The 274,561-nt window shown below is 46.3% G+C and overlaps 1 protein-coding gene across 2 annotated transcripts; it reads left to right on the top strand.

The window, feature by feature from the left end:
• The first annotated feature begins 34,470 nt into the window (after window positions 1–34,470).
• LOC141050265 (sulfotransferase 2B1-like) lies at window positions 34,471–242,402 on the top strand. 2 transcript variants are annotated; one of them, XM_073547148.1, is made up of 7 exons: window positions 34,471–34,812; window positions 149,683–149,824; window positions 157,850–158,061; window positions 209,765–209,891; window positions 209,973–210,067; window positions 226,776–226,956; window positions 242,048–242,402. In XM_073547148.1, the coding sequence occupies exons 2-7, from the start codon at window positions 149,689–149,691 to the stop codon at window positions 242,188–242,190; spliced, it is 894 nt and encodes a 297-aa protein (XP_073403249.1). In that variant the 5' UTR covers window positions 34,471–34,812; window positions 149,683–149,688; the 3' UTR covers window positions 242,191–242,402. The 2 variants fall into 2 exon arrangements, with proteins under 2 accessions (XP_073403249.1, XP_073403250.1); XM_073547149.1 differs by lacking the exon at window positions 149,683–149,824 and having other exon boundaries at window positions 34,473–34,812.
• Window positions 242,403–274,561: the final 32,159 nt, after the last annotated feature.

Genomic DNA, 274,561 nt, shown 5'->3' with positions numbered 1-274,561 from the left:
ACAGGACTGTCCAGTGCCCCTCCAGGAGGATTAAAAGCTAAGGACCTCTACAAGCGCCAATGGAGACAGGTACAAAGTATTGCAAATACTTTCTGGGACAGGTGGGGCAAACTATATTTGTCTACCCTGCAGCCACGGATGAAGTGGCAATCTACTAGGCCTAACCTGAGCATAGGTGACCTTGTTCTTGTGAAAGACTGTCAAATTCACCGGAACCAGTGGTCACTTGGTCTATTTACCGCATTGTTTCCGAGCAAGGATGGCAACGTCCGCAAAGCTGAACTAAGGATGACCAAAGGGAATGAATCTAAGACATTTTTCAGACTGGTATCTGAATTGATTCTATTGTTGCCTTCAGAAGAAATTGATAGTGACACACATTGATGCCAGACGGGGAGTGTTCTGTCTCCAACATCTAATTGTTATCTGATTGTTTGTTTGCATAATTTTGTAGTTTCATATAGGAAAATTTGTGTATTTAGGAGTTTTAACAATCTTTATTCGTCTGCAGTGCCTTGGCTCCCTCTAGTGGCCAGAGTCATGTTCATGTCCTATTCTGTTTTTCCTATGTCTGAAACTCCTCCCTTCTTTGCAATGCATTATGGTACTTTACCTACATTTTCCCTCCATTCTCTTTCATCATCTATCTAAGAAGGATAACATTTATTGCTCTCCCCTTGCGATTGCATTGCTGGTATGTATTTATGCTCTTTATAGTTAACTCTTGGCCTAATATTAGCTTAGCTTAGTCAGTCCTACTCCTGAGTCAGTTACTAGCTTTGTAGATGTTCATGCACAATGTTTGACATGTATAATATGTATTTCTGCTGTACCCTGTACTGGTTGTGTATGCATTATGATTGTTTACAGTTTCACCAGTATACTATCAAGTTCAATAAAAGCACAGACTCAACCACAGTCTCTTTATTGGACCCCGGTATAGCAGTTTAGCTGTCTGTATAGCTGCAATGAGTCTGCCTCATTTAGTGAGGACAGAACAAATATAGTAGAAATGATTGTAATATCGAATGCATATGACAATAATATTTTTAATATTGTGAGACTGGACATAAGAATACATCTGCATTTCATTAAGTCCATTTGGAGTGAGATTATTTAATTTGTAGATCCAAAAGATTTCTTTCCGATTTAATAGCTTGATGCGATTCTGAACGTGAAGAGGAATCTGCTCTATGGATAATATCCTCAAATATTTAGGTTCTTTATTGCGTTTGGTAGTGCACTGTTGTGATAGACCATGTTTGAGAAAACCTAGTTTGGATCTAAAATCCAAAAAGGCTTTCACAAACTTGGTTGCTACACTAGAATTGTCTATGCAGTAACTGATTTGCCTGGATCCCCAGAGCTCGACAGCCACCACGATGGGCAATAGCTCAAGGAATGATATGTTGCTGAACAGACCGAAGCTGATCCAAGACTCCGGCCAAGAATCTGCACAACACTCAATGCCAAAAATAGTGCCAAAACCGTCGGAGCCAGCAGAGTCAGTAAATAACTCCATTTCGGCATTAGACACTTCACTTGATTGACAACAAGTATGACTATTTTAGTTAAGAAACATTTTCCAAACATTCAAATCCTCCTTCATGGATTTTGTCAGCTAAATAAGATGGTCAGGCCTAGGTGAGGACCGGACGGGTGACACAGAGGGGCCGGAGAGGTGAGTGGTAACGTGAATACAAGGATTTTTTTTTTTTATATTTTCATGGTCCCTATTTTGCTGAAACTGAGCAAAAGCAAAATACAAAAATATGAATTCTGCCAAATGCAGATATTTGTCAAATTTGAGTATCATTAAACTCCACTAGTCTTTATTCATCTCTACTCTACAATGCCTGTAATATTTACAGAGTTGATCAGTTATGGTGCTACTCTAAAGTATGCAAACCCTTCAGAATTTTCATTATTTCTGCAATAGAACCATATCAAACAAAACTCACTTTGCACGTTTTTAAAACAAGGAAAGTGATCCAATGTCACATGGATGTAATTGGCAAAAGAATGTGAAACTTTAGTATTAGCAGATAATTTGAATGTGAAACTAGAGACTGGTGGTTCCAAATGATGGGATGACAGCAAGGTGTGAGTGGGGAACCAGTTTTATTTAAAGAACATGGATCATTCAGATTCTGATTTTCACAACACATGATCAAAGAAGTGTATAATGAGATGAATGAAGGAGATTTCTTAAGACCTCAGAAGAGTTGCTGATGGTCATCAGGCTGAAAAAATCTCTAAAGAGTTTTCTAAGGCAACAATCCACGGTAAAACAAATGGTGTACAAATTGAAGAAATTCATAACGATTATTGCCCTTCCAGGAGTGGTTAACCAAAAAATAAGTCTTGAAAAGAAAAGTATATGTAGAGACACAAGGGTCAGTGGTTCTCATGTCGGCTGGCCCGGCTGTCTTTAGAAAGACCACATGGAACAGGGCTCATCGCACTGAACGTTCACACTCCTCTGTGGGCAGAATGTTTCTCAGACAACAAAAGGTGAGGGTAGCACAGTGTGGCAATACTTTATTGAACCACCAAGAAACAAAATTTAGCACTGTTCTAGCAGGTACAAAAGATGGTGCAAATGGCAGCATCTCACCCTTCAGCTGGTTCACTGGGAATTAGAAGATCTGAGACTTCTGTGCTTCCATGGCCCACTACCCCAACCAGTGGCACCCTGTATTTGTCAGAGGAGGTAGCAGCGAAAGGAAGCGGACAGAATCCATTGAGGTATGTGGCCAGGTGACCTGATTGTCCCAGCTTGGTTTCTCCAAATGTCTCCATGGGTTCACTGATGGGTAGTAAATCAAATCTGTTTTCCTCCAGTTAGTGCCGTGGTCCCTTGGCTGCTGTCTTCTAGAGTTTCAAATCTTTATTCCTCCGGTTGGAGCCATGGTGCATTGGCTACTGTCATACAGAGTCTCTGGAAACAGAGGCAGATCCCTTTTTTATAGTCCATAGCTTTTATTCAGGTCATTATCCACAGGTTTGGGGAGAGGTGGGAGGAGGTCATCTCTCATTGTTCGAGTGTTCAAATGACATGAATATTTTATCCTTCAATGTCTGCAGAACAACAAGCTGAATTGACTTATACAATAGGTTGTCAGCAAGCATTAACCACATTAAAACCAAAAAAATAGGACTTGAAAAGCCTACAATAATCTTGAAAAAACACACACAAAAAAAGGCAAAGATGCTTACCTATCTAGGTCTCAAGACAAATGCACTGTGTGCAGCAAACCCAAATAAAGATGGCGACTACACAGGTGCAGGAATACCAATGAGACAGCCAGCCTATAATCAGGGATTGGCTGTTTGGTACACCAGTGCAAACAAATACAACCCGGAAGTGGCACTGTTCACACACAAAGGATGCAGAGCATCTGGCTTACAGCAATGGGGACAGTCATGATAATGTGTGCAAACTGTAAAGCGCTGCAGAATATGTTACCGCTATATAAAAACAATGATTATTATTATTTATTAATAATGACCTACGGCGGGCTTCCCAGTGCTAACTAAAATGCATCCTGCTTGAACAGAGGCCACAGTTTACAGAGCCATCTGGGCCCAAATGCACCCTGAAAAGATGTAAAGTGCAAAAAACACATATCAATATATGTGAGGTATTAGTTAGCGTATTCCAAAATACGTAAGCTTGCAACCCACGTCAAGGGTGCCTACTTTTGCAAGTCCTACTCTAAAAACAAAGCCACAAAAAGACGACTTGAAAATCCTCCAATAATCTGGCTGTTTGGTACACCAGTGCAAACAAATACAATCTGCATGCGGCACTGTTCACATACAAAGGAAGCAGAGCATCTGGCTTACAGCCAGACCCAAATAAAGATGTGTAGTCGCCATCTTTATTTGGGTCCGCTGTTCACATTTTCAAAAATTATTGGCAGACAATACCAAAGTGTCATCAATTTCACTAAAACAGGAGCGTTCACATTTAAACAAATGAGGACCACCAGCAGGGTTGAAAACACGTTCTGAGAGAACGCTGGCTGGCGGGCATGATAAAACATCCAAGGCATGTGAGGCAAGCTCAGGCTACTAATTAATTTTGGAAGACCAACATGTGAAAGGATCCAAACTCTCCCTGATGGTATTGATATTCAGTTTTATTCATTCCTGCACCATTCTCTCCATTCATTCACCATGTGCAAGACTTGAGAAAATGCTGTACCACCAGGTTGAGGACGTGAGCCATGCAAGGCATGTGTGTGAGCTTGCATCAACCTAGGGACACGACCATGTTCGCACCGCTATTGGACAAGGCCTTTCTTGAAATACAGGTTCAGCGGAGACAGCCATTGAACAAACTCAGCCTGGAGAGCTGTCCACAACTCTTCAGCTGTAAGACTGCAATCTTCAAGAAATATCAATTTTTACACTGCCTTATTGCGGTGAGCCCTGGCTGCACAGTGCGGAGGTGGTGAGGATTCAATGTGCACTGTTGGAATGTGTGTCTCATTAAGGCAGAGTTTGGGGGCGCAAGTGGAGGCCCTAGAGGAGATAGAGGAGGAGACTGAAGCAGTGGAGGAAGTGTTGCATGTAGAGGTTTGTCCTACAAGCCTTGGAAATTCCAAGACTTGTGGAGCAGCGCTTGCCCCCACAGCCACCAGAGTCACCCAGTACCTAGTCAGCGAGATGTATTGCCGTTGGCCATACTTACTTGTCCAAGTTTCTGTGGTGAAATACACCCAGTCACACAGAGATTTAGTCAAGGAATGGATGATGTTGTCTGCTACATTTTGGTGTAGCGCAGGCACAGCTTTCTTAGAAAAGTAATGGTGACTGGGTAATTGGTACTGGGAGACTGTGACAGCCATCATCTTTCAGAAACTGATGGAAAGGCAGCATTTCTGTGGCCAACAAATTGGAGATGGTGGCTGTAAACCTCTTAGCTTTGTCATGCGTAGCAGGAAACAATCTTTTCAGTGGCCACAACTGCGGAAACATGGGCTGGCTGCAGTGCTGTGAGAGGGCTGAGTACGGTGAACTGGAGAAACTGCTGGACTGTGAGATAAGTGCAGGCGGAGATGTTACTGTGGATGGAGAAACTTTTCATGTGATCATTTTCTGTGATCCGTCAAAAACAGCAGGCATGTCCACTTCCATTACAGCTATAGGAGGCCTCTCATTAAGCATGACTCGATTGGGTAAAGAACCAGAGGTTCTGCAATCAAAGACCTGTGTCTCAATAATTGGCATAATAACAGAGGAGCAGGAAGAAGCTGCATGTTGATTGCGCATGCGAAGGTTCATACATGTAGTAGTCAAATTATTGCACTTTTTACCTTGACTCAGTATTTTTTGGAAAGTTGGCAGACTACATGATTTGACTCATCCTTTGCAGTGTCAAAAAAGGCACAGACTAGGCAACCATTGACAACCCTGCTGTCACGATGACCCGTCCTGTGTGACGCGACCCGCAGGCCGGTAACTAAAACAACAAGACGCGGCATGTGATACTGTCCTGTGTGACATGGCCCGCAGCCTGGTAACTTAAACAACAAGACACGGCGTCCCCCTGTGTCACCACACTCACACCCCCGCACTTCACCAAGTGTACACCCCCCTCCAACCCCTTCCACCACGAGGTCTGCACCTCCCAGGGTTGGCCAATGGCCAGGGTTGAGACTTGACCCTACTCTCCTGCAGCACATCTGCTGCTCTCACCGGAGAGGAAGGGGTCCATTGAAGAGAGACGGCAGAGACAGTAGTCCTTAGGCAGCAGCCCTCACACGAGTGCCCCCAGCTGACCACTTCCCTCGCCCACCAATCTATTACCGGGTTCTGTCTTTTCAGCCAAGGGAGGCCTAAAACAATAGGTACTAGCATTCCCTCCAAGACGTAGCATGACAAGGACTCCTCATGATGTCCTATACGCAGATGGATATTCTCTATGACTTGGGTCAAGCTCCCCTGGCTCAGTGGAACAGAGTTTATGGCCTGGATGCTTATAGGCTGGGCTAGCGTCCTACACCTCAGACCATGAGTCTGGACAAAGCGAGCATCCACCAGACTGACTCCTGCTCCGCTGTCCACAAGCACCGGTATCACCTCCGGTCCCCCGCCAGCCAAGACTTCTGCTGACATGGTACCTTGGGAGGGCAAAATGGAGGAAATGTATACTGCCTGGTCGCCTCCCTCCAAGCGACCAGGGGAATGTGGCTTCTCAGATGGCAGAGATAATTTGGAGCGCAATGGGCAAGCCTTCAGGACATGACCAGTCTGCCCACAGTACAAACATGCCGACACCACTCCCCGAACCTTAGGCAGCTCCGAATACAAACTAGCTCCTCCTAGTTGCATAGGTTCGTCAGGAGACTTGGCATGAACTGGGCAGGCTCTCATAAAATGGCCAGGCTTCCCACAGGAAAAGCATACCCCCCACCACCACGAGCCGCAGACACCCCCTTTTTTGTATCAACAACACCGGGCTGTCTGGGTTCCTCCGTCCGCACAGGTGGGTACTCCTCCCTAGCGAGGACATCAGGGGGCACTTTTTGTATATGTCTTTCCCTAAGGCGTCTATCCATCCGGATGGCAATGGACATGGCAGCCTCCAGCGACCTGGGGGCAGCCTACTGCACCAGAGTATCCAGCAACTTTGGAGACAAACCCTGCACTAATTGACTCCTAAGCGCAGGGTCACTCCACTGAGTGTTAGTGGCCCATCTCCTAAACTCTGAGCAGTACTCCTCAGCAACCTGGGCTCCCTGTTTACACCTACGGATTCGGCATTCCACCAGGGCGACGCCATCAGGATCCCCATACACAAGCGCCAGAGCAGCAAAAAACTCATCCATGGACACCAATGATGGAGAATCGTCCGGTAGGGAGAAAGCCCAGGATTGGGGATCCCCTTTAAGAAGGGACATAATGATTCCCACCCATTGCTCTTCACTCCCTGATGAACAAGGGTGCAGCCTGAAATATAATTTACAGGCTTGTTGAAACACCAAGAATTGATCTCTCCCTCCAGAAAATCTGTCAGGGAGGGATATCTTGGGTTCTGGCTGAGCCTGTCTCTGAACCAAGTCCCCAAAGCCCAACAACTGCTGCAGTTGCTGCATCAGCTCACCTCGCAGCCCCCTAATCACAGCAGTAAGGATCTGCGGCATTTGGGCAAAGGTCTGAACTGGGTCCATGGCTCAGCAGAAAAAAAAAGTTAAGGGTTGGTGATAATATCACGATGACCCGTCCTGTGTGATGCGACCCGAAGGCCGGTATCTAAAACAACAAGACACGGCACGTGATACTGTCCTGTGTGACAAGGCCCGCAGGCCGGTAACTAAAACAACAAGACACGGGGAAAGGGGAAACAGTTACAATGGTGGGCCCTGCAATAGGGAAAGGGGACGTGGAGACCTCCTGCACTCCCCTGAGTCAGTATCCCTAATGCTCCTAATGTTCCCTATGCTGATTCCGCACCGGGCGCCGATCAGGAACACCCTACACCTATCCTTTGCTACGGAGCTGGGTGGTGCAGGCACTGGCCCCACAGCTGTACTAATACACACTAAGGAAAAACACAAACAGGGAAACACCACTTAGCTTTAATCTGCTGCACTTGTTCCTGGCAACAGAGTCCACCATCAGAATGCAGCTCTCCTCCTGAATTGCTGCCACCAAGCTCTGTCAGAGCTACAAGGAAATCCCCTATGACTCCTTCCACACCAGGGCTAACACAGTGCTGCAAGGAACGCTCTCCAGCTCCTTCCTCCACCAAGGATGGTTGAAATGAACACTATCACCAACACTGATTGCAACACCTGTGACTCTTTTATAGCAGAGCCAGAGCAATCACACCTGCATTATAATCATATGCACTTAACTAAAGAAACTAGAGTGCAATGACGCTGACCACCACCGGGGGGGCAAACTTAGAACAAACGACACCACAGTGCAATAATCCTAATAGCCACTGGGGGCAAAAACCAACTTAAGCACAACTTAAGAAAAAAAAGGTTACCTGTGCTTTTTATAAGTCCTGATCCAGCATGGATCATGACACCTGCAAGCTGCAGACCCGCAGATGCTGCGGGTCTGAGGCACAGTTGTGGCTGAGGAAGCATCGATCGTCATAGCTTCATCACTACGATGGATGGCGTAATCTAACCTCCTTGTCTTCCTCCTCAGATGACCTACTCAGCTGTGAGCCTCTATGTTCACGCCAACTGGGATCTAACACCTCATCATTTTCCTCTGTGTTATCACATTCCTCGCCATTGGAGTCACCTCCTCCTCTTCTTACCCTGACACCACAGTACAGTCCGCAAGAGCCTCTGATATCTTAGACTCATCAGGATCACCTCCCCCCAGGGGTTAATGTCTGATGATGAGGGTCAGGATGCTGTTGGAACTGTACTTCTTGCCTCGGATCTAAGCTAAAAAAATTTTGGGCATCAATGCAGATTTCCTCCTCTTGACTCTGCGAAGCTTTTGAATACACTTCTGATGACCATGGCATAGAATGTATGAACAGCTCTTCAAACTCACCCATCTGTGGTTCCGTACAGTCAGTTGGATATTTGGTACCCAGGGGGAAGCACGGGGAATTTGGGTACCACCTCTGTGGACTTTACTGAGTGTGATGTTGAGGTGGAGGAAGAGGAGGAGAGGCCACTTGAAGTTACACTTGCCATCCACTCGAGTGCCTGCTCTTTCTGGGCATCATTGATAAGGCGTAGCGCTGTGAGGCTGCCACTGAAAAGTAGTGGTGTAGCCTTTCTAGTATCATAAGTTGTCAGTTGTCTTTCCATAGTTTGTGACATTGCTACACTAGAGCTTTCACAAACATTACCACCTACCCCACATACACCTTGAATACCAAGCCTAAATCCCTTTCCTCCACAGTCTCACTTTTTCCCAGTCATGGTGCTCAGATAGTGTGGTAGGAGCACAGTATTAACAACCAAAAATTTGATTTTAAAGTCTACACCACTTCTGCAAACAGTTGATATGGCATGCTGTATAACACACTAGATGCTACAAACTATTTTTAAAACCTACAAGAGAAAAAGTGAGCAAAAACCCTGCTGTACCTAGGCAAATAATAAGCAAAAAGTGTTTTTAAATAACACAGAGTTTTTAGTAATACTTTTTTAAATAAAAAAATAGCATAAAAGCCATCCCACCACGCCAAGGTAACTCTGATTGGGACAGTCCTACTCTGTCTAATATTAAAACCTTACTATGTGTCAATGTTGACATCAGTGTGTGAATAAGGGCAGACCAAAGGACTGTGACCAACCAGTGAAACACCAACGTGGTGAAGCCTTATATACTATTTATAACTCAGGAAACTATTTTTAAAGTCAGGTCCCTAAGGCTGGTTTCACATTTGCGTTTTTTTTCGCGGTAATTTAGCGCTAAATAGCGCATGCGTTTTTTTTTCCTATACTTTGCATGGGATGCGCTTATGTGCGCTTACACATGCGTTTGTACGCGTTTTACCGCGCATGCGTTTTTTTGCGGTATGCGCTCGGGCGCACAAAATGCAACTTGTCGCATTTTTTGTGCGTCCGATTTGCCTCAAAAAAACGCATGCGCGCGCAATGCGTTTTTTTACAGCAAGACACCCATTATAAGTCTATGGTGAGCATATGTGCGCATTGGCATGCTTTTTTTTCCTTTTTTTTGCATATGCGTTTTTTTTTTTACCATTAGTTTAGACAATGGAATTTAGGGGTTTGGGTAAAGTTAGGGTTAGTTAAGGGGGTTTAGGGTTAGGGTTAGGGTCAGGGTTAGGGTTAGGGTTAGGGTCAGGGTTAGGGTTAAGTATGGTTTGGTTAAGGGTTAGGGTCAGGGTTAGGGTTAGGGTTAGGGTTAGGGTCAGGGTTAGGGTTAAGTATGGTTTGGTTAAGGGTTAGGGTCAGGGTTAGGGTTAGGGTTAGGGTTAGGGTCAGGGTTAGGGTCAGGGTTAGGGTTAACTATGGTTTGGTTAAGGGTTAGGGTCAGGGTTAGGGTTAGGGTTAGGGTTAGGGTCAGGGTTAGGGTTAGGGTTAGGGTTATGGTCAGGGTTAGGGTCAGGGTTAGGGTTAAGTATGGTTTGGTTAAGGGTTAGGGTCAGGGTTAGGGTTAAGTATGGTTTGGTTAAGGGTTAGGGTCAGGGTTAGGGTTAAGTATGGTTTGGTTAAGGGTTAGGGTTAGGGTTAGGGTTAGGGTCAGGGTTAGGGTTAGGGTTAGGGTCAGGGTTAGGGTTAAGTATGGTTTGGTTAAGGGTTAGGGTTAGGGTTAGGTTTAGGGTCAGGGTTAGGGTTAGGGTTAGGGTCAGGGTTAGGGTTAAGTATGGTTTGGTTAAGGGTTAGGGTCAGGGTTAGGGTTAGGGTTAGGGTCAGGGTTAGGGTTAGGGTTAGGGTCAGGGTTAGGGTCAGGGTTAGGGTTAAGTATGGTTTGGTTAAGGGATAGGGTCAGGGTTAGGGTTAAGTATGGTTTGGTTAAGGGTTAGGGTCAGGGTTAGGGTTAGGGTCAGGGTTAGGGTTAGGGTTAGGGTCAGGGTTAGGGTTAGTAAAGTCATGGTTTGGGTTAGTGTGAGGGGCCACCTAATGTTGGAAAAAAACGCAAACGCGGTAAAAACGCACTAAAAATGCATACAAACGCATAAAAACGCTGCGTTTTTTTCATGCATGCTCATAAAAATGCTTGAAAAAAACGCAGCAGTTGTATGCTTTTGTATGCGTTTTTCAATGCGTTTTTTTGCGGGAAAAACGCGCTGCAAAAAAAAGCAAGTGTGAAACAGGCCTTACTGTATGACGATAATAACAGAAGAATTTCTTTGTAGCCTATGGATCAGGTCTGTATAACACACTAGGTGCTATAAACTACACTGTGTTCCAAATTATTAAGCAAATGATATTTTTCTCTGATTTTCCTAAATAGTCGGTACAAATGACAGTCAGTCTAATAAAAGTCATCACTCGTTAGAGTATACATCAAATTTTATTGAAGAAACCTCCCAATGATAACAGTATAATCTCCAAAATGAATAAAAACTCATATTGCACTGTTCCAAATTATTAGGCACAGTAGAATTTCTAAACATTTGATATGTTTTAAAGAACTGAAAACGCTCATTTGTGGAATGTGCAGCATTAGGAGGTCACATTCACTGAACAAAAAAGCTATTTAACTTCAAAACATTCCTAACAGGCCAAGTTACATGTTAACATAGGAACCCTTCTTTGATATCACCTTCACAATTCTTGCATCCATTGAACTTGTGAGTTTTTGGAGAATTTCTGCTTGTATTTCTTTGCATGAAGTCAGAATAGCCTCCCAGAGCTACTGTTTTGATGTGAACTGCCTCCCACCCTCATAGATCTTTTGCTTGATGATACTCCAAAGGTTCTCCATAGGGTTGAGGTCAGGGGAAGATGGTGGCCACACCATGAGTGCCTATAGCAGTCAATGACTCAGAGGTATTCTTTGCAGCATGAGATGGTGCATTGTCATGCATGAAGATGATTTTGTTCCTGAAGGCACGTTTCTACTTTTTATACCATGGAAGACAGCTGTCAGTCAGAAACTCTATATACTTTGCAGAGGTCATTTTCACACCTTCAGGAACCTTAAAGAGCCCTACCAGCTGTTTCCCCAAGATTCCAGCCCAAAATATGACTCCTCCACCTCCTTGCTGACGTCGCAGCCTTGTTGGGACATAGTGGCCATCCACCAACCATCCACTACTCCATCCACCTGGACCATCCAGGGTTGCTCGACACTCATCAGTAAACAAGACTGTTTGAAAATTAGTCTTCATGTATGTCTGGGCCCACTGCAACCATTTCTGCTTGAGAACACTGTTTAGGGGTGGCTGAATAGTAGGTTTATGCACCACAGCAAACCTTTGAAGGATCCTACACCTTGAGGCTCGAGGGACTCCAGCGGCACCAGCAGCTTTAAATATCTGTTTGCTGGTTTGTAATGCCTTTTTAGCAGCTGCTCTCTTAATCCGATGAACTTGCCTGCCAGAAACCTTCCTCATTCTGCCTTTATCAGCACAAACATGTCTGTGCTCAGAATCAACCACAAATCTCTTAACGGTACGATGGTCACGTTTAAGTTTTTGGGAAATATCTAATGTTTTCATCTCTTGACCAAGGCATTGCACTATTTGATGCTTTTCAGCAGCAGAGAGATCCTTTTTCTTTCCTAAATTCCTTGAAACCTGTGCCCTGCTTAATAATGTGGAACATCATTCTTAAGTAGCTTTCCTTTAATTGAGCTCATCTTGTAAACTAATTATCACAGGCGTTTGAGATTGATTTCAGTGATCCAAAGAGCCCTGATACACAATACCATCTATGAGTTAATTTGAAAAACAAAAAATTACATCTTTAGGACACTTAAATCCAATTTGCATAATAATTTGGAACACAGTGTATTTAAAAAAATGAGCTTGGTTTGAGTTTGAGTCTTGACCTATCTGCAGCTTTTGATACTGTTGACCACCATCTCCTACTCTCTAGGCTCCAGTCACTAGGCATTAAGGACACTGCTCTCTCCTGGTTCTCTTCCTATCTCTCTGACCGCTCCTTCAGTGGCTTGTTCGCTGACTCCACTTCATCTCCTCTTCCTCTCGCTGTCAGGGTACCTCAGGGCTCAGTCCTTTGCCCCCTTCTCTTCTCTCTCTACACGGCCCCAATTGGACAGACCATCAGAGGATTTGGCTTTCAGTACCATCTTTATGCTGATGACACACGACTATATACGTCTTCCCCCGACCTTACCCCCGCTGTACTACAGAACGCCAGTGACTGTCTGTCCGCAGTCTCCAATATCATGTCCACTCTCTATCTGAAACTCAACCTCTCTAAAACTGAACTTCTGCTCCCGCCGTCTACTAACCTCCCTAAATCTGACATTTCCCTCTCCGTGGGTGGTACCACAATAACACCCCGGCAGCAGGCGCGCTGTCTGGGTGTTATGTTTGACACCAATCTCTCCTTCAAATCCCATATACAATCTCTTGCCTGCTCTTGCCGCTTACACCTAAAGAACATCTCTAGAATCCGCCCTTTTCTCAATATGGAAACAACAAAAACCCTCACTGTTGCATTGATCCACTCCCACCTGGATTACTGCAACGCTCTATTAATTGGCCTCCCCATCTCTCGACTATCCCCTCTTCAGTCCATACTTAATGCAGCGGCCAGGATCGTCCATCTGGCTAATCGGTACTCGGACGCGTCCGCTCTTCGCCAGTCCTTACATTGGCTGCCCATTCATCATAGGATCCAAATCAAAGTACTTGTTCTCACCCACAAAGCTCTCCACAGTGCGACACCCCCCTACATCTCTTCTCTCATTTCTGTCTATCGGCCTAACCGACCGCTGCGCTCTGCAAACGACTTTCGATTAACCTCTGCACGAATTCGTACCTCCCACTCCCGACTCCAAGACTTCTCCCGTGCTGCTCCTATCCTCTGGAATGCTCTACCCCAAGAAATCAGGACTATCCACAATTTGCATCTCCATCCATCCTTCACTCCCTCAAGATGGCTGGACCATCATTGTTAATACACCATTGTAGATACACCCCTGTACTCTGTATCTCCTTCACCTCATTATAGATTGTAAGCTCTCACCAGCAGGGGTGGCTTATTTTGTCTTATTTTGCTTTAATTATTGTATTGTTAACGTTGTTACTTATGACTTGTGTTTTGAAACTGTTAAACTGTAAAGCGCTGCGGAATATGTTGGCGCTATATAAATAAAGATTATTATTATTAGTTGGTACACATGCAGCACATAAAAGCATGTTCACATTTTCCATAAAACATACAAAACTTACAAGAGACAAAATGATCAAAAACCCTGCTGTAATTAAATAAGTAAAAAGCAAAAGTGCATTTAACCCCTTTCCTACATTGGACGTAATATTCCGTCCATGTGACCTGGGCCCTAAGTCCCATGGACGGAATATTATGTCTAATGCGATCAGCGGCGCCCACGTGGTGAGCGCCGCTGATCGCGGCCGGGTGTCAGCTGATTATCACAGCTGACACCCGGCACAATGTGTCAGGGGCAGTCACGGACCGCCCCCGACACGTTAACCCCTTGCACACCACGAACAAACACGATCGAGTAGTACCGGGGGTTAAAGGGAATCATCGGCAGGGAGGGGGCTCCCTCCGTGCTTCCCTGAGCCCCCCACAGCAGCGCAATGTGCAGCGCTGCTGCGGGGGGCTCCATCCCTACAGGACACCGGATCCAAGATGGTGACAGGGACCTTCGGGGGTCTGTAGGGACCTGACTTCCTTACTGCCTGCAAAGCGCAGGCATGAGGAAGTCTGCAGCAGTGCCTGTGACAGATCGCTGATCTGTCACAGTGATCTGTGATGTGACAGATCAGCGATCTGTCACATGACAGGTATGTCCCACCTGGGACAACCTAATAAAATTAAAAAAATGGAAAAAAAAAGTGTAAAAATAATTTTTAAAAAATAGCTAAATAAATTAGAAAAAAAAATATTCCCAAATAAATTCATTTTTTTGGAAATAAAAAAAACAAACAATAAAAGTACACATATTTGGTATCGCCGCGTCCGTAACGACCTGCCCTATAAAACTGTCCCATTAGTTAACCCCTTTAGCGAACACTTAAAAAATTAAAAATAAAAAAAGGAAGCAAAAAATAATGATTTATTATCATACCGCCGAACAAAAAGTGTAATAACGTGCGATCAAAATGACGCATATAAATATCCATGGTACCGCTGAAAACGTCATCTTGTCCCGCAAAAAACGAGCTGCCACACAGCATCATCAGCGAAAAAATAAAAAAGTTATAGCTCGCAGAATAAAGTGAAGCAAAAATAATTATTTTTTATATAAAATAGTTTTCATTGCATAAAACCGACAAAAACATAAAAAAATGACATAAATGAGGTATCGCTGTAACCGTACTGACCAGAAGAATAAAACCGCTTTATCAATTTTACGGCACGCGGAACGGTGTAAATTAGTGTTGAGCGACTTTTGTTTTTTTAGGGTCGAGTTTCGTTTTTCCAAAAGTCGGGTCGAGCAAGATCGTCCGACTATAGGGAAAAGTCGGGGTCGCCCCGAAACACAAAACCCAATGTAAGTCAATGGAGAATTAAAGTCGGCAGTGAGAGGAGGACAGGAAACACACCTACAGTGCCCATTTGAATGCCAAAAGCATCAATTCTTGTTACTGAAGCTTGTCAACCTTAATTAACTTCAGAATACAAGTTACGCACTGAAAAATGGGGGTTATTTGGCTAAAGTTGTGGGGGGGAGGGCTGCCTCCAGGTTTTCATGTGCCCTGGGCGAAAGAGCGCCCCTTTAACACATACCACAACTCATGATGCTCCGATGCGGCAGAGAAATAGCAGTATAGTACAATGAAAAATACTTCACTTCTTACATCTCATGACTGATATCCATTTTAAATTCTCCAATAGCTCCAAAAACGGACAGGATATTACTCCATACAGTATTATGGCCAGCGCTTAGTGCGCTATACAGAGTAATGAGGCCCATATATTTCTCCATACGGAATCATTATTCCCATATAATGTTTCAAACCGTATATGATGAGCTCCACATAATGCTACAGTATATGTTGGTCCCAATGGATGAAGCTCCACTGTCTTATGGGCCCAAATAATGCTCCATATATAATGGGCCCCATTTCTACTGCTCTAGTGTATAATGGGCCCTGTAAATGCTGCTCTAGTGTCTGATGTCCACCTTTGGAATGCTCCAGTGTATGGTGGGCCCCATATATCATTCACCAGAGTATAGTGCTCCCCAAAAATTGCTGTCCCAACATTGAAAACAATTACATAAGTCTCCTTGCTAGGGAATCCCTGCACTTCTCTGAACTCCTTGTCGTCCCCATCTTCCATCTCACTGCACTTGGCTGTTTAGGCCCTCCCACCGGCAGAGACACTTTTGCGTACTATGCGGTGCCCTGTGCCAGTGCCATTGCCCATGAGTATGCCCCCCCACCTGCTCAAGGAACCTGCACTTTCATCTGCACCTTCCTCTTTGTCACCGTGTAAGGTGGTATAGTATGCGGGAAGGGGAACCTGAGTTTCCTCTGGGTCAGATTCTGGCTGTGTAAAGTGCGAGGGGAATGTAGTGGTCTGGGTCAATGTACCAGCAGCATCATCCAGCAGTGGCTGGGCCTCAGTGCACTTGTGGCGTCCCCAAGAGTACGGTGGCCACTGTGCCATTGCCTTCCTCCTAGGGAGTGTGTTGTCAAGCTTGGGAGCAACGAAGGATCTCTCTAGCAGTGAAACCAACACACAACACATTTGCCACTCCAGGCCAGCAGGGAGACCTCTGAACCTGACTGCTGAGGAGCTGCTCTCTGTGGTCGGGAGGAGGTAAGTTAGAGCACTCTGTGCAGGGAAGGGGAAGTGTGTGGATGTGAGAAGGGGAGCTGGAGGACGAGCAGAGTTAAGGCTCTCTCCTAGCTGGAGCGTATGGTCCAGATTCCGGTCTCCGAGTTTGTAGGGACACTGACGTTCCTGCAGCAGAAACCGGGGGAAGTAGCAGCTATAAATGCTCTGTACCCAACTAAGGCTCGGAGGCCCCAGCATCGACATGTGCGAGGCAGAAGGAAAAGGCTACAGCTGTCTGCCATACAAGTAAAGTCTGAGGAACATCTGTTAGACAGGAGGCGTTTCAGTGAACCACTGTCCTGTGAGTGCTTCCCCCACAAGCGCTAGAAAGGAGACGTTCAGGAAGGTACATGTTGGCGGAGTGTTGGAAGGGAGCTTTCCATTCTGGTCCCGGAGGTTGGCAGAGGTCCTGACCTGGAGGACACAGCACGGAGGCAGGCATCTGTGTAACCTGCAGACTGTGAGTAAAGCTTTGGAACTGCACGCTCTGGTGTCCTACAGTTATTCCAGCACCGCTACATCTGGGTACCAGCACCTACATCGCCTGTGCCTTTCCCCCATCACTACATCTACACTTCCCTGGGACTCCAGCTCCACCTGTGGGGAGCTTCACCATCTTTGCTGCACAACACCATCAGTCCCAGAGGATCTGCATGCAGCGTCGGCCTAACATCTATGTTGCCGAACACCACAGGTGGCGTCAAACTATCTATATAAATGCTTTACCATTATACCACGCCATTTACATGGGCGCCCAGGGCCACCGTCCGGGTCACCGCTGCTGTGACACATCCCACTGACACCGGCCCGGTACCGAGTACCCCACAGCCCTGGGAGGGCGACCCATATGCCGACTGCTGATCGGGCGGTGTTATTCCCACGAACCTCCAAACAGCGTCCCTGAAGGCAAAGTTTTTGGTTTCCGGGGGCAGTATGATTGCAAAGCTGAACCTTAAAGGAATGTCCAAAAGGGCACCACAAGGAGTGGAGCCTGTGACTTAATTGGACTGCACCCGGGAAACCACTACCATACAAGCTACAGAAAAGATGGACAGATTGCAAGCTTTGTCGATTCTGTGTGTGGTGTGGTATGTCGGTTTGTAGTTGTGCTAGCGATTTCTCAGCTTTATTCCGTTAACGACCGAGACTCCGGCATGGCCCCGCGGTACGCGTCAAGCTTACTAGAGGGATACGCGGGGCTGTGGCACGTGGGATCGAGCAATAACAGGTCTAGCATTCCAGTACATGTCCGGGGCTGCATGCACGCTACACTGAAAGGACCAGCTTTTGTCGCTTACAGGTGCAGATAACCTGCTGAACTCCGTTAGTGATGGGGATCTGGGATTCAGATTATTCCCCGCGAACGATGATTTCCCAGTAAGTTCAGGTCAACCGCAATTCTGGAGTTAGGCCTAACCGTCATTCCTGAAAAAATTACGTGTCCAAACCACAGGTGCTGTAGCTTGCTTAACAGCTCGGCAGCCGTTCTCAGGCCCAGTATGGATTCAACAACATTGTAGAAAGTTGATAAAGGGTACAGTTTCACCGGATAACACGTATATATGTAGCCTAGCTTACACATTAAAAATATATGTCTATAGATCAGGAGGCAGACTCAGATGTTCTCAGGCCCAGTATGGATTTGACCAGATTGTACAAAGTTGAGAAAGGGTACTTTATCACTGGATAGCAGGTATATATAGCATAGTTTAAACATGTAAAATCTCCGTGTTCTCAGTATGGATTACAAAGCAATCTAAAAAGTGGAAAAAAGGAAATGCATTTGAGGCGTACACAACTATATACTTTTGGTGTTATTTTTAAATCTTCATATATATTTCTGTCTCAGTAATACAGTCCAGCCTCTCCGCAATAGGAAATGAGATGCATACAATTAGTGACATAAAGGTTATTGATTGCAGAAATCTAGGAATTATTATTCACGGGAAAAACTTCCGTCACAATTCTCATAGGCGATGCTGACCCTCAATTAATTTGTGTGTTGAGACAGTGAAAACATTTTTTTGTGAATAAAGTCTTGCTGTATCGCACTTCCGTTGATTCCATCACTGTTACTCATCTCAATCCAATTTTTATCACAGGGAGCGATGTAAACATGGTGCTCACTGGCTATCATGATCTGTCACGTAACTTTGGACTGCAAAAGACAGAAGCCACAGGCGATTCTATTTGATTGGCATGAGAGGGCACATTTTGAAATGTGTGCCGGAATGTCACACGTTTGTGAGTAGGAAAACTGTGAAAGCTGATGATAAACCACCACTGCATGTAATTGTGAGTCGACGTCCATAAGAAATGGAAGCCACTGATCATCTGGAGCTAGAGCCCGGCCAGCAGGACAGGGCATAGCTACATCTTAACCATCATCTTTCAGTTCAATCAATTTGTAGTGGCACTCCCAGTGAGGGATTTGACAGCCCAGACTACACAGCGGAGGAGCAGGGAGAGGTAAACATTGCAAATGCTGGGGCCCTGCCCAAGCAAGGGGGACACACTCATGGGCGTCGGTACTAGCACTGGGCCCCTCATTGTACGGCGGTGTGTCTGACGGCTGGTGTGCACCACCACTGTCAGAGACACTTGATTGCACTATGAGGGACCCTATGCCAGTGCCCGTGCCCAAGAGTCGGCCTACCCACCTGTCCAGGGCAACGGCACTCGCACGGTTTTGTGCGCTAGGCGGTGACCCCGGCCATGGGGGGGCCGCCCACTTAGGGAGGTTTACAAAGTGGCATATGTAGATGTGGGTCATTCAGCTGCTGCAAAAGGCGAAATAGGTCAAGTTCACGGAATAGGAGGAGGACCAAAGCAAGCCATTTTTCTGGCAACCTATGTGTCATCAAGGGGAGGTGGAACAAAATCCTTGGAAACCCATGCATGGTTCATTTTAATGAAGGTTAGATCATCCACATTTTGGGTTGACAGACGGGTCCTTTTTTCTGTCAGGATTGATCCAGCTGCACTGAAGACTCTTTCCGATAGCACACTTGCAGCTGGGCATGCGAGCTCCTGTAAAGCATATTGTGCCAATTCAGGCCAGGTGTCCAGTTTAGCGGCCCAATAGTCAAAGGGGAATGACCTTTGCGGGAGAACATCGATATGGGAGGAAAAGTAGTTGTTAACCATAGTTGACAACTGCTGTCTCCTGTCACTTTCCATCGATGCAGTATTACCCGTTGTGTGAGCGGTCTGTGAAAAATCAGTCCACAACATTGTCATGAAACCCCTGTCTCCAATGCCACTTCTGCTGTGTGCACCACGAACACCTCTGCCAAGCTGCCCCCGGCCCGTACGGCTCGTGTGAGAACCATCACCGCTGCTGTGTGCTGGGAATGCCTCAACCAACCGGTTAACCAGAGTTGCTTGTTTAGTAGCCAATATTAGGTCAAGGTTCTCCTGTGGCATGATGTCTTGCAATTTGCCTTCATAGCGTGGATCCAGGAAGCTGGCCAACCATTAGTCGTCATCGTTCATCATTTTGGCAATGCGTGGGTCCCTTTTTAGGATCTGCAAGGCATAATCTGACATGTGGGCCAATGTTCCCGGTGTCAATGATGCACTGCGAGTGCTGGGTGGAGGAGCACTTTCTGGCAAATCCACATCCCTCCAGTCATGCACAAACCCTGTACCAGACCTTGCCACGCCAACATTTTCACTTGCACCACGAGATGCATCCTCCTCCCCTAAGTAATCATCCCCATCATCCTCCTCCTCCTCTTCTTCCTTCACCTCGTCCAGGAGAGGTCCCTGAGCAGACAATGGCTGAATGTCATCAAGGATTCACTCCACCTCTTCCTCCTCGTCAACATTGGCTGCAGATGCCTGCTCCTTAAGGTGCGTCAAAGTTTGCATGAGCAGACGCATAAGTGGGATGCTCATGCTTAGGATGGCGTCGTCTGCGCTTACCAGCTGTGTGCATTCCTCAAAACACTGAAGGACTTTACAGAGGTCTTTCAGCTTCGACCACTGCACACCTGTCAACTCCATGTCTGCTCTCAAAGTGCCTGGCCGTGTATCCTCCCACAAATGCATTATGGCCTGCCTCTGCTCGCACAGCCACTCAACCATGTGCAGGGTGGAGTTCCACCTTGTTGCAATGTCGATAATGAGGCGGTAGTTGGGAAGGTGGAGCAGTCGCTGCAGCCTCTGCATACGAATGGAGTGTACAGGCAACCGGCGGTTGTGCGCGCACAGTCTTCGCACCTTCTGGAGCAGGGCTGTTAACTCCGGATAATTATTGAGGAAGCACTGCATCACCAAGTTCAAGGTGTGAGCCAAGCAAGGTATGTGGCTGAGTTTTGAAAGGGCTATGGCTGCCACAAAATTACGGCCGTTATCACTAACTACCTTGCCTGCCTCAAGATGTAGACTGCCCAGCCATGACTCAGTTTGTCGCTGAAAGTACTCGGCCAGCACCTCGGCGGTGTGTCTGTCGCCCAAACACATCATCTGCAACATAGCCTGCTGACGCTTTCCACTAGCTGCACGATAGGGGGACACCTCGTGTGCAACAGTGGCAGCTGCAGATGGAGTGCTCGTACGACTGCGCTCTGTGGACGAGCTTTCGCTTCTGGAGGAGGAGGAGGAGGAGGGTCGTACGCCTACAGCCAACTGTTTCCTATACCGTGGGCTAGGCAGCACTGTCCCACCACCGCTGTCCCCTGTGGACCCTGCATCCACCACATTAACCCAGTGCGCAGTGATGGACACGTAACGGGCCTGGCCATGCCGACTGGACCATGCATCAGTTGTGAGGTGCACCTTTCCACTCACTGACTGCTTGACTGCATGGACAATGCGGTCTTTCACATGATGGTGGAGGGCTGGGATGGCTTTGCGAGAGAAGAAGTGGCGACTGGGTAGGTCATAGCGTGGTACTGCATAGGCCATGAGTTCGCGGAAAGCTGCGCTTTCCACCAACCGATAAGGCATCATCTCTAACAAGATTAGTTTGGCAATGTGGGCGTTCAAACCCAGTGTACGCGGATGAGAGACTGAGTACTTTCTTGACCTACTCAGTGTCTGGGAGGGTGAGCTGAACTTGAGAGCTGCATATGGTGGAAGTAGCGGTGGACAGGGTGGACTGAGAGAGGGTTGATGATGGTGATGGAGTTGGTGTTCTTTCTGATGGCCTAGATTCAGTCTTTCGTTGATATAACAGTGGGATTCCCTGACTGCTGTGGCCTTGCAACGACACCTCAACATTTGCTGCTGTGCTAACCGGTGGGCTTACAGTGGGGGAAACAATGTAGCGTTGCTGACTAGAAAAAAGGGGGGGAAGCCAGCACTGCTTAAGGTTAGAACGCATAAATTGAAGTGCATATGCACATAATATCTAGCTGTATTCAAAAATGAGATATTTGGCAACAAAATTGATCAATTCAATTGAGCCACCCCGCCGCGCCAAGGCAATCTCATGTGGGGGGTCCTACTCTACATTTTAAATAAATACTGTGCCATTACGGCCTCCTAAATACACGAAGAGCATGACCACATCAAGTGCAATCTGTACCTGAACATTTCTGGATCGCTCCCATGAAGCCAGAGAAAGCAAGTGCAGATGAAGGCCAACCAGGTCTGAACATAGACATATCAGGATTGACCTCCACACATTGCCCGACCAGCAAACATAGATGAAGGGCGATATTGGCCCAGACACAGGTGCACAATTAAATAAAGCTTGGGGCAGGGCGGGGCTGCTGTGTGTGTGCACAGCAGCCTAGATCCATCACAATGAGTACAGAAAAAATATAGCGAACATAACCCAGCGTGCACGGCAACAGTGGTGGTGAGCCACAAACCAACATACAAGAAAAAAGGGGGGGAAGCCAGCACTGCCTAAGGTTAGAACGCATAAATTGAAGTGCATATGCACATAATATCTAGCTGTATTCAAAAATGAGATATTTGGCAAAAAAATTGATCAATTCAATTGAGCCACCCCGCCGCGCCAAGGCAATCTCATGTGGGGGGTCCTACTCTACATTTTAAATAAATACTGTGCCATTATGGCCTCCTAAATACATGAAGAGCATGACCACATCAAGTGCAATCTGTACCTGAACATTTCTGGATCGCTCCCATGAAGCCAGAGAAAGCAAGTGCAGATGAAGGCCAACCAGGTCTGAACATAGACATATCAGGATTGACCTCCACACATTGCCCGACCAGCAAACATAGATGAAGGGCGATATTGGCCCAGACACAGGTGCACAATTAAATAAAGCTTGGGGCAGGGTGGGGCTGCTGTGTGTGGTCATAGCGTGGTACTGCATAGGCCATGAGTTCGCAGAAAGCTGCGCTTTCCACCAACCGATAGGGCATCATCTCTAACAAGATTAGTTTGGCAATGTGGGCGTTCAAACCCAGTGTACGCGGATGAGAGACTGAGTACTTTCTTGACCTACTCATAGTGTCTGGGAGGGTGAGCTGGACTTGAGAGCTGCATATGGTGGAAGTAGCGGTGGACAGGGTGGACTGAGAGAGGGTTGATGATGGTGATGAAGTTGGTGTTCTTTCTGATGGCCTAGATTCAGTCTTTCATTGATATAACAGTGGGATTCCCTGACTGCTGTGGCCTTGCAACGACACCTCAACATTTGCTGCTGTGCTAAACGGTGGGCTTACAGTGGGGGAAACAATGTAGCGTTGCTGACTACCTTCTTTGTGATCAGTTGCACATGTGGTACTTGAGGTTTGGTGTTGTGTCCACGCTTGCAAGTGCATGCTGGCTAAATGTCTAAGCATGCAACTGGTATTCAAAATTTTCAGATTTTTCCCTCGGCTAAAGGTCTTTGCGCACTTCTTACAGATAACCTTGGCCTGATCATGAGGATTTTGTTCAAAAAAGTGCCACACTGCACTCTTCCTACTTTGGCAGACATTTTGCGGCCTAGCACGCTGTGATATTTTGACCCTCTGGACAAGCTGTCCAGCAACTCTTTTGATTTTTGGAACCTGTCTTTGGAGTGCTCCGGGCCTGCCAGATAACAGCTGTTGCAATATCAATGTCTGCTGTGGATGCTCCTCCTCCTCATCTGAGCTATTGGAAGCAGCACCCTCTTCTACCAATGGATGCCAATCTGGGTCAACAACTGGGTCATCCATCACCTCCTCTTCAATGTCATGTGCACCTTCCTCTGTGTCACCGTGTATGGTGGTATAGTGTGTGGGAAGGGGCACCTGAGGCTCATCAGGGTCAGAATCTGGCTCTGTACACTGCGAGGACAATGTAGTGCTCTGAGTGAATATACCAGCAGAATCATCTATCAGTGGCTGTGCATCAGTGCACTCCATGTCAGATTCATCTTGGCCTGGGTAATTCACCATTTCACTTAATCCAGGCATGGTATGTGAAAACAGCTCCATGGAGTAATCAGTAGTATGGCCTGCGTCATCCTTCAATCTTGGTTGGGGTGAAGGACACAAGGAAAGGTGTGGTTCATGAACATGAGCCTCCAATGACGACTCAGTGCTTTTATTTTTTACAACTTCAGAAGAGGAGGCGATAGAGCTGGAGGCTGAGTCATTAATGTAAGACAAAACTTTTTCCTGAAGCTCTGGCTTTAAAAGCGGTTTGCAAACTCCTAGAAAACTTAGTCTTCGAGGCCATGTGGAGCCAGACGATGACGCAGGCTCAACACCTCCTGCAATCGGTCCTATTTTGCTTTTGCCACTACCATCAGATCCACCACCAACACCATCATTACCAGCTGCCTACCCCCGCCCAATTCCACCAGCCTTCCTCATTTTTGGTAGAAATGTAGACAAAATCCAACAAACTATATAGTAATGTAAAACAAGGTACAAGGTGTCTATAGGACAGGGGAGATTTTGAATTTCTGCACACACTTGTGGACACTGGACACTTTTGGATTGTGTGAGGCCCACTGAATATCACAGCGCTATGTCACAGGCTCGATGTCGCAGGTGTAAAAAATGTCACTAGAGGATAACAGAGATTTTGAATTTCTGTACACACTTGTGGACACTGGACACTTTTGGATTGTGTGAGGCCCACTGAATATCACAGCGCTATGTCACAGGCTCGATGTCGCAGGTGTGAAAAATGTCACTAGAGGATAACAGAGATTTTGAATTTCTGCACACACTTGTGGACACTGGACACTTTTGAATTGTGTGAGGCCCACTGAATATCACAGCGCTATGTCACAGGCTCGATGTTGCAGATGTGAAAAGTATCACTAGAGGATAACGAAGATTTTGAATTTCTGCACACACTTGTGGACACTGGACACTTTTGAATTGTGTGAGGCCCACTGAATATCACAGCAGTATGTCACAGGCTCGATGTCGCAGATGTGAAAAGTATCACTAGAGGATAACGGAGATTTTGAATTTCTGCACACACTTGTGGACACTGGACACTTTTGGATTGTGTGAGGCCCACTGAATATCACAGCGCTATGTCACAGGCTCGATGTCGCAGGTGTGAAAAATGTCACTAGAGGATAACAGAGATTTTGAATTTCTGCACACACTTGTGGACACTGGACACTTTTGAATTGTGTGAGGCCCACTGAATATCACAGCGCTATGTCACAGGCTCGATGTTGCAGATGTGAAAAGTATCACTAGAGGATAACGAATATTTTGAATTTCTGCACACACTTGTGGACACTGGACACTTTTGGATTGTGTGAGGCCCACTGAATATCACAGCAGTATGTCACAGGCTCGATGTCGCAGATGTGAAAAGTATCACTAGAGGATAACGGAGATTTTGAATTTCTGCACACACTTGTGGACACTGGACACTTTTGGATTGTGTGAGGCCCACTGAATATCACAGCACTATGTCACAGGTTCGATGTCGCAGGTGTGAAAAGTGCCACTAGAGGATAACGGAGATTTTGAATTTCTGCACACACTTGTGGACACTGGACACTTTTGGATTGTGTGAGGCCCACTGAATATCACAGCGCTATGTCACAGACTCGATGTCGCAGGTGTGAAAAATGTCACTAGAGGATAATGGAGATTTTGAATTTCTGCACACACTAGTGGACACTGGACACTTTTGGATTGTGTGAGGCCCACTGAGTATCACAGCGCTATGTCACAGGCAGAAATTGGCTAGTGTATGACAAACTACAAGGTGTATATAGAATTGGGCAGAATAGGAATCTCCCTAGAGTGTAGGTCTGTAAGAACGGAACATGTCTTCAACTTATCCTTACAGAGTGACACACAGATAGCTTCACTGTGGCTGTGATAACAGCCGTTACACGGTACTGTGTGAGGAGTGTGCACCGCTGTATGGTGTGAAAAAATGCACACTCAGTACCCTACCAGGACAAAAAAAAAAATTGGGATTGCTTTTAAAAAAGCAGTTTGCAGAGCAGTGGGTAAACAGCAATGCAAGAATGTCAGGAAGCCTTAGAAGGCAGCCCAACAACCAACATCACTGATACACCACTATATAGCCTCCCCTTGCACTGCACACACAGTGACTGGTGTGTTGTACAGGCAAAATCGCTAGCAGCAGAAGTAGTTTTTGGTGTCTTCTTCCCTGCCTAACGCTCTCCCTACAGAATCAGCAGCAGCAGCAGCTCTCCCTATTCTGAGATCAGCATGAGTAACATGGCGGTCGGCGTGCACGCCCTTTTATACCCCCTGTGACGCCCACCAAAGCAAGCCAATCACTTGCATGCCCTTCTGAAAGATGGTGTTGACCCCTGCCTATGTTATCACGTTGCCCACAGTGTCCATGGATCCTGATTGGCTGAAAAAGAGAGCAAAACAAACTTTTGAAACGCGACTTTGGCGCTTAAGTCGCCGACCTCGTGGCCGACCTCATCCTAGGGTCGGGTTTCATTTCATGAAATCCGACTTTACCATAAGTCGGCGACTTTTGAAATTTTTCGACCCGTTTCGCTCAACTCTAGTGTAAATGCACCCCCCCAAAAGAAATTCATGAAACGCTGGTTTTGTTCATTCTGCGCCCCAAAAATTGGAATAAAAAGCAATCAAAAAATGTCACGTGCCCAAAAATGATACCAATAAAAACGTCAACTCGTCCCACAAAAAATAATACCTCACATGACTCAGTGGGTAAAAATACGGAAAAATTATAGCTCTCAATATGTGGTGATGCAAAAACTATTTTAACAATAAAATGCATCTTTTAGCGTGTGACAGCTGCCAAACTAAAAACCGCCATAAATAGTAAATCAAACCCCCCATTATCACCCCCTTAGTTAGGGAAAAATAATAAAACTAAAAGAAAATGGATTTATTTCCATTTTCCCATTAGGGTTAGGGCTAGGGTTAGGGTTAGGGCTAGTGCTTGGGCTAGGGTTAGGGGTGTGTTGGGGTTAGGGCTGGAGTTAGAATTGGGGGTTTCCACTGTTTGGGCACATCAGGGGCTCTCCAAATGCAACATGGCGTCTGATCTCAATTCCGGCCAATTCTGCGCTGAAAAAGTCAAATGGTGCTCCTTCCCTTCCAAGCTCTGCCATGCGCCCAAACAGTGTTTTACCCCCACATATGGGGTATAAGCCTACTCAGGACAAATTGCAAAACAACTTTTAGGGGCCAATTTCTCCTGTTACCCTTAGGAAAATAAAAAATTGGGGGCAAAAATATCATTTTTGTGGAAAAAATGTTTTTTTTATTTTCATGCCCGGGCATTATAAACTTCTGTGAAGCACTTGGGGGTTCAAAATGCTCACCACACATCTAGGTAAGTTCCACAGGGAATCTAGTTTCCAAAATGGGATCACTTGTGGGGGTTTCCACTGTTTAGGTACATCAGGGGCTCTCCAAACGCATCATGACACCCGCAGACCATTCCATCAAAGTCCGCATTCCAAAATGTCACTACTTCCCTTCCGACCCCCGACGTGTGCCCATACAGTAGTTTTCTCCCACATATGAGGTATCAGTGTACTCAGGACAAACTGGACAACAACTTTTAGGGTCCAATTTCTCCTGGTACCCTTGGGAAAATAAAAAAAATGGTGACTAAAAGATAATGTTTGTGGAAACATACGATTTTTTTATTTTCACGCCCAGGCATTATAAACTTCTGTGAAGCACTGGAGGGTTCAAAGTTCTCACCACACATCTAGATAAGTTCCTTGGGGGGTCTAGTTTCTACAATGGTGTCATTTGTGGGGGCTTTCCACTGTTTTGGTACATCAGAGGCTTTCCAAACGCGACATGGTGTCCGATCTCAATTCCAGCCAAAAACGTCAAATGGCGCTGTTTCCCTTCCGAGCTCTGCCATGCGCCCAAATAGTGGTTTACCCCCACATGTGGGGTATCAGTGTACTCAGGACAAATTGCAAAATAACTTTTAGAGTCCTGTTACCCTTGGAAAAATAAGAATTGGGGGTGAAAAGATCATTTTTGTGGAAAAAATATGATTTTTTAATTGTACTGCTGTACGTTATAAACTTCTGTGAAGCCCTTGTGGGTTCAAAGTTCTCACCACATATCTAGATAAGTTCCTTGGGGGGGTCTAGTTTAGAAATGGGGTCACTTATGGGGGGTTTCCACTGTTTAGGTACATCAGGGGCTCTCGAAACGCGACATGGCGTCCGATCTGAATTCCAGCCAATTTTGCATTGAAAAAGTCAAACGGCGCTCCTTCCCTTCTGAGTTCTGCCATGCGCCGAAACAGTGGTTCCCCCCACATATCAGGTATCAGCGTACTCAGGACAAATTGCACAATAACTCTTGCAGTCCAATTTCTCCTGTTACCCTTGGTAAAATAAAAAAAATTGAATCTGAATTATTTTTTTTGTGAAAAAAAGTTAAATGTTCATTTTTTTAAAAATATTAAAAAATTCCTGTGATGCACCTAAAGGGTTAATAAACTTCTTGAATGTGGTTTTGAGCACCTTAAGGGGTGCAGTTTTTAGAATGGTGTCACTTTTGGGTATTTTCTATAATATAGACCCCGCAATGTGGCTTTAAATGTGATGTGGTCCGTAAAAATAAAATGGCGTTGAAAAAATGAGAAATCGCTGGTCAATTTTTAACCCTTATAACTTCCTAACAAAAAAAATTTTAGTTCCAAAATTGTGCTGATGTAAAGTAAACATGTGGGAAATGTTGCTTATTAAGTTTTTTGTGTGCTGTATCTCTGTGATTTAAGGGCATAAAAATTCAAATTTGGAAAATTGCGAAATTTTAAAAATTTTCGCCAAATTTCCATTTTTTTCTCAAATAATGGCAAGTTATTTGAATGAAATGTTACCAATAACATGAAGTACAATATATCACGAGAAAACAATGTCAGAATCACCGGGATCTATAGAAGCGTTTCAGAGTTATTACCTCATAAAGGGACAGTGGTCAGAATTGTAAAAATTGGCCCGGGAGTTAACATGGAAACCACCCTTGGTTGTGAAGGGGTTAAATAATATAGAGTTCTTAGTAATACTGTATTTGATCAAAAATAGCATAAAAGCCGTCCCACCGTTGACAAGGTGACTCTAATCGGTTTGGTCCTACACTGTCTAATATTAAAAATCCCACCATGTGTCAGAGTTGAGCTCAGTGTGTGAATAAGGGCAGGTCAAATCTGACATGGTGGCTAGGGACATGCGCATACTGGCGTATTGAAACACACTTGTGGATAATCTGAGTTGTGATTTTCCCTAATATAGCAGACAGGCACACAGCATGCATCACAGTTATAAACTTCCAACCAAGGAATGCATCGAGTTGTCTACACAAAAAAATAGCAGCAGCGTAAGAGGCAGCAGCAATTTCTGTTAGTCGTTTCACACATTTTTTAAGACCAGCCCATGCGCAGCAGAACAGAGTACAAGTCTGACAAGTTAATAATAATCTTTATTTTTTTAATAATCTTTAATTTTTATATAGCGCTAACATATTCCGCAGCGCTTTACAGTTTTTGCACACATCATCATCACTGTCCCCGATGGGGCTCACAATCTATATTCCCTATTAGTATGTCTTTAGAATGTGGGAGGAAACTGGAGTGCCCGGAGGAAACCCACGCAAACACGGGGAGAACATACAAACTCCTTGCAGATGTAGTCCTTGGTGGGATTCGAACCCACCAAGGACAACATTGGCTAACCAATGAGCCACCGTGCCGCCACAAGTTGTGAATGACTGGACAGTATGGTGCAGGAGTATTTCTAGCTCAATATCAATGCCATTGGGGGGGATTTGGATCCTTTTACATTTTGGTCTTCAAAAATGTAAGAGTGGCCTGAGCTCACCTGTCATGCCTTTGAGGTTTTGTCATTGCTCGGCAGCCAGCGTTCTCTCAGAATGTGTATTAAGCGCTGATGGTGGTGTCCTGATGGATAAACTCATCCGGCTGTCCCCTGAAATTGTAAACTGCCTAACTTTCATCAAGATGTACAAGTCATGGATCTCCAATGACTTTCACACCTTAGTCGCAGACTGGGCAGACTAGGCGATGGTGTAGTTTTTAGTGTGCTGCATTGAGCTTACGTTATTGCAATCTGTGACACATTTTGCTTTTGTGCCAGCTGTTGCTACTGCGGGTGATGCTACCAAAAATTTCAACTTTGTATAAAGTGGAGATGCCAAGTTTTGTCTCCATCTGTTCGCTTTCCTGTAGTGGAAGGGGTGTCAGAGCCCTATAATACTATTTCTTCTACTATGGGGACATTGACTTTTTTTTGTGACTGCTCCCAATTTTTAGAAATGTTTTGACTCAAAATTGGGTCTCCTCCATGTGTGTTGTCTGAATTTGGCAGGGCTCTCAGAGCACGAGGCCTACATCTGTCACTCATTCATCTGCTACTGATCAATATTTAAGCTAGAAATGCTGGTCAAAGCCCTGTCTCATGCATCCGTGCTGCACAATTATACTATTTTACTATTTGTACTGTGGGTCAGTTGGGCAGTTGGAGAGTTGTGACACAGAGGGAAACAAGGGTAATTGTGGTGCCATCTCTGAGGACTGACTGTACTATGTATGATGTTAAGATGGAGGAAGAGGAAGAGAGGTCATTTGAGGCATTGCTTGCTATCCACTGGAGCACATGCACTTTCTGTCTCTCATCAACAACACATACTGCTGTGCAGCTGCCAAAGAAAGGGAGTCGAGTAGCCCATCCAGTAACAAATGTTGTAAGTAGTCTTTGGATAGGAAGAGCCGGTGTTATTTCACTAGACCTTTCAGTAACATTACCACCTACCCCTCGTAAACCTCGAAAGCCAAGCCTATTCCTCCTTCCACCACAACCTTGCTTTCACCCACTCATGTTGGATGTACTCTTCCCCTCTTTTAACCAGCTGTTTCGCAACCCTAGGCCCAGACTTGTCAGTCACCTGTCACTAAGTAAGTATTCAGTATTTATTGGCTGAGATAGCGTGTCTGGAACATGGAATTAGCACAAAAAATGTATATGTCGTAATGAGGACTGGTGGCTTTACCACACAATTAGCACAAAAGATTTAGATGCTGAAAGGTGGACTGGTGGCGCGACCACTGAATTTGAACAAATTATTTTGATTATTAAATACGGCCTGGTACTTGCACCAGAGCATTAGCCTAAACCATTTGGATTATGAAATGAGGCCTGTTGCCTGCACCAGAGTATTAGGAAAAATGATCAGAATATGGAATGTGGACTGGTGCCTGCACCAGAGTATTAGCCCAAATGATTTTGATTATGAAATTAGGCCTGTTGATTGCACCATAGTATTATCCCCAATGATTTGGATTAAGAAATGAGGCATGGTGCCTGCACCAGAGTATTAGGCCAAACAATTTGGCTTGTGAAATGAGGCCTGGTGCTTGCACCAGAGTACTAGCCTAAGTTATTTTGATTTTGAAATAATCTCAAAGAATTTTGATTAGGGATAGTGGCCTGGTGACTGCACCCCAATATTAACCCAAACCATTTTGATTAGGAAATGGGGCTTTTGTCTGCACCCCATTATTAGCCAAACATTTTGATTAGGAAATGTGGCCTGGTGCCTGCACACCAATATTAGCGCAAACCATTTTGATTAGGAAATGTGGCCTTGTCTGCACCACAATATTATCCCAGATGATTTTGATTAGGAAATGTGGCTTGGTACCCAAACACCAATGTAAGCCCAAATGATTTTGATTAGAAAATGTGTCTTTTTACCTACGCTACGATAACAGCCCAGACAATTTTGATTAGTAAATGTGGCATTGTGCCTGCACATCAATACTTACCCAAAAGATTTTGATTAGTAAATGTGACCTCCTGAGTAGTGATGAGCGAGTATACTTGTTGCTTGGGTTTTCCCAAGTATGCTTGGGTGTCCTCAGAGTATTTTGGCTTGCTCGGAGATTTAGATTTTGTCATCTAATCTGCATTATTTACGACTTGTAGACAGGTTGAATACATGTGAGAATTCCCTAAAGGCCCCGTCACACACAGCGAGATTGCTAGCGAGAGCGCTAATTTTGTGACATCACAGTGATCTCGTCAGTGATATCGCGGTGTGACACGCATCTGCAGCCGACCCCCCTCGAAGATCATGCAGCAATGTCCTGGGCCATTTTTTATCATTGATCTCCCGCTGGCCAGCGCGCATCGCTGCGTGTGACAGCGAGAGATCAATGATCAGTGATGCTGGGAGCTGGTATCCAATGTAAACAGTGGGTATCTAAGAGCCGCGTGGCTCTTAGATACCCGCTTTTTACCTTGGATACCAGCTTGCTCGCTGGTCCTGATCACTGGTGAGTCTCTCTATGTGACAGCTCACCAGCAATCAGCGAACTATGTCCCAGCGATCCCATCCACGTCGGATCGTTGGTGGGATCGCTGGGACATTGAAGCATGTAACGGGGCCTTAACAAACAGGCATTCCACACATGTATTCAAGCTGTCTACAAGTCGCAAATCATGCAGAAATCTAAATCTCCAAGCAAGCCAAAATACTCGGAGGACACCCGAGCATGCTCGGAAAAACCAGAGCAGCGAGTATACTCGCTCATCACTACTCCTGAGTCCTGACTGCAACAATATTAGCCAAGATGATTTTGATTAGGAAATGTGGACTCCTGCCTGCACAACAACATTAGCCCAAATGATTTTGATTAGTAGATGTGACCTCCTGAGTCCTGATTGCAACAATATTAGCCAAGATGATTTTGATTAGGAATTGTGGCCTCATGCCTGCACAACAATATTAGCCAAAGCAATTTTGAAAGTGAAATATGGACTCTTGCCTGCACAACAATATTAGCCCAAATGATTTTGATTAGTAGATGTGACCTCCTGAGTCCTGAATGCAATGTTATTAGCCCAAATGATTTCAACTTGGAAATGTGCACTCTTGCCTGCACAATACTATTAGCACAAAATAGTTAGATGCTGGAAGATTAATTTCACACAGAACAGGATTTTATCTAGCTATATGAAAATTTGCAGCAGGAGCAGCATCTCTGTGTTGTTACACTTAGATAATGGCACCAGCAAAACAACATGTCTGATTTTTTTATGAGAAGAAACATGTGACTTCGGCAGCCAATGATAGAAGTCCTTGAGCCTGTACATTGTGGATGGTTTCTGCTCCTTGATTAGCTGCCGGAATCTGCACAAATTAAGTTAATTAAAAAAAAAACACTACACCACTCCCTGACCTCTACCCATCCCCTCCCCTTATAAAACATGTCCCCCCACTCATCATGCAGCACCACTATCCTGGCCAAAGACCCAACAAAAGCATTAGTGGAAACGAGATTATTTACCGAACTGTACCCGATTTTTGATGACTTTGAGGGAAAATGCTTGGGAACAGAAAATGAATCCGAATGAGCTATGTTTGTGCTGAATTTGAGATTGGTGAAAGGTTTCTGAACAAGTTCGCTCATCTCTTTTGCTGATGAGAAGTGTGGTGGTAATATAGGCTGTGAAGATGAAAGGTGAGACAGTTTGCTTTTTCGGCCCTTGTGTAGGCTACAGTAGAAGGAAACTATATTTGTTAAAATGCTTTATACTGTGAAGGAAAGATCCATAAGACTTTGTACCCGCTACATCTTCTACATAATTCTTACCGAGCTACCGTTTAGTAAAGATTGTGCTTTAGAACTGGAGTCTCCTTTTTTGAAATCTTATGGTCCTGGCCAACCAACACCACTGGTTACAGGTGGCCTGCTCAAGCCCAAGGCCTTCACAGCACCAACACCAAAGCCCAGCCAGGACCCACTCTTCCATGTAGCACACCAGGGCATGACAGGAGAAGGCAAGGGCCTAGCCTGCAGCTACCGGCCTATGTCATGCTACATCTGTGGGGAAGGTGACTTGACGGACAGACGTGACTGGTAGAAGGAGGGGACGGTTTGTGCACTAGTGACGGAGATTGACAGGTTAGAAAGGTAACAGCAAGGAAAGACAGAAAAGGGAGTGCAGTACCGTGAAATGACCACAAGATGGCAGGGGAGAGTAGTACAGGACTTAACATCAGCTTAGGGCTTAGGAATCCGCTTAGTCATGGGGGGCGGGGAGATAGGAGCCTGGGTGAGAAATTCCTCTGTGAGAGAGGGGATAAATAGAAGAAGGCGGGGCTCCCGGAGAGTTTTAGTCCCTGGAGGAGCTCAGAAGAAGACTGAGAAAGTGAGAAGAGCTCGGCCAGGGGGACAGACCAAGGAGAGACAGTCAGGGGGGTGGCCCTGACCCAATGGACTGCAGGACAGGCAAGGAGAAGAGGCAGCCAGGGGGGAGACCCTGACTTGGCGTACCGCAAGACAGACGAGGCCCCAGGGGTACCGATTGGAAGACGACCTCGGGCAGGTGAAGCGCTGGGGGTAGATTGGTCTAGGACAGCCCCAGTGAAAGATCCGCGAGGTGCGTTACTGTGACTGGAGCTGAAGAATAGGTACCTGGGCCTGGCGATACAGTGGTGTAAAGAAGCTGCGGTGCGTGTTTGGTGGTCGTCAGGAGGACGACAAATAAATCCGGAACTGTTACAAGTGGAAGCTGTCTCCGTCTCATCTTTGCCTCGTCTGGTAAGCAGTGGCCCACCCCCCTAGCCCGGCCCCCTACCACACATCTTCCTGCTACTATAAGCAATGTGGGCTGTGCAGCTTGCCCTCTACTTTCTGCTTACTGATAGCTAAAAGCTATAGTGCAACAGAAATTAACCTAAGTCCCTAATGAATGTCATGTGTCAGAGTCTAGTTTTCTCTGTGAATACTATTTTCCTGCTGGTATTTGGACGTTGCTTTTTTTCTCCTTGTGACATGCATTTTGCCCATTGGGTGGAGATATTCTGCAGAATAGATTGCAGAGTGCAGGATCGTCATGTCATTTGATTTGGGAACCCAACTCCTATTCATGCTGGGATCAGACAGATCCTATGACCACTGGGTCCTTCCACACATAAGAAAGAGTTTTTCTCGGAGGCTCAACCTCTACTGAATGTAAGTACATTTTACATTTCTATACAACTCTCATTTCCGCTTCGCATTGTTATAATAGAAGGTAATGAATAGAATCATAGAATCATAGAATCGTAGAGTTGGAAGGGACCTCCTGGGCCATCTGGTCCAACCCCCTGCTCAAAGCAGGATTCGCTAAATCATCCCAGTTAGATGTCTGTCCAGCCTCTGTTTGAAGACTTCCATTGAAGGAGAACTCACCACTTCTCGTGGCAGCCTGTTCCACTCATTGATCACTCTAACTGTCAAAAAGTTTTTTCTAATATCTAATCTGTGTCTCCTCCCATTCAGCTTCATCCCATTGCTTCTAGTCTTTCCTTGTGCAAATGAGAATAAAGTTGATCCTTCTACAATGTGACAGCCCTTTAGATATTTGTAGACAGCTATTAAGTCTCCTCTCAGTCTTCTCTTTTGCAAACTAAACATTCCCAAATCCTGCAACCTTTCCTCATAAGACAGGGTTTGCAGACCGGTCACCATTCTGGTCGCTCTTTTCTGAACTTGCTCCAGTTTGTTGATGTCTTTTTTAAAATGTGGTGCCCAAAATTGGACACAATATTCCAGATGAGGTCTGACCAAAGAGGAGTAGAGGGAAATAATTACTTCACGTGATCTAGACTGTATGCTTCTGTTAATACATCCTAGAATTGCATTTGCCTTTTTTGCTGCTGCATCACACTGTTGACTCATATTCAGTCTGTGATCTATTAGTATACCCAAGTCTTTTTCACATGTGCTGTCACTTAGCCCTATTCCTCCCATTCTATATATGCTTTTTTCATTTTTATTGCCCAGATGTAGTACTTTGCATTTCTCCCTGTTAAAAACCATTCTGTTAGTTGCTGCCCACTTCTCCAGTTTATTTAAATCTTTTTGAATCCTCTCTCTCTCTTCTCTAGTATTAGCTATCCCTCCTAGCTTTGTGTCATCAGCAAATTTAATCAGTTTACCCTCAATTCCTTCATCTAAATCGTTGATAAAGATGTTGAACAATACAGGGCCCAGGACAGAGCCCTGTGGTACCCCACTTGAGACATTCTTCCAACTGGATGTGCAGCCATTTACGACCACTCTTTGGGTCCGATCACTAAGCCAGTTATGAATCCACCTAACAGTTGCCTTGTCCATTCCATACTTAGTCATTTTTTCAATAAGGATTGTATGAGAGACTTTGTCAAATGCTTTGCTGAAGTCAAGATATACTATATCTACAGCATTTCCTTGATCCACCCAATCAGTAATACCATCATAGAAGGAAATTAAATTAGTCTGACATGACTTATTAGTTACAAACCCATGCTGACTCTGTTTAATCACTTCATTCTTATCCAGGTATTGACATACATGTTGTTTAATAATTTGTTCAAAGATCTTTCCTGGTATAGAAGTCAGACTCACCGGCCTATAGTTGCCTGGGTCCACCTTCTTCCCCTTTTTGAAGATAGGAACAACATTTGCTCTTCTCCAGTCTTCTGGCACTTCTCCTGTTCTCCAAGAATTTTCAAAGATTATGGAGAGGGGTTCAAAAATTTCTTCTGCTATCTCCTTCAGTACTCTGGGGTGTAATTCATCTGGACCTGGAGACTTGAATTCATTTAGGTTAGCTAAGTGTTTCCTCACTATCTTTCTGTTTATAGATATCCTGGATTCTTCTATTCCCTTAATAGGACAGTGAATAACAGTTGATGTTACATTTCCTTTCTGAGAGAAAACAGATGCAAAATAGGAATTTAAAAGTTCAGCCTTCTCAACATCCTGTCTTACCATTTCATCATTTTCATCCTGTAAAAATCCTATAGCATCTTTGACTTTTCTTTTACTTTTGACATATCCCCAAAATCCTTTATTATTGCTTTTGACATCTCTTGCAAGCCTCAGTTCATTTTCAGCTTTAGATAATCTGATTTGTGCCTTGCAGGTTCTGCAGACAGCATTATATTCTTCTTTAGATATGCCTCCTTCTTTCCATTTTATAAACATTTTTTGCTTCCTTTTTAGCATGTGCTTAAGTTCTGTGTTCATCCATCCTGGTTTCCTTAAATGCTTCCTATTCTTCCCTCTTTTCGGAATTGTTAACAACTGTGCTTTGAGAATTTCATTTTTCAAGATTTCCCATCCTTCCTGGACATTTTTGTCTTTAAGGATATCCAGCCATTGGATCCCTCCAATTCTCTTTCTGAATCCCTTAAAATCTGCCTTTCTGAAATCTAACCTTGACGTCTGAGTCTTCACAGGTCTTCCGCCTCTAGTTATCCAAAATTCTAAAATAGCATGGTCGCTACCTCCTAGGGTCCCAGCCACTTTTACCTCCTCAACCATTTCCTCCCTGTTTATAAGGATTAGATCCAAGGTAGCAGTTCCCCTTGTTTTCTCCTTTACCTTTTGGAAGATAAAGTTGTCAGCAAGAGAGGATAAGAATTTCCTTGACCTGTTAGTTTTGCCTGAGAGAGATTCCCAACAAATGTCTGGATAGTTGAAATCTCCCATGACAACTATGTCATATTTTTTGGAGAACTTGGCCATTTGATGCATAAAGAGTTCATCCATATCTTCAGCTTGCACAGGCGGCCTGTAGTAAATGCCTACAATGGTGTCCTTTCCATTGTTCTGTCCTTGTATTCTTACCCAAACAGTTTCCACAGAACTCCCAGTCTCTGAAGCTTCAATCTCTGTGCAGATATACGCATTTCTAACATACAATGCGACACCCCCTCCTCGTTTATCAAGTCTGTTTCTTGCAAATAAGTTGTATCCTTCTAGTCTTGTATTCCAATCATGTGTATTGTCCCACCAAGTTTCAGTGATTCCAATGACATCATATTTCTTTTCCTGTGTTAGTAGTTCCAATTCTCCTTGTTTGTTGCCCATGCTTTGTGCATTAGTATAGAAACATTTTAGTTTGTGATTGGTTTCTCTTTCTCCAATATTTTTATTAATTAGATTCTTTTGTCTTTGTTCTTCCTTTCCACTTCTAATAGCAGAGTTCTCAGTAGCATTTGTCAGGTGTATGGCTTTTTCTGGTCTTTTGCTTCCCTTCCCATGTTGTTCTAGTTTAAAGCTCTCCTTACAAGTGTAGCAAGGCGACTTCCAAATACCTGCTTTCCAGTCTTCGTAAGGTGCACCCCATCTCTAGCAAGTAGTCCATCGTATAAGTAGTTCACTCCGTGATCCAGAAATCCAAATCGTTGCTGACGGCACCATCGACGTAGCCAGTTGTTCACCTGCAGAATCTTATTCCACCTCCTTGTTCCATAGAATATATGGTATAATCACGAAATGCTGTTGAGTTTAGAAATGACCAGTGTAAGAGGCATCACAAAGCTCTTGGATTCAGAGCCCGTGTCCAGATCTTAATTGCATTGTCTCAATTCTCTAGTTTACCTATTTGGTAAAATAAAGATTACTTTATAGAAATGTCGGTTTCCACCCATCTGATTCACTAGAGTTCCCACCACTTCTCACTTTAGTCCCTGTTGCTTCCCCTCAGTGGAGTCCTTAGTACAGCCCAGAACTGGAAAAGTAAGAAGCTGACCCTTATCTATGAACAGTATGTAAAGTTTGTATTTAGGTGAGCATAAGTGTGTGCATGTATCAAGACTGTATGAACATGTGTGTGGGTATATATAGGAATGCAGATTGTCTGCATCTGTGTGTGCATGTATGTAGTATATGTGTATGTAGTAGGTTCACATACGTAGTGAATGTGTGTATGTGTGCCTAAAAAAAATAGATGTCCATATGTGTGTATTGGAAAGCATTATTACATGACAGGTGTGCAGTATTATTTGTATATAAGGTGATGTATATATGACATTAGCTCCTGACATACCCCCAATGGATGCCATACAGTGGCATTTCTCACCTTTAGGTCCACATGGTATACCACACAGTTTACCTTTTTACTGCACATTGTGCAGGACAGGTTATTTTATATGCTATTCTATATGTTTTTGCAGTACAGGCCAGATGGTTAATTCATCATTATGGACAATCCTTGTAATTTAGAATAAAATATTTCAGCACAAATAAAACATGCTGAAGGTTTAAATATGTATTCATTATGCCCAAATATCTGCAAATTTCTTTTCCATGTATTGTATATGGGGATTTGTAAAACCCTGTTTATTTCCATTGAAGTTCCATTTAGGTTAGCTACAGATTTTTGGTGTGGACTTTATACCAAAAATCTCCAACAAATACAACATATCTAAGGCTACAGTCACACAATCAGTTTTTTTTTCAGTCCATGTATTTGTGTTATCAATAGTCAGCACATGCAGCAATTGCAGCCAATGCCCCGGGGCACACTAGCTATTTTACAAATGGCTAATGTTGGGGGCATGATTTTACCAAAAATGATTTATCTTATTACATGGGGGGAAGGCTTGGGGAATGATTTTTGTGAGGGACACACCGAAGTGTGTCTAGAGTATGCACACCAGGGGAAAAGAGTGGGAAAACAACAGTCTCAGATAGGAAAGTGAGTCTGCTACTGAGTGCTAACAGGACCTGAGACACATGACCATCGGGGGAGTAGCTGGAGTGTGGCTGCTGCTGAGTGCTAACAGGACCTGAGACACGTGACCACTGGGGGGGGTGGCTTGAGGAGGGGCTAACCCCTGTTCGAGGGAGAGAGTAACAGCGGGACACGGCAGAGCCAGGAGAGAGTTCTGACAAGCAGAGTTCAATAACCAGAGGGTAATGCAGTACCCAGGGAATGAGACTGAGGGGTAGTCAAAATACAAGCTGAAGTCAGAAACTGGACAGGAGCACAGTAACCAAGAGCACAGACAAGGGGGTAGTCAGAGGGCAAGCCAGAGATCAGAACCAGAGAATAGCAGAGGTACAGAATCAATACAAAATGAGAGACAAGTCAAATTATACACAGAACAAGCACACAAGAACAAGCGATATACACAAATATAACAAGGTCAGCTGCTCAGCCGAGAATGGATGTATCACTGACAAGGAACCCCACACAAGGGTGGGTTAATATAGCCCTCCCCAGACCAAAGAGAGGCCATGCAAAGTTAACCCCAGCAAGCCCAGGATGGGGAAATAAATTCCCATCCAGAATCATGACAGTTCCCCCCCTTTTAATGGGGAGCCACCGGACCCCCAGGCGTCCCAGAATGCCTGACATGAAATGCCTGAACCAAACAATCAGCATGTACGGAACGAGCCATGACCCATGACCGATCCTCTGAACCATACCCCTTCCAGTGTACAAGATACTGCAAAGTACTACGCGCCCACCAAGAATCCACAATGTGTCACACCTTGTATTCCATGTGACCATCAACTAGTACCAGGGGAGCAGCAGACAAAGACCCCTCATCAACATGACCCAAAGGCTTCAAGAGAGATTTGTGGAAAACATTGAATATCTTAAAAGAGGCTGATAAACGTAACCTAAAGGCGACTGGATTAACCATCTCAACAGTTTCATATGGGCCAATAAACTTAGGACCCAGTTAGCAGAAGGAACCTTAAGTTTAATGTTTTGAGTGGACAACCACACCTTTTGCCCAACCTGGAAAGTAGGACCTGACGCTAGCTTCTTATCCGCAAAAAATGGATACTTTTCTGAGCCTTGGTAAGGTTTAGTTGAACCTCGGACCAAAAGTCCTTTAGACGCTGCACAACCCCCACAGCCCCAGAACAACCAGAGTCCAAGTGTGAGAACTCCCCAAAATGTGGATTAAACCCATAATTGGCAAGAAAGTCAGGCTACTGGCATGTCGCCCTAACATGATTATTAAAAGCTAACTCAGCTAAAGGTAAAGCATCACACCAATCCTCCTGATAATTTTTCGGTAATAATTTGCGAACCCCAAGAAGCGCTGCAAACCTTTCAAATCTCGAGGCTGAACCCAATCGATGATAGCCTGGACCTTTTTGGGATCCATGCAAAAATCCTCCATTGATAAAAAAAAACAACAAAATCCAGCTGCCACAGGAGAAACAGAAGGACGGATATGCCCATTACGAAGGCTCTCAGAATTATACCCCTTCATGGCAACCCGCTCAGGAGCCGAAAGATTAAATAAACGGGCCTTGGACAATTAAGAACCTGGAATCAGATCAATGGCGTAATCAAAAGGCCGATGTGGTGGCAAAACCTCAGCCTCGCTTTCGGAGAACACATCTTCGAAATTATTTAGGTATTCCGGAATACCCTCCGGACCGACAGACAAAATAATCACAGAATTACAACATTGGTTAACACAATTTGATCCCCATTAGACAATTTCGTTGGTCTCCCAATTAATAATAGGAATAAGACATTGTAACTTGGGAAAACCCCAAACTAACCCCGCAGGTAAATTGTCCACAATGAAAAAAGTAATATGTTCTACATGAGTAGAGCCCACCTTGAGCAAGAATATCTCAGAGACATAGGTGATTCCCCTCTTGATGAGAGGAGTGGAGTCAATGGCCACAGCTTTTAATGGAGTCTCTAGCCTAACTGTCCCTATCTTGCAAAGTGTCACCAAGTTAGAGTCAATAAAATTAATGGTTAAACCACAATCCACAAAAGCTGTAGTAGGGTATAGATCACCATCTACCCCAAGCTCCACCTGAAGCAGAATTTTAGAAATTGAGGAAAAGTGTACCTGAAGGTCTGGGTAACCTCCTCGACTGTTACCCAGACCTAGACATTTCCTGACACCTTGGAGGACGGAAGGTAAGAAGGGCAGTCCTTTCTTCAGTGTCCCGGAGCCCCACAATAGAAGCAAAGTTTGTTTTCCTTGTGGCACCTCTTTTCCCTCTCCTTAAAGGAAACAGCTCCCATCTCCATGGGTTCAACAGTCGACGAGGAATCAACCTTGACGGGGTACAAGGGGGTCTCCTGTTGCATCACTCCTCTAGCACACAGTCTCTGGTCCATGCAGATGGCTTGTGTCATGGCTTCCTCAAGAGAGTCCGGTGGAGGATGTAACGCCAAGGTGCCCTTAAGGTGCTAAGGCAGACTTCTGTGAAACAATCCTCTGAGAGCCGAATTGTTCCAGGACACCTCTGCGGACCACCGCTTAAACTCAGAACAGTACCAATTGGCTGAGTGCTTTCCCTAGGATAGACTCATAAACATGTTCTCAGCCAGTCGCACATGATCAGGTTCATTATAGATATGCCCAAGGGCCTCGAAGAACTGATCCACAGACATTCTTTCTGGAGCAGTAGGGGAAAGAGAAAAAGCCCAAGCCTGTGGAGCCTCCCTTAATAAAGAGATGACAACCCCCACCCTTTGAACCTCATCCCCTGACGAATAGGGTCGCAGAGAAAATAATAACTTACACCCCTTTTTAAAGGCCCCAAATTTTTTACTATCCCCAGAGAAATTATCGGGTAACTTAACTGGAGGTTCAGGGGAAAACAGCAAAACCACAGTAGCTCCCCCACCCAGAGTGAGGAGCACCCCGAATGGCCTCTGCAACCTCCCTCTAAACCTGCTGATGGGACTGTGCCAAATTCCTCTGCTCTACACATAATTTTTGCATCATCTGGGTTAAGTTAGTGACCGGCTCTGAAAGAGCACGAAGAGGATCCATAATTAACACGAGAAAACCCTAATGCCCCACGTAAGGGGAAAAACAAAAATTAAGGTCTGTGATTATGTGAGGGACGCACCAGTGTGTCTAGAGTATACACAAGAGGGGAAAAGAGTGGGGAAACAACAGTCTCAGATAGGAGAGTGAGTCTGCTGCTGAGTGCTAACAGGACCTGAGACACGTGACCACCAGTGGAGTGGTCCCCCATTCAAGGGAGAGAGTGAGAGCAGGACCCGGCAGAGAGGTAAGACAAGCCAAGTTCAATAACCAGAGTGTTATGCAGTATCCAGGGAATGAGACTGAGGAGTTGTCAAAATACAATCCGAAGTCAGAGACTGGACAGGAATGCAGTAATCAAGGGCACAGACAAGAGGGTAGTCAGAGGGCAAGCCAGAGATCAGAACCGGTGAATAGCAGAGGTACAGAATCAGATATAAAACACAGGGACAAGCCGAATCAATGATGGTGTTGATTATAAATTAAAGGATCCATGTAATTACACAAGGGGTGATGGGGAAATGAGGATGATTATACTGTAAGGGGCATATCTGTGACGAGCGTCAGCTTAAGCTGAGTCGTTTTTCTTTGAAAGAGTGGACCCTCTGGGCCATGGCACCCACCCACCTAGGGCGAGCTGACCTAGTGAGGAACCACTCCTATACAGGGAGTGTCAGGGGCAAGACCAAGGGGGTGGGCCACCACGGCAGCTGGACCAGACGGCCAGCTCAGGAAGCAAGACAAGACGAGACAAGGCATTAGTTCAAGTAAACTTCATTCAGGAACACTTCAGGGTACAACAGGTGCAAAGGTGAACGCACAAAATACGTAAAGCAAGATGCATGCAAAGGCACGCCGAGGTCCAAAGCATGAGGAACTCTTCAGGGTATAACAGGTGCAGAACGTGAACACACAGAGTCCATATAGCGAGGTGCGTGCAAGGGCACGCCAAAGTCCAAGACAGGGTGTGAGGGCATCCGACTCCAGAAGGCTGGCAAGGACTGACAGGATCCAGGCATCAGGATGTAGACATCAGGCTCCAGACCTCCAGCAGTAGTCAGCTAGCTTCAGGAATCCGGCAGAGAAACTAGGAGACAAAACAGGGTGCGTGCTAGGAAACACGCCAGGATCAGATTCACAGAACGGAGGCCTGCACATGCCGAGGGGCATGCCAGGTACAAGGACGGAGGCCTGCGCGTGCGAGGGCATGCCAGGGAGAGGCACAAGGATGGAGGCTTGCGCGTGCGAGGGCACGCCAGGGAGATGCACAAGGACGGAGGCCTGCACGTGCAGGGGGCACGCCAGGGACAGGAACGGTGGCATCGGAATCCAGGGTGCTGGCATCGACCGACAGGGTCAGAGTCTAGCAGCGGAGCGTAGGCCGAAGCCCAGAGCCGGGCAAAGGAAGAGCCTTGGAACTAGACAGGGTACAGAGCGGAGCCTGCACGTGTAGGAGACACGCCAGGGACAGAGCAAGGCCTGCACGTGTAGAGACACGCCAGGGACAGGGACAGAGCGGGGTCTGCACATGTAGAGACACGCCAGGGACAGGGCACAGAACGGAGGCCTGCACGTGTAAAGAGACACATCAGGGACAGGGTACAGAATGGAGGCCTGCAAGTGTAAAGAGACACATCAGGGACAGGGTACAGAATGGAGGCCTGCACGTGTAAAGAGACACGTCAGGGACAGGGTACAGAACAGAGGCCTGCACGTGTAAAGATACACGTCAGGGACAGGGTACAGAACGGAGGCCTGCACGTGTAGAGAGACACGTCAGGGACAAAGTACACGAAGCAGCAAAGCAAGGTAAGACAGGAAACCAGGCACGGAAACAGACAGAAACACTGATCAGACACAGAGCAAAGAAGGACTACAAGGCAGAGCAGAGACAAAACATGGCACGAGGGACAAACACCAGACAAGGCACGAGACAAGAGACGGAATACGAGCACAGAGGGTGTGCAGAGACGCACGACAGAGCAGAGTGCAAGGGCACAGAATAGAGGGAGCGACCCAGCAGACCAAGCAGCCATGCAGGGAAGCAACACAATACTCAGGCCCTCAGCATAGGAAGGGGCAGTCTAATATAGGGCATAGCACCATCACTTCCGGGTCAGGCTCAGAGAAGAACTTCCAGTTCAAATCCTCTAGCATCACAGAGCGCGGTCACATGATCAGGGTTTCAGACATGCAGAGACGATTGCAGAACCAGACAGTGCAGGATCCTAGGAAAGGTCACATGATCAGAGTTCCAGACATGCAGAGATGATTGCAGAACCAGACAGTGCAGGATCCTGGGAAAGGTCACATGATCAGAGTTCCAGACATGCAGAGATATTGCAGAACCAGTGCTGAAACCTAGGCAGGTCACATGATCAGAGTTCCAGACATGCAGAGATGACTGCAGAACCAGCGCTGAAACCTAGGCAGGTCACATGATCAGCGTTCCAGACATGCAGAGATGAATGCAGAACCAGCCTCTGCTGGAACACAGGAAGGACACATGATCAGGGGTTCTAGACATGATGAGACGATCACAGAAGGCAGAGCAGAAACGCAGGCATCTTGCAACTCAACAGTCATGAAGTGAGTGTGCACACTGCTCTAGGGAACAGGCAAGATAGCAGACAGGAGATGTGCGTGCACACCGCTCCAGGGGTCACGAGGCAAAACAGACAAGGCAGACATGACAGACATGGCGGACATGACAATATCTACTAATCCTGGATGGGTCATGGGATAGAATCAAATGGGGGATAATGTTTATTAAAATGAAATGTAAATATTTCTGTAATATTCTATCTGTGGGTGTTACCTGTGCTGTTACATAGGACTGCAGGTTGTATGTGCTACATTACTTGAACTCAGAGAGCCATCATGGTGTTTTCTGTGATAGCACATAGGACTGAAGAAGATCACATACACTACATTACTTGTACTCAGAGAGTGATCGCTGTATGATAGCACAGTTACAGACTTATAACACAGTTATACCCAGGGGCGGGACTACCGCTGTTGCAGCAGTCGCAGCTGCGACAGGGCCCGGAGTCCTTAGGGGCCCGATCACGGAGCTGCAGCCATTCATTGGCTGTGCAGCTCCGTGACTGCCAAGCTGCAATTGTCTTTAAAATGCTGGCGGCAGAGGTCACAGTTCGTTGGACAACCAAGGAGTACAGGCGAGAGAGACACAACTCCAATCCAGCAGAGGCAGGGGAACACTGGCAAAGTTCTGGGAGAGATTTCTCAGACCCTCCTACTGCACAGGCCCTGAGGCGTGGGGTACTCTCACAAGGAGTGCAAAGTTTTGGAAGATGCTGAGGGAGTACCTTAAATTAATAGCAAAGCCACAAAAGAGGACTAAAATCCTCCAAAAATTCAAAAGTACAGCAGAAAAAGGCAGCACCGCTTACCAGCCCAGGTCTTTGAAAAAATGCACAACAGGATGCAGCCAGCCCATATAGCAAGATGTTAGCATCACAGGTGCAAAACACCAGATAGACGGCCACTCGCCAGCTACCCATTCATGAAGGGGGTGACTGCTTAGTATACATTTGCATAAAGGACTGTATAGGGTGCTGGTCACATGCAGGTAATGCATAGTGTCTGGTTCACAGCCTATTAGTCACGCCCCTACTATTCGATTAGGCGGGCTGGCCTGCACTCAATGCATCCCACTCTGAACACCCCTCATTCAAGACCAAACGTGCTGGGCTTGGCTGTAATGATTTCAGAAGTGCATGCAGTCAAAAAGCTTGTTGATTGGCTATGCTTCAGTCTTTCAACAAGCTTTAATCAGCACCGAACTCAAGCAGTAAACAGACTTTCTGAAAATATCTTTGTTCGTGGTTCGACAGCAGTACGACCTCTGAACTTTACAGTTCTGGTTTGCTTATCCCTAAAAGCATGCATTAACCTCTTAAGGATGCAGCCTTAATGCAACAATAAGATGATGACCCATTTTTCACATCTGACATGTGTCACTTCATGTGGTAATAACTAGAAATGAGCCAACATTTCAACATTCTGTTCGGATTACGTTCGCCGAATTTGCAATATTCGCTGAATAATTTGACAAATTTTTCAGAGAACATAACCAAATGCCATTCACCTCAATGGGAGGCCAAAACAAACGCATGCACAACACCTTATAACGGCCCCAAATCCTGCCTAAACATATTAAATGAGGGACAGACACCAGGAAAGTGGCCAAAATTCACCAACAATACAAATTACAGCATGGAACTGCAGCAATCAGCCAGGCATGAGGTATCGGGGTCTGAAACTGCATTTACAGCTTTCAGTTGAACGTCACAGTAAGAAGAGGTTGGTGAGGGATCAGTGTAGGCCTCCTTTGCTGGGAGCCCTGATACCACATGCATCACCTCTACCTGTTTTCATATTGAGCCACGCTCAGGTGGCACAAATATCATTTTTGTTGACTACCATGTCAGAAAAATATAAGGATAGTAATATGGGTAGGTGAGTCCAAGGAAGCAGAGGCCTCATGGTCTCAGTGGCCTACTGCTACAGGCAACATGCATGAAGGAGACCCAACCAGGTGTGTTCACATTTCTAAAAATTATTGGCAGACACCACAAAAAGTGACATCAATTTCACCACAGTAGGGATCGACAGCTCTTCCACTAGACCCAATCCAGCAGATGGACACCCTACAAGAAGTGTTCACATTTAAAGGAGTGAGGGCCTTACATCACAAAAGTGGCATCAATTTCACCACAGTAGAAATAGTATAATAGTGACTGACAGGTCTTCCAATAAACCCAATCTAGCAGATGGACACCAAACCAGGAGTGTTCATATTTCCAAAAATTATTGGCAGAAACCACTGAGGAGGCATCAATTTGACCACAGTAGAAATAGTATGATAGGGACCGACAGTTGTTTCACTACATTCAATCCAGCAGATGAAGACCCTACAAGAGTGCTCACATTTAACGATATGAGCGCCTTACACCACAGAAGTGGCGTCAATTTCACCACAGTAAAAATAGAATAATAGGGACTGTCAGGCCTTTCTATATGCCCAATCCAGCAGATGGTCACCCAACCAGGATTGTTCACATTTTAAAAAATGAGGGCCTAACACCACCGAAGTGGAATAGCTGTCACGAGTATAGAAATAGTATAATTGGGACCGAGACATCTTCCACTACAGCTAACCCACAGATGTAGACCAACCAAGACTGTTCACATTTCCACAAATTTGTGTTAACATCAGCAGCAGCAACTACAGCAGGCACAGAAGCCACACTAAAAATAATACAAAGTGCAGTTACGTGACATTAATGCATCACACTAAAAAAATGCAATATCGGGCGTGGTTTGCCAGGGGACAGGAGTGGACACGTTCTGTGGGGCTCCTGTTAATCCCCTATCTAAAGCTACTTAAACTTACTAAACCGTGGATTATATGATTTCACAGTATACTTAAACATGCCAGGAATGAGACTCGAGAAGAAAAAGTCTAGCACACCGAAGAAATCTCCCTTACTGGGCCAGAGAAGTCCCCGGGAGAAGCCTAATGGAGGACTGCTTCCCTCTGGTGAGAGAACAAATAGTCCCGTGACTCAGGGCTGCAAAGCTAACAGCCGAAGACTGACAGAATCGCAGCCCCAGAAAACTCAGATGATCACCCGGACAGCTGCGGGGAAGATTCCTGCTCCTGCCTTAACCCCGGTGTCGGTATCTGGAGATCCGGTGAGAATCCGGGGGAATGCGGGGAAATATGGAGCTGTGGTGCGGCGGAGGGATACCTCCAGCAGACCTACGGACTCAGCCACTCCTGCAACGAGGATCCCTGCTCCTGCCAGGGCTCCGGTGCCTGCCAGCGGAGACTTGGAGAAGCGTCGCAAGCCACCAGGTGCCCAGTGTGCCGCGGAGCTGCAGGGGAGAGGTGAGGAAGGCTCACCAGAATCAATGCTGCAGAACCGCAGAAGGATCTCCCCGGCACTCCGAGAAGCAGGAGGTGTCCTGAGGTACGATGCGCCGGTGTTCGTGCCGGGTGGCAGGGGAGGAGAGAGAGACCAAATGTGGGGAAGAGTGGTGGAAGAGGACGGGAACTCAGTGCAGCAGCAGGTCATAAATAAAGCACCTCATAATGGCCATTCAGAGGGAGATCCCGCTAGGAATCACCTATCTATTCGGAATGGGGAGAGAAGTCCACTCTCAGTGCCTGTGAACTCCCCTGATAAACTGATAAACAATACAACAGAGTGTTTTTTTGGGTCTTTCAACTCACTGGAACAACTGGGGAGCATTCATTCTGAGGGGTTCTCCGAGGAAATGGATTCATGTGGTTACAGTGACGGCTTTCCCTCAGAGGGCTTAGACCCTGATGAAACCTCATCATCATCATCGGTAGCATCTTCATATTCTGGTTCTGCTCTGGATAACACAACAAGCCATGATGGGTCTGCGACCGCCGAAACGCTCCCACAAAAAGAAGTCGTTGGTAAATTAGATAAAAAAATGGCAAAAGGGCAGCATTCTTTAAATAACTCACTAATAGATAATATCTCAGCTTCTGATGACCTCCCCTCAGAAAGATTTATGGTCAATTTATGCAAAGCTCTTCTAATTTCTATGGACTTAAATGGAGCCAAAGCATCTGAAAAATTCATTAAAAAGCTTTTCAAGGACACCTTTTCACAAATAATTGCTGCCCAACTCTCTGATTTTAATTTGGCTTCTGATAAACCTTCCTACATTCCAAAAAAAACGATTCCTTCAAGCAGACATCAGGAGACATCGTATCCTAAAGATATAGGGGGCGTTTCTGTACTTTCGGATCCACTGGTCAACTTAAAGAACGATATAGCCTCATTCAAGAACAGCTTAGCTAACTTCGAGAACTTCAAAAGAAAGAATAACCTGAAAATACGAGGGATCCCGGAATCGGTAAAAAATTCTCAATTGGGAGATTACGTCTCCTCTATGATCTCTCACCTGTTCCCTGATATTCAAGGGAAAAATTTGATTGAAAAATCATTCAGGATACGCAGACCGTCTTCTCTGCCATCGAATTTAGCGGCAGATGTTGTTGTTTCATTTTATCCCAACTGGCTAAGAGATTCACTGCTTGACATTACAAGGGAGCCAAGGTTCCTCTCTTCTCCGTACGGCCACTTGGCGTTTTACAGGGATTTGTGTAGGGACACCTTACAAAAACGAAGATCGTTTCAGCAAACTACCCATAGACTGCAACAGGCTGGAATACAGTATAATTGGTACCAGTTCTCTAATCTGAGGTTCTACTTTGCATCAAAATGGTATACCTTTCTTTCTCCAGCAGAGGCAGTGGTCTTTTTGAATCGTGCGGGTATAAGTCTTCCTGGGTCATCTTCTGGTCCCATCTCCAAACTTAAACCAAATTCTCGTTCAGAATCTTGAAAAATCATTTTTTTTGATGTTTTTTTTTTTTTTCTTCTTCATATAGTCCACGTTACAGCTTGTGATTGAACCGTACTTTTCCGCCCAACAGAGTCTGAGGGTCATCTGGAAATGATCCGGACTCGACAGGCCGTCATATACTCCCTACACTTATGTCAAACAATGGTTTTATCAACATTCTTTAGGGCTTGTCACGTCCAGTTTTATTTTTATTTACACTACCGAGCAAGTCATTTTATATAGCTTCAGATGCAGATTTAGGCAAATCTATATGTAGCACCATTTATGTTAATTCATAGCCTACTACGTCACTTCATGCAGCTTTAGAGTTGTTCTAATTAAGCTTATATGCAGCATTATCTTTATGTAGACATATCATACCACTTTTTTATTTTTTTTTATTTTTATATCACGCTACTGTGTAAATCATTTCATATAGCTTTAGATGCTGATGTAAGCAAACCTACTTGTAGCATCATTTATGTTAATTCATAGCCTACTTCGTCATGCCATGCAGCTTTAAAGTTGATCTAATTAAGTTTATAAGCAGCATTATCTCCATGTAAACATATCATACCACATTTTGTTCTCAGAATTCGATATAAGCAAGTTGATACGAGCAAACCCTTTTTAAGTATTACATTCATGCTTCAGTTATAATATTTATACCATTGTATTGTATGATTGCCTGTCTCCCCTACCAAAGGGTTTATTTTTCCTTCTCTCATATCCCACCCCTTCCCCTCCTTCCCATCCTGGTCTATCCTTCCCAGGTAAAACTTTAAAATTTCAATAAAATGTTTGGAAAAAAATGCAATATCACCTAGTCTGTACAGTTTGCGATTGGGTTGAAAAAATCCTTGGAGATCCATGACTTGTTTATCTTAATGAAAATTAGGTGAACTACACTTTCAGGGGACAGCCAGATGCGCTTATCTGTCAGGACAACACCACCAGCACTGAAGACGTGTACTGAGAGAACGCTTGCTGCCTGGCATGATAAAACCTCCAAGGCGTGTGAGGCGAGCTCAGGCCACTCATCAATTTTGGAAGACCAAAATGTGAAAGCATCCAAACCCTACCTGATGCAAAAAAAACCCTGTTTGGGAGCGAAGAGCAGACAATTCGTGGCGCCCTAAGTGCGTAAACACAATATTGTAGTCTTTAAAAGGTGCACAATTTTATGCACTCACCTGATAGAAGACTAATATAGCTTTGGATTATGTATCCTCAAAAATCCTTCCTTTTGGGATACTTCTCAGAAGACAGGGCTTGCAGCTTGCCTCGGGTGGATCCAAGTGAAAGAGCCAGGTTCAGGCTCACACAGGATGAGTAAATCAAGAAAAACACATCCAGCCCATAAACGGCAGCGCTTCCCAGGACTCACATCCAAAGATGATATTCCATATTTTTTTTTATTTTTTTTATTTCATAGGTTAAAAAAGAGATACAACGCGTTTCGGATACAGAGTACCGTATTTTTCGGACCATAAGACGCACTTTTTTCCCCCAAAATTTAGGGGGAAAGTGGGGGGTGCGTCTTATGGTCGCAATGCATGGTTTACCTGGTGCGGTGGTGGCAGCGGGCGAGGCTCTGCGGTGCGGTGGTGGCAGTGGACGGCGCTCTGCGGTGCGTTGGTGGCAGCGGGCTGTGCTCCGGTGCAGGGGCGGCGGCTCCGCCGGCGTTTCTTCGCAGCCCGGAGGCCCCCCGCACACCCCTTGCTGGGCGCCGCCATGTTGCGGTGGCCTCCGGGAGCATGGACGCCGGCAAGATGGCCGCCGGTCCGGGGACAGCGCATTCGCAGCTTCAGATCTCGTGCCGAGATCTCGGGGGACGAGATTCAAATCTCTTTCCCTTTGTGATGTAAAGGTAATCCCCCTCTGTCCCCTTCCATATAATAATCAGATCATCAATCTGCTTATTATATGGAAGGGGACAGAGGAGGAAGCGGCACAGTTAATAAAGGAGCTCAATAATAACACCTGGGGGATTACCTTTACATCACAAATTAATAAAGAAAAAATGGTGTTTCTTGATCTAGAGATCAACCATAGTGGGAAAAAAATTATTACAAAAACCCACTTCAAAAAGGTGGATTCAAACGGCTTTTTAGATTTTAACAGTGCACATTACAAGAAGTGGAAGGTTAATATACCCCACAGCCAATTTTTTTGTATAAGAAAGAATTGTACGAGAGAATCTGATTATGTAGCTCAGTCTAAAATTCTAAAAAGAAAATTTAAGGAAAAAAGATACCCAAAAAACTTGATAATTAGTGCATATAGGGATAACAAAGTAAAAACACAGGAGGAATGTTTAAAAGGAAAAAATAGGAAGGGGGATAATTTGACCATTGGTAAAGAAAAAAGTGATGATCGCTGGAAATTGAATTTTGTGACTACATTCAATAGGGGAAGTAAAGTAATAAGAACTGTGCTTTCAAAATATTGGTATATCTTGAAGCGTGACCCTGTTTTGGGAAAACATCTCCCTGATAAACCAGGGATTACATATAGAAGGGGGAAAACTTTGAAAAATTTGGTGGCCCCAGTAAATTAAAAAAACAGTTGGATTCTAAAGGAAAAAACTATAAAAAAAAGTGCGGATCAAATTTTATGTGGTGTTTCTCAAGGACCCGGAGTTTTTAAATGCACCTCTAAAAAACGTTGTACCTGTGGGATCCTAGATCACGGGGCTAAAACCATCAAATGTAATAGTACTGGTGAGGTATTTGAGATTTCACAAAGACTCAGCTGTAGCAGTGATTTTGTTGTTGTCATCACATGCAGTTGCGGTTTGCAATATGTGGGACGCACTGTGCAGACACTGCGGTCACGCATTAATGGTCACAGAAATAGAGCCAAAAATGGCTTTTTAAAACATAGTCTCTCAAGGCATCTACTAATTAAACATAAAAAATTTTTTAACATAAAAGTAACTACGGCGGAGCAGATCCCCTCTGGTGTTGCAAATTGGAATGCTCTTTTAAACCGGAAAGAAACGTTTTGGATGTATCGTCTGGGAACATTATATCCAAATGGATTGAATGATATCATAGAGAGAGTTTAAACGTTGCTTTTTTTTTTTTTTTTCCTTTTGGGTTTTTTTTTCTTTTCCGTCTTGCATCCATGTTGTCGAGGTTGGATCAATCAGTGGGTGTGTTCCTGAACTGTGTTCCTGAACTTGGTCCACACCCTAAATCAAGTTTCTGAGACTGGGATAAAAGGTTGCTACTATATATAAGTGTAACTGAATTTTATACTATTAGGATTTGTACTGTGTTTTTGTGATACCTGATGAAGGATATACACTGTATCCGAAACGCGTTGTATCTCTTTTTTAACCTATAAAAAAAAAAAAATATGGAATATCATCTTTGGATGTGAGTCCTGGGAAGTGCTGCCGTTTATGGGCTGGATGTGTTTTTCTTGATAAACCCTACCTGATGGTATTGATATTTAGTTCTAGATATTCCTGCACCGTCCTCTCCATTCATTCACCACGTATAAGACTTGGACTCAGGTGTGCTGGTGCACGAGTTGGTCTAAAAAAAGTGTCAAAGGACTCACAAAAATTGCCTCTTCCACATCCACCACTGCTGCTGCTGCTAATGTTTTGGATTTGACAAATTGATAGGCCGGAGTTTATAAGTCTACAGCTGCGATGCAAACTGTGTGCTTCACTGCTGTCTGGGGGAAAAGCTCTCTTAAGGTTGTATAAAAGCATGTTTTGATACTCCAGCATTTGCGGGTCCCTTTCTAGGGTGGGAATCATCTGGCAAATTTTGGTTTTATAAGTTGGATCTAGCAAAAATGGAATCCCAGTAGTCAGCATTAGAGTTGAGCGACTTTTGTTTTTTTATGGTCGAGTTTCGTTTCGTGAAACCCGACTTTTCCAAAAGTCGGGTCGAGCAAGATCAGCCGATTATAGGGAAAAGTCGGGGTCGTCCCGAAACACAAAACCCAATGTAAGTCAATGGGGAATAAAAGTCGGCAGTGAGAGGAGGACAGGAAACACACCTACAGTGCCCATTTGAATGCTAAAAGCATCAATTCTTCTTACTTAAGCTGGTCAACCTTAATTAACTTCATAATACAAGTTACGCACTGAAAAATGGGGGTTATTTGGCTAAAGTTGTGGGGGGGGTAGGGCTGGCTCCAGGTTTTCATGTGCCCTGGGCGAAAGAGCGCCCCTTTAACACATAATACCACAACTCAACATGCTCCGATACGGCAGACAAATAGAGGTATAGTACAATGAAAAATACTTCACTTTTTACATCTCATGACGAGGCCCATCTATTTCTCCATACAGAATCATTGGTCCCATATAATGTTTGAAACAGTATATGATGAGCTCCACATAATGCTACAGTATATGTTGGTCCCCATGGATGAAGCTCCACTGTCTTATGGGCCCAAATAATGCTCCAAACATAATGGGCCCCATTTTTAATGCTCTAGTGTATAATGGGCCCTGTAAATGCTGCTCCAGTGTCTGATGTCCACCTTTGGAATGTTCCAGTGTATGGTGGGCCCCATCTATCATTCTCCAGAGTATAGTGCTCCCCAAAAATTGCTGTCCCAACATTGAAAACAATGAAATAAGTCTCCTCGCTAGGGAATCCCTGTACTAGTCTGGACTCCTCGTCGTCCCCATCTTCCATCTCACTGCACAGTATTTCAACCTTGCAAGTGCTGTGATCCTGAGCAAGCAGGGGGGGCCCACTCGTTGGCGACGGCACTGGCACAGGGCCCCTGATAGTACGGTGGTGTGTCTGATGGCGGGTGGGCCGAACCTGCACTTTCATCTGCAGCTTCCTCTTTGTCACTGTGTAAGATGGAACTGTATATGGGAAGGGTAACCTGAGTTTCATCAGGGTCAGATTCAGGCCGGGTAGTGTGCGAGGGGAATGTAGTGGTCTGGGACAATGTACCAGCAGATTCATCGAGCAGTGGCTGGGCATCAGTGCACTTGTGTCGCCCCCAGGAGTACGGTCGCCACAGTGGCATTACCTTCCTCCTAGGGAGTGTGATGTCATGCTTGGGAGCAACGAAGGATCTCTCTAGCAGGTTAACTGATTGGGCGGCGTTATTCCCACGAGTCATGACCCTCCAAACAGCGTTCATGAAGGCAAAGTGTTTGTTTTACGTGGGCAGTATGGTTGCAAAGCTGAACCTTAAAGGAATGTCAAGAAGGGCACCACCAGGAGTGGAGCCTACGGCGTAATTTGACTCAACACGGGCAACCTCAACCATGCCAGCTACAGAACAGATGCACACATTGCAAGCTTAATTCCGTTAACGAACGAGACTCCGTCATGCCCCGCGGTCCGAGTCTGGCTTACTAGAGGGACACGTGAGGCTCTGGCACATGAGATTGGCCAATAACTGGTGTGTCATGCCCTTACATGTCCGTGGCTGCATGTGCGCTACACTGAAAAGGCCAGCGTTTGTCGCTTACAGGTGCAGATAACCCGCTGAACAACGTTAGTGATGGGGATCACTGATTACAATTATTACTCGCGAACGATGATTTCCTAGTAAGTGCAGGTCAACCGCAGTTCCGGAATTAGGCCTAACTGTCATTCCTGAAAAAAATGAAAAACTTACGTGTGCAAACCACAGGTGCTGTAGCTTGCTTAACAGCTCGCCAGCCGTTCTCACGCCCAGTATGGATTACACGTGATTGCACAAAGGTGAGAAAGGGTACAGTATCCCCGGATAACATGTATGGATAGCGTACACATTCAAAATATATGTCTGTACATCAGGAGGCAGGCTCAGACGGTGTTAGGCCCAGTATGGATTGCACGTGATTGCACAAAGGTGAGAAAGGGTTCCGTATCCCTGGATAACATGTATGGATAGCGTACACATTCAAAAGATATGTCTATACATCAGGAGGCAGGCTCAGACGGTGTTAGGCCCAGTATGGCTTTCACGTGATTGCACAAAGGTGAGAAAGGGTACCGTATCCCCGGATAACATGTATGGACAGCGTACACATTCAAAATATATGTCTGTACATCAGGAGGCAGGCTCAGACGGTGTTAGGCCCAGTATGGATTGCACGTGATTGCACAAAGGTGAGAAAGGGTTCCGTATCCCTGGATAACATGTATGGATAGCGTACACATTCAAAAGATATGTCTATACATCAGGAGGCAGGCTCAGACTGTGTTAGGCCCAGTATGGCTTGCACGTGATTGCACAAAGGTGAGAAAGGGTACCGTATCCCCGGATAACATGTATGGATAGCATAGTGTACACATTCAAAAGATATGTCTATACATCAGGAGGCAGGCTCAGACGGTGTTAGGCCCAGTATGGCTTGCACGTGATTGCACAAAGGTGAGAAAGGGTACCGTATCCCCGGATAACATGTATGGATAGCGGACACATTCAAAATATATGTCTATACATCAGGAGGCAGGCTCAGACGGTGTAAGGCCCAGTATGGCTTGCAATTGATTGCACAAAGGTGAGAAAGGGTACCGTATCCCCGGATAACATGTATGGATAGCGTACACATTCAAAAGATATGTCTATACATCAGGAGGCAGGCTCAGACGGTGTCAGGCACAGTATGGCTTGCAAGTGATTGCACAAAGGTGAGAAAGGGTACCGTATCCCCGGATAACATGTATGGATAGCGTACACATTCAAAAGATATGTCTATACATCAGGAGGCAGGCTCAGACGGTGTCAGGCACAGTATGGCTTGCAAGTGATTGCACAAAGGTGAGAAAGGGTACCGTATCCCCGGATAACATGTATGGATAGCGTACACATTCAAAATATATGTCTGTACATCAGGACGCAGGCTCAGATGGTGTTAGGCCCAGTATGGATTGCACGTGATTGCACAAAGGTGAGAAAGGGTTCCGTATCCCTGGATAACATGTATGGATAGCGTACACATTCAAAAGATATGTCTGTACATCAGGAGGCAGGCTCAGACGGTGTTAGGCCCAGTATGGATTGCACGTGATTGCACAAAGGTGAGAAAGGGTTCCGTATCCCTGGATAACATGTATGGATAGCGTACACATTCAAAAGATATGTCTATACATCAGGAGGCAGGCTCAGACGGTGTTAGGCCCAGTATGGCTTGCACGAGATTGCACAAAGGTGAGAAAGGGTACCGTATCCCCGGATAACATGTATGGATAGCATAGTGTACACATTCAAAAGATATGTCTATACATCAGGAGGCAGGCTCAGACGGTGTTAGGCCCAGTATGGCTTGCACGTGATTGCACAAAGGTGAGAAAGGGTACCGTATCCCCGGATAACATGTATGGATAGCGGACACATTCAAAATATATGTCTATACATCAGGAGGCAGGCTCAGACGGTGTAAGGCCCAGTATGGCTTGCAAGTGATTGCACAAAGGTGAGAAAGGGTACCGTATCCCCGGATAACATGTATGGATAGCGTACACATTCAAAAGATATGTCTATACATCAGGAGGCAGGCTCAGACGGTGTCAGGCACAGTATGGCTTGCAAGTGATTGCACAAAGGTGAGAAAGGGTACCGTATCCCCGGATAACATGTACGGATAGCGTACACATTCAAAAGATATGTCTATACATCAGGAGGCAGGCTCAGACGGTGTCAGGCACAGTATGGCTTGCAAGTGATTGCACAAAGGTGAGAAAGGGTACCGTATCCCCGGATAACATGTATGGATAGCGTACACATTCAAAAGATATGTCTATACATCAGGAGGCAGGCTCAGACGGTGTAAGGCCCAGTATGGCTTGCAAGTGATTGCACAAAGGTGAGAAAGGGTACCGTATCCCCGGATAACATGTATGGATAGCGTACACATTCAAAAGATATGTCTATACATCAGGAGGCAGGCTCAGACGGTGTAAGGCCCAGTATGGCTTGCAAGTGATTGCACAAAGGTGAGAAAGGGTACCGTATCCTCAAATAACATGTATGGATAGCGTACACATTCAAAATATATGTCTATACATCAGGAGGCAGGCTCAGACGGTGTCAGGCACAGTATGGATTTGACGGCCCAGACTACACAGCGGAGGAGCAGGGAGAGGTAAAGATTGAAAATGCTGGGGCCCTGCCCAAGCAAGGGGGGCCCACTCGTGGGCGTCGGTACTGGCACTGGGCCCCTCATAGTACGGCGGTGTGTCTGACGGCGGGTGTGCACCACCACCGTCAGAGACACTTGATTGCACTATGAGGGACCCTGTGCCAGTGCCCGCGCCCAAGACTTGGCCTACCCACCTGTCCAGGGCAACGGCACTCGCACGGTGTCGTGCGCTAGGTGGTGACCCCGGCCATGGGGGGGGAGGCAGCACAGTTAGGGAGTTTTAGAAAGTGGCATATGCTGATGTTGGACATTCAGCTGATGCAAAAGGCAAAATAGGTCAAGTCCCAGGAAGAGGTGGACCAAAGCAAGCCATTTTTCTGTCACCCTATGTGTCATCAGGGGAAGGTGGGACAAAATCTTTGGAAACCCATGCATGGTTCATTTTAATGAAGGTTAGATCATCCACATTTTGGGTTGACAGACGGGTCCTTTTTTCTGTCAGGATTGATCCAGCTGCACTGAAGACTCTTTCCGATAGCACACTTGCAGCTGGGCAAGCGAGCTCCTGTAAGGCATATTGTGCCAATTCAGGCCAGGTGTCCAGTTTAGCAGCCCAATAGTCAAAGGGGAATGACCTGTGTGGGAGAACATCGATATGGGAGGAAAAGTAGTTTGTAACCATAGTTGACAACTGCTGTCTCCTGTCACTTTCCATCGATGCTGTATTACCAGTTGTGTGAGCGGTACTTGAAAAATCAGTCCACAACATTGTCATGAAACCCCTGTCTCCAACGCCACTTCTGCTGTGTGCACCATGAACACCTCTGCCAAGCTGCCCCCGGCCCGTACGGCTCGTGTGAGAACCATCACCGCTGCTGTGTGCTGGGAATGCCTCAAGCAACCGATTTACCAGAGTTGCTTGTTTATTAGCCAATATTAGGTCAAGGTTCTCCTGTGGCATGATGTTTTGTAATTTGCCTTTATAGCGTGGATCCAGGATGCTGGCCAACCAGTAGTCGTCATCGTTCATCATTTTGGCAATGCGGGGGTCCCTTTTTAGGATCCGCGAGGCATAATCTGACATTTGGGCCAATGTTCCCGGTGTCAATGATGCACTGCGAGTGCTGGGTGGAGGAGCACTTTCTGGCAAATCCACATCCCTCCAGTCACGCACAAACCCTGTACCAGACCTTGCCACGCCAACATTTTCACTTGCCCCACGAGATGCATCCTCCTCCCCTAAGTAATCATCCCCATCATCATCCTCCTCCTCCTCTTCTTCCTCCAACTCGTCCAGGAGAGGTCCCTGAGCAGACAATGGCTGAATGTCATCAAGGATTCCCTCCACCTCTTCCTCCTCGTCAGAATTGGCTGCAGACGCCTGCTCCTTAAGGTGCGTCAAAGTTTGCATGAGCAGACGCATAAGTAGGATGCTCATGCTTAGGATGGCGTCGTCTGCGCTTACCAGCCGTGTGCATTCCTCAAAACACTGAAGGACTTTACAGAGGTCTTTCAGCTTCGACCACTGCACACCTGTCAACTCTATGTCTGCTCTCAAAGTGCCTGGCCGTGTATCCTCCCACAAATGCATTATGGCCTGCCTCTGCTCGTACAGCCGCTCCACCATGTGCAGGGTGGAGTTCCACCTTGTTGCAATGTCGATAATGAGGCGGTGGTTGGGAAGGTGGAGCAATCGCTGCAGCTTCTGCATACGAACGGAGTGTACAGGCGACTGGCGGATGTGCGCGCACAGTCTTCGCACCTTATGGAGCAGGGCTGTTAACTCTGGATAAGTTTTGAGGAAGCACTGCACCACCAGGTTCAAGGTGTGAGTCAAGCAAGGTATGTGGCTGAGTTTTGAAAGGGCTATGGCTGCCACAAAATTACGGCCGTTATCACTAACTACCTTGCCTGCCTCAAGATGTACACTGCCCAGCCATGACTCAGTTTGTCGCTTCAAGTACTCGGCCAGCACCTCGGCGGTGTGTCTGTCGCCCAAACACATCATCTGCAACACAGCCTGCTGACGCTTTCCACTAGCTGCTCGATAGGGGGACACCTCGTGTGCAACAGTGGCAGCTGCAGATGGAGTGCTCGTACGACTGCGCTCTGTGGACGAGCTTTCGCTTCTGGAGGAGGAGGAGGAGGAGGGTGGAACGCCTACAGCCAACTGTTTCCTATACCGTGGGCTAGTCCCACCACCGCTGTCCCCTGTGGACTCTGCATCCACCACATTAACCCAGTGCGCAGTGATGGACAGGTAACGGCCCTGGCCATGCCGACTGGACCATGCATCAGTTGTGAGATGCACCTTTCCACTCACTGACTGCTTGAGTGCATGGACAATGCGGTCTTTCACATGATGGTGGAGGGCTGGGATGGCTTTGCGAGAGAAGAAGTGGCGACTGGGTAGGTCATAGCGTGGTACTGCATAGGCCATGAGTTCGCGGAAAGCTGCGCTTTCCACCAACCGATAGGGCATCATCTCAAACGAGATTAGTTTGGCAATGTGGGCGTTCAAACCCAGTGTACGCAGATGAGAGACTGAGTACTTTCTTGACCTACTCATAGTGTCTGGGAGGGTGAGCTGGACTTGAGAGCTGCATATGGTAGAAGTAGCGGTGGACAGGGCGGACTGAGAGAGGGTTGATGATGGTGATGGAGTTGGTGTTCTTTCTGATGGCCTAGATTCAGTATTTCGTTGATATAACAGTGGGATTCCCTGACTGCTGTGGCCTTGCAACGACACCTCAAAATTTGCTGCTGTGCTAACCGGTGGGCTTACAGTGGGGGAAACAATGTAGCATTGCTGACTACCTTCTTTGTGATCAGTTGCACATGTGGCACTTGAGGTTTGGTGTTGTGTCCACGCTTGCAAGTGCATGCTGGTTAAATGTCTAAGCATGCAACTGGTATTCAAATTTTTCAGATTTTTCCCTCGGCTAAAGGTCTTTGCGCACTTCTTACAGATAACCTTGGCCTGATCATGAGGATTTTGTTCAAAAAAGTGCCACACTGCACTCTTCCTACTTTGGCAGACATTTTGTGGCCTAGCACGCTGTGATGTTTTGACCCTCTGGACAAGCTGTCCAGCAACTCTTTTGATTTTTGGAACCTGTCTTTGGAGTGCTCCGGGCCTGCCAGATAACAGCTGTTGCGATGTTGATGTCTGCTGTGGATGCTCCTCATCTGAGCTATTGGAAGCAGCACCCTCTTCCCCCAATGGATGCCAATCTGGGTCAACAACTGGGTCATCCATCACCTTCTCTTCAATGTCATGTGCACCTTCCTCTGTGTCACCGTGTATGGTGGTATAGTGTGTGGGAAGGGGCACCTGAGTCTCATCAGGGTCAGAATCTGGCTCTGTACACTGCGAGGACAATGTAGTGCTCTGAGTGAATGTACCAGCAGAATCATCTATCAGCGGCTGTGCATCAGTGCACTCCATGTCAGATTCATCTTGGCCTGGGTAATTCACCATTTCACTTGATAATCCAGGCATGGTATGTGAAAACAGCTCCATAGAGTAATCAGTAGTATGGCCTGCGTCATCCTTCAATCTTGGTTGTGGTGAAGGACACAAGGAAAGGTGTGGTTCATGAACATGAGCCTCCAATGACGACTCAGTGCTTTTACTTTTTACAACTTCAGAAGAGGAGGCGATAGAGCTGGAGGCTGAGTCAGCAATGTAAGACGAAACTTTTTCCTGATGCTCTGGCGTTAAAAGCGGTTTGCCAACTCCTAGAAAACTAAGCCTTCGAAGCCTTTTGGAGCCAGACGATGACGCAGGCTCAACACCTCCTGCATTCGGTCCTATTTTGCTTTTGCCACTACCATCAGATCCACCACCAACACCATCATTACCAGCTGCCAACCCCCGCCCAATTCCACGGCCTCTTTCACCAGCCTTCCTCATTTTTGGTAGAAATGTGGACAAAATCCAACAAACTATATAGTAATGTAAAACAAGGTACAAGGTGTCTATAGGACAGGGGAGATTTAGATTTTCTGCACACACTAGTGGACACTCGACACTTTTGGATTGTGTGAGGCCCACTGAATATCAGAGCGCTATGTCACAGGCTCGATGGCACAGGTGTGAAAAAAGTGACTACAGGATAAGGGAGATTTTGAATTTCTGTGAGATTTTGAATTTCTGCAGACACTTGTGGACACTGGACACTTGGATTGTGTGAGGCCCACTGAATATCACAGCGCTATGTCACAGGCTCAATGGCACAGGTGTGAAAAAAGTGACTACAGGATAAGGGAGATTTTGAATTTCTGGGAGATTTTGAATTTCTGCAGACACTTGTGGACACTGGACACTTGGATTGTGTGAGGCCCACTGAATATCACAGCGCTATGTCACAGGCTCGATGGCACAGGTGTGAAAAAAGTGACTACAGGATAAGGGAGATTTAGATTTTCTGCAGACACTTGTGGACACTGGACACTTGAATTGTGTGAGGCCCACTGAATATCACAGCGCTATGTCACAGGCTCGATGGCACAGGTGTGAAAAAAGTGACTACAGGATAAGGGAGATTTAGATTTTCTGCAGACACTTGTGGACACTGGACACTTGGATTGTGTGAGGCCCACTGAATATCACAGCGCTATGTCACAGGCTCGATGGTATAGGTGTGAAAAAAGTGACTACAGGATAAGGGAGATTTTGAATTTCTGTGAGATTTTGAATTTCTGCAGACACTTGTGGACACTGGACATTTGGATTGTGTGAGGCCCACTGAATATCACAGTGCTATGTCACAGGCTCGATGGCACAGGTGTGAAAAAAGTGACTACAGGATAAGGGAGATTTTGAATTTCTGCAGAAACTTGTGGACACTGGACACTTGGATTGTGTGAGGCCCACTGAATATCACAGCGCTATGTCACAGGCTCGATGGCACAGGTGTGAAAAAAGTGACTACAGGATAAGGGAGATTTTGAATTTCTGCAGACACTTGTGGACACTGGACACTTGGATTGTGTGAGGCCCACTGAATATCACAGCGCTATGTCACAGGCTCGATGGCACAGGTGTGAAAAAAGTGACTACAGGATAAGGGAGATTTTGAATTTCTGTGAGATTTTGAATTTCTGCAGACACTTGTGGACACTAGACACTTGGATTGTGTGAGGCCCACTGAATATCACCGTGCTATGTCACAGGCTCGATGGCACAGGTGTGAAAAAAGTGACTACAGGATAAGGGAGATTTTGAATTTCTGCAGACACTTGTGGACACTGGACACTTTTGGATTGTGTGAGGCCCACTGAATATCAGAGCGCTATGTCACAGGCTCGATGGCACAGGTGTGAAAAAAGTGAATTGTAGAATTGGGCAGAATAGGAATCTCCCTAGAGTGTAGGTCTGTAAGAACAGAACAAGTCCTCCACAGTGACACACAGATAGCTTCACTGTGGCTGTGATAACAGCCGTTACACGGTACTGTGTGAGGAGCGTACACCGCTGTATGGTGTGAATAAATGCACGCTCAGTACCTTAGCAGGACAAAAAAAAAATTGGGATTGCTTTTAAAAAAGCAGTTTGCAGAGCAGTGGGGAAACAGCAATGCCAGCCTGTCAGGAAGCCTTAGAAGGCAGCCTAACAACCAACACCGCTGATCCACCACAATATAGCCTCCCCTTGCACTGCACACACAGTGACTGGTGTGTTGCACAGGCAAAATCGCTAGCAGCAGAAGCAGTTTTTTTTTCTTCTTCCCTGCCTAACGCTCTCCCTACAGAATCAGCAACCTCTCCCTATGCTAAGATCGGCAGAAGTAAGATGGCGGTCGGCGTGCACGCCCTTTTATAACCCCTGTGACGCCCACCAAAGCAAGCCAATCACTTGCATGCCCTTCTGAAAGATGGTGGCAACCCCTGCCTATGTCATCACGTTGCCCACAGTGTCCGTGGATCCTGATTGGCTGAAAAAGAGCGCAAAACAAACTTTTGAAACGCGACTTTGGCGCGTAAGTCGCCGACCTCGTGGCCGACCTCATCCTAGGGTCAGGTTTCGTTTCATGAAACCCGACTTTGCCAAAAGTCGGCGACTTTTGAAATTGTTCGACCCGTTTCGCTCAACTCTAGTCAGCATTATTCCTTATCATAACCATATGGGGAGCATGTTGCAGATAGTGCAGCAAGAAGGCACTCATATGTCGGGCTCTACCATGAGGTCCAAGCCCATGCTGTGTTGGTGGCTGGGTAACAATGAGGCTCGTTTTCTCCATCCCCTCCCGCCAACCACAAACAACAGAGAGGTGAGGATTATGCTCTTCACCCAACAGTTGCTCGCCCATCACCTTGTCCTCCTCCATTTGTTCTTTGGATCTTGCACCTTCGATTACAGTTTGCCTGTTATCACCAGATCCCCTCAATCGCAGTAATCCACCCTCCCTTGGCACTTGCCTGTGTGACGAGAGTCTTGAACTTAGAGACAATGCTATCCCTTCCGCAACCTCCTATGCTTCCTTCTCTTCTTCTGGGATCACCATCTCCTCCTGCAGGTTATTCAATAATAGTAATGATGATGATGGCATTGTCTGTGCTAACATCTTATTAGCCAGTTCAAAACTGTGCAGAAGGGAGCAGAGGTCCTTAATCTGTGCCAACTCTGTAAACGTGATATGCGCCATGTCCATACTACATTGGCCCAGGCTATATGACATGATGTATTGCATTAGGGCTCGTTGCTGCTGCCACAGTCACTGCAACATGTGCAGAGTGGAATTACACCATGTTGGCACATGGCATATCAACCTGCTAACTGGCATGGACAAAAGATCTCTGTTTTGATGCAAGTCAATGAGCAGAGGGGTGCGCACAGCGGAAATGAGCACACAGCTTATGTGCTTTCTGGAGCAGCTCACCCAGGCCTGGATAGTGACTGAGAAAACACTGTATCATCAGGTTGAGGATGTGAGCCATGCAAGGGATGTGTGTGAGCTTGTCTAGCCATAGGGCTGCCACCAGGTTCGTACCGTTATCTGACACGGCCTTCCCTGGACGCAGGTTCACTGGAGATATCCATTGATCAAATTCAGCCGGAATAGCTGTTCACAACTCTTCATCTGTATGACTACGATCTCCAAGGCATATCAATTTTAAGACTGCCTGATTGCGATGAGCCCTGGCTGCGCAGTACGGAGGTGGTGAGGACTCCCTCTGCATTGTTGCAATGCGAGTCTCATGAAGGCAGAAGTTGATGGCGCAGGTGGAGGCTCTAGAGGAGGTAGAGGAGGCAGAAGCAGTGGAGGAAGTGTTAAATGTGGAGCTTTGTCTTGCAAGACTTGGGGATAACAAGACTTGTGGAGCAGCGCCTGCCCCCACAGCCACCAGAGTCAAGCAGTGCCCAGTCAGCGAGACTTAACGCCCTTGACCATGCTTATTCGTCCAAGTGTCTGTGGTGAAATGCACCCTGGCAGTCAGAGATTTTGTCAAGGAATGAGTGATATTTTCTGCGACATGCTGGTGTAGTGCATTCACAGCTTTCTCAGAAAAGTAATGGCGACTTAGGAAATTGGTACTGGGGGACTGCGATGGCCATCAGCAATAACAATTAATAACAGAAGACTTTTTGTGGCCTATGGATCAGGCGTCTATAACACACTAGATGCTACAAACTATTTTTAAGGTCAGGTCCCTTACTGTATGATATTAATAACGGAAGAATTTGTTTGTGGCCTCTGGATCAGGCCTCGACAGCATAATTACAGCCCAAACAAATGACAAAGTGTAATACAATGGCTTGTCTAACTTTTTGCAACTGAAAATTTATATATTTTTTTTAATGTGTCTTAGGGCTGCAGACAGGTTCATATCACTGCCACAAAATGACGACGTGGGATACAGCAGGCTGTTTCACATTTAGCAACAGAAAAAATTATAACTTCTTTTTTATGTGCCTTAGGCTGGTTTCACATTTGCGTTTTTTAGCGCTGGAAAAAAACGCATACCTGCGCATGCGTTTTTTCCCCTATATTTAACATGGGTGCGCATACCTGCGCACTGGTAAGCGCATGTATGCGATTTTCATGCGCTGCGTTTTTTTGGGGTGTGCGTTGGTATTTTCCAGACGCAGCATGTTGCATTTTTTGGCCCTGCAAAAAAGCGCATGCGCACATATGCGCACGTTTTGCGCTAAAAATGGCCATTATAGCCTATGGATGCGCATATGTGCGCACTGGCATGCTCATGTATGCGTTTTTTTGCATATGCGTTTTTTTTTTTAACCATGGAATTTAGGGGTTTGGGTTAGAGTTAGGGTTAGTTAAGGGGGTTTAGGGTTAGGGTTAGGGTCAGGGTCAGGGTTAGGGTTGGGGTTTGGGTCAGGGTTAGGGTTAAGTATGGTTTGGTTAAGGGTTAGGGTCAGGGTTAGGGTCAGGATTAGGGTTAAGTATGGTTTTGTTAAGGGTTAGGGTCAGGGTTAGGGTTAGGGTTAGGGTTAGGGTCAGGGTTAGGGTTAGGGTTGGGGTCAGGGTTAGGGTTAGGGTCAGGGTTAGGGTTAAGTATGGTTTTGTTAAGGGTTAGGGTCAGGGTTAGGGTCAGGATTAGGGTTAAGTATGGTTTTGTTAAGGGTTAGGGTCAGGGTTAGGGTTAGGGTTAGGGTCAGGGTTAGGGTCAGGGTTAGGGTTAAGTATGGTTTTGTTAAGGATTAGGGTCAGGGTTAGGGTCAGGATTAGGGTTAAGTATGGTTTTGTTAAGGGTTAGGGTCAGGGTTAGGGTTAGGGTTAGGGTTAGGGTCAGGGTTAGGGTTAGGGTTGGGGTCAGGGTTAGGGTTAGGGTCAGGGTTAGGGTTAAGTATGGTTTTGTTAAGGGTTAGGGTCAGGGTTAGGGTCAGGATTAGGGTTAAGTATGGTTTTGTTAAGGGTTAGGGTCAGGGTTAGGGTTAGGGTTAGGGTCAGGGTTAGGGTTAGGGTTAGGGTCAGGGTTAGGGTTAGGGTCAGGGTTAGGGTTAAGTATGGTTTTGTTAAGGATTAGGGTCAGGGTTAGGGTCAGGATTAGGGTTAAGTATGGTTTTGTTAAGGGTTAGGGTCAGGGTTAGGGTTAGGGTCAGGGTTAGGGTTAGGGTTAGGGTTAGGGTTAGGGTCAGGGTTAGGGTTAAGTATGGTTTTGTTAAGGGTTAGGGTCAGGGTTAGGGTTAGGGTTAGGGTCAGGGTTAGGGTTAGGGTTAGGGTCAGGGTTAGGGTTAGGGTCAGGGTTAGGGTTAGGGTTAGGGTCAGGGTTAGGGTTAGGGTTATGGTTAGTTAGGGTTTAGGGTTTGGGTTAGGGTTAAGTATGATTTGGTTAAGGGTTAGGGTCAGGGTTAGGGTTAGGGTCAGGGTTAGGGTTAGGGTCAGGGTTAGTAAAGTCATGGTTTGGGTAGTGTGAGGGGCCACCTAAAAATGTTGGAAAAAAACGCAAACGCGGTAAAAACGCACTAAAAACGCATACAAACGCATAAAAACGCTGCGTTTTTTTCATGCATGCTCATAAAAATGCTTGAAAAAAAAGCAGCAGTTGTATGCTTATGTATGCGTTTTTTCAATGCATTTTTTTGCGGGAAAAACGCGCTGCAAAAAAAAGCAAGTGTGAAACTAGCCTTAGGTCTGCAGACAGTTTTATTTCACCACTGACAGCACTAAATGACAAAGTGGGATACAGCAGGCTGTTTAATATTTTTTTACTATTTACATGTGAATTGGAATGCTAAACTCGTGCATGGAGCACAATAGTATCACTGCACAACACGTGTCTTGCTGGATTTCTTTGTGGACCTCAGTATGGCCAAAAAAGAAAAAAAAATTCTGGAAGGTAAATTTTCCAGCCACACTGGACAGTAGCTACCTACAGTATCTGACTGATAAACAACTGCCTATCTAACTAGCTACAATGTGGGATACAGGAGGCTTTTTTACATTTAGCTACTGAAATAATATTATTTAGAATGCTATACTCGTGCATGGAGCACAAGAGAAGCAGTGCACAACATACTTTCAGAACATGTGCCCTGGCGGCTTTGTCTGTGGACCTCAGTAATGTCCCCCCCAAACAAAAAATATTCTGGAAGGTAAATTTTACAGCCACACTGGACACTATCTACCTACACTATCTCACTGATATACAACCACCTAACTAACTAACTAAAATCTTGTTGCTAACAATGTCAGCGTCAGGAGCAGCCTGTCTGTGCTGTTACAGTGTCAAAATGGCGCTAAAACAAGTTGCCCGCTCTTTATATGGAGAGGGACTAGTGTTGAGCGATACCATCCGATACTGAGAAGTATCGGATCGGATTGGATCGGACCGATACCCCAAAAAGTATCGGTATCGCCGACTCAGATACCGGAAGTCCCATACAAGTCAATGGGACAGAAATATCGGAATTAAAAAAAACCCTTTCTTTCCTTGAACATCCATTTCGGGAGGGGGGAAGAGTGTGGGCGGTGCGTGGGCGGACGCTGTGCATGCGGGCGGGGTCTGTGCGGGCCTGCCGGGGGTCTGTGCCGGCTGTCGGGGGTCTGTATGGGCATGCCGGGGGCCTGTGCCGGCTGTCAGGGTTCTCCACGGGCCTGCCGGGGGCCTGTGCCGGCTGTCGGGGGTCTGTACGGGCCTGCCAGGGGCCTGTTCCAGCTGTCGGGGGTCTATACGGGCCTGCCGGGGGTCTGTGCCGGCTGTCGGGGGTCTGTATGAGCCTGCCGGGGGCCTGTGCCGGCTGTCGGGGGACTGTACAGGCCTGCCGGGGGCCTGTGCCGGCTGTCGGGGGTCTGTACGGGCTTGCTGGGGGCCTGTGCCGGCTGCCGGGGGTCTGTACGGGCCTGCCAGGGGTCTGTGCCAGCTGTCGGGGGTCTGTATGAGCCTGCCGGGGGCCCGTGCCGGCTGTCGGGGGACTGTACGGGCCTGCCGGGGGCCTGTGCCGGCTGTCGGGGGTCTGTACGGGCTTGCCTGGGGCCTGTGCCGGCTTCCGGGGGTCTGTACGGGCCTGTGTCGGGGGCCTGTGCCAGCTGCCGGGTGCCTGTGCCGGCTGTCAGGATTCTGTACAGGCCTGACGGGGGCCTGTGTCGGCTGTCGGGGGTCTGTACGGGCCTGCCGGGGGCCTGTTCCGGCTGTCGGGGGTCTGTACGGGCCTGCCGGGGGCCTGTGCCAGCTGTCGGGGGTCTGTACGAGCCTGCCGGGGTCCTGTGCCGGCTGACGGGGGTCTGTACGGGCCTGCCGGGGGCCTGTGCCGGCTGTCGGGGGTCTGTACGGGCCTGCCGGGGGCCTGTGCCGGCTGCCAGGGGTCTGTACGGGCCCGCCGGGGGCCTGTGCCGGCTGTCGGGGGTCTGTACGGGCCTGCCGTGGGCCTGTGCTGGCTGCCGGGGGTCTGTATGGGCCAGCCAGGGGCCTGTGCCGGCTGTCGGGGGTCTGTAGGCCTGCCGGGGGCCTGTGCCAGCTGCCGGGGGTCTGTAAGGGCCTGCCGGGAGCCTGTGCCGGCAGTCGGGGATCTATGCGGGCCTGCTGGGGGTCTTGTGTGTGTGCAGGCATCATCCAATGGGACTTCAAGTCCCATCTGGCGATGCCTGCTACAATGACAGTGATTGACACATTAGCCAATGATGGGACCGTAGTAGTCCCATCAGCCGGCTAATGTGTTGAATGTAAAAAAAAAAAACATCATACATACTACATACATACTACATATATACAACATTCATACAACATACATACATACATACTATATACATACTTCATATATACTACATTCATACAACATATATACATACTACATACATACTTCATATATACTACATTCATACAACATACAGTGGGGAAAAAAAGTATTTAGTCAGTCAGCAATAGTGCAAGTTCCACCACTTAAAAAGATGAGAGGCGTCTGTAATTTACATCATAGGTAGACCTCAACTATGGGAGACAAACTGAGAAAAAAAAATCCAGAAAATCACATTGTCTGGTTTTTTTTCATTTTATTTGCATATTATGGTGGAAAATAAGTATTTGGTCAGAAACAAGCAATCAAGATTTCTGGCTCTCACAGACCTGTAACTTCTTCTTTAAGAGTCTCCTCTTTCCTCCACTCATTACCTGTAGTAATGGCACCTGTTTAAACTTGTTATCAGTATAAAAAGACACCTGTGCACACCCTCAAACAGTCTGACTCCAAACTCCACTATGGTGAAGACCAAAGAGCTGTCAAAGGACACCAGAAACAAAATTGTAGCCCTGCACCAGGCTGGGAAGACTGAATCTGCAATAGTCAACCAGCTTGGAGTGAAGAAATCAACTGTGGGAGCAATAATTAGAAAATGGAAGACATACAAGACCACTGATAATCTCCCTCGATCTGGTGCTCCACGGAAAATCCCACCCCGTGGGGTCAGAATGATCACAAGAACGGTGAGCAAAAATCCCAGAACCACGCGGGGGACCTAGTGAATGAACTGCAGAGAGCTGGGACCAATGTAACAAGGCCTACCATAAGTAACACACTACGCCACCATGAACTCAGATCCTGCAGTGCCAGACGTGTCCCACTGCTTAAGCCTGTACATGTCCGGGCCCGTCTGAAGTTTGCTAGAGAGCATTTGGATGATCCAGAGGAGTTTTGGGAGAATGTCCTATGGTCTGATGAAACCAAACTGGAACTGTTTGGTAGAAACAAAACTTGTCGTGTTTGGAGGAAAAAGAATACTGAGTTGCATCCATCAAACACCATACCTACTGTAAAGCATGGTGGTGGAAACATCATGCTTTGGGGCTGTTTCTCTGCAAAGGGGCCAGGACGACTGATCCGGGTACATGAAAGAATGAATGGGGCCATGTATCGTGAGATTTTGAGTGCAAACCTCCTTCCATCAGCAAGGGCATTGAAGATGAAACGTGGCTGGGTCTTTCAACATGACAATGATCCAAAGCACACCGCCAGGGCAACGAAGTAGTGGCTTCGTAAGAAGCATTTCAAGGTCCTGGAGTGGCCTAGCCAGTCTCCAGATCTCAACCCTATAGAAAACCTTTGGAGAGAGTTGAAAGTCCGTGTTGCCAAGCGAAAAGCCAAAAACATCACTGCTCTAGAGGAGATCTGCATGGAGGAATGGGCCAACATACCAACAACAGTGTGTGGCAACCTTGTGAAGACTTACAGAAAACGTTTGACCTCTGTCATTGCCAACAAAGGATATATCACAAATAGAGTTGAGCGATACCAGCCGATACTTGAAAATATCGGATCGGAATGGATCGGCCGATCTTAAAAAAAAGTATCGGTATCGCCGATTCCGATACCGGAAGTCCCATTCAAGTCTATGGGACTTCCGGTATCGGAATAAGAAAAACCCTATTTTTGCCTTGTACAGCCTCTCTGGGGTCTGTACGGGCCTTTCGGGGGGCTGTACCGGCCTGCCGGTGGTCTGTGCAGGCTCCGGGGGTCTGTGCCAGCCTGCCGGGGGGCTGTGCCGGCCTGCCGGTGGTCTGTGCAGGCTCCGGTGGTCTGTGCCGGCCTGCCGGGGGGCTGTGCCGGCCTGCCGGTGGTCTGTGCAGGCTCCGGTGGTCTGTGCCGGCCTGCCGGGGGGCTGTGCCGGCCTGCCGGTGGTCTGTGCAGCCTCCGGTGGTCTGTGCCGGCCTGCCGGGGGGCTGTGCCGGCCTGCCGGTGGTCTGTGCAGGCTCCGGGGGTCTGTGCAGGCATCGTCCGATGGGACTACTACCTCCACCACTTTAAAAAAAAAAAAGTCCCTAGTCTCACTTTATGCCATTGCTGCGTGGGAAATTCATGATGACGTCATTTCGGCAGCCAATCAGAGCCACTTTTGTGGCTCATTGCATTTTGGACTTCCGATTCCGGTATCCGATACGAAAAAAGTATCGGTACTCGGTATCGGAATTCCAATACGGCAAATATCGGCCGATAACCGAGACTTGCGGTATCGGAAAGCTCAACACTAATCACAAAGTATTGAGATGAACTTTTGTTTCTGACCAAATACTTATTTTCCACCATAATATGCAAATAAAATGAAAAAAAAACAGACAATGTGATTTTCTGGATTTTTTTTTCTCAGTTTGTCTCCCATAGTTGAGGTCTACCTATTATGTAAATTACAGACGCCTCTCATCTTTTTAAGTGGTGGAACTTGCACTATTGCTGACTGACTAAATACTTTTTTTCCCCACTGTACATACATACTACATACATACTACATATATACTACATTCATACAACATACATACTACATACATACTTCATATATACTACATTCATGCAACATACATACATACATACTACATACATACTTCATATATACTACATTCATACAACATACATACATACTACGTATATACTAAATTCATACAACATACATATATACTACATACAGTATATACTACATTCATACATAGTACATACAACATACATACAACATGCTACAGACATACAACATAATTACAACATACATACTACATACATACTACATATATACTACATTCATACAACATACATACATACTACATACATACCACATACTACATACAATACATTCATACATTCATACAATACATACATATAGACATACAGTACATATAACATAGAGTACATACTCATCATAACTTGTCACTTTGTTCCCCAAAGCCAATGTCATCTGTGAAAAAATATGAAAATAACAAACAAGCCATATACTCCCTGATCCGCAGAAATCCAAGAGTGTCCCACGACGATCTCCTGTGGAGAACAGCAGCATCAGCTGATGCGACCGCTCTCTAGGGGGCTCCAAGAATACAATGACGGGATGTAGGTATCCTTCCGCACTGTATTCCTCCGCCACTGTAAAAAAAATAGTCCCTAGTCTCACTTTTACCATTGCTGTATGAGAAAGTTCCCACGCAGCATTTGCCATAAAGTAAGACTAGGGACCATTTTTTTACAGTGGCGGCGGAGTCCCCTAGAGAGCGGTCACATCAGCTGATGCTGCTGTTCTCTATGGGAGATCGTCGTGGGACACTCTTGGATTTATGCGGATCAGGGAGTATATTGCTTGTTTGTTTTTTTCATATTTTTACACAGATAACATTGGCTTCGGGGAAAAAAGTGACAAGTTATGGTGAGTATGTACACTTGCTGATTACTGTCATGTTTTTTACTGCAGAGTATTTTTTGCAAATTTGTCATTTTGTGTTTTCTTGTGTTTCAGCCATTGGGTGGTGTGAGCATTGTCTGACCGACTTGTTCACACTTGTGCATGTCACATATGTTTTTAATCCATTTTTTCCTTGCTCAGCATGGTTTGGGAGACCCCACCCCTCTCCTGTGTGACATGCACATAAATGAGCTGTCTTACACCACAAGCCCATATGCTAGGAGGCGCCTGTCTGTATCCTGTTCATTTAGACACTGTTCACATGTTCAGGTTTTAAATACATTAGATAGGGACTGCTTCGTGAAGGGTTACCGTGAAGTGGTGAAGCAGCTAGGTATACATTTTTTGCAAAAAACGTATCGACTAAATACCCTGTATTCGTTATACAGCACTTGCTGATTACTGTCATGTTTTTTACTGCAGAGTATTTTTTGCAAATTTGTCATTTTGTGTTTTCTTGTGTTACTGTCCCATCATTGGCTAATGTGTCAATCACTGTCATTGTAGCAGGCATCGCCCAATGGGACTTGTAGTCCAATTGGACGATGCCTGCACACACACAAGACCCCCAGCAGGCCCGCACAGACCCCCGACAGCCAGCACAGACCCCCAGCAGCCGGCACAGACCCGTACAGACCCCCGGCAGCCGGCACAGGCCCGTACAGACCCCCAACAGCCGGCACAGGCCCCCAGCAGGCCCGTACAGACCCCAAACAGCCGGCACAGGCCCCCAGCAGGCCCGTACAGACCCCCGGCAGCCGGCACAGGCCCCTGGCAGCCGGCACAGGCCCCCGGCAGGCCCGTACATACCCCCGGCAGCCGGCACAGGTCCCTGGCAGGCCCGTACAGACCCCCGGCAGCCGGCACAGGCCCCCGGCAGGCCCGTACAGACCCCCCGCAGTCGGCACAGACCGCGCTTCATGATGCGCACAGACCGCGCATCATGATGACATAATTTCATCAGCCAATCACAGCCACACAGGTGGCTCATTGCATTATGGGGACTTCCGATTCCGGTATCCGATATTGAAAAAATATCGGTACTCGGTATCGGAATTCCAATACAGCGAATATCAGCCGATCCCCGATATTTGCAGTATCAGAATGCTCAACCATAAAAAGGACATGTGATTTCAGCAGCCAATGACGAAAGCCGTAGTGTCAGGACATTGTGAGTGTTTCCTGTTCCCTGATTGGCTAGCTGCGACGTGCACACATAATGTTAGGAAAAAAATGACTGCTGTGGTTACAAGAACGCCGCACCTCTGAGCTCTGCAAACCGCTCTCCCCTCATCTTAGGCTAGTTTCACACTAGCGTTTATTTCCTGCAGCGCACAGTGCCGCTAAGCCCCGCCCCCCTGACGGCTCCCTGCCCGCCCCATCCGGTCATTGCCGCCTACTAGCGCACATGGGCGCTTGCGATCTGCGCACCCTATCTTTAGCATAGGGTGCGCAGATCGTGCGCTGGCCGTGCGCTAGCAGGATTTTGCCGTGCGCTGCACACTTTTGAAGGCGCGCCGAAATGCAACATGCTGCGTTCGGCGCACATGGGCGCACTTTCAAAAGTGCACAGCGCATGGCAAAATCCTGCTAGTGCACAGCCAGCACACGATCTGCGCACCCTATGCTAGAGATAGGGTGCGCAGATCGCAAGCGCCCATGTGCGCTAGTAGGTGGCGATGACCGGATGGGGCGGGCAGGGAGCCGGCAGGGGGCGGGGCTTAGTGGCGCCGTGCACTGCAGGAAATAAACGCTAGTGTGAAACTAGCCTTACACACCCCAAACAGTCATGATACACCACCAGTATCTTTCCTAAAGTGCTGAAAGTACTTTTGTAGCAACGCAAATATTTCCCCGCACTGTTACCGATTTTTACTGATTTATAAAATTTTCTCATGTTTCCGATCACAAATCTGAATGTGCCATATTCATACTGAATTTATGTTTGGCAATAGTTTTCCTACAAATTCGCTCATCACTAGTAATAACTAGGAATGAGCGACTTTGCGTTTTTTAGGGTCGAGTCAGGTTTCATGAAACCCGACTTTCTCAAAAGTCGAGTAGAACAAAATCGGCCGACTATAGGGAAAAGTCTGAGGTCCGACTGAAACACAAAACCCAATGCATGTCAGTGGGGAAGCAAAGTTGGCAGGGAGTGGAGGACACCTACATGCCGGACCGCTTTTTGAAATCTCTCTCCCTGGACGCTGCACATGTCATCTCTTTGCCCACAGTGTACGTTCTTGCTCATTGGCAAAAAAAAAAATCACATGCATGCATTCTGTGAAATCCGACTTTTCGGTCATGCGGTTGGCGACCTGAGCGGCACTCACGCTATGCTCAGGCTTCGCTCGGCGAAATCCGACTTTGGCGAAAGTAGGTGACTTTTGAATCTGACCCACCTGTTTCTCTCAACTCTAGTAATAACTTTTACGTTGCTTTTATGTATCCAAGTGATTCTGGTAATGGTTTTTCCGACACATACGTATAAAGACCATTTAAAACCTACAGAAAATTTGAAAATTTGACAATGCTATGCATTAAACGGGCTGGTTAAACACAATGTGAACCTAGCCTTAATTGTGCCATTTGGAATTCTCGCTCAGTGTGTAATAAACTCTTCTTCATCCATGACTTCTTCCTCTCGAATTCTCTAAACCTTCTGGCTCTTACTGAAACCTGGATCCAGCAGTCAGACACTACTGTTGCTGCCGCTGTTTCATATGGGGGACTACACTTTTCTCATACCCAAAGATCAGATAACAGAGCAGGTGGAGGTGTTGGTCTGCTGAGCTCCTATCAACAAAATGTACCTTTCAGGTTATCCTTCAAAAAATCGGTAACAGTGCGGGGAAATATTTGCGTTGCTACAAAAGTACTTTCAGCACTTTAGCAAAGATACTGGTGGTGTACCATGACTGTTTGGGGTGTGTAAGATGAGGGGAGGGGGGGTTTGCAGAGCTCAGAGGTGTGGCGTCAGACTCTACACCCTCTTCACCATGCGAGTGGTGGTGGTGTATCATCCTCCCGGCCCCTCCCATCAGTTCCTAGATCATTTTGCCACGTGGCTTCCACATTTTCTCTCCTGTGACATCCCCACCCTCATCATGGGCGATTTCAATATCCCCATTGCTCTTCCCCTCTCCCCATCTGCTACTCACCTTTTATCTCTAACCTCCTCGTTTGGCCTTTCGCAGCTTACTAATTCTCCAACGCATGAAGACGGAAACTCCCTCGACTTGGTCTTCTCTTGGCTTTGTGCAGTGGATGATTTCGCAAACTATCCTCTCCCACTTTCTGACCACAACCTTCTTTCATTCTCTATCAAGAACTGCCATCCCGCCCAGGTCACCCCCACTGTCCATACTTATAGCAACATACAGGCCATTAACACCCAGAAACTTATGAAGAACTTGCAGTCATCATTGGCCCTATCTCCTCCCTCTCATGTCCTGATTCTGCACTGAAGCATTAGAATGAAACACTTCAAAGTGCCCTGGAAGTAATTTCACCTCTTACATATAGAACAACCAAGCACAGATGGCGACAACTCTGGCACACGCTGCAAACACGCTCCCTACAGCGATGCTCCAGGTGCGCCGAACATCTGTGGAGAAAATCCAATCTACCCGAAGATTTCATCCATTATAAGTTTATGCTTAGAACATACAACACTGCCCTTCACCTCTCCAAACAAACCTATTTCAACACCCTCATCACCTCACTGTCCAATATCCCTAAACGTCTCTTTGACACTTTTCATTCCCTACTCAATCCAAGAGTGCAGGCTCCAACCATGGAGCTTCAAGCTGACGATCTGACCAATTACGGTACTTCAAAGAAAAAATTGACCGTATCCAACAGGAAATTATCTCCCAATCACCTCATACCATGCATTTTCCTTCCTCCCCCACTGCATCTAACTCAATCTCTGATTTTGAACCAGTCACAGAAGAAGAAGTAAGCAGGCTCCTTGCATCTTCTCGCCCAACCACTTGCACCAGTGACCCATTTCCGTCACATCTACTCCAGTCCCTTTCCCCTGCTGTCACCCCTCACCTATCTAAAATATTTAACCTCTCTCTCTCTTCTGGTATCTTTCCCTCCTCATTAAGCATGCCATCATACAGCCATTACTTAAAATCCCTCAATCAAAACAGTGCCGCAAGCTATAAAACTGTCTCTAATCTTCCCTTCATCTCTAAACTCCTGGAACGCCTGGTCCACTCCCGTCTTATCTGCTATCTCTCTGATAACTATCTTCTCGACCCTCTCAAATCCGGTTTCCGCTCTTTACACTGTACTGAAACTGTCCTCACTAAAGTCTCTAATGAAACACTAAATGCTAAATCTAATGGTCATTACTCCATGCTAATTCTCTTGGATCTCTGTGCAGCATTTGACGCTGTGGATCATCAGCTCCTCTTCACTATGCTCCACTCCATCGGCATCAAGGACACCGTTCTCTCTTGGTTTTCCTCTTATCTCTCTGACCGCTCCTTTAATGTATCTTTTGCTGGTTCCTCCTCCTCTCATCTTCCCCTTACTGTTGGGGTTCCTCAAGGATCGGTTCTAGGCCCTCTCCTCCTCTCTTTGTACACTGCCCCTATTGGTCAAACAATAGTAGATTTGGTTTCCAGTACCATCTCTATGCTGATGACACCCAATTATATGCTTCTTCTACTGACATCACGCCAGCCTTTTTAGAAAACAACAGCGATTTTCTAAACGCTGTGTCTAACATCATGTCCTCACTATATCTGAAACTGAACCTGTCAAAGACTGAACTCCTTGTGTTTCCTCCTGCTACTAATGTACCTACACCCGACATTGCCATTTCTGTGTGTGGTTCCACAATTACTCCCCAGCAACATGCCCGCTGTCTTGGGGTCATACTTGACTCTGAGCTTTCATTCACCCCCACTGGCTTGCTCTTGTTATCTGGACCTCAAAAACATTTCCAGAATTTGACCTTTACTTATTTTTGACTTTGCAAAAAGTCTTACTGTTTCTCTTATTCATTTTCGTCTGGACTATAGTAACTGTCTTCTAATCCGTCTCCCTCTTATCAAACTCTCCCCCCTCTAATCTGTCTTGAATGCTGCTGCCAGGATTATATTCCTCATCAATCATTAAATTGATGCCTCTACCTTGTGCCAGTCATTACACTGGCTACCCATCCACTCCAGAATCCAGTGCAAACTTATTACTCTCACCCACAAAGCTCTCCACGGCTAAGCACCACCCTACATCTCCTCCCTTGTCTCAGTCTACCACCCTACCCGTGCCCTCCGTTCTGCTGATGACCTGAGGTTAGCACCCTCAATAATCAGAACCTCCCACTCCCGTCTGCAAGACTATACACGTGCTACGCCAGTTCTTTGGAATGCATTTCCCAGGTCAGTACGATTAGTCCCCAATCCCTATAATTTTAAGCGTGCCCTGAAAACGCATTTATTCAGACTGGCCTACCACCTCAACACATTAACCTAATCTATCCCTGTGTGGCACAGTCAAAAGTTTTACCATAACCAGGTTCCCCGCATCATGTTCCCACATGCTTTATGCATCCATTAGCCCTCTGTGTCTGTACTGTTACACACTTAACACTATGGCTGGTCCATACAATCAGGGCAACTGTTACCACCCACCTTTCGTGTCTCCCTTTTTTCCTCATAGACTATAAGCTTGCGAGCAGGGCCCTCTTTCCTCTTGGTATCTGTTATGATCTATGTGATTATTGTTATGCTGTAATGTCTATCGTCTGTACAAGTCCCCTCTGAAATGTAAAGTGCTGCGGAATATGTTGGCGCTATAGAAATAAAATGTATTATTATTATTAATATAGGGCGGTCAAAATTTGGATACAAGATGGGGTTCAAAAAAGGTGATGCCATCAGAGAAGCAGGATGTTGGTCATGGCAACACAAAGTGCAGGCAACATGCTGCTAAAAAATTCTCTGGGGAAAAATGTTTTTGTTTTATGGTCAAATCTGTAGCAGATGATACTGCACGAGCTGTTGGTGGAGGAAGCTCAACAGGTCTTGCCACAGCGGTAGTGAATCATACCTGTAGGCTGCCACCAGGAATTTCAGTGCCTAATACTGGCAAAAATTTTGATCCCTCTTGAGGCTCATCCCAGGCTCCACCCGAGGTCTGCCTCCATCCCTCAAACCTTCCACTGTCCCACCGTGCACTCTTGGAAAAACTCCACTTCTACACCATGTCCTCAGCATCACACATTGAAAGTTCCCATTGAACACCATATCACATACATAGGCAGCAGCTTTTGTTTAGGCCAAAAGATTTTTTAAGCCTGACACCACAAAAAGGTAGACTTCTTTGACTGGGCCCATCTCTACTCTAAACTATTAAAATGCCCAATACTCTTTTTAGGTGTATTTTTTGTTTGTTTAAGCAACTGTGTCATATACTGTACATTTTTTTAAATGACCAATAATACCACATACAATAATAATAATAATAATATAATAATAAATTTTATTTTTATAGCGCCGACATATTCCGCAGCACTTTACATTTCAGAGGGGATTTGTACAGACAATAGACATTACAGCATAACAATAATCACATACAGTAGATTATAACAAATACCAAGAGGAAAGAGGGCCCTGCTCGCAAGCTTACAGTCTATGAGGAAAGAGGGAGACACGAAAGGTGGGTGGTAACAGTTGCCCTGATTGTATGGACCAGCCATAATGTTAGGTGTGTGACAGTACGGACACAGAGGGCTAATGGATGCATAAAGCATGTGGGAGAATGATGCGGGGAACCTGGTTATGGTAAAACTTTTGGCTCTGCCACACAGGGATAGATTAGGTTAATGTGTTGAGGTGGTAGGCCAGTCTGAATAAATGCGTTTTCAGGACACGCTTAAAATTGTGGGGATTGGGGACTAATCGTATTGACCTGGGAAGTGCATTCCAAAGAATTGGCGCGGCACGTGTAAAGTCTTGGAGACGGGAGTGGGAGGTTCTGACTATTGAGGATGCTAACCTCAGGTCATCAGCAGAACGGAGGGCGCGGGTAGGGTGGTATACTGAAACAAGGGAGGAGATGTAGGGTGGTGCTGAGCCATGGAGGGCTTTGTGAGTGAGGGTAATAAGTTTATACTGAATTCTGGAGTGGATGGATAGCCAGTGTAATGACTGGCACAAGGTAGAGGCATCGGTGTAACGATTGGTGAGGAATATGATCCTGGCTGCAGCATTCAAGACAGATTGGAGAGGGGAGAGTTTGGTAAGAGGGAGACCGATTAGAAGAGAGTTACAATAGTCGAGACGAGAATGAATAAGAGAAACAGTAAGAGTTTTTGCAGAGTCAAAGGTAAGAAAAGGTCGAATTCTAGAAATGTTTTTGAGGTGCAGATGACAAGAGCGAGCCAGTGATCGAAAGTGGGGGCAAAGGAAAGCTCGGTGTCAAGTATGACCCCAAGACAGCGGGCCTGTTGCTGAGGTGTAATAGTGGAACCACGCACAGAAATGGCAATGTCGGGTATAGGTACATTAGTAGCGGGAGGAAACACCAGGAGTTCAGCCTTTGACAGGTTCAGTTTCAGATATAGTGAGGACATGATATTAGACACAGCGTTTAGACAATCGCCGGTGTTTTCTAGAAAGGCTGGCGTGATGTCAGGAGAAGAAGCGTATAATTGGGTGTCATCAGCATAGAGATGGTACTGGAAACCAAATCTACTGATTGATACAAGAGGTAAATACTGTAACACTATGGCCAGAACACATATTTCCACAACATAGTGACCAAATAACACCACATACAAGAAAGAAATATAGTCACACCATGACCAGACCACATATTATCACCACATACTCATCAAATACTACAAAAATGATTATTAAATAAAAGCCACAATGCTAATATTACTATAAGTACCATTATACACTGGAGCTCTGTACATAGTATAGTGTACACACCGTAAGTGTACAGGTAATACAGTGATCACTTATACACAGGAGCTATGTATATATTGTCAGTGCACAAGTAATACAAGGATCACCTTTGATATTATAGACAGGAGTTCTGTTTGTAGTGTCAGTGTACAGATAATACAGTGATCACTACTGACAGTGTACACAGGAGCTCTGTATATAGTGTCAGTGTATAAGTAATACAGGGATCATAAGTGACATTATACACAGGAGCTCTGTATATAGTGTCAGTGTACAGATAATACAGGGATCACCAGTTACATTATTTACAGGAGCTCTGTATATAGTATACAATGTATAATGTACGTGTACAGGTAACACAATGACTCACCGGTGAAGTCTCTAGTTGAAAACCTTCATCCTCATTTTTCTTCTTCATCCAGTTCAGATTGCCATCATTTCTTCCAGCCAGGACTCATTACTGCATAAAATAACACTGTTATGTAGAGCACCGCTTTCAGAGCACATTTCCCACTTTTTCTCCAACTTCTACACAACACAGCTGAATACAGACATACCCCCACCATTAACATATAATTAGTTATTATGCAACTCTCCATTTCAAATATCAACTGTAATCCATCATTTAGTCCCCACGAACTATTAACCCCTTAACGACCAAAGGAATGTTTTGTTTTGCATTTTCATTTTTTGCTCCCCTACTTCCCAGAGCCATAACTTTTTAATTTTTTGGTCAAAATGTCCATTTGTGGGCTTGTTTTATGCGGAACGAGTTGTACTTTTGAAAGACACCATTGGTTTTACCTTGCCGTGTATTCGAATATGGGAAAAAATTCCAAGTGCGGTGAAATTGCAAAAGAAGCGCAATCCCACACTTGTTTTTTGGGTTTTGATTTTTTTTTTTCACGTTCACTAAATGCTAAAATTGACTTGCCATTATGATTTTCCAGGTCATTTCGAGTTCATTGACAATAAGCATGTCTAGGTTCTTTTTTATCTAAGCGGTGAAAAAAAAATTGTGCCATTTTCTGATACCCATAGTGTCTCCATTTTTTGTGATCTTGGGTTGCTGAAGACTTATTTTTGAGCGCAGAGTTGATGCTTCTAATGACTTCATTTTGGTGCAGATTTGATTTTTTGATCACCCGTATTGCGTTTTAATGCGTAATTCTGGTGTTTTGACTTTTTTCTCTGCTGCGCCGTTTATCAATCAGGTTAATACTTTCTTTATTGAAAGATCGCGCAATTCTGAACTTGGTGATACCAAATATGTGTATGTTTGATTTCTTTTAAATTGTTTTATTTTGAATGGGGCAAAAGGAGGGTGATTTGAACTTTTATGTTTTTTAATTTTTTTATTTTTTTAAAAAACATTTTTTTTTTTACTTTTGGCATGCTTCAATAGTCTCCATGAGAAACTAGAAGCTGCTATAACCTGATCGACTCTGTTACGTACGGACGATGATCAGATAACCTGTATGTAGCAGAATTTCTCACCGATCACCGGGTGGCGCTCATAGCAATCCGGCAGAGACCTCTGGTTGTCATGCCAACATATTGTTGACCCGCAATCACATAGCGGTGGTCACTAATGGGCTGATTTCCGGCCTAATGGATGGAAGCGTGAGCTAAATGCCACTGTTAGAGTTTGACACCGTGATTTAATGGGTTAATAGCCGTGGGTGGATCGCAATTTCACCCACGGGTGTTGCGGGCACATGTCAAATTTTCAAAACATTGACATCGGCGTAAATGTATGCCCGATGTCGCAAAGGGATTAATAACAATTTTCCCCACCCTTTTAATATATAACTTAATTAGCACCTGTACTTTCTCCTCTCTCTCTCCCACCCCCACCCTTAATTCAACATCATGTGCTTTCCCCCCACACTCAATTTATCATCATTTGTTGACCCCTACCCTCAATGCATCATAATTTTCTCTCTCCCAACCCCCAATTTATCATTTGCTGTCCCTCATCCCCTAGTCTCAATTCATCATATTCTTTCTTCCCCATCAATACATTATCATTTGTTCTACTGTAGAGGTGGTGGGCCGAGCTGGGGGGTGATCCCTTTCTTACCGTGCAGAGATGTAACAGACACGATGGAGGCAGATGTCGGGTACAACAAGTCCAAGTTTATTCGTCCGCCGTCCGCCTGATGGCCACAGAAGCACACCGCACTTCACTTTACTTCACTTAGCGGCCCTCTGTTTCCAGAGCCGTTTCCTGCACACCGTACTTTACACCGAGGACGTACATATACGTACCGTCCTCCTCTGCACTTCTTGACACTCCTGTCAGTTCCGTCACTGTGGCCGCCTTAGGCCCGTAAACCAGCAGTACTTTCACTGAACAGTCGTCTCTCTCACTACGGTATGCTTTGCCTTGGTGCCTCGTCTATTCTGCGGTATTTTCCTGTCAGGGCCACCAACCTGACGTTCTCTCTCCTCAGTCCCCCTGGTTTGGTTTTCCTCAGAGTGCACAGAGTACGTCTGTCCGTCAGGTCACTGTCCCTACACTCCCCCTTCCTTTGTCTATTGTCGTCTCTGACAATTGTCATCCCTACCTGCGTCATTCTAAAACTTTACCTGAGCTCTGTTGTCGGACCAGTTGTTGGGCCAAACCCACTATCCGCGGGGGCTGAACCACACTGGGAGCACCATGCTCTGAGCAGCCTACTGCTACTCACCAGCGCGCACGCCACATGACAACGTCTTTCAGGCTGGGGTAGGTACACCCATATTTTCTCTATGGCATGTACCTTCTCCTACTCTCCCCTTCTGTCACCTTCCACTACTTGGTACACCATGATCGAGGCCTCACACCTACCAGATCATTGTCAGCGCCCGCCTGCTTTCTCCTTGGGGTGTCCATGGCGTTAGGGTACTGACCTGCGACTACTGTACGCTTGTCCTCTTCCATTTCGGTATCTTTCTCTTGATAACGGGTCATGGTCGGCGTCCCGGTCTCCCAGACTTCCTCAACTCTTAGACCCCTACCGGATCTCGCACTTTCCTTTGGTCTCACAGACCTTCTCTTACCCGGACTTGTTGCATTTACTTGTGCCTATTGTTTAACAAAACAACTTTACAATACCACAAGTACCCCGTTTTTTATATTTTTTTCATTTTCTTATTGCTACAAAATCAACATACAACAGTAAAACATCCCAAGTTCTCCTCCCCCCTTCCTTGGACCTGGACACTCTCCCGCTTCTTCGGACCTTCCCCACTCTTGTCAGGCAAACACATTTTTTTTTTACGCACATTTTCCTTTAAAAGAAATACAGAGAAGAGGAAGAAAGAAAGAAAACAAAATAACAGATAACACCAACAAAATTCTCTCTCCACGTAGCTATCCATAAGACCTGCACAACGGTGCATCGAACTCCTGACAGTCTTTTCCACTCTCAGCGGTCAGAGGTGAGGGCTTCACAGCCGTGGAACTCCTGGGGGAACCAAGAGTGTCCATACCAGTCCTTTTCACGGGGGTTCGCTTTCCTTGGGCTCCGCCAGTACTGCCACCGCATAATACCCACGGGGGCAGTATTCTTTATAGTAGGAGACAAAGTCCCCTTCTTTCAAGGCCCGGCCGTGACGTACAGAGGCTACATTTACATACACCTTTTGGCCAGTCTTGTCACGTATAAAACCGTACCCCCTTTCAACATTGGTGTACACCAGCCATCCTCGGGATCTTTCCACCGCCATGCCAGCCTCCCCCTTGGAGTGGAGCAGGCTCCATATCTCCTGCTCCCGGACCTTCTTCTGCTTAATTACCTCCATGACCCAAACGGAGGGTGCCGCGCCAGTCCCAGAGTCCGGTGGGCGGGACTTTGCCGAGAAAGGGTGTGGGGCAGAGGCGGCCGATGATATCTGCGGCCCAGCAGCCGCTGGGGCCAGGTGGCAGATGGGAGCAGCCGTGTTTCCGGAGGACTGAAGCGCAGGGCCCGTCAAACAGGCCGCAGCCGGTTCTAATGCCGGCATAGCCGCAGCCGCAGGGTAAGCAGCATCCAAAACCTCCAACAGAGCCGGGGTGGGTGCCGGTTCTGGTGATGGAGCTGTTACCGGCCGGGGGAGCACAGCCGCGTCTTCTTTAACTGAGCTCTGCGCTGATGACTCCGGGCGGAATGACTTAGAGACAGGGGCAAGGGGCCTCGCTCAACTCCGCGTACACCATAGGGTCCTCCGCGGCCAGACCTTCCGATACGCTGGAGGCTGCGTGCCGTGGCAGAATAGTGGGGGCCGCTTGTGAAGCCGCCGGCAGGGCCAGGGGGAACTCTCACCTTCCCCGGCGCCGCGGCCTCCGTCATGTCACCACACAGCTCCTCCCGCAGTCTCCTCTCCTCAACTCGTTGGCCAGTGGGCCTAGCCTCCAGGCTCAGGGACTCCGCGGGGAAGTTCTCCGCCGGTATCAATGGCAGCCGCTCCTTCTGGCTCCGCACAGGCTCCGCTTCTTGCCCTTGGACCTGAGGATGTCATCTTCTGGTGCAGCTCAGTCTCCCGCCACCATTGCCACTCCAGGCGGCCGATGCCCCGACACCCGCAGCGCCTCATACCGACCGGTGGGCAGCAATCGAATGACGCCAAGCAGCCGCACCCAAGCTTTTCTTCAGTGTCACTCCCTCTGTGGGGTGGGGCGTCGGCAGGCCTCTCCACCCACCTGTCAGGGTCCAATATATGGAAGCGTCGGTCTCCGGGCACATACCGCTTCCCTTTGGGGTACGTTGGAGGGGGTCCCAGTCCATTCTGAACAACTGCGAACACCCGGACCTCTCCTCTGCGCTGAAGCAATACCGCCATGCTGCACAGTACCTGCTTCCGCCCCGGATCCTCTGCTGGCCACACAGATCCGCCACAGTGCTTCCCATTTGTATTCCACAGGTAGGTTATTTGTAATCCACAGGTGATTGAGAACCAAGCAGTGTAGTCCAAGTCTTTTTCATTTTTTAAGGCAGGCCTGCCGCAGAAGATGATGTATTAGCGGCGGCGATCCTGCCGACTACGCCAAATGTAGAGGTGGTGGGCCGAGCTGGGGGGTGGACCCTTTCTTACCGAGCAGAGATGTAACAGACTCGATGGAGGCAGATGTCGGGTACAACAAGTCCAAGTTTATTCGTCCACTGTCCGCCTGACGGCCACAGAAGCACACCGTAGTTCACTTTACTTCACTTTACTTCACTTAGCGGCCCTCTGTTTCCAGAGCCGGTATTTTCCTGTCAGGGCCACCCCCCTGACGTTCTCTCTCCTCAGTCCCCCTGGTTTGGTTTTCCTCAGAGTGCACAGACTGTCATAGTCCTCCTGTCACTTGAGCTCCCCCTGGGGACTGGAACATTCTGGAACCCTCCCTCAGTATTTATACCACTCCCGGTTCCCTATAACTCCGTCCCCCCATGACCAATGGTTTCCTAGCCCTAACCTGCTGTCAAGTCCTTTTCCTCACACTCCCCCCTGCCACCTTGTGGTCATCCAGGGTACTACCTATCACTTTTACTGCCCAGCTGTTATCCATCTGTTATAACTGACAAGTATGTCTGTCTGTCTGGTCACTGTCCCTAAACTACCACACCTTCAATTTATAATTATTTGCCTTCCCCACCCTCCACCCTCAATTCATTTGCTCTCCTCACCCTCTAAAATCAATTTATCATCCACTGTCCCCATCCCCAACTCTCAATTCATCATTTGCTGTCCACCACCCTAAATTCATTATTCACAGTCCCTATACCCATCCTCAATTCATCATTTACTGTCCCCCATCCCACACCCTCAATTCATCATCATGCGCTGTCCCCCAAGCACATTTAATTCATTTTAGTAAAAAAAAGGTTTTCATACTTACCTCTCGTACGATCTCCTTCAGCTCAACTTCTGGACTGCTATCCTGGCGAGCGACATGCGCACATGCCACTCCAGAACCACTCAGTTTTTAATCTGTGGGGCTAGCTCCAGAACCTGAAGCTTCCCTGCGCTAGCGCACTATACTCTGGGGCCTTGTGAGCAGAAGCCCAAGTGGGAGGTCCAGACTGGGCAGTAAGGGCAGTGTAACGCTAGTTTCACACTAGCGTTTATGAGCGCAGCGACGGCCTGCGCACGGCCGCCGCTAAGCCCCGCCCCTGCCGCGCCCCTGCCGGTAGCTCCGCCCACCGGCGCATGACGCTGCATGCGCCCTGCGTCCCCTATCTTTATCACAGGGGGTGCAGGCCATGCGCAGTATGCGTTTGGCGGCGCATGCGTCCTTTTGACGGTGCGCCCCCCTGCGCCAAACGCAACCTGATGCAGTTTGGTTGCGTCGGCGCACCGTCAAAAAGGTGCATGCGCCGCCAAACGCATACTGCGCATGGCCTGCGCCCCCTGTGATAAAGATAGGGGACGCAGGGCGCATGCAGCGTCATGCGCCGGTGGGCGGAGCTACCGGCGGGGGCACGGCAGGGGGCGGGGCTTAGCGGCAGCCGTGCGCAGGCCGTCGCTGCGCTCATAAACGCTAGTGTGAAACTAGCCTTAGATGTTTGTTGGCTCATCGGGGCAGTATAATTTTTTTATAAATGTAATTGTACTCACTCCTGAATAATCTTTGTAATTGTTGTCAATAGATTTTTTTCTTTTTAATTAATGGTGTTTAAGCCATCAGATGGCAGCGGTTTGCAAATTCATATGACAGTCACCTGTAAGTCAGTTGGCACACAGGGATAAAACCAGTTTGAACCGCCCCCAGTGTCATTTAGAAAACTGAAGTATGACTGAGCATTGCAGGCGGCCATCTTGAGCAGGTTCTGCAGGAGTGAGGAATGTATAAGGTAGTGCTAGAGAGGGATATGGTGAAATCCCCTCATGACAGCACCCATCTGAGTAAAGAGCTGTGGCAGATTGAGGCTGAACTGAACCAGTATCTGAACCTATCCGGATGTGAGGGAATTCCTTCTATAAATGCTGTTAAAGAACAAAAAGTACCCCGGACCTGTGAAGTGAAAGGTGCCACATCAAACACAAGCCTTCTCGGCATTCCTGACCAGCTGGAAGAGCTCTGTATCCATCTGCATGTCCTAATTGTGTCGTTCAGAGCAGACCCGGCAGTAAGAAACACTATAAGCCCACTGTGACGCCACAGTAAGTAAACGTGCACGCATCACAAGACATTTTGGCACCAAGAGACACTAGGCCACAAATAATCCTTTAGTTAGTCAGGTATTTTGACTCTATGGACCACGGTTTCCTACCGGAATCAACGGCCAGAAACTGTCATGATCTGAATTTGATCTGACAGTTTTAAAAGCACAGAGTGAACTTTTTTTCCTTTTGGCAAGTTGCCAAAGTGACTTGACTGTCCCCGGTGGTGGTTAGTGGTATCGCACTTTAGGTTTAATTCACACTTAATTATGAATCAGGTGTGGGGCTCTATAAATGAGTCTCAGGGTGTGTAATCACGGCTGGTGATATTCATTCTTTGATTGTTTCTGAGTTGGTGAGAGCCTGGTGGAAGGATGGAGCTGAGGAGGAGTCCTGCTTAGCTTAGCCAGAGGGGACGTGTGTCAGCTATGGTGTCTGGACGAAGGGCTGGCATGGCGTGGTGGGGTCGCAGTGATGGTGTCGGCAGGAAGTGTCTGCATGGACTGGTGGAGTGGCGTCTATGGAGAGTGGCACTCACCATGTGGGACTTGGCTGCTGAGCTGGACTCAAGCATGCTTGCCTTCGTGGCAGAAGCTGAACTCATCTTTGGGACCCTGTTACTAAGCAGCAGCAACTGGTGGTGGACTCTGCTCCAAGGCTGCACTATGGTGAAGGATCCTGTTATGGTGATGGATCCGGGTGGAGGAGAAGACGCACGCAGGTGGAGGGCTCTGTTGCAGGAGCATAAGCACAGAGCATAAAGCTAAGTGGTGTTTCCCCTGTATTGTCTTCTTTCCTCATGTGTGTTGTTAGTGCAGTGGTGGGATTAGTTTCCGCACTGACCAATTCCCTAGTGAGGGTTTAGGGTCAGGGCGAGCAAGGGCTTTGAGGTACGCGTTTCGGCGCCCGGTGCGGAATCGGCATAGGGAACGTTAGGAGTGCAGGGACACTGGCTCAGGGGAGCTCAGGAGGTCTCCACTTCCCTATTCCCTATCGCAGGGCCCACCATTGTTAATGTTTCCCAGGTTCCCCTTTATTATTTAAATTCGCCGTACTGGAGGCGGGGTTTCCAGAATTTATATTAACGTGTAAAACCTAAATTCGCCAGGTGGAGGCGGTGTATCCATCTGCACGTTTTATTATTTTAATTCGCCCCACTGGAGGCGCTGTATCCAGGGTCACGTGTGTTATGGGTTCGCCTTGCGGAAACATCTGCGTCCAGACACTCGTGACCATGACAGAAACCTTAGAATTGCCTCTACGTTTTTGTGCTGTTCAGTACCTAAGGATTCTATGCTACATTTAGGTGCTGACTAGTGTTGAGCGATACCGTCCGATACTTAAAAGTATCGTATCGGATGGTATCGGCCGATCTAAAAAAAATATCGGGTATCGCCGATTCCGATACCGGAAGTCCCATTCAAGTCTATGGGACTTCCGGTATCGGAATAAGAAAAACCCTATTTTTGCCTTGTACAGCCTCTCTGGGGTCTGTACGGGCCTTTCGGGGGGCTGTGCCGGCCTGCCGGGGGGGTCTGTGCAGGCTCCGGAGGTCTGTGCCGGCCTGCCGGGGGGCTGTGCAGGCTCCGGTGGTCTGTGCCGGCCTGCCGGGGGGCTGTGCAGGCTCCGGTGGTCTGTGCCGGCCTGCCGGTGGTCTGTGCAGGCTCCGGTGGTCTGTGCCGGCCTGCCGGGGGGCTGTGCCGGCCTGTCGGTGGTCTGTGCAGGCTCCGGTGGTCTGTGCCGGCCTGCCGGGGGGCTGTGCCGGCCTGCCGGTGGTCTGTGCAGGCTCCGGGGGTCTGTGCAGGCATCGTCCGATGGGACTACAAGTCCCATCGGGCGATGCCTGCTACCATGACAGTGATTGACACATTAGCCAATGATGGGACAGTAGTAGTCCCATCATCCGGCTAATGTGTTGAATGTAAAAAAAAAAAAAAAAAAAAAAAATTTACATGCTACATACATACAACATGCATACTACATATATACTACATGCAACATGCATACTACATACATGCTACATACTACATGCATGCTACATACATACTACATATATACTACACTAGATTATGACCCGATGCTATCGCATCGGGAGGATGCGATAGCATCACACCTCTTGCCATGTTAACCCTCAATACACACACTCCTCAACACACACTCCTCTCATCTTTCACCATCTCCACTCACTCTTTCACTCCACATACGACCCCTTCTCTCACTCCGTCTCTCATACTCACGCCGTCATCGCCGCTGCTCCACGATCCCTGACATCTTCTTCCGCCGGCGCCATACTGGATCCAGACGTTGTCCACGCCGGCGACATGTTCTTGCGGCGACGCCATCTTGAGTATCGTGAAATCCCGCGATAGTCAAGATAGCGTCGCCGGAAGAACATGTTGCTGGCGTGGACGACGTCGGGATCCAAAATGGCGTCGGCGAAATCTCGCGAGTTTTCGCCGACGCCATTTTGGATCCCGACGTCGTCCTCGCCGGCGACATGTTCTTGCGGCGACGCCATCTTGACTATCGCGGGATTTCGCCGATCCAAAATGGCGTCGCCGCAAGAACATGTCGCCGGCGTGGACGACATCGGGATCCAAAATGGCGTCGGCGTAATCTCGTGAGATTTCGCCGACGCCATCTTTTTGGATCCCGAGTCGTCCACGCCAGCGACATGTTCTTGCGGCGACGCCATCTTGAGTCTCGCGGGATTTCACGAAATCCAAGATGGCGTCGCGGCAAGAACATGTCGGCGGCCTGGAGAACGTCTGGATCCAGGATCGCGGCGGCGGAGGAAGATGTCGGGGCAGCGACGATGACGGTGTGAGTATGAGAAACGGAGTGAGAGAAAGGAATGTATGTGGAGTGAAAGAGTGAGTGGACGTGAGTGGAGGTGAAAGGTGAGAGGAGTGTGTGTTAAGGCGGTGTGGTGTGTTGACGGTTAACATGTGCGTGTGTGTGGTGACGTCACCGGTTACAACTGGACGGAAGTTGTTACAACCGGAAGCTGCTTAGGGCATTTATTATTATAGATGATGAGGAAGAAGCCGTCTGTTGTTGGCGGTGATGGCGTGTAGAGGCTTCTTCAGCCAATGTAATAGATTTAGAGTTAGTGGATTCGTGTGTGAGACGACGGCGTTTATAAGCCTTAATCTTGTCAAGTCGATGCTGTTTTTCCTCAGGAGTCTCATTAGCACGGCGTTGTTTTTGTCGTAGTGCTAAAGCTGTTTTCCTTTCACTGGCATTGGCATACTGTGCATCGGTATTGAATGGTGGTATTGATAGGGCAGAAACAGATTGCTGATTATTTATGTCAGTGAACGGCATATGGGATGAAGTGTAGCAGTAAATTGTTCCACATGCTGATGTGGAAGCATCCTGTTGTGAGTCTAATAATAATGATGAGGAAGAGGCCGTCTGTTGTCGGCGGTGACGGCGTGCAGAGGCTTCTTCAGCCAATCTTATGGATTTAGAGTTAGGGGATTCGTGTGTGAGGCGACGGCGTTTATAAGCCTTAATCTTCTCAAGACGATGGTGTTTTTCCTCAGGAGTCTCATTAGCACGGCGTTGTTTTTGTCGTAGTGCTAAAGCTGCTTTCCTTTCACTGGCATTGGCATACTTTTTGCTGTGACTCATGTTGGCACAGGTAAAGGAGTCTATTTGGCAGTTATCTGGCAGTGAAGAAGGCGTCCTGGAGTATTGTAGAGTAAACAGATACTAATTGACCCTGTAATTGCGCAGCAGTAGTTATGAAGTGGTAGTGGCAAATTGGCCCTGTAGTTAGACACCGGCAGAGGAGCAAGGCAGCAGTAGTTATGGCGGTAGAGGCAAATTGGCCCTGTAATTAGACACCGGCAGAGGAGCAAGGCAGCAGTAGTTATGGCGGTATAGGCAAATTGGCCCTGTAATTAGACACCGGCAGAGGAGCAAGGCAGCAATAGTTATGGCGGTATAGGCAAATTAGCCCTGTAATTAGACACCGGCAGAGGAGCAAGGCAGCAGTAGTTATGGCGGTAGAGGCAAATTAGCCCTGTAATTAGACACCGGCAGAGGAGCAAGGCAGCAGTAGTTATAGCGGTAGAGGCAAATTAGCCCTGTAATTAGACACCGGCAGAGGAGCAAGGCAGCAGTAGTTATGGCGGTAGAGGCAAATTAGCCCTGTAATTAGACACCGGCAGAGGAGCAAGGCAGCAGTAGTTATGGCGGTAGAGGCAAATTAGCCCTGTAATTAGACACCGGCAGAGGAGCAAGGCAGCAGTAGTTATGGCGGTAGAGGCAAATTAGCCCTGTAATTAGACACCGGCAGAGGAGCAATGCAGCAGTAGTTATGGCGGTATAGGCAAATTAGCCCTGTAATTAGACACCGTCAGAGGAGCAAGGCAGCAGTAGTTATGGCGGTAGAGGCAAATTAGCCCTGTAATTAGACACTGGCAGAGTAGCAAGGCAGCAGTAGTTATGGCGGTAGAGGCAAATTGGCCCTGTAATTAGACACCGGCAGAGGAGCAATGCAGCAGTAGTTATGGCGGTATAGGCAAATTAGCCCTGTAATTAGACACCGGCAGAGGAGCAAGGCAGCAGTAGTTATGGCGGTAGAGGCAAATTAGCCCTGTAATTAGACACCGGCAGAGTAGCAAGGCAGCAGTAGTTATGGCGGTATAGGCAAATTAGCCCTGTAATTACACACCGGCAGAGGAGCAAGGCAGCAGTAGTTATGGCGGTAGAGGCAAATTGGCCCTGTAATTAGACACCGGCAGAGGAGCAAGGCAGCAGTAGTTATGGCGGTAGAGGCAAATTAGCCCTGTAATTAGACACCGGCAGAGTAGCAAGGTAGCAATAGTTATGGCAGTATAGGCAAATTGGCCCTGTAATTAGACACCGGCAGTAAACAGGCATAGGACCAAGGCAGCAGTAGTTATGGTGGTACAGGCAATGCCAAGAGTCCGCACAGCAAGTCGGCGTGAGGTAAATGACGCAATTTCACGAATGCAAGATGGCGTCATTGAAATCTCGCGAGATTTCGCCGACGTCGTTAAGGCTGTGTGCACACGCTGCGGATTAGGTGCGGATTCATCCGCACGGATTTTGTAAAATCCGCAGGTGAAACCGCAGGTCAAAAGACCTGCGGTTTTACCTGCGGATTGCTCTGCGGTTTTGCCCTGCGGTTTTTCATCTCCTCAATAGAGGAGATGGCAAACCGCAGGAGAATCCGCAGAAAGAATTGACATGTCAATTCTTTCTGCGGATTGAAAACCGCAGATAATCCGCGCGGAAAATTCCGCACCGCCTGCACTGCGGTTTTTGATTCCCATAGGGAATCATGGTACTGTACACCGCAGCAAAAACTGCTGCGGGTCCGCAGCGGCCAAAACTGCTGCGGAACCGCAGCAAAATCCGCAGCATGTGCACACAGCCTCACACCTCTTGCCATGTTAACCCTCAACACACCACACCGCCTCAACACACACTCCTCTCACCTTTCACCTCCACTCATGTCCACCCACTCTTTCACTCCACATACGTTCCTTTCTCTCACTCCGTTTCTCATACTCACACCGTCATCGTCACTGCCCCGACATCTTCCTCCGCCGCCGCGATCCAGGATCCAGACGTTCTCCAGGCCGCCGACATGTTCTTGCGGGACGCCATCTTGGATTTCGTGAAGTCCCGCGATATTCAAGATGGCGTCGCCGCAACAACATGTCGCTGGCATGGGCGACATCGGGATCCAAAATGGCGTCGGCGTAATCTCATGAGATTTCGCAGACGCCATCTTTTTGGATCCCGATGTCGGCGGCCTGGAGAACGTCTGGATCCTGGATCGCGGCGGCGGAGGAAGATGTCGGGGCAGCGACGATGACGGTGTGAGTATGAGAAACGGAGTGAGAGAAAGGAACGTATGTGGAGTGAAAGAGTGAGTGGACATGAGTGGAGGTGAAAGGTGAGAGGAGTGTGTGTTGAGGCGGTGTGGTGTGTTGAGGGTTAACGTGCGTGTGTGTGTGGTGACGTCACCGTTTACAACTGGACAGAAGTTGTTACAACCGGAAGCTGGTTAGGGCATTTATTATTATAGATGTAACATACATACTACATATATACTACATGTAACATACATACTACATATATGCTACATACTACATGCATGCTACATACTACATACATAATACATATATACTACATGCATGCAACATACATACAACATATATACTACATGCATGCAACATGCATACTACATATAAACTATATATACTACATGTAACATACATACTACATATATACTACATACTACATACATGCAACATACACACTACATGCTACATACATGCAACATACATACTACATACATACACACTACATGCTACATACATGCAACATACATACTACATACATGCTACATACATGCAACATACACACTACATGCTACATACATGCAACATACATACTACATACATACTACATACATACACACTACATGCTACATACATACAACATACATACAACATACATACTACATACATGCTACATACATGCTACATACATGATACATACATGCAACATACATACTACATACATACTACATACATACTACATACATGCTACATACATGCAACATACATACTACATACATGCTACATACATGCAACATACATGCAACATACATACTACATACATGCTACATACATACTACATACATAATACATATATACTACATGCATGCAACATACATACAACATATATACTACATGCATGCAACATGCATACTACATATATACTATATATAATACATGTAACATACATACTACATGCATGCTACATACTACATACATACTACATACATAATACATATATACTACATGCATGCAACATACATACAGTACAACATATATACTACATGCATGCAACATGCATACTACATATATACTATATATACTACATGTAACATACATACTACATATATACTACATGCTACATACATGCAACATACACACTACATGCTACATACATGCAACATACATACTACATACATGCTACATACATACACACTACATACATGCAACATACATACTACATACATGCTACATACATACACACTACATGCTACATACATGCAACATACATACTACATACATGCTACATACATGCAACATACACACTACATGCTACATACATGCAACATACATACTACATACATACTACATACATACACATTACATGCTACATACATGCAACATACATACTATATACATGCTACATACATACTACATACATGCAACATACATACTACATACATGCTACAAACATACTACATACATACTACATACATGCTACATACATACCACATGCATGCAACATGCATACTACATATATACTGTATATATACTACATGCATGCAACATACATACTACATACATACTACATACATGCAACATACATACTACATACATGCTACATACATACTACATACATACTACATACATGCTACATACATACCACATGCATGCAACATGCATACTACATATATACTGCATATATACTACATGCATGCAACATACATATATACTACATACAATACATACATATAGACATACAGTACATATAACATAGAGTACATACTTACCGTCACTTGTCACTTTGATCCCCGAAGCCATTGTCACCTGAGGGATAACTATCAAAATAAAAAAACACCAATATACTTACCCCGATCCGCAGAAGTCCACGAGGGTCCCACGTCCATCTTGCGTGGAGAACAGCAGCATCAGCTGATGCTACCGTTCTCTACCAGCTCCAGGAATACAGTGACGGAAGGTAGGTATCCTTCCGCACTGTATTCCTCCACCACTGTAAAAAAAAAAAGTCCCTAGTCTCACTTTATGCCATTGCTGTGTGGGAATTTCCCACGCAGCAATGGCATAAAGTGAGACTAGGGACTTTTTTTTTTAAAGTGGTGGAGGAATACAGTGTGGAAGGATACCTACCTTCCGTCATTGTATTCCTGGAGCTGGTAGAGAACGGTAGCATCAGCTGATGCTGCTGTTCTCCATGCAAGATGGACGTTGGACCCTCGTGGACTTCTGCGGATCGGGGTAAGTATATTGGTGTTTTTTATTTTGATATTTATCCCTCAGGTGACAATGGCTTCGGGGATCAAAGTGACAAGTGACGGTAAGTATGTACTCTATGTTATATGTACTGTATGTCTATATGTATGTATTGTAGGTAGTATATATGTATGTTGCATGCATGTAGTATATATGCAGTATATATGTAGTATGCATGTTGCATGCATGTGGTATGTATGTAGCATGTATGTAGTATGTATGTAGCATGTATGTAGTATGTATGTTGCATGTATGTAGTATGTATGTAGTATGTATGTTGCATATATGTAGCATGTATGTAGTATGTATGTTGCATGTATGTAGCATGTAGCATGTATGTAGCATGTATGTTGCATGTATGTTGCATGTATGTTGCATGTAGTGTGTATGTTGCATGTATGTAGCATGTAGTATGTATGTTACATGTAGTATATATAGTATATATGTAGTATGCATGTTGCATGCATGTAGTATATATGTATTATGTATGTAGTATGTATGTAGCATGTATGTAGTATGTAGCATGCATGTAGTATGTAGCATGTATGTAGTATGTATGTTACATGTAGTATATATGTAGTATGTATGTTACATGTAGTATATATGTAGTATGTATGTTGCATGCATGTAGTATACAGTGGGGAAAAAAGTATTTAGTCAGTCAGCATTAGTGCAAGTTCCATCACTTAAAAAGATGAGAGGCGTCTGTAATTTACATCATAGGTAGACCTCAACTATGGGAGACAAACTGAGAAAAAAAAATCCAGAAAATCACATTGTCTGTTTTTTTTTTCATTTTATTTGCATATTATGGTGGAAAATAAGTATTTGGTCAGAAACAAAATTTCATCTCAATACTTTGTGATATATCCTTTGTTGGCAATGACAGAGGTCAAACGTTTTCTGTAAGTCCTCACAAGGTTGCCACACACTGTTGTTGGTATGTTGGCCCATTCCTCCATGCAGATCTCCTCTAGAGCAGTGATGTTTTTGGCTTTTCGCTTGGCAACACGAACTTTCAACTCTCTCCAAAGGTTTTCTATAGGGTTGAGATCTGGAGACTGGCTAGGCCACTCCAGGACCTTGAAATGCTTCTTACGAAGCCACTCCTTCATTGCCCTGGCGGTGTGCTTTGGATCATTGTCATGTTGAAAGACCCAGCCACGTTTCATCTTCAATGCCCTTGCTGATGGAAGGAGGTTTGCACTCAAAATCTCATGATACATGGCCCCATTCATTCTTTCATGTACCCGGATCAGTCGTCCTGGCCCCTTTGCAGAGAAACAGCCCCAAAGCATGATGTTTCCACCACCATGCTTTACAGTAGGTATGGTGTTTGATGGATGCAACTCAGTATTCTTTTTCCTCCAAACACGACAAGTTGTGTTTCTACCAAACAGTTCCAGTTTGGTTTCATCAGACCATAGGACATTCTCCCAAAACTCCTCTGGATCATCCAAATACTCTCTAGCAAACTTCAGACGGGCCTGGACATGTACAGGCTTAAGCAGTGGGACACGTCTGGCACTGCAGGATCTGAGTCCATGGTGGCGTAGTGTGTTACTTATGGTAGGCCTTGTTACATTGGTCCCAGCTCTCTGCAGTTCATTCACTAGGTCCCCCCGCGTGGTTTTGGGATTTTTGCTCACCGTTCTTGTGATCATTCTGACCCCACGGGGTGGGATTTTGCGTGGAGCACCAGATCGAGGGAGATTATCAGTGGTCTTGTATGTCTTCCATTTTCTAATTATTGCTCCCACAGTTGATTTCTTCACTCCAAGCTGGTTGGCTATTGCAGATTCAGTCTTCCCAGCCTGGTGCAGGGCTACAATTTTGTTTCTGGTGTCCTTTGACAGCTCTTTGGTCTTCACCATAGTGGAGTTTGGAGTCAGACTGTTTGAGGGTGTGCACAGGTGTCTTTTTATACTGATAACAAGTTTAAACAGGTGCCATTACTACAGGTAATGAGTGGAGGAAAGAGGAGACTCTTAAAGAAGAAGTTACAGGTCTGTGAGAGCCAGAAATCTTGATTGCTTGTTTCTGACCAAATACTTATTTTCCACCATAATATGCAAATAAAATGAAAAAAAAACAGACAATGTGATTTTCTGGATTTTTTTTTCTCAGTTTGTCTCCCATAGTTGAGGTCTACCTATGATGTAAATTACAGACGCCTCTCATCTTTTTAAGTGGTGGAACTTGCACTATTGCTGACTGACTAAATACTTTTTTTCCCCACTGTATATGTATTATGTATGTAGTATGTATGTAGCATGTATGTAGCATGCATGTAGTATGTAGCATGTATGTAGTATGTATGTTACATGTAGTATATACTGTATGTAGTATGCATGTTGTATGTATGTAGCATGTAATTTTTTTTTTTTTTGTTACATTCAACACATTAGCCGGATGATGGGACTACTACTGTCCCATCATTGGCTAATGTGTCAATCACTGTCATGGTAGCAGGCATCGCCCGATGGGACTTGTAGTCCCATCGGACGATGCCTGCACAGACCCCCGGAGCCTGCACAGACCACCGGCAGGCCAGCACAGCCCCCCGGCAGGCCGGCACAGACCACCGGCAGGCCGGCACAGCCCCGCGGCAGGCCGGCACAGACCACCGGAGCCTGCACAGACCACCGGCAGGCCGGCACAGCCCCCCCCGGCAGGCCGGCACAGACCCCCGGAGCCTGCACAGACCACCGGCAGGCCGGCACAGCCCCCCAGCAGGCCGGCACAGACCCCCAGAGCCTGCACAGACCACCGGCAGGCCGGTACAGACCCCCGGACAGTCGGCACAGCCCTCCCGAAGGCCCGAACTGACGGCGCATCATGATGCGCACAGACAGCGCATCATGATGCGCACAGACAGCGCATCATGATGATGTCATTTCGGCAGCCAATCAGAGCCACAAAAGTGGCTCATTGCATTTTGGACTTCCGATTCCGGTATCCGATACGAAAAAAGTATCGGTACTCGGTATCGGAATTCCGATACGGCAAATATCGGCCGATACCCGATACTTGCGGTATCGGAAAGCTCAACACTAGTGCTGACACAACAAACAGTGAACTCCAGGTAGGACTTGTGGTTTCCTCTCTATTCTCAGGAAGAGGAGTCTCTCTGTGCGAAAATATAAGGTGGAGCAGTGATTCAGCTCCAATAGACTTTGTCAACTGCATCCTCGCTAATATATAAATATTTATGTTTGGTTAATTCTGTAATATTTTCCATATAGTTGAGGACGAACTTTTCCTCTAGGTTCTTGAGTTTATACGGTGATGGGAGGAGAATGTTTGGCTGAGAAATAGGAATAGAAATATATATACTTAAGATTGTGAAGCACTGTGCTAGACCGCAGGTGAGCCCGTGCTTTGCACTCACTTAAACCAGTTTGCTGTCAGTGTGTAATAAGGTAATGGTGACCGGTTCAGACAGGCACGCCAACAGGTGAATTCCCATAGAGTCAATAGCGGAAACAGCGCTCTTGGGTGTCGAGCTGTCCAGCACAGTGGATACAGCCTTCTGGCAAAATGTTTGTTTGATGTGTTTTCTTTGTGTATTTAGCAAAACCGAGTAGAAATATGTTTATTTCTTAGGCCTGTTTCACACATCCGTTTTTCTGCTCACTCTAAATCCGCTAAAATAGCGGAAAACGGATCCGCAGGCGGATTGAAAGAAACGGGTGGCAGCGGATCGTTGTTTTGACGGATCAGTGTAAGGTAGAATTTTAAAGGATCCGTGTCTGGAATAAGGAGAGAGAGAGAGAGAGATTTTTTTTTTCAGCCGCCAGAACTGGGTTTAGGGTTAAATTTCTGCCAAAGGTAATTCTTCCGGGCATGCGCAGTGAAAAATGCGGATCCGGCCAGGCAAAAAAAATGTTTCATGGTCATAAGTCATGTCAGCGGACGCTAACATTTTGGCGGATCCGTAAAAAGACAGATCCAACGGATGACCATTCATCAATATCCGCCGATAATGCAAGTCAATGGGAAAAAAACGGATCCGCCAAGAAAAATGGCGGATCCGTTTTTTTGCAAAACGGCGGATTTTGACTGATGGTGACAAACGGATGTGTGAAACAGGCCTAAGTAAAATAGTTACTGACACTGGGCTGTGTGGAAATTATTTATTTTCTCGTCTGTGACTCTGCTGTATCTTGAACGACACTCTTGGTGCATGATTTACAGCAGTTATGCCTTGAGGTTTCTCATGTGAGAGAGATCCTTTACATGTTCCCAACAGACAATTTATTTGCAGCCTGCAGGAAACTAAGCTGTGGATGTCCCAGCTCACATAAGATAAGAACTATGGCTTTCCATTAGCACATAATCAACATCACATGCTCATTTGTGAAAAATAAGGTAGACAGTAGTGATGGGCGAGCACTAAAATGCTCGGGTGCTCGTTGTTCGGGTCGAGCAAATTGGAATACTCGGGTACTCGGACAGAACAAAGAGCCCAATGTAAGTCTATGGGAGACCCAAGCATTTTTACAGCGATCCCCCCCCGGGGGTCATTTCATGGTCCAAAAACATCAGAAAATGTATGGAAACATTGCTCAAATGACACGGGAACATCATGGCAACTGTCCCTGGAAGCATTCCTGACTACTAGTTCACAGCTCTAAATAATGTTGTCAGAGTTTCATGCCATTTTTACCGGTGCACCAAAAAACATACAAAAACGAAACCAAAGCAGATTTTCCTGGGAAATATGTTACGGTGCATCCTTTCCAGGTTAGTGACTTGTATATAAGGCAAAATAATTAACCCCAGACCAGAAAGTTCCTCCCCCACTTGGGCAATGTTCAGACACAGCGTTTTTGAAGCATTTTTAAACTTTAACATTGCTTTCAACCAATACAAATCCATTCACTGGGAAATGTCATTGTAACATTTAACAACCCTAGCTGGCCATGTGGTGAGTGACAAATAAGCAGAAACATCTTGTTTCATTTATGAAGGAGGGACTCTTAAAGTCACAAAGCCTATTTTTACCGGGGCATCAGGAGGCATTAATCTTCTTAAAGGGCCATTATTAAACAATGGGTCTCCTAAACTGTTATTGCCCATGCAGTGATTGGATGGGCTGCCAAGAGTTACGACGCACCACAATACCTCTTTCATGAGAGGCACAGGAGGGCTTTAAAAAAAATGTTGCATTGAATGCAAGATGTGGTTTGCCCCAAAGTTACATGCAGCCCAATAAGCTATTTCAAGCCACATACTGGATGGCCACTGGAGAATCCACTTCACATTATCCATTTCTTAATCCCAAACTCTTTTCTAATGCATTGAATGCAAGGCCTGCCCTGCTACCAAGTCATATGCACCCCAATAACCCCAATCCCCCTTGGAAGAAATATGGAGGAGGGCCTCTTAAAAAAATGTCCCATTAAAAAGGAGCCGGTCTCCTAGACTTGTAATGCCCATACACTAAGTGTATTGGGCTGACAAACATTTTGTCCTGTGGGGTACACCTCCACTTTTTCCATAACAAGTATTTTACGCCCAGCAAAACCACCCACCCTTGTTCGGAATTCAACACTGGCTGTAGCAGCACGGAACATGTTAACACTGGTGATTTAGTGGTGACAGATGATGAGACATGGAGGAAGGCCCGATTAAAAACTTTGCCCAATTTAAAGGAGCAGGTTTCCTAGACTTGGAATGCCCATACACTCAGTGTATGGGCTGGCAAACATTTCCTCCTGGGGGTAGATATCAACGTAGTGTGTACATTGCTTTTAGGGCTCTACTAGTGAATCTCATCTGTCTAAGTGCTGAAAAAGAAGAAAGATTTTTTTAGAGGCATCTTCCTACACAGTTGCTGCTGGGAAGGTGCTGGTTTGTAACAAAAATATGGCAGACAAATCGTTGGATGAAGTGATCTGGAAAAGGGGCATGGTGATGACATGAATGGGAAAGTATATGATTAATAACACCAGTGGCTATGGGAGGTATGAGATCCAGGATACAGCCAACGATTCGTCGTTTAGCCAACATCATTTACCAGAATTGGTTTCATGCCCATCAGAAGATGGTGGAACAGATGCGCGTGTGAGACTCGGCCTAAGAAATACCCGTCTGTTGTGAGTTAATTTTTCCCTTCACCAGTGAGGTCTGATGAACTCCCTCTTCTGGCGAAGGAAGGTAGTGAGGCTGCTTACCAAACAGCTGAGCAGGTAGATGATGACTGGGTCACAGGAACTGATGACTGGATATAAGGCAGCCGACGCCCTGCTGCCTTGCCGGTGATTTTCCTGCTGGATTCTTGGAGACCAGTCTGATTTCTGCTTTTCAAAGCTAAGTTTTGCTCTGCCTTTTGTACACTTTAGTTCTGGTTTTGTTTGCCTTGTTTTTTGGAGTTCAGCCATCCCTGGCCGGGGGTGAGCTGAATTCCATTTTTGTCTCTGATCTGTTGATCTCTGGCTCTGTCTTCAGAATATACCTGAGTGCTGATATAGGCTTTTTGAAGCCTAGCGACTTCAGGGCCTGTTTTTCCTATCAGTCTGTTGGTTCATTTTTGGATAGGGTTTTTGCGGATTGCAGACAGCAGCTTTTCTATGCTGTCCTATTTAGTTAGCTTGGGCCCCATCATTTGCTCAACCTATCTTTCTATCTGTGTTAGTGTTTTTCATCTTGCTTCACAGTCATTATATGTTGGGGGCTGCCTATTGCTTTGGGGTCTGCTCTGGGGCAGTTTAGATTTCCCCTTTCTGTCTTTAGGCTAATTTAGTTCTCTGGCTGTGATCGAGGGGTCTAGGGCACCGTAGGAACCCCCCACGGCTACTGCTAGTTGTTGTGGATAGGTTCAGGGGTCTGCAATCCGATAGCTTCCAACTTCTCTGGTTTTCTGGACTTAGCTATTATTTTTGTTTTTTCCTCCTTCGGTGACTCCTCCATAACACCCGTCCAAAATATGTTGCCAAACACGCATGTGTCTGTTTAAAGGGCAAAGTGCAACATGCTCATGAAATGCTGAATTAGAGAAAGCAATGTCAGAGGAAAACCAAACAACCTGATGGATGCTTATGAAAAACTAAGTTTAAAGAGGAGTGCACCATCTGTAACTATAAACACACCCGTGGCACAAGCTTCTTCATCTTCACCCATGCATATTAGGAATAATATCCAATTGTCCCAGTCTAAAATTAATTTTCCTATTTTAGTGAACACTGTTAAAGGAATTCCACAAAACATACATAACCACGACCCTTGGAAGCACTTGATTTCCTCTTTACAACATATGGACAATGGTGGTATTGATAACGACTTAGAAGTTTTCCACATCCACATCAAGAAGATGAAGATCACAGCTGCAAAAACTGTGCAAAAAAGATAGTGAATGTCTGGAAAATCAGGGGCCCTGATGAAGCCAGGTTTCCTGGCGTAACACGTCGGGCACCATTGGGGCCCCTGCCTCCCTCACTACCTAATCCATATTCAGCCCTATTTGGATGTGTCACTCCGTTCAGGCACATGTTTCTACTTCCTAGGGCTCAGGTTGTATTGGGCAGTCTGTTTACTGTGTACTCTTGATCCACACTTTATATTTTGCATTTAGCAGCATGCCATGTGATTGTCTTTTTGCAGCCCTGTAGCTCATTTAGCATGGTACATATGTTCTTTGGTGATTCGGCAGAATTGCATTCCATTATTATAGGCATGTCTCTATGATTAGAGTGTTGTACATTTATTTTGATCTCTTACAGTTTCCTCCAGTGTGGGTTTAAGCAGGGGTCCTTTCCAACCCTATTGTGGGTCTTTGTATTTCTCCCATTGCTTTTGTGCATTTTTAATGTTTTTAATGTCTTCAGTGTGTTTTGTAGTGTTTCAATAAAGGTGAATTCTTACACTTTATTATAGCTTGGTGATCCCTGTTGTGTACATGCTCTTTCCTCTTTTTTTGTACATTGTTATTAGCATGTACTGTACGTGTGATCCCTTGCAGTGGTGCCCTCCAGCCCTTGTTTTACAGATGCTTGAAAGATGATGTATTCTGATTTGTCCATGTCCACTTTTTTAAGGTGAGCAGAAAAGAAGGATGATATAGTGGGAAGACGTGTGATTTTGGTCAGTAAGGAGGTGATGTCAGGTACAGATAGGTAGATCTGCGTGTCATCGGCATAGTGATGATATTGCAATCCGTGCCATTACATCAGCTGTCCCAGGCCGAAGGTGTAGATGGAGAAGAGTACGGGTCCTAGAACAGAGATTTGGGGAACACTGAAAGACAGGTGTCGAGGTGAGGAGGTGGCTTGGGAGAGGGAGACAATGAATGTCCCCCTACCAGTCTTATTGTTTTTTAAAGACTCTGCCGATAACCCCAAAAAGGCCATTTGCACCACAGGCCATGTCTGCATCAGCAGGGGTAGTAAAACTACCAGCCTTACCACCACCAGCATGATGAGGCACATGGCAGCAAAGCACCTGACTTTCTTGGTTGAACACGAGGCTCCATGAACTGTGTCTGCGGGTGATACCACTGCTTATTTCGCTGTTGTGCGTGCAAGCCAGTCCCCAGTCCACGGTGCATGCAAAGATGCTTCCTGCCCTGCACCTGCCATTGACCACAGTCAAATAGCACCATCATCAAGCACGTCCACATCCTTGTCCCAGCATAGCCTTCAGTTGGCCATACCCCAGTCATTGGACTGTAAGTGGAAAGACGCAGCCAACGCCCCACAGGCCACAGTACTAAATTCACAAATTTCTCGTCTGCTTGCACTCGAAATGTTGCATTTTAGGCTTGTGGGAGATGAACGCTTTCTGCAACCTCATGGCGGTGACCATAACAAAGTACTCGGTCCACCCGCCACTATTTCTCCCTGTCTGTAGTCACGACATTACACAGGCAAGCACGTGTCCCGAAACATTACCAGGGCCATCAAAAATGCTGTTATAAAGGGAAAGTGCACCTAACCACGGACACATGGACAAGTGCTTGTGGGCAGGGACGGTACATCTCGATGACGGTACACTGTGTTTGCGTACAAGAAGTCATGACCCAGTCATACATTGGGAGACCATATCACAGATGCATGGAGGAGGCAGGTTGTTGAAGGCTTTGTATGTCATATTTAGGGTTTTGAACTGTAGCCTATGGGCAATAGGAAGGCAGTGAAGGGCATGGCAGTGAGGAGAGGCTGGGAAATAACCGAGGGACATTTGGATTACTCTGGCAGCAAAGTTTTGGATAGATTTGAGTAAAGCAAGAGTGCTAGAGGGGAGGCCAGAGAGTATAAGGTTGAAATTGTCGAGGTGGGAGATTATGAGGGCATGCAACATTTTTGAAGTTTCTTGGAATGTATGGATCCAGGAAATATTTTTGAGTTGTAGTGGGCAGGAGGAGTCAAGGACTTAGATATGTAACTTGAAAGAGAGGGCACCCCGAGGCCACGAACATGCGGGAATATTTTTCCCAGTATGCCGTCCCGACATTACACAGGCACATGTCTCACAACAGCTTGTTGTCAGGGATGGTACATCTCACTGAGGGCACAGTGGGTTAACATAGTGGAAGCTGGGACCCACTCTGACCTTGGTATGGTGCACGTCCTTACAAACCCTGAGTATTGCAGGCCCTACGTCAATCTGGGTTGCCCCACAGTGTAAAGCTCCTGCACCTCCTCCTCCTTTGCCTCTTCTTCAGCCTCGAGCTACAAAAGTAGTACATCAGTCACAAGCTGGAATCACTGCAGCACTGCCTCATCAAAGCGGGAACAGGCTTTGCTGAAGCTAATATGCTTAGGTGGCAAACAGCACAATGATGAAGAGCAGGCAGATCTGTGGCTGAGACTGTTGAACCCACAGACAGGCATGGTTGTGTGTGACAATGGCTGGAACCTGGTGGCTGCTATTTTCTTTCCCTGAGGAAGCCACAATCTGTGTGGCGATAAGTGTGGGAACCTATCCCACACGTCTTCTTCCTCTCTGCTCCCATGGCTCCGCTTTGAATTTTAGCATCCATATATGCTCTGGTGTGAGTGTACCATTCTTTGAGGAATGGGCTTGATAAACTTTTGCCCTCTCATTTTCTATGCCTCATTAGTTTAAACCTGCTCTTTGTGCTGTAGTGAGAAACTTGAAATTTGGGTTATTTCTCATGAGCCACTATATGGTTTCCTAGCCCCATATAGTACTGTGCATATCTTGTAGCTATAATGAATTTGTTCATGGTAGATCAAATATACGATATTAATAATCAATTATTTTAGGAGCCATCTTGTATTTGCTTGTTGCATTAGGCTGTTTGCCCACGTAGCGTTTTTTTAAGCATTTTTGATGCGTTTTTCGGGGTCAAACCGGATCAAAAACGCTTAAAAGAAGCATCCCATTCATTTTAATGCATTTTGGCCTTATTGTGCCAATGGATGCGTTTTTTACCGGTAAGGAAATGCTTAGCGGTAAAAAGTGCAGCATGTTCATTAATTTCCGCTTAGGTCCGCGTTTTTGGCTATTTCCAATAGTCAAAAAGACGCGCGGAAAAAAACGCATCAAAAACGCACGTTTTTTGCGCAAAAATCGTGGCAAAAAACGCGCATTTTCTGGGAAGGAGACCCGTTTCCTGAAGATTTAAAAACGCTACTGTGGGCACATAGCCTTAGGGAAGATCTGTGTGATTTATTATTGCCATCATATTAAGGCACGATACATATAGGTTTGTTTTGTATGTATTTTAAATGTTTTTAAACCTGTGTTGTGTTTTTGTCCTTATGTATTTTTGATACATGTTAATAAAGTACCACATTTCTTTATGCAATTGAGGTGTTCCCTTGTATGTGGGCATGATATTTTTCTCTGTTTGCCTCTATGTTGGTTTTTCAGGCCCATGGTGAGCCCTCTTGCCTTTATTTGATTAGCAGTGCCCTTCACTCATACAAAGTACCCACTGTCAAGGACCGCACGGCGACTCGTTCCCTGACAGTCACTGGCACACCGCACCTCGCTAAATGGCAGTACCCTTTTAGTGGCGGGAGTCAACGGGAACAGTCCTTTGCAGCGCCAGTGCTCTGAGGACGGAGCACGGTGCTCAGCCTCCTATGCGCCTCTTCTCCACGACACAAATCTCTGTGTCGTGCCTAGTGTTGATCATTCCGATACCGCAAGTATCGGGTATCGGCCGATGTTAGCTGTATCGGAATTCCGATACTTAGTTCCAATACTTTTTTCATATCGAATACCGGAATCGGAAGTTCCCATAATGCTAGGAGCCCGCTCGATTTGATTCAGCCAATGGGGATCCTCAGAAGTGTGGGCACATCCTGTTAGGCATGTAGGCATGTTAACTACTGGCATGGCTGTGATTGGCTGCTGAAATGATGTCATGATGCACTATAAAAACCGTTGCAGCCGCCATTTCTGGTCACTCTGCTGTGAATTCAGTTAGGGACAGGCTGCTGTTGAAGACTGTGAGGGAAAGTTAGAAATAGCGATCATCAAACATATCTATTGCTCTACCCAGGCTACATAATCCACCACTGTAGCATTTTTTTAGCCCAGCAGCGCTGTTTTAAAAGCTGTTTGCAAGGGCTGTGTGAGTGCAGACCCACGCTGTGTAGTGTGTCCTGCAGGCACGTCTGCTTGTAGGCCGCCCAGTGTGTGTCTCTGCCTCATACACATTTTTCTTTATTACTGCTTTTTTTTTCTCCTGTATAGTGTGCTTCCATACGTATCCATATACGTTGGTTGCAAACACTAAAGGAGTGGACAGCGGAGCCTTTCAGCAGCCTTTCAGTGCTATAGCCCATTTCTCTGCACTGTTTTTGGCTGTCTGATAGGTCTCTCTGTGTGTGAGTGCAGCACACGTTGCAGTGTGTTCTACAGCCACCGCTAGCTGTAGCCCGCTCAGCGTGCGTCACTGCCTCATACATAGTCCTTTTTTTGCAGCTAATTTGTCCAGATTTTTGCTTCTATATTAGTGTGCTTCCATCCGCATCCATTGTCATTGGTTGGTTGCAAACACTATATAGGATTAGATAGAGGAGCCTTTTTGCTGGCTTGAGCCCTTCAGGGCCAGCCAGGCTAGTATCACGCTATTTTTTGGAGCCTCATCAATTGCATTGTAGGTTAGCTTCCTGCATTGTAATCGCTCCATAAAGTTTGTGATACTATAGCTTTCAAACTTTGGTCACATCCTTTTATTCCCCCCCCCCCAAAAAAAAAAAAGGAAATAAAGTTCACCAAACACTCCACTTTAGAGCTGTGTAGGCCACATTAGATCATATTAAAGTGTAGTACACACACTCTTAGCAAAATTAGTGTTTCTTATACTGGTTAGCAGGTGTTCAGGAATAAGAACACTAAGCCCCCCCTTTTTTACTTTTCTGCCTATCTTTATCAGTCTACCAAGATGAAGAAGGCAGGGAGTAAGGCATGTGGTCGTGGCCGTGGAGTTTCAGCAGGGAGAGGACGGGGGGATTCAGCAGGGAAAGGATGTGGGGATTCGGTGTCTGCTACGGCCACCAGTGACCCGGCATCCCCCACTTTTACCAGGCAACAGTCCTTCATGCGCAGCTTTGTAGGACCTCGCCGTACCCCACTGCTGCATGACGAACAAATTGAAGCCGTTGTCGGATGGATGGTAGCTAACGCATCCACTTCAATGACTCCGGATCCTCTCAGGGCAAGAGCACTGAAGAGCAACCATCTGTCTCTTCACAACCTGCCAAATTGCCCAGGCAGTCTGAGAGCCCTGGACAGGAGCCATCTCAATCTTTACTTCTGTTCTCAGAATCTGTTGGCTTGGAAAGAGGTGGCCAGCCAAGCAGCATTCTAGAGCGTGAAGAAGAGGGAGTATGCAGTGATGCGCAACTGCTTTGTCCCTCTGAATCTGAAGAGGCGGGTGGGCCAGTGCCTATTGTCAGCACACATCAGTACTCATCTGATGATGATGAGACTCAGTTGCCAATTTCTGGTGCGTACGGTGCTGGCGAGACAACCCAGGACCAGCCGGTGCTTGAAGAGGGGAGTGGAGATGATGAGTTCCTTGACCCATCATGGCATCAGCCACAGGAAGGTGGTGGGAGCAGCTCTGAAAAAGAGATTCCCCGAACGGCAAAAACAGGAGGGAGAGGGTGGGGGCAGACTTGGTTGCCTGTAGCCTCCACTTTGGCACCCGTGAGGAGCAATCCTCTTCCAAAAAACAAAACGGGCGCTCCCAGGACTTGCAGTGCGTGGTCTTTTTTTGACACAGTTGCAGATGACATTTGCTTTGTCAAATGCAAGCTATGTCATCAGAAAGTTAAACGAGGGAAAAATGTGAGCAACCTCAATACCACAAATATGTGGAAACATGTGCGCACCAAGCACGAGGTGGAGTTACACAGACACACTGAAGATGTAGGCCAACCTTCAGCAGCACCTACCACCTCTTCAGCTCGTGTTGGGGCCTCTTCCTCCAGCTCACACACAGCTGGTTCGGCTTCCTCACTGAAGCGCCATGGAAGAACCTCTGCCACTGTTGTCCAGAGACCCAGTGAAATTCCACCCACTGAACCACGTTCTCAGTCATCAGCACACTCCCAGGCCACTCACCAGCAATCGGTAGCACAGGCATGGGAGAAAAAGCGGCCATACTCGGCAAACCATCCCCGAGCACTGGCTCTGAATGCCGGCATTGCCAAACTACTGGCGCTTGAGATGCTGTCATTCAGGCTGGTGGAGACTGACACCTTCCGGAACTTGATGTCATTGGCAGTTCCACAATACAATGTGCCCAGCCGCTTTTATTTCAGCAGGCAAGCCGTCCCTGCCCTGCAAAAGCATGTGGAGGGAAAAATTAAAAATGCGCTACTAAACACCGTCAGTAGCAAGGTCCACCTGACCACCGATGCGTGGACCAGTAGCCATGGACAGGGACGATACCTTTCCCTCACTGCCCATTGGGTCAATGTTGTGGAGCCGGGTACAGATCTGGAGAGTGGCTCTGTACGTATTCTGCCAACTCCAAGGATTGCAGGAATGCAGTCTGTACATATTGAGTCTTCCTCCTACTCTAGTCCCTCGGAATCAGCAGTGCATGAGCCTGCTAGGCCAGATGTGAGCACAGGTGTGGCCAAACGTCAACAGGCCGTCCTTAAATTAATTTCTTTGGGGAATCGGAGCCACACAGCACAGGAGCTCTGGAATGCCATCAAGCAGGAGAGCGATGTGTGGTTTGTGCCAGCGAATCTCCAGCCAGGTTTGGTAGTGAGTGACAATGGCCGAAATCTAGTTGCAGCTCTGGGCCTAGGCAACCTCACTCACATACCATGTCTGGCACACGTGCTCAATTTGGTCGTGCAGAGCTTTCTGAGGGACTATCCGGATCTTGATGCACTGCTGCACAAGGATCGCCTAGAGTGTGCTCACTTGCGGCGTTCCAGCATGGCAAGATCGCGCATTGCATCTCTGCAACGCCGATTCCACCTGCCAGAACATCGCATCATATGTGACCTCCCCACCAGGTGGAATTCAACGTTACATATGTTGGAGCGGTTGTGTGAGCAGCAGGCAGCAGTAATGGAGTACCAGCTGCATCAGGCGCAAACAAGTCGCACTGTGCGCCGGACACACTTCACCACCACTGAGTGGACCACTATGAGGGACATCTGCCAAGTTTTGCGTGCCTTCGATGACTCCACGTGGATGGCCAGTGCAGATGATGCACTAGTCAGCATGACTGTCCCCCTTATCTGTCTGCTTCAAAAAACCTTACAAGCACTAAGTGAGGAGGTTTTTGAAGAGGTCGAGGATGAGGAGTCAGAAATGCCATCTGCTTCTGGCAAGTCTGCGCAACGTGCTTCCACACAAAGGCCCAGGCAGGGGACACTTAGTGAGGAGGATGACGAGGGGTCAATGGAGGAGGAGGAACACATCTCTCCAGAGGAGGGAGGTACACAAGGCTTTAGTAGTCAGTGTGTACAGCGAGGGTGGGGTGATGCTGAGCAGGCTGAGATGCTGCCTCAAGCTGGGGACAGCGTTTCCGGTCCAGTTGGCAGTCTGCAGCACATGGGTGATTTCATGCTGCAGTGCTTGTTAAATGACCGCCGCATCGCCAACATTCTCCACACGGCTGATTATTGGGTGTACACCCTCCTAGATCCTCGCTACCGGGACAACTTTCAAAAGCCTAATACCACAGTTGAACCGGGAGTGTAAAATGCGGGAGTACCAAGAAACACTTGTGCAGGCCATCATGTTCTCCATTCCCCCCCCCGCAAGTGTTGCTGGTAGTGCTTTTCAAAGCAGCCACGTGGGTAGAGGCAGTGGAGGAAGCTCTGCACAAAGAGGTAGCAGAGGCAGTGCCGCAGGACAAGGCAAGGCCAGTATGGCCCAAATGTGGAAAAGTTTTGTGGGACCGCCACAAACGGCTACACCATCACAGACGGCTCCAGTCAGCAGGAGGCAACGTTTCCGTCAGATGGTGACAGACTACTTGTCTTGCCCTGTTAGTGTACTCCCAGACGGATCTTCCCCGTTCAAGTTTTGGGTCTCTAAGCTGGATACATGGCCAGATCTTAGCCAGTATGCATTGGAGGTGCTGGCTTGCCCTGCTGCCAGTGTATTATCGGAACGTGTCTTTAGTGCTGCAGGTGGTGTGGTTACAGACCGTCACACGCGACTATCCGCCGATAATGTTGACCGGCTTACTTTTGTGAAAATGAACAAGGCCTGGATCTCACCTGAATTTGCCAGTCCTCCTCCAGAATAAATAATTGCCTGGCAACAGGATCCAGGTCTCCTGTTGTGTTCATGTTTCTATGACCTGAACTTTATTTCCTCGGCTACAGCAACGCCCGTTGTTGCTCAGAAGTGCTGTCCACACAGACAAAACACTCGCTCATGTGTAAGTGGGGTTTGGTAGCATCAGTTGATCCCCTGCTGTGTGTATGGCAAAGTGTCCTGCTCCCTCCATAGTCAAACAACCTCAGATTTACACCTGGCTCCAAGTAGGCCTCGGCATACTACCTGATTTTCCCTGGGCTCCGACACCGCCAGTTGGTGCTCAGAAGTGCTGTACGCACAGACGAAACACTCGCTCATGTGTAAGTGGGGTTTGGTAACGTCAGCTGATCCCCTGCTGTGTGTACGGCAAACTCTCCTGCTGCCTACAACTTCTGACTACCTCTGATTTAATATGTTCTCTGATTTGCCCTCTGTCTCCACTCTGTTTTGAGTATTTCCTCCGGCCTACAACATCGCATGTTTCTGCTCTCAAGTGCCGTCTGCACAATCAACACTTTTTCCTGTGTTACCTGGGTCCTGTAACATCTGCTCATCTCCAGAGGTGAGTCCGGCAATGTCTCCTGCTTTGTCTACATTCCCACTACTTGTAGTGGAAAAGTGGACAGAGCAGGAGACATTGCCTGACTCACCTCTAGGGAGAAGCTGCTGTTACAGAACCCCAGTAACCAGGAACAAGTGTTGGTTGTGCAGATGGCATTTCAGAGCAGCAACTAGCGTGGTTGGAAGCCAGAGGAAATACTCGAAACAGAGTGAAGACAGAGGCCTAATTGGAGTACGTTGACAGTTAGTAGTAGTGTAGAAACAATCTAAAACTGCCACCAAGTAGGCCTCAGCCTACTACCTGATTTTCCCTGTGCTCCGACACCGCCAGTTGGTACTCAGAAGTGCTGTATGCACAGACAAAACACTCGCTCATGAGTAAGCGGGGTTTGGTAACGTCAGCTGATCCCCTGCTGTGTGTATGGCAAAGTGTCCTGCTCCCTCCACAGTCAAACAACCTCAGATTTACACCTGGCTCCAAGTTGGCCTCGGCCTACTACCTGACTTTCCCTGGGTTCCAACACCGCCAGTTGGTGCTCGGAAGTTCTGTCCACACAGAAAAAACACTTGTTCATGTGTAAGTGGGGTTCGGTAACGTCTGCTGATCCCCTGCTGTGTGTATGGCAAAGTGTCCTACTCCCTCCAAACTCAAAGTACCTCAGATTTACACCTGGCTCCAAGTAGGTCTCGGCCTACTACCTGATTTTCCCTGGGCTCCGACACCGCCAGTTGGCACTCAGAAGTGCTGTACGCACAGACAAAACACTCGCTCATGTGTAAGTGGGGTTTGGTAACGTCAGCTGATCCCCTGCTGTGTGTACGGCAAACTCTCCTGCTGCCTACAACTTCTGACTACCTCTGATTTAATATGTTCTCTGATTTGCACTCTGTCTCCACTCTGTTTTGAGTATTTCCTCCGGCCTACAACATCGCCTGTTTCTGCTATCAAGTGCCGTCTGCACAATCAACACTTGTTCCTGTATTACCTGGGTCCTGTAACATCTGCTCATCTCCAGAGGTGAGTCCGGCAATGTCTCCTGCTTTGTCTACATTCCCACTACTTGTAGTGGAAAAGTGGACAGAGCAGGAGACATTGCCTGACTCACCTCTAGGGAGAAGCTGCTGTTACAGAACCCCAGTAACACAGGAACAAGTGTTGATTGTGCAGACGGCATTTCAGAGCAGCAACTGGCGTGGTTGGAAGCCAGAGGAAATACTCGAAACAGAGTGAAGACAGAGGCCTAATTGGAGTACGTTGACAGTTAGTAGTAGTGTAGAAACAATCTAAAACTGCCACCAAGTAGGCCTCAGCCTACTACCTGATTTTCCCTGGGCTCCGACACCACCAGTTGGTGCTCAGAAGTGCTGTACGCCCAGACAAAACACTCGCTCATGTGTAAGTTGGGTTTGGTAACGTCAGCTGATCCCCTGCTGTGTGTATGGCAAAGTGTCCTGCTCCCTCCACAGTCAAACAACCTCAGATTTACACCTGGCTCCAAGTTGGCCTCGGCCTACTACCTGATTTTCCCTGGGTTCCAACACCGCCAGTTGGTGCTCGGAAGTGCTGTCCACACAGAAAAAACACTTGTTCATGTGTAAGTGGGGTTCGGTAACGTCTGCTGATCCCCTGCTGTGTGTACGGCAAACTCTGCTGCTGCCTCCAAATTCAATCAACGTCTTATCTTAAACTGCCTCCAAGTAGGCCACAGCCTACAAAACGACTATCCCTGGGCTCCAACATCGTCAGTTGTTGCTCGGAAGTGCTGTCCACACAGAAAAAAACACTCGTTCATGTGAAAGTGGGGGTCACTAACGTCAGCTGATCCCCTGCTGTGTGGAGGGCAAACTGCTGCTGCCTCCAAATTGTAATTACTTCTGATTTAAACATTCTCTGATTTGGCCTCTGTCTCCACTCTGTCTCTAGTATTTCCCCTGACCTCCAACACCGCCAGTTCCTGCTCACAGTTACCGTCCACGCATTCCACACTTGTTCCTGTGTTCCTGGTGTTCTGTTACGTGAGCTGATCCCCCAATGTGTGTCCGGCACTGTCTCCTGCGCTGTCCACCTTCCCACTACAAGTGGTGGGAATGTGGACAGAGCAGGAGACATTGCCAGACACACATCAGGGGATCTGCTGACATTACAGAACCCCATTAACACAGGAACACGTGTGGATTGGGCAGACGGCTACTGTACGCATAAACTGGCGGTGTTGGTGGTCAGGCGAATCCTGGAAACAGAGTGGAGACAGATGCCTAATTGGAGCACGTTGACAGTCTGTTGTAATCTACAACCTATATAATACTGCCACCAAGTAGGCCTCGGCCTACACCATGATTGTCCCTGGGCTCCAACATCACCAGTTGCTGCTCAGAAGTTTCATTGGCACGGGTACTCCCTCCTGCCCAGCCTGGTTCCAGCACGCCAGCTGTTTCCGGGTAGTGTCAAGGTCACTTTGCCACCAATCCGTTGTCCTGTCATCTTGCGGCCGGGTTAGCCGACTCTACAGTGCCTGCAGTTTAGGTGACTCCTATGTGGACTGCGGGATCTGGCACTGAAGGCTGGATCCGTAGTGCCAATGGGACATGGACCCCCTGTAGGACTGTGGGTTTCGGTAACTGCGGCCGGCTTGCGGCCAGGCTACTTTGCTTTGGATGGGCACCTTCTGCTACCCATCCGGGTGCCAGCACTGTCAGCTGGTTCTCGCCAGAGCCTTTGGCCTAGGTGCCTCCATCTCGGTATCCGAGGTCAAGCAATGTCAGCTGGTCCTTGGTAGTGCTTTTTAGCACAGGTACCTTCTGCTTAGTAACCGTGGTCCAGCACCGTCAGTTGGTCCTCGGTAGTGCCACTGGCTTTTGTTCCTTCTGCTACCCATCCGGGTGCCAGCACTGTCAGCAGGTTCTTGCCAGAGCCTTTGGCCTAGGTGCCTCCATCTCGGTATCTGAGGTCCAGCAACGTCAGCAGGTCCTTGGTAGTGCTTTCTAGCACAGGCACCTCCTGCCTAGTAACCGTGGTCTAGCACCGTCAGCTGTTCCTCAGTAGTGCCATTGGCTCTTGTAGCTTTTGCTACCCATCTGGGTTCCAGCACCATCAGCTGGTTCTCGGCAGTGTCTTTGGCACAGGTACTCCCTGTTGCCCAGCCTGTTTTCAGCACACCAGCTGTTTCCGGGTAGTGTCAAGGTCACTTTGCCACTAATCCGTTGCCCTGTCGTCTTGCGGCCGGGTTAGCCGACTCTATGGTGCCTGCAGTTTAGGTGACTCCTATGTGGACTGCGGGATCTGGCACTGAAGGCTGGATCCGTAGTGCCAATGGGACATGGACCCCCTGTAGGACTGTGGGTTTCGGTAACTGCGGCCGGCTTGCGGCCTGGCTACTTTGCTTTGGATGGGTACCTTCTGCTACCCATCCGGGTGCCAGCACTGTCAGCTGGTTCTCGCCAGAGCCTTTGGCCTAGGTGCCTCCATCTCGGTATCCGAGGTCCAGCACCGTCAGCTGGTCCTTGGTAGTGCTTTTTAGCACAGGTGCCTTCTGCTTAGTAACCGTGGTCCAGCACCGTCAGTTGGTCCTCGGTAGTGCCATTGGCTCTTGTTCCTTCTGCTACCCATCCGGGTGCCAGCACTGTCAGCTGGTTCTCGCCAGAGCCTTTGGCCTAGGTGCCTCCATCTCGGTATCCGAGGTCCAGCACCGTCAGCTGGTCCTTGGTAGTGCTTTTTAGCACAGGTACCTTCTGCTTAGTAACCATGGTCCAGCACCGTCAGTTGGTCCTCGGTAGTGCCATTGGCTCTTGTTCCTTCTGCTACCCATCCGGGTGCCAGCACTGTCAGCTGGTTCTCGCCAGAGCCTTTGGCCTAGGTGCCTCCATCTCGGTATCCGAGGTCCGGCAACGTCAGCTGGTCCTTGGTAGTGGTTTCTAGCACAGGTACCTCCTGCATAGTAACCCGGGTCCAGCACCGTCAGCTGTTCCTCAGTAGTGCCATTGGCTCTTGTTCCTTCTGCTGCCACTACGGGTTCCAGTACTGTCAGCTGGTTCTCGCCAGTTTCTCAGCCTTCTTGTACCTTCTGCTACATTTCCAAGATCAAGCTTTTGAAATTGTCTTTGGTAATCCTTATTGATCTCCATGACGACGACCCTGATGACGACGACCCTCAAGACCACACCAAAGAAGACCAGAAATATGACCCTAAATAATATGACCAAGAGGACAAAGAACATGAAGACAACCACCAAGATACAGATCAAAAGACAGAAGAACAAGAAGCAGAAGAAGCAAAAGCAGAAGAACAGAAAGCAGAAGAACATTAAGCATAAGACTAAAAATCAGCATAGAAGATATCAAAATTATAAGCAGAAGAAGACTAAGCAGTAAATAGGGGTGAGTCCGTTCCTCCTCGTGGTGCCCCTGGAAAATGCCTGTTGCTGCAGGCCAAACTGAACGTGGACAAATCCTGTTGTAAATCTTTTGTGACAGGCAGAACGTAAGGTGTAATCTTATAACTTTTATAGATAACAACTACAGGAATGCCTGTCACCATAAGAAAATGAAGACAAAGAAGAATAGGAAGAAGATGAAGAAATAGCATATGAAAATTAATAATAGCTGAATAAGAAGAATATGAAGAATGGAAAAAAAAAATTAATGGGAAGAAGGTGAAGAAGATGAATAAGATGAAGAAAAAGTTGATGAAAAAAATGCTACTGCTGCGGATTATGAAGGAGAAAGTGTGGGAGAAGTACAAAAGAAGGTGAAGAGCATGGAAGTTGTGAAACATACATATCTGACAAAATATAAGCTCCGAACGTCTTGAAAAAAAAAATTGGAATTAATGCTATGCCATGTGATTTGAATAAACCACTATGCCTTTAATGTCTCCTCCACCTCCCACAATACATTCTACATGATTCTTATTTGTTTTCAATTACGTAGAATTAGCCAACAAGGAAATAAAGGGCTTTTTTAAATTCTGATACCGGAAGTCCCATTGACTTGAATGGGACTTCCGGTATCGGAATCGGCGATACCCGATATTTTTTTCGTATCGGGCTATACCATCCGATACGATATTTTTGGGTATCGAACGATATCGCTCAACACTAATATTGATAGATCGGGCAGTTTTGAACATGACAATACCAAATATGAGTATTTTTAATTGTTTTACTTTAAATGAGGTGAATGGGGGGTGATTTGAACTTTTATATTTTTTTTTAAAAAATGTCTACATGGGAGACTACAAGCTGCGACTAGCCAATCATTTGTGCTACATAGAGCATGGTTGCAATTCTGCTCTGTCTAGCAGATATGCTCACTTGCTATGAGTGCTGACTGCTGGGCAGTGCTCATATAGATCTGGCAATGACAACCAAAGGGGTCTCCTGCAGATCCCTGGTTTGTCATGCCAATCCAATTCATCAGCGACCTGCGATCATGTGACACGGGCACCGATGGGCGGGGTTAATGATGCGCTTCCTGCATGTGCATGTTAAATGCTGCTGTCAGAGTTTGACAGCGGCTTCTAACATGTTAACAGCCATGGGTAGAATGCAATTCCACCCGCGGCTGTTAGGGGCACATGTCAGCTGATTAGGTCAGTTGTCATGGGCCAGAAAAGGAGCAAGCTCATTGCTGGAGCCCATATCAATTAGGGGAAGGCATCCAACGTCAGATATATCCGACATTGGACAAGGTGTTAAATGAAACAATTTTCAGTGCACCACCTAAAAAATAAATAACACAATATATTTTATAACCCATTCCTGACATATGACATTCCAATATGTCATACCTTGAGAGTACTTCTGCCCACACTACCCCTGGCTCTATAACTCTCTTAATGCTGCGATCAATAGTGATTGCAGCATTTAAAAGATTAGCATATTGAGGGTGCTCCCTCTCCCACCCATTCGGCACCCCGCGACGTGATCACGGGTTTCATATTGTGGTCATGCCAACTAAACGTCAAACAATGACTGCCAGCTACTGTGGCCTGTTAGATCATGCCAGGAGCAGGGTCTAACAGGCAAGCTGCCAGTGTCACACTGACAGCTCTAGTACACTTCAGCACATGTGTATTGCACTGCTTTAGAACAGTGATGGGAGTCTATAGGAAATCTGAGCATTTTTACTGCAGACTTTACAAAGAGGTTTAGAGGGCAGTGAAAATGTTGAAATGGTTGAAAAAAAGTGCTTAATGGAAGGAGAACAGCATGGAGAAGAACCCTGTAATCATCTCTGACTACCAGATCACTGCTGAGAACAATGGTGTCACTCTTTCACACCACTTTAAGGACTGACAAAACAACATTCAAAATCAACGAGAGCTTGTTGTTTACAGGAAAGGAAATGTTAGGAAACATTTTCTTCTTTATTATGACGTGTATGTAAGGCAAAATTTAAAAAGGATTTTTTAAAAAATAATAATTTAGGTAAACCAAAATTTAAGGAAAAATTGTGAACTTCAGTGTACTTTATGAGGGAAGCAAGAAATGCCAAAAATGTGATGTGTGAAGTACTCAGACACAGCTTGTATTAGACATAAAGTAGAGCCTCATACACATTCTGTTCAAATTGTCATGTATTGTTACTCCTAGAGTCATAAAGGCTATGCAAAGCATCTCAAAACCTACAACAAGGTCATACATATAACCTTGAAGGCACCAACTGTAGTCCCTCATTCAAATATTTTGAGCAAAGTATAGTTGTGGTACCCCTCCACTCAAAAGTTCTGCAAAGTGCAAAGCCATCCAAAAATGACAAGCAGGGTCATCTCTACACCATTTAGGGCAACAACTGGATGACATCATTAAAATTTTAAGAATGTACACCTGTAAGGCTAGTTTCACATTTGCGCTTTTGAGCGCAGTGACGGCCTGCGCACGGCCGCCGCTAAGCCCCGCCCCCTGCCGCGCCTCCGCTGGTAGCTCCGCCTACCGGCGCATGACGCTGCATGCATCCTGCGTCCTCTATCTTTATCACTGGGGGCGCAGGCCGTGCGCAGTATGCGTTTGGTGGCGCATGCGTCCTTTTCACGGTGCACCGACCAGCGCCAAACGCAACCTGCTGCAGTTTGGTTGCGCTCAGCACATCCTGTTAGAGCATGTCAGGCATGTAACTACTGGCATGGCTGTGATTGGCTGCTGAAAAGATGTTATGATGCACTATAAAAGCCGCCGCCACCATTTTGGGTTCACTCTGCAGTGAATTCAGTTAGGGATAGGACGCTGCTGTTCTGAGGGACAGTATGACCTAGCGATTTGCTATATTGTGCTTTACCCAGGCTACTTTATCAACCACTGTAGCTTTCTTTTGCCTTGCAGCGCTTTTCACGGCTGTCTGCGAGGTCTCTGTGTGTGAGTGCAGCTCACGCTGTAGTGTGTTCCGCAGCCAGCCACCTCCAGTTGTAGTCCGCTCAGCGTGCATCACTGCCTCATACATTGTCCTTTTTTGCATTAGTGCAGCTCATTCTTCCTGATTTCTCCTATTAGTGTGGTTCCATCCTCATCCAGCTAGATTGCTTGAAAACACTATATAGGAGTAGATAGAGGAGCTAATGGCTGTCTGCGAGGTCTCTGTGTGAGTGCAGCTCACGCTGTAGTGTGTTCTGCAGCCACCTCCGGTTGTAGTCCGCTCAGCGTGTGTCACTGCCTCATACATTGTCCTTTTTTGCATTAGTGCTGCTCATTTTTCCAGATTCCTCCTATTAGTGTGGTTCCATCCGTATCCAGCTAGAATATTTGCAAACACTATATAGGAGTAGATCGAGGAGCCTCTCTGCTGGCTTGTGCCCTGCAGCCACAGCCAGATTAGTATTAGCCTATTTTTTGGAGTCTCATCTATTGCATTGTAGGTTACCTTCCTGCATTGTAATAGCTACAAAATGTTTGTGATACTATCAGTTTTACTTCTTTGGGTACATCCAGTGTCTTTTTGTGAAAAAAAAAAGATAATAAGGGTCATCAAACACTCCACTTTACAGTTGTGCAGGCCACATTAGCTCATATTAAAGTCTAGTCCACACTTTAAAAAATTAGTGTTTCTTATACCTGTTAGCAGCTGTTCAGGAATAAGCACACTAAGCCCTTAGTACTTTTCTGCCTATCTTTATCAGTCTACCAAGATGAAGAAGGCAGGGAGTAAGGCACGTGGTCGTGGGCGTGGAGTTTCTGCAGGGAGAGGACGTGGGGATTCTGTGCCTGCTGCGGGCACCAGTGACTCAGCATCCCCCAGTTTTCCCAGGGAACAGTCCTTTATGCGCAGCTTTGTAGGAGCTCGCCGTACCCCACAGCTGCGGGACGAACAAATTGAAGCCGTTGTCAGATGGATGGCAGCTAACGCATCGACTTTAATTAGCTCCAGATCTTCTCAGGTAGAGAGCACTGAAGAGCACCCATCTGTCTCTTCACCACCTGCCAAATTGCCCAGGCAGTCAGAGAGCCCTGGACAGGACAACTCTGTACTGTAGCCTGAAGAAGAGGTGTGGTTTGTCTCCTCGAAACGCGTAGTTTTTGTAGTACATTTAATAAAGAACTTGAAAGATTTATATGGATTTCTGAAGAATTCGTGTTACTGTAGCAGCGCGGTTGCTCAGAAGTGCTTTTTTTGATCCTCAACTTGTGCTTCTTAGTGGACATTTCCACCTGCACAAGCTCTGCAGCAGCTATACAACTGCAAAAAATGTTGTGAGTGATTGTGTCTGAACACAACCCATAAAGGGTGAGTACTAGAGTTGAGCGAAACGGGTCGAAAAAATTCAAAAGTCGCCGACTTTTGGCAAAGTCGGGTTTCATGAAACGAAACCCGACCCTAGGATGAGGTCGGCCACGAGGTCGGCGACTTACGCGCCAAAGTCGCGTTTCAAAAGTTTGTTTTGCGCTCTTTTTCAGCCAATCAGGATCCACGGACACTGTGGGCAACGTGATGACATAGGCACGGGTCACCACCATCTTTCAGAAGGGCATGCAAGTGATTGTCTTGCTTTGGTGGGCGTCACAGGGGGTATAAAAGGGCGTGCACGCCGACCGCCATCTTACTTCTGCCGATCTCAGTATAGGGAGAGGTTGCTGCTGATTCTGTAGGGAGAGCGTTAGGCAGGGAAGAAGACCAAAAAACTGCTTCTGCTGCTAGCGATTTGGCCTGCACAACACACCAGTCACTGTGTGTGCAGTGCAAGGGGAGGCTATATAGTGGTGTATCAGTGGTGTTGGTTGTTGGGCTGCCTTCTAAGGCTTCCTGACAGGCTGGCATTGCTGTTTACCCACTGCTCCGCAAACTGCTTTCTTAAAAGCAATCCAATCTCCATTATCCTCTCGTCACTTTGGTCACAGCTGTGCCATCGAGCCTGTCACATAGCGCTCAGATATTCATTGGGCCTCACACAATCCAAAAGTGTCCAGTGTCCAAAAGTGTGTGCAGAGATTCAAACTCTCACTTATCCTCTAGTCACTTAGGTCACAGCTGTGCCATCGAGCTTGTCACATAGCGCTCAGATATTCATTGGGCCTCACACAATCCAAAAGTGTCCAGTGTCCAAAAGTGTGTGCAGAGATTCAAACTCTCACTTATCCTCTAGTCACTTAGGTCACAGCTGTGCCATCGAGCTTGTCACATAGCACTCAGATATTCATTGGGCCTCACACAATCCAAAAGTGTCCAGTGTCCAAAAGTGTGTGCAGAGATTCAAACTCTCACTTATCCTCTAGTCACTTAGGTCACAGCTGTGCCATCGAACTTGTCACATAGCGCTCAGATATTCATTGGGCCTCACACAATCCAAAAGTGTCCAGTGTCCAAAAGTGTGTGCAGAGATTCAAACTCTCACTTATCCTCTACTCACTTAGGTCACAGCTGTGCCATCGAGCTTGTCACATAGCGCTCAGATATTCATTGGGCCTCACACAATCCAAAAGTGTCCAGTGTCCAAAAGTGTGTGCAGAGATTCAAAATCTCACTTATTCTCTAGTCACTTAGGTCACAGCTGTGCCATCGAGCCTGTCACATAGCGCTCAGATACCAGTGGGCCTCACACAATCCAAAAGTGTCCAGTGTCCAAAAGTGTGTGCAGAAATTCAAAATCTCCCCTGTCCTATAGACACCTTGTTTTACATACTATATAGTTTGTTGGATTTTGTCTACATTTCTACCAAAAATGAGGAAGGCTGGTGGAAGAGGCAGTGGAATTGGGCGGGGGGTTGGCAGCTTGTAATGATGGTGTTGGTGGTGGATCTGATGGTAGTGGCAAGAGCAAAATAGGACCGAATGCAGGAGGTGTTGAGCCTGCGTCATCGTCTGGCTACATAAGGCCTCGAAAGGCTTAGTTTTCTAGGAGTTGGCAAACCGCTTTTAAAGCCAGAGCATCAGGAAAAAGTTTTGTCTTACATTGCTGACTCAGCCTCCAGCTCTATCGCCTCCTCTTCTTCAGTTGTAAAAAGTAAAAGCACTGAGTCGTCATTGGAGGCTCATGTTCATGAACCACACCTTTCCTTGTGTCCTTCACCCCAACCAAGATTGAAGGATGACGCAGGCCATACTACTGACTACTCCATGGAGCTGTTTTCACATACCATGCCTGGATTATCAAGTGAAATGGTGAATTACCCAGGCCAAGATGAATCTGACATGGAGTGCACTGATGCACAGCCGCTGATGGATGATTCTGCTGGTACATTCACTCAGAGCACAACATTGTCCTCGCAGTGTACAGAGCTAGATTCTGACCCTGATGAGACTCAGGTGCCCCTTCCCGCACACTATACCACCATACACGGTGACACAGAGGAAGGTGCACATGACATAGAAGAGGAGGTGATGGATGACCCAGTTGTTGACCCAGATTGGCATCCATTGGGGGAAGAGGGTGCTGCTTCCAATAGCTCAGATGAGGAGCATCCGCAGCAGACATCGACATCGCAACAGCTGTTATCTGGCAGGCCCAGAGCACTCCAAAGACAGGTTCCAAACATCAAAAGAGTTGCTGGACAGCTTGTCCAGAGGGTCAAAAGATCACAGCGTGCTAGGCCGCAAAATGTCTGCCAAAGTAGGAAGAGTGCAGTGTGGCACTTTTTTGAACAAAATCCTCATGATCAGGCCAAGGTTATCTGTAAGAAGTGCGCAAAGACCTTTAGCCGAGGGAAAAATCTGAAAAATTTGAATACCAGTTGCATGCTTAGACATTTAACCAGCATGCACTTGCATGCGTGGACACAACACCAAACCTCAAGTGCCACATGTGCAACTGATCACAACGAAGGTAGTCAGCAACGCTACATTGTTTCCCCCACTGTAAGCCCACCGGTTAGCACAGCAGCAAATGTTGAGGTGTCGTTGCAAGGCCACAGCAGTCAGGAAATCCCACTGTTATATCAGCGAAAGACTGATTCTAGGCCATCAGAAAGAACACCAACTCCATCACCATCATAAACCCTCTCTCAGTCCGCCCTGTCCACCGCTACTTCCACCATATGCAGCTCTCAAGTCCAGCTCACCCTCCCAGACACTATGAGTAGGTCAAGAAAGTACTCAGTCTCTCATCCGCGTACACTGGGTTTGAACGCCCACATTGCCAAACTAATCTCGTTTGAGATGATGCCCTTTCGGTTGGTGGAAAGCACAGCTTTCCGCGAACTCATGGCCTATGCAGTACCATGCTATGACCTACCCAGTCGCCACTTCTTCTCTCGCAAAGCCATCCCAGCCCTCCACCATCATGTGAAAGACCGCATTGTCCATGCACTCAAGCAGTCAGTGAGCGGAAAGGTGCACCTCACAACTGATGCATGGTCCAGTCGGCATGGCCAGGGCCGTTACGTGTCCATCACTGCGCACTGGGTTAATGTGGTGGATGCAGGGTCCACAGGGGACAGCGGTGGTGGGACAGTGCTTCCTAGCCCACGGTATAGGAAACAGTTGGCTGTAGGCGTTCGACCCTCCTCCTCCTCCACCTCCTCCAGAAGCGAAAGCTCGTCCACAGAGCGCAGTCGTACAAGCACTCCATCTGCAGCTGCCACTGTTGCACATGATGTGTCCCCCTATCGAGCAGCTAGTGGAAAGCGTCAGCAGGCTGTGTTGCAGATGATGTGTTTGGGCGACAGACACACCGCCGAGGTGCTGGCCGAGTACTTGAAGCGACAAACTGAGTCATGGCTGGGCAGTGTACATCTTGAGGCAGGCAAGGTAGTTAGTGATAACGGCCGTAATTTTGTGGCAGCCATAGCCCTTTCAAAACTCAGCCACATACCTTGCTTGGCTCACACCTTGAACCTGGTGGTGCAGTGCTTCCTCAAAAATTATCCGGAGTTAACAGCCCTGCTCCAGAAGGTGCGAAGACTGTGCGCGCACATCCGCCGGTCGCCTGTACACTCCGTTCGTATGCAGAAGCTGCAGCGATTGCTCCACCTTCCCAACCACCGCCTGATTATCGACATTGCAACAAGGTGGAACTCCACCCTGCACATGGTGGAGCGGCTGTGCGAGCAGAGGCAGGCCATAATGCATTTGTGGGAGGATACATGGCCAGGCACTTTGAGAGCAGACATGGAGTTGACAGGTGTGCAGTGGTCGAAGCTGAAAGACCTTTGTAAAGTCCTTCAGTGTTTTGAGGAATGCACACGGCTGGTAAGCGCAGACGACGCCATCCTAAGCATGAGCATCCCACTTATGCGTCTGTTCATGCAAACTTTGACGCACCTTAAGGAGCAGGCGTCTGCAGCCAATGTTGATGAGGAGGAAGAGGAGGAGGGAATCCTTGATGACATTCAGCCATTGTCTGCTCAGGGACCTCTCCTGGACGAGGTGGAGGAAGAAGAGGAGGAGGAGGAGGATGATGGGGATGATTACTTAGGGGAGGAGGATGCATCTCGTGGGGCAAGTGAAAATGTTGGCGTGGCAAGGTCTGGTACAGGGTTTGTGCGTGACTGGAGGGATGTGGATTTGCCAGAAAGTGCTCCTCCACCCAGCACTCGCAGTGCATCATTGACACCGGGAACATTGGCCCACATGTCAGATTATGCCTTGCAGATCCTAAAAAGGGATCCCCGCATTGCCAAAATGATGAACGATGACGACTACTGGTTGGCCAGCATCCTGGATCCACGCTATAAAGGCAAATTACAAAACATCATGCCACAGGAGAACCTTGACCTAATATTGGCTAATAAACAAGCAACTCTGGTAAATCGGTTGCTTGAGGCATTCCCAGCACACAGCAGCGGTGATGGTTCTCACACGAGCCGTACGGGCCGGGGGAAGCTTGGCAGAGGTGTTCGTGGTGCACACAGCAGAAGTGGCGTTGGACACAGGGGTTTCATGACAATGTTGTGGACTGATTTTTCAAATACCGCTCACACAACTGGTAATACTGCATCGATGGAAAGTGACAGGAGATAGCAGTTGTCAACTATGGTAACAAACTACTTTTCCTCCCATATCGATGTTCTCCCACACAGGTCATTCCCCTTTGACTATTGGGCCGCTAAACTGGACACCTGGCCTGAATTGTCACAATATGCCTTACAGGAGCTCGCTTGCCCAGCTGCAAGTGTGCTATCAGAAAGAGTCTTCAGTGCAGCTGGATCAATCCTGACAGAAAAAAGGACCCGTCTGTCAACCCAAAATGTGGATGATCTAACCTTCATTAAAATGAACCACGCATGGGTTTCCAAGGATTTTGTCCCACCTTCCCCTGATGACACATAGGGTGACAGAAAAATGGCTTGCTTTGGTCCACCTCTTCCTGGTACTTCACCTATTTCGCCTTTTGCATCAGCTGAATGTCCAACATCAACATATGCCACTTTCTAAAACTCCCTAACTGTGCTGCCTCCCCCCCCCATGGCCGGGGTCACCACCTACCGCACGACACCGTGCGAGTGCCGTTGCCCTGGACAGGTGGGTAGGCCGACTCTTGGGCGCGGGCACTGGCACAGGGTCCCTCATAGTGCAATCAAGTGTCTCTGACGGTGGTGGTGCACACCCGCCGTCAGACACACCGCTGTGCTATGAGGGGCCCAGTGCCAGTACCGACGCCCACGAGTGGGCCCCCCTTGCTTGGGCAGGGCCCCAGCATTTGCAATCTTTACCTCTCCCTGCTCCTCCGCTGTGTAATCTGGGCCGTCAAATCCATACTGTGCCTGACACCGTCTGCGCCTGCCTCCTGAGACATATATTTTGAATGTGTACGCTATCCATACATGTTATCCAGGGATACGGTACCCTTTCTAACCTTTGTGCAATCACGTGCAATCCATACTGGGCCTAACACCGTCTGAGCCTGCCTCATGCTGTATAGACATATATTTTGAATGTGTACGCTATCCATACATGTTATCCAGGGATACGGTACCCTTTCTAACCTTTGTGCAATCACGTGCAATCCATACTGGGCCTAACACCGTCTGAGCCTGCCTCATGCTGTATAGACATATATTTTGAATGTGTACGCTATCCATACATGTTATCCAGGGATACGGTACCCTTTCTAACCTTTGTGCAATCACGTGCAATCCATACTGGGCCTAACACCGTCTGAGCCTGCCTCATGCTGTATAGACATATATTTTGAATGTGTACGCTATCCATACATGTTATCCAGGGATACGGTACCCTTTCTAACCTTTGTGCAATCACGTGCAATCCATACTGGGCCTAACACCGTCTGAGCCTGCCTCCTGAGACATATATTTTGAATGTGTACGCTATCAATACATGTTATCCATGGATACGGTACCCTTTCTAACCTTTGTGCAATCACGTGCAATCCATACTGGGCCTAACACCGTCTGAGCCTGCCTCCTGAGACATATATTTTGAATGTGTACGCTATCCATACTTGTTATCCAGGGATACGGTACCCTTTCTAACCTTTGTGCAATCACGTGCGATCCATACTGGGCCTAACACCGTCTGAGCCTGCCTCCTGAGACATATATTTTGAATGTGTACGCTATCCATTCATGTTATTCAGGGATACGGTACCCTTTCTAACCTTTGTGCAATCACATGCAATCCATACTGGGCCTAACACCGTCTGAGCCTGCCTCATGCTGTATATACATATATTTTGAATGTGTACGATATCCATACATGTTGTCCGGGGATGCGGTACCCTTTCTAACCTTTGTGCAATCACGTGCAATCCATACTGGGCCTAACACCGTCTGAGCCTGCCTCCTGAGACATATATTTTGAATGTGTACGCTATCCATACATGTTATCCAGGGATACGGTACCCTTTCTAACCTTTGTGCAATCACGTGCAATCCATACTGGGCCTAACACCGTCTGAGCCTGCCTCATGCTGTATAGACATATATTTTGAATGTGTACGCTATCCATACATGTTATCCAGGGATACGGTACCCTTTCTAACCTTTGTGCAATCACGTGCAATCCATACTGGGCCTAACACCGTCTGAGCCTGCCTCATGCTGTATAGACATATATTTTGAATGTGTACGCTATCCATACATGTTATCCGGGGATACGGTACCCTTTCTAACCTTTGTGCAATCACGTGCGATCCATACTGGGCCTAACACCGTCTGAGCCTGCCTCCTGAGACATATATTTTGAATGTGTACGCTATCCATACATGTTATCCGGGGATACGGTACCCTTTCTAACCTTTGTGCAATCACGTGCAATCCATACTGGGCCTAACACCGTCTGAGCCTGCCTCCTGAGACATATATTTTGAATGTGTACGCTATCCATACATGTTATCTGGGGATACGGTACCCTTTCTCACCTTTGTACAATCACGTGTAATCCATACTGGGCGTGAGAACGGCTGGCGAGCTGTTAAGCAAGCTATAGCACCTGTCCACACAAGTACAGGGATTCCCTAGCGAGGAGACTTATTTGATTGTTTTCAATGTTGGGACAGCAATTTTTAGGGAGCACTATACTCTGGAGAATGATAGATGGGGCCCACCATACACTGGAACATTCCAAAGGTGGACATCAGACACTGAAGCAGCATTTACAGGGCCCATTATACACTAGAGCATTAGAAATGGGGCCCATTATGTTTGGAGCATTATTTGGGCCCATAAGACAGTGGAGCTTCATCCATGGGGACCAACATATACTGTAGCATTATGTGGAGCTCATCATATACTGTTTCAAACATTATATGGGACCAATGATTCTGTATGGAGAAATAGATGGGCCTCGTCATGAGATGTAAAAAGTGAGGTATTTTTCATTGTACTATACCGCTATTTCTCTGCCGTATCGGAGCATGATGAGTTGTGGTATGTGTTAAAGGGGCGCTCTTTCGCCCAGGGCACATGAAAACCTGGAACCAGCCCTCCCCCCCCACAGTTTGTAGCCAAATAACCCCCATTTTTCAGTGCGTAACTTGTATTATGAAGTTAATTAAGGTTGACAAGCTTAAGAAAGAAGAATTGATGCTTTTGGCATTCAAATGGGCACTGTAGGTGTGTTTCCTGTCCTCCTCTCACTGCCGACTTTTATTCCCCATTGACTTACATTGGGTTTCGTGTTTCGGGTTTCACGAAACGAAACGCGACCCTAAAAAACCAAAAGTCGCTCAACTCTAGTGAGTACTTTAGAGTACTTTTTTCATTTTCATTGATTTATACCAGGTGAAGCCCTATGTCTGCGCCCCCTCCCTTGTTTTTACTTCTGTTCTCTGAATCTGTTGGCTTGGAAAGAGGGGGCCAGCCAAGTAGCATTCGAGAATTTGAAGAAGAGGTAGTATGCAGTGATGCGCAACAGCTTTCTCTTTCTGAATCTGAAGAGGCGGGTGGGACAGTGCCTATGGTCAGGACACCTCAGTACGCATCTGATGATGAGACTCAGGTGCCGCTTTCTGGTGCGTACTGTGCTGTCAAGACTACCCAGGAGAAGCAGTCGTTTGAAGAGGGTAGTGTAGATGATGAGGTCCTTGACCCATCATGGCGTGAGGTACAGGAAGGTGGTGGGAGCAGCTCTGAGGAAGAGATTCCCCGAACGGCCAAAAAAGGAGGGAGAGGGAGGGGGCAGACTCGGTTGCCTGTAGCCTCCACTTCGGCACCCATTAGGAGCATGCCTCTTCCAAAACCCAAAACAGGCGCTCCCAAGACTTGCAGTGACTGGTCCTTTTTTGACACAGTTGCAGATGACATTTGCTTTGTCAAATGCAAGCTGTGTAATCAGAAAGTGAAAAGAGGGAAAAGTGTCAGCAACCTCAATACCACAAATATGTGGAAACATGTGCGGACCAAGCACGTGGTGGAGTTACAAAGACACACTGAAGACCTAGGCCAACCTACAGCGCCACCTACCACCTCTTCAGCTCGTGTTGTAGCCTCTCACACACAGCTGGTTAGGCTTCCTCACAGGATCGCCATGGAAGAACCTCTGGCACTGTTGTACAGATACACAGTGTCATTCCACCCACAGCACCACGTTCCCTGTCATCCTCATACTCCCAGTCCAGTCTACAGCCATTGGTAGCACAGGTATGGGAGAAAAGGCGCCCATACTCGGCAAACCACCCCCGAGCACAGGCTTTGAATGCTGGCATTGCAAAAATACTGTCCCTTGAAATGCTCTCATTCAGGCTGGTGGAGACTGACACCTTCCGTAACTTCATGGCATTGGCAGTCCCACAATACAACGTTCCCAGCCACTTTTATTTCAGCAGGCAAGCTGTCCCTGGCCTCCATAAAGCATGTGGAGGGAAAAATTAAACATGCGCTACTAAACGCCATCAGTAGCAAGGTCCACCTGACCACCGATATGTGGACCAGTAACCATGGACAGGGACGATATCTTTCCCTCACTGCCCATTGGGTAAATATTGTGGAGCCAGGTACAGATCTTGAGAGTGGCATTGTACGTGTTCTGCCAACTCCAAGGATTGCAGGAATCCAGTCTGTACACATTGACTCCTCCTCATACTCCAGTTCCTCTGAATCAGCGATGCAGGAGCCGTCACAGTCTACCTCCACATGGACCCGTGAACACTTACCTGTTACAACCGATATGAGCACAGCCATGGCCAAACGTCAACAGGCCATATTGAAATTAATTTCAATGGGGAATCGAAGCCACACAGCACAGGAGCTCTGGAATGCCATCAAGCAGGAAAGCGCCGTGTGGTTTGTGCCAGCGAATCTCCAGCCAGGCATGGTATTGTGTGACAATGGCCAAAACCTGGTGGTAGCTCTGGGCCTTGCAACCTCACTCACATCCCATGTCTGGCACATGTGCTCAACTTGGTCGTGCAGACTTTTTTGAGGGACTGTCCGGATCTTGATGCACTGCTGCACAAGGTCCGCATAGAGTGCGCTCACTTGCGGCGTTCCAGCATGGCAAGATCACGGATTGCAGCTCTACAGCGCCGATTCCACCTTCCGGAACATCGCATCATATGTGACCTACCCACCAGGTGGAATTCAACGTTACATATGTTGGAGAGGTTGTGTGAGCAGCAGGCAGCAGTAATGGAGTACCAGCTGCATCAGGTGCAAACAAGTCGCACTGCGCGCCGTTCACACTTCACCACCACTGAGTGGGCCTCTATGAAGGACATCTGCCACGTCTTGCATGCCTTCGATGATTCCACGCGGATGGCGAGTGCAGATGATGCACTAGTCAGCATGACTATTCCCCTTATCTGCCTGCTTGAAAAAACACTGCAAGCACTAAGGGAGGAGGTTGTGGAAGAGGTGGAGGGTGAGGAGTCACAAATGCCATCTGCTTCTGGAGACTTTGCGCAACGTGGTTCCTCACAAAGGCCTAGGCAGGGGACACTTTGTGAGGAGGATGAGGAGGAGTCAATGGAGGAGGAAGACATCTGTCCAGAGGAGGGAGGTACACAATGCTTTAGTAGTCAGTATGTAGAGCGAGGGTGGGGTGATGCAGAGTAGGCAGAGATGACGCCTCAAGCAGGGTACAGCGCTTCTTGGCCAGTTGGCAGTCTGCAGCACATGGTTGATTTCATGCTGCAGTGCCTGAGAAACGACCGCCGCATTGCCCACATTCTCATCACGGCTGATTATTGTGTGTACACCCTCCTAGATCCTTGCTACTGGGACAACTTACAAAGCCTCATAACACCATTGAACCAGGAGCGTAAAATGCGGGAGTACCAAGACACCCTGGTGCATTCCATCATGTTCTCCATTCCACCTGAGAGCAGTGCTGCTAGTGCACAAGGCAAGACCAGTATGGCCCAAATGTGGCAAAGTTTTGTGTCCCCGCCACAAATGTCTAAACCATCACAGACGGCTCCAGTCAGCAGGAGGCAACGTTTCCGTCAGATGGTGACAGACTACATGTCTTGCCCTCTCAGTGTTCACCCACACGGCTCTTCCCCCTTCAAGTTTTGTGTCTCTAAGCTGGATACATGGCCAGAGCTTAGCCAGTATGCATTGGATGTGCTGGCTTGCCCTGCTGCTCATGTATTATCGAAATGCGCCTTTATTGCCGCAGGTGGTGTATTAACAGACCGTTGCATGCGACTATCCTCCGATAATGTTGACTGGCTTACTTTTCTGAAAATGAGCAAGGCCTGGATCTTGCAGGAATTTGCCAGTCCTCATCCAGATTAAATAATTGGTTGGCAACAGTATCCAGGTCTCTTGTTGTGTTCATGTTTCTACCACCTGAACTGTAATCCCTGGGCTTCAACACCGCCAGTTGCTGCTCATAAGTGCCGTCTGCACAGTCAACACATGCTCCAGTGTTATTGGGGTTCAGTAACGTCAGCTGATCCCCTGCTGTTTGTCCGGCAATTTCTCCTGCTCTGTCCACATTCACACTACTACAGATATTAAACTTGCTCCAATTAGGCCTCTGCCTCCACTCTGTTTCTATTATTTACCCTGGGCTCCAACACCACCAGTTGCTGCTCAGAAGTGCCATCTTTACAGTCAACACATGCTCCAGTGTTATTTGGGTTCAGTAACGTCAGCTGATCCCCTGCTGTGTGTCTGGCAATTTCTCCTGCTCTGTCCACATTCACACTACTACAGATATTAAACTTGCTCCAATTTGGCCTCTGGCTACACTCTGTTTCTACTGTAATCCCTGGGCTCCAACACCTCCAGTTGCTTCTCAGAAGTTTCTTTGGCATGGGTACTCCCTCCTGCCCAGACTGGTTCCAGCACGCCAGCTGTTTCTGGGAAGTGTCAACGTCACTTTGCCTCCAATACTGTCGTGTTGCGGTCAGGTTAGCCGACTCTATGGTGCCTGCAGTTTAGGTGCTTCCTATGTGGGCTGCGGGATCTGGCAATGAAGGCTGGTTCCATAGTGGCAATAGGACAAGCTCCCCCTGTAGGACTGTGGGTTTTGGTAACTCCGGCCGGCTTGCGGCCTTGCAACTTTTTTTTCATGTGTACCTTCTGCTGCCTATCTGAGTTAAAGTACCATTAGCTGGTTCTTTGGAAGTCCATCTTGAATATGTCCGCCTGGGTTACAGTAACATCAGCTGGTTCCAGGCAGAGCCTTTGGCTTAGGTGCCTCCTTCTCGGTATCCGAGTTCCACCTACGTCTGCTGGTCCTTGGTAGTGCTTTCTGGCACAGGTGCCTCCTGCTTAGTAACCGGGTTCCAGTACCATCAGCTGGTCCTCGGTAGTTCCATTGGCTCTTGTACCTTCGGCTACCCATCCAAGTTCCAGTACCGTCAGCTGGTTCTCAGCAGTTCCTCAGCCTTCTTGTACCTTCTGCTACATTTCCATGTTCAAGCTTTTTGAAATGGTTTAGATGATCACTCTGGATATCCCTGACGACGACCCTAAAGACGACGACTTCCCCGAAAACGACAAACCTGGAGACGACGACCCTGAAGACCACCCCTAAGAAGACCAAGAAGATGACCCTGAAGAAGATGATGAAGGAGAAAGTGTGAGGAAGTAAAAAAGAAGGTGAAGAGCATGGAAGTAGGGAAACATAAATATCTGACAAAATATAAAAAAGCTTAACATAGTCAATATCTTTGTAACTCCGAACGTCTTAAAAAAAAAAATAATTCCTGCTATTCTATTTGATTGGGCTAAACCTCTATGCCTTTAATGTCTCCTCCACCTCCCCCAATACATTCTACATTATTCTTAGTTGTTTTCCTTCATGTAGAATTAACCTACAAGGAAAGAAAGGGTTTATTTTCATTCCGATATTTGTGTCCCATTGACTTGCATTGGTTTCCGGTATCGGAATCGGCGATATCCGATATTTTTGGGGTAACGTTCCGATCCAATCCAATATATCCCGATATCGGAAGGTATCGCTCAACACTAGTGATAACCATTCATAAGTACCCAGTCGCTTTTTTTATTACTTTTTGGACAATGTAAACTGGGCGACAAACTATTGCCCAATGTTAATGCTCTTCTGGACACTATTCTTACACCAACCTTGAGTAATTTGTTCATAATATTATCTTTGCGTAACACATGTAAGTCCCTATTAATTATGTTACAGATTTGTTTGAAATATGGACTATATGTGAGTACCGAAGTCGGACAATCTTTATTTTGTTGAACAACAGTATTAGATTTAATGAGAATATCTCTAGATTTACTATTAACAATATGTGCTGCTCTTTGAATGGTCCAATTTGGATAACCGTGTTTATTCAAACGATTTTTTATAGGAAAAAATTAGTTTTTTAAACTATCCTCTGCACTAGGGATGAGCGATATTGCCCGATATTGTATCGGAATTCCGATTTCCGATATTGAAAAAATATCGGATATCGGAATTTCTGATTTCCGATATCAATGCAAGTCAATGGGAGAAAAAAATCGGAATTACAAAATGACCACTACAGTGCTATATAATGGATAAAATGGAGGGGAAACACCTCAGGATAATGGGGAAGGAATTTGGCAGAGGAGCAAAAAAATCGCTAGAAAAATGCACAGAGCGAAAGCTGTAGCAGGAAAACATCTTCTTAATAGCGGTGTTTTTTCTTTGGGTTAGGATTAGTTGGGGTAGGGTTAGGGTTTATGGTTAGTAGGGTAAGGGTTAGGGGTTAGGGATAGTTAGGGTTAGTGATTTTACATTATTAAATTAAAACTGCCGGTGGTGGTGTCAATATGCCCTTTGACTGACATGTGTCCGTTTCAGCTCCCCTTGCTTTGCAGGGAGTTTCCAGGAGCACCACGTGGAGGAACGGATTCACTCCCTTTAAACCATGCTTAGTCTTCTTCTGCTGATTATATTACTGTTATTCAGTAATTCTGCATATTGATATTCTGCTTTTGGTTCATGTACATCTGCTCCTACTGCTTCCTAAACCTCTGTCTATGGATATCCTGCTATTGGCTGGTCGCAGAATTTCCCAAACCAAGAGGAAATACGCAGAAGTAACAGTAGGCACAGGAACTTGAGAGAACCAGCTGGTGAGTCTGGAACCCATATAGGCAGCAGAAATCAGCATAAGAGCCAATGGAACTAACGGGCACCAGCTGACGTTACCGGAGGCCGATAACTAAGCAGGAGGTAACCTGTGCCAGAATGCACTACCAAGGACCAGCAGACGTTACTGGAACTCGGATACCACAAAGGAGGGACCTAAGAAATTGACTCTACTGAGAACCAGCTGACGTTACTGGAACCCAGATAAGCAGCAGAAGGTAAAAGTGCCAGTGGCTGTACTGGGCAACAGCTGACATTACTGTAGCCCGGATACCACAATGTAGTAGTGACATAAGCCAAAAGCACTGCCGAGAAGCCCAAAAAAACCACAAAAAGATGCAAGTTCAAGAGCAAAAAGACAGGAGTCCGGGGACATCTCCATCTGTCTTCTTGTCTTGGGTCTTCTGCATCTGTCTTCCTGTCTTGGGTCTTCTACCGGAGTAATGTCTTCTTGGCAGAAGCTGCAAGAGCCACATTTGCCCCTGCAACCCTGACACAGTCTTCTTTACTCCGCAGTCGCAGCAGGGGAGGAGGAGGGCCTACTGGCACTGTTGAGACCAGCCTTGAGCGCCAGGTCCCAGAGTCCACGTAGGGGGCTCCTACACTGCCGACACCACGGATAACAGCAAACTGAGCCGGAATGATGTACGGCGGGGGCGTGGAACAGTGCGGCGGACACAACCGTGTAACGGCGAGCGTTGTCGAAACACGGTTTGGAGCAGGAGGTACTTGTGCCCTTGGACATTCCCGAGAACCAGCTGGCGAAGCTGGAACTCGGTTTACCCCTCTGGGGAGGCGCCTGTGTCCGCATTTCACTGCCAGGTAAAAGCCAGCGAGGCTGGATCCCGCCTCTTGTGCTTCTGCCTATAGGTGTTTGGCATCTGTCGTCCTTTTTTTCCGCTTTGGTCTAACGAGGTACAGCTGGCGTTACTGTTGCCCAGAAACACAGCATGCTGTGAAAGTGGCAGTCACGGAAATGGGCACTAGCTGGTGGTACTAGAGCCCAGAAACACGGCATGCTGTGAAATCAGCAGTCACAGAAATGGGCACTTGCTGGCGGTACTAGAGCCCAGAAACATGGCATGCTGTGAAATCAGCAGTCACGAAAATGGGCACTAGCTGGCGGTACTAGAGCCCATGGAAAACAGTATGAGGTGAAATAGTCAGTCACAGAACCAGGAGCTAGATGTTGGTAGTAGAGGCCACAGCACTGGCATAACAGATGATGCTGTGTGCAAGATAGGCACATGACAGAGCATGCATACTGCTACCAACCATGCATGTAACCTGTCTACTGTCTACTCTGGCCCAGGGCAGCAAAAGTCACCAGAAATCCAGGCCTGGTTCATTTTTAGGAATGTAAGCTGGTCCACATTTGCAGCGGTTAGTCTGGTACGTTGGTCTGTTAGTACATTGCCAGCTGCACTAAAGACACATTCAGAAATTACAGTGGCACCAGGACAATCCAGGACCTCCAAGGCATACTGGCTAAGGTCGGGCCATGTATCCAACTTGGAGACCCAAAACTTGAAGGGGGTAGATCCATCCTGAAGCACACTGACAGGGGTGGAGAGGTATTGTGCCACCATGTCACGGTAACGTTGCCTCCTAGTGCATTGCATTGTCTGTTTGCGGGTTCAGAAACCGTTGGAGCAGGTTGGGTATACTGAACCTGTCAGTAGCAGATGTACTGCTTCTGCTACCGGCTTCTGAACGGATTCCGCTGGGCTCAGGATGCACTGAGGTGCCTGCTAGTGCACGCGCATCACTGCTATGCGATGGAAAAGAGAACATGAGTGAATTAACCAGTGCATCTTGATACTCCTGTATTTTACGCGCCCGGTTCAACGGTGCAATTAGGCTTTGAAGGCTGTCCCGGTAACGTGGATCTAAGAGGGTGGCCACCCAGTAGTGTGGAGAATACGAGCCACGCGTGGGTCGTTTCTCAGACACTGCAGCATGAAGTCACTCTTGTGCTGAAGACTGCCAACTGGCCATGCATCGCTGTCACCAGCTGGAGGAATGTGCTCTGGCTGCTCTGCATCACCCCATCCACGTTCTATCTGGTGACTACTAGTAGAGCGCTGTGTACTTTCATCCTCTGGCTCATCCTCATAGTCCTCCTCATCCTCCTCGCTTGCTGTGTCCTTTGTGAGGCACCCACAGAGCTTTGTACCAACCGGGCCGAATGAAGATTGCCTGGTTGGTCCAAGTGTCTCATCATACTCCTCCTCCTCCAGAGAAACCTCATCCCTTAGTCCTTTAAGTGATGATTCTATAAGGCATATAAGGGGAATAGTCAGGCTGAGTAGGGCAGCATCCGCGCTCACCATCAGAGTGGAGTCCTCGAAGCACTTCAAAATGGTGCATATGTCCTTCATGGATGCCCACTCTGTGGTTGTAAAGTGGGAGGGCTGAGATGTGTGTCGCCTACTTTGCGCCTGCTGCAGCTGCAACTCCATAATTGCAGGTTGCTGCTCACACAACCTCCGCAGCATATGCAAAGTTGAATTCCACCTGTGGGGAGGTCAACAATGATGCGGTGCTCGGGCAGGCCCAATCTGCGTTGCATGGCTGAAAGGCGCGATGTAGCCATGCTTGAACACCGCAAATGAGAGCACTCGTATCTGACTTTGTGCAGCAGCTCCTCAAGGTCAGGATAGTTCCTAAGGAAACTCTGCACCACCAAGTTTAGGACATGGGCAAGGCATGGAATGTGAGTCAGACCACCTGGGCCCAGAGCCGCGGCCAGGTTTTGGCCGTTGTCACACACCACCATACCTGGCTGGAGGTTGAGCGCGCAAGCCACATGTCCCTCTGCTCCTTGATCATGTTCCACAGCTTGGTTGCGGTGTGGCTAACATCACCCATATAAACCAATTTCAACACGGCCTGTTGATGTTGGCCGATGCAGTGCTGAAATCGGTTGTTGTGGTACATCTGGGTGCAGGCGAGTCTGACGAGGAGTATGAGGAGGAGTCAATTTGTACAGAGGAGAGGCCTGCAATCTGTGGAGTTGGCAGGACCCGCGCACCTGCACTGTCTACTTCAGTTCCAGGCTCAACTACATTTACCCAATGGGCGGTGATGGAAATGAAGCGTCCCTGGCCATGCTGACTGGTCCACGCATCGGTGGTCAGGTGGACCTTGCTACTAACTGCATTTTGTAGCGCATGCTTAATTTTATGATCCACATGCTGTTGCAGGGCGGGGACGGCTTGTCTGCTGAAGTAGAAGCGGCTGGGAACGCTGTATTGTGGGATTGCAAACCCTAACATATCGATAAAGGCTGGCTTGCTCACCAGCCAGAATGGTAGCATTTCCACTGCAAGCAGTTTGGCAATGCGAGAATTCATGCCCTGTGCTCGTGGGTGGTTTGCCGAGTACGGGCGCCTTTTCTCCCACACCTGTGTGACAGATGGCTGCACACTGGATTGGGAGTGTGAGGATGCCAGCAGTTGGGATGCTGATGCTGACAAAGTACAGACAGTGTGCCGCCGCACAACACTGCCTGCAGATGAACCCTAGCATTCTGGCGAGGAAGCGGGACCAGCTGTTTGCGAGCTGGAGGAAGAGGTGGCCGCTGTAGCTTAAGAGGTGGAAGGTGGGGAACCAGCTGCAGGTGGCGAATCATCTTGGGTGTGATGCTGCCACTACACAGGGTGCCTCTTCCTGACATGTGTCAACATATTGGTGGTATTAAGTTTGCTGACGTTCTTCCCTCTCCACACAGTTTGTCGACAAAGCTTGCATCTGACTACTGTAACGTCATCTGCAACTTGGTCGAAAAAGGCCCATGCACCACAACTCTTGGGAGCACCCCTTGTGTTCTTTAAAAGAGCCCTGCTCCTAACGGGGACTGAAGTTGAGGGAGCCGACAACCAATTTTTCCCTCTTCCTCTCCTATTGTAGTAGAAATTTTTAGGGGCTTCATAGCAAAAAAGGTGAATACATATGCACATGCCAATTTTTAGTTATTTCCTCCCAAAAATTTAATTTATGCCTATATTTTTCTCACTTCACCAACTTACGCTATTTAGTGCTGATGCATCACTCAGATCAGATTACAAAAATATTTAAACACAGGTTGCAATTTGACAAAATCGGTAAAAAGCCAAGGGGGTGAATATTTTCACAAGCCACTGTATGTAGGGGGCGGTGTGAGGTCTCATACTGTATATAGGGGCTGTGTGTAGGCTCATATATATGGAACTGTGCACAAGCTCATACTGTGTATAGGAAGATGTCAGCAAAATTAATTCTGCTCAATATTAAGTGATTCTATCAATATAAAATAATTAGAATTAATCTACTCATACTACTATTAAGTATATGGCCTATTAGTTTGGCCCTCCACGACAGTCATGGTCTCTAATAATAATAATAATAATAATAATAATCTTTACTTATATAGCGCTAACATATTCTGCAGCGCTATACTGTATAACAGTTCTAAACGCAAGTCATAAGTAACAACGTTAACAATACAATAATTAATGCTAAATAATATGGCCCCTCTGGAAAATTAATTGCCCACCCTGACTTAGACCATATAATATTTTGCCTTGTTCTGGGATAATGTAAGAGATGGATTTGCAATGTGGGAAATCAGCTGCATGGCACTACTCTAGTTTGCAGTGTATCAAGAAATGACAAGAAAGTTTGCAGAAATCAGGAATGATCGCTCCTTCCGTCTGCTTCTGGCCAATGTGCCAGCAACTTCACTGAATCCTGCATGTGTCCATCCTCTATCATTCATCTTTGCAGCATATATAATGGTATATAGTTATACCACCCTGCTTGTCCCCTTATGCTATTGAGGTCAAGTAACTTTTCAAAGTGGTTTATGATCCATGTAGGCCTGGACACTTGTTTATCTGCTAGATACATTTATTGTGGCCTGCTGTCCTAACTTAGTTTGATTGATTGCTAACGAGTAAGGAGATAAAAAAAAAGGAAGATCTTAGAAGTGGCCTTCTATAAGTTCAGAGCTAGCCTGGGGAAGGCATTTATGCAGGGGGGGCATTTATGTACATGTATCAAAGTAGGCTGGCAGTTATAACATGGCAGTTAGACAGGGCAGGAGACAGGTAAGACAAATAAATAAATCTATTCCCTGTACATTTGGGCAACCCCAAATATTTACCATAGGCATCTGTATAATTTATATCCTGGCCACTGCATTTACACACATCCACTGCCCTGGCATTAACTCTCTACACTCCATCCATATCGGCCCCTCACTCCTTTCCTCTCCTATGAATAGCACTCACGCTCCTTTCACATTGTTAAATTGCACAGATCCATTCAGTCCCACCATTCAACATCAGAGACGCTCTCACAAATCACTTAACCATCTGCTCACTCTTTCTATCCTCCTTCTCCTTGTCGCAGGAGACATTGCTCCCAACCCTGGTCCCTCATGTTATAGAAAGTCAAACCCCCCAGCTGCTACACTCAGAAATCCCTCTAATCTTAATATTCCCTGCATGCCATCTGTCTCTCTTAATTGTGCACTTTGGAATTCTCGCTCAGTGTGTAACAAACTCTCCTTCACTCATGACTTTTTCCTTTCTAATTCTCTTAACATCCTGGCTATTACTGAAACCTGGATCCAGCAGTCAGACACTACCGCTGCTGCTGCTCTTTCATACGGGGAGCTACACTTCTCTCATACCCCAAGATCAGACAATAGAGCAGGTGGAGGCGTTGGTCTGCTCCTATCACCAAAATGTACCTTTCAGATTATCCCTCAAGTACCCTCACTAGTCTTCCCTTCTTTTGAGGTCCATGCCGTCAGACTCTACACCCCCTTCTCCATGTAAATGGCGGTGGTATATTGTCCTCCCAGCCCCTCCCATCAGTTCCTGGATCATTTTGCCACTTGGCTTCCACATTTTCTCTCCTGTGACATCCCTACCTTCATCATGGGCGATTTCAACATCCCCATTGCTCTTCCACTCTCTGCTACTCACCTTTTATCTCTAACCTCCTCATTTGGCCTTTTGCAGCTTACTAATTCTCCAACGCATGAAGACGGAAACTCCCTCAACTTGGTTTTCTCTCGGCTTTGTGCAGTGGATGATTTTGCAAACTCCCCTCTCCCGCTCTCTGACCACAACCTTCTTTCGTTCGCTATCAAGAACTGCCAGGCTGCTCAGGTCACCCCCACTGCCCATATTTATAGAAACATACAGGCCATTAACACCCAGAAACTTATGAAGAACTTGCAGTCTTCACTGGCCCTTATCTCCTCCCTTTCATGTCCTGATTCTGCATTGAAGCATTACAATGAAACACTTCAAAGTGCCCTGGATGAATTTGCTCCTCCTATACATAGAATACCACAACACAGATGGCGACAACCCTGTCACACCCTGCAAACACGTTTCCTGCAGCGGTGCTCCTGGTGCGCCGAACGTCTGTGGAGAAAATCCAACCTACCCGAAGATTTCATCCATTATTAGTTTATGCTTCAAACACACAACACTGCCCTTCACCTCTCAAAACAAACCTACTTCAACACCCTCATCACTTCACTGTCCAATAACCCTAAACGTCTCTTTGACACTTTTCATTCTCTACTCAACCCAAGAGTGCAGGCCCCTACCACGGAGCTTCAAGCTGACGATCTGGCCAATTACTTCAAAGAAAAAATTGACCAGATACGACAGGAAAATATCTCCCAATCACCTCATACCATGCACTGTCCTCCCTCCCCCACTGCATCTGGCTCACGCTCTGATTTTGAACCAGTCACAGAAGAAGAAGTAAGCAGGCTCCTTGCATCTTCTCGCCCAACCACTTGCACCAGTGACCCATTTCCGTCACATCTACTCCAGCCCCTTTCCCCTGCTGTCACCCCTCACCTAACTAAAATATTTAATCTCTCTCTCTCTTCTGGTATCTTTCCCTCCTCATTTAAGCATGCCATCATACATCCACTACTTATAAAACCATCCCTCGACCAAAACTGTGCTGCTAACTAAAGACTTGTCTCTAATCTTCCCTTCATCTCTAAACTCCTGGAACGCTTGGTCCACTCCCATCTTATCCGCTATCTCTCAGAAAACTCTCTTCTCAACCCTCTCCAATCCAGTTTCCGCTCTTTACACTATACTGAAACTGCCCTCACTAAAGTCTCTAATGATCTACTAACAGCTAAATCAAATGGTCATTACTCCATGCTAATTCTCTTGGATCTCTCTGCAGCATTCGACACTGTGGATCATCAGCTCCTCCTCACTATGCTCCGTTCCAATGGCCTCAAGGACACCGTTCTCTCCTGGTTCTCCTCCCATCTCTCTGACCGCTCCTTTACTGTATCTTTTGCTGGCTCCTCCTCCTCTCATCTTCCCCTTACTGTTGGGGTTCCTCAAGGATCAGTCCTAGGCCCCCTCCTCTTCTCTTTGTATACTGCCCCTATTGGTCAAACAATCAGTAGATTTGGTTTCCAGAACCATCTCTATTCTGACGACACCCAATTATATGCTTCTTCTCCGGACCTCACGCCAGCCTTTCTAGAATACACCGGCAATTGTCTAAACGCTGTGTCTAATATCATGTCCTCACTATATCTGAAACTGAACCTGTCAAAGACTGAGCTCCTTGTGTTTCCTCCCACTACTAATGTACCTATACCCGACATTGCCATTTCCGTGCGTGGTTCTACTATTACTCCCCAGCAACAAGCCCGCTGTCTTGGGGTCATACTTGACTCCGAGCTTTCATTTGTCCCCCACATCCGATCACTGGCTCTCTCTTGTTATCTGCACCTCAAAAACATTTCTAGAATTCAACCTTTTCTTACTTTTGACTCTGCAAAAACTCTTACTGTTTCTCTTATTCATTCTCGTCTCAACTATTGTAACTCCCTTCTAATCGGTCTCCCTCTTACCAAACTCCCCCCCTCCAATCTGTCTTGAATGCTGCTGCCAGGATCATATTCCTCGCCAATCGTTACACCGATGCCTCTACCTTGTGCCAGTCATTACACTGGCTACCCATCCACTCCAGAATACAGTACAAACTTATTACCCTCACCCACAAAGCTCTTCATGGCTCAGCACCACCCTACATCTCCTCCCTTGTTTCAGTATACCATCCTACCCGTGCCCTCCGTTCTGCTGATAACCTGAGGTTAGCATCCTCAATAATCAGTACCTCCCACTCCCGTCTCCAAGACTATACACGTGCTGCACCAATTCTTTGGAATGCACTTCCCAGGTCAATACAATTAGTCCCCAATCCCCACAATTTTAAGCGTGCCCTGAAAACTCATTTATTCAGACTGGCCTATCGCCTCAACACATTAACCTAATCTATCCCTATGTGGCACAGCCAAAAGTTTTTTACCATAACCAGGTTCCCCACATCATGTTCCCACATGCTTTATGCATCCATTAGCCCTCTGCATCTGTACTGTTACACACTTAACATTATGGCTGGTCCATACAATCAGGGCAACTGTTACCACCCACCTTTCGTGTCTACCTCTTTCCTCACAGACTGTAAGCTTGCGAGCAGGGCCCTCCTTCCTCTTGGTATCTGTTATGATCTATGTGATTATTGTTATGCTGTAATGTATATTGCCTGTACAAGTCCCCTCTGAAATGTAAAGTGCTGCGGAATATGTCGGCGCTATAGAAATAAAATTTATTATTATTATTATTATTATTATTATTATTATTATAATGTGCGGACTTTACATCTTGTTGATGCCATTAACCTGCTGATAAGTAAAAGTAGATGTTACTGCAATTAGTTGAATAGCAAATGTTGAAATGTGTGGCTCAGTGAGATTGGATAGGTTTAGTACCGTGTTGTAATTATGTTATTCAGTCCTACTCATTGCCCCAGCGCTTCCTCAAATTCCTGCAATACTTCTTATAAGACCTCCTTCACACATCCTGGTGATTCCTGTAAAAGAAAAAACAGTGCTGGGGAGATCTATGGTCCGTGTTCTGGTCTACATACAGTATGTGACATCTGGGTGCAGTCCATTTGCAATCCGTGTGTCTATGTTTGCTGTCCATATGAGAGGCGCCTGGATCCTCCCTCTGCACGGGATGGAACCCAAGCCTTCTCTTCTCCCGCAGTCTCCCATTCAGTCTCAACGCAGTGAATGCTGCTCGGCAGAGGCGTCGGTCTCAGCGTCTTGCTCAGAGTCGGGCTCACTCCTGCCTCTCCAGGTTCACCTATAGTAACTGGCAATACTCAGCGGCAAGCAGTCACTCCTGAGGCTAAGTCCAGGATTCGCCTTACTGAGCATGCTCGTGAGGTGGCGACCTCCCATCGGTTGTCGGTCGTCAGCTGCTCAGGTCCTGCGGCGAGTCCGGATTGGAGAGAGAGGAAGGTCCTTTCTGACTGGCCTTAAAAGGATCCCTGAGGCACCCGTCGGTGCACTATGATCACATTCATATTTGGGTCGTGTGTGTCGGGCTTCAGCTCTGCCTCTAATGACCTGTGTCTGTGAGCGTGTGCTGTGAGTGTATGCGTTAGTTGTTACTGGTGAGGCAGGTTATCCTCTACACAGGGCACAGTCTGGCCACGTGTCTTAGCATACATCAGTTATTAGACAGGGCACGGTCAGGCCACGTGCTGGTGCACGTTCCAGTTAGTTCACAGGGCACAGCCTAGCCACACGCTGTGGCACACACCTGTTAGCACGTGCTGTACATTGAGCACAGTATATCCACGTATTCTGGCACATTTCTTCTTTACCGCTCTGTGGAGTATCAGGGCAGGTTCTTTATGTTCAGTTCACACCATGTGATGTTTAACGCAGTATGCTTTGCCTTAGGTGCTCTGTAGCATTGTACCGCTCTTATGAGGAACAGAGCGCGTCCCTTTGCGTTCCGTTCTCACTGTGCGTTTTTGTGAACGCTTGCCGTGCAGCGCCTCCATTGTTCTCATTCGCTGCAGTTTTACACCTCTGCACGGTGGACGCAGGGTTGCAAACGCACTTCATCATAATATTTTTTTTAGTGCGTTCCACCAACACTAACACCGTGTGTCCATGTGTCACATCCGTGTGACAGGTACTGGTGCCTGGGAAGAAGGAGTACAGTTCGCACCGATCCCAGGAGTCAGCAGCTGATGAAGACTGCTCACATCATTGTCTTCTGCTCGCATTGAGATCAGTGCAACCAGGAGATAATGATGATAGATTCAGACCCTGTTGTGTACCTCCTGTGTAAAATATATAGTTAAATAGAAAAATGGTGGGGGCTCCCACACATTTCTCATAACCAGCAGAGGGAAAGCCCACAGCTGGGAACTTATGTTAATAACCTGGACAAGGGACAATATTCTATAAGGTTTCCAAGCTATTAATAACAGCTCACAGATGTTTGCTCAGTATTTCCTGGTAAATTTATGAGAGGACCCCAGAATAAATAACATACGGTCCTCCTATAAATTCAAACCTGCAAAGGCTAAACAGACAGCTGTGGCTTGATATTAGTAGCCTGGGAAGATGTCAGAGATATTGCCCCCCCAAGCTAACATCAGCCCTCAGCCACCCCAGAAATGGCACATCCATAAGATTCACAAAATCTCGCGCTTATCCTCACCCTTCCCACTTTCCCTGTGGTAGTAGCAAGTGGGGTAATAAGATTGGGTGGTTGACGTCACCTTTGTATTTTCAGATGACATCAAGCCCAGCAGTTAGTAATGGAGAGGTGTGTATCAGATGCCTCTCCATTACTAACCCCATATTCATATTGTAAATGAGGAGCCAGCAAGATTAAAGTCCTTTATTTGAATGAATACAAAACACCCTGTTTAACACATGTATTTAAAAATAAAAAAAACACATTTATAAAAATTCCCAACCGTCCCGGATTTGGCGACACTGTCCCGTTTTTGATTGCATGTCCCGCTCTCCCGGGCGTGAGCTTATTTGTCCCGCATTGCACTGAGCCGCACGCCCCCCCATGCACTGACCACATCCTCCCAGACAGACCACCGGCCACTGCAGCCCCACAGTGATGAATCCCAGCAATGACATCGTCGATCGCTGGGCTGTTCAGTGCGCACAGGACCTGTGATGAGGTCACATGAGGGGAGGAGTCAGAGGGGTAATATGATCAAAGGCCTTTGTCCGAGCCCTCTGATCATGTGACCCCTGACTCCTCCCCTCCTGTGACTTCATCACAGGTTCTGTGTGCACAGCCCTCAGTGTCTGCAGGACTCTGCTGTTCTGGTTGTCATGGTGCTGGATGAGGGAAACTTTATGTGTGGGGTCAGGAGGGGTTTTCAGTGTGGATGTAGCAGAGCTGCACGTGTACAAGGTGGACGGAGCTGAGCCGTGTGTGTACGAGGTTTACGGAGCAGAGCCGCGTGTGTACGAGGTGTACGGAGTGGAGCCGTGAGTAAGGTGTACAGAGCAGAGTCGCACTTGTACGAGGTGTACGGAGCAGAGCCGAGCGTGTACGAGGTGTACGGAGCAGAGCCGCACATGTACGAGATGTATGGAGCAGAGCCGTGTGTGTACGAGGTGTACGGAGCAGAGCCGCACGTGTACAAGGTGTACAGAGCAGAGCCGCGGGTGTACGAGGTGTACGGAGCAGAGCCACGCGTGTACGAGGTGTACGGAGCAGAGCGCACATGTACGAGATGTATGGAGCAGAGCCGTGTGTGTACGAGGTGTACGGAGCAGAGCCACGCGTGTACAAGGTGTACAGAGCAGAGCCGTGTGTGTACGAGGTGTACGGAGCAGAGCCACGTGTGTTCGAGGTGTACGGAACAGAGCCACGCGTGTACGAGGTGTACGGAGCAGAGCCGCACATGTACGAGATGTATGGAGCAGAGCCATGTGTGTACGAGGTGTACGGAGCAGAGCCACACATGTACAAGGTGTACAGAGCAGAGCCACACATGTACGAGGTGTACGGAGCAGAGCCACGCGTGTACGAGGTGTACGGAGCAGAGCCGCGCGTGTTCGAGGTGTACGGAGCAGAGCCGCATGTGAATGAGGTAAATGGAGCAGAGCCACGCGTGTATGAGATGAACGGACCAGAGCCGCATGATTACAAGGTGTATGGAGCAGAGCCGTGTGTGTAGGAGGTGTACAGAGCAGAGCTGCGCGTGTGCGAGGTGTACGGAGCGGAGCCGTGTGTGTACAACATGTACAGAGTGGATCCGTGTGTATGAGGTGTACAAAGCAGAGCCACGCATGTACGAGGTGTACGGAGTGGAGCCGCGCATGTACGTGGTGTACGGAGCGGAGCCACGTGTGTACGAGATGTACGGAGCAGACTCGCTTGTGTACGAGGTGTACATAGCGGAGCCATGTGTGTTTGAGATGTACGGAGCAGAGCCGTACATGTACAAGGTGTACGGAGCAGAGCCACATGTTTACGAGGTGTACGGAGCGGAGCCGTATGTGTACGACGTGTACAGAGCAGAGCCACGTGTGTGCAAAGTGTACAGAGTGGAGCTACATGTATACGAGGTGTACAGAGCAGAGCTGCTTGTGTACGAGGTGTGCGGAGCTGCATGTGTATGGAGCTGCGCGTGTACGAGGTGCACGGAGCGGAGCTGTGCGTGTACGAGGTACACAGAGCGGAGCCGCGCATGTACGAGGTGTACGGAGCGGAGCCACGTGTGTACGAGGTGTATGGAGCAGAGTCTCTTGTGTATGAGGTGTACGGAGAGGAGCCATGTGTGTACGAGGTGTACGGAGCAAAGCCACACATGTACAAGGTGTACAGAGCATAGCCACACGTTTACGAGATGTACGTAGCAGAGCCGTGTGTGTACGACATGTACAGAGCGGATCCGTGTGTATGAGGTGTACAGAGCAGAGCCTCATTTGTGCGAGGTGTACAGAGCGGAGCTACATGTGTACGAGGTGTACGGAGCAGAGCCGCTTGTGTATGAGGTGTACGGAGAGGAGCCGTGTGTGTACGATGTGTACGGAGTGGAGCCGTGTGTGTATGAGGTGTACGGAGAGGAGCCGTGTGTGTACGATGTGTACGGAGTGGAGCCATGTGTGTACGAGGTGTACGGAGCGGAGCCGCGTGTGCACGAGGTTTGCGGAGCGGAGCTGCATGTGTACGGAGCGGAGCCGAGTGTGCACAAGGTGTGCAAAGCTGCATGTGTACGGAGCAGAGCCGCCTGTATTCGAGGTGTACGGAGCGGAGCCGCGTTTGTAGTAGGTTTACGGAGTGGAGCTATGTGTGCAAGGTGTACGCAGTGGAACTCTGTGTGTTCGAGGCATAAAAAGCGGAACCGTGTGTGTGTGAGGTGTCCCAGATCCAGCGGACAGTCCCGATTTTGAGAGTCTGCCCAGGCCGGGTGTTTACATTTCCCATGGACACAGGAGTACACGGCGGAGCCCCAAAGAGCAATTTAAAATTCACACGTGACGTTCCACCGGAAGCGACGTGCTAGAAGCTGACCGGAAATGAGGTAATTTCGGGAGGAGATTGTGACTGAACCATGGAGGCACTTAAGGGAATGCTTTAGATCCATCACCGTGTCCTCCTCTGATAGCTCAGACAGCGGGATCACCTCAGACTCAGGGATGCCAGCCATGTGAGCGGATCATAATATGTCCTGCACTGGGAGGCTCAGGTGGGCATTACAATGGGAGCCGTGCTGCTATAGTATCTTTATAGAATCCTTCTTTCTCTCTCTAATCTTTCTTTCTTTCCTCTCTTCCTTTCTCTCTCCCTCTGTTCTTTCTTTCTCTCTGTTCTTTCTTTCCCCTCTTCCTTTCTCTCTCTGTTCTTTCTTTTGCTCTGCTCTTTCTTTCCCCTCTTTCTTTCTCTGTTCTTTCTTTCTTTCCCCTCTTTCTTTCTCTCTCTAATCTTTCTTTCTCTCTCTCTCTCTGTTCTTTCTTTCTCTATCTGTTCTTTCCTCTCTCTGTTCTTTCTTTCTCTCTGTTCTTTCGCTCTCTGCTCTCTTTCTTTTTCTTTCTCTTTCTGTTCTATCTTTACCATCTTTCTTTCCCCTCTCTCTCTCTGTTCTTTCTTTCTTTCCCCTCTTTCTCTCAGTTCTTTCCTTCTTTCCTCTCTTTCTTTCATTTTCTTTCTTTCTCTCTCTGTTCTTTCTTTCCCCTCTTTCTTTTTTTCCTCTCTCTCTGTTCTTTTTTTCTGTCCACTTTTTCTCTCCCTGTTCTTTTTCTTTCTTTCTTCTTTCTTTGTCCGTTCTTTCTTTCCCTCTCTGTTCTCTCTTTGTTCTTTCTTTCTTTCCCCTCTTTTTTATCTTTCTATGTTCTTTCTTTCCTTCCCCTCTTTCTCTCTCTTATCTTTTTCTTTCTTTCTTTCTTTCTTTCTTTCATTCTTTCTTTCTTTCTTTCTCTCTCTAATCTTTCTTACTTTCTCCCTCTGTTCTTCCTTTCTTTCTCTCTGTTCTTTCTTTCCCTCTCTGTTCTCTTTCTTTCCCCTTTCTTTCTTTATTTCTTTCTTTCTCTCTGTTCTTTCTTTCTTTCCCCTCTTTCTTTCTCTCTCTCTCTGTTCTTTTTTCTTTCTCTCTCTGTTCTTTCTTTCTTTCCACACTTTCTCTCTCTGTTCTTTCTTTCTCTCTCTGTTATTTCTTTTGTGTTTGAAATCGCATGCGTTTTAAGAGTTAACATGGCTAGAAACTGGCTAAAACACATTTGCCTAAAAAACGCAAACACATGCAAAATGCATGATACATTTTTTGTATGCGTTTCTATTATGCATGAAGCGCAGCGCTAAAAAACGCTAAAGTGAAAGTAGCCTTAGTACTGCAGCCTCTTGTGCTCAGTAAGCGAATTACATGTTATACCCAGTAACTGATGTTAGCACCTAAGTTGGGGTATGGCAAGTGACAGCTTCTATTCTAAAGTCTAAAGCGATAAAGCCATTACTCTGTGAACTTTGTGTTCCTTCTCAATCTCTTGAAGTATGCATATTACCTTATTGTGACAACATTTTTTATTTCTTTTAAAGTAAAACATGTCGGATCTTTACATTGAATACAAGGGAGCCCTTTTCCCTAAGATATCAATGTCTAAGGAAGTTCTGGAGTTTGTGGAAAATGAATTTCAAGTTAGAGATGATGACATCTATAATATAACATATCCAAAATCAGGTAAAGGATTATTAAAGTCAAAGATTAAATACAAATCATTTCGTAATACGGTTCTTCTGCATTGTCAGTGTTTCTTTCACACTTTCTCTTTATGTTTTCTCTTTTTCTTATACTATATTTCATATACAAAGTAAAGAATTGTATTTAACTTACAAGCTAATGTGTGTTTCTGACTTTGACAACAGTTCCACAAATATTTAAAACTAGTGTCAGACTGGATTGACGAAGGCCCACCAATAACATTGACTATTTGGCTCCACTGCTCAGCTACGTGCAAAATTGACCTGACCCTAGCACGCAAACTTACTTTTGCTTCTATATAATATTAATTTGGCCGCCTGTTTACTGAATGATTAGATGATGTCTTTTTTTCTAAAAATAGTTAATCAAGTGCTCATCAGCATTACTTCAGTGCGGCCTACCAGAGAATTATCCTGTTTCGCTGCCGGCCAGTTCTCGTCTGTTTAAAACCGTTGGCTTGTGGAATAAATATTGGTGCCTAACTTGGAGGCTTCAAATGGAGAGATTATGAATATGAGACAGCAACATGAGAAAAACAGTGCTGACATGTGTGTAAAATTAACTCTATTAACCTGTGTGTAAATATTTTTGAAAGCCAAGCCAATGCAACTCATCACCCCAAGAACACCATCTCCACAATGAAACATGGTGGTGTCAGCATCATGCTGTGGGGATGTTTTCAAGCAGCAGGGACAGGGAACATGGTCTGCATCAAGAACAAAATTGATGCTGCGAAATACATGTACATTCTTGAGCAAAACCTGTTTCAGTCTGTCAGTGATTTTAAAATGGGACGGAGGTTCACCTTCCAACAAAACAATGACCCAAAGTATACTGCTAAAGCAACACTATGTGGCGTCCATCTGCGAGTCTGGGCTGCAGTAAGACAGCATCCCGATACCCTTTACTCCTATACAGGGATCTGGATTTACAGCAGAGCCCAGGAGGTAGCTGGTAGGTAGGTAGGGGTTAAAAAACGGGACCAAAAGCGTAGTCCGGAATCCAAGTCTAAACCAGGCGGGCAGCAGAGGTACAAAAATGGCAGACAGCAGCAGAGTCACATCCAGGCCAAGGTCAGAGTCATAAACCGGGAGGGAGGCAGAGGTACATAATCATTAGGCAGTCACAGCATCAAAAACCAGGCCAAGGTCAGAGTCGTAAACCAGGAGGGCGGCAGAGGTACAAAATCGTCAGGCATGAGCAGAGTCAGAAATCCAGGCAAAGGTCTGAATCAAAGATAGCAATAACAAACTAGCACACTTGGGAAACCAAGACTATATCTGGCGGCCTGCAAGACCAGCCCCAAGATATTTGAGGGATCAGATCATCCCTCACAGGTTCACGGTCTGACGACGTCATTAGGACCGCCCCCAGGACTAGGCCAGATGGTGATGCACCAACCCCTTCGTGACCGACAGAGGAGCGCAGCCTGTGGCCGCCAGATGCCTGAGGAGGAGCCTCCTCCCTGATAGCAGTACCCACGGGTGGATCACGGCGCCTCCCAGTGGCCGAGGCAGGAACAGCCGTCCCCGAGTTTGAAAAATCTCAGTAGCAAGATGTGGAAGGTTCATGGAGACTTATCCATAAGGACTTGCAGCTGTAATTGCCGCAAAAGGAGGTTCTGCAAAGTACTGGCTTTAGGGGGGTAAATGGTTAATCACATTGAAGTTTTCATATATTTTATCCTATTTGTTGTTTGCTTCACAATAAAAAGAAAACCAAATATTCAAAGTTGTAGGCATGCTCTTGACGTGATACAAACCCTTAAAAAAATGGTTGTGAGGTGGGAAAACACAAAACAAATACTAAGGGGTGAATACTTTTGCAAGCCTCTGTATCTATACTATTTACTACCTATATATTTTAGATCTTTCTATCATCTTTGTATCTAAATCTTTATATAAGACTGCTTTATTTTTGTCAACTAGCTATTAAGTTATAGTACATAAAAGATGATGATAAAAATGCATTGCTTACGGATTGCATATGAATCCGAGACGAGAAAATAATCGCACACTCACATTGTACTCACATGACAAAAGGTGAACCGTATGGATTTCACTAGTTCAACTTTTCAGGATTAGAATGGGACGGATTTTTTCAGACGCTAGTGTGAACGAACCATAAAAGTCAGGATCGTTGTATAAGGTTTTGAGTTTGTCTCAGCTCCAGTCATTCTGTTTCTAATAAAGCTTTTGATGTCAATAATCCTTGTACATTCTCAATAAAAAAATGACAACCACAGATGGTTTACAAGTAAGAAGATGCTTTTCTGAGTTCAAATTGGCTTCTTCCACATATCTTATTTGTAGTTGTGTTTTCTTTTACTCTAATTTATTGTGTCATTTAATATATATGTTTGCATGTGTCATGTAAGATGTATTCAGTTCTGGCACCATACATTTAACTGTCTTGTCGTTAGGCGTCGAGTTTCCCCCACTGCAAAGGGGGAATCTCAAGCCATATTCTCTGCGGTCTCCCATCCTTCTTCAGCTGCAGAGGTTCCTGCTCAGCAGAGATGTCGGTCCAGTGACTTGCCCAGGTTAATGCTATGCATCTCGTTGCTGCTGCTGTCGCTCCAGTCTCAGCTTTAGCATCATGCATTAGTCAGCAGCGAGCAGACGCTCCTGGGACTAAGTCCTGCTTTTCTCCATCTGAGCATGCCCGTGAGACTACCGCTCATTGGTGGTCGGAGGTCACATGCTCAGGTCCTTAAGCAGCTCATATTGGGCCATAAGGAAGGTCCTGGAAGGCTGCGCCTATAAAAGGAACTCACGGCCACACGGCCGTGCGCTAGTATAGACCATGTGGAGTGAGTGTTGTATGCACATATGAATATCTCTGGTGAATGACTCATAAAGAAACCCCTACCTTTGTACGCATGTGTTGGCAGCCTTGCCTGTTAGCACCCAGGCTGAGGTGCAGGTAGGAGGCAGAGTCAGAGCCTGGCATCAGCGCCAACTGGTGCAGCTACTTTGTCCACTACCACGCCTGTTCCTACATTATCCCACCTCCCGCTGCCAGATAAGTTTTCTGGTGATAGCCAGCCATGTAGGGGATTTGTGAGCCAGTGTGCAATACACCTTGAGCTCCTGGCTGCACATTTCCCCTCAGAGCGGGCCAAGGTGGGATTCATAATATCACTCCTGTCAGACAGGGCATTGGAGTGGGCTGCGCCACTGTTGAAGCATGACGATCATGTGGTGCAGAGTGCTCTGTGGTTCCTGAGCATTCTGAAAGAGGTCTTTTTGGGACCTTAAGTCACCCATAATACGGCGCTCTAACTGCTGGCATCGACACAGGGCTCGTCCATGGTCAGCCATTTTACCGTCCACTTCCGGACTCTAGCGTCTGAGCTGGAGTGGCCGGATAAAGTCCTCATTCCTGTTTTTTGGAGGAGACTGGCTGACCATGTGAAGGATGCCCTGGCCACTAGGGAGTTTCCTGCCACACTGGAGGAGCTAATAGCAGTATCTACTCGCATTGACCTTCGTTTTAACGAGCGAAGGTTGGAGCGAGCCCAGTGTAGGCAGAGGTTTCGGCTGGCTCCCACCTTCACCAAACCTTTGGAATCTCCTTTCTAGGCGTCCTAGTCACATGAGGCCATGGAGGTGTCTCGAGCGGGTTCTAAGTCCCGGACCGCTTGTGCACGCATGGTTTGTCACATTTGCCGACAGTCAGGACATCTCGCCTCCAGATGTCCTCGGGGTTTGGAAGAACATCCTCATTTATTGTCCTTAGGAGCTGGTTCACTAGACACAGCGGCACCTTCTTCTAAACTAACCGTTAAGGGGACAATTAATATTGGCCCATCCACCCATATGGTAGAGCTTTGCGTGGATTCAGGGGCGGAAGGCAACTTTATGTCTTCTGCCTTCGCCCGACGGCACGCAATTCCGCTGGTGATGCTTGCCAAGCCAGTGACCATACGGGTGATAAATGGCTTGACACTACCCTCATAGATAACCTATCAGACCATCCCATTTACTTTATCTATGTCTCCATCCCATCAGGAGATTATTTCCCTGCTAGTCATTCCCGAGGGAATTGATGAGGTTCTCTTAGTGATGCCATGGCTTCGCTACCACTCTCCTCATATAGAGTGGTCCTCAGGGAGAATTCTGTGATGGAGTAAATCCTGTGAGGGTAGATGTCGGAGGGAGTGTGTTCAGGTTGCTACTACAGAGGTACCCACAGATCTTTCCTCTCTCCCCAAACACAATTGGCCCTATATGGATGTGTTCTCCAAGAAGGGTGCGGAGACCTTCCTCCTCACCACCCCTATGACTGCCCTATTGACCTCTTGCCTGGTGCTGAGCCTCCCCGGTGTCGAGTTTATCCTCTCTCTCTCCCGGAGACGGAGGCAATGTCTCAGAACATCCAGGAAAATCTGGCAAGAGGGTTCATGAGGATGTCAGTGTCACCTGCAGGGGTGGGGTTCTTCTTCATACAGAAGAAAAACGGAGAGCTACGTCTATGCATAGACTACAGGGATCTTAATGCCTTCACCGTTAAGAACAAGTACCCTCTGCCCCTGATATCGGAGCTTTTTGATAGGTTGCGGGGAGTGAGGGTTTTTACTAAGTTTGATCTGTGGGGTACTTGCAACCTGATTCGCATCCGTGAGGGGGACAAATGGAAGACGGCCTTTAACACCAGAGACGGGCACTATGAATACCTGGTGATGCACTTCAGGCTCTGTAATGCCCCTGCTGTCTTCCAAGACTTTGTGAACGACATCTTCCGGGATATGCTCACCACCTCGGTTATAGTCTATCTGGATGATATTCTCATCTACTCACCAAATATAGACTCCCACCGGAGAGATGTTAGCAAAGTCTTTGACCTCCTATGGGCAAACTCCCTCTATGCCAAGTTGGAGAAGTGTGTGTTTGAGCAGGAGTCCATGCCTTTCCTTGGCTATATCATCTCTGCCCAAGGATTGGCCATGGATGGATCCTGCCAAGCTACAGGCGGTGATGGATTGGCAGGAGCCTCATTCCCTCAAAGCGGTGCAGTGCTTTATGGGATTTATTAACTACTACCGCCAATTCATTCCCCACTTCTCAACTTTGGTAGCTCCCTTGGTTGCCCTCACCAAGAAGGGAGCAAATCCTAAATTGTGGTCAGAAGAGGTCTCCAAGGCCTTCCTCTCTATCAGGTCTCACTTTGCTAGCGCTCCCAGTTTACATCACCCCGATGTAGATAAACCATTTATTATGGAGGCGGAAGCCTCGTCTGTTGGTGCTGGAGCAGTCCTGTATCAAAAGGATGCGCAAGGTTGGAAGCATCCTTGCTTCTTATTTTCTAAGACCTTCTCACGGGAGAGAAACTATTCCATTGGGGACAGGGCGTTGCCGTCCATGAATTTGGCCTTTTCTGAATGGAGACACCTACTGGAGGGGGATCGCTATCCATTCCAAGTCTACACTGACCACAAAAATTTGGTTTATCTGCAAACCGCCCAGCGGCTAAATTCTTGCCAGGCTAAATGGTCCTTGTTCTTCTCCCGGTTGCATTTCACCCTCCAATTTCCTTCTGGGGAGAAGAACATTCATGCCGATGCTCTCTCCCGCTCCGTAGTGTTATCATCATCATGAGAGGAGGAGCCTCAGTTAATCATCCCTTCTGAAAGCCGGAGGACAGTGGCCCCGGTTTCACTTGAGTCCATGCCTCCGGGCAGGACTTTAGTACCACCTAATCTGCGACCAGAGGTCCTCTCCCGGGCTCAGTCGTTCAGGGTGGGTGGACACTTTGGGATCAAGAGGACATCTGACCTCCTGGTGAGGACGTACTGGTGGCCGCATATGGCCCGTGACATCAGAGAATATATTCGGGCGTGCGTCTTTTGCGCCCAGAATAGGTCTGCTCGAAAACGGCCTGCTGGGCTACTTTACCCTCTGCTGGTGGAAGACAGGCCCTGGGAAATGGTCGGGATGGACTTTGGGGTGGGCTTACCCGAGTCTCGCAGCTGTACCATTATCAGGGTAATCACCAACAATTTTTCCAAGATGGTGCACTTGGTGCCTCTCCTGCAGGTGCCTTCTGAACGGGCCTTTGTGGTGTTGTTCATCAAGCACGTTTTTCACCTACACGGCATGCCTGACAAAATCGTTAATGACCGGGGTCCCCAGTTTGCGTCTCGGTTCGGGAGAGAGCTTTTGTCGCCTACTCAGCATTGAGCTGAATCTCTCTTCAACTTACCATCCCAAGAAGAATGGGTTGGTAGAGAGGGCCAACCAGACCCTTGTCACGTATCTGCAACATTTTGTTTCGGCCAGGCAGGATGACTGGGCGTCCTTGCTACCATGGGCAGAGTTTGCGCTAAACAACGCCGTAGCCGATTCTACTGGACAAACCCCATTCCTCCTTAACTATGGCCAGCATTCGCGGGTTCCTGTGCCGATGCCCGTGTCTTCCACCAACTCAAGAATGGCAGACTGGGAGGTGGAGGCACGTGACATTTGGGACTGCACACAGGATGCCATCCAGGCCTTCAAGGAGAGAATAAGAGTTTATGCCGATGCTCACTGGCACCTCACTCTGACCTTTGCGCCTGGCAACCTAGTGTGGCTCTCCTCCCATAATATCAGGCTGCGAGTTGAGTCCACTAAGTTTGTGCCTTGCTTTATAGGTCTCTTCAAGGTCCTGGAGCAGGTTAACCCTGTGGTATATCGCCAGGCTCTTACTCCACGAATAGGTATCACCAACACCTTTCATGTTTCTCTCCTAAAACCCGTTCACATGTCCCGCTTTTCTGCTGGGACATCGGGTTCATCTTCAGATGATTATGAGGTGAACACCATTGTTGGGTGCAAGGTGGTGCCAGGTAAAAAGTACTATCTGGTGGACTGGAAGGGTCATTGCCCAGAAGACAGGACCTGGGAACCTGTTGAGCACATTCGTGCTACTTAGCTCATTGTAGCATTTGAGCAAAGCGAGGACCAAGGAGGGGGGTAATGTTAGGCCTCGAGTTTCCCCCACTGCACAGGGGGAATCTCAAACCATGTCCTCTGCGGTCTCCCATTCTTCTTCAGCCACAGAGGTTCCTGCTCAGCAGAGACGTTGGTCCCAGCGTCTTGCCCAGGCTAATGCTATGCTTCTGGTTGCTGCTGCTGCTCCAGTCTCAGCTATAGCATCATGCATTAGTCAGCAGCAAGCAGACGCTCTTGGGACTAAGTCCTGCTTTTCTCCATCTGGGCATGCCCGTGAGATGACCGCTCATTGGAGTTCAGAGGTCACATGCTCAGGTCTTCACATAGCTCGGATTGGGCTATCAGTAAGGTCCCAGAAGGCTGCACTTATAAAAGGATCACACGGCCGTGCTCTAGTATAGACCATATGGAGTGAGTGTTGTATGCACGTATGAATGTCTCTGGTGAATGACTCGTTAAGAAAGCCCTAACCTTTGTACGCATGTGTTGTGCAGCCTTGCCTGTTAGCGCCCAGGCTGAAGTGCAGATAGGAGGCTGAGTCAGAGCCTGGCATCAGCGCCAAGTGGTGGCTTGTCTGTACGCCACGGTGCACTTGGTCGGCACTCCACGGTAGCCAGTGCCAATTAGTGGCATCCACAGGTGCAACTCCACACACTTAGTAGGTCTGGAGGAACTCTGACCCCGTGTCCTTGGGGCACAGTTCTGTGACCGCATACTGAGTGCTCACCTTGCCGAGCTCTGTGAGCTTTAAGAGGCTCCAGAATTTATGTTCCAGGGAAGTGCGGTTCTGTGAATTGACAAAGTCCACCTCTGTACACACCAGGTGACGTTAACCCGCGTGTGTTCCTCTCTTATACCGCCATATAGCATCCGGCATTACCAAACAGCAGTTTAACATCTCTGCACAGTGGACCCTGGGCTGCGAACGCACCTTATTACCATGTTTATTATTTGGTGCGCTCCGCCAGCCCTAACACTTGTACAAATGCTCAGAGATCATCTTAGACCTAAAATTTCTCAAATGTTAAAATTATATATTTTTTTCTTTTTGCTCTTATAACATTATTAGGTACCACATGGATGATTGAGATTTTAAGCCTCATTCAAAAGAATGGAGACCCAACCTGGAGCAATACTGTACCGAACTGGGAAAGAGTACCTTGGATTGAAGAGATGGATTATGCCAAACAGCTACAACAAAGTGAGGAACACCCTCGCCTAATTACCAGCCACTTGCCCAGACACTTGTTTATGAAATCATTTAATGGTTCTAAGGCAAAGGTAAATTATTACACAAAAAGTCTTCAAAAACATTCTGAAATGCTGTAGTGTGATCACGCTTGTATTGTTAATATTATATCTACCAATACGATTATTGTGTCAAAATGAAAAGTGCATAACAACTAGATGTGATGCCTAGATCAAACATATAATGTAAAAAGTGTAATATAAACAGTGTAAGCACAAAGATGTGTGCAAACATTAACCATTTTACCCCCAATGTGGCTTGCACATTAATGACATGAGGCAATAACTCTGAAATGCTTCAACGAATCCTACTGATTCTCAGAATGTTTTTGTGACATTTTGCACTTCAAGAAAGTGGTAAAACTTCTTTGATACAACTTGCATTTATTTGTGGTAAAAACGGAAATTTTGCAAAAATTTGGAAAATTTTGCAACTTTCAAATCTTGACTTGAATTCTTATGCCCTTTCATGAGAGAGATATGACACACAATATAGTTAAAAAATAACATTTTACACATGTCTACTTTACATCAGAACAATTTTTAAACACTTTTTTTAGGGAGATATAAGGATAAAAAGTTTACCAGCGGTTTCTGAATTTTCCAACAAAATTTACAAAACTTTTTTAAGGACCATCTCACATTTGATGTGACTTTGAGGGGTCTATATGATAGAAAATACTCAAGAGTGACACCATTCTGAAAACTGCACCCCTCAAGATGCTCAAAACATCACTCAAGGTATTTATTAACCATTCAGCTGCTTCACAGGAATTTTTGGAATGTAGAAAAAAAATTAATATTTATCTTTTAAAAAAAATATTTAGACCCAATTTTTTATTTTCACAAGGGTAACAGGAAAAATGGGCTTCAAAATTTGTTTTACAATTTCTCTTGAGCATGCCAACACCATATATGTGAGGAAAAACCACTGTTAGGGCGAATGACAAAGCTCGGAATGGAAGGAGCATCATTTGACTTTTTGAACACCAAATTTGCTGGAATCATTAGTGGATGCCATGTTCTGTTTGGAGAGCCCCTGAGGTGCCCAAACAGTGGAAACACCCACAAATGACCCGATTTGGGAAACTAGACCCCCATGAAACTCATCTAGATGTGTGGTGAGCACTTTGAACCCCAACAATAGACCCTATTTTAGAAACTAGACCCATCAAATGTGTGGTGAGAACCTTGAACTTAAAGGTGCTTCACAGAAGTTTTTACTGTTGAGCTGTTACTAGTGTAACAGGAGAAATTGCACCAAACAATTTGTTGTACAGTTTGTTCTGAGTGTGCTGATACCGCATATGTGGGGAAATACTACTTTTGAGGCATATCGTAAAGCTCAGAAGGGAAGAAGCACCATTTTGGAGGTCAGATTTTCCTGGAATGGTTTGATGGTTCTATGTCACATTGGCAGTGCCCCTGAGGTGCCAAAACAACAGAAATCCCCCATATATGTCATTTTACCAACTACACTCTGTTAGGGTTGGTGGATCGCACTAAATAAAATAAGTAATAAAGTGCAATCGCAACCCGAGGTCCACCATGCAAAAATGACAACCTGCTGCCAGTGAGCAATGGCGGAGTAGTATGGCGAGCATTCGCAAAGAGCACACGGTGTTAAATGACACCCTGTGAGGACTGAGTGCAGATTACCCTACTCTGATAGCTTCTCAGAGGAATGAGCACAGAAATAGAGCTGCCTCTAAACAGGCTGACACAGCTTGGTGCAAAGTTTAGAGGAATGGCGCTAGATACGAACCCCTGTTAACTTCACAGGGAGTGTAACCTGCTCATGGGTATAAGCTACTGTGATCACACACAATCAGTGACTGCACACAAAGAACTCATCTCCGGAGGTGCTGGAATTCCTAATGGCTTTAAAGCCAGCCCTGTATCCACACAAGCAAACTCCTCTCCGGTTAAGACGGAATTCATAACGGCGTATTGCCAGCCCTGAGCACACGCTGACAAGGATCACATAGATGCTGCGTTTACACAGACACATGTGTCATGAATGATACTAGTGCACATATGTGTGCACCTGAGACCCTATTATACATCAGTCCATTCAGACAGGACCTTGCTTGTGGACCAATCCAGAACTACCACAGGACCTAAGCAGCTGACGACCGACCACCAATGAGAGGTCGCCACCTCACAAGCATGCTCAGTAGGGTGATTCCTGTACTTAGCCTTAGGAACGTCTGTCCACCACCGCCTATTGCCAGTTACTTTAGCTATAGCTGGAGAACCAGCACTAACTAAGTGAACGGCATGAGTCTGAGCAAGACGCTGAGACTGACGTCTTTACTGAGCAGGCGTCACTGCAGTCAAAGGAGAATGGGAGATCGCAGAGGCAGACAAGGTTTTTGGATCTACCCTGTGCAATCGGAGAATCCCGTCGCCTACCACACTCCTCAATGAATTCATCTAGGAGGCAGTGATCATGTATACCATTGAGCAGTAAAGAATGAATTACATTTTTACCACTTAAATGTTGTTTTAGCCCCAAGTTTTTAATTTTTCTAAAGTAATTAATAGGAAAAATTTTTACAACAAACCGAGGAACATTTTTTCCTCAGTACGTCAATACCCTATATGTAAATGGGAAATATTTTTCAGACTCAGCACAAATCTCAGAAGGGAAGAAGCGCCGTACTGTAGTGCAGATTTTACTGTTATGGTTTGCGATTGCCATGACCCACGGGAGAGCACCTGAACATTCAGAGCAGCAGAAACCCCCATAAGTGAAACCATTATACAAACTACATCTGTAACAGATTTCATCTAGGGGTGCAGTGATCATGTTGAACCATGGCTGTGTCTCAAAATTTTATACCATTGAGCAGTGAAGAAAAAATAATTATGTTTTTACCACGAAAATGGTGTTTTAGCCCAAGATTCAATATTTTCACAGAAGTGTGTAAAAATGGAACTACAATTTGTTCCACAATATTTACTGAATATGGCAATACCTTATATGTGGCTGTACAGTGCTGCCTAGCCACGGAGAAACTCAGGAGGGATGGAGAGCTAATTGCAACCTGGAGCACAGATTTTCCTATAATAGTTTGCGGACTCCATATACAGAGCCCCTAATTGCTATAAGAGCAGAGTCCCTCCCTCAAGTGACCCCATTTTGGAAATTATACACCTTAGTGAATTTATCTACAGGTGTAGTGACAGTTTTGACTCCATGGTGTATTCCAGAAACAAGCAGCAATGAATGTTGCAGAGCAAAAAGTGCAAACTGCTGTAGTAGTGACTAGTACGCTGTAATGACCAGTACATTGTAGTGACCAGAACCTTATAGTGACCAGTACGTTATGCCTAGTTCTGGAGACAAGCACCTGTAAATTAGTCAGGCTCTCATCACTTCAGAAATGCCAAACTTGTGGATGCTAAAGGTGGTTTAGACGCACTGGGTCTCAGAAAGGAGGAGACATTTGGATTTGAGAGTGTAGAATTTGCAGAATTTCTTTTGAGGGACAAGGAGCTATTTCGCTTTTCCAGAGCAATTGTGCTACCAATAACGTGGAATCCCTTATATTCCGTTAACAGATGAGTTAACATGAGTAGAGACTTGCTTTTTTTGTGGATTGAGTTGAAGCGTTTGTTAGGAACATTTTACATGATGTTTTGAACCACATTTATCTGACACTCTACAATGAGCACTTACATCAGGGTTTCCACTTAAATCTCTGAATGGCGTGATCCCTTCACTATAATGCGGCAGCAGAGTTACTCTAGACTCCATGTGGCCTCTTTCAATGGTTTCCATCTCTTCAAAAGTGCACAAAACTGTGGCCAACGGCACTTTAATACAATCCTAAGAAGACGGACACCGCTGGATCACAGGTCAGAAGGCATCCACAGTGCCTCCATCTGCCTTATTATAGAGAATATTCTGACAGGGGTTCCATCTGAATCATGTGTTTCAGAGGTTTACATGGAAACACTGGTGTAAGTGCTCAGCGCAGAGCACAGGATAAATGTCTGCTGAGCTTTACTGCCTTTGGGAGGCAGAATGAACAAATCAGCAGGTGAAGAATTGGCTTTATTTATTTTTGTATGCCGTTTCTTATGCTGTATATGGTGACTTTATTCTTCGGATCAGTGTGATTACAGCGATTCCAGATTTATATAGTTTTATTATGTTTGGCTGCTGTCACAAATTGAAAACTACTTTTTATTGCAGAACATCACCATATTTTGAGAGCTATAATTTTGACATATTTCAGCTGACAGTCATAACATGCCTGTTTTTGTGGGACAAGATTATGTTTTTATCTGATACCATTTTTAGACACATTACATTTTTTATCGCTTTCAATTTCGAATTTTGGGAGGCAGAATGAACAAAAAACAGAAATTCAGGAATGTTTTTGGTGTTGATACGGTAGTTTTATTTTTCGGGTCAGTATGATTACAGTGATTCCACATTTATATAGTTTTTTTAATGTTATGGTGCTTTTACACTATAAAAACTAATTAATAGAAAAAAATATTATTTTTGCATCACTTTATTCTCAGAGCAATAACTTTTTTAATTTTCCACTGATGGAGCAGTATGATGGCTTGTTTTTTGTGCGACAAGATGACGTTTTTAGCGGTACCATGTTTATTTAAATTTGTATTTTGATCATGTTTTATTCCACATCAGTAGTATGATGATAAAGCATTGTTTTTACCTCGTTTTTTACTTATTTTTTATTTGGTGTTAACTAAAGGGGTTAATTAATGTAACAATATTATAGGTTTGATCATTCCGGGTGTGGCAATACCATATAGGTGTATTTTTATTGTTTATATTTTTTTTTCATAAAAATATTTATTCATGGGTACAATATTCAGTGAAGGAAATAATTATTTGATCCCTTGCTGATTTTGTAAGGTTGCCCACTCACAAACACATGAACAGTCTATAATTTTAAGGGAAGGTTCATTTTAACACTGAGAGACAGAATATCAAAAGTAAAATCCAGAAAATCACATTGTGTAAATTTAATTGTGAAAATCCAGCAATTTTAAACAGGTTTGTCTCGAACACCTCACCTAATCCCCCTTCTTCCACAACCTTGCTATTTCCATATTGCATGCTAGGAGAACATTATTAGCAATTACAAATAAGATTTTTTTTTATATGAACGGATAGGTGTCGAATTCCCACCGCTGAACAGGGGAAATCTCGAACCATGTCCGCTGCGGTCTCCCATTCTCTTCCAGCCACAGTGGAGCCTGCTCAGCAGAGACAGCAGTCCCAGGATCTGATTCAGTGCATTCAGTTACGGCTGCCATTTCAGGTTCAGCCTTTGTAACCAGCATTGATGAGCGGTGAGCAGACATTCCAGGGACTAAGTCCTGCTTTCTTCTACTGCACATGCCACAGGACGACCTCTCATTGGAGGTCGGAGGTCACATGCTCAAGTCATGTAGCGGCTCCGATTGGTCCACTAGGAAGGTCCCGGAAGGCTGCAACTATAAAATGTTTGCATGGCCGCCCGGCCATGCGCTAGTATAAAATTATATTCGTGCATGTGTGGATGTATGTTTGTATTTGGTGAATGACTCTTTTAAATCCCCTCCCTAGCATTGTTGCATGAGTTGGGTGTTTGAGCTTCTAGCGCCAGATTGTGTCTCCCAGCTCAAAGCACGACATTACAGCGCCTACGGCAGCGCACATCAGAGTGGCACCGTGCACAAATTGTGCGCTTTCCAGACCCTAAGCTTAGGGTGGTTAGTTGCGTCTGCTAGTGCGGCGCTGTGCACTCGCTGAGCAGTTATTCTATTAGTTTAGTCTTTGCCTGGCTCCGCTGTTGCGGCACCGAGCACTAGTGGGTCTAGAGGGACTCTGACCTTGTTTCCTTGGGCCAAGGTCCTGTGACCTAAACAATAGCGTTCACCCTGTGGTATTGCGGCCCTGTGAAGCAACAGGGTTCACCTCCTTTATAGCGGGTGAGGTTAACCCGCGTGTGTTTCTTACCGCAATTTAGTGTCCGCCATTACCGAGCAGCAGGTAACATCTCTGCACAGTGGACCCCGGACTGCGAACGCACCTCATACCATCTTTATTATTTAGTGCGTTCCGCCAGCCCCTAACATGCACAACCTCAACACACAGCTGAAATTCAGAGGCACAAAATGAGGTAAAATATGGCATGATGAATCACGTTACTCAAAGAAGAAAGAATTGTTTTAGAGTGGATGAGGCCTGTATGACAAAGATCTTCTCCAAAAGTGATGTCCCCTACTGTATGACGTTAGTAACCAATGAAAAATGGCAGGGTAGAGGTAAAGAGCAAAGTCAGCTCACCAATCTCGGCAGGAACCTGGTTGTCAGACACGCACAGAACAGAGGCACCTTGGTCAAAGGCGTAGTCCAAAATTAAGAGAGAAAAAAAAGACAGAACTCCAGAGTGTATACTGAGAAAAGTTAAAATTCCAGTTTAATTCAAAACATCATTATAAAATATGTAAATCTATTACTGAGTAGTACACATGATGGATGGAATCCCCGGTATAACCAATGCATTTCAACCAATAAAAGTCTTAGTCATGGTACCACATTAGTGGAAAAATAAGATTAGAACTCTACTACACCCTTGTTTGACATGTGCCCTGCTGTCTCTGTCTGTGGACATCAGTAATGACAAAAAAAACATTGCTGGAAGGTCGATTTCACAGCCACACAGGACACCTAGCTAAAAAATCTAAGTAAAGAAACAACCGCCTAGTAGCTGCCTAAAATCAAGCTGCTAACAGTGGCAGCATCAGGAGCAGCCTCTCTGTGCTGTTACAGTGTCAAAATGCCGCTAAATCAAGATGTCTGCTCTTTATATGGAGAGGGACATGTGATTTCAGCAGCCAATGACATAAGCCATTGTATCAGGACATTGTGGGTGTTTCCTGAGCCCTGATTGGCTAGCCGCAATGTGCACACATAAAGTTAGGAAAAAAAATATACTGTTTACAAGAACGCCGCGCCTCTGAGCCCTGCAATCCCCCTTCCCCTCATCAAACACATGTCCCACGCTCATGATATATCACCATTATTGTAGCAAAAAAGCTGAAAATACTTTTCTTTGGCAACACAAATATTTTCCAGCACTTTTTACCCAATGTTTCCGATTTTTCACAATTTTATAAAATTTTTCTTGTGTTTTCAATCCCGAACCCGATTGTGGATATCCATTCCGAACTTATGTTTGGGGATCGTTTTTCGAACAAATTCGTTCATCAATAATTATAATTATTCTAAGATCCATTGAGTAAAATGTTGATTAAAATTAACTTTGTTTCGGGGAAAACCCCTTTAATCTGCAGATATGTGGTTAATGTGCAAATTGATAGCGTTCTAACGCTGCCCAGTCGCCGCCCTGAGTTTCCGGCTACTTGGATGAAATTAACTTTATCTCGGCAGCCTCTGGCTCTCAGTTTTGCAGGTGCGGCCGGCGCAGTCTCAGTCACCAATCAGCTCATGGAGAGTGGTGGCAGTAAACACACCCTTACACATTGACACCAGTCTCTGCGGTGCTTCTGTGCAGAGCAAGCTGTAAGTTAATATGCCAAGGTTGGGTGCTTATGTAAAGTACTGCAGAGCGGTAGTCGCAACCAAGCTGCTGTCCGGTTGCACTCTGATATTTTAAAGACAAGGGGTGTCCCAGTTCCAGTGTGCTGTAGAATGTGGGGGGAATCACATTCACTTGAAGGCCGCAGGTCTGTGCAGCAACCAGGCTTCCATCCTTAGGAGATACCGCACACATTGCATAGGAAATATTATTTGAAGTAGTAAAACTTTCACCAAACAGTCAAAGTTCATAACGTGGGTGCAAGTGGGTTAGGGCACAGCAATTTACATTTCCTTCCTCTTGTAATGCAGGTGCCTGGATGCAACGCACAGAGATCACGAGGCGGAAACAGCCAGGGGTTGATATACTGGTATTTTAATTCATCAATAACTTCTAAACAATTAGAGTTAGTAAATATGCAATTTAGCAATATATATCAGGTTTTGAACAAGCTAGAAAGTCTCTCAATACTTAACATTAGTGGTGTGTCCAGTCTTAGGAGACACCACGTGAGTTCTCATTTGAAGCTCTGGCTCTGGGATTTCCCACTAGGCCGCAAGTCTCTTCCTGTTGTAGTCTATTAAATCCCATTGAGCCTTCCACAAACCAATCGGCCCCCTCTCAACCTGTGAGCCTAGTTGCAGTTGGCCCCTGGACCACAGGTGATAGCTGGAAGTGACCTCCCTGCTCACTTGCACTGTTTCTCCCCTCTCTTGCAGGCTTGCCTCTCCTGTCACTGTCACCGCACGGCCCTTCTCAGCTTGACTGTTGGTGAAGGTCTCTCAAGCTGGGGGCAGAGAGGACTGGTCCTCACTCTTGACAGGCATAGCCGACCTTGGAGGCTTGTCCTTTGTAGGGCGCAAATTACAGCTCTGACCAGCATAAGCCGTACTCGGTGATATCTTCTGGGGAATCCGGACCTTGCCAGATGGTTACCGACACCCAGATAGCACAGACTACCTGCTGAGGCCAGTCAAGTTGCTCTCAGTGGAGTCTATGGAGCACGTCTCTATCACTCTCTTTCCTGGAGACAAATCCTTTTGTGCTTTGGCACACTAGGCTTTTTTAATCAGGGAAGTTTTTATAGAGTTTCACCTGATCTTGTTCAGCTCACAAGGTTCTTCCCTCTGTAAATCTTCCAGCACACTTTGGTCCCGCTTGTTTTTGACTGGCCAGCAGATGGTATTCTCTCCTCATTAATGGCATATCTAGCACCAATTATGAAGAGGGTTCATGTTTTCTTGTTACATACACATAACTTCTCTTCTGTTCTGCCATATGTTCATTCTGGAGTAACTCAATCAACCCCAAGGATTTGTTTTCCACTCTGGCAGTGCACCCAGGTCTGGTTCCCAGCCTCTCATGTAACTCCATGTCTACTGACCTCATGATGTCAGAAGACCAGGCCTGCTCCATGGCACTTGGCCTGAGCCCTAAGCTCCAGTCGTTATTGGAATACCCATCAGGGAACTCCATCTGGCAGCCTACTGCCATGAATGTTTGGCACCATGCTGCCCATAGCAATCCACCACCCCTCTTGAACTTGAACTCACTCCGTACTTCACTGGCTAACACTGAACTGCCTCTAACCAGGAAGTGTCCCCCTTCATATCAGCACCATTTTCCTCTACTGGACTAATCCTAATCTTTACCATTTCCTATCTAACATGCTAACTTTTTATCCTAATGCTATATTCTATAATGTCCTAATCTTATCTTTATGCTATATTTAAATTAAGCATTAACACTTTATATCCTGTACATCACCATAATATATTATATCACATTAATTAGAAACACGTTAATTTCACATATAAAACAGCACAACTGTATTCACACAGTGCCTCTGTTTTCTTCAGGGACAGGAACAGAGAAAGACAGTCCGCATCCCTACAATCACAGCCGTTGTTCATTAAATTGTTGGCACTTGCTTTTAAACAACTTTGTTTCAAGCATGAGATGCCTGTATAAACTCACCTGTGGCAAGTAACAGGTATTGGGCGCCTGAAAACTTCGAGGCCCACCCATGAAATCTTTTTTGCATGGTCTTGTTTTGCAATGCAATATGTTATTTAGTTAGTTGAATGGTCTCATGAGCAATTTGGACTTATTTTGATTTTTTTTGTTTCCGTTACAGCATTTTAAAGTTGGGTCGCAAGGCTGAAATATGGAAATGGAGAAGTTGGCAAAGTTCATACATCGGCTGTTGCAATGGCTGCAATTCCACCTTCCACCAAGGTCCTTTTTCATCTGTGGGAATAGGTGATAGTCTGAGGGAGCCAAATCAGGGGAATAGGGTGGGTGCTGAAGCAGTTGGAAACCACAGGAGTGAATTGCAGCCATTGCAACAGCCGATGTGTGAACTTTGCCAACTTCTCCATTTCCATATTTCCGCCTTGCGACCCAACTTTAAAATGCTGTAACGGAAACAAAAAAAAATCAAAATATGTCCAGATTGCTCATGAGACCATTCAACTAACTAAATAACATATTGCATTGCAAAACAAGACCATGCAAAAAAGATTTCATGGGTGGGCCTCGAAGTTTTCAGGAGCCCCTCGTAAAAATCAGAGAAAGGTGAAATGGTCAGCTCACCTGGCTAGTACATAGGATTCTAAGGTCCAGGACTCACATGGATATAAGCTGAGCAGCCGTTGCAGGAGCAGGAGAAGATAGGTAGAATCCAGCGAGAGAGTTGTTTTTTTTTTTTAAATAAAATACAGCTTTTAATGAACCATTTAAAATACAAATATCAACATTTCGCGACCCACCTGATGCAACACTGGCACATTACAGCACAGTGCACACAATGCAACATTAGGACCAATGCGTTTCAACTTGTGTCTTAATCATGGTACATGTATGAGAGTATTGAAGACATTTAAATAATCTCCTAAGCAACCTGCTCGAGGTGATCCAATTCAGGAAATATCTCAGGAGCATTTAAAGAAATACCTGCATGGAAACAAAAAAAAAATAAAATATATATATATATATATATGATACAGAAAAAACACACAGTATGACAAATGTGCATGAATACTCTGCTGTAAAATATATGTAACAGTAAGCAGCAAAGTGCTGGTAAAAGATGATAACAAGAACAGGGTATTTAGATGATACGTTTTTTGCAAAACATGTATACTAAGCCACCCCACCACGTCACGGTATACCCTTCTCGGAACAGTCCTATCTAATGTATTCAAAACCTGATCATGTGAACAATGCCTACATGAGCAGGATTCAGAAAGGCGCTGCCCGGTATGGGCACGCTGGGCAAAATGGCTCTTTATGTGCATGTACGTCAAGAGAGAAGCAGGAATCTCCCAAAGCTTGCATGAGCAAGAAATTAATGAATTAAAAACACATGGGACATGCACAAGAATGAACAGGTCAATGAGGCAATGTTCACATCACCCAAAGACTGAGACACAGAAAAAACACACAGTATGACAACCGTGCATGAATACTCTGCTGTAAAATATATGTAACAGTAAGCAGCAAGTGCTGGTAAAAGATGATAACAAAAACAGGGTATTTAGTTGATACGTTTTTTGCAAAAAATGTATACAAAGCCACTCCACCACGTCACGGTATACCCTTCTCAGAGCAGTCCTAGCTAATGTATTAATGTACATATATTTTACAGCAGAGTATTCATGCACGTTTGTCATACTGTGTTTTTTCTCAGTCTCAGTCTCTCAGTCTTTGGATGATGTGAACATTGTCTTACTGACCTGTTCATTTTTGTGCATGTCCCATGTGTTTTTAATATATATATATATATATATATATATATATATATATATATATATATATATATATATATATATATATATAAAATATATATATATACACAGTGCCTTGCAAAAGTATTCGGCCCCCTGGAACTTTTCAACCTTTTCCCACATATCATGTTTCAAACATAAAGATAACAAATGTAAATTTTTGGTGAAGAATCAACAACAAGTGAATGTAATTTATTGGTTATTTTAAATATTTTTGGAAATTCAAAAACTGAAAAGTGGGGCGTGCAATATTATTCAGCCCCTTTACTTTCAGTGCAGCAAACGCACTCCAGAAGTTCATTGTGGATCTCTGAATAATCCAATGTTGTCCTAAATGACTAATGATGATAAATATAATCCACCTGTGTGTAATCAAGTCTCCGTATAAATGCTCCTGCTCTGTGATAGTCTCAGGGTTCTGTGTGAAGCACAGAGAGCATCATGAAGACCAAGGAACACAACAGGCAGGTCCGTGATACTGTTGTAGAGAAGTTTGAAGCTGGATTTGGATACAAAATGATTTCCCAAACTTTACACATCCCAAGAAACACTGTGCAAGCGATCATATTGAAATGGAAGGGGTATCATACCACTGCAAATCTACCAAGACCCGGCCGTCCCACTAAACTTTCATCTCAAACAAGGAGAAGACTGATCACAGATGCAGCCAAGAGGCCCATGATCACTCTGGATGAACTGCAGAGATCTACAGCTAAGGTGAGACAGTCTGTCCATAGGACAACAATCAGTTGTACACTGCACAAATTTGGCCTTTATGGAAGAGTGGCAAGAAGAAAGCCATTTCTCAAAGATATCCATGAAAAGTGTCCTTTAAAGTTTGCAACAAGCCACCTGGGAGACACACCAAACATGTGGAAGAAGGTGCTCTGGTCCGATGAAACCAAAATCGAACTTTTTGGCAACAATGCCAAACGATATGTTTGTTGTAAAGACAACACAGCTCATCACCCTGAACACACCATCCCCACTGTGAAACATGGTGGTGGCAGCATCATGGTTTGGGCCTGCTTTTCTTCAGCAGGGACAGGGAAGATGGTTAAAATTGATGGGAAGATGGATGGAGCCAAATACAGGACCTTTCTTGAAGAAAACCTGTTGGAGTCTGCAAAAGACCTGAGACTGGGATGGAGATTTGTCTTCCAACAAGACAATGATCCCAAACATAAAGCAGAATCTACAATGGAATTGTTTACAAATAAACGTATCCAGGTGTTAGAATGGTCAAGTCACAGTCCAGACCTGAATCCAACCGTGAATCTGTGGAAAGAGCTGAAAACTGCTGTTCACAAACGATCTCCATCAAACCTCACTGAGCTCGAGCTGTTTGCCAAGGAACAATGGGTGAGAATTTCAGTCTCTCGATGTACAAAACTGATAGAGACATCCCCCAAGCGACTGCAGCTGTAATCGCATCAAAGGGTAGCACAACATAGTAACATAGTAACATAGTTTTGAAGGCTGAAGGAAGACCTTATGTCCATCTAGTTCAGCCTATTTTTAGTGCAGCTGTTCTGCATTGTTGATCCTGGGGAAGGCAAAAAACCCACAGAGTAGAAGCCAATTTTCTCCATAGGGAAAAAAATTCCTTCCCCTAAGCTGGGTCAGCCATCTACCTATAATATTCTGTTATTCGTAACCTTCTATACTGTTACTCACAAGAAAAGCATCCTTTCCTTTCTTACATTCATTCAGTGAGTTGGCCATCACCACTTCCTCAGGAAGAGAATTCCAGAGCCTCACTGCTCTTACCGTGAAGAACCCTCTTCTATGCTGGTGCAGAAATTGTCTTTCCTCCAAACGAAGAGAATGCCCCCTTGTTCTTGTCACAGTCCTTGGTACAAACAGTTCATTGGAGAGATCTCTGTATTGCCCTCTGATATACTTGTACATATATATTAGGTCTCCCCTAAGTCTTCTCTTTTCTAGAGTAAATAGACCTAATTTTGATAACCTTTCTGGGTATTGTAGTGAACCAACTCCATTTATCATTTTAGTCGCCCGCCTTTGAACCCTTTCAAGTTCAGTAATGTCTTTCTTGAGCTCGGCGTCCAAAATTGCACACAATCCTCCAAGTGTGGTCTGACGAGTGATTTGTACAGAGGGAGAATTATGTTTTCATCTCGTGTCCCCAGACCTTTTCTAATGCATCCCATGACCCTATTTGCTTTGGTGGCAGCTGCCTGACACTGGGCACTCCAATTTAGCTTCTTATTGACTAAGATGCCTAAGTCTTTTTCCATGTCTGATTTCCTCAGTAGTTTCCCATTTAGTAAGTAATTGTAGCATCTGTTTCTCCTTCCCATGTGCAGAACCTTACACTTATCTGTGTTAAACCTCATTTGCCATTTTTCAGCCCAATTCTCCAATTTACTCAAATCTGTCTGTAGTTGCAAACTGTCCTCCTTTGTGTTAACTACCTTACATAGTTTTGTATCATCTGCAAATACTGATACTTTACTGTGTAAGCCATCCACTAGATCATTAATAAATATATTAAATAGTAGGGGGCCCAATACAGAACCCTGTGGTCCCCACTAGTAACCCTGGCCCAATCTGAGGATGCCCCATTAATAACCACTCTTTGTTTTCTATCACTAAGCCAGCTACCTACCCATCTACACACATTTTCCCCTAGCCCAAGCGTTCTCATCTTACTTACCAATCTTTTATGTGGGACAGTGTCAAATGCTTTAGAGAAGTCGAGATAAATGACATCCAATGATTCTCCTGGGTCCATTTGAGAGCTTACATCCTCATAGAAGCTGATCAGGTTAGTCTGACAGGAGCGATCCTTCATAAATCCATGTTGATATGGAGTTAAACATTTATTAACATTGAGATATTCCATAATGGTATCCCTTAGAAACCCTTCAAAAGTTTTACCCACAACAGATGTTAAGCTTACCGGCCTATAGTTTCCAGGTTCCCTTTTACACCCCTTTTTGAATATTGGATATGAATATTGAATCTTTATGATTGAAGCATGATATGTGGGAAAAGGTTGAAAAGTTCCAGGGGGCCGAATACTTTCGCAAGGCACTGTATATATAGAGAAAAATGAAATAGCACCATCAAATAACTCAACAGTGTGCATGCAGTTCCTCCCAACTTGACATCACTAAATTCATTAGAACCAGGGGAAATTTGGCTCCTATACTGACTCCAGTTTTTTTCAGAAATAACAACCATTGAAACTGAATTAATTATGTTTCAAGAGGAACTTGATGACAGACAGTAAGAAATCCTTAATTGCGGTATTAAATGAACTGAAGATGTAGAGATGGTATGATAAAAAGGAGATGGCTATATTGTGTGGAATTGAGGGGTAGAGACCCACCACATCACTAGACAACCAGTTGATATCTTTTTTTCCGATCACATTCTTTACAGACACCAGCCACATATTTGGTGTCTGTGATGAAACTAGGTGTATCCGTAACCAGGGGCTGTAGATGGTGGTCCACTCCTGCTCCTAATCTCTCTCCCAATGAACCTATTCCAACTACTATTTACCATACTAGTGGTGGAAAAATGTCTTTGTGGACTTTGGGAAGAGCATGATATACAGGTATTGTGGGGTGTTCCACATACAAATACTCTGATATCTTCTTGTTAATGGCTCCTGTAAATGAACCCTCCGGGATCAAATCAAACAATAATAAATTATAGTCATTGGTAAGGTCTCTTAAAGGGAATCTGTCACCCCTTTTTTGAGATATCATATCATGATATCATTCAATTGTGTGTCACATAAGGATTCTCTTAGTACTTTTGCTTCCCCCTGACCCCGCACCTTTCATGCATAAATACCTTGTTTATATCGGTTCAGATGTATGTAAACTGCCGCTGTCCGGTCCGCTGGGCAGGGCTTATTCACCTGCTCCCTCCCTCCCTGTCTTGCTCTGTGTAGAGCAAGACAGGGAGGGAGGGAGCAGGTGAATAAGCCCCGCCCAGCGGACCGGACAGCGGCAGTTTACATACATCTGAACCGATATAAACAAGGTATTTATGCATGAAAGGTGCGGGGTCAGGGGGAAGCAAAAGTACTAAGAGAATCCTTATGTGACACACAATTGAATGATATCATGATATGATATCTCAAAAAAGGGGTGACAGATTATTATTCACATTTTCCTGGTCTTTTCAATTGAGTTTCTTATATAAGCCAACATTTAATGATATAGAGGAAAGTTCAGCCCGATTAAGTAAACTGGCTTATTAATAATAATAATAATAATAATAATAATAATAATTTTATTTTTATAGCGCCGACATATTCCGCAGCACTTTACATTTCAGAGGGGATTTGTACAGATGATAGACATTACAGCATAACAATAATCACATAGATCATAACAGATACCAAGAGGAATGAGGGCCCTGCTCGCAAGCTTACAGTCTATGAGGAAAAAAGGGGAGACACGAAAGGTGGATGGTAACAGTTGCCCTGATTGTATGGACCAGCCATAATGTTAAGTGTGTAACAGTACAGACGCAGAGGGCTAATGGATGCACAAGGCATGTGGGAACATGATGCAGGGAACCTGGTTATGGTAAAACTTTTGGCTGTGCCACACAGGGATAGATTAGGTTAATGTGTTGAGGCGGTAGGCCAGTCTGAATAAATGCGTTTTCGGTGCACACTTTAAATTGTGTGGATTGGGGACTGATCGTATTGACCTGGGAAGTGCATTCCAAAGAATTGGCGCAGCACGTGAAAAGTCTTGGAGACGGGAGTGGGAGGTTCTAATTATTTAGGATGATAACCTCAGGTCATCAGCAGAATGGAGGGCGCGGATAGGGTGGTAGACTGAAACGAGGGAGGAGATGTAGGGTGGTGCTGAGCCATGGAGAGCTTTGTGGGTGAGAGTAATAAGTTTGTACTGGATTCTGGAGTGGATGGGTAGCCAGTGTAATAACTGGCACAAGGTAGAGGCATCGGTGTAACGATTGGCGAGGAATATGATCCTGGCTGCAGCATTCAAGACAGATTGGAGGGGGAGAGTTTGGTAAGAGGGAGACCGATTAGAAGAGAGTTACAATCGTCCAGACGAGAATGAATAAGAGAAACAGTAAGAGTTTTTGCGGAATTAAAAGTAAGAAATTTCGAATTCTAGAAATGTTTTGAGGTGCAGATGACAAGAGCGAGCCAGTGATCAGATGTGGGGGGTTGAATGAAAGTTTGGAGTCAAGTATGATCCCAAGATAACGGGCATGTTGCTGGGGAGTATTAGTGAAACCACACACGGAAATGGCAATGTCGGGTATAGGTACATTAGTAGCGGTAGGAAACACAAGGAGTTCAGTTTATGACAGGTTCAGTTTCAGATATAGTGAGGACATGTTGTTAGACAGCGTTTAGACAATCGCTGGTGTTTTCTTACAAGGCAGGTGTGATATCAGGAGAAGAAGCGTATAATTGGGTATCATCAGCATTAAGATGGTACTTTGACCACTAGGGGCAGTATACAAAGAGAAGAGAAGGGGGCCTAGGACTGATCCTTGAGGAACCCCAACAGTAAGTGGAAGATGAGAGGAGGAGGAGCCAGCAAAAGATACAGTAAAGGAGCGGTCAGAGAGATAAGAGGAAAACCAAGAGAGAACCGTGTCCTTGATGCCAATGGAGCAGAGCATAGTGAGGAGGAGCTGATGATGCACAGTGTCGAATGCTGCAGAGAGATCCAAGAGAATTAGCATGGAGTAATGACCATTAGATTTAGCTGTTAGTAGATTAGAGACTTTAGTGAGGGCAGATTCAGTAGAGTGTAGAGAGCGGAAACCGGATTGGAGAGGGTCAAGAAGAGAGTTATCAGAGAGATAGCGGATCAGACGGGAATGGACCAGGCATTCCAGGAGTTTAGAGATGAAGGGAAGATTAGAGACAGGTCTATAGTTAGCGGCACATTTTTGGTCAAGGGGTGGTTTTTTAAGCAGTGGATGTATGATGGGATGCTTAAATGAGGAGGGAAAGATACCAGCAGAGAGAGACAGGTTAAACATTTTAGTTAGGTGAGTGGTAATAGCAGGGGAAAGGGACTGGAGGAGATGTGATGGAAATGGGTCACTGGTGCAAGTGGTTGGGCGAGAAAATGCAAGGAGCCTGCTTACTTCTTCTTCTGTGACTTTTTCAAAATCAGAGAGTGAGCTAGATGCAGTGGGGAAAGGAGGACAGTGCATGGTATGAGGTGATTGGGAGATAATTTCCTGTCGGTTATGGTCACTTTTTTCTTTGAAGTAATTGGCCAGATTGTCAGCTCGAAGCTCTGTGGTTGGGGCCTGCACTCTTGGATTGAGCAGGGAGTGAAAAGTGTCAAAGAGACGAGGGTTATTGGACAGTGAGGTGAAGAGGGTGTTGAAATAGGTTTGTTTGGAGAGGTGAAGGGCAGTGTTGTACGTTCTAAGCATAAACTTATAGTGGATGAAATCTTCATGTAGATTGGATTTTCTCCACAGACGTTCGGCGCACCTGGAGCACCGCTGCAGGAGACGTGTTTGCAGGGTGTGCCAGGGTTGTCGCCATCTGTGTAGTGTTGTTCTATGTATAGGAGGTGCAATTTCATCAAGGGGACTTTGAAGTGTTTCATTGTATTGCTTCAGTGCAGAATCAGGACATGAGAGGGAGGAGATAGGGGCCAATGAAGACTGCAAGTTCTTCATAAGTTTTTGGGTGTTTCTGTATGTTTCTATAAGTATGGACAGTGGGGGTGACCTGAGCGGCCTGACAGTTCTTGATAGAGAATGAGAGAAGGTTGTGGTCAGAGTGCGGGAGAGGGGAGTTTGCGAAATCATCCACTACACAAAGCCGAGAGAAGACCAAGTCGAGGGAGTTTCCATCTTCATGCGTTGGAGAATTAGTAAGCTGGGAAAGACCAAATGAGGAGGTTAGAGATAAAAGGTGAGAAGCAGATAGGGAGAGGGGAAGAGCAATGGGGATGTTGAAATCGCCCATGATGAGGGTAGGGATGTCACAGGAGAGAAAATGTGGAAGCCAAGTGGCAAAATGATCCAGGAACTGATGGGAGGGGCTGGGTGGACGATATACCAATGTCACTCGCATGGAGAAGGGGGTGTAGAGTCTGACGGCATGGAGCTCAAAAGAAGGGAAGCTTCTATGTTTAGTGATGACATGTCCCCCGATACCACTGGATCAGATGAACTTAAAGATCTCATGCAGTAACTTGAAAATAAAATTCCAAAGAAACCATAATTTTGTGGGTGTAAACAACCCTAAAAACATATGATAAGAGAGCGATGATACAGAGAGGATTACATATTAAGAAGCTTGCAACCACGGTATATAATTAGAAATTCCAAATTGAAAGGCTTACCATACTCAGCCATACTCTACTCTCAAGATCACATCTCACCACCTGTGCACTCGACCCGATCCCATCCCACTTCATCCCAAACCTCACCACAGTCTTCATCCCAACCCTAACCCATCTCTTCAACCTATCACTAACAACTGGTGTTTTCCCCTCAAGCTTTAAACATGCCTCCATCACACCTATCCTCAAAAAGCCCTCTCTTGACCCATCCTCTGTATCTAGCTATCGCCCTATATCACTTCTCCCATACGCCTCCAAGCTACTGGAACAACACGTCTACCTTGAACTGTCCTCCCATCTCTCTTCTTGCTCCCTCTTCGACCGCTTACAATCTGGCTTCCGGTCACACCACTCCACTGAAACTGCCCTTACTAAGGTCACCAATGACCTCTTAACTGCCAAGAGCAAGCGACACTACTCTGTCCTCCTCCTCCTGGACCTGTCGGCTGCCTTTGACACAGTGGACCATTCCCTATTATTACAGACCCTCTCATCCCTCGGCATCACAGACTTGGCCCTCTCCTGGATCTCATCATACCTAACAGACCGGACATTCAGCGTCTCCCACTCACACACCACCTCCTCACCTCGCCCCCTATCTGTCGGAGTCCCACAAGGTTCAGTCCTAGGGCCCCTGCTGTTCTCTATTTACACCTTTGGCCTGGGACAGCTCATAGAATCTCATGGCTTTCAGTATCATCTTTATGCTGATGACACACAGATCTACATCTCTGGACCAGATATCACCTCCCTACTAACCAGAATCCCTCAATGTCTGTCCACTATTTCATCCTTCTTCTCCACTAGATATCTGAAACTCAACATGGACAAAACAGAATTCATCATCTTTCCCCCATCTCACGTGACCCCCCCTACGAACCTATCAATTACAGTAAATGACTGCCCACTCTCCCCAGTCCCACAAGCTCGCTGCCTCGGAGTAATCCTTGATGCTGATCTCTCCTTCAAACCACATATCCAAACCCTTTCCACTTCCTGCCGACTTCAACTCAAAAATATTTCACGCATCCGTTCATTCCTCACCCAAGAATCTGCAAAAACCCTAGTCCATGCCCTCATCATCTCTCGCCTTGACTACTGCAACCTCATGCTCTGCGGCCTCCCCTCAAACACTCTCGCACCCCTCCAATCTATTCTAAACTCTGCTGCCCGACTAATCCACCTGTCCCCCCGCTATTCCCCAGCTTCTCCCCTCTGTCAATCCCTTCACTGGCTCCCAATTGCCCAGAGACTCCATTACAAAACCCTAACCATGACATACAAAGCCATCCACAACTTGTCTCCTCCATACATCTGTGACCTCGTCTCCCGGTACTTTCCTGCACGCAACCTCCGATCCTCACAAGATCTCCTTCTCTACTCCCCTCTTATCTCCTCTTCCCACAATCGCATACAAGATTTCTCTCGCGCATCACCCCTACTCTGGAACTCTCTACCACAACATATCAGACTCTCACCTACCATCGAAACCTTCAAAAAGAGCCTGAAGACCCACCTCTTCCGACAAGCCTATAACCTGCAGTAACCACCGATCGACCAAACCGCTGCACGACCAGCTCTACCCTCGCCTACTGTATTATCACCCATCCCTTGAAGATTGTGAGCCCTCGCGGGCAGGGTCCTCTCTCCTCCTGTACCAGTTATGACTTGTATTGTTTAAGATTATTGTACTTGTTTTTATGTATACCCCCCTCACATGTAAAGCGCCATGGAATAAATGGCGCTATAACAATAAATAATAATAATAATAATAATAATAATGTTCATTAAAGCTAACACAATTAATCATAAATATGAACTGACTATAACCAATCGAGTCTATGACTGTAGAAAAAACTATACTCCATTCTAAAAAAAATCACTTCAGCAAACGCAGTTCTAAAAAAACCTAGTAAAGTTAGATTCAGAAACCCTGATAATCTCTCGGACACCTCCCTTGCAACAACCACAGATGATTCATCATTGGGTTCTAATATCGATTCACAATCATCATCACAAAGAAGAAATAGCTTCAATGATATAGTGGGTAATACGATAAAAAACTGAGGAAACGCGAGGGGAGAAAACACAAGCACAAATCGCTGTCCAAACCGCAACAAGAACTGTCAATATTAACCCCTTTGAACAGAGCCCTTTTTCGCTTTTGCTTTTCTTTTTTTTCATTCCCCATCCTTCCAGAGCATAACTTTATTATTTTTCTGTCAATATGGCAATGTGAGAGTTTGTTTTTGGAGGCACAAGTTGTAGTTTTGAACGACACCATTGGTCTTACCATATTGTGTACTCAAAAATGGGAAAAAAAAATTCCAAGTGTGGTGAAATTGCAAAAAAAAGTGCAATTTCATAAATGGTTTGTTTGGATTTTTTTTTACCATGTTAACCAAATTCTAAAACTGACCTGTCATTGTGATTCTCCTGGTCATGACACGTTCATAGGCCTCAAATATATAAATGTTGTTTTTAATTTAAGTGGTGAAAAAAAGTCCAAATTTTGCTTAAAAAAAAAAAAAAAAATTACGCCATTTTCCGAGACCCGTAGTGTCTCCATTTTTCGTCATTTCGGGTTGGGTGAGGGCTTATTTTTTGCAAGCCGAGCAGAAATTTCTAATGATTCCATTTTGGTGTACAGTTAGGTCCATATATACTTGGACAGAGACAACATTTTTCTAATTTTGGTTCTAGACATTACCACAATGAATTTTAAACAAAACAATTCAGATACAGTTGAAGTTCAGACTTTCAGCTTTCATTTGAGAGTATCCACATTAAAATTGGATGAAGGGTTTAGGAGTTTCAGCTCCTTAGCATGTGCCACCCTGTTTTTAAAGGGACCAAAAGTAATTGGACAATTGACTCCAAGGCTATTTCATGGACAGGTGTGGGCAATGCCTTCGCTATGTCATTCTCAATTAAGCAGATAAAAGGCCTGGAGTTGGTTTGAGGTGTGGTGCTTGCATTTGGAAGGTTTTGCTGAGAAGGAAACATTCGGTCAAAGGAGCTCTCCATTAGATTTTTTAATTTTTTTTTACATTTTTATATTTTTACTTTTGGCATGCTTCGATAACCTCCATGGGAGACTACAAGTGCCATAACCTGATCAACTCTGCTACATACAGGCAGTCATCAGATCACCTGTAGGTGGCAGAATTACTCACTTGCTATTAGAGCCAACTGTCATGTCAACATGTCAACTTCCCTAGAGCAGTGTGCACACTCACCTCATGTCTGTTGATCTGCAGGATGCCTGCGTTTCTGCTCTGCCTTCTGTGATCATCTCGTCATGTCTAGAATCCCTGATCATGTGTCCTTCCTATGTTCCAGCATAAGCTGATTCTGCATTCGTCTCTGCATGTCTGTGTCCTGATCATGTGAACATTCCTAGGATCCTGCACTGTCCGGATCTGCAATAGTTGCTGCATGTCTGAAGCCCTGATCATGTGACCTTTCCTAGGATCCTGCACTGCCTGGTTCTGCAATCATTCTTGCATGTCTGGAATCCTCATCATGTGACTGCGCTCTGTGATCCTGGATTATCTGAACTGGAAGTTCTCCCCTGGTCCTGACCCGGAAGAGGAGGTGCTATGCCCTATATCAGGCCGCCCCTTCCTATACTCAGGGCCTGAGTTTTGTGCTGTGTCCCTGCATGGCTATTTGGTCTGTGGGGCACTCCCTCTATTCTGTGCCCTTGTACTTTGCTCTGTAGTGCGTCTCTACACACGCTCTGTGCTCATATTCCGTCTCTTGTCTCGTGCCATGTCTCGTGTTGTCCTCCGTGCCATGTTGTCCTCGCTATGTCTTCTTGTTATGTTTGCTCTTTCCTTGTCCCTGACGTGTCTGTCTACATGGGCAGGCATCCGTTCTCTGTCCCTGTCCCTGACATGTCTGTCTACACGTGCAGGTCTCAGTTCTGTCCCTGTTCCTGGCGTGTCTGTCTACACGTGCAGGTCTCTGCTCTCTACCCTGTCTAGTCCCAAGGCCCTGCCTTGGCCTGGCTCTGGGCTTCGGCCTACGCTCCGCTGCTAGACTGTCCCTGGCATGGTCTCTGCATGCGCAGGTCTCTGCCTCGTTCTTTGTCTTGTCCCCGATGTTTCGTGCTTCCTTGCACTTTTCATACTAGGCTTTGCCGTGCTGTCTGCATGCGTCTCTGTCCTGTATCTTTGCCTAGCCCTGCCTTGTGGCTCCGTGCCTCCATGCACATGCCTGGTCGCCTGTGCCTGCATGGTGTGCCACAGCCATGCCTCCTCTAGCCGTGCTCGCCTGTGTGCCTCAGCCGTGCCCCGTCCAGTGCTATAGTGGTCCGGGCGAAAGAGCGCCCCTTTAACACATACCACAACTCATCATGCTCCGATACGGCAGAGAAATAGCGGTATAGTACAATGAAAAATACTTCACTTTTTACATCTCATGACAAGGCCCATCTAGTTCTCCATACAGAATCATTGGTCCCATATAATGTTTGAAACAGTATATGATGAGCTCCACATAATGCTACAGTATATGTTGGTCCCCATGGATGAAGCTCCACTGTCTTATGGGCCCAAATAATGCTCCAAACATAATGGGCCCCATTTCTAATGCTCTAGTGTATAATGGGCCCTGTAAATGCTGCTCCAGTGTATGATGTCCACCTTTGGAATGTTCCAGTGTATGGTGGGCCCCATCTATCATTCTCCAGAGTATAGTGCTCCCCAAAAATTGCTGTCCCAACATTGAAAACAATCAAATAAGTCTCCTCGCTAGGGAATCCCTGTACTAGTCTGGACTCCTCGTCGTCCCCATCTTCCATCTCACTGCACAGTATTTCAACCTTGCAAGTGCTGTGATCCTGAGCAAGCAGGGGGGGCCCACTCGTTGGCGACGGCACTGGCACAGGGCCCCTGATAGTACAGTGGTGTGTCTGATGGCGGGTGGGCCGAACCTGCACTTTCATCTGCAGCTTCCTCTTTGTCACCGTGTAAGATGGAACTGTATATGGGAAGGGTAACCTGAGTTTCATCAGGGTCAGATTCAGGCCGTGTAGCGTGCGAGGGGAATGTAGTGGTCTGGGTCAATGTACCAGCAGATTCATCGAGCAGTGGCTGGGCATCAGTGCACTTGTGTCGCCCCCAGGAGTACGGTCGCCACAGTGGCATTACCTTCCTCCTAGGGAGTGTGATGTCATGCTTGGGAGCAACGAAGGATCTCTCCAGCAGGTTAACTGATTGGGCGGCGTTATTCCCACGAGTCATGACCCTCCAAACAGCGTTCATGAAGGCAAAGTGTTTGTTTTACGTGGGCAGTATGGTTGCAAAGCTGAACCTTAAAGGAATGTCCAGAAGGGCAACACCAGGAGTGGAGCCTACGGCGTAATTTGACTCAACACGGGCAACCTCAACCATGCTAGCTACAGAACAGATGCACACATTGCAAGCTTAATTCCGTTAACGAACGAGACTCCGTCATGCCCCGCGGTCCGAGTCCGGCTTCCTAGAGGGACACGTGAGGCTCTGGCACATGAGATTGGCCAATAACTAGTGTGTCATGCCCTTACATGTCCGTGGCTGCATGTGCGTTACACTGAAAAGGCCAGCGTTTGTCGCTTACAGGTGCAGATAACCCGCTGAACAACGTTAGTGATGGGGATCTGTGATTACAATTATTACCCGCGAACAATGATTTCCCAGTAAGTGCAGGTCAACCGCAGTTCCGGAATTAGGCCTAACCGTCAATTCCTGAAAAAAATGAAAAACTTACGTGTGCAAACCACAGGTGCTGTAGCTTGCTTAACAGCTCGCCAGCCGTTCTTACACCCAGTATGGATTACACGTGATTGCACAAAGGTGAGAAAGGGTACCGTATCCCCAGATAACATGTATGGATAGCGTACACATTCAAAATATATGTCTATAGATCAGGAGGCAGGCTCAGACGGTGTTAGGCCCAGTATGGCTTGCACGTGATTGCACAAAGGTGAGAAAGGGTACCGTATTCCCGGATAACATGTATGGATAGCGTACACATTTAAAATATATGTCTATACATCAGGAGGCAGGCTCAGACGGTGTTAGGCCCAGTATGGCTTGCACGTGATTGCACAAAGGTGAGAAAGGGTACCGTATCCCCAGATAACATGTATGGATAGCGTACACATTCAAAATATATGTCTATACATCAGGAGGCAGACTCAGACGGTGTTAGGCCCAGTATGGCTTGCACGTGATTGCACGAAGGTGAGAAAGGGTACCGTATCCCCAGATAACATGTATGGATAGCGTACACATTCAAAATATATGTCTATACATCAGGAGGCAGGCTCAGACGGTGTTAGGCCCAGTATGGCTTGCACGTGATTGCACAAAGGTGAGAAAGGGTACCGTATCCCCGGATAACATGTATGGATAGCGTACACATTCAAAATATATGTCTATACATCAGGAGGCAGGCTCAGATGGTGATAGGCCCAGTATGGCTTGCACGTGATTGCACAAAGGTGAGAAAGGGTACCGTATCCCCAGATAACATGTATGGATAGCGTACACATTCAAAATATATGTCTATACATCAGGAGGCAGGCTCAGACGGTGTCAGGCACAGTATGGATTTGACGGCCCAGACTACACAGCGGAGGAGCAGGGAGAGGTAAAGATTGCAAATGCTGGGGCCCTGCCCAAGCAAGGGGGGCCCACTTGTGGGCGTCGGTACTGGCACTGGGCCCCTCATAGTACGGCGATGTGTCTGACGGCGGGTGTGCACCACCACCGTCAGAGACACTTGATTGCACTATGAGGGACCCTGTGCCAGTGCCCGCGCCCAAGAGTCGGCCTACCCACCTGTCCAGGGCAACGGCACTCGCACGGTGTCGTGCGCTAGGTGGTGACCACAACCATGGGGGGGAGGTAGCACAGTTAGGGAGTTTTTGAAAGTGGTATATGTTGATGTTGGACATTCAGCTGATGCAAAAGGCGAAATAGGTCAAGTCCCAGGAAGAGGTGGACCAAAGCAAGCAATTTTTCTGTCACCCTATGTGTCATCAGGGGAAGGTGGGACAAAATCCTTGCAAACCCATGTATGGTTCATTTTAATGAAGGTTAGATCATCCACATTTTGGGTTGACAGACGGGTCCTTTTTTCTGTCAGGATTGATCCAGCTGCACTGAAGAGTCTTTCCGATAGCACACTTGCAGCTGGGCAAGCGAGCTCCTGTAAGGCATATTGTGCCAATTCAGGCCAGGTGTCCAGTTTAGCGGCCCAATAGTCAAAGGGGAATGACCTGTGTGGGAGAACATCGATATGGGAGGAAAAGTAGTTTGTAACCATAGTTGACAACTGCTGTCTCCTGTCACTTTCCATCGATGCAGTATTACCAGTTGTGTGAGCGGTACTTGAAAAATCAGTCCCCAACATTGTCATGAAACCCCTGTCTCCAACGCCCCTTCTGCTGTGTGCACCACGAACACCTCTGCCAAGCTGCCCCCGGCCCGTACGGCTCGTGGGAGAACCATCACCGCTGCTGTGTGCTGGGAATGCCTCAAGCAACCGATTTACCAGAGTTGCTTGTTTATTAGCCAATATTAGGTCAAGGTTCTCCTGTGGCATGATGTTTTGTAATTTGCCTTTATAGCGTGGATCCAGGATGCTGGCCAACCAGTAGTCGTCATCGTTCATCATTTTGGCAATGCGTGGGTCCCTTTTTAGGATCTGCAAGGCATAATCTGACATGTGGGCCAATCTACCCAGTGTCAATGATGCACTGCGAGTGCTGGTTGGAGGAGCACTTTCTGGAAAATCCACATCCCTCCAATCACGCACAAACCCTGTACCAGACCTTGCCACGCCAACATTTTCACTTGCCCCACGAGATGCATCCTCCTCCCCTAAATAATCATCCCCATCATCCTCCTCCTCCTCCTCCTCCTCTTCTTCCTCCACCTCGTCCAGGAGAGGTCCCTGAGCAGACAATGGCTGAATGTCATCAAGGATTCCCTCCTCCTCTTCCTCCTCATCAACATTGGCTGCAGACGCCTGCTCCTTAAGGTGTGTCAAAGTTTGCATGAGCAGACGCATAAGTGGGATGCTCATGCTTAGGATGGCGTCGTCTGCGCTTACCAGCCGTGTGCATTCCTCAAAACACTGAAGGACTTTACAGAGGTCTTTTAGCTTCGACCACTGCACACCTGTCAACTCCATGTCTGCTCTCAAAGTGCCTGGCCGTGTATCCTCCCACAAATGCATTATGGCCTGCCTCTGCTCGCACAGCCGCTCAACCATGTGCAGGGTGGAGTTCCACCTTGTTGCAATGTCGATAATGAGGCGGTGGTTGGGAAGGTGGAGCAATCACTGCAGCTTCTGCATACGAATGGAGTGTACAGGCGACCGGCGGATGTGCGCGCACAGTCTTCGCACCTTCTGGAGCAGGGCTGTTAACTCCGGATAATTATTGAGGAAGCACTGCACCACCAGGTTCAAGGTGTGAGCCAAGCAAGGTATGTGGCTGAGTTTTGAAAGGGCTATGGCTGCCACAAAATTACGGCCGTTATCACTAACTACCTTGCCTGCCTCAAGATGTACACTGCCCAGCCATGAATCAGTTTGTCGCTTCAAGTACTCGGCCAGCACCTTGGCGGTGTGTCTGTTGCCCAAACACATCATCTGCAACACAGCCTGCTGACGCTTTCCACTAGCTGCTCGATAGGGGGACACCTTGTGTGCAACAGTGGCAGCTGCAGATTCATTGCTCGAACGACTGCGCTCTGTGGACGAGCTTTCGCTTCTGGAGGAGGAGGAGGTGGAGGGTCGAATGCCTACAGCCAACTGTTTCCTATACCGTGAGCTAGGCAGCACTGTCCCACCACCGCTGTCCCCTGTGGACCCTGCATCCACCACATTAACCCAGTGCGCAGTGATGGACACGTAACGGCCCTGGCCATGATGACTGTACCATGCATCAGTTGTGAGGTGCACCTTTCCACTCACTGACTGCTTGAGTGCATGGACAATGCGGTCTTTCACATGATGGTGGAGGGCTGGGATGGCTTTGCGAGAGAAGAAGTGGCGACTGGGTAGGTCATAGCGTGGTACTGCATAGGCCATGAGTTCGCGGAAAGCTGCGCTTTCCACCAACCGAAAGGGCATCATCTCAAACGAGATTAGTTTGGCAATGTGGGCGTTCAAACCAAGTGTACGTGGATGAGAGACTGAGTACTTTCTTGACCTACTCATAGTGTCTGGGAGGGTGAGCTGGACTTGAGAGCTGCATATGGTGGAAGTAGCGGTGGACAGGGCGGACTGAGAGAGGGTTGATGATGGTGATGGAGTTGTTGTTCTTTCTGATGGCCTAGAATCAGTCTTTCGTTGATATAACAGTGGGATTCCCTGACTGCTGTGGCCTTGCAATGACACCTCAACATTTGCTGCTGTGCTAACCGGTGGGCTTACAGTGGGGGAAACAATGTAGCGTTGCTGACTACCTTCGTTGTGATCAGTTGCACATGTGGCACTTGAGGTTTGGTGTTGTGTCCACGCTTGCAAGTGCATGGTGGTTAATGCATGCAACTGGTATTCAAATTTTTCAGATTTTTCCCTCGGCTAAAGGTCTTTGCGCACTTCTTACAGATAACCTTGGCCTGATCATGAGGATTTTGTTCAAAAAAGTGCCACACTGCACTCTTCCTACTTTGGCAGACATTTTGCGGCCTAGCACACTGTGATCTTTTGACCCTCTGGACAAGCTGTCCAGCAACTCTTTTGATTTTTGGAACCTGTCTTTGGAGTGCTCCGGGCCTGCCAGATAACAGCTGTTGCGATGTCGATGTCTGCTGTGGATGCTCCTCATCTGAGCTATTGGAAGCAGCACCCTCTTCCCCCAATGGATGCCAATCTGGGTCAACAACTGGGTCATCCATCACCTCCTCTTCAATGTCATGTGCACCTTCCTCTGTGTCACCGTGTATGGTGGTATAGTGTGCGGGAAGGGGCACCTGAGTCTCATTAGGGTCAGAATCTGGCTCTGTACACTGCGAGGACAATGTAGTGCTCTGAGTGAATGTACCAGCAGAATCATCTATCAGCGGCTGTGCATCAGTGCACTCCATGTCAAATTCATCTTGGCCTGGGTAATTGACCATTTCACTTGATAATCCAGGCATGGTATGTGAAAACAGCTCCATGGAGTAATCAGTAGTATGGCCTGCGTCATCCTTCAATCTTGGTTGGGGTGAAGGACACAAGGAAAGGTGTGGTTCATGAACATGAGCCTCCAATGACGACTCAGTGCTTTTACTTTTTACAACTGAAGAAGAGGAGGCGATAGAGCTGGAGGCTGAGTCAGCAATGTAAGACAAAATTTTTCCTGATGCTCTGGCTTTAAAAGCGGTTTGCCAACTCCTAGAAAACTAAGCCTTCGAAGCCTTATGGAGCCAGACGATGACGCAGGCTCAACACCTCCTGCATTCGGTCCTATTTTGCTCTTGCCACTACCATCAGATCCACCACCAACACCATCATTACCAGCTGCCAACCCCCGCCCAATTCCACGGCCTCTTCCACCAGCCTTCCTCATTTTTTGTAGAAATGTAGACAAAATCCAACAAACTATATAGTAATGTAAAACAAGGTACAAGGTGTCTATAGGACAGGGGAGATTATGATTTTCTGCACACACTTGTGGACACTGGACACTTTTGGATTGTGTGAGGCCCACTGAATATCTGAGCGCTCTGTCACAGGCTCGATGGCACAGGTGTGAAAAAAGTGACTAGAGGATAAGGGAGATTTTGAATTTCTGCACACACTTGTGGACACTGGACACTTTTGGATTGTGTGAGGCCCACTGAATATCTGAGTGCTCTGTCACAGGCTCGATGGCACAGGTGTGAAAAAAGTGACTAGAGGATAAGGGAGATTTTGAATTTCTGCACACACTTGTGGACACTGGACACTTTTGGATTGTGTGAGGCCCACTGAATATCTGAGCGCTCTGTCACAGGCTCGATGGCTCAGGTGTGAAAAAAGTGACTAGAGGAAAAGGAAGATTTTGAATTTCTGCACACACTTGTGGACACTGGACACTTTTGGATTGTGTGAGGCCAACTGAATATCTGAGCGCTATGTCACAGGCTCGATGGCACAGGTGTGAAAAAAGTGACTAGAGGATAAGGGACATTTTGAATTTCTGCACACACTTGTGGACACTGGACACTTTTGGATTGTGTGAGGCCCACTGAATATCACAGCGCTATGTCACAGGCAGAAATTGGCTAGTGTATCACAAACTACAAGGTGTATGTAGAATTGGGCAGAATAGGAATCTCCCTAGAGTGTAGGTCTTTAAGAACGGAACAAGTCCTCCACTTATCCTTCCACAGTGACACACAGATAGCTTCACTGTGGCCGTGATAACAGCCGTTACACGGTACTGAGAGGAGCGTGCACGTACACGGCTGTCCGGTGTACGTTAAATTGTCAAGCTCCGTGTTTTTTAAGTATACGGACTGACACACGCTGTCTCTCTATAGTTTTGAATGCGATCAAACAGCAAATATATTTAACTGTTTGAAAGCTAGACAAAACTAGTAGGTGCAGGTCTGTAAGAACGGAACATGTCCTCGACTTATTCTCACAGAGTGACACACAGATAGCTTCACTGTGGCTGTGATAACAGCCGTTACACGGTACTGTGTGAGGAGCGTACACCGCTGTATGGTGTGAAAAAATGCACGCTCAGTACCTCAGCAGGACAAAAAAAAAAATTGGGATTGCTTTTAAAAAAGCAGTTTGCAGAGCAGTGGGTAAACAGCAATGCAGCTGTCAGGAAGCCTTAGAAGGCAGCCTAACAACCAACACCACTGATACACCACAATATAGCCTCCCCTTGCACTGCACACACAGTGACTGGTGTGTTGTACAGGCAAAATCGCTAGCAGCAGAAGCAGTTTTTTTTTCTTCTTCCCTGCCTAACGCTCTCCCTACAGAATCAGCAGCAACCTCTCCCTATGCTAAGATCGGCAGAAGTAAGATGGCGGTCGGCGTGCACGCCCTTTTATAACCCCTGTGACGCCCACCAAAGCAAGCCAATCACTTGCATGCCCTTCTGAAAGGTGGTGGTGACCCGTGCCTATGTCATCACGTTGCCCACAGTGTCCGTGGATCCTGATTGGCTGAAAAAGAGCGCAAAACAAACTTTTGAAATGCGACTTTGGCGCGTAAGTCGCCGACCTCATGGCCGACCTCATCCTAGGGTCGGGTTTCGTTTCATGAAACCCGACTTTGCCAAAAGTCGGTGACTTTTGAAATTTTTCGACCCGTTTCGCTCAACTCTAGACGGCACATTTTTGACGCTGCTAATCTCCAATCCTCTTCTGCAGTATTTAAACACTTTGCAATTGTCATTAAAGGTGATGTGAGTGGTCTGATATTTTGTGGCATAGAAAGAGCCTATAGATCCTGTAGAAGTGGAGACCATGGAGTAAATTACTAATCAGAGAGTCATTCTGGATATTCACACTTGAATCCAGAATACCGCGCAGTCTCAACCACAGACAGGATCTTATCCTGCAATATTAAAACCACTCACATTTTTTGCATCAGGTTTTTTATTTTCGTATTTATACATATTTTTTATCCCTTAAATATATGGATATATATACAGTGGGGAAAAAAAGTATTTAGCCAGCCACCAATTGTGCAAGTTCTCCCACTTAAAAAGATGAGAGCTGCCTGTAATTGACATCATAGGTCGACCACAACTAAGAGAGACACAATGAGAAAACAAATCCAGAAAATTACCTTGTCTGACTTGCAAGATTGGAGACGGTATGCTCCAGATCGCAGACGGACGTCAAAACAGCGGCCTCAATACACTTCTATGCGCATCGTGGGGATACATACCAACCCTCGCATATAATTTCTTTCACTGCCTCACAATTGTTATAGGAAGAGATTTACATCAGTTATTTATTCTAAAGTGTGTGCAACCAAATAATAAGTTCAGGGTGCCAACAATTTTGTCGGGCCCATTTATTTTTTTTTTGTGTGAAAATATGTCCAATTTGCCTTTTTTTCCTTGTTTTTTTGTGTTCCAATATACACAAAGGAAATAAACATGCATATAACAAAACGTGTAATTGCAATAAGTTTCTGGAAGAAATACTGCAATTTCTGGAACAATTTCAAGGCTGCCAACGCTTTCTGCCATAATTGTATTTACCGAGCAAATAGCCGCGCCAGCCGAACCTCTATGATATCTGCTGGGAGGAATAAAGTTCAATTCCTCCTAATAACTGGGCTTTCACATCTGCAGGTCAAGAGCATTTGGGGACATGACAGGTTCCCCTTTAATATTTTTAAAACTTTATTTTTACACATTTTTACACTTCAATTTATTTTTAAATATTTTGGGGAACTTGAACCATTGACTGTTTGATTGCTTATAATATGCACATCAATGCTACAGTATTGTTGTACCTAGTGAAAAAAAATAAAATCAGTCTCTTCTATGACTACCAGTTTGCAACTGGACAACACAGGAGAAATAATATGTTAGGTTCGGAGTCGTTCAGTAATTGACTGCAGAATTTAAAAATTTAACAGCAGCGATCGGCAGTATTGCGGATCACTGCTGCTTCAGCAGATGATAGTTGTGTAACATAGCTGGCAACTACCCTTCAAGAGCAGGCCCTTGACACCATCCATGAAAACAATCCTCACAGAGCTGAAGCTACGACTGCTAGCTCAGTTAAAAAGCTGAGCAATCAAGAGAATAAGTAGCAGCTGGCAAGAGATCTGCACCTCCCAATCTCAGATTGGACGGTTGAGCTGGCAATAAACACACAGAGAGCTCAGCACACCACTGCACCAGACTGGACAACTGAGTTGTCAATCACTGTCCTGACTAACCCGCTTGGCCTTGGGAACCAGTATATCTGTTCGCGTCTGTGTCCCCTCCAGTGGATGAGGTGTTGGAGGGAATTTCGGACCCTACAAGAGTTTACAACACTGCACGTCATACTTTAAACCATTAAGAGAGACTGGAGGAGGTGGGAATGAGGGCGGAACCACCAAGGGGACCAATTCCTTCAACAAGGATTTATAGAAGGTGTTAGGGATGCAGAGAGATGTAGGAGTCTTAAGCCTAAATGCCACCTGATTGACCACTTCCAGAATTTTGTAGTGACTAATGAACTTTGGACCCAACTTTATCAAAGGTACCTTAAGTTTATTGTTTCTTGATGACAGCCAAACCCTATTTAAAACCTTTTAAAACAGGATCCACCGGACTTCAATTGGCAACATGTTTTCGGTGAATCTGATCGGTCCCAATATTCTTTTGAACCTGGCTCCAGATATCCCTAAAGGGCCCGTCACACTAAGCGATATTGCTGGCAATATCGCTATAACGTCACTGGTTTTTGTGACGTTATAGCGATATTGCTAGCGATATCGCTTTGTCTGATACTTACCTCCGACGGCTCCTCCGCTGGTTATCACTGATCGCGCGAGAACGTCCTGGACTGTTTCTCGTCGTCAGCTTCCTGCTGGGCTTCCTGTCGCGCCGACGAGCGACGCGTGGACGCGGCCGGGAGGACGTCAGGATCGCCTCGTCTGGCAGGTAAGTAGCGACCCCCGACCCCTGCTATGTTGCTGGTGAGATCTGCCTGTGTGGCAGCTCACTAGCGACCACTTAGCGATGCACCAGCGATCCTGACCGGGTCATATCGTGGTCGGGATCGCTGGTACATCGCTAAGTGTGACAGTACCTTTAGTCTCACAGCGACTTTCACTCCAGGACATTTAGAACTAATCCTAGAAAACTCATCAAAATTGGGATGAAAACCATAAATATACATAAACTGCGAGGTTACAGTGGACTGATTAACCTGACTGTTAAAGGCAGACTCAGCAACAGGTAAAACCAAAGAACAGTCCTCCTGCCGAGCTGCTACAAAGCACCTTAAAATTTGTTCCAAAGATTGATTTGCCCTCTCAGTCAGACCAATGGTTTCAAAGTGGTATGCAGAGTAAAATGACAAGTCAATCTCCAATTTACAACAAAAAGCTCTCCAGAATTTAGAGACAAACTGCACTCACTTATCAGACACTATGTTAACCCTTTAATGACCGGAGCTTTTTTCTTTTAAGTTTTTCGCTCCCCTTCTTAACAGAATCATAACTTTTTTATTTTTCCGTCAATTTGGCCATGTGAGGGCTTATTTTTTGCAGGACGAGTTGTACTTTTGTACTATTGCACAAGCTGTACTAGCTTGGACTATTGTAACTCTCTACTAATCGGTCTCCCTCTTACTAAACTCTCCCCTTTCCAATCTGTCCTGAATACTGCAGCCAGGATCATATACCTCACCAATCGTTGCACCGATGCCTCTACCTTGTGCCAGTCATAACACTGGTTACCCATCCACTCCAGAATCCAGTACAAACTTATTACCGTCACCCACAAAGCTCTTCATGGCTCAGGACCACCCTACATCTCCTCCCTCATCTCAGCCTACCACCCTACCCGTGCTCTCCATTCTGCTGATGACCTTAGGCTAGTATCCTCAATCAGAACCTCCCATTCCCGTCTCCAAGACTTTTCATGTGCTGCGCCAATTCTTTGGAATGCACTACCAGGTTACTATGATTAATACCCAATCCCCACAGTTTTAAGCGTGCCCTAGAAATGTATTTGTTCAGACTGGCCTACCGCCTCAACGCATTGACCTAACAATCCCTGTTGGCCAATTCAAAATTTTTTACCATAATCAGGTACCTCATATTATGTTCTCACATGCTTTATGCATTTAATAGCCCTCTGTGTCTGTACTGTTGCATATTTTGGCTGTTAACTAGTTCATGCAGAATTACATTAACACCCAATTCGAACACTATGGCTGGTCCGAACAATGAAAGCAACTCTTACCACTCACCTTTCGTGTCTCCCCTTTTTCCTTATAGATTGTAAGCTTGCGAGCAGGGCCCTCATTCCTCTTGGTATCTGTTATGATCTATGTGATTATTGCTATGCTGTAATGTCTATTGTCTGTACAAGTCCCCTCTGAAATGTAAAGGGCTGCGGAATATGTTGGCACTATAAAAATAAAATTATTATTATTATTTTTGAACGACACCATTGGTTTTACCATGCAATGTACTCGAAAATGGGAAAAAAATTCTAAGTGCGGTGAAATTGCAACAATGTCTAGGTTCTCTTTTATCTAAGTGGTGAAAAAAATTCCAATGTTTGCTTAAAGAAAAACAATTGCACCATTTTCCAAGACCCGTAGCATCTCCATTTTTTGTGATGTTTTTAATGATACCACTTTTGTGCAGATATGTTCTTTTGATTGCCCATTATTGCATTTTAATACAATGTCGTGGCGCCCAAAAAAACATAATTCTGGTGTTTTGATTTTTTTTCTCTCTACACCGTTTAGCGATCAGGTTAATGCTTTATTTACTGATAGATCGGGCGATTCTGAATGCGGAGATACCAATTATGTGTAGGTTTGATTTTTTTTTATTGCTTTATATTGATTGAGGCAAAAAGGGGGGTGATTAGAACTTTTATGTTGTTTTTTTAAACAATTTTTTTTACTTTTGGCATGCTTCAATTGTTGCGGGCTTGCGGAACGCACCAAATAATAAAGATAGAATAAGGTGCGTTCGCAGCCTGGGGTCCAGCGTGCAGAGATGGCAAACTGCTGCTCAGTAATGGCGGAGAACTAAGTGAACATCAGGGGAATATCCGCTGACCCGCTGTGCACAGGAGCGAATTCTGTTACCTCAGAGAGCCGCTGAATCAAATTCCGGAGCCTGTTAATACTCACAGGACTCGGCTGGGTGAGCACTAGCTAACAGTCACAGAACTCTGCCTCAGAGACTCAGGGCTAGAGTCCCTCTAGACCACTAGCACTCAGCGCCGCAGCTGCAGTGCCAGCAAGAGAAAAGAAAATTTAAATTGCACCAAATGTGCACTGCACCGCTCCGGCGGACGCCACTAACAACCCAGAGCAGGGAGGAAAGCGCATGACTAGCGCACGGCGCCGCTGTAAGGAACGTTGCATCTCGTGCGATGCAGAAGTGCCTTGTGCTAGATGGCACTATATGGCGCTAATGCTCGTGTGGAGAGCGGGATGCTCTGTGGCACAAAGACTATGCCACTACTGGTGTGGAGTCTGACTCTGTAACCCCTATGCCATGCACAACCAAAGGGAGGGGATCATAATGAGTCAGTCACCAGTCTCATGCATCCATTTTCACACACACAACTACCCATAAGAGTCTATACTAGCACATGGCCGAGCGGCCATGCGGCTCTTTTAAAGCGGTGTCCTTCCGGGACCTTCCCAGTAGTGGACCAATCCAAGCAGGAATGGGACCTGCGCATGTGACCTCCGACCTCCAATGAGAGGTCGTCCCATGGGCATGCTCAGTACCCAAAAGACAGGACTTAGTCCCAGATGCGTCTACTTGCTGCTGACTCAAGCATGGAGTTATAGCAGAGCCAGAAGGAGCAACCAGATGCTTAGCATCAGCCTGGGCAAGACACTTGGACCGACGTCTCTGCTGAGCAGGAATCTCTGCGGCTGTAGAGGAATGGGAGACCGCAGAGGACATGGCTTGAGATTCCCCCTCTGCAGTGGGGAAAACTTGACGCCTAACATCAATAACCTTCATAGGAGGCTAGAAAATGCCATATCCTGATCGGCTCTGCTACATAGAGGTGATGCATTGCTATGAACACTGACCACAAGGTGGCACTCATAGCAGTCTGCCATCAACAACCATAGAGGTCTCGAGGAGACCGCAGGTTGTTATGGAAATGCATTGCTGACCCCCGATCACGTGACAGGGTCAGCGATGCACATATTTCCGGCAACACACCTGAAGCTCTAGTTAAATGCCCACTGTCAGCATTTGACAGTGGGATTTAGCTAGTTAATAGTCACGATTCTGCGGGCACATATCAGCTGTTAAAAACAGCTGACATGTCACGACTTTGAGGTGGGCTCACCGCCGAAGCCTACCTCAAAGCAAGGGATACTGACCACTGATGGAATATCCCGCAAACGGTCAGTAATTAAGAGGGAGCCCATGTAGCCTTGCAATATGAGAAATAAACTACATGAAAAGTGCCTTTGTATTAGGTAATTCTGACAAAGGAACAAAATGAGCTTGTTTGATGATTTGGTCAACAACCACCCAAATAGTAGTTTTCCCACTAGACAAAGACAAATCCTTGATGAATTCCATGGAAAGATGGGTCCATGATCTTTCTGGAATAGTCAATGGAGGCAATTCCCTGGTTATGACTGACTTTTGCACATGTGCTGACTACACAAGTGCATACAAAATCTTTAATATCTTTATGCTCTGATGGCCACCAAAATACTTAGCAATTGAATTCAGTGTAGCAGTAACCCCAGGATGACCTCTCAAGACGGAAACATGAAACTCCTGTAGCAGACACAATCTTAGGTACACAGGCACGTAATTTGAACCCTGCAGTAGCATAAGGAGGCAACGCCAGGACTTTTAAAGGATCTTCTCTTCCAACTCTGAGGTTACCATGAAAACCACAATATCCTTAGAAAGAATGGAAAACATCCATCTCCATAATGAATTCTTTTAATTTTTCAATAGCCCTGATAACATCCAGCGATTAAACCTTGAGATTCGCCCCCTTACGCGTGAGGTCTGTAAGAGATTTAGCAATTTTAGAAAATTCCTTGACAAATTCCCTATATTAATTGTCAAATCCAAGAAAACGCTGTAAAGCTTCAAGGTCATGAGGTCGAATCCAATCAATTATGGCCTGCACCTTTCCAGGGTCCATCTTAAACCCCTCGACAGACAAAATAGATTCCAAGAATGAAATTCCCTGAACAGAAAAAAACAAAATTTCTTTAATTTTACAAACAAAAAATATCATCCAGGTAAATCACATCAAATATTCCTATGCAGTCATAACAAATATAATTTATAACGTTTTGTAAAACAGCAGGATGCATTGGATAAGCCAAATGGCATGATAAGATTTTCAAATAGACCCTTCGACATTAGAAATGCCATTTTCCACTCATCATCGATCCAGATACTTGTTAAATTTTAAGCCCCTCTATGATCAAGCTTAGAAAACCACTTAGCTCCCAGAGGCTAATAATATAGGTTGGGGATGAGTGGAAGCTAGTATGTATTTTTTACTGTGATTTTGTTTAGTTCTCGGAAATCGAGGCAAGGCTGATCAAACAGCTATAGGGGAGTAGGACGGACAGATATGACTCTTTCATAAACTTTTGTTAACATATTATTTCATGGCTGTCCTTTCAGGCCCAGACAAATTGTATATGCAAGTGTTAGGTGCCGGGATTCTCCCCTGCACGGGGTAGATCCCAAGCCTTGTCTGCCGTCTCCCATTCTGCTTCGACTGCTGTGGAGCCTGCTCAGCAACGTCAGTTTCAGTGTCTTGCTCAGACTCGTGCTCTTCATTTAGTTACTGCTGGCTCTCCAGCTGCAGCTATGGTAACTAGCAATAGGCAGCGGCAAACAGACGTTCCAGAGGCTAAGTCCAGGAATCACCCTACTGAGCATGCTCGTGAGGTGGCGACCTCTCATTGGTGGTCGGTCGTCAGCTGCTCAGGTCCTGTGGCAGTTCGGGATTTCTCCACGAGCAAGGTCCTGTGTGAATGGATATGAGCATGATGCATAAGATGTATATATGGTTCTCAGGGGTGCACCCCCGTGTGCTAGTGTCATTTGCGGTTGTGTGTGTGGGTGGAGACTTTGCCGCTCTGTCGGCGTGTGTGAACATCTAGCTTTCCTTAGAGAGGCAGGTTTTCCCTTGGCTTGGTCTAGTGCCTATCTCAGCCACGTGTGCTGATAGCATGGGTCAGTTACAGGGCACAGTCAAACCCACGTGCTTTAACCCTTTTGATTTGGGTATAGCACACACCTCTTTTGGTACCGCTTGGTGGTTAGCTGAGATTGGTACTCCGTGGAGCTGAATTAGTTATATTTTCGTTGCCATTCCGCAGTTAGCTGAGCTGGTATTCCTTGGCCAGTACTCACCCCTCTGAGAAGTTATCAGAGTAGGGTAATCTGCACTCAGTCCACACAGGGTGACGTTTAACCCCGTGTGTTCTTTGTGATCTCTCGCTACACTGCTCCGCCATTACTTGCTAGCAGCAGGTTATCATCTCTGCACGGTGGACCCTGGGTTGCAATCAAACTTTATTACTTAATTTATTTAGTGCGATCTGCCAACCCTACAAGCAAGCTATAGGTAATTTGGCAACAGGGACAAGATTATTAGCAATCAGAAGGACAATGGGCAGGCAGTGTCTCCTCATCATTTTCCGAGAACACAACTCTGAAGTCCAGCTGGAAACCCGGCGCACCCTTCAGAGTAGCGGAGCATATTTGTACTGATTTTAGACATTTATTCTTACAATTGGGGCTCCAATTAACAATTTCCTTCTGAAATAAATCAATAACAGCTTTGTGAAGAAGCTGCCATGAATGTCCGAGTCCCAACACAACAGATAAATCATCTAAAATAAAACAGTAGATGGATTCAGAGAGAAATGAGTGAAATCCACCATTACATTCTTAACCAAGTTCCAGACTAATGGAGTCTTGTCAATAGCAAAAATTTGAAGGGGTCTTTCTAAACTAATTGTCACTAATCCTAACTTTAGAATAAGTCCCAAATCAATAAAGTTAGCTGCAGACCTGCAGTCAATGAATGCCAATGCAGATAACATCTGGTTCTTGAAGGTTAACATCAGTACTCAATGAGAGGAAGAAAAAGGTACCTGGGGGTCTGGATGCCTACCTCAACCATCACCCAGACTCTGACATTCTCACGTTGGTCGAGTTGGGCAGTTCTTGAGAAAATATCATGTGAGACAACATTGCAGACAGAATCTAATATCTTATCTACATTTTCTCCCCACAACAGGACAACTGGCAACTCTAACTTTCAATGGATTCATCTCTGGTAAATGGATTTTGTCCATGGAAGTATAAGGCTAAGGGCCCATGTTGCAGAAATGCTGCGGAAATGTTCGCAGCATTTCAGCAACTCCCCGCCGTGGGTAAAACGCATGCGGAATTCGCATGCATTTTCCCGCAAAACACAAGCATTTTGCGAGCATTTTTAGCTTGCAGAATGCTTGTGCATGTCCAAGCGATTTGAAGCATCACTTGGAAAAGTGATTGACAGGTCAGTCAACTTGTCAAGCATTGTGTCTGACAAGTGTGACCAACTTTTTAGTATTTATGCTGCCTATGCAGCATCAATAGTAAAATATCTAATGTTAAAAATAATAAAAAAATAAAAAATAAGGATATACTTACCCTCTGTCAGCCCCCGGAGTCCTCCCGCCTCTCTGGCACGCTGCCGGCAACTTCCGTTCTCAGGGATGGCTTGCAACAATTGTTATGGAAATACATATACATATATATTTCCATAACAATCCCCCCTTAGATATCACTTGCCCTAAAATCCGGCTCCTGGCCCAAAGAACTGCAACTCTTTTGTGCTGCCAGTGAACTGACATACGCCTAACGCATACATCCTCCTCTGTACAGACTTTCGCAAATGGATGGTCAGGAGATCTGTCCCTAACGGGGCTTTGGTGCAATGTAATAAAGTCTCTTAGCAGTCTATGCAGTCAGTGCATGTGTATTCTCTGTCAGGTAGGTAATTTATTCAGTCAGGTAGGTCATCCACAGCATCATTCCAGCTCAGGTGTATCTTCTGGTATGAGGGCTTTTTCCTGCAATGCGGTGCATGGATTCAGGTGGGGGTTTTCCCTCCAGGTCGGTGGCGTCAGCACTTGGAGAAGGGCCATCGGATCTGGGATCGAGTGCTTCTCTTTACGGACTTTTCCAACCAATACTCTGCAGACTCCTGACTTCAGGGCGTGCATACCAGGCACCGAATCTGGACCTGGCAATGAAGGAGAAAACTCGAGAATGGACATTAGCAAGATTCTTGATAAATTCAATTACACATGCAGACAAAGTATCATTTTGCATAGTCAACTGCTAAGTAAAGAATACCCCTAAACTGGGTTTTTTACCCAAATAAAGTTTCATATTGGTGACAGCTTTTCCTGAGCCTATGGGAGTGTCTAATGCCAGGGTTTGTCTGTCTCTTGAGCAGATTTTTCTTTAGCATGCTGCTCTTAAGTGTCCCACCTAGGCTATGGTGTGGGATGGTGAGATGTGTGTAGGCCTAAGTCTGACCCTACTGCTGATCAGATCTCTTGTGTCAGGTTTGCTGTGCATGTGGGTCCCTGATCACTTGCTATTGCTTCTGGAACCCCCATATCTGCACACTATTTTTGAGAGTAGCTTCTTTGCAGTAGTTTTCGCCAACCGGTTCCTTACTGGGAAATCTACAGGTCAGATGATGTTGGGGAACTTTTCCCGCTTGTCCGATGTTGCATTTTGTCGGAGGCCAGACAGCTGCTGGGAATTTGGCTGTTAAGGTGGGAGTTCAGTCTAATCAGGTCATTCATCTGTGTCTTCAATTCTGTGTGGGGGCCATGTGCCCATTGAACCACCGTAGGGTACACACTTTGAGGTAGACTTGGTCTGTCTTGAGGTAGACGTTTTGAGGTAGACGTTTTGAGGTAGACATTCTGAGGTAGACAGGTTTCTTGGAGCCCAGTGCTTGTGCCCTTCAGCATCCAGCTTTCTTTCTCTTCCTTCCGAGTCTGATCCTGCTACTTCTTGTACAGGTTTCGGGAAGTCATTTTGTCAGGTTTTCTCATCTTCAGTCGTCTTGTAGTAGCCGTCCGGCTCTATGACCTCTCCCATTTTCCATATTGTCTTCCTCTTGGCTGCTTCTTTGGCTGCCACGTCTGCTGTTGATGCCCCGTGTCTCTACTGGGTTCAGGTTTCCGTGTGCTTTGACCTTCAACACTGCCACCACTTTTAGTATTTGAAGAGTGTCCAGTAGGTCTCTGATGGCTCCATGATGCTTCACGGTCGATCCGCTTGCTGTGATGAAGTCTCTTGCAGCCCAGATGGGTCTGAAGTCGGGTGCCATGCCATGCGAGTACCTGGAAGTTTTGTTCTTCGCTATCTGGCAGGCCTTTTGTCAGCTCTATCAGTTCCGCTTCTTGGGCAGACAAACTTCTGGACCATAGAATGTCTTGATTGCTGGTCGCTGCACATCCCGTGTGGAACCTTCCTTCATCATCTGCAAAACTGGAGCCATCTACGGTATCTTGCAGATTTTTCATCTGAGGGTCCATATCCGCATCCCCCCTTGGGAGTGGGAGTAGAGACAGGTAATGGCTGAGAGCACTGAAGAGTGGTGGGGAGCAGCCTTGTCAGGAGGGCGTGTGCTGCAGATATTGTTTTCATGCAGGAGGGCCCCCCCTTGCAACTGGATCCAGGCCGCGGGGTCTGTTTTAGGACTGGCCAGTAGCATGACCTTCTCCATCTTTGTCCTTCTTTTTCCGTTCGGCCAGGACGGGATGGCTTCTCGTAGTCAGGGAGGCCAAGTGCTGGCGCAGAGACTATGAAGTCTTTCAGTTTCCTGTATGAGATGAAGGCTGCTATGCATTGATGCAATTGTACAGAGGCTGCATTAAGCCTGGAGCACCAGGGATCCAAGTTCTGCAGTACGAGACTAGACTAAGGAGGGCCTGCATCTTCGGAGTTGTGGAGGGAGCCATCTTCTCCTCCGCGGTCCTCCGGTCATCTGTCAAGTGTTTCATCTAGTAGGTGATACGGTGTCTTCAGGAACGTAACTTTTGACACCACTGGACTCTGTTTCGCAGACTTTACGTTGCTGCTCCGCCAGCCAGGCAGAGTAGAGGAGACATGGAAAGTGCTGTGCAGGTAGCGATATTGATGACTTCTGCATGCTCCGCAATATATGTATATGTATTTTATCTAGATCTCACCTGCCTGCTATAGGCTATATACTTATGTACTCTCATATACACTCTATATATTCATATATGCGCACTTAGAGATATAATCATAGCTGTCTTGAACTTTATAATCATTGACTGGAGCTGACCTAACCCATGAAGTCTGTCTGGACAACTAACGTGATAGCATTGTCTTGTGACTTGAGAAATATCTAGCAGACATAGGGAATGAGGAAGTAAGGCCAGATGTGCCAGTCGATACCAGAACATGCTGACCCTGCAGATCAATAGGCCATAAATTATACTGCTAGAATCAGCTTTTTTGGGTAAACTCTTCCATATATGTTCATGTATTCAAACTGACCAATTAAACTAGAAGTTCAGCCTTTATGTTAATCAAATAACCTCCCTTTCCTACCTTTCCTACATGTATCCATAAATGCTGAAGAAAAAACAAAAAAACTGAACTGAAGTAGAATTGAATGACATGCATGATGTAAAAGCATGTTCACATTGGCCATAAAAGCAAGCAAAACCAAAGGAAAAAAACAATGTGTGCATATACCCTAATAAAAATAAATAAGTAAAAAAGCAAGTGCATTAAATAACATAGGGTACTTAGTAAACACTATTTTGATCAAAAAAGTATAAAGCTGTCCCACCACGACAAGGTGTACCCATTTGAGACAGTAACTACACTAACGGTTAAAACCTACCTAGTGTGAATAGTAGCAGAGTCTCTGGGTCCCAAACGGACACCCAGCTTCAGAGGGACTAAATAAACTACACAGCTCAGTAGAATGGAGGCCACACCCTATTTGTACTGAATACAAAAATGCTGAAGAAAAAACAAAAAAACTGAACTGAAGTAGAATTGAATGACATGCATGATGTAAAAGCATGTTCACATTGGCCATAAAAGCAAGCAAAACCAAAGGAAAAAAACAATGTATGCATATACCCTAATAAAAATAAATAAGTAAAAAAGCAAGTGCATTAAATAAGATAGGGTACTTAGTAAACACTATTTTGATCAAAAAAGTATAAAGCTGTCCCACCACGACAAGGTGTACCCATTTGAGACAGTAACTACACTAACGGTTAAAACCTACCTAGTGTGAATAGTAGCAGAGTCTCTGGGTCCCAAACGGACACCCAGCTTCAGAGGGACTAAATAAACTATTGGCGATTGGAGATTACGCCGACGCCATTTTGGATCCCGATGTCGCCCATGCCAGCGACATGTTGTTGCGGCGACGCCATCTTGAATATCGCGGGACTTCACGAAATCCAAGATGGCGTCCCGCAAGAACATGTCGCTGGCGTGGGCGACATCGGAATCCAAAATGGCGTCGGCGTAATCTCGCGAGATTTCGCCGACCCCATCTTTTTGGATCCCGATGTCGTCCACGCCAGCGACATGTTGTTGCGGCGACGCCTTCTTGAATATCGCAGGATTTCACGAAATCCAAGATGGCGTCCCGCAAGAACATGTCGGCGGCCTGGAGAACGTCTGGATCCTGGATCGCGGCGGCGGAGGAAGATGTCGGGGCAGCGACGATGACGGTGTGAGTATGAGAAACGGAGCGAGAGAAAGGAACGTATGTGGAGTGAAAGAGTGAGTGGACATGAGTGGAGGTGAAAGGTGAGAGGAGTGTGTGTTGAGGCGGTGTGGTGTGTTGAGGGTTAACATGGCAAGAGGTATTAACGACGTCGGCGAATCGCCATCTTGCATTCGTGAAATTGCGTCATTTACCTCACGCCGACTTGCTGTGCGGACGCTTGGCATTGCCTGTACCACCATAACTACTGCTGCCTTGGTCCTATGCCTGTTTACTGCCGGTGTCTAATTACAGGGCCAATTTGCCTCTACCGCCATAACTACTGCTGCCTTGCTCCTATGCCTGTTTACTGCCGGTGTCTAATTACAGGGCTAATTTGCCTCTACCGCCATAACTACTGCTGCCTTGCTCCTCTGCCGGTGTCTAATTACAGGGCCAATTTGCCTATACCGCCATAACTACTGCTGCCTTGCTCCTCTGCCAGTGTCTAATTACATGGCTAATTTGCCCCTACCGCCATAACTACTGCTGCCTTGCTCCTCTGCCGGTGTCTAATTACAGGGCTAATTTGCCTCTACCGCCATAACTACTGCTGCCTTGCTCCTCTGCCGGTGTCTAATTACAGGGCCAATTTGCCTATACCGCCATAACTACTGCTGCCTTGCTCCTCTGCCAGTGTCTAATTACAGGGCTAATTTGCCTCTACCGCCATAACTACTGCTGCCTTGCTCCTCTGCCGGTGTCTAATTACAGGATCAATTTGCCTCTACCGCCATAACTACTGCTGCCTTGCTCCTCTGCCGGTGTCTAATTACAGGGCCAATTTGCCTCTACCGCCATAACTACTGCTGCCTTGCTCCTCTGCCGGTGTCTAATTACAGGATCAATTTGCCTCTACCGCCATAACTACTGCTGCATTGCTCCTCTGCTGGTGTCTAATTACAGGGCCAATTTGCCAATACCGCCATAACTACTGCTGCCTTGCTCCTCTGCCGGTGTCTAACTACAGGGCCAATTTGCCACTACCACTTCATAACTACTGCTGGGCAATTACAGGGTCAATTAGTATCTGTTTACTCTACAATACTTCAGGACGCCTTCTTCACTGCCAGATAACTGCCAAATAGACTCCTTTAACTGTGCCAACATGAGTCATAACAAAAAGTATGCCAATGCCAGTGAAAGGAAAGCAGCTTTAGCACTACGACAAAAACAACGCCGTGCTAATGAGACTCCTGAGGAAAAACACCATCGCCTTGAGAAGATTAAGGCTTATAAACGCCGTCGCCTCACACACGAATCCCCTAACTCTAAATCCATAAGATTGGCTGAAGAAGCCTCTGCACGCCGTCACCGCCGACAACAGACGGCCTCTTCCTCATCATTATTATTAGACTCACAACAGGATGCTTCCACATCAGCATGTGGAACAATTTACTGCTACACTTCATCCCATATGCCGTTCACTGACATAACTAATCAGCAATCTGTTTCTGCCCTATCAATACCACCATTCAATACCGATGCACAGTATGCCAATGCCAGTGAAAGGAAAGCAGCTTTAGCACTACGACAAAAACAACGCCGTGCTAATGAGACTCCTGAGGAAAAACAGCATCGACTTGACAAGATTAAGGCTTATAAACGCCGTCGTCTCACACACGAATCCCCTAACTCTAAATCTATTACATTGGCTGAAGAAGCCTCTACACGCCATCACCGCCAACAACAGATGGCTTCTTCCTCATCATTATTAGTAGACTCACAACAGGATGCTTCCACATCAGCATGTGGAACAAGTTACTACCACACTTCATCCTATATGCCGTTCACTGACATAACTAATTAGCAATCTGTTTCTGCCCTATCAATACCACCATTAGTCAATACCAACGCACAGTTTCTTCACATACAAGCTGCAGTTAGCCAGCAGAAAGTGCAACCAAGACAAATATACGTTGGTCTCAAAACTAGGCGCACCCCATTTGTTGGACATGCACTTCTACTACAACCTCACATTTTCACTAATGATGAAAATAGTATTACCGAAAAAGCTGTGGTGACATGACCCATGTATGTGAGCATTGCGAAGCTTTGCATTTTGTAGCAGAGATACCTTCTGATAACAACTTTACGCTCTGCTGTCAGAAGGGTAAAGTCCATGTACCCATACTACAATATCCTGATGTCTTTACACGTTTGCTGAAAGGGCAAAGTGAATTTAGCAAAAATTTCATGGATAATATTCGAAGTATTAACAGTTCCTTTGCTTTTGCCTCCATGGGTGCAAATATTTCACCACCTCCTGGATATGGCCCATACTGTTTCCGCATACATGGCCAGATCTATCATAGAACTGGAACACTACATCCCTCAGATGACCAGCAACGCGCATTTGCCCAACTTTACATTCTCGATACCACTACCGCAAACGAACAACGCTTACGATGTAAAGAAAATCAAAAATGTACAAAACGGAACTGTCATGCCAAACATCACTATGGCTATTAAACAAGATCGTACTCAAGACCCTCGACGCTACAATGATCCCACTGTCAGTGAAGTAGCAGTCGTTTTTCAAAATGACAATGGTGAGCCACTAATGTCCACTCGCAGGATTTCAGAATACTCAAGATGGCATGGCCGCAAGAACATGTCGCCGGCGTGGACAACGTCGGGATCCAGGATGGCGCCGGCGGAAGAAGATGTCGGGGATCATGGAGCAGCGACGATGACAGTGTGAGTATGAGAGACGGAGTGAGAGAAAGGGTCATATGTGGAGTGAAAGAGTGAGTGGATGTGAGTGGAGATGGTGAAAGGTGAGAGGAGTGTGTGTTGAGGAGGTGTGTGTGTATTGAGGGTTAACATGGCAAGAGGCGTGTCACTATCCTCTCGATGCGATAGCATCGGGCCTTAATCTAGTTGGATATAATTCCACACCAAACATAAAAAAGAGGGTGGACAAAAGTATTGGCACTGTTCGAAAAATCATGTGATGCTTCTCTAATTTGTGTAATTAACAGCACCTGTAACTTACCTGTGGCACCTAACAGGTGTTGGCAATAACTAAATCACACTTGCAGCCAGTTGACATGGATTAAAGTTGACTCAACCTCTGTCCTGTGTCCTTGTGTGTACCACATTGAGCATGGAGAAAAGAAAGAAGACCAAAGAACTGTCTGAGGACTTGAGAAACCAAATTGTGAGGAAGCATGAGCAATCTCAAGGCTACAAGTCCATCTCCAAAGACCAAAATGTTCCTGTGTCTACCATGCGCAGTGTCATCAAGAAGTTTAAAGCCCATGGCACTGTGGCTAACCTCCCTAGATGTGGACAGAAAAGAAAAAAATTGACAAGAGATTTCAACGCAAGATTGTGCGGATGTTGGATAAAGAACCTCGACTAACATCCAAACAAGTTCAAGCCGCCCTGCAGTCCGAGGGTACAACAGTGTCAACCCGTACTATCCGTCGGCGTCTGAATGAAAAGGGACTGTATGGTAGGAGACCCAGGAAGACCCCACTTCTTACCCCGAGACATAAAAAAGCCAGGCTGGAGTTTGCCAAAACTTACCTGAAAAAGCCTAAAATGTTTTGGAAGAATGTTCTCTGGTCAGATGAGACAAAAGTAGAGCTTTTTGGGCAAAGGCATCAAAATAGAGTTTACAGGAGAAAAAAAGAAGCATTCAAAGAAAAGAACACGGTCCCTACAGTCAAACATGGCAGAGGTTCCCTGATGTTTTGGGGTTGCTTTGCTGCCTCTGGCACTGGACTGCTTGACCGTGTGCATGGTATTATGAAGTCTGAAGACTACCAACAAATTTTGCAGCATAATGTAGGGCCCAGTGTGAGAAAGCTGGGTCTCCCTCAGAGGTCATGGGTCTTCCAGCAGGACAATGACCCAAAACACACTTCAAAAAGCACTAGAAAATGGTTTGAGAGAAAGCACTGGAGACTTCTAAAGTGGCCAGCAATGAGTCCAGACCTGAATCCCATAGAACACCTGTGGAGAGATCTAAAAATGGCAGTTTGGAGAAGGCATCCTTCAAATATCAGGGACCTGGAGCAGTTTGCCAAAGAAGAATGGTCTAAAATTCCAGCAGAACATTGTAAGAAACTCATTGATGGTTACCGGAAGCGGTTGGTCGCAGTTATTTTGGCTAAAGGTTGTGCAACCAAGTATTAGGCTGAGGGTGCCAATACTTTTATCTGGCCCATTTTTGGAGTTTTGTGTGAAATGATCAATGTTTTGCTTTTTGCTTCATTCTCTTTTGTGTTTTTTCATTTAAAACAAATTAAATGAAGATAATAATACCAAAGAATTTGTGTTTGCAATCATTTTCAGGAAGAAACTGAGTATTATCTGACAAAATTGCAGGGGTGTCAATACTTTTGGCAATAACTGTAGGTATGCTTAATAAAGCTACAGAGCACTGAAAGAATCGATTGCTGTCTCTGTGTACAGTTCTTTTCTTCCAGTTGAGCGCTCAATAAGACTCTGTCTAATTTGGGCAGGCCACAGTACGCACAGGGGTAAATTTACCCATATAAATTTCTACAACACAATGTCCTCTGATGACGTAGCATCACACAAGACCACTATGTCATCAGAGGTCATTCTCGCAATGCATCCCTGGCAGCATGGCTGAGAGGCGGGAGGACTCCGGGGGCCGACAGAGGGTACGTATATCCCTATTTTTTATTTTAAATCTATTTTTTACTGGAATATGGTACCCAGGGCAGGGAGGAGAGTCTCCTCTCCTCCAGAATCTGGGTACCATCCGCACATGAAGCGCTCACTTTACGCATGGTGGGCATTGCCACATGCGTAAAGTGAGCATTTCAATGCAATCGTATGGCGGCAGAATCACCGTGATTCCGCAGAAATAATGGACATGCTACGGATTTTACCATTATGCGATTCAGCAGCAGTAAAATCTGCAGCATGTGCACAGCAACTGAGGAATCCCACAGACTTGCATGGGTATGCGTTTTATTAGTGTTTTTTAAGCCTTTCCGCTTCGGCAAAAACGCGGTGGAAACGCATAAAAAACACAACGTGGGCACACAGCCTAAAGGGCAGCTTTCTGTTTGTCATGTCTCTCATGGATTCTGCTGTCCATTTCTATGTTCTGGGGCATGGCCTCCACTAGAGAACAAGGGGCATCATGAATAAACAGAGCATTCAGAAAGAGTCTCGGAAAAACTTTTGTGAAACTGGCTCCTGAGACTTGCATCATTTCACAGGATTTTAGTGGACCACTGTGAGAACTCAGTACAGTAGTCCTCAGGTGTGTGGCACCCCTGTTCATGATCTTTGTCTCAGCAAACTGGATCCTGTTGGGTTTGTTATAGATCAAACCTAAAACGTAAAAAAAGGTGTCCACAGAAGACCATTTTGGGACCTGTGGGGACAAGGAAAATGCCCATGTCTGAGGACCCGATCGCAGTAGGGATATGATTATTCCCACTCAATGGAACTCATCCCCTGATGACTGGGGGAGCAGGGTAAAAAAATAACCTACAGCTCTCCCTGAACACCCAAAACTGGTTTTTCTCTCCTGATACTTTACCCGGAAGGTCCATTACAGGTTTGGAAGAGACCAATCGTACATCAGAGTGTACTGATATCATAGCCTCTGCCGGAAGTGAAAGGCTAGAGGAAGTTTTAATAAAAGTAATTATCTGACCCTACAATTGGTGCTGTGATGGTTCCAGACTCTGGCATTCATTAGAAACATCCTGCAACAAATTTGCCACTTGGTCACAGTGTGTGAACAGACTCTACATTGGTGAAAAAAAGAAATGTGTAGTTCAGCCGTAATGTGACACGAGTCACTTCTCATGGATAAGCCATGAATCAAGATAGTCAAGTAGTCCAAGGTTAATAGCCAGGAAATTTCTTCATAAACAGAGGGAAGACACAAAAGTGTTGTCAACAACAGTCCAAGGTCATAATGCAAAGAAGAAAAGCCGGTCAGGGCACAAGGATTAGACAAATGGATGGTCAGAATGAGGTTCAAAGCCAGGCAGCGATAGATCAATTAGCAAGGCAGGTGGCACAGAGAAAACAATGCACACGGAGCTAAAGCAACAGCTGGCAGCTATCTGGCCCTGCCAGCTCAGTTAAATAGCTGAGCAATCAAGAGAATAGTCAAGATCTGGCGAGAGCTCTGCACCTCCCAGTTTCAGATTGGACGGCCGAGCTTTCAATAAGAATACAAACAGCTCTTCACACTCCTGCAACAGACAGAACACCTGAGCCATCAATTACTACATAGACAGCGCAGCACTCCCCTGCACAAAACTGGACAACTGAATTGTCAATCACTGCTCAGACATACTAAGGGGTGGAAGCGCTACAGTATGAAGGCGTGCATCATATCACAACTCAACTGTTTTATAATTGGCATCAGTTCCTGTTTTGTTCTTTCTTAAACTGTTGTGATCCTGTGTTGCGTTTTGGTTCCGCATTAGGAAAAATATCACATTAGATTATATAGAAGCAAGTAATCTGTCACATGTACCTGTTCTGTGTGACTCGACCTGTAGGCCGGTAACTGATACAACAAGACAAAGGGGAAGGGAAAACAGTTACAACCATGGGCCCTGCAATAGGGAACGGGGACGTGGAGACCTCCTGCACTCCCCAGAGGCAGTTTCCCTGAACACTCCTAACATTCCTTATACAGGTTCTTCACCTGTCGCCGAGCAGGATGCCTTTGTCCCTCACTCACCCTACACCTATCCCTTGCTAGGAAGCTGGGTGGTGCAGACACTGGTCCCCACTGCTGTACTAATACTCACCAAGGAAAATATACAAACAGGGGAAAACACCAAAAACACTTATTCTGCTCTTCTGCAGCATCGGGAAGCAGAGTGCATCACCGGATTAACTTTTCGCAGTGGCTCGACACCTCAGCCAGCTACTACCTTCACCATCTCACTCTGCTGCGGACACCATGCAGACAGAGTTCAACACCAGTTTCAGCAGAGGCTCTACACCTCAGAGCCAGCTGCCCACTTCACCAGGTTTCAGCAGTGGCTTACCACCTCAGCCAGCTGCTCCCTTCACCGTGGTTGGAATCCAACTCAGGAAAAGCTGCTATCACCAACACCCGCTGATAGACCAGCTGACCTCATATAGCAAAGGAGGAGCGTCAGATGAGCAAGGACCAAAAACATGTAATAACCCCAGTGACCACCGGGGGCAAAAAGGTAAAACAAAGAAATCTATCAGGCTGTAATGACACTTGTGGCCCCCGGGGGCAAAAATCATATTAAGCCCCAGAAGCCTGAAAGGAAAAAAAAGGTTTAAACTGAGGGAATCAGGATCTGACACAGATCCAAGAATTGGACTGTGACATTATTAATATCAAGATATTTTATATCACCCGACAACTCTAGCCCTCTGGGGTGGATTAATTTAGTTTTGATACCATTTTGAAAGAAATCCTATCCCTTCTTTTATAGAGAAAGTGCATCTTAAAAGTAAGTAGTCAAACATAAAATTGTATAAATAATCATATAAAATGTAAATTTTTCACAGTTCTTGTTTTTGAAATGTTTGTTTTAGGTCATATATACAATCAGAAACCCAAAAGATGTTGCAGTGTCCCTTTATTATTTTTCAATAATGAGTACATACTTCAACGATCCAGAAAATTTGGATTGTTTTCTAAAACAATTCTTAACTGAAAACAGTAAGTAATTAAAATCAACGTAAACTTACAAAATTGTCAGTTATAAGCATGTTCTCCGCTGTCATATTTTATCCATTGCAGTGCCTTATGGATCTTGGTTTAATCACGTCAAGGGATGGATGGAATTGCTGGGAAAAGATAACTTTATGTTTCAAACCTATGAGGATCTTCAGAAGGTAAATCTTTAATATGAAATTATTGACATGTAGAGGGAACATTCTTATGAATATCCATTTTAAGTATAGAAATAAACCTCATAAAAAAGGTTAAAAATGTAATTTAAATCTTTTGCAAAACCAAAATATTAGGAAAATGGTTTTGTCATCAAATGTGTGATTGAAGAGAAGCTGTTAGCAGGATTTTGTAATGTAAAGTAAATATATGGCTGTAATGGCGCAGAAATACAAATTACATTAATGCCTTTAGTGAGGAAATCCACTTTTTGGTTCTTCTTTAATCACCATTTGAATTTTTCTGCTTATTAGGTTTTGGTGCACAGGGGCCGGGCTGTGCTCTCGGTGTTCTCCTCACTGTCTGTTCTCTGGCTCCTTTGGCTGCTTCCTCTTTCTGAAGTGGAGGTTTCAAACAGAGAAGGGAGGTCATTGAAAGATAAGTGGAGAAGCCAAAGAATCACACACAGGAAAGAGAAACTGCAGTGTTCAGTCTGGCCCGGTGCACCAAAACCTATATAGCAGAAAACTTCAAATGGTGATTAAAGAAGAAAAACAAAGTCAACACAGGGTATTTCTTCACCAAAAGTAGGGATCCAAGAGGTATCATTTCTCATTGTGGAGAGTGACATGTCAAGCATGCCACAATGAGGAGACTTTCAAGCCACAATGCTCCTCTGGGAAATATGCAAAGAGACAATTTTCATATTTCCCAGAAGAGCATTGTGGCTTGAAAGTCTCCTCATCTCTATATGTTTGACATGTCACTCTCGGTCAGACGACTCTCACACAACCAAACCAAATCTCGCACTTTGCACTGATGAGAGTCGGTACCTTGAAAATACAGTGTCTGCAAATTGAGATTCTGGTTTTGGCTTTTATCCTAAGTCATGTAGCAAGGGTTGACATTGACTTTCTAGGATTGCTACTTCTTATAGGTGACACGAGAGTTCTAGTCCTTTTCCTCTCTAAAAAGACAAATTCCATATTTACCAAAACTATAAATTCAATCAGCATTACAGCACCCTTACAGCCATGTCTTTACTTAACATTACAAATCATGCTAATAGATTCTCTTTACATGACTATGGTTCTCTGTGTTTTACATGTTTGGCGCCAGCTGAGCAAAAGAGCCAAAGTCCGGCAGCTGTCTTACCTTGATCAATAGTAATGGGTGACTCCTTTCAATCAGTGTGGTTTGAAATAAATGTCTATTATGTTAAAAAAAATATTAACCCCTTTATGACATTTGTCATAATAATACGTCCCTGTGCCTTGGGCCTATTTGACCAGGGACGGATTATTACGTCATTGCGATCGCCTGCGCACACGGCCTGATTCTGACAGCTGACACCCAACATTAAGTTATAAGACCAGTCATGCACCGCTCCCAGCACTTTATCCCCCTAAATGCGGCAATTTAATGTAATTGCAGCATTCTGGGAGCCGGCAGAGGGATGACAACCTCTCTGCCCTTGAATTAGATACCCCGTGGCATGATGTAGGCTCCGAATAGTTGCCATGATGAGTAGGGTAATCTGCACTCAGTCCACACAGGGTGATGTTTAACCCCGTGTGTTCTTTGTGATCTCTCGCCACACTGCTCCGCCATTACTTGCTAGCAGCAGGTTATCATCTCTGCACGGTGGACCCTGGGTTGCGATCGCACTTTATTACTTAATTTATTTAGTGCGATCTGCCAACCCTACCAGCAAGCTATAGGTAATTTGGCAACAGGGACAAGATTATTAGCAATCAGAAGGACAATGGGCAGGCAGTGTCTCCTCATCATTTTCCGAGAACACAACTCTGAAGTCCAGCTGGAAACCCGGCGCACCCTTCAGAGTAGCGGAGCATATTTGTACTGATTTTAGACATTTATTCTTACAATTGGGGCTCCAATTAACAATTTCCTTCTGAAATAAATCAATAACAGCTTTGTGAAGAAGCTGCCATGAATGTCCGAGTCCCAACACAACAGATAAATCATCTAAAATAAAACAGTAGATGGATTCAGAGAGAAATGAGTGAAATCCACCATTACACTCTTAACCAAGTTCCAGACTAATGGAGTCTTGTCAACAGCAAAAATTTGAAGGGGTGTTTCTAAACTAATTGTCACTAATCCTAACTTTAGAACAAGTCCCAAATCAATAAAGTTAGCTGCAGACCCACAGTCAATGAATGCCAATGCAGATAACATCTGGTTCTGGAAGGTTAACATCAGTACTCAATGAGAGGAAGAAAAAGGTACCTGGGAGTCTGGATGCCTACCTCAACCATCACCCAGACTCTGACATTCTCCCGATGGTCGAGTTGGGCAGTTCTTGAGAAAATATCCTGTGAGACAACATTGCAGACAGAATCTAATATCTTATCTACATTTTCTCCCCACAACAGGACGACTGGCAACTCTAACTTTCAATGGATTCTTCTCTGGTAAATGGATTTTGTCCATGGAAGTAAAAGGCTAAGTGCCCATGTTGCAGAAATGCTGCGGAAATGTTCGCAGCATTTCAGCAACTCCCCGCCGTGGGTAAAACGCATGCGGAATTCGCATGCATTTTCCCACAATACACAAGCATTTTGCAAGCATTTTTAGCTTGCAGAATGCTTGTGCATGTCCAAGCGATTTGAAGCATCGCCTGGAAAAGTGATTGACAGGTCAGTCAACTTGTCAAGCATTGTGCCTGACAAGTGTGACCAACTTTTTACTATTGATGCTGCCTATGCAGCATCAATAGTAAAAGATATAATGTTAAAAATAATAAAAAAAATAAAAAATAAGGATATACTTACCCTCTGTCAGCCCCCGGAGTCCTCCCGCCTCTCAGGCACGCTGCCGGCAACTTCCGTTCTCAGGGATGGCTTGCAACAATTGTTATGGAAATACATATACATATATATTTCCATAACAATCCCCCCTTAGATATTACTTGCCCTAAAATCCTGCTCCTGGCCCAAAGCGCTGCAACTCTTTTGTGCTGCCAGTGGACTGACATACGCCTAACGCATACATCCTCCTCTGTACAGACTTTCGCAAATGGGCAGTCAGGAGATCTGTCCCTAACGGGGGTTTGGTGCAATGTAGAATTAGATACCCCATGGCATGATGTAGGCTCCGAATAGTTGCCATGATTATGACCCAATGTCATCATGACAAAATCATGTGGGGGGGTTTCCACTGTTTAAGAATCGTAGAATTGGAAGGGACCTCCTGGGCCATCTGGTCCAACCCCCTGCTCAAAGCAGGATTCGCTAATTTATTCCAGTCAGATGTCTGTCCAGCCTCTGTATGAAGACTTCCATTGAAGGAGAACTCACCACTTCTCGTGGCAGCCTGTTCCACTCATTGATCACTCTAACTGTCAAAAAGTTTTTTCTAATATCTAATCTGTGTCTCCTCCCATTCAGTTTCATCCCATTGCTTCTAGTCTTTCCTTGTGCAAATGAGAATAAAGATGATCCTTCTACAATGTGACAGCCCTTCAGATATTTGTAGACAGCTATAAAGTCTCCTCTCAGTCTTCTCTTTTGCAAACTAAACATTCCCAAATCCTGCAACCTTTCCTCATAAGACAGGGTTTGCAGACCGGTCACCATTCTGGTCGCTCTTTTCTGAACTTGCTCCAGTTTGTTGATGTCTTTTTTAAAATGTGGTGCCCAAAACTGGACACAATATTCCAGATGAGGTCTGACCAAAGAGGAGTAGAGGGAAATAATGACTTCACGTGATCTAGACTGTATGCTTCTGTTAATACATCCTAGAATTGCATTTGCCTTTTTTGCTGCTGCATCACACTGTTGACTCATATTCAGTCTGTGATCTATTAGTATACCCAAGTCTTTTTCACATGTGCTGTTGCTTAGCCCTATTCCTCCCATTCTGTATATGCTTTTTTCATTTTTATCGCCCAGATGTAGTACTTTGCATTTTTCCCTGTTAAAATCCATTCTGTTAGTTGCTGCCCACTGCTCCAGTTTATTTATATCTTTTTGAATCCTCTCTCTCTCTTCTCTAGTATTAGATATCCCTCCTAGCTTTGTGTCATCAGCAAATTTGATCAGTTTACCCTCAATTCCTTCATCTAAATCGTTGATAAAGATGTTGAACAATACAGGGCCCAGGACAGAGCCCTGTGGTACCCCACTTGAGACATTCTTCCAACTGGATGTGCAGCCATTTACGACCGCTCTTTGGGTCCGATCACTAAGCCAGTTATGAATCCACCTAACAGTTGCCTTGTCCATTCCATACTTAGTCATTTTTTCAATAAGGATTGTATGAGAGACCTTGTCAAATGCTTTGCTGAAGTCAAGATATACTATATCTACAGCATTTCATTGATCCACCCAATCAGTGATTCCGTCACAGAAGGAAATTAAGTTAGTCTGACACGACTTATTAGTTACAAACCCATGCTGACTCTGTTTAATCACTTCATTCTTATCCAGGTACTGACAAACATGTTGTTTAATAATTTGTTCAAAGATCTTTCCTGGTATAGAAGTCAGACTCACCGGCCTATAGTTGCCTGGGTCCACCTTCTTCCCCTTTTTGATGATAGGAACAACATTTGCTCATCTCCAGCCTTCTGGGACTTCTCCTGTTCTCCAAGAATTTTCAAAGATTATGGAGAGGGTTACAAAAATTTCTTCTGCTATCTCCTTCAGTACTCTGGGGTGTAATTCATCTGGACCTGGAGACTTGAATTCATTTAGGTTAGCTAAGTGTTTCCTCACTATCTTTCTGTTTATAGATATCCTGGATTCTTCTATTCCCTTAATAGGACAGTGAAGAACAGTTGATGTTACATTTCCTTTCTGAGAGAAAACAGATTCAAAATAGGAACTTAAAAGTTCGGCCTTCTCAACATCCTGTCTTACCATTTCATCATTTTCATCCTGTAAAAATCCTATAGCATCTTTGACTTTTCTTTTACTTTTGACATATCCCCAAAATCCTTTATTATTGCTTTTGACATCTCTTGCAAGCCTCAATTCATTGTCAGCTTTAATAATCTGATTTGTGCCCTGCAGGTTCTGCAGACAGCATTATATTCTTCTTTAGATATGCCTCCCTCTTTCCATTTTATAAACATTTTTTTCTTCCTTTTTAGCATGTGCTTAAGTTCTGTGTTCATCCATCCTGGTTTCCTTAAATGCTTCCTATTCTTCCCTCTTTTCGGAATTGTTAACAATTGTGCTTTGAGAATTTCATTTTTCAAGATTTCCCATCCTTCCTGGACATTTTTGTCTTTAAGGATATCCAGCCATTGAATCCCTCCAATTCTCTTTCTGAATCCCTTAAAATCTGCCTTTCTGAAATCTAACCTTGATGTCTGAGTCTTCACAGGTCTTCCTCCTCTAGTTATCCAAAATTCTAAAATAGCATGGTCTCTACCTCCGAGGGTCCCATCCACTTTTACCTCTCAACCATTTCCTCCCTGTTTATAAGGATTAGATCTAAGGTAGCAGTTCCCCTTGTTTTCTCCCCTACCTTTTGGAAGATAAAGTTGTCAGCAAGAGAGGATAAGAATTTCCTTGACCTGTTAGTTTTGCCTGAGAGATATTCCCAACAAATGTCTGGATAGTTGAAATCTCCCATGACAACTATGTCATATTTTTTGGAGAACTTGGCCATTTGATGCATAAAGAGTTCATCCATATCTTCAGCTTGTACAGGCGGCCTGTAGTAAATGCCTACAATGGTGTCCTTTCCATTGTTCTGTCCTTGTATTCTTACCCAAACAGTTTCCACAGAACTCCCAGTCTCTGAAGCTTCAATCTCTGTGCAGATATACGCGTTTCTAACATACAATGCGACACCTCCTCCTCGTTTATCAAGTCTGTTTCTTGCAAATAAGTTGTATCCTTCTAGTCTTGTATTCCAATCATGTGTATCGTCCCACCAAGTTTCAGTGATTCCAATGACATCATATTTCTTTTCCTGTGTTAGTAGTTCCAATTCTCCTTGTTTGTTGCCCATGCTTTGTGCATTAGTATAGAAACATTTTAGTTTGTGATTGGTTTCTCTTTCTCCAATATTTGTATTAATTAGATTCTTTTGTCGTTGTTCTTCCTTTCCACTTCTAATAGCAGAGTTCTCAATAGCATTTGTCAGGTGTATGGCTTTTTCTAGTCTTTTGCTTCCCTTCCCACGTTGTTCTAGTTTAAAGCTCTCCTGATGAGTGTAGCAAGGCGACTTCCAAATACATGTTTTCTAGTCTTCGTAAGGTGCACCCCATCTCTAGCAAGTAGTCCATCGTATAGGTAATTCACTCCGTGATCCAGAAATCCAAATTGTTGCTGACGGCACCATCGACGTAGCCAGTTGTTCACCTGCAGAATCTTATTCCACCTCCTTGCTCCATGGCCATCCACTGGGAGGATGGAAGAGAAGACCACCTGCGCTCCCAGTTCTTTCACTTTCTTGCCTAAGTTTTCAAAGTCTCTGCAGATGGTTTCCAGGTCGTTTCTTGCGGTATCATTTGTCCCCACATGTAGTAGCAGGAATGGGTAGTCATCTGTAGGTCTGAAGAGTTCTGATATCCTGTCAGACACATCTTTAATTTTTGCACCTGGAAGACGGCACATTTCTCTTGAGGTTATATCCGGTCTGCAGATAGCGGCCTCTGTTCCTCTCAACAGGGAATCCCCCATGACCACCACTCTCCGTTTCTTCTTCACAACATTTTTCTTTCCCCATCCAGGAGGACTCTGAAGGCGTACAAGGTTGCTGTTTGTGGGCAAAGTCTTATCCTGATGTATTTCTTCATCGTTTTCCTGGGTGAGAGCCTGGTACTGGTTCCTGAGAAGTATGGGTGCTGACTGCCTCCTGATCCTCCTGCTTCTCTGGGTCACATGTCTCCATTCCTCTGTTTCTTCAGGTGCACTTCGAATTTCTTCTCTTTCTGTAACATGAAGAGATAATTCTGCTCTGTCCAAGAACTCTTCATCTTCCTTAATGATCTTCAACGTAGCTAACCTCTCTTCGAGATTTTGCAATATTTCCTCCAACAGGGACACAAGCTTGCATTTGTGGCATGTGAAGTTTGTAAGTCTGTGAACATGTAGCAAGAAATGCAGCTCACCAAATGGCTCCTGGCCTCTTAAATATTGAGATTTCTTAAAAACGATGAAAGATGAGCCTATCGGCGCGCGGTTTTCCTATTTCCTCTTTTCAGCCGCAACAGCCAAAATCCAGTGATCGTTGAGCTCGCGGAGACTCTTCACTTATCCCAGAAGGCACTGGGAATATGCAAATGATTTCCTCAGGACTCTTCCCCTGGCTTTTCTACAAATGGGACATCACGTCAGCTAATGATTCAAGGAAATTTTACATTCAAAAAATCAAATGATACTCCTTCCTTTCTGAGCTCTGCCGTGCGCCCAAACAGTAATTTTCTCCTTCATATTTGGTATCGACATATTCAGGAGACATTGCACAGCAAATTGTATGATGCAATTTTTCCTGTTACCCTTATGAAAATGCAACAGATGAAGATAAAACATATTTCACAGCATCCTCCACTTGTTCCAACAAATTTTGCCTTCAAAAAGTCAAATGGCGCTTTTTCCATTCTGAGCTCTGCCGTGCGCCCAAACAGTGGTGGTTATCTCCCTCATATGGGGTATCGGCGTGCTCAGGAGAAATTACACAACAAATTTTGTAGTCTGCTTAGTTTTTAGAATATTGTCACTTTTGGGTATCTCCTATCATATAGACCCCTCAAATTGACTTTAATGTGAGGTGAGGTGGTCAATGTGAGGTGGTCCCTAAAAAAATGGTTTTGTAAATTTTGTTAGAAAAATGAAAATCACTGGTCAAATTTTATCCCTAATAACATGTAAAGTAGACATTGAAAAAGTGCAAAATTGCTAAATTTTCAACATTTTTGCCAAATGTCCATTTTTTTCACAAATAAACTCAAATCATACCAAAGAACTTTTACCACTGTCATGAAGTATAATATGTCATGCAAAACCAGTCTCAGAATAACTAGGATCTATTGAGTCATTCCAGAGTAATTATTAGTGTTGAGCATTCCGATACTGCAATATCGGGTATCGGGCGATATTCGCGGTATCTGAGTTCTGATACTGAGTTCCGATACTTTTAGAATATCGAATACCGGAATTGGAAGTTCCCATAATGCTATGAGCCAGTTTGATTTTATTCAGCCAATGAGGAATCCTAAGAAGTGTGGGCACATCCTGCTATGCATGTTAGGCATGTTAACTAATGGCATGGCTGTGATTGGATGCTGAAATGATGTCATGATGCACTATAAAAGCCGCCGCCGCCATTTTGGGTTCACTCTGCTGTGAATTTACTTAGGGACAGGACGCTGCTGTTCTGACTCTGAGGGACAGTTTGAGCTAGCGATTTGCTTTATTGTGCTTTACCCAGGCTACTTTAGCAAACGCTGTGTGAGAAGCTTTCTTTTGCCTTGCAGCGCTGTTCACGGCTGTCTGCGAGGTCTCTGTGTGTGAGTGCAGCTCACACTGTAGTGTGTTCTGCAGACATCTCCGGTTGCAGTCCACTCAGCGTGCGTCACTGACTCATACATTGTCCTTTTTTGCATTAGTGCTGCTCATTTTTCCAGAGTTCTCCTATTAGTGTGGTTCCATACGTATCCAGCTAGAATATTTGAAAACACTATATAGGAGTAGATAGAGGAGCCTTTCTGCTGGCTTGTACCCTGCAGCCCCAGCCAGATTAGTATTAGCCTATTTTTTGGAGCCTCATCTTTTGCATTGTAGATTACCTTCCTGCATTGTAATAGCTACAAAAAGTTTGTGATACTATCGGTTTTACATCTTTGGGCACATCCAGTGTCTTTTTGTGAAAAAAAAGTTAATAAAGTTCATCAAACACTCTACTTTACAGTTGTGTAGGCCACATTAGCTCATATTAAAGTCTAGTCCACACTTTATAAAATTAGTGTTTCTTATACCTGTTAGCAGCTGTTCAGGAATAAGCACACTAAGCCCTTAGTACTTTTCTGCCTATCTTTATCAGTCTACCAAGATGAAGAAGGCAGGGAGTAAGGCACGTGGTCGTGGGTGTGGAGTTTCTGCAGGGAGAGGACGTGGGGATGCTGTGCCTGCTGCGGGCACCAGTGACTCAGCATCCCCCAGTTTTCCAAGGGAACAGTCCTTTATGCGCAGCTTTGTAGGAGCTCGCCGTACCCCACTGCTGCGGGATGAACAAATTGAAGCCGTTGTCAGATGGATGGCAGATAACGCATCGACTTCAATTAGTTCCTGATCCTCTCAGGTCCAGAGCACTGAAGAGCACTCATCTGTCTCTTCACCACCTGCCAAATTGCCCAGGCAGTCAGAGAGCCCTGGACAGGAGCCATCTCTACTTCTGTTCTCTGAATCTGTTGGCTTAGAAAGAGGGGGCCAGCCAAGCAGCATTTGAGAATTTGAAGAAGAGATAGTATGCAGTGATGCGCAACAGCTTTGTCTCTCTGAATCTGAAGAGGGGGGTGGGCCAGTGCCTATGGTCAGCACACCTCAGTACGCATCTGATGATGAGACTCAGGTGCCACTTTCTGGTGCGTACTGTGCTGTCGAGACTACCCAGGAGAAGCAGTCGTTTCAAGAGGGTAGTGTAGATGATGAGGTCCTTGACCCATTATGGCGTGAGGTACAGGAAGGTGGTAGGAGCAGCTCTGAGCAAGAGATTCCCCGAACGGCCAAAAAAGGAGGGAGAGGGAGGGGTCAGACTCGGTTGCCTGTAGCCTCCACTTCGGCACCCATTAGGAGCATGCCTCTTCCAAAACCCAAAACGGGCGATCCCAAGACTTGCAGTGCCTGGTCCTTTTTTGACACAGTTGCAGATGACATTTGCTTTGTCAAATGTAAGCTGTGTAATCAGAAAGTGAAAAGAGGGAAAAGTGTCAGCAACCTCAATACCACAAATATGTGGAAACATGTGCGGACCAAGGACGTGGTGGAGTTACAAAGACACACTGAAGACCTAGGCCAACCTACAGCGCCACCTACCACCTCTTCAGCTCATGTTGTAACCTCTTCCTCCAGCTCACACACAGCTGGTTTGGCTTCCTCACAGGATCGCCATGGAAGAACCTCTGGCACTGTTGTACAGAGACACAGTGACATTCCACCCACAGCACCACTTTCCCTGTCATCCTCACTCCCAGGCCAGTCTACAGCCATCGGTAGCACAGGCATGGGAGAAAAGGCGCCCATACTCGGCAAACCACCCCCGAGCACAGGCTCTGAATGCTGGCATTGCAAAACGACTGTCCCTTGAAATTCTCTCATTCAGGCTGGTGGAGACTGACACCTTCCGTAACTTCATGGCATTGGCAGTCCCACAATACAACGTGCCCAGCCGCTTTTATTTCAGCAGGCAAGCCGTCCCTGCCCTGCAAAGCATGTGGTGGGAAAAATTAAACATGCGCTACTAAACGCCGTCAGTAGCAAGGTCCACCTGACCACTGATGCGTGGACCAGTAACCATGGACAGGGATGATATCTTTCCCTCACTGCCCATTGGGTAAATGTTGTGGAGCTGGGTACAGATCTTGAGAGTGGCGCTGTACGTGTTCTGCCAACTCCAAGGATTGCAGGAATCCAGTCTGTACACATTGACTCCTCCTAATACTCCAGTTCCTCAGAATCAGCGCTGCAGGAGCCGCCACAGTCCACATGGACCCGTGAACGCTTACCTATTACGACCGATATGAGCACAGCCATGGCCAAACGTCAACAGGCCATATTGAAATTAATTTCTTTGGGGAATCGAAGCCACACAGCGCAGGAGCTCTGGAATGCCATCAAGCAGGAGAGCGATGTGTGGTTTGTGCCAGCGAATCTCCAGCAAGGCATGGTAGTGTGTGACAATGGCCGAAATCTGGTGTCAGCTCTGGACCTTTGCAACCTCACTCACATCCCATGTCTGGCACATGTGCTCAACTTGGTCGTGCAGAGTTTTTTGAGAGAATATCCGGATCTTGATGCACTGCTGCACAAGGTCCGCATAGAGAGCGCTTACTTGCGGCGTTCCAGCATGGCAAGATCGCGCATTGCAGCTCTGCAGCACCGATTCCACCTTCGGGAACATCGCATCATATGTGACCTACCCACCAGGTGGAATTCAATGTTACATAGGTTGGAGAGCTTGTGTGAGCAGCAGGCAGCAGTAATGGAGTACCAGCTGCATCAGGCGCAAAGAAGTCGCACTGCGCACCGTTCCCACTTCACCACCAGTGAGTGGGCCTCTATGAAGGACATCTGCCACGTTTTGCGTGCCTTCGATGATTCCACGTGGATGGCGAGTGCAGATGATGCACTAGTCAGCAAGACTATCCCCCTTATCTGCCTGCTTGAAAAAACACTGCAAGCACTAAGGGAGGAGGTTGTGGAAGAGGTGGAGGATGAGGAGTCACAAATGCCCTCTGCTTCAAGACAGTCTGCACAATGTGGTTCCTCACAAAGGCCTAGGCAGGGGACACTTTGTGAGGAGGATGAGGAGCCAATGGAGGAGGAGGACATCTGTCCAGAGGAGGGAGGTACACAATGCACTAGTAGTCAGTATGCAGAGCGAGGGTGGGGTGATGCAGAGGAGGCAGAGATGACACCTCAAGCAGGGGACAGCGTTTCTTGGCCAGTTGGCAGTCTGCAGCACATGGTTGATTTCATGCTGCTGTGCCTGAGAAATGACCACCGCATCGCCCACATTCTCAACACGGCTGACTATTGGGTGTACACCCTCCTAGATCCTCACTACCGGGACAACTTACAAAGCCTCATAACACCGTTGAACCGGGAGCGTAAAATGCGGGAGTACCAAGACACACTGGTGCATTCCATCATGTTCTCCATTCCACCCGAGAGCAGTGCTGCTAGTGCTTTACAAAGCAGCTCTGTGCATCGAGGCAGTGAAGGCAGCTCTTCACAAAGAGGGAGCAGAAGCAGCGCCTCAGCACAAGGCAAGACCAGAAAGGCCCAAATGTGGCAAAGTTTTGTGTCCCCACCACAAATGTCTACACCATCACAGACGGCTCCAGTCAGCAGGAGGCAACGTATCTGTCAGATGGTGACAGACTACATGTCTTGCCCTCTCCGTGTTCTCCCACACGGCTCTTCCCCCTTCAAATTTTGGGTCTCTAAGCTGGATACATGGCCAGAGCTTAGCCAGTATGCATTGGAGGTGCTGGCTTGCCCTGCTGCTAGTGTATTATCGGAATGCATATTTAGTGCTGCAGGTGGTGTACTAACAGGCCGTCGCATGCGACTATCCTCCGATAACGTTGACCGGCTTACTTTTCTGAAAATAAACAAGGCCTGGATCTCGCCGGAATTTACCAGTCCTCTTCCAGATTAAATAATTGGTTGGCAACAGTATCCAGGTCTCCTGTTGTGTTCATGTTTCTACCACCTGAACTGTAATCCCTGGGCTCCAACACCGCCAGTTGCTGCTCAGAAGTGCCGTCTGCACAGTCAACACTTGCTCCTGTGTTATTGGGGTTCAGTAACGTAAGCTTATCCCCTGCTGTGTGTCCGGCAATTTCTCCTGCTCTGTCCACATTCACACTGCTACAGATATTAAACTTGCTGCAATTAGGCATCTGGCTACACTCTGTTTCTACTGTAATCCCTGGGCTCCAACACCACCAGTTGCTGTTCAGAAGTGTCTTTGGCACAGGTACTCCCTCCTGCCCAGCCTGGTCAGCTGTTTCTCGGTAGTGCCATTGGCTCTTGTAGCTTTTGCTACTCATCTGGGTTCCAGCACCGTCAGCTGGTTCTCGGCAGTGTCTTTGGCACGGGTACTCCCTGTTGCCCAGCCTGGTTCCAGCACGCCAGCTATTTGTGGGTAGTGTCAACGTCACTTTGCCTCCAATACGTTGTCCTGTTGTGTTGCGGTCAGGTTAGTCGACTCTACGGTGCCTGCAGTTCAGGTGCTTCCTATGTGGGCTGCGGGATCTGGCGATGAAGGCTTGTTCCGTAGTGCCAATAGGACAAGCTCCCCCTGTAGGACTGTGGGTTTCGGTAACTCCGGCCAGCTCACGGCCTTGCAACTTTTTTTTTCATGTGTACCTTCTGCTGCCTATCTGAGTTCTAGTACCATTAGCTGGTTCTTTGGAAGTCAATCTTGAATATGTCTCCCTGGGTTCCAGTAGCGTCAGCTGGTTCCAGGCAGAGCCTTTGGCTTAGGTGCCTCCTTCTCGGTATCCGAGTTCCCCCAACGTCTGCTGGTCCTTGGTAGTGCTTTCTGGCACAGGTACCTCCTGCTTAGTAACCGGGTTCCAGTACCATCAGCTGGTCCTTGGTAGTTCCATTGGCTCTTATATCTTCGGCTTCCCATCCAGGTTCCAGTACTGTCAACTGGTTCTCATCAGTTCCTCAGCCTTCTTGTACCTTCTGCTACATTTCCAAGTTCAAGCTTTTGGAAATGGTTTTTGGTAATCACTCTGAATCTCCCTGACGACGACCCTAAAGACGACAACCCTGAAGACCACCCCGAAGAAGATGACGACCCTGAAAACGACGACCTTGGAGACGATGACCCTGAAGACCATCCCGAAAAAGATGACGACCCCGAAGACGACGACCCTGAAGACCACCCCGAAGACCAAGAAGATGACCCTGAAGAAGATGACCAAGAGGACAAAGAACAAGAAGACGACCACCAAGATACAGAAGAACAAGAGACAGAAGACCAAGAAGCAGAAGAACAAGAAGCTGCAGAACAAAAAGCAGAAGAACATTAAGCATAAGACTAAAAATCAGAGCAAAAGATATTATCTAAATTATATGCTAAAGAAGACTAAGCAGTGTATGGGGGTGAGTCCGTTCCTCCTTTTGGTGCCCCTGGAAAATACCTGCTGCTGCAGGCAAAACTGAACGCAGACAAATCCTGTTGTAAATCTTTTGTGACAGGCAGAATGGAACGTGTAATCTTCAAACTTTTATAGATAACAACTACAGGAATTATTATTATTATTTATTATTATAGCGCCATTTATTCCATGGCGCTTTACATGTGAGGAGGGTTATGCATAATACATACAAGTACAGTAATCTTAAACAATACAAGTCACGACTGGTACAGGATGAGAGGATCCTGCCCACGAGGGCTCACAATCTACAATGGGATGGGTGAGGATACGGTAGGCGAGGGTAGAGCTGGTTGTGCAGCGGTTTGGTGGATCAGTGGTCACTGCAAGTTGTAGGCTTGTCGGAAGAGGTAGGTCTTCAAGTTCTTTTTGAAGGTTTCCATGGTAGGCGAGAGTCTGATATGTTGTGCTAGAGAGTTCCAGAGTAGAGGGGATGCGCGGGAGAAATCTTGTATGAGATTGTGGGAAGAGGAGATAAGAGGGGAGTACAGAAGGAGATCTTGTGAGGATCGGAGGTTTCGAGCAGGTAAGTACCGGGAGACTAGGTCACAGATGTACGGAGGACTCAGGTTGTGGATGGCTTTGTATGTCTTGGTTAGGGTTTTGAACTGGAGTCTTTGGGTAATGTGGAGGCATTGCAGGGATTGACAAAGGGGAGAGGCCGGGGAATAGCGGGGGGACAGGTAGATTAATCGGGCAGCAGAGTTAAGAATAGATTGGAGGGGTGCGAGAGTGTTAGAGGGGAGGCCACAGAGCAGGAGGTTGCAGTAGTCAAGTGGTAGATGATGAGGGCATGGACTAGGGTTTTTTCAGATTCTTGGTTGCCTGTCACAAATAAGAATATGATGAAGAAGAAGAATATGAAGAAGATGAAGAAGTAGAATATGAATAAGAATAATAGTTGAATAAGAATATGAAGAATGTAAAAAAAAAGAATAGGAAGAAGGTGAAGAAGAAGAAGATGAATAAGGTGAAGAAGAAGTTGATGAAAAAGATGCTGCTGCTGCCGAGGATGATGAAGGAGAAAGTGTGGGAGAAGTAAAAGAGAAGGTGAAGAGCATGGAAGTAGTGAAACATAAATATCTGACAAAACATAAAAAAGCTTAACATAGTCAATATCTTTGTAACTCCGAACGTCTTAAAAAAAAAATTATTCCTGCTATTCCATTTGATTGGGCTAAACCTCTATGCCTTTAATGTCTCCTCCACCTCCCCCAATACATTCTACATTATTCTTAGTTGCTTTCCTTCATGTAGAATTAACCTACAAGGAAAGTAAGGGTTTATTTTCATTCCGATATTTGTGTCCCATTGACTTGCATTGGTTTCCGGTATCGGAATCGGCAATATCCGATATTTTTGGGGTATCCGTCCAATCCAATCTGATCAGATATTTCCCGATATCGGAAGGTATCGCTCAACACTAGTAATTACCTCATGAATTGGCAGTGGTCAGAATTGTATAAATTAGCCTGGTCATTAAAGTGCAAACCACCTTTGGGGGTAAAGGGGTTAAAAAGGTTGTCCCATTATCATAATCATTGATCTCTGCCACCATCCTCAAAATAAAAAAGTGTTGATTAGTTGTCAAAAATGAATACAACTCTAGTTGTGTATTTTTATTGATGGTAGTTCTGTTTCTTGCTATTTGTACTCGTTCTTTGCCCAATATAACAAAATCCCCATGAATCAAATTCCAAGTAAATTTGCGACCAATCTGAACAATGAGAAACAAAGCTGTAGCATGAACCTATGATGATGAAGACTAGATATGAACAAACTCAAACTGTAAAGTTTGGGGTTCTTACTGGACCCCTAGTGCCCTATCCTGAACTCCGATTACAGACTTCTCCTGGAACTCCATTTTACAGTTTGAAGACTGGAGAGAGAGAGAGCGAGAAAGGAGAGAAAGAGAGAGAAAAAGAGGGAGACCTAAAGTTCAGCCTGGTACCAGGACCCAAACTTCCATGGATCCGCTCATCACTAATGGCAATGAAAATAGCTTTAAGACTACTTGAGAATTCATCTAGATAATCTGAATAACTGATGTGTTTACATCATAGCATGCCATCATGGAGCCAAGCAAGAATACAGCTAGACATGCAGTAATGAAGGTAGTAACTTGTATGATGTAAGGGCGGTCTCAGGCTAGGGTCACACTACAGTATAACGCGGACGAGTGCTATGCGAGAAAACATTTCATAACACTCATCCCCGAGTTAATCTATGGGTCAGCTCACATCTGCAATTTTTTTTCTCATGCTGAATGGGCATGCGAGAACAAGTGCAGTATGCTGCGATTGGCTCCGAGACTCGGCCGAGTCTCGGCGCACTCACACCGATATGGGTGCGAGTGACACAGCGCACAGCACTCGGTTATCATCTGAGTGCTGTTCGATAGACGCCAATGCTGGCAATGGAGGAGATAGAGAAATCAATTTCTCTGCCTCCTCCGTAGCTGTGTTCCGATCCACTCTGTGCTAGAGGATCGGAGCGCAGTAGCATGACACTCGGCTCCCCATCACAGCAGAGCAGGAGCCAAGGGTCATTAGCATCTCACATCCAGGATGCCATACCCTAGTGTGACCCCAACCTTAGGATGCAGCTACACCCTATGGCTCGACATGCATTGAGGCTCTTTCCGGGCGCCGGTTGGCCAAAGCCTACACTCTTTTTAAATAAAACTATACAGCAATTGACAAAAATCATGAACGGAGTTTTGTCCTCATGTGTCCACTCGCAGTGTGTGGTCTCACCATGAAAGTAGAAACATAAATATTTAATTCCATTCTGCATATTTATTATTCTCAATATTGGATTTCCATAATTGTCAACAGGACCTACGAGGAAGCGTGATTAAGATTTGCAAATTTCTTGGGAAGGAGTTAGATGACGAAGCAGTGGACTCTGTGGTGAAAAATGCTTCCTTTAAGAACATGAAACAGAACGATATGGCTAATTACAGTCTTGTGCCACCTGATTACATGGACCTGAAGAAAGGTCCATTTATGAGAAAAGGTAAAACTGATCACCATATTGAGAAAAAAAAAATGTGTAGTCAAAGTCATATCTTGCGTTCATTCTGCACTAGGCAATTTCTGTTATACCTTCTCCTGGCAAGTCAGACTGAAGGTATGAGTACAAAGTGATTTTATCTGCCGGATTCCACCTATAACTTGTCTGAAAAGCTTAAAAAAAAGAAAAAACTAATTAACTTATGTGCAGTAATGTCAAAATAACTTGCTGTTCATCGGTCCCATCGTTTGTAACTTCTTTCAAATTAAAGCTTCAAAAGCCATGAATTGGCTGAAAGATGTGAAAAGCCCAATATTCAGGTGGCACAAGCTTTTTTACCTTTTTCCGTTGGGTATGCTATATAACCTGCCTGAAAGGGTAAACACTAAAGGTCTGAACATATGCACTGCAATGTGAAAATGGTTTGCTGTTTAGGTTCCATTAATTGTTTTGAGCTTCTAAAGATGTCAAAAGGTTAAAAAAGTGACTGGTCCAAAACGGACAAACAAAAGATGTAGAGGAAAAACTGATGAAAAAAAGAGATGCAAAATAAGACTTCAGGAGAAAAGAAACCGGCATGTCATAAACGTCTTCAACCTGAAAAGTTTTTTGGGTTCGTAGACATTTAAAAGACATAGTGTGCACATACTCTAATGGTGACCATACCCTAAAAGTCACAAATTAACATAAGACTAACGGTGACCAAACCGGTCAATACCAAAAGGTTCAGCTGACAGTGTAGTATGTATTTATGGCTCTGACTGATGATTGTTGAGGAAATAAGAATCCGGCGTGTCCAATTTCAGATTGTAGATGCTTTTATTCTATAACAGGTAAGTCGCCACCAGAAATGGTCATAGCAGCTCTCTCAAAGTAAACAGAGGAGCACTCAACAAAGTGGGGGGATAGTACGAGATAAGCTAACTACTAACTGAACAATCTGACAGCTATTAAAAACATATGGGGTCTTTAGTCAAACACTAATTCAAGTTAGATACGAGGGGCATTTATTAAAGCTCTCCCCTGACTCACTTCCTGTGGACTGAGAGCAATGAAACTTGGCATAGTTAATAGACCTTCTCTACATAGGTGCCACCTAGGGACACACGCTTCTCCCATCTCTTTAAGCAACTGTAAACACCTAGCTTGTTGAAGTTGACACATTGCTCCAAAAGCCATGTTGTGACTTCGGAAATCAGAATCTCATTATCTGGAAAATTCTTGCCCTTCAAAAATATCTTCATTGTTGGAAAGAGATGAAAGTCCAATGGTGCAATTCGGGTGAATAAGGGGGATGCAATAGAATTTCAAAGCCACAGGAGCATGCTTCCATTTGGACAACATGTGAGTTGTGAACTGGTGCATTGTCTTGCAGAAGGTGGACACCTTTGGAGAACATGCCACATCTCTTGGTTTTGATGGACTCCCACAATTTCTGCAGCAATGAAGCATAGTATGCCCCAGTGATCATGGCACCCTTTATTAGGAAATCCATCAATACTACTCCGTGCTGGTCCCAAAATACTGTGAGCATGCTTCCATTGCATCGACTGTACTTTAGTTTCAGGATGTTTTAGGGATGCACCCAGCTTTCCTCCTGTGTGATCAATCTGTTGAAAAAGTCCTTCTGGTTTCCATGGCACATCATCATTAGAGCCTGAGAGCATTCAATTTTTTTTCCTTCTTCTGGAAAGGTGTGAGCAGCGTGAAACCCTGCGAGTGGATAATCTATAGAGACTTATACCATTGCACATGGGCAGCATCAGCGTCCTGTAATAAATTGAAGTCATGGGAAATAATTTTTGAATGCCCCACATATATGGCCCTTACAGACCGCTGTATTTTAAGTCTCTGTGTTGTCCATGTGTTCAACAGACAACAAACTGACTTTTATGAATGGGTCACCAAGGAGGAAAAAACCTAAACATGCTAAGCCCATAAAAACCAGAGAGGTTGGTAACTATGCAGATCGCAGATCCCTGATCCTAACCACACAACTAGCAGCAGCCGTGGAGCGTACCTATGATGAACCTAGACACCTCGTCACGGCCGGAGGACTAAATAAGCCTAAAGCAGGAAAAGGGGAAAACTAACTGCCCCAGAGCAGACCCTGAAGGAATAGACAGCCCCCACACAAGTATTGACGGTGAAACATGATGAAAACACAAACACAGGCAGGAAAATAGGCTGAGCAAACGATGGGGCCCAAACTAACTGGAAAGGAGAGGAAAGGAAAGACACTGTCTGCAATCTGCCCAAAACCCTAGAAAATAATGTCTGACACTTCTGATAACAAAATTAACCCTGAAGTCACTAGACTTCCCCCACTATATCAGCACTCTGAAATATTCTGAGACAGAGCAAAAAGAGGCCAATCTAATAAAGGACAAAAAGCAAATTGGCAAATACAGATAAATAAGAGTGGAAATTCAGCACAGCTGCTGACCACACAAAAAACTGAATAGAACAACAAAATCAAGTGTGAACATTAGCAGAGAAACTTAGCTTGAGCTGACTGGAACAGAGCTGAGAACCAAGACCTGACAAGCAGAAGGAATCACCAGCACCAGAGTAGGGCGTGGGCTGTCTTAAATCCAATCTGAGATTCCCGAGGTCCAATCGTCATCCTCATTACCAGGTGGCAGATCTCTACTGATTAAATCAGCCTCACTGTCTCCTGTCACCAACAGAGGGAGCCTGGAAGGAGAACTCACAACTGGTAGATGAGAAAATGAACTCACAACATTACCCTCCCCTTCATGAGGGGTCACCGAACCCTCATCCACACCACCAGACCGATCAGGATGGGCCCGGTGAAAAGCACGAAGAAATCTATTAGCATGAAAATCAGAGGCAGAGACCCAAGAATTATCCTCCTGGCAATAACCCTTCCATTTGACCAAATACTGGAGTCTCCGTCTAACCAAACGAGAATCCAATATTTTCTCTACCTCATATTCCACATTGCCTTCAACCAACACAGGGTCAGGAGGTGCTGCCATAGGAACCACTGGCTCAACAAACTTCTTCAACAGAGATTTTTGAAATACGTTATGGATCTTGAACGTAACTGGAAGAGCCAATAGAAAAGAAACAGGATTAAGAATCTCCAAAATCTTATAAGGTCCAATAAATCTTGGCTTAAATTTTGGAGATGCAAGCTTCATTGGAATATTCTAAGGCTGGTTTCACATTAGCGCTTTTTAAGCGCACGCACGGCCGGGGGTAGCTCCGCCCCCGAGCTGGCTCTCTGCCCGGCGTGCCCGCCCCTTGCTTGTAGCGCCGCCTCCTAGCGGACAGCGGCGCCTGCGATCGGTGCACCCTATCTTTAGCATAGGGTGTGCAGATCGTGCGCAGGCCGTGCGCTAGTTGTGCTTTGACCTGCGCTGCGCACTTTTGACGGTGCGCCGTGCGCGCCAAAATCGAACTTTTCGGATTTTTCAAAAGTGTGCAGCGCAGGTCAAAGCGCAACTAGCGCACGGCCTGCGCACGATCTGCGCACCCTATGCTAAAGATAGGGTGCGCCGATCGCAGGCGCCGCTGTCCGCTAGGAGGCGGCGCTACAAGCAAGGGGCGGGCACGCCGGGCAGAGAGCCGGCTCGGGGGCGGAGCTACCCCCGGCCGTGCCTGTGCTTAAAAAGCGCTAATGTGAAACCAGCCTTAGACGACAACCAAACCATATCACCCACTTTAAACCGGGGACCAATGGTCCTATGCCGGTTGGAATATCGCTGGGCCTTTTCCTGAGAGAGTGACAACTTATCCACCACTTGGTCTCATATCTGCTGCATTCTCTCAACCACAGTGTCCACACCTGGGCAGGACGAAGATTCCACTTGCCCTGAAGAGAATCGTGGATGAAACCCAAAATTACAGAAAAAGGGTGACATCAAAGTGGCAGAACTAGCTCTATTGTTCAGCGCGAATTAGGCCAAGGGCAAAAATGAGACCCAATCATCCTGATAAGCAGATATAAAACATCTTAAATAAGACTCCAAGGTCTGGTTTGTACTCTCAGTCTGTCCATTGGTCTGGGGATGAAACGCGGAGGAGAAGGATAAATGAATTCCCAGACTGGAACAAAAGGCTTTCAAGAATCTGGAAACAAACTGAACTCCTCTGTCGGACACGATGTTCTCAGGAATCCCATGTAACCGAACCACCTGTTGTAAAAACAAGGGCACCAACTCAGCGGAACATGGCAACTTTGGGAGTGGTACAAGGTGGACCATCTTCGAAAATCTATCACAAATCACCCAGATAACAGTCATTCTCTGAGAGACAGGAAGATTAGAAATAAAATCCATTGAGATATGGGTCCATGGCCTCCTGGGCACCGGCAGGGGCATCAGCAACCCACTAAAATGAGAACAGGGTTTAGACCGAGAGCAAATCCCACAGGACTGTACAAAATTCCTGACATCACGAGATAAGGCAAGCCACCAAAAGGACCGATTCACCAAATCTCTGGTACCAAAAATACCTGGATGACCAGCCAATGTGGAGCAATGAATTTCAGACATCACTCTCTTTCTCCACTGGTCAGGAACATACAATTTTCCCATAGGGCAACGCTCAGGTTTATCCTTCTGAAATTCCTCCAGTGCGCGTTTCAAAACGGGCGAAATGGCAGAAAAAACTACTCCCTCACCTAGGATGGTAGTAGGCTCGGTCACATTAAGAGAATCGGCAAAGAAACTCCTAGAAAGGGCGTCTGCCTTAACATTCTTGGTGCCCGGAAGAAAAGAGACCACAAAATTAAAACGCGTGACAAACAAGGCCCATCTAGCCTGTCAAGGATTCAAGCATTTGGCCGACTCCAGATAAATCAAATTCTTGTGATCAATGAGGACCACAAGTTGATGTCTAGCTCCCTCCAACCAATGTCTCCACTCCTCAAATGCCCATTTCATGGCCAACAATTCCCCACATCATAGTTGCGTTCAGATGGGGAGAACTTTCGAGAAAAGAAGGCACAGGGATTCATCTTAGAAGTCACAGGGTCCTTTTTGGACAAAACAGCTCCTGCACCAATCTCAGAAGCATCTACCTCCACCTGAAATGAAAGTGAGACATCAGGTTGCCGTAAAACCGAAGCTGAAGTAAATCTCCGCTTAAGCTCCTGAAATGCTGAGACAGCCTCAGGAGACCAATTCAGCACATCAGCGCCCTTCTTAGTCAGATCAGTCAGTGGTTTGACAATACCAGAAAAATTACCTATAAATTTACAATAGAAATCAGCAAAACCCAAAAACTTCTGGAGGGCCTTCAAAGAAGTAGGCTGAACCCAATCATAAATGGCCTGTACCTTGGCCGGGTCCATTTCAATAGTCGATGGAGACAGGATAAATCCCAAAAATGAAATCCTCTGTACACCAAAAAGGCATTTCGATCCCTTAACAAACAGGGAATTCTCCCTCAAAATCAGGAACACAGTCCGGACGTGTTCCATATGAGAATCCCAATCACTAGAAAAGATGAAAATATCATCCATATAGATGATCAAAAGCTTATCCACAAAGTCACGTAAAATATCATTCATAAAGGACTGGAAGACAGAAGGGGTATTAGTGAGCCCAAATGGCATCACCAGGAACTCAAAATGTCCCTCCGGAGTATTAAACGCCGTCTTCCATTCATCCCCGTGCTTGATGCGAATAAGATTATACGCCCCCCTGAGGTCAAGCTTAGTAAACCAGCAGGCACTCTTAACTCTGGAGAATAAATCAGACATCAGTGGTAACTGGTACTGATATTTAACTACCATCTTGTTAAGGGAACGCTAATCAATACACGGTCTTAATGAACCATCTTTCTTGGCCACAAAAAAAACCCCAGCACCTAAAGGTGACGAGGATGGTCTAATATGACCCTTCTCCAATGACTCCTTAATATAGGATCGCATAGCATCATGCTCGGGTACTGATAAGTTGAAAAGCCGACACTTGGGAAATTTACACCCAGGCATCAACCCAATTGCACAGTCATAACTCCTATGAGGAGGCAAAGATGCAGACTTACTCTCACTAAATACATCAGAAAAATCGGCCAGATAATCAGGAATATCATGAGACTGAAGAGAGGTGGAGAAAACAGGAGCGTCCCTAAGAACACACTGACAACCCCAACTCACTTCAGACCCAGATTTCCAATCCAAAACTGGATTATGAGTTTGCTCCAGGGAAAACCCAGAACAATAGCATCATGCAAATTATGCAGCACCAAAAATTTACAATTTTCTTGGTGGTCTGGGGTAACTCGCATTATCACCTGGGTCCAAAACTGAGGTTTATTCTCCTCCAAAGGAGTAGCATCAATACCCCTCAAAGGAATAGGCGTCCGCAGAGGCGTCATGGAAAAACCACAACGTTTAGCAAAGTCCAAATCCATCAGATTCAACGCTGCTCCTGAATCCACAAAATTCTTAGTGGACAAAGTGGATAAGGAGCAGATCAGAGTAATTGCCAAAAGGAACTTAGTTTGTACACTGCCCACAGCAAATGTGTGTGCAAAATGTTTCTCTCATTTAGGGCAGACAGAAATAGTATGAGAGGCATCTCCACAGAAAAAACACAGCTTATTACGCCTTCTAAACTCCTGACGTTGCGCCCTAGACAAAACCCCATCACATTGCATAGGTTCAGACATTTGTTCAAAAGGTGGCAGCGCCTCCCGTGTAGTTTTACGTTCACGTAAACGCCGATCAACTTGAATGGCTAATGACATGGAATCATCCAGACCAGAGGGAACAGGAAATCCCACCATAGCATCTTTTACGGTCTCTGATAAACCCTTCCGAAAGAGAGCTGCCAAAGCGCTATCATTCCATGTAGTAAGGACCGCCCACTTTCAGAATTTTTAACATTATAACTCTGCAGAATCCTGGCCCTGGTTTAATGCCAACAGGGTTCTCTCAGCTTGATCAACAGCATTAGGTTCATCATACAACAAACCCAAGGCTTGAAAAAATGCATCCACATTAGTCAGAATAGGATTTTCAAGTCTCAGAGAAAAAGTCCAATCCTGGGGATCGCCGCGCAGCAAGATGATGACAATTTTAACCTGCTGCACAGAGCTCCCCGATAAGTTAGGCTTCAAGGCAAGAAATAATTTACAATTATTCTTAAAATTCAGAAATTTAGACCGATCCCCAGAAAACACATCAGGAGTAGGGATCTTAGGTTCAGTAGCATGTGACTGAATGAGGTAGGTGGAAATTCCCTGCACTTCAGCAGCAAGTTGCTCCACATTATCAGACAATTGCTTAATCTCCATTAGGGAAAAAAATCCTCCTACAGCCACAGAGAAAAAGAGGAAAAAATACATATAAAAAAAAATTCTGACACTTTTTTAACAACTTTTTCCTGCTTTTGAATAAACTAGAATCTGCGGTATGGCTGGTGATTCTGTCATGAATGGGTCACCGAGGAGGAAAAAACCTAAACATCCTAAGCCCAGAAAAACCAGAGAGGTTGGTAACTATGCAGATTGCAGATCCCTGATTCTAACCACACAGCTAGCAGCAGCCGTGGAGCGTACCTACGATGAACCTAGATGCCTCGTCATGGCCGGAGGACTAAATAAGCCTAAAGCAAGAAAGGGGGAAAACTAATTTACCCAGAGCAGACCCCTAAGGAATAGACAGCCCCCACACATGTATTGACGGTGAAACATGATGAAAACACAAACAGGCAGGAAAATAGGCTGAGCAAACGATGGGGCCCAAACTAACTGGAAAGGAGAGGAAAGGAAAGACACTGTCTGCAATCTGCCCAAAACCCTAGAAAATAATGTCCAACACTTCTGATAACAAAATTAACCCTGAAGTCACTAGACTTCTCCCACTATATCAGCACTCTGAAATATTCTGAGACAGAGCAAAAAGAGGCCAACCTAATAAGGGACAAAAAGCAAATTGGCAAATACAGATAAATAAGAGTGGAAATTCAGCACAGCCCTGGCCGGGGCTGGCTGACCACACAAAAAACTGAATAGAACAACAAAATCAAGTGTGAACATTAGCAGAGAAACTTAGCTTGAGCTGACTGGAACAGAGCTGAGAACCAAGACCTGACAAGCAGAAGGAATCACCAGCACCAGAGTAGGGCGTCGGCTGTCTTAAATCCAATCTGAGATTCCCGAGGTCCAATCGTCATCCTCATTATCAGGTGGCAGATCTCTACTGACTAAATCAGCCTCACTACCTCCTGTCACCACCAGAGGGAGCCTGGAAGGAGAACTCACAACTGGTAGACCAGAAAATGAACTCACAACTGACCCTATAATCATCTGCTGTAAATATTACTACATATACTGTACATTAATATAGGATTGCAGAAAAATCAATATGTTTGTCACAAAAACCTGAAGGGTTTCCTGATTCAAGCGAAGTGATTGAGAATCCTTAAGGCTTAATTTGCACACGTTGTGGAATTTCTGCAGAGATTTCTGCGGGAATTCCAGAATTCCATTCCTCGGGAAATATGCGAGATAACCGCATTTTAAATTCCTGCAAATTTCACAAGGAAAAACTAGCGTTTTGCAAGTGTAATTAGCTTGCAGAATGCTAGTGTTTTCCAAGTGATCTGTAGCATCGCTTGGAAAACTGATTGACAGGTTGATCACACTCATCAAACATAGTGTCATAGTGTTTGACGAGTGTGACCAACTTTTTACTATTGAGGCTGCCTATGCGGCATCAGTAGTGAAAAGATCTAATGTTAAAAATAATAAACAAAATAAAAAATCGTGTTTTTCTCACCTTTCGTCTTCCCACGCAGCGTTCCCGATCATCGCGATACTCTCAGCAGGTCTCGTTCCCAGCGATGCCTTGCAACAATGACCTTTGATGACGTCGCGGTCTCGCGAGACCGCTACAGTATCGCGACACCGCGACGTCATCAAAGGTCATTGTCACAATGCATCACTGGGAACAGGACCTGCCGATGCTGGTGACGCTGCGACGGACATCAGAAGGTGAGAATATGACGATTTTTTCTTATATCCTAATTCTATTTTTTACAGGGATATGGTACCCAGAGCCCGTAGGAGAATCTCCGCTCCTCCAGAATGTGGGTACCATCCACAATTGTTCTGCTTACTTTTCTTATGGTGGTCATAGCCACATGCGGAAAGTAAGCAGAACAATGCATTTCTATGTGTGCGGATTTTTTTGGATTTTCCCGCGATTCTGCACAAAGAATGAGCATGCTGCGTATTTTTCGGCAATGCAATTCCGCAGTGGAAAAATCCACAGCATTAGCACAGCATGTGCAGAATGCCATAGGAATGCATGGGATGGTTTTTTTTTTGTGTTTTTGTGGCAAAATCGCACGTTTAAAATCGCTGAGAAAATGCGGAAAAAACGCTACGTGTGAACAAAGCCTAAGTGTCATGCACAAGTTTCATATTTCTGACTTGCAGAAAACCCCAGTCTCAACTAAGACCTAAAAGCCCAGCAAGACTTCTGGACCTCTCCATATTTAAATCTTTAGCTAGTCCAGGTCCAATTTCTTCTGACTGCCGCTGTTTTGGGCTTTATTCTCAGGCATAGGAGATAGCAGGTTCCATTTAAATAACAGATGTTCCTCTTGCGCAGGTGGCTGGCATACATGCGTTGTTCCTGAATAGAGAATCATCATTTTAACAGGGAAGCCCCATCTATATATAAAGTTATTGTCTCTCAACACTTTAGCTACATTCGCTAATTCCCATCTCTTAGCAAGTGTCGATGTAGACAAACCTGGAAAAACTGAAGGGTCTGGTAAGTTAGGTTTCTTCCTCAGATTTAGCAAAAAGGCTTCTTTAGCCTAGAAAAAAGGAATTGTGCCAATACATTCATTTACAAAGCTAGGCTAAGATTCTTTGGCTTAGGAACCCTATGGAGTCTGTCTATCATCAAGTCCCAGTGATCGTGTTCTGGAAGGACCTTCTGCCACAATTTAGAGAACTGAATAGTAAGTTCTGTGTCTTGAATAGTCTCTGAGAACCCCTCACCTGAACATTATTACGGTGTGATCTGTCTTCTAGATCACAAATCTTACCTTTAAGATAAAGTTACCTCTTCTTCTAGAGCCGCATTAGCGTCTATTAGATCATTATGTGAACTGTCACATTTCGCCATTTTGTCTCGATATTTGCCTAGTGGTCCTCCACAGAATCAATGTCCCTTTGTAGTTCTATTTAGCATACCTCACAGATCATCACTATTTATGTTGAGAAGACTTTGCATCGTCTTTTTTGTAAGAGGAATCTCACAGCCGTCGTCATCCATGGTTCCTATCATTATCTTGGGAGAGGAACGCAGATGAAAAAATTATCATGCTTTTTTGAAGACGCTTGCTTGTGGGACTTGACCCTCGGTATTGTACCTCACCGAGCTCACCAGAGATTACTAGAGCGACACACATGGGGAGGAGAATACTTTACTGGAAGGTCGCTGGTTTGGTGTCTTCGGAATCCATGAACGCCGGAGCTCAGGGTCAAGCACTTGGCACCATCAGCTTGCAAGCCATGCCCCAACTGTTATAAGGAGATATGGTTACTGAAAAAACGCAATTAGTTTTGATTTTTTTCCCCTTTTTATGGCATTTACCATATGGGTCATATTTTAATAGACCAGACTTTTATGGACATGGAAATACCAAATATGTTTGTTTTTAATTTAAAAATTGTGATTTGAATTTTTATATTTTTAAACTTTTTTTTTTACTATTTTGAATCCCCTTAAGAGTCTTTAACATGTGGTCATCCAATTGCTTATATCGTGTCTGCAATACCACAAAATTACAGTGTATAGAGAAAACTGCAGTCTCCTAATAAGTTCCGCCTGTGGCCGAGCTTCACATAAGTACCAAAATGTCAGCAATGTCACCTTCAGCAGGTCCCTAGCTGTCATGCTGCAGATGGCTGACAGGAGGCAGCGCACGTGTAACGGCAACTGCTCCATTAAAATGCCCCTGTCATATATGCACATCTACAACTCTATGGATAACCTCAGTGACAGGGACTCAGCTCTTGATCCCCCTCCACACATGATGACCCCAGCACTGACGTATATATATTTCATTTTTCCTGCACCCTTTTCAGTAAAGTGTAGAATTTTTTTTAGGAATTTATTCAATATGTTTTATATGAAGTGCCTATGTTACTATCACTGCAATATAATAAATGAGTTGGCCACTACGTATTTATTGATGACCTAACCTTAGAATAGGTCATCAATATCTGATTGAGGGGTGCGACACCCGGCACTCACACCGATCAGCTGTTATCGGAGGTGGCTGGAAGTTCTCAGACGCTGCCAGAACTCAGCCACTGCTTCATACCTATAGCGGCCACAGCCAGATACTGCAGATCTAACATCTTTTTAAATAGGGGGTCAATGTGCAGTACCGGACTGTGGTCACTATAATTCTTATAGAGCTTCTGTTTTCCCGGCATCATCTGAGAATTTCCAGACGACGACGGTAACAGCTGGTCAGCCAGGTTGTTGAATCCCTATTGATCAGATATTGATGACCTGTTACTACATGATCATGTGTTTTTATTGTATACTAGCTGAAGAGCCCTGTGTTGCCCTGGCATAGTAACTAACTCTGGTTAGTTATAACAAACTATAATGATTATTCTCCATCCCATAGTCCAGTGCCCATATACCTTCATACATATCCTCCATCCTATAGTCCTGTGCCCATATACCCATCACACATCCTCCATCCCATAGTTCAGTGCCCATATACACATCATATATATCCTCGATCCCTTAGTCCAGTGCCCATATACCTATCACACATCCTCCATCCTATAGTCCTGTGCCCATATACCCATCATATATATCCTCCATCCATTGTCCAGTGCCCATATACCTTCATACATATCCTCCAACCCATAGTCCAGTGCCCATATACCCATCATACATATCCTCCATCCCATAGTCCAGTGCCCATATACTCATCACACATATCCTCCATCCCATAGTCCAGTGCCCATATACCTTCATACATATCCTCCATCCTATAGTCCTGTGCCCATATACCCATCATACATATCCACGATCCCATAGGCCCATACCCATATACCCATCATACATATCCGCCATCCCATAGTCCCGTGCCCATATACCCATCATATATATCCTCCATCCCATAGTCCAGTGCCCATATACTCATCACACATATCCTCCATCCCATAGTCCAGTGCCCATATACCTTCATACATATCCTCCATCCTATAGTCCTGTGCCCATATACCCATCATACATATCCACGATCCCATAGGCCCATACCCATATACCCATCATACATATCCGCCATCCCATAGTCCCGTGCCCATATACCCATCATATATATCCTCCATCCCATAGTCCCGTGCCCATATACCCATCATATATATCCTCCATCCCATAGTCCAGTGCCCATATACCCATCATACATATCCTCCATCCCATAGTCCAGTGCCCATATACTCATCACACATATCCTCCATCCCATAGTCCAGTGCCCATATACCTTCATACATATCCTCCATCCTATAGTCCTGTGCCCATATACCCATCATACATATCCACGATCCCATAGGCCCATACCCATATACCCATCATACATATCCGCCATCCCATAGTCCCGTGCCCATATACCCATCATATATATCCTCCATCCCATAGTCCCGTGCCCATATACCCATCATATATATCTTCCATCCCATAGTCCCATGCCCATATACCCATCAAACATCCTCCATCCCATAGTCCAGTGCCCATATACCTATCATGCATTCTCCATACTATAGTCCTGTGCCCATATACCCATCAAACATCCTCCATCCCATAGTCCCGTGCCCATATACCCATCATATATATCCTCCATCCCATAGTCCCGTGCCCATATACCCATCATACATCCTCCATCCCATAGTTCAGTGCCCATATACACATCATATATATCCTCGAACCCTTAGTCCAGTGCTCATATACCTATCACACATCCTCCATCCTATAGTCCCGTGCCCATATACCCATCATACATCCTCCATCCCATAGTTCAGTGCCCATATACACATCATATATATCCTCGAACCCTTAGTCCAGTGCTCATATACCTATCACACATCCTCCATCCTATAGTCCAGTGCCCATATACCCATCATATATATCCTCCATCCCATAGTCCCGTGCCCATATACCCATCATATATATCCTCCATCCATTGTCCAGTGCCCATATACCTTCATACATATCCTCCATCCCATAGTCCAGTGCCCATATACCCATCATACATATCCTCCATCCCATAGTCCAGTGCCCATATACTCATCACACATATCCTCCATCCCATAGTCCAGTGCCCATATACCTTCATACATATCCTCCATCCTATAGTCCTGTGCCCATATACCCATCATACATATCCACGATCCCATAGGCCCATACCCATATACCCATCATACATATCCGCCATCCCATAGTCCCGTGCCCATATACCCATCATATATATCCTACATCCCATAGTCCCGTGCCCATATACCCATCAAACATCCTCCATCCCATAGTCCAGTGCCCATATACCTATCATGCATTCTCCATACTATAGTCCTGTGCCCATATACCCATCAAACATCCTCCATCCCATAGTCCCGTGTCCATATACCCATCATACATATCCTCCATCATATAGTCCCGTGCCCATTCACTCATCATACATATCCTCCATTCCATAATCTAGTGCCCATATACCCATTATATATATCCTCCATCCCATAGTCTCGAGCCAGGTGGCGCTGAGCAGGGAGGTCCTGGAGATGTGCTGTTATGTAACCTAGCAGTGTGGCTCTGTGTGCAGCCGCTGATGATGCGATTTTCTACCCTGGTAACAATAGAGCGCGGCAGTAATGGGGGAAGGGGAGATTCATTTCTGTCATGTGCTCTCTGCTCCTTTCTGGGGGGCAGACAATGGCTGGGAGTTTATGTTCAAGGGGATGCTAGATTTCTCCCACCCGGTCTGAGGTGTTGTGGAGTGGGAAAATTGTTGCTCATAGCAACCAATCACAACTCAGCTTCTTTTAGGTTACATTCACACATCACGGTTTTTTCGCGGCAGCTTTAAACGCGCGATTTTGCCGCGAAAAATAAGCATCCCATGCATTCCTATGGGATTCCGCAATGCTGTGCTAATGCTGCGGTTTTTCTGCGGCGGAATCGCTTTGCAGTAAAAAACGCAGCATGCTCATTAATTTAGCGGAATCGCGGCGATCCCGCACCCATAGGAATGCATTGTTCTGCTTACTTCCCGCATGTGGCTGTGCACGCCAGGCGAAAAGTAAGCAGAACATTTGCGGATGGTACCCACGATCTGGAGGAGGAGAGACTCTCCTCGGGGCTGTGTGTACCATATCCCGCCTCTCTCCACGCTCCCGGTCCCAGTAATCCTTTGCGAGAATGACCGCTATGACATCGCGATCTCAAGGGAGCACGACGTCTCGTGGTCATTCGTGCAAAGGATTACTGGGACCGGGAGCGTGGAGAGAGGCGGGAATGCTGCGCGGGACGCCGGAAGGTAAGAATAACAATATTTTTTGTTTTTTTAATTATTTTTTACATACTATCTTTTACTACTGATGCTGCATAGGCAGCCTCAGTAGTAAAAAGTTGGTCACACTCGTCAAACACTATGTTTGACGAGTGTGACCAACCTGTCAATCAGTTCTCCAAGCGATGCTACAGATCGCTTGGAAAACGCTAGCATTCTGCAAGCTAATTACGCTTGCAAAACGCTAGTTTTTCCACCGGAAAATCACGGGAATTTAAATGCGATTTTCCCATGGAATGGAATCCGGAATTCCCACGGTAATTTCCTCGAGAGATCCGCTACGTGTGCACATAGCCTTAAGCAGCTCTGATGAAATGAAAGATGCTTAGTGATTGGGTGGGGCTATGTGGAGTAGGCATGGCTGATACATACACACACACACTCATTTTTATATATAATTTCCTCAGTATTGTGTTTTGGGGATTATACTATTTTAGGGGTTACTTTGTGCATATAACAGATCTATTAAGCATAAATTTAAATATTTTGTCACCACTTGTGATTTACAGGAATAGTCGGAGATTGGAAAAATCATTTTACTGTGGCTCAAAATGAATATTTTGACAAGATCTACAAGGCAGAAATGGAAGACTTCAGTGTGAAGTTTCCTTGGGATACAAACACACCGGAATATCGGGGCTTTTCCAGCTGACCAAATGTTCTCAGTGCAGAAAATTCACCAGTCGGTGATGATTATTGGTTACAAATTAACACTTTTTATGTAAGATCACATAAAGCTTCACACGTTCTTTGTTTTTATGAAGAAGATTAATGATCTAGTAGAGGATATTGATGTTTTCTGAATGTTCTGCCTGTGCTGAGTTCATTTCAATATTTTAAATAAATTTATTGCATTTGAGTGGAGTCCGTGTTTCCATATCTGTATTGTTAGAGCTGGCGGAATGCACCAAATAATAAGAAGGTAGTAATAAGGTGCGTTCGCAGCCCGGGGTCCCCCATGCAGAGATGTTACCTGCTGCCCGGTAATGGCGAACGCTATATGGCGGTATAACAGACGAGCGCACGCAGGTTAACGTCACCCGGTGTGTACAGAGGTAGACTTTGTTGCTTCACAGAACCGCACTACCACGGAATATAAATGCTGTAGCCTGTTAAAGCTCACAGAGCTCGGGAAAGTGAGCGCGAGTGTAAAGTCACAGAACTCTGCCCCAAAGTCACAGGGTTAGAGTACCTCTAGACCCTCCAGACAAATGCACTATCAGGACGCAGTGGACCCATATAATTAAGATGGCAACAGGTGCAAAAATACCATGAAACAACCGCTCACAGCCTACCAATACATGGAGGGGGCGGTTGCCTGGTATATTAATGCACAATAAAAAACTTGTATGCGGCGCTGTTCACACTATGGCCATGCACAGCATCCAGGTTAACAGCCTAGTAGTGACACCCTTCTATTAGCTCAGGCGGGCTGCGCAACGCTATCAAAATGCATGCCACGTGAACAGACACCGCAGTTTGCAAGACCAAATGGGCCCAACTGCACCCTGAATAAAAAGTGAAAAAAACACATAAAAATGTGAGGTATTAGCTGATATTTTGGCCAAAATACGTGAGCCTGTAACCTGCACCAAAGGTCTCCACGTTTACGGGTCCCTAGCACTAAATCCTAATACTGTACTAGCATACAAAGAGGACTTAAAAATCCTCCATTAATAGAAAACAGAAAAAGAGCAAAAAGGTTTACCCGTCCAGGCCTCCTGACAAATGCAATATCGGGATGCAGTGGACCCATAAAATTAAGATGGCAACACAGGTGCAAAAAAACACGGCACTCCAGAGAAAAAGGAAGGCTGTTCGGTGCTCAAGTAAGGTTTCCAACCCATAAATATGTACAAAAATACTTGGCACTCAAAAATGAAGAAGCAGTATATTCTTTATTTAGCATCCAGACAAAAATCGACTCATATCGTATGAACGTTTTCGGTCCAACAACGGACCTTCATCAGAAAGGTTTTTTTAGTTTCTTTTGGTAGAAAACTGCAAAAGATACAGATAGGGTAATAGATATCCTTAGGTAGTAGCAAAGTCTATGCTGCCTGTATTATATAGAGGCTGGAGCACGATTCTATCTGGTTGGAGTTGGATTAATGTGACTGGATAAAGTAGGGCTACAGGAATTGGTTAACAGCGCTAGGGGTGCAGGCTCAGCAAACAGATATAGCGCTTAGTGCCCGCAGGAGGAATCCAGGGTGCCGCCACGTAGGAAAACGCTGAACAACACATGTGTACCAAGGGTAGGGGATTTATAATGAGTCATTCACCAGAGACATACATACATGCATACAACACTCACTCCACATGGTCTACACTAGCGCACAGCCATGCAACCATGCAATACTTTTATAACTGCAGCCTTCCAGGACGTTGCTGATGGCCCAATCCAAGCTGCTTGAGGACCTGAGCATGTGACCTCCGACCACCAATGAGCTGTCATCTCACGGGCATGGTCAGATGGAGAAAAGCAGGACTTAGTCCCAGGGGCATCTGCTTGCTGCTGACTAATGCTGGATGCTATAGCTGAACCTGGGGCGGCAGCAGCAGCAACCAAATGCATAGCATTAGCCTGAGCAAGATGCTGGGATTGACGTCTCTGCTGAGCAGGAACCTCTGCGGATGAAGAATAGGAGACCACAGAGGACATGGCATGAGATTCCCCCTGTGCAGTGGCGGGAGCGCGATGCCTAATATTACCCCCTTCCTAGGGCCCCCCTCCTGGGGCCTCCCTGCAATGAGCTGAGGAGCACGAATGTGCTAAATAGATTCCCAGGTCCTGTCCTCTGGGCCATGACACTTCCAATCCACCAGATAGTACTTTTTGCCACGTACCACTTTGCATCTCACAATAGCATTCACCTCATAATGGTCCGTGGACGAACCTGATGTCCAGGCAGATGACTCGGAAAACTGGGACATGTGAATGGGTTTTAGGAGGGACACATGAAAGGTGTCGGTGATATCTAGGCGTGTGGGAAGGGCCAGATGATAAACCACAGGGTTGACCTGTTCCAGGACCTTGCAGAAACCTATGTAACGAGGTGCAAATTTAGTGGACTCAACTTGCAGCCAGATGTTACGGGCGGAAAGCCACACTAAGTCGCCAGGAGCAAAGGTCAGAGCGGGGCACCAGTGTGCATCAGCGGAAACCCTCATTTTCTTCTTGGAGGCCTGGATGGCATCCTGTGTGCGTTCTCAAATGTCATGTGCCTTCACCGCCCAGTCTGCCACCCTAGAGTCGGTGGACGACATGGGCATGGGCACAGGGACTCGTGGATGCTGGCCATAGCTAAAGAGGAATGGGGTCTGTCCAGTAGAGTCGGCTGCGGCATTGTTCAGTGCAAATTCCACCCACGGTAGCAAGGATGCCCAGTCATCCAGCCTGCCTGAAACAAAATGTTGCAGGTATGTGACCATGGTCTGGTTGGCCCTCTCTACCAGCCCGTTCATCACGGGATGATAAGCTGAAGAGAGATTCAGCTCAATGCTGAGTAGGCAACAAAGCTCTATCCAGAACCGAGATGCGAACTGAGGTCCCCGATCGCTGACAATTTCCTCAGGCATACCGTTTAGGTGGAAAACGTGCTTAATGAACAACGCCGCCAAGGCCAGTGCAGAAGATACCCACGGAAGGGGCACCAGGTGCACCATTTTAGAAAAATGGTCGGTGACTACCCAGATGACTGTGCAGCTACGGAACTTGGGTAAACCCACCATAAAGTCTATCCCAATCATTTCCCAGGGCCTGTCCCCCACCGGCTGGGGGTAAAGTAGCGCAGCAGGCCATTGTCTAGAAGACCTATTCTTGGCGCAGGAGACACACGCCCAAATATATTCTCTGACGTCACGGGCCATATGCAGCCACCAGTATGTCCTCGCCAGAAGCTCAGATGTCCTCTTGGTCTCAAAATGTCCACCCACCCTGGACGAGTAAGCCCAAGAGAGAACCTCCAGTCACAAATTAAGTGGCACAAAAGTCTTGCCCGGGGCACAGACTCAAGCAAAACCAGGGCCACGGTCCTCAGGCTCTCAGAAGGAACAATTAACCGAGGCTCCTCCTCTGATGATGATACTACGGAGAGAAAATGGAGGGTGAAATGGAACTGGGAGAAGAACAGGGATCATCTAACCTGGCGAGAATTTAGCCATTGGGCAGTTTGTAGGTACACCAAAATCTTGTCGTCGGTGTAAACTTGGAAGGGAAAGCGAGCCCCCTCCAGGAGGTGTCTCCACTCCGAGAAGGCCAACATCATAGCTAGAAACTCACTGTCCCTGATGTAATCATTTCCTCCACCGGCGTGAAGGTCTTGGAGAAAAAGAAGCAAGGATGCTTCCGACTTTGAGCATCCTTTTGGAAGAGGACTGTTCTAGCACCGACGGATGAGACATCCACCTCCATTATAAATGGATAATCTACATCGGGGTGATGTAAAATGGGAGTGCTAGCAAAGTGGGACTTAATAGAGAGAAAGGCCATGGAGACCTCCTTCTACCACAATTTGGGATTTGCTCCCTTCTTGGTGAGGGCTACCAAGGGAGCTACCAAAGTTGAGAAGTGGGGAATGAACTGGCAATAGCTGCACCGCTTTGAGAGAATGAGGTTCATGCCAGTCCATCACAGCCTGTAGCTTGGCAGGATCCATATCCAATCCCTGGGCGGAGAGGATATAGCCCAGGAAAGGCAAGGACTCCTGCTCAAACACACACTTTTACAACTTGGCATAGAGTGAGTTTGCCCGTAGGAGGTCGAAGACTTTGCAAACATCTCTCTGGTGAGAGTCTATATCTGGAGAGTAGATGAAAATATCATCTAGATAGACTATGAAAGAGGTGGTCCTGGAAAACGGCAGGAGAATTACAGAGCCTGAAGGGCATCACCAGATACTCGTAGTGGCCGTCTCTGGTATTAAATGCCGTCTTCCTTTCGTACCCCTCACGGATGCGAATCAGATTGTAAGCACCCCATAGATCAAGTTTAGTAAAATCCCTCGCTCCCCGCAACCTCTCAAATAGCTCAGATATCAGGGGCAGAGGGTATTTTTTCTTAAAGGTGATGACGTTAAGACCCCTGTAATCTATGCATGGACGTAGTTCTCTGTTCTTCTTCTGCATGAAGAAGAACCCCACCCCTGCAGGTGACACTAACTTCCTAATGAATCCTCTTGCCAAATTCTCCTGGATGTACTGTCATTGCCTCCATCTCTGGGAGACATAGTGGATAGACTCAACATCGGGGAGGCTCAGCACCAGGCAAGAGGTCAATATGGCAGTCATAGGGGCGGTGAGGCGGAAGTGTCTCCGCAGCCTTATTGGAGAACATGTCCACATAGGGCCAATAGTGTTTGGGGAGAGAGGAAAGATCTGTGGGTACCTCTGTAGTAGCAACCTGAACGCACTCCATCTGACATCTACCCTCACAGGATTTACTCCATCCCAGAATTCTCCCTGAGGACCACTCTATATGAGGGGAGTGGTAGTGTAGCCATGATATCCCTAAGAGGACCTCTTCAGTTCCCTCGGGAATGACTAGCAGGGAGATGATCTCCTGATGGGATGGAGACATGGATAGAGTAAATGCGATGGTCTGATGACTTATCTGTGAGTGCAGTGTCGACCCATTTACCACTCGTACAGTGGAGTGCAGACCAAGTGCACTGTGGCGTACAGGCAAAGCCACTATTTAGCGCTGATGCAAGTCCCTAACTCTCCCTCCTACCTGACCTATCAGCCTAGGCACTAACTGGAAAGGCTGAACAACACATGCGTACCAAGGGTAGGGGTTTCATAATGAGTCAGTCACCAGAGACATTCATATGTGCATACAACACTCACTCCACATAATCTACAACGGCCGTGCGACCATGCGATCCTTTTATAACTGCAGCCTTTCAGGACCTTGCTGATGGCCCAATCCGAGTTGCTTGAGGACCTGAGCATGTGACCTCCGACCACCAATGAGTGGTCGTTTCATGGGCATGGTCAGATGGAGAAAAGCAGGACTTAGTCCCAGGGGCGTCTGCTTGCCGCTGACTAATGCTGAATGCTATAGCTGAACGTGGGGCAGCAGCAGCAGCAGCAACCAAATGCATAGCATTAGCCTGAGCAAGATGCTGGGACTGATGTCTCTGCTGAGCAGGAACCTCTGTGGCTGAATAAGAATGGGAGACCACAAAGGGCATGGCTTGAGATTTTCCCTGTGCAGTGGAGGGAACTTGATGGCAAACATGTATATTAACAACTTTGCAGGTAACAGGTTGGTTCCTGCAGCTGGTGGCTATTAATGACTGACCTTGCATATCTCTTATTTGTTAGCCCGGTTCTTGATGGCAGTCCATCTGTTTATAGATGATCGACCACCCCAGAACTTTCCCATAGACACATGTGGTTCTGGTTTAGTAAAAAATGCACAGTGTAATTTTATTTGAGAGAAGTGCTTCAAACTGTAAGGTGTTGGCCAGGAATTGGTGATGGGAGACAGAGAAGACTATTTTCAAAGAAGTGATCATATGCTTCAGCATTTTCTAAGAGTAAATCTAGAAGTGGGAAACAGAGCGCACAATCGGGTGATACCCTGTAGAGGAAGAGTAGGAGAGGGCTGATTACTCTCATCTGGTGGAGTTGTCAAAGGCACAACTCCTATGTATGCATGAAGAAAGATAGCTGCTGCTGCCCCGTGGCTGGTGGATGAAGCCTCCAGGAGATAGTGGATCCAGTTGAATAAACACATACAGTAGGTGGACTGGACTGCTGGCGTGAATCAATTCTTCATAAATGATGATGAGAATAAGGTTTTTTATCCACAACGCGTTTGAATGCTGTACTGGCGTCTTTATCAAGCTGAAAAACAAATGTGCAAAACATGACAACAGATGGATTCTTAAAGGCCCAAAATGGATGGCAATTACATATGGAACACCCACAGGAACACTTACACCAATAGGGAAAATGGAAAGGGGAGGGAAGTTCAACTGGTCATTACAAATTGATTAAAGTTAGGACAAGGAGTTGTGGAGAAATGATTGGAATGTAGTAGAAGTAAGATAAAAACCCAGGATGGGCCAGTGTTAAAGGACGAGTTTTCCTTCAAAAATATTATATTTTAGTTATTAAAGGTGGAACTCTCCCTGCACCTCTTTTGAGGTCAGATAATAACTATTAACCCTGAATTTGACTATTAATCTATATATATAATCGTCTTATCATGTCTGTCTGTAACCGAAATCCCGCTGTGCTGATTGTAACGGTAAGCTGTGCCTGCCGCTGATTGGTCACGGCTGCTAGGCCGCGACCAATCAGCGGCAGGCGTAGTTGGGCTCAGAGCTCAATCGAGCGCAGCACATCTGAAAAAAATAGAATTAAAATAAAAAAAGGTTATACTCACCTTCCGACGGCCCGCGAACTCCTATCCACGCGCCCAGCCTCGCGGTCCCAGTAATGCCTTGCGCCTTACGGGGGGTGAGGGTGACCATGCATACCAGGATAGGGGGGTGAGGGTGACCATGAATACCAAGATAGGGGGGTGAGGGTGACCATGTATACCAGGAAAGGGAGATGAGGGTGACCATGCATACCAGGAAAGGGGGGTGAGGGGACCATGCTTTCCAGGAAAGGGGGGTGAGGGGACCATGCTTACCAGGAAAGAGGGGTGAGAGGACCATGCATACCAGGATTGGAGGGTGAGTAGAGCATGCATTCCAGGATTGGAGGGTGAGGGGGACCATGCATACCAGGAAAGGGTGGTGAGGGGACAATGCATACCAGGAAAGGGGGGTGAGGGGGACCATGCATACCAGGAAAGGGGGGTGAGGGGACCATGCTTTCCAGGAAAGGGGGGTGAGGGGACTATGCTTACCAGGAAAGAGGGGTGAGAGGACCATGCATACCAGGATTGGAGGGTGAGTAGAGCATGCATTCCAGGATTGGAGGGTGAGGGGGACCATGCATACCAGGAAAGGGGGGTGAGGGGACAATGCATACCAGGAAAGGGGGGTGAGGGGGACCATGCATACCAGGAAAGGGGGGTGAGGGGACAATGAATAACAGGAAAGGTGAGTGAGAGGGACCATGCGTACCAGTAAAGGGGGGTGATGGGACCATGCATACCAGGAAAGGGGGGTGAGGGGACCATGCTTACCAGGAAAGGGGGGTGAGGGGACCATGCTTACCAGGATTGGGGGTGAGGGGACCATGCATACCAGGATTGGAGGGTGAGGGGTACCATGCTTACCAGGAAAGGGGGGTGAGGGGACCATGCTTACCAGGATTGGAGGGTGAGAGGAGCATGCATTCCAGGATTGGAGGGTGAGGGGACAATGCTTACCAAGATTGGGGGGGTGAGGGGACCATGCATATCAGGATTGGGGGGGTGAGGGGACCACGCATATCAGGATTGGGGGGTGAGGGGACCATGCATACCAGGATAGGGGGGGATTCGGGGGTGCATTATTGCATTATTATTAAAACTTCGTAAATAAGCTACGTACATATTCTAGAATACCCAATGCGTTAGAATCGGGCCACCATCTAGTATTTAATAACCACTTAATATTGCATCAACGCTATCTTTTCCTTATATTATAAACTAGCTGAGAAGAAACAGTGTAGCAATAAAGTAATTTATAACACACACAAGTTTACAGTCTATAACATGTATATTTATACCCAAGCTGTCAAATATAAATATATATATATAAATATACTGTATATACACACACAATACAGATACTACAGCGCTAACACAGTAATATCACAACAATATCACACAGTAAAAACCCGCAATTAACTGCCCAAGTTATCCATATCACACATGCAATATCAGCCCTCCCACCTATGGCTCACTATCACTAATGAGGTAGGGGGGTTAATGCTGGGTTCAGGGCCTAGTAAGGAAAGGGGTTCGAGATTATACTCAGCCATGTGTGCCCATCATCATTCCCAGCAGCAAGAGAAGAAAGCGAGCAATGCACACCTCCTGTATATTTACATCCAGCTATACAGAGCTGTGTCCATCCTCAGGTATGGGGGATGATGTCTCCAGTATTGTCCACTGGCTAAGGTTCATCCCCCATCCTGATTAATCCTCTTCTACCAGCACATTGCTGGCGTTTCTTTCTTTAAGGCAGTTGATACAGAAAGCTGGAGGGTGGGCTTCTGCTCCATGTGGAATATATGTGGCGGAATTATATACAGATGTGTGTATGCACAAAACATGCGCCACACACATCTCTTTATAATCATGCACATTTTGGGGCATTTCTGTTCTACAATCCCCCTGTTGTCGAGAATACGGCAAAGAAATTTGAGTGAAGTGTTGAGCTTGGATTTATTTGCATACTCCACCCCATTTATAACTTGTGACAGTTTAGGATGGAATGAAGTATAATTCTGCACTTAGATACCTAGACATCATCCACACGGCCATTAGCTCTTCCCTGCCGTTCACCGTAACCTGACGTCTCCATCCACAGAATACACCTTCTTATTTTCCTTGAATTTCAATCAGTCTTTTTGTTATCAAAGTCTTTTTGCTGTGTCTTTTCTCTGTGGTCATGTTGTTGTCAATCTTCAGGTATCCGCCTATCCCATTGTTGTCTTTCTCTGTTTGACTCGTCAGTGTCATGATCCATGCTGGATCATGACAGATTAAATGCACTGGTAACCTTTTTTTTTTTCTTGCACTGTGGTGGTTTCAGTTCTAGTTTTGCCCCCGGTGGCCATTAGGGTCATTGCCCGCTGGTGGTTTCAGTTCTAGTTTTGCCCCCCGGTGGCCATTAGGGTCATTGCACTTGATGTTTTCTTTGCTTTGCCTTTTGCCCCCGGTGGTCACTGCAATTATAGCAGCCTTTAGCCCCTGATCATTTGACCATTCCCTTTTCCTATATAGGGTCACATAGTCTATGAGCAGGTGTTGGTGATAGCGTCTTTTTGGGATTCCAACCACGGTAAAGGGAGCAGCTGGCTGAGGTGTGAAGCCACTGCAGAAACCAGGTGAAGTTAGCAGCTGGCTTGAAGGTTGGAGCCACTGCTGAAACTGGTGTTGAACTCTGGCTGCCCGGTGTCCAAAGCAGAGTGAGATGGTGAAGGTGGCAGCTGACTCTGAGGTGTCGAGCCACTGCGAAAAGTTAATCTGGTGATGCACTCTGCTGCCTGGTGCTGCAGCAGAGCAAGATAAGTCTTTTTGTGTTTCCCCTGTTTGTATTTTTCCCTGGTGTGTATTTGTACAGCGGTGGGGCCAGTGCCTGCACCACCCAGCTCCCTAGTAAGGGATAGGTGTAGGGTGTGCTAGGGTGACAGGTATCCTGATCGGCGCCCGGTGCGGAACCGGCCTAGGGATCGATAGGAGTGGAGGGAAACTGTCTCAGCGGAGTTCAGGAGGTCTCCACGTCCCCGTTCCCTATCGCAGGGCCCACAGTTGTAACTGTTGCCCCTTTCCCCGTGTCTTGTTGTTTTAGTTACCGACCTATGGGTGGCATCACACAGGACGGGTCCACGTGACAGTCAGACCCTAGAATGGCTTCACCCTTACATTCCATAGGTCAGCCAGCATCATGCTGTGCACACCCCTCACCCTGCCAGACAGCACGTTACTCTCCTACAGCTAGTTTCATCAGGATTTTGAGTATATCTGTCTTGATGAGACTGCTGGGTGTCACAGTCTGAAGATGGGCCTCACGGCATTCTTGTAGTGGACGGCGTTTAGTAGCGCATGTTAAATTTTTCCCTCCACATGCTTTTGCAGGGCAAGGATGGCTTGCCTGCTGAAATAAAAGCGGCTGGGCACGTTGTATTGTGGGACTGCCAATGCCCTGAAGTTGCGGAAGGGGTCAGTCTCCACCAGCCTGAATGAGAGCATTTCAAGGGCCAGTAGTTTTGCAATGCCAGCATTCAGAGCCTGTGCTCGGGGATGGTTTGCGAGAATGGCCGCCTTTTCTCCCATGCCTGTGCTACCGATGGCTGTAGAGTGGCCTGGGAGTGTGAGGATGACAGGGAACGTGGTGCTGTGGGTGGAATGTCACTGGGTCTCTGGACAAAAGTGCCAGAGGTTCTTCCATGGTGATCCTGTGAGGAAGCTGAAAAAGCTGTGTGAGCTAGAGGAAGAGGCTACAACACGAGCTGAAGAGGTGGTAGGTGATGCTGTAGGTTGGCCTACGTCTTCAGTGTGTCTTTGTAATGCCACCACGTGCTTGGTCCGCACATGTTTCCACATATTTGTGGTATTGAGGTTGCTGACACTTTTCCCTCTTTTGACTATCTGATTACATTGCTTGCATTTGACAAAGCAAATGTCATCTGCAACTGTGTCAAAAAAGGACCAGGCACTGCAAGTCCTGGGAGCGCCCGTTTTGGGTTTGGAAGAGGAATGCTCCTAATGGATGCCGAAGTGGAGGCTACAGGCAACCAAGTCTGCCCCCTCCCTCTCCCTCCTGTTTTGGCCATTAGGGGAATCTCTTCCTCAGAGCTGCTGCCATCACCTTCCTGTTCCTCACGCCATGATGGGTCAAGGACCTCATCATCTACACTCCCCTCTTCAAACACCTGTCTCGCTAGCACAGTACGTACCAGAAAGTGGCACCAGTCTCATCATCTGATGCGTACTGAGGTGTGCTGACCATAGGCACTGGCCCACCCGCCTCTTCAGATTCAGAGGGACAAAGCAGTTGCACATAACTGCATACTCCCTCTTCTTCACATTCTAGAATGCTGCTTGGCTGACCCCCTGTTTCCAAGCCAAGAGATTCAGAGAACAGAAGTAGAGATGGCTCCTGTCCAGGGCTCTCTGACTGCCTGGGCAATTTGGCAGGTGCTGAAGAGACAGATGGTTGCTCTTCAGTGCTCTGACCCTGAGAGGATGTGGAAGTAATTGAAGTCAATGCGTTAGCTGCCATCCATCCGACAACGGCTTCAATTTGTTCGTCACGCAGCAGTGGGGTACAGCGAGGTCCTACAAAGCTGTGCATAAAGGACTGTTGCCTGGTAAAACTGGGGGATGCTGAGTCACTGGTGCCCACAGCACGCACAGAATCCCCACATCCTCTCCCTGCTGAAACTCCACGCCCACGCCCACGTGCCTTACTCCCTGCCTTCTTCATCTTGGTAGGCTGATAAAGATAGGCAGAAAAGTACTAAGGGGGGGCTTAGTGTGCCTATTCCTGAACAGCTGCTAACAGGTATAAGAAACACTAATTTTATAAAGTGTGTGGACTACACTTTAATATGAGCTAATGTGGCCTACACAACTGTCAAGTGGAGTGTTTGGTGAACTTTATTTATGTGTTTTTTTCAAAAAAACAAAAAGGATGTGACCAAAGATGTGAAAGCGATAGTATCACAAACTTTTTGGAGCTATTACAATGCAGGAAGTTAACCTACAATGCAATAGATGAGGCTTCAAAAAATAGGCTAATACTAATCTGGCTGGGGCTGCAGGGCACAAGCCAGAAAAAAGGCTCCTCTATCTACTCCTATATAGTGTTTGCAACCAATCTAGCTGGATACAGATGGAAGCACACTAATAGGAGAAATTCAGGAAAAATAAGCAGCACTACAGCAAAAAAGAACAATGTATGAGGCAGTGACGCACGCTGAGCGGCCTACAACCAGCAAGGCAATCACAGCCATGCCATTAGTTAACATGCCTACATGCATAATAGGATGTGCCCACACTTCTTAGGATTCCTCATTGGCTGAATCAAATGAAACTGGCTCATAGCATTATGGGAACTTCCGATTCCAGTATTCGATATGCAAAAAGTATCAGAACTCAGTATCGGAATTCTGATACCGTGAATATCGGCCAATACCCGATATTTGCGGTATCGGAATGCTCAACACTACTGGGCAGTAAACCAAACAATTTACATAAAATACAATGCATTCATCATTATTTATCTGCAATGTATATTGGATCTGGGGTAAAGGACTGGATTTTTCTTATATCCTTAACCCCCTGAGTTAATGGTGCTCAGCCTGACTTCGGTGCAGTTGGGCAGCCAGTCTTTTAGCCCTCCTCCAGATCATAAACAGTCCAATATACATAATAGTGACCAGGAAGAAAATGACAGGAAGCGGTAGCTGTAGGCTTTATTACAGTCTCCTTCTCATGGCTGAAATTTTAGTGGAGATGTTTCAGCTCACCGCAAAACGCAATAGGGATCTTGTGGAGTCTCTCAGGGGTATCTGGGCAAAGGTCAAGTCTTCTCTCTGGAGTGGTAGGTGTTCTTCTACATCGATACTTAAAATGGGATTAAGGGAGCAGTGTGCTCCTGGGAGTTCTCCCCGTGCAGTTAATAAACATCCTGGCACTGGATAATCTTCCTTATTTTATGCTTCCCTATCCAACCAAACTCACTCATTATTTATGCTTTTCCTTCCTTCTCCTAATGCCTCAACTCCTGAACCCCACAAAATTAAATGCAATTTTCCTTTAGTACGATCCTAGTCAATTGCTTCCGTTTCCTATACAGACACCCCTTCCAGTCATCCACAATTCAAAAGTGTAACATCCAACCCTCGCAGCTACTTAACACCATTAGGAAAGCTAAACACCAAACTAAGGTAGACTGTTTTTAGGTGTATCCTTCATCAAGTTTTAAGCAAAGCCATGTTATCCATCCAAACATCAAGGTCTAAGCACAACAGTATAACACGACACTCTATCGTGAATGTCCGTTATCTGTCCATGCTTCTCCGCCTGTCCGTTCACATAACAACAACCTTCATACAATGCAAAATGCACAGAAAACTTAAAAAACTTTTAAAACAAACAAAAACAATTAACCTCTGAATTTCAAGGCCGATGTGAACCCACACCTCTCTACCTATGTAGGTTCAAGCAACAAAATCAGAGCATCCATGGATGTGGCTTTTATCCTGCGATCTGTGCTACTCTTATCATTATGAACTGTATGGAAAACTGGAGCTAAAAATAAAAGTACCAATAATGTTCTGTCCTCACTAAATGAAGCAGAATTCATGTAGCTATACAGGCAGCTAAACTGCTCTACCGGGTCCAATAAGGAGACTATGGTTGAATCTGTGCTTTCATTGAACGTGATGGTGTATTGATGCATGGTGAAACTACAAGCAAAACATATATGCATACCATCAATGCTGGGTTTATCAGGGATTCATATATACATAATACATCATCTGCACTAATAGCTAACCAGGAGAGAACTAACTAAGCAGGCTAGTATGAGACAGGAATTGGATACAGGAAACATAAATACATACCAGCGATGCTATCACAAGGGGAGAAGAGAAATAAGATGCTTCCTGAATGCAGGCTGAAGGAAAAAGGTGGACTAAAGGGAAATACCATAATCCTTTGCAAAAGGCTACCAGGATGCATTGCAACCTTACCAGAATGCACTGCAAAAACTTACCAAAATGCACTGCAACGAAGGGAAAATATAAGCAAAGTGAAAGTAAAATAACACTGCGGTTATGACTCTGGCCACTAGATGGAGCCAAAAAAACACTGTAAACATTAACAAGCAGATAATCAGGATTATGAATCAGATGTCTGAGACAGGACAAGTAAATAAACCTAATTTACTTCACAGGGGGCCTGATATAAAACAGAAAACAACCAGCACACTAACCAATCCTGTTATGATTGCAATCACATTGCACCTCAGATAAAGCCTTTCTGCCTCCTGTCTCATCCTCACTGGTCTAATAATACATTTAAATTGCAAAAGATCATCCTTAGTCAATAGAAGAAAAGTAAAAGAAACTAATAAAACAAAACAATCAGGTCACAATTTGTCGGGAATCTGACTTTGTTTTCAGAGACAAAGAGAAAGCTGCCACCACATCAAAATCATTGATATTTTGCAAACTAGTAATCAGTTGGGAACTAGTATGAAGCTCCACATTCAACTGATTAATTATGGCATCATGAGCTGCTGCCTTGTCCTTAAAAGCTTTGATCTCATCCCCAAACTGAGTCACCTGTCCTTCCATATCAAGACAATGATTTTTCATTCCCAGCAGTTGTGACTCAAGCCTAAAAATCTGCTTTTCTTTATCAGCAATATGCTGATAATTCTCTGCCAGTTGTGTCAGTAAAGCAGAAACTTTCTGCCCATTACTGATACAACAATGGCAGTGGAAATTTGGGAAATCTGTCTTACACAGGGATTCCTCATAAACACAGATGAGTTTAGCTAGCATGTGCAGTCGTTTACTTGATTACATCAAAACCGACTGTTATAAATGGGTCATCAAGGAGGATGGCAGGAACAGGCTAAGCCACCAGAAGACCAGAGAGGTTGGTAACTTAGCGGATTGCAAATCCCTGATCTTATCAACACAACTAGCAGTAGCCATGGATCGTTCCTACGATGCCCTAGACGCTTCGTCACAGCCAGAGAACTAACTAAGCCTAAAGACGGAAAGGTGAAATCTAAACTGCCTCGGAGCAGATCCCCAAAGGAATAGAAATCCCTCAAACATATATTGTCGGAGATACAACATGAGACACAAACACAGGCAGAGAACAGACTGAGCAAACGGTGGGGCCAAAGCTGTCTAGACAGGACAGGATAGAAAAGATACTGTCTGCAATTACGCACACAACCCTAGAAAAGTCCAACACTTCTGATATACAAAAAAACCTGAGGTCACACGACCTTACCCCCGCTAGATCAGCACTCTGGTGCAGCAAAGCAAGAAAGATACTAACTAGGGATGAGCGATATTGCCCAATATCGTATCGGAAATCCGATTTCCGATGTCAATGCAAGTCAATGGGAGAAAAAAATCGGAATTACAAAATGACCACTACAGTGCTATATAATGGATAAAATGGAGGGGAAACACCTCAGGATAATGGGGAAGGAGATTGCAGAGGAGCAAAAAAAATCGCTAGAAAAATGCACAGAGCGAAAGCTGTAGCAGGAAAACTGGTCGCCATCTTCTTAACAGCGGTGTTTTTTCTTTGGGTTAGGATTAGTTGGGGTAGGGTTAGGGCTTATGGCTAGTAGGGTAAGGGTCAGGGTAAGGGTTAGGGGTTAGGGTTAGTAGGGTTAGGGTTAGGGTTAGTTAGGGTTATAGTTAGGGATAGTAGAGTTTTGGGTAAGAGTAAGGGTTAGGGGTTAGGGTTAGTTAGGGTTAGGGTTATGCTTATAGCTAGTAGGGTTAGGGTTAGGGGTTAGGGTTATTAGCATTAGGGTTAGGGGTTATGGTTAGTAGGGTTAGGGGTTAGTGTTAATAGGGTTAGGATTAGTAGGGTTATGGTTAGGGCTTAGGGTTAGTAGGGTTAGGGTAAGGGTTAGCGGTTAGGGTTAGTGGTAAGGGTTAAGGGTTAGGGATAGTTAGGGTTAGGGTTAGTGATTTTACATTGTTAAATTAAAACTGCCGGTGGTGGTATCAATATGCCCTTTGACTGACATGTGTCCACGTTCAGCTCACCTTGCTTTGCAGGGAGTTTCCAGGAGAACCATGTGGAGGAACGGATATACTCCCTTCAAACCGTGCTTAGTCTTCTTCTGCTGATTATATTACTGTTATTCAGTAATTCTGCATATTGATATTCTGCTCTTGGTTCATGTACATCTGCTCCTACTGCTTCCTAAACCTCCGTCTATGGTTATTCTGCTATTGGCTGGTCTCAGAATGTCCCAAACCCAGAGGAAATACGCAGAAGTAACAGTAGGCACAGGAACTTGAGAGAACCAGCTGGTGATGCTGGAACTCGGTTAACCCCTCGGGGGAGGCACCTGTGTCCGCACTTCACTGCCAGGAAACAGACGGCGTGGCTGGATCCCGCCTCATGTGCTTCTGCCTATAGGTGTTTGGCATCTGTCGTCCTTTTTTTCCACTTTGGTCTAGCGAGGTACAGCTGGCGGTACTGTTGCCCAGAAACACAGCATGCTGTGAAAATGGCAGTCACAGAAATGGGCACTAGCTGGTGGTACTAGAGCCCAGAAACACGGCATGCTGTGAAAGTGGCAGTCACAGAAATGGGCACTAACTGGTGGTACTAGAGTCCAGAAACGCGGCATGCTGTGAAATCAGCAGTCACGGAAATGGGCACTTGCTGGCGGTACTAGAGCCCAGAAACACGGCATGCTGTGAAATCAGCAGTCACGGAAATGGGCACTTGCTGGCGGTACTAGAGCCCAGAAACACGGCATGCTGTGAAATCAGCAGTCACGGAAATGGGCACTTGCTGGCGGTACTAGAGCCCAGAAACACGGCATGCTGTGAAAGTGGCAGTCACAGAAATGGGCACTAACTGGCGATACTAGAGCCCAGAAACACGGCATGCTGTAAAATCAGCAGTCACGGAAATGGGCACTAGCTGGCGGTACTAGAGCCCATGGAAAACAGTATGAGGTGAAAGAGTCAGTCACAGAGCCAGGTGCTAGATGTTGGTAGTAGAGGCCAGAGCACAGGCATAACAGATGATGCTGTGTGCAACATAGAGCATGCATACTGCTACCAACCATGCATGTAACCTGCAGCAAGTCACCAGATATCCAGGCCTGGTTCATTTTTACGAATGTAAGACGGTCCACATTTGCAGCGGATAGTCTGGTACGTTGGTCTGTTAGCACATTGCCAGCTGCACTAAAGACATGTTCAGAAATCACACTGGCACCAGGACAAGCAGGGCTGCCACTAGGAATTTCGGGGCCCCATACTGGCAAAATTTTCGGGGCCCCCTTTAGACTCCGCCCAGGCTCCACCCCAGCCCCGCCTCCACTCCTCAAACTGTCCACAGTCCCACCGCTCTCTTGGAAAAACTCCACTTCACATCAATCACACATTAACAGCTCCCATCACCGGATCACAAATATAGCCAGCAGCTCTTGTTTTGGCCAAAAGATTTTTTAAGCCGCCATCACAACACTGTAGACTCTTTTGGCCGAGCCCTACTCTACTGTAACCTATTAAATATTTGTTAAAATATGCAATGCAATTTAGGTACAGTATATTTTTATTTATTTTTCAATTTTTAAAATGACCAATAATATCACATACAAGGGACAAATACCATCGCACCATGACCAGACCACATATTACCACCACAAAGTGACCAAATAATAGCACATACAAGGGACAAAAACATCACACCATGTCCAGACCACATATTAAGACCACGTAGTGACTGAATACTACAATGCTGATCAGTAAAAAAAAAGCACAATACCATCACCATAAGTGCCATTATACACAGGAGATCTGTACTTAGTATGCAGTGTCTGTGTACAGGTAATACAGTGATCAATGGCATTATACACAGGAGCTCTGTATATAATGTACAGGTAATACAGTGATCACTGGTGACATTATACACAGGACCTCGGTATATAGTATACAGTATATAGTGTCAATGTATAGGTAACACACTAACTCACCAGTGATGTATCTAGGTAAAGTCCTTCATCTTTGCTTTTCATCTTTCATCCAGCACAGACCGCCATCACGTCTTCCAGCCAGGACTCATCTCTGCAGGAAATAATACAGTTATCTAGAGCTCCACTTGCAGAACACATTACTTATTTTTTCCCAACTTCTGCATTACATCACATGAAGAAAAAAAGGCGACATAGTGTCACTCTACACAGTAACAAGACCATCCCCCCATTTAAAACAGTATACTCAAAAAATAAAATAAAGACATCATTGCAGTAATAATATCTCTTAATTAACCCCTATGGTAATAATAGGGCCGTGTCTTATTCCTGGCTTCAGCCATAAGTTCCTCCCATCCCGCCCTGATGAGTACACATTGTGCCCCATATGATTTCCCCATCTGTCTCCATCGTATCCATCCTGCTCCATGATCCTGCACTCTTCCTGTGTCATAATGCTACATTTTGCCCCCTCCTGTGTCTTACTGTCACATTCTGCCCCAGTGCCTCACATTCTGCCACCTCCTGTGTCTCACTGTCACATTCTGCCCCATCATGTCTTGCATTCTGCCCTCATCATGTCCAGCAATCTGCCCCCATCATGTCCAGCAATCTGCCCCATCATATCCAGCAATCTGCCCCATCATGCCCAGCAATCTGCCCCATCATGTCCAGCAATCTGCCCCATCATGTCCAGCAATCTGCCCCATCATGTCCAGCATTCTGCCCCATCATGTCCAGCAATCTGCCCCATCATGTCCAGCAATCTGCCCCATCATGTCCAGCATTCTGCCCCCATCATGTCCAGCAATCTGCCCCATCATGTCCAGCATTCTGCCCCATCATGTCCAGCAATCTGCCCCATCATGCCTAGCAATCTGCCCAATCATGTCCAGCAATCTGCCCCCATTATGTCCTGCATTCTGCCCCATCATGTCCAGCATTCTGCCCCATCATGTCCAGCATTTCGCCCCATCATGTCCAGCCATCTGCCCCTCATGTCCAGCAATCTGCCCCATCATGTCCAGCATTCTGCCCCATCATGTCCAGGAATCTGTCCCATCATGTCCAGCAATCTGCCCCATTATGTCCAGATTTCTGCCCCATCATGTCCAGCATTCTTCCCCGATCAAGTCCAGCATTCTGCCCCCATCATGTCCATCATTCTGCCCCCATCATGTCCCAGCAATCTGCCCCATCATGTCCAGCATTCTGCCCCCATCATGTCCAGCAATCTGCCCCATCATGTCCAGCAATCTGCCCCATCATGTCCAGCAATCTGCCCCATCATGATCAGCATTCTGCCCCATCATGTCCAGCAATCTGCCCCATCATGTCCAGAATTCTGCCCCATCATGTCCAGGAATCTGCCTCATCATGTCCAGCAATCTGTCCCATCATGTCCAGCAATCTGCCCCATCATGTCCAGCAATCTGCCCCCATCATGTCTGCAATCTGCCCCCATCATGTCCAGCAATCTGCCCCATTATGTCCTGCATTCTGCCCCATCATGTCCAGCATTGCGCCTCATCATGTCAAGCAATCTGCCCCATCATGTCCAGCAATCTGCCCCATCATGTCCAGCAATCTGCCCCATCATGTCCAGCATTCTGCCCCATCATGTACAGGAATCTGTCCCATCATGTCCAGCAATCTGCCCCATTATGTCCAGATTTCTGCCCCATCATGTCCAGCATTCTTCCCTGATCATGTCCAGCATTCTGCCCCCATCATGTCCATCATTCAGCCCCCATCATGTCCCAGCAATCTGCCCCATCATGTCCAGCATTCTGCCCCCATCATGTCCAGCAATCTGCCCCATCATGTCCAGCAATCTGCCCCATCATGTCCAGCATTCTGCCCCCATCATGTCCAGCAATCTGCCCCATCATGTCCAGCATTCTGCCCCACATTGTCCAGCAATCTGCCTCATCATGTCCAGGTATCTGTCCCATCATGTCCAGCATTCTGCCCCATCATATCCATCATTCTGACCCCATCATATCCATCATTCTGCCCCATCATGTCCAGCAATCTGCCCCCATCTTGTCAAGCAATCTGCCCCATCATGTCCAGCAATCTGCCCCATCATGTCCAGCATTCTGCCCCATCATGTCCAGCAATCTGCCCCATCATGTCCAGCATTCTGCCCCATCATGTCCAGGAATCTGCCTCATCATGTCCAGGAATCTGTCCCATCATGTCCAGCAATCTGCCCCATCATGTCCAGCAATCTGCCCCATCATGTCTGCAATCTGCCCCCATCATGTCCAGCATTCTGCCCTAATCATGTCCAGCATTCTGCCCCATCATGTCCAGGAATCTGTCCCATCATGTCCAGCAATCTGCCCCATTATGTCCAGATTTCTGCCGCATTATGTCCTGCATTCTGCCCCCATCATGTCCAGCATTCTGCCCCATCATGCCCAGCATTCTGCCCCCATCATGTCCAGCAATCTGCCCCATCATGTCCAGCAATCTGCCCCATCATGTCCAGCATTCCGCCCCATCATGTCCAGCATTCTGCCCCCATCATGTCCAGCAATCTGCCCCCATCATGTCCAGCAACCTGCCCCATCATGTCCAGCAATCTGCCCCATCATGTCCAGCATTCTGCCCCATCATGTCCAGCAATCTGCCCCATCATGTCCAGCATTCTGCCCCATCATGATCAGCATTCTGCCCCATCATATCCATCATTCTGCCCCCATCATGTCCAGCAATCTGCCCCATCATGTCCAGCAATCTGCCCCATCATGTCCTGCAATCTGCCCCATCATGATCAGCATTCTGCCCCATCATGTCCAGCAATCTGCCCCATCATGTCCAGCATTATGCCCCATCATGTCCAGCAATCTGCCTCATCATGTCCAGGAATCTGTCCCATCATGTCCAGCAATCTGCCCCATCATGTCCAGCAATCTGCCCCCATCATGTCTGCAATCTGCCCCCATCATGTCCAGCAATCTGCCCCATTATGTCCTGCATTCTGCCCCATCATGTCCAGCATTGCGCCCCATCATGTCCAGCATTCTGCCCCATCATGTCCAGGAATCTGTCCCATCATGTCCAGCAATCTGCCCCATTATGTCCAGATTTCTGCCCCATCATGTCCAGCATTCTTCCCCGATCATGTCCAGCATTCTGCCCCCATCATGTCCATCATTCTGCCCCCATCATGTCCCAGCAATCTGCCCCATCATGTCCAGCATTCTGCCCCCATCATGTCCAGCAATCTGCCCCATCATGTACAGCAATCTGCCCCATCATGTCCAGCATTCTGCCCCCATCATGTCCAGCAATCTGCCCCATCATATCCAGCATTCTGCCCCATCATGTCCAGCAATCTGCCTCATCATGTCCTGGTATCTGTCCCATCATGTCCAGCATTCTGCCCCATCATATCCATCATTCTGCCCCCATCATATCCATCATTCTGCCCCCATCATGTCCAGCAATCTGCCCCCATCATGTCCAGCAATCTGCCCCATCATGTCCAGCAATCTGCCCCATCATGTCCAGCATTCTGCCCCATCATGTCCAGCAATCTGCCCCATCATGTCCAGCATTCTGCCCCTTCATGTCCAGGAATCTGCCTCATCATGTCCAGGAATCTGTCCCATCATGTCCAGCAATCTGCCCCATCATGTCCAGCAATCTGCCCCCATCATGTCTGCAATCTGCCCCCATCATGTCCAGCATTCTGCCCTCATCATGTCCAGCATTTTTCCCCCATCATGTTTAGGAATCTGTCCCATCATGACCAGCAATCTGCCCCATTATGTCCAGATTTCTGCCCCATTATGTCCTGCATTCTGCCCCATCATGTCTAGCATTCTGCCCCATCATGTCCAGCAATCTGCCCCATCATGTCCAGCATTCTGCCCCCATCATGTCCAGCAATCTGCCGCCATCATGTCCAGCAATCTGCCCCATCATGTCCAGCAATCTGCCCCATCATGTCCAGCATTCTGCCCCATCATGTCCAGCAATCTGCCCCATCATGTCCAGCATTCTGCACCATCATGTCCAGGAATCTGCCTCATCATGTCCAGGAATCTGTCCCATCATGTCCAGCAATCTGCCCCATCATGTCCAGCAATCTGCCCCCATCATGTCTGCAATCTGCCCCCATCATGTCCAGCAATCTGCCCCATTATGTCCTGCATTCTGCCCCATCATGTCCAGCATTGCGCCCCATCATGTCCAGCATTCTGCCCCATCATGTCCAGGAATCTGTCCCATCATGTCCAGCAATCTGCCCCATTATGTCCAGATTTCTGCCCCATCATGTCCAGCATTCTTCCCCGATCATGTCCAGCATTCTGCCCCCATCATGTCCATCATTCTGCCCCCATCATGTCCAGCATTCTGCCCCCATCATGTCCAGCAATCTGCCCCATCATGTACAGCAATCTGCCCCATCATGTCCAGCATTCTGCCCCCATCATGTCCAGCAATCTGCCCCATCATGTCCAGCATTCTGCCCAATCATGTCCAGCAATCTGCCTCATCATGTCCAGGTATCTTTCCCATCATGTCCAGCATTCTGCCCCATCATATCCATCATTCTGCCCCCATCATATCCATCATTCTGCCCCCATCATGTCCAGCAATCTGCCCCCATCATGTCCAGCAATCTGCCCCATCATGTCCAGCAATCTGCCCCATCATGTCCAGCATTCTGCCCCATCATGTCCAGCAATCTGCCCCATCATGTCCAGCAATCTGCCCCATCATGTCCAGCATTCTGCCCCATCATGTCCAGGAATCTGCCTCATCATGTCCAGGAATCTGTCCCATCATGTCCAGCAATCTGCCCCATCATGTCCAGCAATCTGCCCCCATCATGTCTGCAATCTGCCCCCATCATGTCCAGCATTCTGCCCTCATCATGTCCAGCATTCTGCCCCATCATGTCCAGGAATCTGTCCCATCATGTCCAGCAATCTGCCCCATTATGTCCAGATTTCTGCCCCATTATGTCCTGAATTCTGCCCCCATCATGTCCAGCATTCTGCCCCATCATGTCCAGCATTCTGCCCCCATCATGTCCAGCAATCTGCCCCATCATGTCCAGCAATCTGCCCCATCATGTCCAGCATTCCGCCCCATCATGTCCAGCATTCTGCCCCCATCATGTCCAGCAATCTGCCCCCATCATGTCCAGCAATCTGCCCCATCATGTCCAGCAATCTGCCCCATCATGTCCAGCATTCTGCCCCATCATGTCCAGCAATCTGCCCCATCATGTCCAGCATTCTGCCCCATCATGTCCAGGAATCTGCCTCATCATGTCCAGGAATCTGTCCCATCATGTCCAGCAATCTGCCCCATCATGTCCAGCAATCTGCCCCCATCATGTCTGCAATCTGCCCCCATCATGTCCAGCATTCTGCCCCATCATGTCCAGCATTCTGCCCCATCATGTCCAGGAATCTGTGCCATCATGTCCAGCAATCTGCCCCATTATGTCCAGATTTCTGCCCCATTATGTCCTGCATTCTGCCCCATCATGTCCAGCATTCTGCCCCATCATGTCCAGCATTCTGCCCCCATCATGTCCAGCAATCTGCCCCATCATGTCCAGCAATCTGCCCCATCATGTCCAGCATTCCGCCCCATCATGTCCAGCATTGTGCCCCCATCATGTCCAGCAATCTGCCCCCATCATGTCCAGCAATCTGCCCCATCATGTCCAGCAATCTGCCCCATCATGTCCAGCATTCTGCCCCCATCATGTCCAGCAATCTGCCCCATCATGTCCAGCATTCTGCCCCATCATGTCCAGGAATCTGTCCCATCATGTCCAGCAATCTGCCCCATCATGTCCAGCAATCTGCCCCATCATGTCTGCAATCTGCCCCATCATGTCTGCAATCTGCCCCCATCATGTCCAGCATTCTTCCCCCATCATATCCAGCATTCTGCCCCCATTATGTCTGCAATCTGCCCCCATTATGTCTGCAATCTGCCCCAATCATGTCTGCAATCTGCCCCATCATGTCCAGCAATCTGCCCCATCATGTCCAGCAATCTGCCCCATCATGTCCAGCAATCTGCCCCATCATGTCCAGAATTCTGCCCCATCATGTCCAGCAATCTGCCCCATCATGTCAAGCAATCTGGCCCATCATGTCCAGCAATCTGCCCCATCATGTCCAGCAATCTGCCCCATCATGTCCAGCAATCTGCCCCATCATGTCCAGCATTCTGCCCCATCATGTCCAGCAATCTGCCCCATCATGTCCAGCAATCTGCCCCATCATGTCCAGCATTCTGCCCCCATTATATCCAGCAATCTGCCCCATCATGTCCAACATTCTGTCCCATCATGTCCAACATTCTGCCCCCATGTCAAGCATTCTCCCCTAGTCTCCAGCATTCTCCCCCATCATGTCCAACATTCTGCCCCCATGTCAAGCATTCTCCCCTAGTCTCCAGCATCCTCCCCCATCATGTCCAGCATTCTGCCCCCATGTCAAGCATTCTCCCCCAGTCTCCAGCATTCTGCCCCATGTCCAGCATTCTGCCCCTTGTCCAGCATTCTGCCCCATGTCCAGCATTCTGCCCCAGTCCAAAATTCTGCCATAGTCTCCAACATTCTGCCCCAGTCCAGCATTCTCCCTCATGTCTAGTATTCTTCCCCCGGGACCCCCAGGTCGTCGCTGTCAAAAAAAAAACAAAAAACAAGTTCTAATAATTACCTGGCCGCGCTCCAGCGACAGGCGACGCTCGCGCTCCCTCCACGCTGCAGCGCGCTCTGCCGGCATCTGACACTGACGTCAGACGCCGGCAAAGTGCGCGCTGCGGTTGACGTCAGCTGACAGCCTCCGATTGGCTGGCGGCTGCTTTGGCTGTTAACTATTGACGTGCTGGCTGCCGGGCGCGCATGTCAATAGCGTTTAACTGCCGCAGCGCCGAGGGTCCGGTTTAGCTGCCGGTAGGGGCCCGTGAGCAGAGGAGACCGGGCCCGATGCGGGCCCCCTCTGCCCACCGGGCCCAATACGTCAGTCAGGGCAGCAATGCCCTGATAGCGGCCCTGAGGACAAGCCAGGACCTCCAAGGCATACTGGCTAAGCTCGGGCCATGTATCCAACTTGGAGACCCAAAACTTGAAGGGGGCAGATCCATCCTGAAGCACACTGACAGGGGTGGAGAGGTATTGTGCCACCAAGTCATGGTAATGTTGCCTCCTAGTGCATTGCACTGTCTGTGCTGATGGTGCCCTAACTGTTTGCGGGTTCAGAAACAGTTGGAACAGGTTGGGTATACTGAACCTGTCAGTAGCAGATGTACTGCTTCTGCTACCGGCTTCTGAATGGATTCCGCTGGGCCCAGGACGCACTGAGGTGCCTGCTAGCGCACGCGCATCACTGCTATGCGGTGGAAAAGAGTACATTAGTGAATTAACCAGTGCGTCTTGGTACTCCTGCATTTTACGCGCCCGGTTCAACGGTGTAATTAGGCTTTGAAGGCTGTCCCGGTAACGTGGATCTAAGAGGGTGGCCACCCAGTAGTCATTTGTGTGGAGAATACGAGCCACGCATGGGTCATTTCTCAGACACTGCAGCATGAAGTCACTCATGTGCTGAAGACTGCCAACTGGCCATGCATCGCTGTCACCAGCTGGAGGAATGTGCTCTGGCTGCTCTGCATCACCTCATCCACGCTCTATCTGGTGACTACTAATAGCACGTTGTGTACTTTCCTCCTCTGGCTCATCCTCATAGTCCTCCTCATCCTCGTTGCTTGCTGTGTCCTACTTGGACCTTTGTGAGGCACCCACAGAGCTTTGTACCAACCGGGCCGATGAAGATTGCCTGGTTGGTCCAAGTGTCTCATCATACTCCTCCTCCTGAGAAACCTCATCCCTTAGTCCTTTAAGTGATGATTCTATAAGGCATATAAGGGGAATAGTCAGGCTGAGTAGGGCAGCATCCGTGCTCACCATCAGAGTGGAGTCCTCAAAACACTTCAAAATGGTGCATATGTCCTTCATGGAAGCCCACTGTGTGGTTTTAAAGTGGGAGGGATGAGATATGTGTCGCCTACTTTGCGCCTGATGCAGCTGCAACTCCATAATTGCAGGTTGCTGCTCACACAACCTTTGCAGCATATGCAAAGTCGAATTCCACCTGGTGGGGAGGTCAACAATGGTGCGCTGCATGGCTGACAGGCGCGATGCATCCATGCTTGAAAGCCAAAATTGAGAGCACTCATATCTGACTTTGTGCAGCAGCTCCTCAAGGTCTGGATAATTCCTAAGGAAACTCTGCATCACCAAGTTTAGGACATGGGCAAGGCATAGAATGTGAGTCAGACCACCTAGGCCCAGAGCCGCGACCAGGTTTCGGCCTTTGTCACACACCACCATACCTGGCTGGAGTTTGAGCGGTGCAAACCATTTGTCGCTCTGCTCCTTGAGCATGTTCCACAGCTCAGTTGCGATGTGGCTAACATCACCCAGATAAACCAATTTCAACACGGCCTGTTGATGTTTGGCCGATGCAGTGCTGAAATCGGTTGTTGTGGTACATCTGGGTGCAGGCGAGTCTGACGAGGAGTATGAGGAGGAGTCAATTTGGACGGAGGAGAGGCCTGCAATCCGTGGAGTTGGCAGGACCCGCGCACTTGCACTGTCTACTTCAGTTCCAGGCTCAACTACATTTACCCAATGGGCGGTGATGGAAATGTAGCGTCCCTGGCCATGCTGACTGGTCCATGAGTCGGTGGTCAGGTGGACCTTGCTACTAACTGCATTTTGTAGCGCATGCTTAATTTTACACTCCACATGCTGTTGCAGAGCGGGGACGGCTTGCCTGCTGAAGTAGAAGTGGCTGGGAACACTGTATTGTGGGATTGCAAACCCCAACATATCGATAAAGGCTGGCTTGCTCACCAGCCAGAATTCATGCCCTGTGCTCGTGGGTGGTTTGCCGAGTACTGGCGCCTTTTCTCCCACACCTGTGTGACAGATAGCTGCACACTGGATTGGGAGTGTGAGGATGCCAGCGATTGGGATGCTGATGCTGACGAAGTACAGACAGTGTGCAGCCATACAACACTGCCTGCAGATGCACCCTGGCATTCTGGCGAGGAAGCGGGAGCAGCTGTTTGCGAGCTGGAGGAAGAGGTGGCTGCTGTGGCTGAAGAGGTGGAAGGTGGGGGACCAGCTGCAGGTGGAGAATCATCTTGGGTGTGAGGCTGCCACTCCACAGGGTGCCTCTTCCTGACATGTGTCAACATATTGGTGGTAGTAGGCTAAGTGCACATGTAGATTTTCCTCCTGCGGATTCTTCCTCGCAGATTTGAAGAAATCCGCAGGTCAAATGACCTGCATTTTTCCTGCAGATTTCTTCCTTTTTTATTGCGGTTTTCCAGCGGTTTTTGTGCGGTTTTCCACTGCGGTTTTCCCCTGCGGATTTGGAGAATGGAGCAGGTGGAAAACCGCACAAAAGAAATGACATGCTGCATTTTTTGTACCGCACAAAAACCGCGTGGAAAAAAACGCAGCATCTGCACAGCGGGTTTTTTTGCATTGATTTACATTGTACTGTAAATCACTTTGCAGATCTGCAGCGTTTCTGCGTGGTAAAATCCGCTGCGGATCCGCAGGAAAAATGCATCGTGTGCACATGGCCTTAAGGTTGCTGATGTTCTTCCCTCTCCGCACAGTTTGTCGACAAAGCTTGCATCTGACTACTATAATGTCATCTGCAACTTGGTCGAAAAAAGGCCCATGCACCACAACTCTTGGGCGCACTCCTTGTGCTCTTTAAAAGAGCCCTGCTCCTAACGGGTGCTGAAGTTGAGGGAGCTGACAACCAATTTTTCCCTCTTCCTCTCCCACGTGGACGGCCACGCTGCGCCACACCTGCAAGCTCTTCCTCTGAGCTATCCCCACTTGCTTGCTGCCCCTCAGCATGCCATGATAGGTCAAGGACCTCGTCATCCAGTACACTTTCGTCAGCAGAAACTGGCAGCTGAGTTTCATCATCATCTGCTGACTGGGGTCTGGTCACTGTGGGAACTGGCCCACCCTACACTTCTTCCTCAGACGGACACAGTGGTTGCGCATCTGTGCACACTACCTCTTCTTCAGCTGCAGGAGTGCTGTCTGGATGGCACACAGATTCCAAGCCAACAGATTCTGAGAAGAGGATTAAGGTTGGCTCCTGGCCCTCTGAATGTCTGGGCAATTTAGTCGGCGGTGAAGAAGCAGATGGGTGCTGCTCTTAAGTGGCCTGACCCGATGTGGTGGAGAGGTCCTGGGAGGATGCTGTGCTCATTGAGGTGGATTCCTCAGCTGCCATCCAACCAACAACGGTTTCTACTTGATCCTCTCTTATCAGCCTATGGCCCTGCGCTCCTAACAAGCTGCGAATAAATGACTGCTGCCGGGTGAAAGTAGGTGCTGAGTGACTTGGGCCTGCTGCTTGCTCTGGATGTGCACCATGTCTAGCTGCTGATGCACCTCTTCCGCGGCCGCAGCGGGGACGTCCCTTACTCCCTGCCTTCTTCATCTCTATGGATGGATTCAGAACGGTAAGAAAGTAATTATTAGGAATTAGTGTGCTTATTCCTGTAGGACTACAAACAGGTATAAGAAACACTAATGGCACTGTATGATGATGGTGTGTCTGCTACACTTTATTTGAATCTAGTGTGGCCTATACAAAGAGTAACGTGTGTTTGTGGTGTTGGTGTACACGTTACGGTCGGATGTCACAGCGCAGTAAATGACACTGCTGTGATACCAAATAAAAAGGATTCTCCGAGACTGGGCCAGGTGCTGTGTGGCACCAGCCACAGAGGTTGTGGGTCCCTCACAGTACAATCCCTATACAGTGTTTAACTTTAACCTCAATAGATACTGTGAGGTAAAGTAACACTTATAGGGGCACTGAGAGTGAATCTACTGGTGAAAAATTTGGGGGTGCGGGATAGAACAGGCCGCACTAGGGGTCCTGCAGTCTGATGTGACAACAAAGACTGACCTAGTGGGTGCTGCACTCCCCAAAAAAAAGCACACAGGCGGTCTGCACAGCAGAGGTGACTAAACTGTGCAAAGCGCACCCGAGCACCAGGAAAATTGAGGGATAAGTGGGGGTAAGGGATTGGGGGGGGGTTCAGGGGGGAACCCCTCACAGAAAAATCCCTATATAGCATTCACCAAAATGTACTGGATGGTGAAGCAAAACTTTTAGGAAAAAATAAGGGAAGGGGATATAAAGGATGAAAAGAAAAGGCTGTGAAAAGGCAGTGAGACACACACCACACAGTGCTGCAGCAAGAGGAGCTGCAGCAGCTGCAGTGAATGTGCTCTGCACTGTCTCACTAAGCACCTCACTGAGAGCCTGCACAGCACAAAAAATTAAACTGAGCGGGGTCAGTGAGGAAAAAGACTGCTTCTGTAACACACAGGGGCTGCTACAGTCACTGAAAAACAATTTCTATCGCTATTAGATCCGAGATCTCTCCCTATCTCCAACAGCAACCTATCCCTATCTGCTTTCACAGTAGAGTGAGGCTAAAATGGCAGGCGCAGCCTTTTATACTGCCTGATCACACCATCCAGCCAGCCAATCGCAGCGCAGCCCCTAGCTAGCAAGTTTGGACGCCTCCTACCGAGCTTAGGGGAGTTACACAATGTTGTCAGCAATCCATCAGCTCCTGATTGGCTCCACGGAGCGCTCAGAGGCTGAAGGATTATGGGATTTCCGATTTCTGATTTCCAATGTGAAAAAAATATCGGAATTGGGAATCGGAATTCCGATATCGCAAATATCGGGCCGATCTCCGATATTTCAATATCGGAAAGCTCATTCCTAATACTAACATAACAGGGGACTGAACAAGCTGCAACATATGAAGCTGGGCCCAGTGCTGCCCCCAGCAGGGAGCACGCTGAACCCTAGCAGCAAAATAAAAGCAAAAAAACACAACCAGATTAGATGCAAACTCTTAGCAAAAGAATCACTTAGCTGAACCATGTAGATCAGGCAGGGGGACAAAAAATCTCCAAATGCACATGGACGAAATCACCAGCAACCTCCAAGAGCAGCCAGCTCAATTATATGCTCCCAGCCAGCAATCCCAGGTTCCCAATTATTGTCGCCAGGTGGGGAACCTTCATCAACCTGTCCAGCTCCACAGCTCTCAGTAACCACCAGAGGGAGCAAAGGGGGCTTTGGCTCTGAACTCCGAGTAAGGGAATTCACAACAGTACCCCCCCTTGAGGAGGGGTCACTGAACCCTCATCCATGCCACCAGGCCGATAAGGATGGGACCGGTAAAAGGCATGAATCAATCTCTTGGCATAGATGTCAGAAGCAGAGACCCAAGTATTATCCTACTGGCCATAACCATTCCACTTGACCAAGTACTGAAGTCTCCGTTTAGCCTGACGAGAATCCAAAATCTTCTCAACCTCATACTCCAAATTACCCTTAACCAGTACAGAGTCAGGGGGTGCTGCCATGGGAACAACTGGCTCCACAAACCTTTTCAACAAAGATTTATGAAAGACGTTATGAATCTTAAACGTAACTGGAAGAGCCAAACGAAAAGAAAAGGGGTTAAGGATTTCCAAAATCTTATAAAGTCCGATAAACCTTGGCTTGAAGATGCAACCTTCATGTGGGTATTTTTTGAGGACAGCCAAACCATATCACCCACTTTAAACCGGGGACCAATGGTCCTATGCTGGTTGGAAAACCATTGGGCCTTTTCCTGAGAGGGGGACAACTTATCCACTGCTTGGTTCCAAATCTGCTGCATTTTCTCTACCACAGAATCCACACTTGGGCAGGCCGAATCTTCCACCTGCCCCGAAGAAAATACAGGATGAAACCCAAAGTTACAGAAAAAAGGAGACATCAAAGTGGCAGAACTAGCACTATTGCTTAGCTCGAATTCGGCCAAGGGCAAAAATGAGACCCTATCATCCTGATCAGCAGATATGAAACATCTCAAATAGGACTCCAACGTCTGGTTTATTCTCTCAGTCTGCCCATTGGTCTGAGGATGAAATGCAGAGGAGAAAAACAACTAAATTCCCAGTTTGGAACAAAAAGCCCTCCAAAATCTGGAAACAAACTGGACCCCTCTGTCCGACACAATGTTCTCAGGGATCCCGTGCAAATGAACCACTTGTAAAAACAAGGGCACCAACTCAGAAGAATATGGCAACTTTGGGAGTGGTACAAGATGAACCATCTTAGAAAATCTATCACAGATCACTCAGATAACAGTCATTCTCTGAGAGACAGGGAGATCAGAAATAAAATCCATTGAGATATGGGTCCATAGCCTCCTGGGCACCGGCAGGGGCATCAACAAACCACTAGAACGAGAACAGGGCTTGGACTGAGAGCAAGTCCCACAGGACTGCACAAAATTCCTGACATCACGAGATAAGCCAGGCCAACAAAAAGACCGACTCACCCAATCTCTGGTACCAAAGATACCTGAATGACCAGCCAACGCGGAGCAATGAATTTCAGACACTACTCTTTTCATCCACTGGTCAGGGACATACAATTTTCCCATAGGGCATTGCTCAGGTTTATCCTCCTGAAATTCCTCCAGGGCTCATCTCAAATCGGGTGAGATGGCGGAAAGAACTAAACCCTCATTCAGAATGGTCATAGGCTCGGTCACGTCAAGGGAATCCGCAAAGAAACTTCTAGAAAGGGCGTCCGCCTTAACATTCTTAATGCCCGGAAGAAAGGAGACCACAAAATTAAAACGCGTGAAAAACAAGGCCCACCTAGCCTGTCTAGGATTCAAGCACTTGGCTGATTCAAGATAAATCAAATTCTTGTGATCGGTAGGGACCACAGCTTGATGTCTAGCTCCCTCCAACCAATGTCTCCACTCTTCAAATGCCCACTTCATGGCCAATAAATCCCGATTCCCCACGTCATAGTTACATTCAGATGGAGAAATTTTTTGAGAAAAGAAGGCACAGGGATTCATCTTAGAGGTTACTGGATCTCTTTAAGACAAAACGGCTCCTGCACCAATCTCAGAAGCATCTATTTCCACCTGAAATGGGAGAGAAACACCAGGTTGCCGTAAAACCGGAGCAGAAGTGAATCTTTGCTTAAGCTCCTGAAATGCCGAGACTGCCTCTGGAGGCCAATTCACCACATCAGCGCCCTTTTTGGTCAAATCCGTCAGAAAAATTACTTATAAATTTATGGTAGAAATTAGCAAAACCAAAAAACTTCTGAAGAGCCTTCAGAGAAGTAGGCTGAACCCAATTGGACAGAGCAGAATTATCTCTTCATGTTACAGAAAGAGAAGAAATTCGAAGTGCACCTGAAGAAACAGAGGAATGGAGACATGTGACCCAGAGAAGCAGGAGGATCAGGAGGCAGTCAGCACCCATACTGCTCAGAAACCAGTACCAGGCTCTCACGCAGGAAAACGATGAAGAAATACATCAGGATAAGACTCTGCCAACAAACAGCAACCTTGTACGCCTTCAGAGTCCTCCTTGATGGAGAAAGAAAAATGTTGTGAAGAAGAAACGGAGAGTGGTGGTCATGGGGGATTCCCTGTTGAGAGGAACAGAGGCCGCTATCTGCAGACCGGATATAACTACAAGAGAAATGTGCTGTCTTCCAGGTG

The sequence above is a fragment of the Dendrobates tinctorius genome, unplaced genomic scaffold (genome assembly GCF_039654945.1).
Source record: "Dendrobates tinctorius isolate UK_male_01 unplaced genomic scaffold, ASM3965494v1 ptg000151l, whole genome shotgun sequence".
In the NCBI taxonomy this organism is placed as follows: domain Eukaryota; kingdom Metazoa; phylum Chordata; class Amphibia; order Anura; family Dendrobatidae; genus Dendrobates; species Dendrobates tinctorius.
This window is presented reverse-complemented; position numbering and strand designations above follow the sequence as displayed.

Excerpts from the sequence above, each read along its gene's own strand:
- LOC141050265 (XM_073547148.1), top strand. The coding sequence starts at position 149,689 with ATGTCGGATCTTTACATTGAATACAAGGGAGCCCTTTTCCCTAAGATA. Across the intron at positions 149,825-157,849 it reads TATAACATATCCAAAATCAG|GTACCACATGGATGATTGAG; the intron begins GTAAAGGATTAT and ends TAACATTATTAG. Across the intron at positions 210,068-226,775 it reads CCTATGAGGATCTTCAGAAG|GACCTACGAGGAAGCGTGAT; the intron begins GTAAATCTTTAA and ends AATTGTCAACAG.